The sequence below is a fragment of the Natator depressus genome, chromosome 21 (genome assembly GCF_965152275.1).
Source record: "Natator depressus isolate rNatDep1 chromosome 21, rNatDep2.hap1, whole genome shotgun sequence".
Classification (NCBI taxonomy): domain Eukaryota; kingdom Metazoa; phylum Chordata; order Testudines; family Cheloniidae; genus Natator; species Natator depressus.
In genome coordinates, this window is record NC_134254.1 from 7,995,684 (window position 1) to 8,279,180 (window position 283,497).

At 50.0% G+C, this 283,497-nt stretch overlaps 6 protein-coding genes across 26 annotated transcripts in view; 2 read left to right on the top strand and 4 right to left on the bottom strand.

Annotated features, from left to right (window-relative positions):
* Nucleotides 1–2,814: 2,814 nt before the first annotated feature.
* REN (renin) lies at nucleotides 2,815–14,303 on the top strand. Its single transcript, XM_074936042.1, has 9 exons — nucleotides 2,815–2,922; nucleotides 5,997–6,153; nucleotides 7,537–7,660; nucleotides 8,460–8,578; nucleotides 9,812–10,008; nucleotides 11,623–11,745; nucleotides 12,487–12,631; nucleotides 13,374–13,472; nucleotides 14,142–14,303. The coding sequence occupies exons 1-9, from the start codon at nucleotides 2,822–2,824 to the stop codon at nucleotides 14,301–14,303; spliced, it is 1,227 nt and encodes a 408-aa protein (XP_074792143.1). The 5' UTR covers nucleotides 2,815–2,821.
* An 8,866-nt stretch (nucleotides 14,304–23,169) lies between these two features.
* ETNK2 (ethanolamine kinase 2) lies at nucleotides 23,170–43,820 on the top strand. Of its 2 annotated transcripts, none has more exons than XM_074935992.1 (8): nucleotides 23,170–23,271; nucleotides 28,610–28,869; nucleotides 29,920–30,057; nucleotides 35,258–35,400; nucleotides 35,538–35,621; nucleotides 36,969–37,144; nucleotides 40,688–40,761; nucleotides 41,488–43,820. In XM_074935992.1, exons 2-8 carry the CDS (start codon nucleotides 28,640–28,642, stop codon nucleotides 41,558–41,560), a joined length of 918 nt encoding a protein of 305 aa, XP_074792093.1. In that variant the 5' UTR covers nucleotides 23,170–23,271; nucleotides 28,610–28,639; the 3' UTR covers nucleotides 41,561–43,820. The 2 variants fall into 2 exon arrangements, with proteins under 2 accessions (XP_074792093.1, XP_074792094.1); XM_074935993.1 differs by lacking the exon at nucleotides 23,170–23,271 and adding an exon at nucleotides 23,670–23,688.
* A 12,542-nt stretch (nucleotides 43,821–56,362) lies between these two features.
* Nucleotides 56,363–146,463, bottom strand: SOX13 (SRY-box transcription factor 13). 9 transcript variants are annotated; one of them, XM_074936089.1, is made up of 17 exons: nucleotides 146,255–146,463; nucleotides 141,201–141,353; nucleotides 102,388–102,478; nucleotides 94,098–94,272; nucleotides 79,700–79,907; nucleotides 78,008–78,113; nucleotides 77,149–77,235; nucleotides 75,896–76,068; nucleotides 74,189–74,380; nucleotides 73,867–73,981; nucleotides 72,884–72,966; nucleotides 72,629–72,788; nucleotides 71,843–71,952; nucleotides 71,058–71,154; nucleotides 69,134–69,277; nucleotides 61,456–61,672; nucleotides 56,363–60,288 (listed from the first exon to the last, which is right to left on the bottom strand). In XM_074936089.1, exons 5-17 carry the CDS (start codon nucleotides 79,904–79,906, stop codon nucleotides 60,009–60,011), a joined length of 1,971 nt encoding a protein of 656 aa, XP_074792190.1. In that variant the 5' UTR covers nucleotide 79,907; nucleotides 94,098–94,272; nucleotides 102,388–102,478; nucleotides 141,201–141,353; nucleotides 146,255–146,463; the 3' UTR covers nucleotides 56,363–60,008. The 9 variants fall into 9 exon arrangements, with proteins under 9 accessions (XP_074792190.1, XP_074792191.1, XP_074792192.1 ...); XM_074936090.1 differs by lacking the exon at nucleotides 94,098–94,272; XM_074936091.1 differs by lacking the exons at nucleotides 94,098–94,272; nucleotides 102,388–102,478.
* A 2,953-nt stretch (nucleotides 146,464–149,416) lies between these two features.
* SNRPE (small nuclear ribonucleoprotein polypeptide E) lies at nucleotides 149,417–154,583 on the bottom strand. The gene is made up of 5 exons (XM_074935879.1): nucleotides 154,380–154,583; nucleotides 152,995–153,021; nucleotides 151,958–152,020; nucleotides 151,525–151,603; nucleotides 149,417–149,852 (listed from the first exon to the last, which is right to left on the bottom strand). Exons 1-5 carry the CDS (start codon nucleotides 154,431–154,433, stop codon nucleotides 149,797–149,799), a joined length of 279 nt encoding a protein of 92 aa, XP_074791980.1. The 5' UTR covers nucleotides 154,434–154,583; the 3' UTR covers nucleotides 149,417–149,796.
* A 627-nt stretch (nucleotides 154,584–155,210) lies between these two features.
* Nucleotides 155,211–181,694, bottom strand: ZC3H11A (zinc finger CCCH-type containing 11A). Of its 8 annotated transcripts, none has more exons than XM_074936280.1 (18): nucleotides 181,596–181,694; nucleotides 173,776–173,828; nucleotides 173,077–173,264; nucleotides 171,688–171,807; nucleotides 170,814–170,937; nucleotides 169,774–169,977; nucleotides 168,944–169,060; nucleotides 167,782–167,862; nucleotides 167,055–167,165; nucleotides 165,838–165,900; nucleotides 163,744–163,836; nucleotides 163,508–163,573; nucleotides 162,440–162,961; nucleotides 161,128–161,207; nucleotides 160,235–160,559; nucleotides 159,022–159,191; nucleotides 158,476–158,543; nucleotides 155,211–157,432 (listed from the first exon to the last, which is right to left on the bottom strand). In XM_074936280.1, the coding sequence occupies exons 3-18, from the start codon at nucleotides 173,128–173,130 to the stop codon at nucleotides 157,174–157,176; spliced, it is 2,457 nt and encodes an 818-aa protein (XP_074792381.1). In that variant the 5' UTR covers nucleotides 173,131–173,264; nucleotides 173,776–173,828; nucleotides 181,596–181,694; the 3' UTR covers nucleotides 155,211–157,173. The 8 variants fall into 8 exon arrangements, with proteins under 8 accessions (XP_074792381.1, XP_074792380.1, XP_074792382.1 ...); XM_074936279.1 differs by having other exon boundaries at nucleotides 181,577–181,674; XM_074936281.1 differs by lacking the exon at nucleotides 181,596–181,694 and adding an exon at nucleotides 181,066–181,163.
* A 5,694-nt stretch (nucleotides 181,695–187,388) lies between these two features.
* Nucleotides 187,389–283,497, bottom strand: part of ATP2B4 (ATPase plasma membrane Ca2+ transporting 4) — a 104,316-nt gene continuing 8,207 nt past the window's right edge. The window contains exons 2-22 of one of the 5 annotated variants that reach the window (XM_074936060.1): nucleotides 245,192–245,776; nucleotides 234,586–234,783; nucleotides 231,760–232,017; nucleotides 230,950–231,075; nucleotides 230,068–230,193; nucleotides 226,541–226,576; nucleotides 223,787–223,948; nucleotides 222,899–223,113; nucleotides 221,921–222,163; nucleotides 221,021–221,262; nucleotides 219,755–219,989; nucleotides 217,216–217,395; nucleotides 216,294–216,381; nucleotides 215,542–215,648; nucleotides 212,293–212,484; nucleotides 211,852–212,065; nucleotides 209,822–210,033; nucleotides 208,407–208,514; nucleotides 207,684–207,866; nucleotides 203,010–203,126; nucleotides 187,389–196,012 (exon numbers count right to left, since the gene is read on the bottom strand). In XM_074936060.1, coding sequence (XP_074792161.1) covers nucleotides 195,707–196,012; nucleotides 203,010–203,126; nucleotides 207,684–207,866; nucleotides 208,407–208,514; nucleotides 209,822–210,033; nucleotides 211,852–212,065; nucleotides 212,293–212,484; nucleotides 215,542–215,648; nucleotides 216,294–216,381; nucleotides 217,216–217,395; nucleotides 219,755–219,989; nucleotides 221,021–221,262; nucleotides 221,921–222,163; nucleotides 222,899–223,113; nucleotides 223,787–223,948; nucleotides 226,541–226,576; nucleotides 230,068–230,193; nucleotides 230,950–231,075; nucleotides 231,760–232,017; nucleotides 234,586–234,783; nucleotides 245,192–245,387 — 3,744 coding nt within the window. In that variant the 5' untranslated portion in view covers nucleotides 245,388–245,776 and the 3' untranslated portion in view covers nucleotides 187,389–195,706. Of the gene's footprint in view, nucleotides 196,013–202,936; nucleotides 203,127–207,683; nucleotides 207,867–208,406; nucleotides 208,515–209,821; nucleotides 210,034–211,851; nucleotides 212,066–212,292; nucleotides 212,485–215,541; nucleotides 215,649–216,293; nucleotides 216,382–217,215; nucleotides 217,396–219,754; nucleotides 219,990–221,020; nucleotides 221,263–221,920; nucleotides 222,164–222,898; nucleotides 223,114–223,786; nucleotides 223,949–226,540; nucleotides 226,577–230,067; nucleotides 230,194–230,949; nucleotides 231,076–231,759; nucleotides 232,018–234,585; nucleotides 234,784–245,191; nucleotides 245,777–283,497 lie in introns of all 5 variants that reach the window. The other 4 variants (XM_074936057.1, XM_074936055.1, XM_074936058.1 and 1 more) reach the window with 4 other exon arrangements.

The window sequence follows — 283,497 nt, forward strand, 5'->3', positions numbered from 1 at the left end:
AGGACTTGTGGCACCTTAGAGACTAACAAATTTATTTGAGCATAGGCTTTCATGAGCTACAGCTCACTGTAGCTCACGAAAGCTTATGCTCAAATAAATTTGTCTCTAAGGTGCCACAAGTCCTCCTGTTCTCTTTGTCCCAGAGATGTTTCACACCACTAAGCGTGGTCTCCAGGGTTAAGGGTGGATGGGGGATCTGGAGTCCTCTTCTCAGATGTTCTTCAAGATGGCAGAGTGCAACAGCTGCATTCCAAACCAATGTGCTGTTTGAACTAGGAATGCATTGGTTTGTTTGTTTAGCTAGTTATTTCATGGCATGGGCCGTTATGTAACCAGGTTCCTTGAGAGAACATTTTTATTGCCTTCCAAGTAATTTCCCACTGTGGTCCCTGAGCCATTGAGATCGTTCCCCTGGCTGAGTGCTCCGAGGGCCTTATCTAGGGCCTCTTGAAGTCAATACAAAGATTCCTATTGACTTCAGCTTGCACTGGACCATTGGCTCGTTTGCTGATGTGTGAGACTGAGTTTTCTACACACAATGGGGGAAATGCCCCATGAGACTAAATCAGCCTAGCTTCAATTATGCCAGTTTAAACGAGTTGACCAGCACTGTACCTTCTGCAAAGAATGCTAATAATGCCCAGACAGATTCCATCTGGCGAAGCTTGCGTTATGAGTTATGGATGGAGTTATTCATTTTGAAACGTGGCCTGTGTGTTTTGCTGGTAGCGTGATCAGACGTCCCAATATTAGGGGCGTTGTCTTATATATGCAACTATACCCTCCCACCCCCGAAAAAGAAAAGTGTCCCCATTTTTCACACTTGCATGCAACCAGCTAATAGGGTCACCAGAGAGCAACTGTCTCATAGATGTAACTTTAAAAAGAAGCTGGTCTGGGCTTTGTTAATATTGGATAGGTTAACCCCCGTCCCCCAGCCCTTTTCACAAGACCATGGAGAACTCAATTCATCCTTGAACCTCACCCGATCATTTACAGCAGTGCAAAGTGGCAACGTAACACAACCATTCTGATTTGGTGGCATTCAGCATTAACTTGGCACTGGTGCAAATGACAGTGCAAGGTGGTGATGGATCGAGTTGTGAGGCCCGGATTCTTGGCTGGCATATGTGAAGCCGTGGAACTATGCCGATTTGCATCAGCTGCTCCCAGATCTCCACTGTGTTATTTTTTCATCTTTTGATTACACCTGGGCAAAGTGTTCTGTTCTGGGAGCAGCTGTGCACAGGGGTAAATGACTCCACAATGAACAAGGCAGCGGGGAATCGGGTCCACGTGTCGGCTAGCATGTGACAGTGACCACTGCTTCCAGCGGGGTCCCAGATTTTGATCATTTGAAAGGATGCTTTGCTTTGATGCCTTGCCTGATAGCTAAAGGGAGTGCTCTGCTGCTCATTGGGAGACCAGGGTTTCAGCCTGATTCCCTGGGCTTGGCAGGAATCACACCAAAGCCACAACATTTCATTTGAACCAGCGCTTCCCACCCTGCGTTATTTACTGGATTGCCACACACAGCCAGAGCTCTTACGTAGTCTGACCTGTGTGCCAGCCCCGCAGTGCCCTTTAACCTGCGGGGAGGGGAGTGAAACAGCTGGGTTTGGGAAAATCCCTGCTCATCAGGGCTGCGTCCAAGGCAGCCTGTGGGAAAATAAATACAGAGTCAATTAAAGAAACCCAACCCCTTTGCTGACCCTTTAAGGCCCATCTTAAGTCTCCTGTGCTCCACTCAAGAACAGTGGCTGTGTGTCACTGGGCAATGGCACCTGCCAGAAGGTAGGGGACTCAATTTCTCTCGTCCAAAATAGAGTTGGCCTCCATGTTTACTTGACTGCTTGAAGCCAGGCACCCGAGTTTTTCAGAGCTGCAGAGCGCCCCCAGCTCTCATTCATTTCAGCGTTAAGTCAGGCCACTCACACTGGTGCCTCAGTATGGAGTTAGGAGATGCAACCACAGTATTAGCCTTTCCCTAAATGACTTGTGCAGGACAACCGGGCAGGTCAGATCCTTGAGTAGTGTAACTGGGCACTTCTCCATTGACGTCAGTGGAGCTGTGCTGATTTACATCAGCTGAAGATCCTGCCTCGGGGCTTCAGTGGAGGTAGCATGAGCTAGTGGTCAAAGCAGAGGGGACTGGGACCAAGTTCCCTGGGTTCTATTCCCAGCTGTGCAACTTTTGGGCGAATCACTCTGCCTGTCCAGGCGTTGGGGAGGATAAAATTCACCCACTTTTGCAAAGTCTGTCAAGTTCCGAGAATGAACGGCATTATTATGGGCTCAGCTGGGGCCAATTCACCCTCATTCTATGGATTTCCATAGAGCTAGCCTGATTTATGCCAGCTGATGGTCTGGCCCATGTGGTGTAAATGCCAAGTGTTATTAAATACTTTGAGATGACTCTGGAAATGCTAATAAATTAAAAGAGCACAGGTTAGCTACATGGAGAAATTCTATTTTTTAAATCCTTTTATTAAATGCTTTTGCCGTAGTATACCTGAAGAGATTTGATCTGCATTATTGGGATGTACACCGCATTCTGTGTGTGTGTGTGTGTGTGTCACCCAAACTGCCCTTTGCCAGGAAGTGAGGTCAAGCTCAGCTCCAAAATCTGTGTACCTATGGAGTGTCCCCATTGGCAGGATTTGTTATCCCCCAGTCTTCCTCCAATCCGCATTGAGCACAAACCTAAACAGATGCAGAAGGTTTGGCTATAAAAGCACAATGAGTTTTTCCTCTCCTTTGATGCAAGCAGGAATCTGCTGTCCCAGAGAAAGGTTATAGCAGTGGAGAGAGAGAGGGGTCCATGCAAACGGAGCAAATTAGAAGAATGCAGCACTTTCTGATCTTTGCGATGGCTACCTGGGGTGTAGGACTCTTCTGCTCTTCAATTGATGCTTTCCAAAGGTAACGTTCTGTATGTTACTAAAGGCCTAAGGGATGGAGTGTGTGTGTGTGTGTGTGTTAATCTCTCTTGCATGTTTCTTTTCACTTTGGCTGTAACTGATGACAGAGGCCCAGATCTTCAGCTGGTGTAAATCAATGCAGCTCTGTTGACTTCCATGGAACGATGCTGATTTACACCAGCTGAGGATCTGGCCCTCACTTTTTAAAAGTTCACTCAACGGGTCTGGGCTTGCTTCGCTCTCGGTCCCTTGGGGAGGTTGCATTGGTCAGCAGTGTCTCTATTTTTAAAAATGAAGAGGGGAAGACGAAGGGTTTTAATTTAAGTCTTAAATTAGCTGTGGAACGGGTGAAGCAGAGGCTGTGCTGTCCTCAGCCAGCTGAGCTGGGTTTATTTCTGCTTTGTGTCACCAGAGCAGCCCGAGCATTCACAACTATTTTGGCCCATTTGCCTACTTAGAGACCCCACCAGCAATTGCCAACCTCTGCCATGTCACTCAGAGAAGGACAGGTAGCACACAGCAAGGGCTTCCTCTGTTTCTAAATGCATTTCTCAAGGCAGATTCAGATCTCATTTACACTGGTATAAATTCAGAGTAATGCCACTGAGACTAACGGAGTGATTCCAGATTTCCCCAGTGCAAATGAGATGAGGATCCGTCCCGCACAATTTAAATTAGGCCTTTGAAGGGGATGTGGGAGAAGTTCCTACCCCTGGGTGACGGCTGCAGGGCCAGGACAGAGCATTCTCCACTCTGGGTATCCAGTTAATGTAGAGAGTCTCTGGGGGCAGAAACTTCACTGGAATGGCAAGTTGGAGGCTTTGTTGCTCCTTAGGAGACGTCTCTTACTGACAAAATAAGAACCCGAGTCAGGTCTCTGAGAACCAAGTAATTTTTTTTGCCTTGTAAACGCTTATTGGGACCTTGCCTCAGGGCCCAACAATGAGGTGAGGGGGGGTATTAGTGAATTGGTCACCCAAGGGTTGGTCCTAGACTGGAACACTGGACCCCATTGCTTCTGAGCTTTGGGAAAGGCGGGACCTGAATTTGGCCACTTGGGTCCTCCTCTCGTAGAGCAGGTGATATTTTTCGGGTGAATTCTTTTTTGGCAAAAAATGCAAACTTGGAGTCATGGAAACGCTTCCCACATTCGTGTTGGTTTTTGCCAAATTGTTTGTGTTGGGCAGGGGGGAAACTCTGCAAATTCTGAAACAATTGAAAGGTGTTGATTATTTTTTGTTTGAAACCACTTTTCATTTCCAAATTTCTTTCCCTTTTATTTTATAAAATGCTCAAAATCTAAACAAAACATTTCGTTCAACCCGAAACAATATTTCATTCGACTTTTCAACTGGCTAAAATAAAGCTTGAAAATGTTCATTTGTGGGTGGATCTAAAAGGATTTTTGTATTTGATTTTTCAGAATTGCCACTAAAAAAAATCTGTTCTTATCTCAACTCAACACACATTAGAATGTGGGAAGAGGGGCACGGAAATCAAGGGTAACATTTTTCTAAAGCACCAAAGTGACTTAGGAGCTGACATCTCATTTTGAAAAGTGACTTGGGCATTTTTAGGACGCTACGTCTCATTGAAAGTCCGTGAAAATTTTACTCCAGATTGCAGACAGGTAACATGAAGAATGACCGGAGACAGAAAGACAGACAGATGAACATGGAGAAAGAGAGACCCACAGAGAGAGGAAAGGAAAGGCAAAGAGAAGTGGTGTAGATCAGGATGGAAACAAAGAGAGGGAGAATAAACTTTGCTGGAGGAGAACATGGAAGAATGAGAAATGTTCACAGCAAAAAGAGAAGGCGGAGGGAAGATAGTAAGTGCAGACGCTCAAAGATAATTAGCCAGGTGCTGCATGAGGAGGTTTCCTCTCCAGAATCAGGGCCGTTCTAGAGGAATCCGAAATGCTCTTGACTTGGTGGACTGTTGGTTCGGTCTGATCTGACAAACCCTCTGTACGAAAGAGAAGCTTGTGATTAGCACATGGATGGGGTTTCAGGGGTGAGAGATACAGGGGACCCAGCAACCAAGGAGCATTGGGAGGGAAAAGAAAAGTGACTTTATAAAGCTATTCGTGGCAACTGATACCCTGTATTGTGATCCTGTCCCATCCCATAGGGGTGCAGCCCACCAGCTGCTGGGACTCCGTAAGGAGCGGTCTCCCCTCGGAGTCAGTGCTACACCAGTGCTCTGATACAGCACTCAGGGGTGCAGCAAGAGACTGAAGTCCAGCAACCCGAGTGACCGCATGAGGGTCTGAAAGGTCCAGTGGCATATTCTGCAACTGCAGAGGGGAGGAACCACCGTGCCCTGGCCAAATTCCACCTCCTTAAACTCCCTCTGCAGTGTCCATAGAATATAATAGTCTCCTGCATCCTTGGCCCCGTGAGCATGGGATCTGGCCTCATGCAGTCGTTTTGCTCTACTCAGCTGTGACTGGCCTTAGGCGTGAGCAGCGACCGGTCATCTGGGGATACGTTTCCATAGCTCTGTGCTGATTGTGCCGGCCACCGAGCTGCTTCATCTTCCACTGGGATAAGAGGGGCAGTTTGGGGCAGCCTGTGAGCTCCAGACTCCAGTCAGGCTGGCAGATCTGCCATTCTGAGCCAGGTGTCTGCTGCCACCTAGAGTAACTGAGTCGCATTCACCAGGCCAGCTGCCGTGGCTTAGCCTAGAGGAACGCCGGGTCTCTCGCCCAGCGTGGCTTTCTACAGGCCCGATTCTGTTCTCAGACCAGTTCTGCAGTGGAGTTGCTTGGCTGACTTCAGTGGAGTCACTCCTGATTTACACCAGTGTCAGTAAGAGCAGAATCAGGCCCAGATTAAAGAACAGGAACATGGGGATTTTCAAGTGTTTGTGCGTAACGGGTCAGCTCCTCAGCTGCTGTCGGCGTAGCCTCCTTTGACTTACATGACCCCAGCTGGGGTCTGGCCCCGTCTTCCCTGAGATGCAGAGGAAATCTGACAAGCTATCCGGCATCTTATCTTGCCGCTCACTCCAGGCACCTCGCAACCGTCACCCTAAGCCCCTGGCATTTTTCCTTCTTTCCCCAATGTATAGGATCCCACTAAAGAAAATGCCCTCAATCCGTCAGAGCTTGCAGGAGATGGGTGTGAAAGTGTCGGATGTCTTCCCTGCCCTGAAGCAGAATAAGTACGCCGGTGTCGCAGGCCCTCGGAACGGGACGGCCCCCACCATCCTCACCAACTACCTGGACGTGAGTTCCCCTATTGCTTCGGGACCCATCCCCAGGTCTCCTTCCGGGCCTACGGGCTTGTCAACACAAGAGTTGTTCTGCTTTATCTGTCCTGCTGTCGTTAAAGTGGTACAATCCCCATAGCGTGGACGTAGCACTCTCTACTGACAAAGCTATTGCCACGCAGGAAGCCGATAACTTCTGGCCGAGCTATAGTATGTCTTTTAGAATGTCATCTGGACTTGATTAAAAGACTTCAAGTGACGGAGAATCTGCCATGTTCCAAAGGTTCGTTACCATTTACACGGAAGCACTGAGGGAAACAGACAGGGCCGTGAAATACAGAGACCTCTTCGGGGCAGGAACAATCTTGTGTCGCCCGGACACCACTTAAATAAGACTGTGCTGTCGGGAGGCAGCATGGTCTAGTGTTTAGAGCCAGAGTCGGGGCTCATTGTTTCTGCTACTGACTCGCTGGGTGATGTTGGGCAGGTCTCTTCACCTCTACAGGTACCTCTGAGCCCGGGTCCACAGACTGGGGCTTGCAGGGCTCCCGCTACAGTGCTAAAACCAGCTGTGTAGGCAGCTCTCTTAAATTGTGTGTCGGGCCCACCCCCTTCCCTAGGCTTCAGGACTGAGCTGCAAAGTTGACACAGCTCCTTTTAGCAGGGTAGCGCAACCCCTGCGAGCCCAAGTCTGTCGGCCTGGGCTCAGATGCTTGCTGCCACGGGCTGTGTAAACGTACCCAGTGCGTCTCCACTTACACACATGTAATACCGCTCTGTCTTAGGTGCTTAGACCGTCCCCGTTGCCAATGTATCTGAGTGCTTCACAACACTGGATGAGTTTATCTTCACCCTCCCGCCCCCCGGAGTGGTAATGGAGTAGTATTTTACGGGGGTGGAGGGGGAGCTGTTCAGAGACACGGGGGCCTAGCCCTGTTTCAGTCTCGGTGTTGCCCGGCCTAAGCGATTTAGATGGCTAAAGTCCCGTTTTCAAAAGGGACTCAGGCTGTTTGCAAGTCGATGGGACATGGGCTCTGAAGTGCCTACATCGGTTTTGGAAATTGCTCAGGCCTGGCAATGCTCAGCCTAAATCCCTTTAATAATCTGGGCCTAAGTGCCTTGCCCAAGGTCCCCCAGCATGTCTGTGGTGGAGAAGGAGCAGGTCTCCCATTGCCCAAATGAGGATGATGATACTTCACGACCAGGCTTGCAGGGAGTGACTTAAGTATTAAAGCTTGCTAATGGCTTTGAGATCCTCTGATGGGGCTCTTGTTACGCTTAGGGTGCATCGATGGGAATGCAGGTCATTTTTCCTAAGGATAATGCTCTCTCCAGCACAAATCAGGATTGCCAGGGCTCACATTCAGTTCTAACGCTCCTCCTGTCATGTATTCTCCAGACCCAGTACTTTGGCGAGATCAGCATTGGCACGCCAGCGCAGACCTTCAAAGTGGTCTTTGACACGGGCTCGGCCAACCTTTGGGTGCCTTCCTACAGATGCTCTCCACTCTACAGCGCCTGCGGTGAGCCCTGGAGCGTCTCATGCCCAAGCCACCTAGGAACACTGTCGGGGCCAGATTCTGGGCTTGTGCAAATCAGGACTGACTCCATTTGAGTCAATGGATTGAGAGCAGAATTAGACCCCACTTCTTGTGGCTCCTGCAATCAGCCTGTATCATTTTCAGTAGGAAGGTTGCATAGGACCCGGAGTAGGGAGTATGGAAGAAGCCTATGGTGTAACAAAAGTGCACGCTCACACCTCAACGTGCATGTGAAATGATAGGGAAATACTACTTCCAGGTGGGACTGTATGTGTCACGATGCAGAGAAGAGTTCTGGACTCGGCTGCTTGGTGGGAGCATATACGTGGTCATAGCAGGAGAGAGCATGGTTGATGGGAGGAAAGGACTTGAATGACATCTCAGAACAGATCTCAGGGAGTTGGGAATGTGGGAAAACTGCTGGAAACCACAAGCACCTGTGGAGGCAGTCTGAGCTTGTGATGAAGGGAAATGGAGATCTGGGCATCTATTCCCCACTCTGACACTGACCCCCTGTGTGAGCTTGGGGAAGTCCCTTCATCCCTCTGAGCCTGATCCAAAGCCCACTGAAGTCAGTTGAAAGACTCCCATTGACTTGGATGGGCTTTGGCTCAGGTTCTTGCTGTAAAAAGGGGATAATTCTCCCCTGCATCGCAGGGGGTGGAGGAATTAACTAACCTTCGTGAGGCACTCCCATACTGTAGCGATGGAAGCAGATAGCACCAGCCTGTCATGCTGATTGGCTTTAACTCCCGCCACCTCCTTTCTAATGTATCCCCAGTGTCTCACAACCGCTACGACTCTTCCAAATCACGCACGTACCTGGAGAACGGAACGGGCTTTGCTATCCAGTATGGATCAGGAAGCGTGAAAGGCTTCCTCAGCCAGGACGTCGTCATGGTAAGTGCTGGCAAAGCCATGCTAAGGATAAACTCCAAAGCCCATTGAAGTCAATGGAAAGACACCCACTGATTCCACTAAGCTTTGTATCAGGCCATAACCCCCCCTCTCCCCCCCCCGGTATAGGTCAAATCTTCCACTCAGTAGAGCACCATTGACTTCAATGTAGACATACCCATTGCACCAGCTGGGGATCTGGCCCATTGACTCAGTGGATTTCTGTCACACATTTCATCTGCAAAGATCCCAAAGCACTTTACAGACTGACAGGATTGCTTCCCCCATCAGTCGAGCCAGCTGTGCGTCCTGGAACATGGACACGCCACACAACCACGTTCCAAAGCTGGGCAGAGCAAAGTAGACTACAGCAGTTTGAGTGCACAGCAGCAGCGTCCACACGGACAGTTAGTGTGCGGCAGGCTACGGCGGGGTCGATTTACACCCCATCTTGCCTCAAGCTAAGTGTTCATGTGGACAAATCCTTCCTTTTCCCTGTAAATGAAAGCAGAGATTCTCCCATAATCACAGGATTCCTGGAGTTTCGTGCTTTAAGAACCATGTCAAGTATGGGAAGGGTCCTGAAAAAATCAAGAGAGCTGGCAACACTGGAATGTCCAAAGCGAAGAGGGTAGTGGGTTTTGTTTATACTCATGTCACCACAGGCATTGTTAGTTACACAGGGCTAGGAGCCTGTCCAGCTTTCCCCCAAAATACAGGAGAAGCCAGGGTTTTTGTGGCTCCACCTGCAGTGATCTGGAGCCTGGTTAAGCATCACCAACTCCCCTCAGAGGTCAGTGGGAGTTGTGGGGCTCAGCATGAAAATCAGGCTTTGGAGAGGGATGATCTCCATTCGCTTGCAGTCCCTTGAGCAGCAGTAGTGTTTGGGGTGGATGGGGGGCAGGGCAGCTTCTGCAGTGGTTCATAGTGGCTGTGGACAGGTGTGCACAGGTTAGAGCAGCCCCTGTGGCAGCTCTAACCTGCACTGCAGACTGCAGCAGCCCCTGAAAACCCCAGGATCAGGGAGCTTCGCTGCTTATCCCTTGGTCCCTGAGCTGGGCTCTGCACCGGCGCATGGATGAATCAGGATCCTATGTGCTCCCAGCCCTCTTGAGTGTTTAAATGAGCAGCATGCAGAATACCCGAGTGCACGATATTTGTGCACCAAAGAGAAGAGCACTAGACCCCCGTGTACCCTCCACTGATCTGCATTGTCTCATACTCTCCTCTCCCCAGGTGGCTGATATCCCCATCATTCAAGTCTTTGCTGAAGCCACGGTGCTGCCTGCCTTCCCCTTCATCTTTGCCAGGTTTGATGGGGTGCTGGGCATGGGGTACCCCAGCCAGGCAATCGATGGCATCACCCCAGTGTTTGACCGGATCCTCTCCCAGCAGGTCCTGAAGGAGGATGTGTTCTCCGTCTACTACAGTAGGTGGGTGTCGCTAGGAGCAAGCAGCCCGTACCACAGAGGAACTGGGAGCGCTGCATGAGTCTATTAGTCTTGTATAGTGTGGTGGGGGTCCCCGGGGTTCACTGCTGCAAGAGCAATGAGTATAAAAGTTGTCTGGGTTCAGAATTATGGCCTTGTATAGCATGGCCTTCACTGTCCAAGAAACAGAAGAGGCGGAAGGTTGGCAGGGTTGGGGTGCAGCCTTGGAACTGAAGAAGAGGGGAGCTATGGGCCAGGATGGAAGGGCACAGGCAGAGCTGTGTAGGTGCCCAGGACTGGAATAGTAGGAAGGGGGGCTGTGGACCAAGACTGAGAGGCCGGGCACAGTTGTGTTGGGGACCCATTACTGGAATAACCAGGGTGTTGCAGGTCAGAGTGAAAGGCAGACCTGGTCAAAAATTGTCATTCAAAACATGTTTTGGTGGAAAACGACCTTTTTGTGAAAAAAATAATTTTTCTGTAAGAAATACCCATTTGGAACCCCCCAAAAATGTTCAGGTTCTTGTGAAAAACTGGAAAACCCCCAAACCGAAATTGTTTGGGTTTTCCGCAGGTGCAAACGGGCGGAGGAGAAGTCGGTTTTCCAATGAAACTCCGAAAACTTTTGAGGAAAAATATTGATGGAAATAAAAATGTCTCCATTTCCAGCAACAATGTGTGTGGCATGGACCCCGCTTCCCGGCCAGCTTTAGGGAAAGGCTTTTGGAAGCGTGCCTTGGGGGAAGCCATCTGCACAGTGCCCAGCCCACACTGGTGCTGTCACTTCCTGGCTTTTATGAGCAGTAAAACTAAATTCAAGAGACAAAAAATAATGAGAAACAAATCCAGAAATCAGAATGTGAAGCGAAACCTGTGGATCTCGCGCTCCCTAATAAAGGTGCGACTGTCAGTGATGGACAGAGCCTAATGACTCCTTTCCCAAAGTCCTTGGTCTGCAGTCCTAGGCCAGATCCTCAGCTGGTGTAAATGAGTGTAGCTCAAGGCCAGCTTGCACCAGCTACGGATCTGGCCAGCTGGTATGCAGAGCTCCTGAAGGCAAAATCTCCCTAGGATCCTTGTTTTATTAGATTTCTCTTTCTTTGCAGAGCTTCGAAGTAAGAAGATGATCAAACACAAACTCTCTCAAGGCATCACCACACTAACAATCACCCTTGCACCCCGGTTCTGGGCGGTAAACTCTGCTAGCTCTGCCAGAAACATACCAAAAAATGACTCCCTTTAGCAGCCCAGTACTGGTTAGTATGAGCTCCCTCTGCACTTATTGGGCCACTGACACAAGGTCAATTACACTTGCTGGAACACTCTTTGGCCTCTAAAGCACAGCCTTGCACAAGCAGCCTGGTGGCAGCTTTGCTAGGTGTGAACTTGAGATTCCCAAGAAGCCTCTAAACAGAGCTTTCTGCATGCTGGAGCCACCTCCCAGATGCTAGTCACCATGCCCGCTAACTCCCCTCACTCGATTCATCTAGCACATGGGAAATCTGCAAGGCATCATGTCTTGGTCCTTATGGGGTTTCCCCATCTCCTGCCTTTCTGGAGTGGAGACCTAGAGAAGGGACAAGATAGGAAGTTACTCTGTTGTGTTTTATGTCCTAGGAACTCTCTTCTGAAACCCGGAGGGGAAATTATCCTTGGAGGGAGTGATCCAGCCTACTACACCGGGGATTTCCACTACCTGAATGTCAGCAAGAACGGCTACTGGCAGATCAGCATGAAGGGGTCAGTAGCAGGGAGCTCACCTAGCCCTTACATAGCTCCCTCCCTCCTAGGTGGGGAGGGATTTGGGGAGGCACGATAGAGTTATCAAGGCTGGAATCAGGCTGGATCACTGGGGTTAACCCCTCTAATGCCTGCAAAAAGTGCTGGGGGACAAGTAACATTGGATCCCAAAGGTTAACAAGAATAGTGCTGAGTCCGTGTGTAGCCCTCCTTGTGTTCAACATGAGAGAATTACCCCACGGTCCACTCCTGAGAGGTCGGTAAGCCCAGTTCACAGGCAGGGAGACTGAGACACTGGGTGTGACTTGTCCAAGGATACACAGAGTCATTGGCAACGCAGGGTGAGAACCCATTCAGCATGCACGTGCACACAAGCCGCCCCGCGCCCTGGGGGTCCTGACCCTGAGCTGTGTATGTTACAGGGTTGGGGCTGGGAGGAATGTGTAGGAGCTAGCAGACTGATGGGGTCGGAGCACAAGAAGAGCGCTTGGGTCTGTTGGAAGGGTCAGAGCAGATGTACGTCAGCACCTAGCAGAAGGATGTGAAGGGAGGTGGAAGGAAATGGACTGGGAGGGAAAGAGTTGGTGCTGACTGGAGGGGCAAGGAGAGAGAGGGAGGTACCTAGATGAATGTAATTTCTAAGGCTCCTGTTCACCTTGGTATTAAAGGGCAGAGGTGACCGGAGTGCTGTCGGGAGGGAGAGGTTAGGGGAAAGTCAGAGCTCTTTCCTTCACTCCCTAGGGTGTCTGTCGGTGCTGAAACATTGTTCTGCAAAGAAGGTTGTTCGGTGGCCATCGACACGGGGGCTTCTTACATCACCGGCCCAGCAGGCTCCATAGCTGTGCTGATGAAAGCCATCCAGGCAACGGAGCTGGCGGAAGGAGGGGTGAGCAAACCCACCCTTCGCTCCTGTCCATCTGCTCGCTGGTTGGCATGTGACCAAGCAGCCAGCTTCATTAGGTCCCGACCTGGGAACTAGGGCAGGTGCTAGGGATGATGGGGATGAGGTTACAATTGATTCCCAGGGGAGAGCACTCAGCTTGCCTCTCCTTGGCTGTGACAGGGCCCCTGTTCTTCCAGACCATGGGGTAGCACTGGCCATTCCCAGTGGCAGAGACAGGTCATCTCATCCTCTCCCAGCGGTGCAGGAGCAGATGGAGTGTGTTGATGACTTCTCCTTTATGAAGCCAGGGGTCAAAGACTCCGTGTGCGTTAAGGCTGGCCAGGGGTGGATAAGGAGAGAGATTCCTTTTGGGAGCATAGTCACAACCCTGGGCAGAGGGAGGCAGAACAGGACCCCCGGCCCCCAGGTTTTTACTGTCTTGTTAACGCACTCTTGGTCTCCTTCCAGCTTGTTCTGTGTGGTTGCACCTCTTTGGGAGACCGAGTGAGGTAGTCCAAGAAGCCCAAATGAGCAGCGAGGTGGGAGGGGGGGTGATATGGGATGCCCCCACACTTTTCAGTCTCTGTTGCTAGCATGGGTCTGCTTTTATCAAATGAGTTGCAACAGCCTCTAGCTGAGGCTACTTGTGCCTACAGTAGATTCTTTGCTGGACCATCCTTCTCTGAACCCCAGGAGACAACCTCTATAGGACCTAATCGCCTTCTCCTTCCTTCCTCTGCTCCAGTATATTGTTGACTGTGACAAAGTCCACCTGCTGCCCGATATCTCCTTCCACCTTGGCGGGAAGGTCTATGCACTCAGTGGCTCGGCCTACGTCCTCCAGGTGAGATGCCTGTCCTCTGTTATTCCTGGCGGTGGGGGTGGAGAAGGCAACTGCTGCTCCTGACAAGGGATTTCTAGGTGATGCCCACTAAAGAACATGTGTGATAGTGTTAAGGGCAGAGAAGGGTTTAGTAAGAGATCACTGCGGGCAGTTCCCCAGTTGTGTTCTTTATCTGGTTCAGAGCTGTTATTTTAAGTTTCATCAGCCGTGGACTCCAGACTTATGCCCTGTATATTGTTCCCATAACACACCTAGGAATAAAGATAAGCCTAAACCAGAACTAGTTTTTCCAAAGCTCACAAAGTTTGTGGAGGTGTCTGGATAAACTAGGACCTGACTCCAAACCCCACCCCCTGCTTTTACAAAACACAAACCCTCCTTGGGTAATTTCTCATGTTCACAGCAAAATCTCAGAGTGAAGCAGGAGAATCTGGTGTGCGGGGCAGGACCTGAGGTGGGGAGCAGAAATCTGGCGCAGGCCTGGCTGGAAAGCATAAACTGAAGTGTGGACCAGATTCCTGGGAGAAGAGGTTGTGGAGCTAAATAGCAACCGGGAGGAGTCAGTTACCTGGGGCATTTTAGGATCTGGGGAAACAAATTCCAATCCAGGGCAGGATTCTCTCCCCCGGCGTCTCTCTCCTCATGAGCTGGGTCTCTTTCCTTTCATAGCAATCCCAATACGGAGAGGACATCTGCACTGTGGCATTCGCAGGTCTGGACATCCCTCCTCCAACTGGCCCCCTCTGGATCCTGGGAGCCAGCTTCATCGGGCAATACTACACTGAATTCGACCGGCGGAGCAACCGGATCGGCTTCGCCACCTCCCTCTGACAGCAGGAGTGGGGGAGAGGGGTGGGGGGGAGAGGAGAGAGGGTATCGGTTTGGAGAAGAAACACAAGACTGCCAAGGAGAAGCATTTTAAACTGTGAAAGAGAATAGCTTAGCGGAGTAGTTCCTTAAAGGCACAGAAAACACATCCTGTCTATATTTAAGTAAAACCCCCTTATTAGTCCACTTTGAAAATCAATGCTACACTTCAGTGATAAGCCTCAGAATTAACCCTCTTTGCTCCAGAATTCCTCCACTCCACTGTCCCCATCACAAAGGCACTGATCTCCTCTTCCCCAGGGACTGTGTCTCATCACTTCAACTTTTATTTTTCCAATCTGTTTTGAGCCTCCTTTTGCCACAGCTGGACTTACTGCTACTTTCCTACCCTATGAGTCAGCTGAAAGAGACGCTTTCCCATAGGCCTGAATTTTCTATGGGTGTAATACGGTATATTTGGGTGAATTTGACCTCTACCTAAGTGCCTAAATGAGAGTTGAGAACTTTAGAAGATCTGGCCCTAATTGGGCGTACCAAGTGCTTGGAAATTGGGCCCTGAGCTCTTCTGAAAAATTAGGACCTTATTGGCACAGTGATAAGAATGTTTTGGAAAGGTGACCTACCAAAAACAAGTCTATTTTTAATATAAAACCAAGGTGGTGTTTTTAAGGGGGATATTTCCTCCCATCCCCCACCCCAGGTTGTTTATTTACATTAGCATTTCAGATTTTCTCTCCCCTGACAGACCATATGGATGACTGGAGAACAGGTAGGAATATGACGTCAGACTCCAGGAAAGTGAAACCTGATTGATCCATAGTTTTGTTTGTTTCTTTGTTGTTGTTTTTTAAGGCCAGAAGAGACCTTTGTGATCTGACCTCCTGCATAACACAGGCCAGAGAATTTCCCAGAAATTCCTCCCTCGAGCCCATATCTGAGAATTTGAGCAGAGAATATGTTTTTAGAAGGAGACATCCAATCTTAATCGGGAGGCTATGTGATTTTTTTCATTCCAGATGCCTCAGAATGCATTTTTGTTGCTCTTGCTCCTTTTTGTTCATGCCTAGTGCAGATGTTTGAGAGAGAAGCTCTTTTTGTTCATGAGGAGGAAGGGGCAGCAAACCCTTAAGGCAGAAAGATGCTCAGATGGTCGTGAGGGGACCACATCTTGATAGAGACAGTGCTGCAGATGACACCTCTCTCTTCCACAGTCTCCCCTTCCATTTGCCATCACGTAGCAGCCCTGTGGCGATTGCTGAGATGGAAGAGCGATAACCGGAAAGGCTTAAATAGATTTTTAGCTGGCTGCTGATGCAATTTAGCAGGGGAAATGAGGCGGAGGAGCTGGCACCATAAATCAGCCAGCTCTCCATAAACCACCAGCAAGTCTCCTGTGGACCCACAGCGGTTCGTCTATCACAGTTTGAGAACCTTTGAAGTAAGGGCTGGGAAAGCACCCATCCCAGAACCCCTCTGACAAAACCCGATAGAACCAGACTCTGCATTCCTGAAATGTTCCCTTGAAAATATCAAGCGAACGAAAAAAAGCCTTTAAAAGAAAAATCTTTCAAGCTTCCTTTTTCCAACCTAAAAAAAGGGCAAAAGCTCATTTTATTCCCCCTTAGTGGGTCACCTTTAGTGTGCTGATGCTTAACGGCACTGCCAGGATTAAAGGGAAGAGCTCTGTGAAATACTCCCTTGAAGCTGCACCTCTCAGATTGGTGCCTGGCTCTCTGGAAGTGCTTGCAGGGATCCAAAAAGTTGGAACCTTAAAACCCAGCAGGCCCTGGAAATCAGGTGGAAGGTTGGAGGCCTCTATTCCCCCCACGCTGGCACTGGACAGTCGGTTCCAGGAAGGTGCCCTGAATCCTTGCAACCTTTTCAGACTTTAAAGTGGGCTTCCGTTCTGAAAAGTGACCATGTAAAAAATGGTTCCTTCCTACTCAACCAATCAGTTCCCTGGGTTTGACTGACCCTCCCCCTGCAACACACTGCTATTCTGATCTGGTGTAAATGACTGCCCAAGGTGCGGGGCAATGGTGAATTCCTTCCCCCCCCCACCCCCACTGCCCCGTTGCATATGCAGTTGGAGCTTGTCTTGCAGATCCTATTAGACCTGCAAAGCTAGTACTGCTGCAGGAGAGTGAGCTGAACTGTACTCTGGCTTACGCATCGCTGACAGCAATGTTAATCTGCCCTCCATTACACCACCATTGTGCAACTCCATTGCTGATGAGGAGGAGGATTCAGAGGGATAGTTCAGGGCAGAATTTTATTTTGCACTAGCCAGGGTTTCATAATTCATGAGCCAAATGGAACCAGCTTGCTTTTCAGATCCCAGGGTGAGCGCACGTAGCTTTCAGTTAAGGGAGCAAGGGGCAAGGTCAACTCCTCTACCTCCAGTGGAGTTGGACTGAGTATAAATGGGGGTACAACAAACCTTTTTTTAAAATCTTTTAAACTGAGTGTATTTGATCTGGAAATCCAAATCTGCACAACAAACCTGGATCTCCAGAGTGTCATTTGTAGAAATTTTTCTCAGAGCAGGGGCACACTTTAAGGTAACAGTCTTAAGTTAAAAGTGTTAACAGTCAACTTACTAGTGGACAGAACACTGGGGATGCTACCAGGTTGCCGATGGCTGCCTGCCAGGAACAGCTGAGTGTTTTGTCAAACTTTTCCATGCTGTTTGTTTGTTTTTGAGTGGTAGAAAAACAATTCATGTGTAGTTTAATGATATATTTATAGCTTGTGTTAATCCTGCCTACTCCATGACCTTTTGTATTAAACAAAGGCTCAAAGCAACAAGGACTCTGAACTGATGTTGTTTGTTATTGCAGATGCAAGAGAAAGCAAACGGATTTAAGAGCATAACAAGTGTTTCTTTATCCGGGTTTACCATAACAGACACAACGTGTATGTCGATACCGCAGCTGGGAGATGGCACAGGCTAGCTGCTGGAGTCAAAGCCTGCCCAACTCTCTCTGTCTGAGTTCAGGTGGCTAGCTCGTAATGCCACCTGTGAGGCACTAGCCACTCTGCGATTTTTGGCCTGTTAGCTTGAGTGAAGCTACCATGAGTCTGTCCACCTGGGCTGGGAGGTTTACTCCTAGCTGCAGTGTAGACAGACTCTCAGTGTATGTACAATATAAGAAAAGGCAACCGCAAAATACTCCATCAGTGAATCTAAACACACTATGGATACTTAGTATATGTGGCCAAAATCCAAATCATTAAAAAGTTAGTCCTGTTGAAATGAAAACGATGTATTCCTTCTTGAGTGCTCGTGCCTACATAACTGCATTTTGTGTGTGCGTTTCCAGAGTTTGACGTGGCCGTGAAGAGCGCGGGGCTGCGGAGAGTGGGGAGCGAGATTTGCTTTGCTTTGGACTGTATTCATATTTTCAACCTCTCACAACCCCTCAGGCTGGTTTTTGTTACACCCCCGGGGATCGCAATGCAGCAACTGAGAAACACGGGGCTAGAGCAAAAGAAAGGTCTTCTGCCTGAGGGCCGGGCTGCTCAGAGGGAGCCCCGAGTTCAATTCCCGGCTCTGCCAGACACACAGTGTGACCTCACGTACGTCAGCCAGGGCCCGATTTTCAAAGGGGCGCAGCGTCAGATGTACAGCACCCAACGCCCTGGGCTCTTTTGAAAATCTGACTGTTAATCTCTCTGTGCCCTGGTTCATGGAGATAAGACTTCTCTCCCACCCTTTACAAGCTAAATAGATGAGAGAGAAACTCTTTGGGTCAGGGAACGGATGTGCCTGGGAGGGGAAAGGGGGCACTAACGTGCTCAAGCTCCTCCCATGAGCTTAAGCTAAAGAATTTGACGGGAATGAAACAAGTAGGAGTCTATAGGCATTAAACAGGGGTCTGTGGCAGTCACTCAGGGACCCCATGGAGCTGAATAGAGTGTTATACCAGTTGCTATGCTGGTGGAGGGTAGGCGGTGTTTCTTGGTGCGCCCGCAGACCAACCCCAAGAGATGGGGCTGCTCAGAGAGGGTTTCAAGCAGTGCCTCTGGGGGGAAGTTCTGGGGTGTGTCTGCACTCCCTGCTTCTGGAAGAATGGGCAATAGTGTAATAGCAGCTGGCTCTGTGCCCTTTTCCACTAATAAATAGATGCTCTCCTGGCCTCATGCTGACATCGTGATTCCCGGGGGGGCGGCCTGCCGGGGATAACCCACCAGGAAGTGGAGCATGAGGTCACGGAGCAGCACAGTTGACGACGACGACGCCAGCAGCAGGAGACCGAGCTCTAGTCTAGTTGCAGCTCGGCCATCCCCATCTCCGGGGCATGTGATTCCAGGCAGGGCACATCACTTCTCTAGCCAAGAGGAACAACATCCAAGTATCTGGAGAAGAATTAAACGGAGTCGCAGGCTTGAAGTAGACCATACAATCCCCTCACAGAGTATGAGAGGCTGCCCTACACACACCCCCTGCTAACCCAGTGTAAAGGTATGCACCCAGGGACTGGCATGGGTTAATGAGCTCTATTTAAAAGGTGGTTTGAATTAAAGGCTTAAGGAAAACCTTTCCTATTGTATCCCTGAGAGAAGGGTTCCTTGGGAGGGAGGATCCTACCATATATGGTCTGGTCCAAACAGCAAGGGAACCCCTGCAACTAGGGGGTGGGGCCTCAGGACGCCCATGCCATATGTGGGGGGCCTCTTTCACAGGGGACCCCTTCTACTGGAGGGCATGGCTTCCCCCCACTCAGCCTGTGGAGGGCTGGGCTGGAGCTCAGGCCCCCCAAAAGGCTTCCCCCTTGGAGAGTGGATTGGGAGCCAGGGCCGTTTCCTGAAGTACAAAGTTGGGGGTGATCCAGCCTTGCCCGCTCCCCCCCCCCCCAGAAGACTCCAAGGGCAAGTCTTGAGGAGCATGGGGGAGTGCCCAAGGAATGGGTGAGAGATTGGAGAGCAGGGAGTAATGAAGTCAGTGAGGAGTTGGAGCAGTGGGGGGGATGTGTGGTAGTGCGGGGGGGGGTCAGAAGATGGGGAGATAGGAGAGTGGGGAGCAACATGAGGAGAGAGTGTGGGGGAGGTAGCAGCATAGTGTGTGTGTGTGGGGGGGTCACAATTCCTCCCCACGACTGCTGTGCTCAGCAGCGGAAGTGAGCTCTGAGGTTCCCCTTCCCTGCACTGCTCCCCTCCTTCCCCACATTACCTCCAGCACTGGAGAAGGGGTTCTAGACTCCCCCAAAGCCCAAGCCATCTGTGTGGGGGCAGCAGCATAGAGTACATCTGTGCTTCCTCCCAGCTTGACCCTGGAGCACTCCAAAGAGGCCCCCACTTACCTCCCTTTCATAGCATGGACATGGGGACAGTGTTAAACAATACCCTCTGTAGGTTTGAAGGTCTGGCTCTTCCCAGGGAGCTGAGCCTGGCCTGTGCCTGTAGCTCTCTGGAGGCCACTATGTTAACTCGGGAGGTCCCAGGTTCAGTCCCGAGTGACGATCGCTACATAAGCGCGTGTGCATGTATGTATATAAACAAAACTAGTGATTGCCCAATGTTAAAATCTTAAATTAATGCTGCCTGTTTTCTCCTATTTCAGATTGCTTTTATGTTTACAGACAGTATCCGTTTAAATAATTGGGTCAAGACGTTTAGCCGTACATGCTTTTGTCAGCTTGTTCGTGTTTGTTTTTGTCGCAAAGCAGCATGCTTTCATTCACAACTATAGAGTTAGCAATACCCAGGTAGGTACGAAAGATTAGTCACTACTTCGATTGTAAACGCTCTGAGGCAATCTGTCTCTTTGTTTCTGTGTTTGTACAGCGCCTAGTGCACTAGGGGCCTGGTCCACGACTTGGGCTTCTACATGGTACGGCCAAACAAATAACACCACCCCGACGTCTATGTGGGAGGTGAAATTCTGCAAACTGATCTGTGCCTCAATTCTCCATTTGTTAAAAGAGGATGCTGCTTCCGTGCCCCAGAGCGGTAAATTCATGCGAGACACTTCAATACTCTGGTGATGAAGAACATAAACAGTAGGTGTGAAAGGCTGGACTAAAATACCTGGCTTTGCTTTTCAGGAGCCAATGCTTGCAGGAGGGCTGTAGAATGTTTGTTTGTAAAGAGCTTTGCAGGCAGTTGTGTGGTGTCTAAAAGGGCAACGCATTTTCCTAAAAAATAACCACAGGTAACAGCCTTTACCTACCAGTTGCTTACAGCGAGGTGCTTTAGGTCTTTTTAGGAGCCCTGGTTGTATCCTCTGGACATGTCTGTTTGGGTTTTAACACTAACTTTCAGGGTGGGGGGTGGGGGAATGTCTCTATGGTGCATGTCCAAATAGGCCTCACTTCAGTCTCCCGAGGGGAGACAAAGGGAAGGTGTCCTTTTAATATCTCCCTCCACTCGACCATACGGACGACTACAGAGCACCATTTGTGTGTTGCGGGAGAGAAGTCTGAGCTTGGAGCAGAGCCAAGACGCACCCGCGCTGAGTGACAAGCGCAAACATCTACTGGAAGCTCCTAATCCTAGTCTGTGCACTGTGTCCCCCTCATCAGCTGCTCACTGAATTATCAGCATTGCTTGGGTACACAGTTGGGACGTGGGATAGTTCTCCGACTGCGATCTCCAACTTTCAGGCTCCAGCTAAATCCAAGGGAAAAACGCTTCTCTAGTTTAATGACACTTCTTGCCATTCAATTCACACGGCGGCTTTCATTAAATAGCAGCCTCTGTGCAGCAGTAAGGGAGGGTAGGGAGTGGGATCAGGTAACCCCTGAGGAGCAAAAGGGGGTGGTGCGAGGGGCCAGCTTAACTCCTGAGAGCACAGGGAACCAGCGGCAGATGTGTTTTACAGCTCAGTAGATTTGTGTGGAAAAGCTTGCATCCCCCAAAGGATAGGTACCTGCATGGTACAGGGGTACCTCCTGCTCCGTTTCCCCATGCTGGTGGGCTCCTGTGTTAAGTGCTGTGGTGTGTACTAAGGTGTGCGTTGTGCTTATGGCAACCTCTTAATAAAGCCAAATCCTAGGGCTGGAGTGTGTCTGGGACAGGCTGCAGAACCTTGCTAGGAAAGGGTGGGCTGGTGTTTTGAACGGGCAGACCACAGGCCAGCTCCTGGGCCGCATTCTCACTTCTTTACATCATTTGGGAGGCACAGAGGTGCTGGACAGCATCTAGCTCCCCCCCAGTTTGGCCAGCCCTACCCCATTCCTGTTTCCCCCAGTCCCCAAGGGTCATGGCAGGGGAGAGGGGAGGACTTTGGGAGAGTTACTCCTGGGTTGGAGAGTGGAGAAGCAGGCCCAGTATATTCAATAAATGACTGATCTGCTTCTCCATCCTTCACTGGTATATTTCAGCCTCAGCTAAGAAGCTTCATACCTATGCCCCATGGCTCTTTCTGGCTATAGCTTGCAGCTGTAATCTATTAACATTACTTAAAGGGGATATAGGTCAGTAGATTCAACGGTGTCTCCTAAAACAGCCTTCCCATTTCAACAAAGTCCTTCTGAACCGTCCTGTGGTAACGAAACAGCCCCCTCAGAGCCTTAGGCCTCAGTAATTGACAGGCCCACTTCCTGGCGACCACTCTGCAACCGGCAGAGAGCACTGGCCGGGAGCCCCTGGGGACTGGCAACTGATGAGCATTCACACTTCTGATTGCACTGGACAAGGCAATTAGGCCACACTCAGCCTAGCACAATGGCAGGAGCAATTATGACCGTCCTATTAAAGTGACAGCTCCCCTTCTATTTATAGGCTGGCGGAGGGGGACTCAGCTTCCTGAGGGTAAAGTGACTTTCCTGAGGGACTGTGTCCCATTTAGCCGGCTCTAACTGTTGTCTGAGTGCTTTGGAGAGGGCTCTCTTACCCCATATCCATACTTTCCCTGGATAATCAGGCCAATCTGGACCACGCCAACAGGCAGCAGAGAGCTGGGGCAAAGGAGACGAATTCCTAAATTAGGGTGACCAGATGTCCCCATTTTACAGGGACAGTCCAGATATTCAGGGCTTTTGCTTATATAGGCACCTGTTCCCCCTACCCCCTGACTTTTCATACTTGCTCTCTGGTCGCCCTGCCCTAAATAGCAGTGAGATGCCACCTTCCCTGCCTTGAATCCTCAACTGTCCTAACAGTTCCAGTTCCTAAGACCGGCCCTCACTGGGCCAGGGAGCCTTCCCCAGGGGGCAGGGCCCAGAATAAGCCTGGAGGGGCCGCAGGTTTGCGCAGTGACCTTTTCAAAGCAGGCCCAGGGCTCCCGCCCACTGAACAACAAGCCCCTGGGGGACGGGGGGGTTGATGCCGAAATACCTGCGAGGGGCTGCGCCCGTGAGCCCAGACCCCTCTGGGCCGCCCCCCCAGTCCTGCCCACGGCCTGCAGCACCAGCGCTGCCTTGGGGCGGGGGGCTCCCCCTGCCAGGCTCAGCCTGCGCCCGGCCCTGGCGCACCTGCCCGGAGCGGAGCGGCCCCTCCGCAGTGCGCAGGGCCGGCGGGACGCGGGCGGAGCGGCTCCCCGCCTGCTCATCCCGGCCGAGCCGCGCAGGGGGCCCGCCCCGGGGCGCGATGGCGGCGCCGGGGGACCCCGGTGACATCACAATGGTGGCCGGCCCGAGCGCCGGGCTGGGCACGGAGGGGCGGCGGCGGCGGCGGCGGCGGGGCTGACTCATGGGTTCCCGGCGGCGGCGGCTCCTCCCCGCCCAGCCCCTCTCCAGCCCCTGCCCATGGGCCGCTGCCCCAGCGCTCCGCGGCTAGCGGGGGTGGAGTCGCCGGTGCCCGCTCCCCGCCTGCCGCTCCGGCCCGGCAGAGGCCGCGGGTCTGCCCGCGCTGCACGTGGGCCATGGAGGAGAAGCTCTCGGCCGCCGCCGGGCTGCCCGGCCGCCGGGGCCACCCGGCCGTGCGCTGCCTGGGCATCGCGGTGGACGAAGACAACGTCCGGCCCGGCGCGCTGCGACTGATCCGCGAGCTGAGACCGCAGTGGGCGCCGGAGCGCGTGAAAACCAAGGTACGGGGCGAGCGTCCCGTCCCGTCCCCGGGGGCTGCGCGGGGCCGGGCTGGACCCGCCGCCGCTCCCGGCCAGCCCGGTTTCCATGGCTCTCGCCCAGGCAGGCAGAAGGGAAGCCGCTGGCTGGGGCGAGATCTGGTCTGGGCAGCCGCCTCCCGCAACACCCCGGGGGCGGTGCAAGTTCGCCTGGGCTCTGGAGCTAGACAAGCCCCTGGAAGGGGCGAGGTTTGCGCCCAGTGACCTGCTCCGGGTCTTTCCTCCCTCGCCGGGGGATGTTGCCGGGCACCTTTTCGCAGCCCCCCGGGCGGTCCCAGGGGCGCTAGGGTGGCCGCGAAGAGCTGAGGCGTGACTGGGCGGATTCATGTTCCCTGCAGAACTCTGAAATGCCTGTTGCACGTTGGAGATTTTTAAGAGCAGGTGAGACGGGCACCTGCCAGGGACGCTGGAGGCCAGCGCTCCTCCAGGTGGTGGTCCGCGGGCCATCGGCTGCCGGTCTGCCCGCACAGTGGGAAGAACATTGCCAGCCCCCCACCTCAGACAGCTGGAGAAGCAGTGGTCTGGAGAATACCTGGGCCTGCCGTGAGTGCGGGGGGCTGGGCTAGATGACCTCTGGAGGGCCCTTCCAGTCCTGTGATTCTGTGATCTATGAATCCTGGTTCTCCCCAGGCAGAGGCATGCAATCCTTAGAGCCAGAGACCAGGCACTGGGACTCCAAGAATCTGTTCCTGGTTGCGCCACTAACTGGCTTTGCTGCTCTGTGCCTCGGTTTCCCCATCTGTAAAATAGGGATGGTAATAGGCACCTGAAGAAGTGGGGTTTTTACCCACAAAAGCTTATGGCCAAACAAATCTGCTTGTCTTTAAGGTGCCACCAGACTCCTTGTTGTTTTTATAGGGATGGTCATGACAAATTGCCTAGCTTAGCTCATCAATATTTGTAAAGTGCTTTGAGATCCCTGCATGAAAATGTTCTGTAGCTGGGCAGCGAGGGCACAGTGCTAGTATAGTATCGATGTAATCTAGTACTCGTACAAGCGTGTGCGCTTATTTCCAGTGTGCCTGGAGCATCCTTAGTAATATATTAGTAGCCCAGAGTCATTTAAACACAGGAAGCTGTGTCAAAATATCTGTGCCAGGGCAGCTGCTAATAGACAGGAGACTCTTGAGTTAAGGCTGTGATCTCTTCAGGGCAGGGACTGTCTGTCATGTGTTTGTACAGCCCCTTGAGCTCTGGTCTCAGCTGAGCCCTCTAACTGCTACCTCTAATACAAAGCATTCGTAATAAGACTCTTGTCAGCTGTCTTGTATCCATGCGTTGATGTTGTGTTGAACAGCAGATCTTACTTGTGTAAGCCTAAGGGGAAGCCTTAAATCGTAGCCCCAGCTGATGTTACTTTATATTTGTTTGTTTTTTTAACATGGGGAGAGAGACTTTCTTTTTAAAAAAATTTTTTTCAAAAAGACCATTTTTTTTTTTTATTAAAGAGAGAATTGGAGCAGATCCTTAGCTGGTACGTCTCAGCATCATGATGGGGTGACGCTGATTTACCCTGCCTAGTTCCATGGTGTCAGTGCCAGCCTCTTAGGTATTGTGCACCACTGCAGATGTTAAAGGCTAAGTCTTTAGAGTGGCCAAGGTCTGCTCGGTGTAGGACCCAGGAAAGCTGGGTAAAGGTGGCTGTACGCCCCCCCCCATGCCCACACACAATTCTGGGGCCAGCTGAAGATTGTCCAGCCCCCCAGTGCAAGTAAAAGGAGCCTACAGGCTGCACTAAGTTACGCCCAACTGCAGTGGTCTCCAAGGATCTGGCCCCACCACGAGCGCATCCCCTAGTTCTGCCACTAAGCAGAAAGCATCTCCCTGCAGGGGACTGGACTAGATGACCTCTCGAGGTCCCTTCCACTCCTATGATTCTATGCTGGAGAGCTTCAGGGCATTGTAAGCAAGCTTGATCGCATACTATCAGAGGGGTGCCTGCTTCTCTCTCACCTTAGATGTGATAAGGAGAGCCAGCACAATACATTCAGCGCTGAAGCCCTGTCTGGACTGCAGCAGGTTGGAGATCTATGCTCTGCATTCCAGTATCTTTAAGGCTGTAGGTTGGCAACACAGAAAGGCCCCTGCTTAAATACGCATGGAGTTACCATCCAATGAAAGAGACAGGAGATGCACGGGAGCACTTTGGGGTGAAGAATGGCTGTGAGAATGTCTGAATAGGCAGGGATGTGTGTGTGTCACATTCACTCTGCAGTTGACACTTCTGGGAACGTCTCCGGTGGTCTCCTGAGCAGCTGCCCTTGTTCCTGGAAGCTGGAGGAGCTGTGAGATGCTGGGTACGCAGGTCGTCAGCAGTGCCGAAATGAACGTCATGGAATGCCAGCAGGATCAATACCAACAGTCCAATTCACACCCACAGGAAAGATCTGAATGGACTTCAGATCCGAAAATGGAGAAGAACTGAGGCAGAGTTCAGTTTGCCGAAGAGGAGGGGGCTGCTGAGCTAGAACTGCTGGGGGAGTGGGACCTGTCCACAGGAAATTCCTGTTCTCGCCCTCACGTAACCTGGGGCTATTCTATTCCATGTGCAGGGGGCTAGTTTCAGTGGGTCCCACCCTTAGCTGGTGTAAATCTGGATAGTTCCAGTGATATCAATGGAACTATGCCGGTTTGTACCAGCTGAGGATTTGGCCCATTGGATCTGAAAGGAGGAGGACAGGGAGAGGCTGAGGGTGAAGACTTTAAGGAAATATGAGTCTTATGGTATTTACTTCTCTCTGGCCTGTGAAGCTCAAATCAGTTTCCTTTTTACTTATAGGGGAAAAGCATATTGTCACCTACAGCAAAGCTACTAAAGCTTCAGATCATGTCCCGGGCAGTGCTGGACAAAGGTAGCATCAGACTGGGTGGTACAGCACCCAGGTGCTGTGCCCTTGGTGCTGGCGGTTCTGCAACAGCGGGTAGCCTGAGCAATGCCTGCTTTGGGCGTGGCATCCCTCCCCTGTGCATCAGGCCATAATGCTGGGCACTGCCCACCCGGGCAAAACAAGCCCCATCGGATTGCACCCTCAGTGCCACTTTCTCATCAGCACATTGTGTCTCAGGTCCTGCTGCAGTATGATTCTGCCCGTCCCATTGCACTCCCAGGCAGCACCAGATCTGCCTTCTGAAAGGCCCAAGGATCCAAGCCTGCATTTCCCACAGCAGGATGGGTCGGTGGATGGCAAGGATTGCCTTTGCGGGGGCGCCTTGCTGAGCACTGGCTTGCAGCCGGAGCTAGCAGCCCCTTGCTTCTTTCCACAAGCATCAGATTTCCCCAACTTTTAAAAAATCGAAGAGGAGAAAAGTGGCCCTTGGAAACAGCATTAATCTCGACTTAACCGAGGGCTAAGGGTTCTGCTTCGCCCCCATCTCGTTGGCTTCTTTGACTTCCGTGGAGTTACTCCTCATTTACTCCAGCATGAGTGAGAGGGGAATCAGGCCAATATTTCTTGCCATCTCCAGACCATCTGGAATGGCCTCCCTTCCCCATCAAGCCACACCTCTGTGCGTTTCCTCTGCTTCCCAAGAGAGAGCATAGACAGGAGCATAGAGGGAGAGATCTGCAGGAAGAAGGGTCATGGAGTTGGAGAGGACGGGGGAAGGGGAGAAGACTCCGTGTATCCGGGCATCCAGCCAAGTTAAGGAGAAGCCCGAACAAAACCCTCTTTCCATCTGTGAGGAGCCATCAGAGTAGTGACAGAGGCATCCCCAGCAGAGACATCCCCGCTGTCAATGATCTCAGTGCTGCTCGGACCCCTGGGGTTGGTTGGTTTGTTTCATTTGCTCCTCGCTGTGTTTTGTGCCTGAGGCTCTGTGCCAGTTCAGGGATTCTGCCCGCGGGGCAGCTCAGAACCTACAGAGGCCTGAGCCGCGGCCCTCAACCACCTCAAGGTGGAACGGTTCTTTTAGCTCTCTTGAGTCGCCAGCCGGAAAACAGCCCAGACCACCCAGCTGTGCCTGGTGCCTTCATCAGCGCCTCCAGCTAGCTGAGAACTTATCACAGCCCCCTCCCCCCGCAGGTTCAAAATCCTGCTGAGCGCCCCCATTGAACTGGGATCGAGTCTCAGGTTTGTAACTTAACCCAGTGTCATGCTTTGCTACTAAATCTCCCAGCTCCACTTATAAGCCTGGGCTGTATGAGGAGTGCAAGACAGGCCCATGTTTGGGATGCTGTCGAGACCTCCCAGACGTACGTTGTCTGTGATTGGTGCGTCTCCTGAGGCGAACCGACAAGAAAGGTCTCCAGAGAGAGTCCCCGCTGATCATAGCCAAGCTCTTAATTAAACCATGCGGTTCCGTGCGGTGGTGCTGCTGAGACCCCTTCTTTCCTCACCTTGTCCCTTTCCTGTTCTCTGTTCCCCCCACATCTTACTGCAGCCTCTTTTGGCAGGGACCGTGCACAGGTGCACACGTTCATTCACAAGCAGCACCCAGAGGGCACAAAACAGAACGGCTCCAGCAATGACCCAAGTTGCAAGGCGGGGGAGAATCAGACCCGGTATCTTGCAATCTGTCCTTGTAAAGTGCCTAGTGCAACTCGGACACTGTTCAAATAATATTGCGCCACGCTGCGCATTTAACAGCCTCAGCCCATGTGCCCTGAGTCACAACCTCCATCCTGAGCCAAAGGCTGGTGACCTGGCTAGGACTCCGTTCCAAGTGTCTGTGCTGTTCCCTAGTCGGCATTTTGACTGGCGACAGTGGCAAAGAGAGAAAGGGTAGTTGCCTGGGACTCAATTCCCTGCTTCACCACAGACCCCTGTGCGACCTTGGGCAAGTCCCTTAGCTCTCCGGGCCTCAGTTGCCCATCTGTACAATGGAAATAATAGCCCCGCCTCGCCGGGGTGCTGTGAGGATGGTGATAACAATGCCTAGCTTTTATATAGTGCGTTTCATCAGATCTCGGAGCACTTTCCCATGGAGATCGGTTTTGTTATCCCCTTTCACAGATGGGAGAACTGGGCAGTTCCTTGCCCAAGCAGGCTGGGTATTGAGCTGGGACTTGAAGGCAGGTGGAGTGCTCTGTCCACTAGACCACACTGCCTGCCTAGGTCAAATCCATTGGCGTGTGAGCCACTCACATGTAACGGTTGTGGCGGCCAGAGAAGTACCATGGACAGACTCCTGTGCCAACCTCTTTCCTTTTACACTCGGGGCTGTTCGGATTCTACATTAGTGTCTCTTTTTCCCCTCCCCACAGGGCATTCCCCTGCGCACACACTTATTAATGGCCCCTAAGGCCTCACTGCTTTTCCCCACACCACACCCTAACCCTCTCCCTCTGTCCCTCCCTCGCCAGCTCTTCACCGATGGCATCACCAACAAGCTCATGGCCTGCTACATGGACGAGGGGATGGCGGACGCAGTCCTGGTGCGGGTCTACGGCCGGAAGACGGAGCTCTTTGTGGACAGGGAAAATGAGCTGAAGAATTTCCAGGTGCTGCGAGCCCACGGCTGCGCCCCCAACCTCTACTGCACCTTCCAAAACGGCTTGTGTTACGAGTTCATGCAGGGGACGGCGCTGGAACCTGAGCATGTGCGGCAGCCACAAATCTTCAGGTGAGTGTGTGTGTGTGTAGTTTGTGCCACGTTTCCTTCCTCCGTGGTCCTGCCTTGGGAGGGGAAAGGCACTTGGGTGGATTTCTATGGGCCTGATTCTGCTATCGGTCTTAGGGTGCTGCATGCAGGGAGTGACGTTTGGGAGAAGCCAAGCCAGATCAGGGAATAGGTTCCTGACACCTCTGCAATGCCCCATATTGGGCTGCTAGCAGGAACTTGGGTGGGAGGCAGCATAGGGCATCCCTTCTCCCAGCAACCAGAGGCAGCTGCTGGCAGGGGGGTGGGTGTTGCCTTTCTCTTGCAGACTGGCCTTTCGTCCGGCAGATGCATAGTGCGCACAGCCATTGCAAGCCCCACAGAGGCTGTTCCCCCGAAGTCTCCCATACCATTTGCCTAGATAGAACCAGGACAGCAGCATTCTCTGGTAACTGCAGTCGCCGACCAGATTCCCTGCTCGTGTAAATGCCAGCAGTATTGCCAACTCTCCTGGTTTTCTCACAAGTCTCGTAATTTGGGGTGTACTGATTGAAGCTCCAGCTGCTGGAATCAAGTGATCACATCAGAATCTCAGCTTTCATTTAAAAAGAAGTAACTTGTAACCCTCAGGGTTGTTGTGAAGAGCTTGAAAACATGATGCAATTGCAACCTGAGGGCTCAGAAACCAGAGAGCAAATCAAAGGAACAACAACAACAAAAATTTGGCTTGAAAATCATGAGATGATTTTTAAAAAATATCCCATGATTTTTGAATCATTGAGGTTGGCAATGCTGAAATTGGCATTTCTCCAGAGACTTATACCAGCAGAGAATTTGGCCCAGTGAGTTTGGAGATTTTTGAGATGGTACCTTGAAGCATTTGGAAGTCACGCCGCTAAATAGGAGAGAGAATTTAGACACTTTCAGCCTGAATTTTTAACAGTGGACGCTGGTTTTGTGGGTGCCCAACTTGATGTCCCTGGGGTGTGGTTGACAGAAGGTGCTGAGCATTTCCCATTGGCAGAATCTCGAAGTGTAGCCACCTATTATCGCTGCCCGTGTGATTTGTTATAGGTTGATAGCCTGGGAAATGGCCAAAATGCATGCAATTCACGCCAACGGGAGCCTCCCCAAACCCAGCCTGTGGCACAAGATACACAAGTACCTCACCATCATGAAAACTGATCTCACCACCAAGGCATCCAACCCCAGGTAAAGAGAGAGAGAGAACCCAGCAACAAGACTCCTGCTAAGGGCATCCTGTATCCACGCAGTTCTAGCCAGCTGCACTGGGCTCGTCTCTAGTCCTGCGTATGGGTTCAGGCAATGCAGCCAGGCAGTTGTGGGAAGGGTAAGTGACATAGAATCATAGAATATCAGGGTTGGAAGGGACCTCAGGAGGTCATCTAGTCCAACCCCTGCTCAAAGCAGGACCAATCCCCAACTAAATCATCCCAGCCAGGGCTTTGTCAAGCCTGACCTTAAAAACCTCAAAGGAAGGAGATTCCACCACCCCCCTAGGTAACACATTCCAGTGTTTCACCACCCTCCTAGTGAAAAAGTTTTTCCTAATATCCAACCTAAACCTCCCCCACTGCAACTTGAGACCATTACTCCTTGTTTTGTCATCTGCTCCCACTGAGAACAGCCAAGCTCCATCCTCTTTGGAACCCCCTTTCAGGTAGTTGAAAGCAGCTATCAAATCCCCCCTTACTCTTCTCTTCTGCAGACTAAATAATCACAGTTCCCTCAGCCTCTCCTCCTAAGTCATGTGCTCCAGACCCCTAATCATTTTTGTTGCCCTCCACTGGACGCTTTCCAATTTTTCCACATCCTTCTTGTAGTGTGGGGCCCAAAACTGGACACAGTACTCCAGATGAGGCCTCACCAATGTCGAATAGAGGGGAACGATCACGTCCCTCGATCTGCTGGCAATGCCCCTTCTTATACATCCCAAAATGCCATTGGCCTTCTTGGCAGCAAGGGCACACCGTTGACTCATATCCAGCTTCTCGTCCACTGTAACCCCTAGGTCCTTTTCTGCAGAACTGCCGCCTAGCCACTTGGTCCCTAGTCTGTAGCGGTGCATGGGATTGTTCCATCCTAAGTGCAGGACTCTGCACTTGTCCTTGTTGAACCTCATCAGATTTGTTTTGGCTCAATCCTCTAATTTGTCTAGGTCCCTCTGTATCCTATCCCTACCCTCCAGCGTATCTACCTCTCCTCCCAGTTTAGTGTCATCTGCAAACTTGCTGAGGGTGCAATCCATGCCATCCTCCAGATCATTAATGAAGATATTGAACAAAACCTGCCCCAGGACCGACCCTTGGGTCACTCTACTTGATACCGGCTGCCAACTAGACATGGAGCCATTGATCACTACCCGTTGAGCCCGACAATCTATCCAGCTTTCTATCCACCTTATAGTCCATTCATCCAGCCCATACTTCATTAACTTGCTGGCAAGAATACTGTGGGAGACTGTATCAAAAGCTTTGCTAAAGTCAAGGAATAACACATCCACTCCTTTCCCCTCATCCATGGAGCCAGTTATCTCGTCATAGAAGGCAATTAGATTAGTCAGGCATGACTTGCCCTTGGTGAATCCATGCTGACTGGTCCTGATCACTTTCCTCTCCTCTAAGTGCTTCAGAATTGATTCCTTGAGGACCTGCTCCATGATTTTTCCAGGGACTGAGGTGAGGCTGACTGGCCTGTAGTTCCCTGGATCCTCCTTCTTCCCTTTTTTAAAGATGGGCACGACCTTAGCCTTTTTCCAGTCGTCCGGGACCTCCCCCGATCGCCATGAGTTTTCAAAGATAATGGACAATGGCTCTGCAATCACAGCCGCCAACTCCTTTAGCACTCTCGGATACAACACATCCGGCCCCATGGACGTGTGCTTGTCCAGCTTTTCTAAATCGTCCCGAACCACTTCTTTCTCCACAGAGGGTTGGTGGTCTCCTCCCCATGCTGTGCTGCCCAGTGCAGTAGTCTGGGAGCTGACCTTGTTCGTGAAGACAGAGGCAAAAAAAGCATTGAGTACATTAGCTTTTTCCACATCCTCTGTCACTAGGTTGCCTCCCTCATTCAGTAAGTGGCCCACACTTTCCTTGACTTTCTTCTTGTTGCTAACATACCTGAAGAAACCTTTCTTGTTACTCTTAACATCTCTTGCTAGCTGCAACTTCAGATGTGATTTGGCCTTCCTGATTTCACTCCTGCATGCCCGAGCAATATTTTTATACTCCTCCCTGGTCATTTGTCCAATCTTCCACTTCTTGTAAGCTTCTTTTTGTGTTTAAGATCAGCAAGGATTTCACTGTTAAGCCAAGCTGGTTGCCTCCCATATTTACTATTCTTTCTACACATCGGGATGGTTTGTCCCTGTAACCTCAATAAGGATTCTTTAAAATACAGCCAGCTCTCCTGGACTCCTTTCCCCCTCATGTTATTCTCCCAGGGGATCCTGCCCATCAGTTCCCTGAGGGAGTCAAAGTCTGCTTTTCTGAAGTCCCGGGTCCATATTCTGCTGCTCTCCTTTCTTCCCTGTGTCAGGATCCTGAACTCGACCATCTCATGGTCTCTGCCTCCCAGGTTCCCATCCACTTTTGCTTCCCCTACTAATTCTTCCCGGTTTGTGAGCAGCAGGTCAAGAAGAGCTCTGCCCCTAGTTGGTTCCTCCAGCACTTGCACCAGGAAATTGTCCCCTACACTTCCCAAAAACTTCCTGGATTGTCTGTGCACCGCTGTATTGCTCTCCCAGCAGATATCAGGGTGATTGAAGTCTCCCATGAGAACCAGGGCCTGCGATCTAGTAATTTCCGTGAGTTGCCGGAAGAAAGCCTCATCCTCCTCATCCGCCTGGTCCGGTGGTCTATAGCAGACTCCCACCATGACATCACCCTTGTTGCTCACACTTCTAAACTTAATCCAGAGACTCTCGGGTTTTTCTGCAGTTTCATACCGGTGCTCTGAGCAGTCATACTGCTCCCTTACATACCGTGCAACTCCCCCACCTTTTCTGCCCTGCCTGTCCTTCCTGAACAGTTTATATCCATCCATGACAGTGCTCCAGTCATGTGAGTTATCCCACCAAGTCTCTGTTATTCCAATCACGTCATAATTCCTTGACTGTGCCAGGACTTCCAGTTCTCCCTGCTTGTTTCCCAGGCTTCTTGCACTTGTGTATAGGCACTTGAGATAACTTGCTGTTTGTCCCGCTTTCTCAGTATGAGGCAGGAGCCGTCCCCTCTTGCGCTCTCCTGCTCGTGCTTCCTCCCAGTATCCCACTTCCCCACTTACCTCAGGGCTTTGGTCTCCTTCCCCCGGTGAACCTAGGTTAAAGCCCTCCACACTGAACTTAACTGGAACTGGGCAAAACCAGAGTGAAGAAACCAGGCAACAGGCAAAGCCCTTGCTGGGGTTTGTCACAAACCTAAAATTCACAACAGGTTTGTCCAGAGATTCAGCGAGGTCAGTAAAACATTCAGCTTAGCTACGGGGAGTCAGGCCAGTCCAGGGATTGGGCAAAACCAGGCCAAGTTTTGGGTTGAAACCATGTAACTCTGAGACTCTGACCTGAAACAAGACAAAATTTTGAGGGCTTTGGTTGCTTTTGGGGGCTTGTTTGAATCCCCAAACTGCAGGGAAGGCAAACCACGTGAGCTAAAAAGGCAAGGAAAGAAAGGTGAACATCAGAACTGAACTGCTGAGTGTGGCAGAGCTCGAGAGGTAACGTGGGGTGGCGTTTGTCAGCGGAGCAGCTGACACAATTACAGCAAGGTTTGAAATTTTTCATGTTAAGGAGCAAACCAAGGTGGGCCCTTCCATAACGCAACAGGGAAACATGGTCTAAATATAGCTATGGTCTGTCTACTCTACAAGATTGGCCAATTTTTGTATCTGGGCCCACCGACAAGCAGATTTCCCAGTATAGACGAGACCGCACGGGAGAATGAACCTGGTTGAAATGGGAGATCTCTCTCAACACTTAACTCTCAGATAACGCTGCCCAGCCTTTGCTCTGAGTTGCCTTGGAGAGACCTTCGCTGTGTCACAGACAAAGACTTTGGAGCGATCAAAGTGGAGACAACTTAGATTGTAAGCTCTCTGGGGCAGGGACTGTCTTGTTGTTCTGTGTCTGTACTGCGCCTAGCACAGTGGGGTCCTGGGCCATGACTAGGATTCCTCGCTGCTGCAGTAATACTGTTACTAGCAGTAATAACTCCCAGGAAAATCACCCCAGCTGGGATTAAACTGGGACCTGAGCCCTACTTACACTGGGCATTGACCCCAATTACGTGGGCTGATTTTACACCTAGGTCAGGATAAATAGGGGTTAAACCAGGGGCCGCTGTAGCTCCAGTACAGTGGCTTTAAAATCATTATAGGCCTAACACTGTTTTTCGGTGATCCAGACAATGCATGTTTAAAACCAGTCCACCTAACGTCCAGTGCAGACAAGGCCTTGAGGGAGATTTAATCCATTCCAGGTGGGTGGATCTAGAGGAAGCCTCAACCTGCGTCAGGATCCACCTACTTGGACGCCATCAGTACCCATAAACAGTGAAGGTGAATGAACTAGGTGGCACACAGAGTGCATTAAATGGCCAGTTAGATTTAATTATTAACTAGCTCTTTTTTTTGGTATCACCGGGTTGCTTGAGGTTATTAGTACAACATATGCCACTGTGGGTTCTTGAAAAATCCCGTTGTCCTTGTGGCTCTGGGCCTGAGAGCTCAGGGAACTGAACCATCATTTTGATCCACACGGACCCTTCGAAGGCGAATTGCAATGAGAGTCTTCTGCTCCTGATTTGACTGATCTGATTGTTGCTGGTTTGTGCCCTATATGTGAGATGGGTTTGAGTCTTGGTCTAGTTCCCCGTGGGACAGGGTTCTACATCACCAAAACCACCAGTGCAATTGAGCTCACTTGTTAGCAGTCTCCACCTAGAGGCTAAAGAGTCAGCGGGGCATGGAGATAGAATTATCCTTTTCCCGCCTAGAGAGAGTCCATCCACATCACCATGGAGGCACGTTGATAGGATAACATGGGAAAGCTTCTGCTGCTTGATTTGTCCCTGCTCTGAGGCTAAGTAGAGGATCCCAATTTCCAGGACTGTCAAGCCATTCACCACTGCTGAGCATCAGAACTTGAGAGTGCATGGCTCCCAGCCTGGTGTTTAGTCCACATTGATCTTCCAGTGAACAAAGAGGTTTTTGCTGGACCAAGTACCCATGCGATGTGATTCTCCAAGACTGTGCTGCCCTAGGAGATCTGCCCGCTTTCTCTCTCTCTCTCCAGTTATTGAATGTTACTGAGCTTTGCATTATTTAAAAAAACAACCCACATTTGAAAAGAAGCTTACTGTGCATGGACATGACCTCACATCCTTTTCTCCCCTAGGTTCCGTCAGGAAGTGCCCAGTCTGGAGGTGCTAGAGCAAGAGGTTGCCTGGCTGAAGGAATCTCTCTCCCAGCTGGGCTCTCCCATTGTGCTGTGTCATAATGACCTGCTGTGCAAAAACATCATCTACAACGAGACCGAAGGTTTGTTCCATTCCTGTCCAGTGCACACGAGCTTTGCACACGTGTCCCTTCCCCTGATGGTGGCTTCCAAGGGGTACAAGGATGCTTGAATAACCAGAGGCGTCTACTCTAACCACTCCCCGTTTTGCCTTCCACAGGGCACGTGCGGTTCATAGACTACGAATACGCTGGTTACAATTACCAGGCTTTTGACATTGGGAACCACTTTAATGAATTTGCAGGTGAGTCAAGCTCCCCCGCCCCCTTCTTTTCCTAGCCTGAAAGCTGGGCCCCCCAGTTTGGTGGAATGTTTCCCTTTGGCCATGTTTACTTACAGGGTAACTGATGAGGATATTTCATTAATGTAAGTAACTGTAGGAAACATTCCTTCCTCTCCCCATGTTTAGCCCCAAGTGCAGGTAATATTTATGTATGTTGATAGCCATTTCAGCTTGTGCTGTGTAGCCTTCAGCTCTCACAAGCTAAGTAGGTCAGAGGACCAGGTCAGCACTGGGCGTGGAAACCTCTAAGAGGATTTGGAGGAAGTGTTGTGGGTGATTCAGTATTTGGTCCTTCTCCCTTCAAGTGACTACTGAGTCAAGAGCCACGTTCGGGGGGATTGTGCTGGTGGAGTTGCTGGCACCTTTCAAATGAGACCTAAAACTGAGATCCTGGCCACTTGTGGGCATTACAGTTGCCATGGCAATAACATCAGAGTGCCTGGGTCATTCTGTTCTGCCTACCCGATTTCCCAATGTGGTCTCTGTTGGCTTCTCTCCCAGCCCTAAACTTCTGAGCAGAGTTCCTGCACGTGGTTGAATGAATAGCTGCCACGTTCCTCTCCAGAGGAGGCTACAGGAAGTTACTCCTTGCGCTTGCAAGACAAAAGGGGTTGTAGATGTACCAGTAATTTTTACCTTGAAGACTTAAGCAGGATTATTGCAGCCTGAAGCGCAAACCCACACTGAAAATTTTAAGTCCCCTTCTGCGCGCCACTGCTGAGAGCAAACAGTAAAAGAGATCAAATCCAGACTCATGCATGACAAGGTGCTCATGGGCCGGACTAGATCTAGGGGGAAGGGGGGCTTGGTATATATCGTGGCACCCTGTTATTTCCTAATTCAGTGGCCTTTCTCAGAGATCATCCCAAATTATTTTAAAGCCTCTGAAGAACTTCTAGGAGTAAAATTCACATGGAGTGCAGGGAAGATTAGGAATCAGCTCATGTGTCCTGGAGAGGGAAATTACATTTAGACTGTAACTTCAGGGCCAAAATCCCAGCACCAGAGAGGGACGGATAGGACCCACTTGCTAACAGGATCTTGTAACAAGTAGATAGGATCAGTGTACTTGCACCCCATCCCTAGCTCTGGGGAAATACCTTGTCTTCTACTAGAATGGCCCTTGACTTACATAGTGTTTGTCTCCCAGGGGCTGATCCAACGGCAGTTGAAAGATTCCCATTGACTTCAATGGGCTGTGGCTCATGGCCTGGGAGAGCCCATCTTCATCAGCACTTTGCCCTAGAGGAGCTGCCTTGTTCTCCTTGTCCACCTCCAGTCCTCCTAATTGCTAGCTTCTGTTTGCAGGCGTGAACGAGGTGGATTACAGCCTATATCCCAGCAGAGACACCCAGCTGCAGTGGCTGAGGCACTACCTGCAAGCCTACAAGCAACTGAGCCGGGAGAACCAGGGAAACGGAGGGGGAGTCATCTCTGACCAGGAGCTGGAGACCCTCTACGTGCAAGCGAACCAGTTTGCTTTAGTGAGTGGGCGCCCGGCGGGGCAGTGGGAGGAGGCAGGGCTGACCAAGTGATGCGCGGTGGGGCGGGGATTCCGAATATATTTAACCCACGGGAGAATTAATTGTTGGGGAATAGAAGAGGTATATTTACCATCCACTGGAGCATGTTCTTCTCTGACAGGCAAGACCCAGGGCTCTTGGGTGGGAGAGTTAATCTGCCCTGAAATGCACTCTGGGATTCAGTTATGGGAGTGGACAGGGAGAGGAAATAGGATCTGGTCCAGTGGCTCAAAGACACTGAAATTCTTCACTGTGCCTGTGTGTCTGCTCTGTGTTTTAATATCGCTGCAGCCCCAGGCCCAGGAGTGAACCAACTCCGTCCTCATGGTCCTGGAGCACCACCATTCATGAAAGGAACATAGGAATTGCCGTACCTGACTAGAGTAATGGTCCAGGAGCAGTGGCTCGGCAGCAGTCCTGCAGAAAAGGACCTAGGGGTTACAGTGGACGAGAAGCTGGATATGAGTCAACAGTGTGCTCTTGTTGCCAAGAAGGCCAATGGCATTTTGGGATGTATATGTAGGGGCATTGCCAGCAGATCGAGGGACGTGATCGTTCCCCTCTATTCGACATTGGTGAGGCCTCATCTGGAGTACTGTGTCCAGTTTTGGGCCCCACACTACAAGAAGGATGTGGAAAGATTGGAAAGCGTCCAGCGGAGGGCAACAAAAATGATTAGGGGTCTGGAGCACATGACGTATGAGGAGAGACTGAGGGAACTGGGATTGTTTAGTCTGCGGAAGAGAAGAATGAGGGGGGATTTGATAGCTACTTTCAACTACCTGAAAGGGGATTCCAAAGAGGGTGGATCTAGACTGTTCTCAGTGGTAGCAGATGACAGAACGAGGAGTAATGGTCTCAAGTTGCAGTGGGGGAGGTTTAGGTTGGATAGTAGGAAAAACTTTTTCACTAGGAGGGTGATGAAGCACTGGAATGGGTTCCCTAGGGAGGTGGTGGAGTCTCCTTCCTTAGAAGTTTTTAAGGTCAGGCTTGACAAAGCCCTGGCTGGGATGATTTAGTTGGGGATTGGCCCTGCTTTGAGCAGGGGGTTGGACTAGATGACCTCCCGAGGTCCCTTTCAACCCTGATAGTCTATGATTCTATGGTTCCATGGCCAGCACCAGATTCTTTAGAGGGAGATGCAAGAAGCCCTAGAATTAAAGTTCTCCAGCGGAGGGAAGGGAACTGCTGTGGAAGCAGAGAGGGAACAGATGTGATGGATCAGATCTTGCTAAAGAGCTCAGTAGGTTGGGCACGTGTTGGTTTTTTGTTTGTTTGTTTATTTGAAGATCTAGGCGCAGTGGTATGTTCAGAGCCGTTAGAGGCCTGGTCCAATGTACATCAGCAGAGTCTGCCCGCCTAGCTGGAAGTCCTTCACATTATTAAGTTCCTCTGACAATAAGGCAGATCCTCTCTAGGAGTCAGATGGCCAAGAGCTCTGAGTGCCACTTAATTCCTCAGGAATCCAGACCTAATGCCACCACTGACTTTGAGGAGAGTGGTCAGTGGGGGAGAGCACTGGATGGAGCAGCCAGAGGCCCTTCTCTGATCGCTTTTCCCCCCAGCCATCGTGGTTCTCTACTGCCTTCCACCTTGTGTAACATTTACAACTCGTAGGTACCTGTTGTTCAGGGGTTAACAGCATCGCCAGCCTCAGGCACTCCACAAATCGTGAGAATGGCTTTGACACGCAGGTCACCTTTTCAAGTTTTTCCACTGCAACCACACACACACACACACACACCCCCACACCCCTCTCTCTCTCTTTCAAGTGAAAGCTGACATTCCCATGCAGTCTCTTGATGGGGTTTTAAGAATCCCACCAACTATCACAAAAGTGCTGTTAAAACCACAGGAGTTGGCAACACTGGACCATGAACCTAGTCTGTGGGCTTGCTTTATGGTTTGCAGAGTTGCGAGAAAGAGCAGGCCCCCCAGAAACCACGATCAGGCTCTGGGTTGAATTACAGCTCTTCTCCTGCCACTGAGGAGGGGCAGTGGAGGAAATCAGGCCAGGCAGTGGGTGGCTTCCTCTCTTCCCCCTGCCCTGCTTGAGGAGCTATCCCACAAGTAGCAGAGCTTACATGGGATCCAAGACTCTGGGTCACTCTGAGCCAGATTTCTCAAAGGGCTACGAACCCATTTAGACACCAAAATAAGTGGCCAGGTTTTTGAGAGAGACCTGCACGTTGGGGTTCGCCTCTTGAAAATCTGGCTCTGAGCTCTTCCTCGGTGAGCATAAAGACACATCTGACTGGGTGATCTCAGGTTGCCTGGCTGATGGACAGACGGTGGTGCCCTGTTAGCCATTATCTTGTGCATCCCCTGCCGGACAGCAAGAATCCCAGAAAACTGGCTGTCAGCTGTGCACGTGGGGCAGGATGTATGGTGCATGTGGAGCCCTGGAAATTTAGAGCCAGATTCTCAGCTGGTACAAACAGGTGAAGTCAATGGAGCTGCACTGACTTACACCAGCTGAGAAATGTTCTGGCCTATAGTTTCTGAGGACCGGAGTTTCTGTCCTCTATGGCAGCAAGACTGGGAGAGCTCAAGGAAGAAGTTTTTGCACTGGTAGCCACCTGCTCATAAGCTGGAGAAGAGAGGTGGCCACATCTTCCATGAGACAGGAGGCCAGAATAAAGAGTGATGTGCTTTGACTGTAGGTCAGTGGGGTACTAACAACAGGTGAGCAAAGACTGCAGTGACCTGTTGGCCTGAACCTGGGCCAGAGCCCGCTGAGCCCTGGAATACAAGGAAATCTGACTTTGCCAAGGTTACTTACATAAAATTTCCAGAGAGAGCAATGACCCTGTTGGAGCTGCTACAGCAACCTTTGAACCGAGCAGCTGGAGGGGAATTTACCTTAGCTGAGAGCCAGGCAGTAAACAACTTCAGACCTATCCATCGTGATAAGGAAGCCGAGGGCTTGTGGAGCTAGTCGCCTGTATTTTAACTCCGAAACATTTAGAGAAGAATTGTCAGTGGACACGTTACGGAACATGCTCTTGCTATTTCAAACATGCAGCGGCAGGGGATCATCCTAGAGGTGCTGTGACCCAGGTGCTGCCAGCCAAGGATGGATCAAACCCAAGGCTGTCCCACTCAGAGGGACCAGGTGGTAACACCCCCTTCCCCCCACCCCATGCAAGGAAGGGGATAACATTTCGCTTACTTATGACTGTAAGATCTTTGGGGCGGGGACAGCCCTTTTGTTCTGTGTTTGTAACAGCACCTAGCACAACGGGATCCTGCTCCATAAAAACGTCACACAGATAATCGTTAATAAGACAGGAGCTGGCTGTTCATTAGCATTAAAAAGCTCATGGGGCAGATCCCCAGCTGAGTGCAAATCAGCATAGATTCATTGAAGCCAGTGGAGCTGACTTAAGCCAGCTGAGGATCTGGCCCTGAGTGCTGGGAGAAGAGGGTGACGTGAAAGGCTTTATCGTCCCGCAGTGGTATGGGAAGCTCTAGGCAGGTTCCTGATTCTTCTCTCTGTTGCAGGCCTCTCATTTCCTTTGGGCATGCTGGGCCCTGATCCAGGATAAATATTCTACCATAGACTTTAACTTCTTCAGGTGAGCGGGTCCCTGCAGCAATGCTGGTGCTGGGTAGGGCTTCCCCTTTGCCACGGCACGAGCAGGCTGCCACGCTACTTCTGCACCCAGGCTGGCATGAATTCCTCTCCTGTTTTGGCTGCGGTGATCATCACCGAGGTCCTCGTTGGATCCGTGGGTCACTGCAGCACCCAGACAGAGCACGTGGGGAGGTGCAGTGTGATGGGATGTGTAATGCGGCAGGGATCGACGCTAAGACCCATGGATCCTAACAGGATTGCTGCTCCAACCTGGGCTAAAAGACACACCTCTGTTAGCCCGAGCTGCAGCAGGCTCTTCAGATACGTAGCCCAGCCCCAGATTGCCGCGGTGTTACGGACACCCAGTGTATCAGCGTTCTGCTGCAGGCACAGGAGAACGCAGTGAGCCCCAGGAAGATGGGGCTGCCCCTTGATCTGTTATCTAGTTTGGACCAGACATTCCTAGAATGAAGGCAGACCATCTCTCTCCAATCCCATCTAGCTCCTTACCCAACAGCTCAAGCAATCAGGATTCCACCATTTCCCCTTGGAGATTATTCCACACCCTAAATCGCCCCTCTCCTTCACGGCAGCAGACGTGAGTAAGCAAGGCCGTGGGCTTCACCCTTGAAAGGAGGTGAGGGAAATCCCCGTAGTGCTGACAGGGTGGAGGCAGTCAGATGTTCCCACTCTCTTGTGTAAGCTCTGTCTCTGTCTCTCTTCACAGGTATGCAAGGCTAAGATTTAAACAGTACTTCAAGGCAAAGTCTGTGGTGACAGCCCTGGAGATGCCAAAATGACGTCTCAAGGCTGCTTCAGGTCCACAAGATTCCCAGTTATTTTCTCCTGCACGGGTCAGCTGCTGCCATGACCTCAGACCTCAGTCAGCCACTGGCTAGTGGAGGGGGCAGATAGTCTGGAGGGAGAGGGGGAAGGGGAAGGAAGACTTTCCGGGAAGCCAAAGATTAAACAAAGCCCCTGGAGCACAGTTATCCCATCTCTGGATTTAGCCCCATGGTTGATTTTGCTGATGGTGCCATTCCGGGGAATGAGGACAGGCCTTGGCTGCTGGCAAGACACTTAGTTCCAAGACTGGAACATGAGACATTCAGGAAGGCCATGAGCTCAGCTGGACTTAAAGATTTCGGGACTGCCTTGCAGATTAGTATCGCCTTAAGATTGGAGCTGTGTTCCTTGGGCCGGGCGACCCGGCAGGTATGTGCTTTACTGAAACAAACCATGCTGCTGTTTGGTGTCACATCCTCCACAGGGTATGGGGAATTCTGCTCGGTCAATCCTGTCTCAGGTGGGGATGGGGCTGACTCTGTGCCTCTCACCCCCACAACTCCCTTCTGCCCCACACTGTGAGGGGCTGGCTCTAGACCCCTCCCCCTTTATTTCTGAATGCACACTTAGGGGTTACACAAGGCGGCCTGCACAGGTCTGCAGTCAAAGGGTTTGGAGAACCTGCCGCTAGGCCCTGCCTTGGCACATGGGAGAAAAAGCGGGGCCTTAATGATAGAGGTCACAGCAGCTGGCAGTGACCCCTCCGCCCTCACCACTCAGCGTTGTGTTTGCCTAAGCATCCCGAGGAGGAGGTGAAGATCCCGACTATGAAGAATGGTCCCGTGTGCCCAAAATAAACTTCTCTTCCCAAATAGGGCTGCTCACCTGGTGCCTTGTCCCACAGCCGGGTGTCCTGGAGACGTGGCCGAGGCTGCACGTACCCCTTCCCTCCCCCTCCCCCATCCGGCGCACTCCTCCGGCAGCGAGGACAGCATGTAACTTGCTATAAAGCACAGCTGGCCCTAAGCTGCTAAGTTTAGATGTGAACTTTCCCTGAATTTGGGGAGCATGTTGGGAACTGGAGTTTGCTTAGCTCAGTAGAACCAGATCCCCGAATCTGGCTTGGAATCTCCCTTTAACACTACCCAGGACATGGTATGTTTGGGGTGGGGGTGCTGTGCAGTCAGCTTCCAATGAACCCCCCCCCAAATATTTTCCTAGGTGTGTTGTTTTGCACAAGCTTTTTCTTTTGCCTCAGATCTATGGGGTCACACACTCTGGTCTCCTCACAGTGTTTCCACCAGCCCAGGGACTGCTGTACCCTACAGCCTCCCTGAGACATGTAACGAGTCTGCAGGAGAAGCAGATGGAAAAGGTACAACCCCCGCACTCTCCTTGTGACTGCTAATTCCCCCCACACACACACATTCTCAGTGCCTGAGTCATTCGTGCCCCACACCTTTATGCTGGCCTTGCTGGCAGAAAGGGGCCATAAGCCCCTGGCATGCAGGAAGAGCACAACAGGGATCACGCTGGCGGAACCAAAGCAATGGCCCTGGCTGTGCAGTGGGCCCGGAGGTCCTAGTGAGGGCACCTCTGCTTTGCCTGGGTGGCTGGGACCACCCCTGACAGCGCTAGCATCAGGAATGTGGAGCTCAGAGAGAGCCAAAGCGGGTATGTCTACGGGCGCTGGGAATTGCACCCCCAGCTCCAAATGCTGGGGAGCTACGCGGCCAGTGCTGACCTTTGAGCCTTGTGCAGCAGCTGGGAGCACCCTGTTTATTCTGGCAGAGGGTTAACCAGGGCAATATCAGATCCTACTGCAGACCAGAGCCTACAATGGGTGCTATAACCCGGGGGAGAGGGTGTGCATTGCAAAATAGGCATGTTTCTCCCAGTTGGATGCCAAGCCAGCGTCCCATGTGCTGCTTAGTGGCTGGTTTGGCAGGGGTTAACCCTGCTCCCTTCATCGGGCCCACCGGCTGGCTGAGCAATCCAGCTGCATTCCCACCGTCGGCTCAAGTTGTCAGGGCGGCCGCAGACTGCTGGCGTAGGGCCCGTTCAGCCTATTGTCCCCCTGCCCTGCTCTGTCCTGCGCTTTGATACTTGTGGTTCAAATCTAGGCTGATGGGTGTCTGCAATTACCCGTGGTGTTAAACAGCTGTGCCTTCTGCCAGGAGAACGAGCGCGGAAGAACAAATCTCGCATCCCTACCCTGCAAGAGCCAGTATGTCCGGTGTTGTCTCAAACGGTGATAATAAAACGCTGCTGTTGTCTGGATCTTAGTGGAAGGAGGCTCTTTTATAACAGAGGGTAGGGGCTGCGCTTAGGGCCCCCATCTGCAACACCATGTTGGGGCCTGGTTCCCACTCCTCTGGGTCTCAGGTGCCTGGCTGACAGGCAGGAGGGGTCTCTGGCCGCTTAGGAGACTCCGCCATGAACCCACTTCTGGAGCGAGGTGCCTCATGCAGGTCAGCCTCCCTTTCTCATGAAAAACCACCGTGAGAAAGGATCTCCTCCCATCAAGAACAAATCATGTCAAACTAACCTGATAGCTTTCTTTGACGGGGTAACCAGCCTTGTGGATCGGGGGGAAGCGGCAGATGTGGTCTGTCTTGACTTTAGTAAGGCTTCTGACGCTCTCTCACGTGACCTTCTCATAAACAAACTAGGGAAATACAACCAAGGTGGAGTTACTATAACACGACCTTGAGGGAAGATTGAAAAAATTCAGTTTGTTTAGTCTGGAGAAGAGAAGACTAAGGGGGGGACATAACAGTTTTCAAGTACGTAAAAGATTGTTTGCCTGGGGGGTGAGTGAAGCAGGTTCCAATCCTTCCTATGTTGGTGGCTGTGTGTGCCCTCGGGTGCTGAGTGGCTCAAACGTGGGCTGTGTTCTCCAAGGGGGTCTGCTGTGCCCAAAATAGAGTTGCAGGTTATTAAAAATGTTTTAGTGGACAGCACTTCTGTCACACTTACACTCCACCAGCTAACACCCTCCAGCCTGCCTGGTTAGGGACAAGTCCCCCCCACTGCATCCTTCTGAGCATAGACTTGAACTAGGCTTTCCCACACCCCATGCATAGGCCTTAACCAACATGCTAGAGAGTCTTTCCTAGCTAAGGTCTCCCAATCTCTTCTGTTGAAGCTACTCCACTGTGTAGCCCTAGTTAACTCTGTGTGGGGCCAGCCTAAGTAGTTGAGTGCCGTGGTCTCAGCATTCGGCTGAGCTGTATGCATGTCAGGTTCAAGTCCCTGTCTTCGTTTCAGCTGAAAGCTGCCTATGGCCTTAGTTCCACAACTGGCCGGATTCTCAAGCTAGGAAGGTCTCTGCAAAGCGTTTTTGTCCCAGTACAAAATAGAGCGTGCATTTGACTTTACACAGCAAGCGCTGCCAGACCTCCAGTAACTAGCCACGCTTTGAGGAAGGCCACCAGCAAATGCTGGCTTGTGAGCAGCACCTCAAACCTGGGCTTCCCACACCCCAGGTGCCCAGCCAACCATGCTGGGACTTTCTAAACCGTTCCTTAGGAAGTTGTTGCACGTTGTATTGGGCCAGAGAGGGAAAAAAGGGAGGTGTGTTTCAGCGCCTCGGCAGCCCGGTGGTGTGGGGGTGTCGTGGGAGGGAGAGTCCGGTTCCTTTCATAGGTTTCCAGTACGGAGGGTGCGTGTGTCGGGCTGGTGCTGAGATCTGAAGAGCTAGTGAGCCTTTCAAACTGGTCGGGTGTCCTTGGAGAATATTTGATGTGCACAAGCTATGGTCACATATTAGAAACTTTGTAGACAGCAGCACACTCCACCGGTCAGACAACAGGGATAGACCCCCCCCCTTTGAACTCCTTGAGAAGGGAACAGGGCTCTACTCTTGTCCCACCACTGGGTCTTAACCAACAGGCTAGAGACTCTTTTCTAAGCAGAGCCTCCCAGTCGTGTCTGCTGAAGCTGTTGCACTTAATAGCCATAGTTAACTGTGTGTTGGGCCAGAGAGCAAAACCAAGCAGTTGTCTCTAGCCCAGCCACATGGGCACTCAGCTAGGCTAAGGCAGCGTTGGGTTCAGGTCCCTGCTGCAGCACCTACAGGCATGTGAGTACAAAGCTGGCTGCCTCGTGAGCAGGTCTTGAGGTTGGACCATTGTAGTGCTCTCAGTAGGTGTGCCCAGAGCCTTTTCTGCCCAGCACAAAATAGATCAGGCCTTAAACTAGTCCCAGCTCTACCCATCCCAGAGACTGGGACACTCACCTAGGAGGGTCACCATGAAATCCTAGAGCTGGCTCACGCTCTCAAACCAGCATCTTTCCCACCCCCTCATGCATAGCCTAACCACAAGGCTACAGGGGAACCCACAGCTGGAGTTTCTCAATCTCCCCTGTTGCAGCTGATCCACTTTATATTTATAACGAATTCAATCTGTATTGGGCAACAGAGAGAGCAAAGGGTGAGCTGTATTTGAGTCCCTTGCTAGTGCAGTGGTTTGGGTGCTGAATGTGGCAGAAGTAGTGAGTGCCTCAAACAAGGGATCTTCAGAGACTGTCTTCTGGGCCCCAAACATAGTTGTGTAGTCGAAATTTTGTGGGCAGCACCTCTCCCAGCAGTATGCTCTGCTCGTCAGCCAACAGGACAGGAGCCCCACCTTCCTGTCCCTGATGGTGGTATTTGAACTCAGCACTCCCACAAAGAGGCCTTAGCCCCATGCTAGAGAGTCATTCCTAACCAACATCCCTCGGTTACCGCTCTGGAAGCTGTGCCACGGTGAAGCCATCCTTACCGCTGTCCTGGGCCAGCGAGGCTGCTCAGGCAGTTGACTCTCGAGTCCTGTGGTGTGAGCACGCTGTTGGGCTGGTTCGGTGTCAGGTTTAAATCTTGCCTTGGTAATTGGCGGCGTGTGTGTGAGGTTGTTGAGGCTTCCTGGAGGCTGGGCAGCGCTCTCCCCTCTTGGCGGTGCGTGTAGAGCTTTTCTTCCTGACACAAAAGGGATTATGCCTTAGACTGGCCACAGCAAGCAGCACCATCCTGCCAGCACACTCACCTGGGAAGGCTGCCACCTCCAAGTCAGAGCACAGTCTCAAACCAGCATCTCCCACACCCTAGGCACAGGGCCTAACACCAGGCTATAGAGAAGCCACTAGTTAGAACCTCTCAAGCTCTCCTGTTGAAGCTGTTCCACTCTATAGTCATTGCTAATTGACTCTGTCTGGGACTAGAGATAGAAAACAGGGCTGGTGTTTGTATCCCTTCCTAGCCTGGTGGATTGGGTGCTGGCTTGGGGCCTTTGCAAGGCAGGTTCAAATCCCACCTTGTGTTCCTAGCACTGTGGGTGCTGAGGTGCTCTCTGAAGAGAGAGCTTCCCTTTAGTTTGCTTGTTGAAACTGTTCCACTTTACTTAACTATTAGCGAGGCCAACAAGAAAATCAAAAGGTGTCTCTAGCCAAGTGGTTAGGCAGCCTACCAGGAATGTGAGAGACCTGGGTTCAAGTCCCTCAAAAGGCCAGGAAATGTGGTGCCTTTTGAAAAAGGAGCACCTTTAAGCTTTCCTCTTGGAACTGGTCCGCTTTACTTAACTATTCCTTGGGGAGCTATGAAAGCTAGGATCACTCTGTAGCCCAATGGTTGGGTGCTTGCTTAGGAAGTGGGAGATCCCTGAAATTTCTGGTTCAAATCCTGCCTCTGCCCCTTAAGAAGGGGTTGGAATGAGGACATCCTATCTCCCAGGTGACCAGTGAGGTGGGAAATTCTTGTTTAAGTCCCCTCTCCTTTGCAGGAGGCCCTTGTCTTCCAGGCAAAAGGAGGGGGCTTGAACAGGGGTCTCTCACCTCTTAGGGGGGTGGAGGGGAGGTGGGGTGGTGGGGTAGGGGGGTTGGTGGGGCAGGGCGGGGGGTGGAGGGAGGAGGGGTGGTCCCTGGGATGTAGGAGCTCCTCGTTCCAGTCCCTTCGCGGAGAAGGGATTGGAACTGGGATCTCCTACAGCCTAGGCGGGTGTCCGACCAGCGGGGGCGAAAGAGTGATTCAGCTTTTGCTGGGGCCGGAGCTAGAGGCCACTAAATATTAAAATAAAAGCCGCTGCTCAGACAGCAAGGCCCTCTTCAAAGATTTCTTCCATCTCAGGCCCTGGGGACTTGAACCAAGGACTCCAGCATCCCAGCAGAGAGCCCTCACCACTAGGCTATAGAAGGCTTCTTGCTTTAGTGTCTTCGTTTGTTCCACTTACTATTGAGTTAAAACAGACCAGCTTCAAGAGAAAAAGTGAGCACCCTCCCAACTGACCAGCACCCCTCTCAACAGCCAGAGGAGTGAATTGAACCAAGGACTCCAGCATCCCAGCAGAGAGCCCTCACCACTAGGCTATAGAGGGCTTCTTGCTTGGGTGTCTTGGTTTGTTCCACTTACTATTGAGTTAAAGCGGACCAGCTTCAAGAGAAAAAGCAAGCACCCTCCCAACTAACCAGCACCCCTCTCAACAGCCAGAGGAGTGAATTGAACCAAGGACTCCAGCATCCCAGCAGAGAGCCCTTGCCACTAGGCTATAGAGGGCTTCTTGCTTGGGTGTCTTCATTTGGCCCAATTACTATTGAATTAAAGTAGCACTGCTTCAACACAAAAAGTTTCTGTGAGCACCTTATGGAAATCCCTCTTTTCAGGGGGTAGACAGAGGAACTGAACCAAGCTCATCAGGATTTCTACTGAGCACTAACTTTTGGGGGCTACTTTTCTTTTGGTCCAATTAGTGGTTAATTAAAGAGGAACTTTAACAGGACTCCTAGGCTGAGTTCCCTGCTCAAGTCCACTCTCTTTATTAGGAAGGAGAAATTGAATCAATCTCATTTATGGAGACAATGGGTTTAAATGATGAGGCAAAGCAGAAGGGAGACAAGGAGCAGAGATTAGGCAAGAAAGACACAGGGATGGGTGGGTTTTGACACGCGTTCTGTTGCACCCCGTAGTGGGGGGAAAGTGAAAGCTGGAGGAAATACAGCTAAAGTTGAAAGTTTCTGTCTTTGCTGCAGAGTAAGCTCAGGGTTATAGAACCCAAGTTAGCAGACCCTGAGTTTGTTAACTTAGGGGTTGAGCATCTACACTCACTTGACATACCCCAAGAGACCCCCCCCAGCCCTCTTGGAGGGTGGAAAAGAAGCTGTGAAATTTAGGGACCCCTTTTGGAATCTTGGGGCGGCCACCAGGCACTGGGCACAGACTCACCCTGAAGGCTTCAGGTCTGACACCGGAGCTCTGGATCCTATTGAGCCGGGCATCGAGCCGCACGATGCTGCTGGGCAATGCGGGCAGCGCTGTCAGCCTGTTCTTGGCGAGGATGAGCTCTTGCAGGGTGCTCAGCAGCCGGAAGGATTCCTCGCCCACCCAGGAGATGAAGTTGCTAGTCAGGTCTATTCACTTCAGCTTCTCTAATGAAGGGGAGGATAGAGATTCCACCTTCACAAACCCTTGCCATCGCTCACAACGGTGCTGAGCAATAATTAGGGGCTAGGCCTGGCCAGAGCCGTAGGAGAAAAAGCCAGCACTCCAGCAAACAGAACTAGAATGAACCAGGTCCTCAGCTAGTGTAAATGAACATAGCTCCATTGAACTCAATGAGCCAATGCCAATCTCTGCCAGCTAAACTCAATCTAGCACCTAACACAACAGGCCAATATCCTGACTACGGTGGCTGGATGCAGCTCCAACAGAAATGTGAAAGTCATTTATGTCTTTGTTATTATTATTCCTCCCAGATTATTCCTCCCAAAGCCAGATTTTCAAGACCTCAGCATCCCCTCTCAGGGACAGGTTTTCAGAGGAGCTCAGCATCCATTTAAGGGCCTAAATCAGAGCAAGGTTTTCAAATATGCACAGCACCCAGCAGGTCCCATTTTAACAGTACCCGGCACCCTCAAACATGCACCTACTGTGCTGAGAGCCTCTGCAAGCCCCAGCTCACGGTTCTCTAGCTAGTCCTGCAATCTTAAGGCGCCATCTGCCTTGGCAGGGTCCAATCCATTGACTAGCACCAGGTGCAATTCCTTCCTGCAGGAGAGAAAAGATTTTAAAGCTACAGGGATCCTATTCCAGCCAGCCAAGGGGGGAGAATTGTGCAAAACCACTGTCCTGCCTCTAGAGGGACCCGTTAGGAGCTCTCCAGATCTGGGCAAAACCCAGCGAGTTTGCTTCACAGGGCATGAAGAGATGACTGTTTTCTCTGGGTTTTTAACCATGTGGTACAAAACTGCCACCCCCAAATTTTGAGTTCAAACTAGTGTGGAACGGCATTAAGTGCTGTAAATGGGGGCACCTGGCTTGGCACTCACTGCACAGTCCTACACTCTCTCTAACCGGGCTCTTTCATCTCCAACATCTATGAGCCCTGCAATGTTATGATGTTACAACCAGAGAGTTCTTGGCCACCTCCAGTTCCTAGAGCCGACCAGGGCTTGCTGTACCGGGACTTTAATAAAGAGCAGCATTGGTGCAGTGCAGTGTTAAGGGCTCCCATTCCCCGTCCTGGGAACAGTCTGCATTCGGCTCCCTGATTCTGCGCCAGGCTTTCTTGGGCGTGATGCGTGGGGCAACGTGTGTGAGATGCAGCCATGTCCCGGCCTGGCTCGTCCCTGCAATGATGCCCTTACATGCCAGTCAGTAGGAAGGCACAAGGCAGGTCAGCGAGCTACAGCAGTGGGTCTTAGTGTCTCCCACCGCCTCTTCCTATCCCTGTTCTGACCCTTCCTGCAGGCTCCCACCACAGCTGGTTGCTGCAGCCTGGTGAGTCTTCCTTCAGAGGGAAAGCTAGTACTTAAAAGTGAAAAGGCCTTCCAGCCTGCCAGCCCTATTAGGTCAACATTGAAACTGTTAAAGAGCCATTCAAGTGGTAAAGAAGCCATCTAACAGGCATTTGCCAACCCCCAAGTATATACTGTCAGTTTCTGAATTTACTGACACACACAGTTGGGTGTTACTGTCATATTTACTCAGAACATGTTAGTCTACAAGACCTTAGTTTAAAAATGGCTTTAAAAATATTTCAGTCATGTGTTGTTGACGATTATAAAAACCACATCTCTTTAAAAAAAGCCTTCCATAGATTTTGGTTTTTTTACATGTACGAGCTGAGTACTCATCTTTAGCCTTAAATGCTTGGCTCTTCAGCCATGTCATTTTTTTAAATAAATCCTTCAAAAGCCCACCCTTATCGAAAATACACCTGTGAGCCCGGGCTGCCGTCGGGCATAGGGGCACCAGTTTAATAACACTGCATAGGGCCCCATAAATCCTAAGGACGGCCCTGCACCCAATCCCATTGACATGCACCTGCGTCCCTTAGGCTCCGCTGAAGATACACCCCCCCCCTGCCCCCCTGCCTGCTGCACTGGGTACTAGAGGGTTCCTAGACATGGAGTGCTCCATGCAGCCTCAATACCAGTCATGTCTCGCAGTCTTATGGTGCCTTTCCGCTCCATTGCGTGAAAGGCTGTGAGCTAAGTTCAATGGTTTGGGCAAGGGGTGAAGGCAAGATATACCTGGGCAAGTGGCTGTGTGTCAGGGAGGCTAACACCATCTCGCGGCGGCTCTTTGCTGAGTCCAAGCTGATGTAAGGTCCATGCTGCAGGGCCCTGGAGCACGTCCTCAGTTTAGCCTCAGCCCTTATTTTGGCCCCGCTGATCAGCTCAGTGACGCCAGTGGGAGTTTTGCAGAGGAGTCCAGCGAGAGCAGGGTCAGCCCCTGTTTGCTGGAACAACTGCACTGCTGCTGAAATGCAGCCACCCCCCTGTGAGGGAGCAGCATCCGGCCCTGGTCGTCTGACACACAGCATCCAGCAATGAAGCACGGGGCAGGGAGTGAACTGAAGGCGAATGCCACGTGCAAGGGAATGTGCAGAGACCAGGTCAGCTCCTCAGCTGGTGTCAATCCACGTAGCTCTGTTGATGGCACTGGGATCCTGCTGACTGATGCCAGCGGAGACTCTGGCTCAGGGACTTAGGGAAGCAGGGTAGAACTGCCCACCAGCTAGGTTAGCGCCCCTACCCTGGAGCAGCCTGCCACGGATCTTTCCCAGTACCACTGCTTCACTCTGCCACAGCCTCTTTAAGCCAAGTACATTTGATAATGAAGCCTTACAACCCCTCTGTGAACAGTATTATTTCCAGCTTACACAGGGGCAAGGTGAAGCAAGGAGAGGGTTATGGGACTTGCCCAAACCAGTATGGCTGTGTGTGTGTCTCCTACTGGTGCTGCTTTGCTCAGTGCCAGGACCTAGTGAGGCTCTCAGATGAGCAGGTGGATTCAGAGTGGGTCTGCTGTGCCCAAAATACAGTTGTCTGGTAAAAATACTTTGGCACATCTGTCACTCTTACGGCCTGGGAGGAAAGCACCCCTCAACTCCAGCAGCAGGGATTTGAACCAGGGATACTCTCACAGTCCAGCACTGTGCCTTAACCCACATGCCAGAGCTTGCCCTTAGCTGAAGGGGCTCAATCTTTCCTGTTGAAGCTGTTGCACTTAGTAGCCATAGTCAACTATGTGTTGGGCCAGAGAGACTACTCCAGCCGTTCCCGGTCTAGGCCAGTGGTCTGCACATTCAGCGGGGCTGGCTGAGCCTCAGGTTCCAGTCCTGGTGTTCATTTCTCTGCACGCGTGTGAGGCTTCCCCATTAGACCTTGGTTCCTGAGCCCTGGCAGGACTGTCAAGCTTAGTAGGAGTTGTAGAGCTTTTTCTGCCCGGCACAAAATAGAGCCCCCATTAGAGCTTTCTGCTCCTCCACCAAACAGCTCCAGGGATGGGACACGTGCCTTGGCTGGGGAACGCCCACCTGCACGCCCCTAATTTGGAGCAGGGCCTCACCCTGGGTCCCCACACCCCCACGGCAAAGCCTACCCACGAGCCTATCGGGGAACCCATCTTCCTTGCAAAGCAGTGCCACGTTGTATGTAAATAATGACATATGCAGGGGGCGACAGAAAGAAAGCAGCTGTGCTCTTCCTACACTCTACCCCCAGGGTGGGTTAGGGCATCCCCCAGGGGGCAGCAACTGCTCCTGCTCTGCTGTGCAGTAAGTAATTGGCTATGCATTGGGCCAGAGAGAATGGCTTAGGTGCTTGCCTTGCCTGTGAGATTGATCGGGCCACTTCAGTTCCCTCCCCGTTTCGTTGTGTGTCCTGATTGTGCCCAGTTGCTCTGGGCTGAAGACCTAGTGGGGCTCTCACAGTCAGGGTGCGTGTCCCGAGTGTGTCCACCCTGCACAAAAGATAGCTGCAGATTAGCTATTTTGGGGGGCCCACAGCTCAGCCCCTCCTCCACTCATGGTCACGTCCCTACTTAAATTTCCACACGTAGGAGTGTGCAATCCTGCCTGTAGCCTACGGCTCAGCTCCGGCAGGACTCTCAAGCTAGGTGTGTACGTGTGTGCACAGAGCTTTTCTGCCCTGTTCAAAAGGGAGCGAGACATTAAGACTTTTTGCAGCCAGGTCCCCTCACCTGAGCTGTGGGAAGCTTTTATTCCTGCTTTGGACCAGGTCTTCTACCTTTCCACACCGAGCTCTAAGTACAAGGCGCCAGGGTAACCCAGAGCAAGGCACCCTCAATCTCTCCTGTTGAAGGTGTTCCACTTGGTATTAAACAAACATATATACATTGGGCCAGAGAGAACATGAGAAACAGTTTGACTCTGTAGCCCAGTAGCTGGGGCCTCTCAGCTGTGAGGTATCCGAGTCAGGGTCAAGTCCCTGCCTAGGGACGTGTGAAGCCACCTAGGTCTTGAATGCTGCCGATTCTTGAGTTCACTGTTTGCCGGTGGAGCCCATCACACAGGTAAGTGCTTGGAGCTGACCGTAGGAGTTTTTAATGCACACACATCTCTCCACCCCACACTTCAGGACACGCACCTGAAAGGGGAAACCCCACCTCTGAATTCCTGATTTGGAGCAGAGCTCAAATCAAGGCCTCCTACATACTAGGGCCATGTACTAGCCACCAACCTTCAGGATACTCCCCGTCCCTCAATCTCTCCTGTTTAATACACTGGGACAGCTTTAACAAGTAAACATGTGTTGGGCCAGAGAGATTAACTGCCTCCCAAGCCCTATTGCTAAGGGTGTGTCCAGCTGCCTTCCTGGTGCCACTGAGCTTCTTGGTGTCGGGGCTCTCACGCTAGGTATTCAGAGCACATCTACCATGCCCAGAATATGGCTGGATGTTTGAATTCTTGTGGTAGGCAGCTCCACCCCTTGTCCCAGCAGCCAGGCCCCTTTCCTCCAGGGTAGAACACCCTCTGAATCCCTGGTTTGGAGCTGGCGTTTTGTATGCTGGGAATTGGGGCAAGGAATGAAAGCTGACTAGTTCATAGCCCCAGAGAGCGCCCGAACCACTGGGTTAGAGCCTCCCTCTCTTGCGCGCTGGCCCAAAATATCTTTTATTATTTATAAAAAGTGGAAGTTTCCCCAGGAGAGGCCTACCCCGATACCCTGTCCTCGGGGGGCTAGAGCATTCTCCCAAGAAGTGGGAAATCTAGGTTCAAAATCCCTGCTGCAAATCAGCCAGAGCAGGCATTGGAAAACACGTCTCCACCTCTCATGCAAGTGGCCTAACCCCTGGGCACGTAGCAATAGCAAGGGGGGCCTGTCTCTGCTCCTAGGGCACAGGTGGGTCAGTCACAGAACTCCAAGAGCCCGTTCGGAGCTGAGACTCCCCAGCAGCTGGCGGTGGCTCTCCTTAGGCCAGCATTAGGCACCTGACCACCTTTGAGGCCCCTCCTCCCTTTTTCTTGCTGGCTTAGCTCAGGGGCTCCCTGGGCAGCTTGCTGCTTTCTGTGAATACCTTTGTGAGGAGCCTCACTCTCTCTCTTCAGGGCCTGGGGAGCCAGCTCAGGGCTGTGAATTCACAAGTCCCCTTTGTGAATCTTGCACAAGGTCACCCAGCAGGCCAACGGCAGAAAGAAGAACAGGACCCAGCTCTCCTGGCTCCCAGTGCGCTGCACTATCTACCAGGACGCACTGTCTCCCCTAACAGAGACTCAAGCCACAATTGGGAGAGTTTGTGAATTTGTGTAGCTGTGGCCCCACTGAGAACAGCAGATATTATTTAGGAAGAGGTGGCTATGCCACCCTGGCTTTTGGGGATGGGTGAGGAGCAGGGACCACCTTTCTGCAAATTACTTCCTTTCCAAATAAAGACCTGCTACACCCGGTTCACAGGTCAGCAGCGAGGGCAAAGACCCATCAGTGACTCCGCTCCACTCTGCGAGGGGACCAGAATTTCCACAGACCTCTATCTGCATGTAAAAACCTTTAATATGAAGATTGTTTCACAGCGACACCTCCTCTGGAGCTCACACAGGCTGGGGGTAGTGCTTTGCGTGAACTAGGGCTGCTATTCTCCCTTGCAAGTTCCCTGCGTCCCTCCCACCCCCCTACATCTCCCCAACCTCCCTCCACTGCCCTCTCCCCCCATTCTCCCTCTCATACCAGGGGCTCTGTGGGCTTCCCCATTAACCTTCCCCACAAGCCAGGGGCTGTGTGTGCCCCTACACCCCTTTCCCCCCATACCAGTGTTCCCCCCCTTGCCTGGGATTATGTGGGACCCCATTCTCCCTTCTCTCTATACCAGGGTCCTGCATTCTCTCCCTCCTTCCCAGGGACTCTGTGCCCTCCCCTCTTTCCTCACTGCTATTTCACACCAACTTCTCTTCAGCTGCTGCTTCTTCTCGGCCACGTGGCTCATAAGTCCGAAAGGAGACCTGTCCCCCCGTCTCTCACCCCCAAAGAAAGACTTAAGGCAACCAGGCTGAGAAGCAGCTGGATTAATTCCCCACGGTGTGATATGAAAACCGAGGAACATAACCCCCAGTACCCAAGGGAATTAAACGCTGGGTAACGCCTTTCCCCCACAGACACCCCTCCTTATCATTCGCTTTCATTTTTCAGACCCAGCTTGTGTTCTACAGTCATCCACTCACAAGCAGAAACAAGTGAAACTTCGTAAACAGCAGCAGTTCCCCCCCCTTGCCACTAGAGGGCAGGGGGCCATAGCATTTGGCTTGCACGCCCAGCCCTGGGTTTCAAACTGGGGGGCACGCCTGGTGCGGGCGGGGGCAGAGCGCGAGGATCAGTTCCGTTTATTAACAACCTCTGGGTGAACAGCAACATGAATGTCCAAAGGGGGCCACAGCACAAAACGTGGGGGTTCCTCGGCTACTCTGCGTCAGGCATCGGGTGCAGGGGATGGAAGCCCCCCCCACCCCCCGATAGGGCCATCGCATCCAGCTGCTGGGCAGTGGAAAGTATCTAACCCCAGGCAACATTTGGAGCAGACTCCTCTCAAGATTCATCAGCACAAGGGCACCCTCGGAAACCCACCGCCATGCACCAAGGGGGCCGAAGGACACCCATTTCTCAGCCGGCTGAGCCTGCAGCCAGAGGCTTGATACAAGGGTGACGGGTGGGAGAAAAGGAAAACGAGGTAGGCAGGCAAGAGGTAGGAATAGCTAGGAGGAGACAGACTACAGACAGGACTTCGCAATGCTGTCACCCATGCCGACCCGATGGGGATCTCTGTCCCGGACCACATGGATGTTTGCCAGCCAACATCAGCTGTGGAGCTCAGGGAGTCGAGACAGGTGCTTTGACAGCCAAAGGTGGTGGGGTTGATCCTGATGCTGATGACCAATCTAGACAAGGGGTGGAGGGGCACAATGAAGAGAGTGCTGACAGTAAGACAAGCAAGGCCACACCAGGAAAGAAAAAGCATCGGGAAGGACGAAAGTGAAGGAGAATGAGGAGGGGCAGGGAGGGAGGAAGAGAAACCGCACCCCTCTCCCCCCCTGTGATCTGTTCCCCAAAGCAGAACAGCCCAGATCTCTGCTCCAAAACATCCTCTTTATTCAGCCAAGAGGGGAAAAACAAAAACAAAAACCCCACCGTTGTAAACAAGTATGTGAAATATACAGGTTAAGTTACTCGTCGTCTTATTAACAAAATAAAGCTCTATCTATATTTACAGTCATAAAAAAAACCAAAAAAGAGCTGGTTGCTTGGGCACATCTGGGGCCGATTTACAGAACGGGGGATGATTCCTATTTCCAATGCATTCCTGCCTGTCCAGTCCCCTTCCTCCCGTCCCTTCCCCCCTAGCCCCCCTAACATGGACCCCAGGGGCTTGTCAAGGACACCACAGGAGGGGCAGGTGTAATAAATAACGGAGAAAGGGACCCTTACAGGGGCTGAGCCCTGCCGTGGAAAAGCCAGCACCGGCTGGGGCAGATATGCCACCGGGCCTTTGAGGGGATCCTGAGGTTCAGCCTACCCGCACGCACCCGTCCCCTCAGTTCGGTTTTGCCCCGAATCTGGGGACCACTGTTCACTCAGACGCTCTCTGTCTCGCATACACATGCGCCACTTTCTGACAGAGCAACCTGTGCTGCGCCTACCTTCGGCTGGACACCAGGGTGACGGGACCCCAAATCACTACAGGGGGTTATGAGACAGAACTCTCGAGAAGCTCTCCTTCTCCCAGCATGGCTGACTTGTGCAGCAGTTTAGGAAGGAGACACTTTTCTCAGCCTGGGGATGCCCCCTGCCTGGAAGTTGCTGCACTGACAAAGGAACAAGCAAAACAAACCACAAGAGATTCGAGGTTGCGAGGAACCAAGCCCAAGCCAGGAAAGGGGCCCACGCCCCAGGCCAGAAGGGGAGTGCTGCATATAGGTGACAGCAGTTGAAATAAGGACAGCAGCAGGTGAGAGAAGGAGAAGAAGAAAGAGGGCCAGATCCTCAGCTGGTGTAAATCAGCAGAGGTCCATCAGCTTCAATACAGCTATGCCGATTTAAACCAGCTGAGGCTCTGACGCACAGTTCTTAAGCTGGATGCAAGATCGAGCAGCCAAGTCAGGTCAGCCAGTTGTTGCCATGTCTACCCTGGAGATTCAGGGACTCACCCCATTTAACCCAGGCCTGCCTGGGCCAGTAGTCCCTCCATAAAGGCAGCCAGTTACAGCGAAGTGATCTCGGGCAGCTCTTCTCCAGGGGCCGCGTGTTCCCTATCAAGGCCCCAGGCCGCATGCCTCTAGCAGCCACCAGCTGGGGCGCCAGAGTCCGGAGGTGTGCAAGCAAAGCAGAACCCCCCTCCAATAACACGATCCTGAGGGGGAATCTTTGCCAAGCAGCATTAAAGCCAGATCAGGGAGGGGGCGGAGAAGAGAAACACCTGCAGAGGACCACCTCTCCTCGCCTCCATCCCCAGCGCAGGCCAGGGGGACGTCCAGCAGCTCTCGCTGTTAGCGGCCACCTGGGCTGCTGGGGCTCTTCCCTCCCACTGCAGCTTGGGCCATGCCAGGGAAGGGACTCTGCAGGTGACAGGATCCCAGCTGTCAGAATGGACCTCGCCTTCCTGCCAGCCAGGACTAACTCCCTGCCTATGGGCTGCTGGCTTGTTTTGGATGCCGTTTCAGCTCCCGCCACCAGGGAGAGCCAGGGTCCCATGCTGGGACCTGGTTCCCAGCCCTGAGGCATGGCCTGCACCATACCTCCAGCCAGGAGGATTTGCTTGGGGAGGTGAAGAGAGCACAGCTGGCATGCTCCGTTGCGACAGTGGCTGGTAAAGTGAGTCGGCTCAAACGGATTTGCAAAGCTGTAGGAGACCCGCAAGAGCAGCACAGGCCCCCCGGTAGCCAATGGGGTTCACCTGGGGGAGCCGCAGGGGAATCCCAACCCGAGGGTCCCAGTCTGCTACAGGCACCGTTAGCCAATGCCGTGCCGCGGGGACAGGCTGGGGCTCCGTGCCCGTCCCATGCCGGGAGCTGAGCCCTCTGCAGCAGAATGCCCTGCCATGCCGCTGCAAAGAAACGGGCAGCAGCTTTATTTACAAACTGGGCCAGAGCTGTCAGGAGGATAAAAGGCTCCTCTGAGACCTTGGCTCTTACTCACGCTAGTCAAGAGCTAAAAATGGCTCCATGGGAATTTACTGGCAGGGTTCAGAGAGCGAGGGGGGGAACGAGAGAAAGAAAGGCCCGAGCGAAGGAGCGGGGGGCGAGGGCGGGGCGGGCTGGCACACAGACTGAATGAGGAACAAGTGTTCCACCCAGACATTTGCTTTGGAGAAACGAAAAGGCCCCAGAGAGCCTGGCTGAATGGTGGCAACTGTGTTGTTCCTGCTGCAGCTGGCAGGGCCCCGAACAGGTGAGGATTCTCCTCAGCCGGCTGCACAACAGGGCCGGGATGGGGGAGCGGGGGGAAGACAATGGACAAAGGTCTTCCCAGCCGCTGGGGTCTTTCCTTATTTAACCCTCGCAGAGCCAGGGCTGCCCAGAGGCAAATGCATTTGTAACGCTGGGGGCAGGTTAAGTTTTCCAGCCCTCTTCCCCCATCCCCACGCGTCCTGTTAGCTTAACGGCAGGAGAGTCTCGGGAGGTGTTTCCCATATGGGCTGTTTGTAGCTCACTTGGGACCCTCCACCAACTGCTCTGAGCCCCACGCTCCCAGCGGGCCTGGACCTGCAGCCCTAGAGAGAGGGCTCCCATGAAGTGGGTTTGTTCCCTAGCCAGCAGGGAGCCAGGAGGAGGTAGCGCCCGTCCCCAATGCAGTGGGGGACTCCGGATGGACCTTGGTGCCTAAGGATAAGAGGGAGTGGAGGGAAGCCCACCCCTACCTGCATCTCCTCTGTGCGGCGATTTCTCCCCCACAGGCCTGGCTCTCCGCGCACAACATGGCTCAGCCGAGGGGAGCTGGGCTCCTCCACATCCAACTAACCCTGCAGCACCTCATCCGCAAGCCCATCTTTAAACCTCCTGCTGCTCATGCTGGCGAGAGGCCTGCCCGGCAGGGAGTCAGTAACCCATGCCCCTGCAACCTCCGGAGGGAGAAAGCTGGATTCCACAGGGGCAGTTTCTGGATCCGCTGTGGAGTAGCTCCCCACGTTCACAGCTCCGCCGTCCTAGAGCTGCATCCCCTCCCGCTTTAGCTAGCTTTTACACAGCCTTGGGACTGCTCTGCCCCCATGCTGAGGGGCCAGGCACCTCCCACCTCTGTGCCACAAGGAAATATCCAGATGTCAGCTCATGCCAAGCACCATCCCCATTGCTGCTTGGGTAAATGCATTATACAGCAGAGCTGGCACCTCTTCCTTCTGGGTGGGCGAATGAGCCAAGGCTCCCCCCATGCTGTGCGCGTTGGCATGCACACTTCCCGTTGTCCCCCGCACACCACTATATACATCCAGCACAGCCCTGCATGCCAGGCCATTTGGGGGGCAAGGGCAGCCCAGCTGCAAAGAGCTCTGCACGCAGAGGGGATCGCAAGCGACCCCCTGAGTCTAGTCACTTCCTAGATCAGGGAGCCATGCTGTGATGGCAGGTCTCCCCAAGCCCCCATTCCCATCTCCTCCCCACTCAGTCAGGTCTTCAGTTCCAGTCCCAGGCGGGGGAACGCTGCAAAATCTGCTGCTGCTCCCCGCTTCACACACGCGCTCCCCACCCCGCCCCGGCCCTCTGCTCAGTCTGTGAGCACCACCAGCTCCCCGTCGCTCTTGTCCTCGCCCTCGGAGTCCTCATCCTCGCTGTACCGGTACATCTCGCCATCCGCCACCGAGTGCCCGTCCTCCCCGCCGTCGCCCTCTTGCGACTTGAGGCTGCGTGTGTTGACAATGACAGGCATGTTGGGGTCCATGCTGCGGGGCAGGTAGTGCTCCACCAGCGGTGGCGCCAGCTGCATGCTCACCGGCCTCTGGTACAGGACCTCTGATGAAGAGGCTTGCATCTGACTACCCTGGGGCCTGCAAAGCAGGAGATCACAGTCACCGTCCCTGGGCATTAGAGCTGGTTGGGAAAGGGGCTCCCACCCTCCCTTGGAAAATTCCAATGAAAATTAAAAAAAAAAAAGGCATGTTGAAATTTTCACCAGAAAATTAGAGTTTTCAGTGGAAAACCCCAAACCAGAAATACTTTGGCCAAACACACAAATATTTCAATTAGGAAAGGCTGCCGTGGTGTCTCATGGGAGTTGTAGTTCTGGTGTCTCATGACCCCATTTTCTTCTATAGGTTTGGCTCCCTGTTTGGACAACACCTGCCATGATGCACCCTGGTCTCTCCTCATGGTGAAAGGAGGCAGTTGAATCATGGGAGATGTATTCCGGCTGAGGAGCTCAGCTCGTGGGGGAAACTGAACTACCTCTCCCATGAGGAACCCCAGTGGCATTTTTGAACCAAAATGCGTCAGTTTTCAAGAGTTCTGTTTTTTGACGAAAAATCCAAAATTTTCCCCGGAAAGCAGAAACTTTTCATAAAAAATGTCATGCAATTGAAAACTCTTATTTTCCATTAAAAACAGTTTTGAGGGGAAATCATTGACAAGTCTTACTGGGGATTCTCTCTTCCTTCTGATCTTTCTGGCCCCCAACCCCTTTGCAGTATTGAATTAACCACCTTTCTCTCGGCTACCGTATACATGGATAGATACAGCGCAATAAACTGGCTAGCATGTCTGTGCACCACTACACCTTACTGGGTGGGCTCAGCTGTGTGTCATAGAACCCGTAACTGCTAACAGCTAATGGAGAGTCTCCTTTCCAACCAGAAGTGGTGCTTCTAGGGCATGAGGATGTGGGGTTTCATCCTCACTACACCCAAAATAAGTTCTTAGTGGCCAAGGTATGTAACACAACGACTACTGGGAGATCCTAGGGTTCCCCATTGCCCTGGACATATACTGCCACTGCTAATCATGTCCTGCTGATCTAACCTGCACTGCGATTTCAACAGGATGCAGTATTGCTCTTCACTTCCTGTCTAAACTTCTGTGCATCACTGTTATGCCCTGTGTTCCACCCCAGCATTGTTTGCAATTCAGCAGCTGGCAGCTACAGACAAAGGCACTTTTTCAGGGCGGTGGGGGGAAGGGGAAATGCAGGTATATGGGGACCAAAAGAGATGGAGCCTCACGCTATCAAGTAGCCCTGCCTGGTGTCTTGCCGTCTGTTCCTCATCAGCGCCTTGTACTCGCCCACGCGCAGCCGCTTCCCCTCCACGATGCAGGTGCGCTTTGGCCGCGGCTTGTATTTGTAGTCGGGATACTTCTCCAGGTGCTGCCGGCTCAGCCGCGCCTGCTCCTCATAATAGGGCTGCTTCTCTTGGTTCGTCATCGATTTCCACCGGGATCCTGGGAAGAGAGAATGCAAGGTAGAGAGATTCACTGAGCTGTTATGTTTGCCTTTTGAAACTCCTCACCATCCGTGGCCATCACTGGGGACAAAACCCAGGTCCTCCTCCAATGCCGCTAACATTTGAGCTGGAAGAATAACCATGTTAGCTGGTAGCAGTAGTAGGCTGTTATCCACTCAAGTTACCTGCCACTTGATGCAGCACAGATTTTGCAGCACATTCTGTTACACCTTTAAAGCCCTCTCTCCTGAAGCTGAACAGGCTGGGTGGAGGGAGGAAGGCATTAGATAAGGACTCTCACAATCTTCCCCAAACTCCCAGAGTGGCAACAGAAGCAGCGGGGATATTTCTTCTCTCCACCTCTGGGCCTGAGCAACAACAAAGTGCCTCACCAGATAAGCGATTCTCCAGGAGTGCTTCCAATGCTTCACAGACATTAAATGAAGCCTCCCAATCCTCTTCAAAGGTAGGTCCATATCCCCAGTTTTACATATGGGGAAACTGAGGCACAGAGCTTCAGGAAAGTGATTTGCCCAAGGCTGCACAGTGAGTCTGTGTCAGAGCTTGGAAAAGAATCCAGGAGCCACAATGCTTTAGCCTGCTACCGTATCAGTCCTTTCCTTCAAAACACCATGGCTAGTGGTCCAAACAGTAGTCTGGGAGCAAGGCAGCCCAGGGTTCTATTCCCAAATCCCTCTAGAGCCTTAAGCAAGTCATAATTTTCCACTGCCTCAGTTTCTGCATCTGTAAAATGGATGCACACAGCACTTCCCACCTGTGAGGTGCCTAGCACACTGCTAGCTCTGTAAAATTAACTGTCTATAATAAAGCATCTCTGTTTGCCTGGGAAGTTCCGAGTTTAGAAAACCAACCAAATTAAATAAATAAATCCTTCTTTGGAGAAGGCTGCCATTAGGGTTAAGGCACTGGATGGAGACTCAGGAGATGGGGGTTCAGTTCCTGGCTCTGCAACAGCCTCCATCTGTGACCTTGGGCACATCACTTAGGTCTTGTCTACATGGGAAAGTTTCGCTGGTTATATCAGTCTAACTCCCAAGTGGACACTTAAGAGTGGGTTTTTCCATTTAGCTTAAACCCATTCCTAACTAGCGTCAGTTAAATCAAAATAAGAGAGTCCACACGGGACTTTGCACCGGTGTAACTGAACCAATTTAAATTAAACCAATGCAATTTCCCCATGTAGACAAGGCCTCAGTCTAGGAGCTACTGTGCTAACAATCAAATAGACGTTATGGAGGCAGGGGAGGAAAATGTTATTTGCATACAACGACATCTGAAAAAAAGAGGAGCCACTCAACTCAAGCGACTTGTGCAGGACATTGTCTTTGATTGGCAGGTGCTGAGAGGTATGCCAAGCCGCAGCGAGACAATGCAGTCACAGGGGACACAGGATATCAAGGGCACAGAGGAATGTAGGGCTATTCCACAGAGCCTGCTCCCATTTAAATGTGATTATCCAGGCCATTGTTAACAGCCAGTCCACCTGTCGTGAAAGAGAACGCCTCCCCCCGCCCTTCCCTGCCGCTGACCTTTCTGCGTCACCTCTCCGTCCTGGACTTTTGATTCTTTTTCCCTCACAAAAGGTATGGCAAGCAGGTGCTGCAGCTAAAATAGACAGTCCTGCCATGTGACTCGAATTCCCCGGGCTCACTGACCTTTGTTGTGATCCCTGCCAAGGTCCAGAGCAGGCGGGGAAAAGAGGGGAGCGGTGCACAGAATACAGGCCGGATAGAAAGGGAAGGTCACACTCAACCAGCAAGCCTGGGGAAGGGGCAGGAGAGAAACACCTTACTTTTGTCACGGGAACGGGGCCTGCTCCCCAGAAAATAACGGGGGCCTTTGGATCAGGCCTCAGGGTAAAAGTGGGTCAGTTCAGATACAAGACAGACCCCTGCTCAGAGCTAGACAAAGTCAAACCTTACATCTGATGCCCCTTCTCTTGCCCTCCCCTTTGTCCCAGATGCTTTCATGTCCATCGTGCCACGGATGCTGTGAATACACAGACATGCACAGCTAGCCCGCACAGGAGCTTAGATCTCACCTGCTGCACCGCGACCAAGTTTAAAGAATACGGTCAGCGTAGGGGGTCCCACGCTCCTGGCAAAGTACAGTCTCAGACTCATCCTTTCTCTCCTGCCTTTTACACTACACCCAGCTCTCCCTACTCCCAGAACTGCCAGGGATTGGGGGAGCGGAAACTCTCCCTTCCAGTAGAGCCGTATGAACCTCACACTGCCCTGGAAGACTATTGTGTGTCCAGTCTAACCGATCCACAGCTGCAAGGCAACGAAAACCAGCTGAGAGCTAAGCCACTCACAGGAGACAGAACACAGGTTCTACGGCACACAATCCCAGTCGGTCCCACTTGTTATGTGTTGATGGAGCGACGCACCCGCCAGCTGGCAAACACTCAAACCATCTCTACCTCTGCCTCGGTTGTTACATTTCACGTCAAAAAGCAATAGTAAGGTTCAAACACGATGGGTCCGGATCTCTGTTGCCTGGAGAGTTATTTACACAAGTGCAAACCGGGGGCTTTCCAATCCAATTCCTTTGTACCAATGTAAATATTGTACAAGGCATAGGGAAAGGGAGAGTCCACCATAGACCAGATATGAAATATGCAGGAGAACAAGTGTTTTGGGAGTAGCCCCTAGCTGTGCACACAGCATAGCACTGACGGTCTGTCACGCTGTATATTAGGGTAAAATGCCTGCAAACGCATGTCACGTTTGTTCAGATTACCGACCAACTGCATGGCATGTTTTACCCAAAGATCTCAAAGCACTTAAACCTGACACCACCCCTGTGCAGTAGGGAAATATTATACCAATGGGGAATTGAGGCACAGGGGTGTTAATGGACTTGCCCCAGGTCATACAGCAATTCAGAGCATGAGCTGGAATAGAACCCAGGAGTCGGGACTCCCACTCCTCTGTTCTAGCCAACAGGGCGACACTCCCATAGAAGTATCTTATGCATAGATCGCCAGGACCAGCCAGGCCTCCGGAAGATACACATGGACAACCACAGATTGGGCAAGTACCAGCTCCATGCCTCTGGATACAAAAAGACACCCACCACTAGTGTTCTCCACCTCTGCTAAATGTGCAGAAATGAATACAGGCTGCCAAAACAAGAACCTCACCAGTTATTTAAAGCTACATAATTACATTAGCAGCCAGCACACCACAACGTGGCCGTTCCTGACACCCCCCAAATGCTGTGGGTTGCCATAAGTAACAGATCAGATCCTAACATAGTGATTCTTCAGAGGGAGAAGCTTTGTTCATTGCAGAGCTGCTAAAAGGAGCAAGAGACCAAATTAAAAGCATGCTCTGAGGGTAACCCACAAACCCCTGCATTGTGCTAATGCGCACTCGTTACTAGCAGTCTGGATGGACTCCTCAGAGACCACACCAGAGGCTTTAAATAGCAAGCCTACCGAAGCTGGGACAAAGCGATTCGACATGAGACCACGGCGCGGGGTGCATGGTGAGGTGTGTTGGAGGCCTTTGCAGAATGCTATAGTCCAGGGGCGTTGATACACGGAGCAGAATAAAGGGTGTGAGGGTCTGACAGACACTCTTGTGATATAAAAATCTATATGAAATATTTACACCCAACACTTAAAATTGTAAAACAAGACACAGTGACAGGAAAAGCTCAGGATTGAACCCTCATGTAGAGAGAGTCATTACAATATTCTAGAAAGGTAAAAGCTTATTACTGTCACCTCTTGGTTGGTGCAGGGCTCTGGGAGTCAGGACTCCTGGGTTCTGTTCCCAGTTCTGGGAGGAGAGTGTGGTTCAGAGCAGATCACTGTGCGTCAGGACTCCTGGGTTCTATTTCCCAGCTCTGACAGTGTTATGATCTTGGGGAGGTCACTTAGGGGCTAAATGCTGTGAGATCCCATTGTCTTCAGCGGGATCAGATAGCAGCACCTAGCCCCTCTGCAGGTTGGAGAAGTTTTGTCCTTCTGTGGAACAGAGCTAGAAGAATTTACGTCTCACAGAGCAGGGTAAGGCTTAATGAATGTAAAAGCGCTTTCAGATGTTCCGATGAAAAGTGCTGTAACTGCAGAATATTATTTGAATTAAAACTGAAGCGCGTAGTGCCAGGTGTAAACACGCCTGCCCTTCACCTCTGGATTTATTTGGGGCGGGGGGGAGTGTCACACCATGCTTATGCCACAAGTGCGCTGAATTTGGTGGTATCAGACTACGCTCTCATGGACATTTCCCACACGCACGTCACAAAAATTGTCCCTGTTGTCTCAGTCCAGGGGACATTCTGCAGCTTCACAGCAGGGGAATGGCTGGCCAGAGTTCAGGTGCATTGGCAGGATAGCAGGTGTCTGGCTGGCCTGGAAGGAGATGCACTGGCAGAGCGGTCGGGGGACTCAGGACTGGACTAACGGGGTTGGAGCAGATCGGGAATTAGGTACACGGGCAGAGCTGGGTGGGGGAAGTTTGCTTGCACTATTAGTCCATCACTTTCATGAGCCCCATGCCATAGACCATCAGGGAAGAAGCTTCCTTTTACGGCTGCATTTGCACGGCCAGTTCTCTGACCCCTGGCCTCCCATCTGACTTGAGCCAGGATTTGATCTGGGTTCTGGTTTCTAGCCTGCGACACTGAGGATCATCTGAAAGAAGAGTGGGGGAAGGAGGGAACCAGGGTTGATAAAAATCAATTCTTTTTTTTTTTAAATCTTTTTTTTTTTTAATTTAAATCAGATTTTTTTGATAAAATGCTTTTTGAGGAAAAAATCTATCTAAAGATAGTTTTAATTAAGATACATTATAGCTCAAAGATATCTCATCATGGAATAGGGATTATAAATTCTAATTCTGTAGCATGAGACAGTATATTCATGTAAAGTTTAAGAAAAGTTTTGTAAATGAGTTCCAGTAGTTCATGGATTAGGGACCCAATCTTACGGGGTTCCAGGGTCTTCCGTACAGAGTATTTAGGTTAATCTTTCTATCTACCCAATGGGACTCAGTGCTCAGTCTAGAAGATACCATCATAGATGCTTAGTTTTGCACTTCTCAAACTGGATTTGTCTCCAGAGATAACATGCGTGTTAACAGCAAAACAGTTTTAAATTAATTAATTAATTAAATAAATAATATACAGAGGTGAGAAATAACAGACCTCAATCCTATTGTCCATCTGCAAATTTGTGTACACAGAGCCAACCCCTTACCTCTCTCTACAAGTGCAAAATTTCAAAAAGTTCAATGAATAGAAGATTCTTGAGGGTGGAATAGATCTGGACAAGGAGAAGGAGTCTGGAGATAAATGTGAGAAGAGAGGGACAGGCAGTAGAAACAAAAGTGTAACTGTTTGAGCAGCATATTCCAGAAATCTTGAGGTCTTTCTGAGTGTAGCCTTCATTGATTTGAGATCTACCATACCATTCTCTCACTAGAAAGGAAAACTTATAATGGCAGCAGGCCATAAAAAAGAGTCCCAGTTTCGGAATAAGACCCATTCAAGAAATATATGTTTGCTGATGATGTTTTAAAGAAAGTCACACCAGTGAACTGGTGGAAGTCACTTAAGCACTTGGATTCAGAGACTGTTGAAGTGATAATCTCACTTTTAACAGCAGTAGCTTCTTCTGCTGGTGTAGAGAGAATATTTTCTTCCTTTGGACTAATTCATTCCAAATTGAGAAATCGTTTGGGACCTGAAAAAGCAGGAAAGCTTGTTTTTCTTTTCCAGATTATGAACAAACAGGAAAATGAAGGTGAAGACAACTGAGTTAGCTGTAAAAGCCAATATTTTAAGATTCTCATGTTGACCTGGCTGACATGGTCAATTTAATTTTTTTTTTAATATTTCTTGTAACTATTTTAGTTAAAAACAATTTTAACAAAAACAAACCTGATTTTAAAAAACTGGAATGTTTAATTAAATTCAAAAATTCATATACTTGTTTTGTTAAAGTATTATATGTTTGCTGTTGAAGAAAAGAATCCAGAATACATAACGTTGTTGTTTTAGTTAAATAAAACAATTTAAAATGTCTGTCTGATGATGTTCTCCTCCTAATACACATGGCAAGAAAATCCTCCAAATATTAATGTTAACCTGGTGAATTGGAGACATTTATGAAATCATTGGGAAGTGAACTATCTGCTTCAATTACCTTTGGTAAATGAAAAAAAACAAACTTATCATTCATTTTCTGATATAGCTGTAAAACTAATTTGAAAAGTTTTCAAATAAATCACATTAAAAATGTATAGTGTGTACCTTCTAAAAATGAAACCTACATCTGTCTCTGAGTTGTGAAGAATATGTATTAAGGTTAGAACAACCAACAAGAATGCACTTTTATGTAGAAATCCATGATTAAATTGAGTCTTCCTGACTAGTGACTTAAATCAAATCCATCCTGGAGGGAACATTCGGGCTGTGGAGCTGAGTTTACAATCCATCCATGAACGGGGCTCGGGGAAAGCCCAGCTGGTATGAGAAATATCCTGGGCTTTCCTTCACCGGGGATCATTGTCAAAGTGAGCTAGCTCCTATTTGCCCAAACACCTGCCATTCCGATTCCAGCTCTGACACCAGAGAAACAAAAGCCTGCCGCTCTCCATCATGTCCCACCACTGACCTCTCCACCAGGGAAGCTTTCTCCTCTGCACGATTAGCTCATTCCCACAGCTCTAATGTGTCTCCACTAGTCAAATCATACCAGATACCAGTGCGTCTCACTGGTGTCTTATCTCCCTCTCACCCCAGCTAAGACATGCTTAGACAAGCTCAGAAAAGATTAGATAAGGATGGACAGATAGCCTTGTCTTTTGAAGATTATCTCCTCACTACCAACCCCTCTTTCCATAGCCAGGAACCACTCTGGTTCTTATCCTCAGAGCTCACACGCTAAGCACATTTAGGCCTGGTTGACGGTTGGCATCGAGGGAAAGCACCAAGTGCTGCAGAAAACGGGGTAACATCTGATGCTTTCTTCCAAAAAACAATGCACAGCTCCAGGACCCAATGTGATGCCAAGGGGCACCGTGCTGCTGGAGAGGCCAACTTTGGGGAGAGATGCACAAAAGCGCGGCCCTAGCCACTTGTGGCCAGTGAAGTATATTCAGCACCAGCCTTTCCTTCCTCCTCTTGGTGCAGAATGGTGTGTTTTTATGGCCCTGCTGCTTTGCCGGGTCAGTGCATCCATGTACCAGTTTGGAGGATCCAGACTCTTGCAACAAGCTGTCCTGGGAGAGAGGAGGGGGCTGCTTCTGTCATTTCATCCTAGCTCAGAGCCCCTTGGCCAGCTGTAGGCTGCATGGCATTAGCAGTAGGCAGTGGCTGATGGCTGCATGGATCAGCAAAACAGCTCGGCAGATTCCACATCATTGGGAGTAGCCCAGCAGGGAAAGCCCAGCCCACCCTCACTTGCCCGCGGGACATTTACCCAGGATCTTGCTGATACTGGAGTTGTGCATGTCCGGGAAGGCCTGCAAAATCTTTCGCCTCTCGTCCTTGGCCCACACCATGAAAGCATTCATGGGCCGCTTTATGTGGTTGTTGTTCCTGGACTCGGGGAAGTGTCGTGAGCCTGTTAGGAGCACAGCAAGGAAGAGCCAGTTAAAAGACAGGGAAAGTGAGGACCAAACACAAGATACAAAATGGTGACCAAGGTGGTAAGAGTCTCCCCTGCAAGGGGGTTTTACACATAAGAATAAGGGGCACTTGATGCTGCACTGGCTTCTCACCACAGAGACTGAGGCTCAAATCGATAGCCTCCATTTTTAGGAGCCCAACTGGACAAATCCTGGGGTTGTGAGTTCTCAGACCCTGTGGAAAAATAAATCTCCTGTCTTTAAGAGCCTGATTTTTCAGGGGTGCTGAGCACTTGCAGCTCCCCTGAACTTTCACTGGAGTCAGCACTTCTGAAAAGCAGGCCCTGGGTGTCTCCTGTCAGGCACTCAGAAGCTGGGGCACGCAAAGCTAACGGGCGCTTTGGGGAAGTCTGGCCTAAGGGGACTGGCTGGGTCTTAGCTCAGCTCCTAGTTGACATTTAGCCCCTCTAACCTTTAGGAAAGGCTTAGCATCGACACCGAGGGGCCTCAGCCGCACTGGGGGAGGGGTCCCCGACTAGAACAGCAGAGGCGGAGGTGAGAGCAGCGTGAACAGCCCGTCTGTACTGTGCACGTCTCGTGCCAGGACTTTTAGTCCATCACTGGCATTAGTCAAAGTCAGTCCACGCACAGGCACTTGGCCGCCCCACCTGTGGGGCCAGAGACCCTTGAACGCCTTCCCAAGTCATGGCCCATCCCTCAGGCCACCTTCCCTCCCGCTGGCTCTTTTGGACCAATCAAGAGCCAGGATTTGGCTGTACCTGGCCAGCTGAGGAGAAGGGCAGGGACTGGCTCCTGTCTATCAGAAGCCCACCAGGAGCAGCTCCCACACCAGTGGGCACAGGGGCCATGCTGGCAGCGCTAGGGTGCAGCTGTGGTCCGTTGAGTCTCTGTTGGCGTAGAGATCTCTTGGTGCAGACCACCCCCAGAATCAAGGAGCCATAACCTGCTCCCTGATGGTCCCCGCCTCAATCTAGCCTTTTCTCAAAGACTTTATGCCACCCTTGTGGATGACATAAAGCTCCACCCACTTCCATGACATCATTGTCTCCCATAGTAACTAACGGGCTTTGAGCAAAATGATCAAAAATTGACTTTTTTTTTTTTAAATGAATATGAAACCACGCAAAATAAAGTGGAATTAAGTGAACTACACAATGGTGCAAGAAGATGCCACGTTTCTACTTCCCCTTTCTGAGCCCTCTGGGGGATGGGCCCAGCCACAAGTGGTTAGCGTGGCCTTCCCTGGCTGCCTGCCTCCTCTCTTCATGGCTTCCTATGCCTCGGAGCATCACATGTTCACTCTGTATCAACAGCGCCATTTAAATACAGAAAGTGCTAATTTAGCTGTTACACTGACCATCCCCATCAGCTGGGGAGAACAGCAGAGCAGGGCTGCAGGAAATCAACCAAGTGACCACAAATGAAACTCCTACCCATCTCATATAAGCACTTCCCTTATATTAGGTCTTTGCTATTCTCTTCTGGCTGTTTATTTCAACATATGTAGCGCAACCTGAAGAGAGACACGGGGCTAGGTAGCCAGGTCAAGAAAGAAGAAGGGGTGGGGGAAGAATGGAAAAGGAAAAAATAAGAGACGAACAGAAGAAAAGAGAAGGAAAAGTGATGCATTTTCTCCCATTCAGCCCAGCCCCAGGGAATCCCCACTGCAATGGGTGTCCAAAGTGCTTAGCACCTCTCAGGATCAGGCCCAGAGTTGACTTTGGAGAAAGCCTCACACAGAGAATGTGTCCTTACCATCCACATCGCAGGTTAACATGGACTCGTCCAGTCTGTGCATGCACGTCTCCTCCATCCGCTCCTTCATGGGCGAGGAATCCAAGCCCATTTGGTCCTGCAGGCCCGTGGAGAGCAGAAGTTATGGCCAGTTACCAACACAAGTAAGGTCACTGGTGGCAGACTGACCGGCAGTGAACCATCCCCCATGGGAGCATGTCCAGCACTTCCTTGTCTCATGGGCAGGCAATCCAGCCAGCAGCTCTTGACTGGGCAACTGTCAGGCAAGGACTTCAGCCATGTGCACAACACAGGGACGAGTGTCAGACAGGATTGCCTGGGTTCTAGTGTGTGGTACACAGTCCCTGAGTCTCCGGCATACACCACACTCAGCATCGTCTACCTGGGGAGGATGCTCCACTCCCAACCCGCAGTGCCCTTATGGAAAAGGGGGCCTATACGGTATAACAAGAGAGACAACCAACAGCACTCTGCAGACATGCCTGGGAACCTCAATAGGGTTTCATAGGAAATGAGGTTCTTTCTCCAGAGGGTGTTTCTCAGCCAACCTACGGAATGCTATAGCCTGGACACAATTCTCCATTCAATTCTAGAAGATAGTCTGAAGGAACCTATAGAAAAGGGATTTTCTATTACATCCTATAGGGCTCTTCCCCTAAGCCCCCCCTCCTTTATATCCATTCACACCCTCCCTCTGGTCGCTCTGCGCCGAGCTGGCTCCTCTCAGATCTCCCCCTTCGACCAGGGACCAGCCCCTTGGCACCGCCAGTCCCAATGTCACTCACCTTCCGGTAGGGGTTATTCAGAGAGCTCTCCGTCGCCCCGCTATGGCAGTGCAGGAGTTGCCGTGCATCCTGGAGCGCTTTAGTGATGGCGTCCCCCTCTCCCAGAAATCCTGAGGATGAACACCCAGCGCAGAACACGTCACAGCCAGCACCTTGTCCTTGCATAGGCCCCGTACACCCAAGAACGAATGGGGTTACTCCCAGCCATCGGAGCCATGAATCTAGCTAAGAGCCATCTAGAGCCTCTAGTTTCTCATTGCCGACACATTCCCTACTAGCATCGAGCAAGGGAAGCAGAGGGTTCAAATCAGAAAGCTTGGTCTCCCACTATTCCATCCGCACCACCCAGGACTCCAGCTACTCCACCCAGGGAGCCCTCCAGCCTGGGTGCTTCTTCCCAGTGGGTGGTTTTCTTCTTCCTCTGGGCATGGAGCACATTTCTTCTTCCACTCTGGATCTCTCTTTGGGTGGGTGGGGTTTGAGAAGGCTGCCTAGAGACCCTTCCATCTCCCAGCATCAGCACAGACAACTCGGTTTCTCCCAGAGAGAGTCACCCATCTTGCTTTCCCCAGAACTGCCCTGAACATCAGAGCAGGCAAGTCCCTGAACAATGGACCAGTTCCCCTGGACTAGGGAGAGATTCTCCATCTCCCTCCTCCCCACGGGGACAGAACCACTAGGATCCCGCGAGCGTGTTTCCTCTGCAAGCAACATGCCCGAATGACAGAGCAGGCTGGGGATGAAGGCAAGGGACGCCCAGCAGAGAGCATGTCTGAGGGTACCTACCCAGAGGCAGACTGGGAGGGCTGGACTGAAGGTCCCTCGTGACCCCGTGGTTAGGAGTGAGGGACCGGCAGCTGCTCATCTTCAAGCTGGGTGAGCTGGAGGCACTGGAGAGCTCAGAGCTTTTGGGTTTGGCCGTTAGGTTCAGTGGCTGTGAAGACTCCTGGGTGGAGGGGAGGAGACAGGGAGAAGGGAAGAGTGAGGCACGTCCCTGGGTTATGCTGGGTCCCCAGGAGGACGGCAGATTCGGGACAGTACCTGCATCTGGAGGTGGCCTGAGCCGGCGGGTCTCTTCAGTGTTGGAGGGGGAGGGCTGTGCAGCAACTGCATGGGGTACTCCACTGCAGAGAGGACAGCGAGAGGGAAGTTGGCAAATGAGGTCACAACAGGTGCTTCGCACGCAGCCTGCTACCAGAAGCAAAGGGCAGGTGGGATCTACTTAGGCCTTGTCTGGGCCTGGAACCGGCCCCGATTTCCAGCCCAGCACAGTGGCACTGCACGAGAGATTTGCACGGGGGGAGCTAACCCCTGCTAGAAACCAGCCTGCCAGCGGGGCTAGTTCAAAGTGCAGACCCACGGGATAGCAAGGATTCAAGTATATTACGATTATTTCTATTATGGTCGCACCTAGAGGTCCCAACTGACCTAGAGAGGGGAAGGGCAGCAGCAGCGCGAGTTCCACACTCTGCATGCCACCACCCTGCCCAAGTGGCACCACAGTGCGCCGGCAGGACCAGCTAATCCAGCAGCCAGTCCGCGCTCAGCTGTCGACTTGCACAGCACCAAGGACTCTGCAGCCAGATTCAGTGACAACAGGAAAGCCGGCTCGTACCGCCTGGGCTTTCAGGAGTGGTTTCACTCCCACCCGGATGGCCAGCCAGAGATGGGCCAAGGTGACCTCAATCAGATCATCAGAAACCTGCCAGGAAAAGCAATTTGCCTCCCTACCGCCAGCCAAAAAAAGTCACGGTTTATCTCCCCCACCACCCCACCCCATCTCAGCTTCTTAGACAACTTTCCCCGGCTCTCCCTGAGCTTCCAAACCCCGAGTTCGCAGCCCGAGGAACGGCAGGAAAGGGAGAGTGCCCGGATTATGTAGAGGGTATTTCTGAGGGGAGTCCACGCTCCCACCCAGACCTCTTCCCCCACCCTTTGAAAGCCACCTCTCCCCCTTTCTGCTCGCCGCAGTCGCTTTCCCTGCCCTGATCCCCATAATACTGTACCCCCTCTGCCTCCCTTACCTGGTTTGCAAGGGATGGGCTGGATGGGAAGTGCTAGCTGGGAGTCTGAGGTCACAGGGAGAGGCTGGTGGCTGGGAGGAAAGGCTGGAATCATCACATAGGGCATATTGACCTGCTGGAGAGAGAGAGAGACCAAATCACCTTTGCAGGACAGGGCAGCTGGGCCGCGGGGGGCTAATCCCCACTCGCAATGGTAAAGGAGTTTCCCGTGCAGGCAGGAGCCGAGGTCGTGGGGTGAAGAGGAGGGGGCGCATTAGTGCTTCGAAGGGGGACCAGAGTACGGACTGCGCAAGGGGGGCAGGGCGGGAAAGCTCCCCCTTACCTGGATCTGTTGCTGCAGCAGGTTAATCTTGTGCTGCTGTTGAATGAGCTGCTGCTGCTGCTTGGCAATCTGTCGGGGGGGGAAACAGCAATGATACGGCGGCTGGAAAATGCCGGCTAACCGAGCCTTCCAAGGGCCATTAGCCTGGGCTCGCCTCCGAGGGGCTACGGGAGGGGTGCAACACACCGAGGCCTAGCAAAACAAGCCACAAACACAACTGGTCTGCGGAGACGCCAAGGACATAAGGGCAACGGAGGGCTCGGCGTCTCTGACGGGCAGGTTCACGAGAGGATACACCTAGGACTGCCAGCATCCCCCTGGTTAGAATGTGTCCCCCATCCCCATGTAGTGATCCCCAGAGGTGGGGTAAAGATACAGCTGCCAGCGAGGGGCCTCTGAACTCAAGGCGTAACAGTGCTGAACTGGCTGCGTGGATGCTCTCATCTGGGTAGCTTAAGTCAAGCAGGTTTAAACTAAGCTAAACCGCACTGCTCTTCAACTGCACTGAGAGGGTCCGCACAGGTATTCGCACTGGTTTAACTCAATCGGGGTACGTCAGTGTGTAGACAAGGCCTTGGGCCTTTAGCTCAAGCTGTAGCACCCCAGGTCTAGATCTGAAGGAACCACTGATGACCAAGATGATAGTCATGATCCTTCCACGGTGAAAGAGAAACATCCCCACTGCCACCCCAGCAAGCTCTCCGTCCTGACTGATAGATTCAGCCTGCCTCGCTACCCCAGAAGCCCTGTATCACCTGAACAAGGCAACCATCAGCCAAATCCAGGAGCAAGCTGTTTGGTACCTAGGGGTAGCCTCAAAAATTGTCCCCTACCTTCCACCTGGGAAGACTCCCTGGCCAAGATGATCCCAGCTTGAAAGGACAGAATTATGACAATGTTTTTTTTTAAATCATGAGAAAACAAAAAAGGAGCCTTAAGTCATTTAAAAGCTATATTTGAACTTCCCTCTGGAGGAAATAAAAGGGAGACAACAGCTGGGATAAAGGAAGGATTAGTCACCCCATTTACAGATGGGGAAACTGAGGCACAGAGAGATGCAGTGACCCACGTGAGGTCATGCAAGGAGTCTGTGGCAGAGCCAGGAATTGAAGTCAAATCTCCTGAGTCCCAGCCCAGTGACTTGCCCACAAAACCGTCCGTCCTGGCACATGTCCCAGGTTTCCACCTGAAATTTGCTTTTATCTAATTTCATAAAACATGAAACACTGCAGCTTAATCCCCTGGAATGGATCAAGCGCCACAGCCCTGACACTAACTGTTGCACTAGCCCCTGGGTGCTTCATTTAGCCTTAATTTGGAAAAAGTCAAAACGATTCCTCATTTTGTAAACAGTTCAATTTTCGGTTTGGAAACGACTTTCCAGTCCCGAATTTCTTTAAGTTTATTAAAAAAACAATTTCATTTTGAAAGCTTTAAAATGGTCACAATGGAAACAAAACACGTAGCGTGTCCCGACGCAATCCCCGGCCCCCCTCCAGAATTGCCAAAATCTGATATTCACCTGGCTTTATATTTTATTCCCTGCTCGGTCCTGGTGCTCCAGCCAATTCTGAGGTGCAGCTCAGGTGGAGCCAAGACGGTGGGAAGCCCTACCAATGTGGGCTACCTGCCCTGGTTCTGAAACTAACCCCTTGGGATGGGAGACAGGGCATGGGAAATAGATACCCCAGAGCACTGGCCAAATACCTGCTCCTGTTGCTGCCGAGCCAGCTCCATCTGCTGCTGCTGCTTCTCAAACAGCATGGCTGCCATGTTCTTCTGCTCCGAATGGGCCGTCAGCAGCTGGTCCCGCAAGGTGGAGAGCTGGTTGATCATGACAAGCAACTGCAGCTCCTTCTCCGCTAAGCTCTCCTGGGTTCCTGGGCCAAGCAAGTAACCAAACAGAGGAGGGTGGGTAAACAAGGGCTGGCTGGCTGAACAGATGATACCCCAATTATTCTACACAGTTTAGGGTACGTCTACACTGGTGTCAGAGGTGTGAGCACATGTAGACATACTTGAGCTAGCTGTGAGCTGGCTACCTTGGGTACCTGGGGGAGCACCAGATGTACAGCCCCACCCAGGACCCTGGGTATATACTTGAGTGGCTAGCCCACGCTGTCACGGCTTCACTACGACTGTCATTCCAGCGAGCTAGATCAAAGCTCGCTGGGGTCAATACATGCTGCAGTCACACCTCTAACTGCGGCACAGACATACCCTTAGAGCAGCAGCTCTCAAACTGTGGGTCGGGACCCCAAAGTGGGTCATGACCCCGTTTTAATGGGGTCGCCAGGGCTGGCGTTAGACTTGCTGGGGCCAGGGCCGAAGCCCAGGGACAAAGCCTGAGCCCCACCACCGGGGGCCGAAGCCCAAGTGCTTCAGCTCTGGGTTGTGGGGCTCAGGTTACAGGCCCCCTACCTGGGGCTGAAGCCTTGGGCTTTGCACGTGCGCGCGCACACACACACACACACACACACCCCCGTCAAGGCAGCGGGCTTGGGCTTTGGCCCCCCTCTCCTGCGGTCATGTAATTTTTGTTGTCAGAATGGGGTTGCGGTACAATGAAGTTTGAGAACCTTGCCTTAGAGCCAGCAGAGAGCTTAGCTGGGACTTGGACACAAATTCTCTAGATACTTTATTGGAAGGGTTGCATTGTATTTCATCCCTTTAGCATCCACTCTAGTGAGTCACATATTCGAGTTCAGACCAGATGAATATTCACTAGGACTGGTCAGAACTTTTCAACAAAATTCTGATGAAAATTGTTACTGACATTTCCAATTTTGACCAAAACCAAAAAGTGGGGGAGGGAGGATGTAGGCAAAACTTGCCCCCCATTCACACCCCCTTTCCAACCTGCTGTAACATTCATACACACAAGACAAAGGAGAAAAAGGGCAGGGGGCAGATGGGAAGTTAAGGGCCCAGGAAGGGATGGTAGTTACTGTACTGCTCACCTTTCACCCCTTTGGATTCCATGGTGTTTCTACCCAAAAGCCTTTCTTTCCAGTCACTGGAGAGTAACTTCTCAATGGTTGGCATAACTGTCACCATAGGAGTGTACAGGGTGAGGAGAGAGAGAGAGAAGCAGGAGAAACAATTAATGGCCACTGATTGTCCTCACTGTCTATGAGTAGGACCCTACCAAATTCACGGACCGTGAAATCTGGTGTCCCCCATGAAATCTGATCTTTTATGTATTTTTATACTACTATACAGATTTCACAGCAGAGACCAGCATTTCTCAAACTGGGAGTCACAACCCAAAGGGGGCTGCAGTAGGGGGGTGTCACAAGGTTATTGGGGGAAGGGGGGCATAGTATTTCCATCCTTACTTCTGTGCTGCCTTCAGAGCTGGGTGGCCAGAGAGCAGCGGCTGCCGGCCAGGTGCCCAGATCTGAAGGCAGCGCCATGCCAGCAGCAGCACAGAAGTAAGGGTGGCAATACCATAACCCCCCTACAATAAACTTGTGACACCCTCCCGCACACACACACTTTTGGGTCAGGACCCCTACAGTTACACCACCATGAAATTTCAGATTTAAATCTCTGAAATCATGAAATTTAAGATTTTTTAAATCCTATGACCATAACATTGACCAAAATGGACTGTGAATTTGACAGGGCCCTATCTATAAGGCTACACTGCTTATCACCAGTTCAGGATCTTGTTCAAAGTATGTTTATTTTTATACCAGAGGCCTCTTTCAAAACTTTAGAAAAATAAAAGATACCCCCAAAATATAGGACCAGGATAAAGCTGTCCGTAGATCAGGGGGATTTCAATGGAGACAGATGATCAGAAACCCTTCTTACCCTCTTTCAAGTTTCTGTTGAAATCTAACTTTTCCTGGCTGCTGACGGCAGGCTCAAACGCAGACCTCCTGGAATCTAACGCATTGCTCACAGGAGACCGGGATTCCTGCAACGTACAAAAAGTGACTCCCAATTTCCCACCTATCACCACAAACCTCCAAAGGGATAAGATTCATGGGTTCTAAGGACAGACTGGACCACCGCGAACATCTAATCTCCTATGTAACACAGGCCAGAGCACCAGACTCAGTAGCTCCTGTGATGTGGTGAAGTAGGGAGGAGAGAAAATACACTGAAGGGTATAAAATACCACCCTGAGCTCTGCTTTCCAAAAAATATCCCTGCGCACTCCTGACATAGACCCTCTCAGAGGCTCTCAAAGCACTTTACAAAGAAGCAGTTTCACAACCTTTCGAAAAAGGCAGGATGCTTACAGATGGAGAAACCACGGGAGAGGTTAAGCAACTTACCCACAGTCTCTAAGGAAGGGCCTGACATAATGGCATGGAAGGACTCCCATTGTCCTTAATGGGCTATTGAACAGGTCCTGGGAGAGTAGGAGGGGTAGGAACAGAGCCTAGGAGTGCTGGCTGGCATTTCCAAGGAGAAGTCAATGGGTATTGGGTGCCTAACTTCTCTGGGCTCCTTTGAAAAGCCCAGCCTGCCTCTGAGCTCTGACCACTAGACAGCACTTCTCAACTGGAGACTCCTTAATCCTGACTGACACCAGCCCCGTGAGCCTCTAATGCACTGAAGGTGACTTATTCTCTTCACGCTGCAAACACTTGTTTGCAATTGTTTTCAATTATTTATTTAGACTGCTATGCCTCGCTGCAAATGCGACAGCCTCTGGGAAGGCAGGAATTGAAAGCAGCAGGGTCTGAGGCTATGCAAGCGGGAGTGGCTCAGCACCCAAGAGCAATTAAAAAGGGAAAATTAAAGCATAGCCACAGGTTTCCCCAGCGGACCCGGAGCAGCTTCTAAGGCAGCACATCTGTTCTGGGGCTGCTGGCTCTGTTCTGAAGGCCGTTGTTCAAATCCCAAGACTGACTCGATAATATCAGGAATGGGCAGAAAGCCTGGGGGAGCCTCAAACTTCAGCTTTATTTCCTATAGATAAGGATTAAATGCAGGCAGTGGACAGGGTAACAACCATTTTCTCTTGCCTACAGACTACATTGCTGCATGGCCGTGGGGTCTAGGTTGGAATGTGGCATTACTCTCTCAAGTCTAGGAGGACAAGTTGGCTTCTGTCTCCTACTACTGGCAGGAAAGGGTAACCTCATAGTGCCAGACAGCACAGAAAGGTGGGAAGAAAAATGGTTTAGTGGTTAGGGTGCTAGCCAGGAACTCAGGAGACTGTCACACCTCTGACATACCCTTAGTATGCTTGAAAACTTGGTAGGCCAAAGGAGCTTGGTTACCAGAGTGATAACTGCATTAGAGATTCCTGGGTTAGACAGATGAATTCAATAGCCAGACCTGGGTGTCAGCAGGTGCAACTGCATTCAAAGCACAGATGTATACCACATGGAATCCTATTGACTTCATAAATCAGCACCGAATTTGCCTCTATGGAACTGCACCTGCTTACAACAGGTTGGGATTGGGCCCTGTGAGTTGGGTGGGAAATGGGAGAGCCCGAGCCTGTAGGCAATGAGGAGAGAAGGGACCCAGGAGACTTAGCCCAACCTGTGGAAGAGTCCGGGGGTCAGCACTCTCTCTCAGTGACAGCGGCACTCCGTGCAAATCGCTGGAGTGGGGATCGGAGCTGGTGGGTCCTCCTTGGGGGGACTCATGGCAGCTATCTGTCTTCTCTTCCGTCTTGATGGTGCAGTTCACCATGTTCCCGGCTCCATCGAGTTCCAGGTGGGGAGAAACAGGGTTCCTCATGGACATCCTAGGGGAGGAGAGAGAGGTCAGCGTGGTGACAGGGCCAGAGTGGTTGTGCTGGCCATACAGCAATGGTACCGAAGTTCTGGACACAGAACTGCTAGAAGCATGTTTCAAGAGGGAACAGCCCAAGAATAAACCAGTCAGTGCCTCCTTCCTCCCAGCCTGCACATTCCAAGAGCTTAGGTCTCTGCACTGTTTAAATGCACATTCAGCACTGTTAGCAGGAAGCTTGTCCCCACAGAGGGACATCTATGCAACGGTGTAACAGCTATTACTCCTTCCCTCTGGCTCCTAACAGACCGCACTGCATCACCCTTTTGCGCCCAATTCCTCCAACAGCCCTGCAGCACAGTCACCCCCCTGGAGCAAGTACGGGAACCCACTGGATTCACTCCATCTGGCTGGTTTGCTGTGCCACCAGGAGTGGGACAATGGTCTTGAGTTTTGCTGCTGTTTGCAGACCCCATTATTTGTAGTTTCCTTAATGTTCCCTGCTGAGGATACCGGCTCCAGAGACCAGAAGCTCCCAGGAGAACAAACCCAACCACCCACCTGCGTGTGATGCCATGCGGTGATGTTGGTTTAGTAAAAACCAAAACGCATAGAGGCACGGGATTTGGGGCCAAAACAAGTGCGTGAACTCCTGAAGAAACGACCGTACTTTGTATTTACCTAGCCGCTTTCCGGAAAGGATCCTGCACCACTTTATGAAGTCTCACAACCCTCCAGAGCACGAGTGAGAAGAACAGCGGTACCCATTGCATAGATGAGCAATCTGAGGTGCAACAAGTCATTGACAAAGCTGAAAACAGAGCCCAGGAGTTCTGGCTCCTGTTCAATATTGGTCAGAGGACAGGATACAAGGAGTCAGGAGACCCAGGTTCTGCACCCAAGCTCTGCCACTGAGCTGCCCACAGTTATATAGAGAGTTGCTTTCCCCCCAGCTGTACATGAGAATGCTTCAACATGCTCTACGAAGATTAACTCATTACTTTCCACACGTACACCCCCAAGGAAGAAGGCAACTGTTCTTATCCCCACGTTCCAGATGAGGCTTGGACAGGTCAATGGTCCAACTTTTCAAAAGATGCTGGATGCCCTTAACTCCAGTGGAAGTCAATAGGAGCTGCAGGGGCTCAGCTCCTTTGAAGAACTGGGCCCAAGGTGACATGCCTAAGGATATGTTGAACCCGCAGGAGACTTGAGGAACTCCTTGCTCCTGGCCTTGTGGCCAGACCAGCCAGACATCTACAGAAGGGGCTCCCAACTACCTTAGACGGCAGCACCAGGAAAAGTCTCCAAAACGCCAAAGTCAGACATGTTTCCTGTTGAAAAGGGAAGGTAAAATACCAGTCCCACTCAAGTCAATTGCAAAGCTCCCACTGACTTCAACAAGGCCAGGATTTCAACCAGATTAATTAGAAGGAGCTTCTTTTACCACAAAAGTCTCTCTCCCTTCCTCTCTGAGGAGTCCCCAGACCAGGGTCCCTCGAACCCACCCAGTCTCCTGTCTTTGCCACTAGCCAGTGCCAGCTGCTTCAGAGTAAGGTTTAAGAGCAGCCCGCCCAATAAGAAAGTTTCTTCCTAACTTCCATCAGCTGAAGTTTGGCTGGAGCCAGGCTAACACCCCCGCCCCCTTCATCCAAGTTTACTATAAAAGGTCAGATTCTCCAGAGGAACACTTGGCAAGCAGGACGCCAGGAGAACCCTGTGCAGGTGGCTCTGCTCAGGGGGTCAGGAAGCAGAAATAACCACTAAACATTACAAGGGATTTAAAAAAAAAAAATCAAAGTGAGTCAAGGCAAAAGGGGAACCCGTGCCTGGGAAGTGCCTGCAATTTAAAGGGAGATAAAAAAAGCATCCATGTTATTTGCAAACCCATTTGCACTGTAGCAGCTGCTTGTGGTGCCACAGGCCACAGAGTCAATGCTTCCAGGTGAATATACGACAATCCAGGATATCACCACGGCTCGTCTCACGAGCCAGGTACGAGCCCCGTGCTCACTGGTTCTACCGAGGCAAAGTCCCAGAAAGGACTAGACATGTCTATGGGGAAAGAGATCATCTACAACTGCTCTAGCAGGGATTTGCCTAGTAAGAGCCACCAGCCCTGATGCCCCAGAGCATGAATTAGTCAGCAGCAGGGTACCAGGAAAAAAATTACCCCTTCCCTCACCACTCCCTCCAGAGGGAAATAATGAAAATATAGGGGCATTAAGGAGGGGATTTACGCTCTCCCCGACATTGGCCACTGTTGGAGACAGGATCCCAGGCTAGACAGACCACTGGGTCTTGTGCCATGGCAGGAGGAGGAATACTGGACTAAATGGACCGTTGGTTTGGTTGTGGCGCGGCAGGCGGAGGGATACCACACCAGACGGACCGTTGGGTCGGTTGTGGCGCGGCAGGCGGAGGGATACCACACCAGACGGACCGTTGGGTCGGTTGTGGCGCGGCAGGCGGAGGGATACCACACCAGACGGACCGTTGGGTCGGTTGTGGCGCGGCAGGCGGAGGGATACCAGACCAGACGGACCGTTGGGTCTGTTCTGGTGCTGCAGGTAGCAGGACACTGGGCTGGACAGAGGGCTAGTTATGCTCTGAAGTGGCAATTCTTATGTTCTAAAACGTGATTGATGGAGACCCCCAAAGACCCCATAGAAAGAACACACACCTGGAACGATGCTGCACGCTCCAGGCCATTTCAAGCCAGAGAAGGAGGGGAGTGAGGCCAGAGCAGCGGCTGCGCCGAGGCTCTGGGGGCTCTGGAAAAGCGCAGGGCAGCAATTACATAACAAACAAAGCCCAGCTCAAGCTGTGAATTAATCAAACCGCTGAAAATAAAACCTTCCTCTCAGGAACTTCAAACAAAAGAAACGAAAACAACAAGGCCGGCTGGGTAATGAAAAGCCAGTGCTCTGAATAGGGGACAAAAGGAAGTGGAACAATAGGGTGTTGGACAAAAGCAATAAAGTAAAGGGAAGTGTGACAGCTCAACAATGGGGCACTGTGAACGCCAGAGTTTCTGATCTTAGCAGGGCTTTTTTATCTCAGTTCCCTGCCCTTCTCTGAACAAATCATTGCGCTTTCCAGGCTATTGGGTTTCCTTTTGGCTTGTACAGTAACTCCAGTTGGAGACCTACATCTTTTAATTCTCATCCCTAGCACAGTCCTGCTTCTCTCTGGCCCCACAGCTTTCCCACCCCATCCCATCCCCAGAGACTGAACAGACTCATCCCCGCGAGTTGGACAGGAAGGTCCTGAGAGACTGATCAGGAGACTGATCAAGTGCCCCCACACAGGGGCCCCTGATAAAACACATCAATTACATTTGCTAGACTTCAGCCAAGGCAAAAACGAATGTGTCTGAGGACAGCTCAACGGAGGAGGATTTTAGCCTTTGGTAAACCCCATCTAGACCATTACTGTCGAGGGAAGATCTCTACCTCTCCGAGCCACTTTGGATCATGTTCACAGGTGTTGGCTTGCACAGGTTGGGTAATCTCTAGACTCCTTATGACCAAACCATCTCTTTGCTCTTAGCCTTCCACAATTTAGCGATGTTGACTTCCCTGCAACTGACTATGATTGCGGTCTCTCAGGTTAGACTCATTCATTGGTGGCCATTAAATATCCCATGGCATTTTCTGAGAGAGTAGGGGTTGGCCATAGTGTTCCAGGTGAAAATTCTTCCCACCTCCCAGTTGTGGAGCACACTGGGCATCTGTTGGTTTCTACCCCAGAGGGGGCTTCATTGCAACTGAGCTGTCACTCTGGAGACCTTGAGAAGAAAGGTACAATTTAAATGCACATTATTAGTTAGCTCTTTTCTTCTTTGGCTCTGAGAGCAGCTCAATTAAGCCTCAAATCCTCTGTCCACCTCTCACACAGTCGTTATTATTATTCCTGTTTTACAGATAGGAAAACGAAGGCAGAGAAGTGTGGGCATTTAAGCAACTTGCCCAAGTTCACACAGCAAGGGTGAGGGAATAAAGCCAGGAGTCCAACTTGCCATCCCTACTCTAACCACTAGACACCACTCCCTGCCTCTGAGAGCATTCCAGGGATGGGTAAAGGAATCCAAACTCTGGGGTTTCCTTGCTTTCTGCTCATGCATGGCCAATGCACTGGTCCAGTCAGGTTACCTTACATCAGCACTAAGTGCAAAGCCAGTATCTCCTAGCATGGGGCAAGTGAGTGTTTCAGTGAGAACTTGAGGTCTCCCAACCATCTGTCAGAGGGTATTTAGTGCGGTGCATGACCTGGTTCTTTAGCCTTTCACCAGAGAAAGAGACTTGGATGAAAACATCCTGAAGGCCTCCCAGCAAAAATGATATACTTTGAGACTAATAACCCCCGCCGAGTCTCTGGCGGATCTACACTGCACGGGCACACTCAGCACTGATGGAAGCCCGCGACTCAATCCCGTTTCCTGTAGTGGTCCTTGGGTTCACTTGCAGCTAAACTGCAAGCCACCCATTGCACGGGAGGATGGATGGGTCTTTGGTTAGGGGGCTAAGCTGGGATTCGGGAGAGCTGGGTTCAATGCCCTGTGCTGCAATGGGCTTCCTGTGTGCTTTTGGGCAAGGCACGTAGTCTCTTTGTGCCTCAGTTCCCCAGCAGTAGCATGGATGGGTATAATAGCTCTGGGGTGGGGGGGGAGGGAGATGAGAATAAACTTTCCCAAGCCCGGAGAAGTTCCCAGGAGGGGCCCCTGGGCTGAGGAAGGAGCTGCACTGGCAGCGGATGCTTGCTTTGCCAGGGCCCATGCGGCCACAGTCCAGCTGAGAGATTCCGCCCCCAGGGCGGTCAATCCAGCATTGATCCCCCCACCCCCATGACATTCTCTTGTGCGTGCATGCGCACACACACACACACCCCAATTCATTTTCAGAAGACCCTAACTAACCTAAAACGGTTGGCCTGAGAGAACTGGGATGGGACCATCTAGGCGATCTGCCCTGTGGATCCACAACAGATCAGGAATGGAAATTAACTGAGCAAAGGGGAAAAAAATATGCAGGGTCTCATTCTAGCTCTTATTACTGCAAAAAACCTGTTCCATGCACAACCCCATTGTGCAGGGGAGAGGGGAGATAAAGACTAGCCTGTTCTTGTCATAGGTCTCTCTCCTTCTCACTGGTATGTAGCCCTGTAAGAGGGCTGCCTTGTCGCCTGGACAATGGGGAAAAACCAGGAACAATCGGTTTGTGGCGCAGTGAAAATGTATTCATTTTTAAAGAGCACACAAAAGGAAAGTTCCATTCCGCCGGCAGGTCAGATTTCCATTGTACTTAACCTTTCTGAGCCACTGGAAGTTTACTCTTAAAATAGGCTTGTTACTTTGATAAGTGTCTGTTTGAAAAGGGCCTCATTGTATTTTTATTATACAGTTTGCCGAACAGAGAGAGACAGAGAGAAAAGAAACCCAGTTATCTTGTTACAGGGCTTGTTCCACTAACAGGCCTTTTCTAACAGTCTCAGCTACTCTGCTCAAGAGGCTCTTCTGTTCAGCAGACAATGGGAACAGGAACAATTGGCTTGGCACATGGAAAATGTCTTCATGTAACAGATCTTCTCCTTTAATGATTCCTTTTTTGTGGTGGGGAGGGAGAATTGAGTGAACTTAGTATCAGGGAAAGATGCCAGTCTGAAATGTTGAAGTCTTCCACTCCTAACGCATGTCCCGAACCATGGCTTGCTTGGTGCTTGGCCTAGGAGGAATGACCTCTGATGGGTAGAGGAGAGTTTGGTCTACCGGGCTTGTAGTTCTTGGATACCCTGCTGAGAATCCTAAGAAGAGCTGTCCCAAGGCTGAGTTTGTTTGGGTGATGTGGACACTTATCCACTAGCAATGTATGGGACCAGATCCTTCACTGGTATAAGCAGGCTGCCTCATTAGAGGAGGCGGGGAGTGTGAGGCTAAACCCCTCTTTAGCATGGTGAGGATCATGCTTAAGCCCATGTCAGCTCAGTCACGCGGCTGGGCCTTGTGACTCACTCCTGCTCAGTGCAGAGGGCTAGAGCGGGTGCTTCACATCAGCTCATGCAGCCGTCACTTGCACTGCAGCACCACACCCTCCTAGAGACGATCTGAGCAACCCCGTGGTGGGAGAGCTTTGGGAGACCCCCAACAACTGCCTGTCTCAAATCGCCCTGCTGTGTTGACTCCCTAGGGAACTTCTCCCCTTCAGGCTGTATGCTCCTTGACGTCAGTGGAGCTAGGCTAAGGAGCTGGCCCCATAAGTCCAAGGACTTAAAGATCTTGGGATGGTGACAAAATTTCCCAACAGTAGCTGTGCAGCTTTTCTTTCTGAATTATTATTTCTTTATGGTACATCCTGCAATTCTCCCCCTGGGTTGTGCCACCCTTCCTGGCTAAAACTTGATCCTATCTCTCCTGTTTATTCTGTAACAGGATGGCTCAAAATGCCAGGGCAGACTCTTTAAAAATATCCACCCCTGGAGTGGAACCACATGAACTTTTGGAGGCCTTGTATTCAGGGAGTAGCAACTTCACTGGGGCCAGGGCCTTTACCACAGCTACTCTGTGGCCATATATGGAGTTTCTCTCTGTAGTTACTGGTCAGCAAATGTTAACTTGCTTGCATTAAGACCGGCTTGGCTCAGCTACACAGGACGGGGCCTCATACAGACCTGGTTAGAAGTAGGCCCAGGATGTTCTTGTTCCAGCACGGAAAAGAGGGTGGTGCATGATGGCTGGCCTCCTCCTTCATCCCCTGGGTAAAACTCACTCTTGCTGATTGTCTGGTGTGAAATGTTCTGCTGACACTAGGGCTGGATACAAGACACTCTCTTGTTCCTGTTCACAGGCACATAATGAAACCAGCGTGAGGAATAGAAATCTCCAGATTTCTGCCCCAGACACCTAAGCAGAGACTGGAGGGTGATTTCCAGCGTCGCTTCAGCTGAAGCATGTGATAAGACCAGGGAGACTGTCCCCCATGCAATCGGTTTCCTGCGATTGCAGGGAGTTAAGCTGCGTCCTCCCTAAGTGACATAAAATAAAACCTGTTGAGGAGGAGGAGGAGCAGGGTTGGGTGGGACAATGTAATAACAGAACTTCAATGGATACTTCCATGTCTATTGCACCTTTCCGTTGGAGGGTCTCCAAATGCAACAGATCCCGTGTGCTGGCCAAGGAGTGCCTCACAGTGGCAATACAACAGCCCTGAACCCTGGGGACAAATGCTGCTCTTAACGTGTAAAATGGGTCAAATGTTTCCCATTATTTATCCCACAGGAAAAACAACTGGCAATGAAAGAAACGGGGGCTCTGAGCGTCCAGCCCCGGTAGGTCCGACGCGGTCTTGCCAAGAGGATGTTCCGTGGAGAAGCTGTGTGCTTTGGCAGCACATGCAGGAACATCTGAGGAACTTCCAAACCACATGTGTTCAAGGAGGGGTCAGTCAAGGCAACTACGCACCTGCACCAAGTGCTATGGGGTGGGACGGAATGAAGGACAGAGTCTAGCAAGGCATCGAAGAGCAGTTGGTCCCTTCCGCTCCCTGCAGTAGAGAGGATATGCTCCCAAGTGCTTGTTTGAGTCCTACTGCAGCGAACATGGTTCTGGCTGCAGCATGCATAGAGAGAGTGGCGCACGCACACACAGGACAATACATTCCAGCAACGTTCAGCTTCCCCAACGATGCACCGGCGTTTCTGCAGCTAACTCAGAAGGGAATGCACAACGCTCATTGAGCCTTTTGAAACCCAGCTTTAAAAAAAAAAAAAGGGGGGGGGGGGAAGAAAGCCACATCCAAACAAACCCTCTCAAACAGCCAAAGCACAGGATGAGCAATAAAAAGGGTCCAATTAGAGGCAATCACAGCTATTTGTTACCCTGGCAATTCCAGCCCTCCTTGTCTCAGAAAGAGAGGACAAGTACATACTCTGCTATGCCAACTGGTTCCAGTATTGTTTGAGGTTAAAAATAAATCCCTTCTCTGGCAACTGTAATGCTCTCAGTTAGGTGCTAAACCTACACCAAGGGGACTCCATTTGAAAGGGCTCTTGCGGCAGCCAAAGATGTGGAGACCAACTGAACAGTGAAGGCTCGGGAGTCAGCATGCTCAGATTCTGTTCTGATGCTGGCTCCTCTCGGTAAATCACGTGGAGCCTGGTTTTAAAAAGAGGTCAGGGCCTAATTTGCCAACTCAGCGCCCGCAACTGGGGCCAGATTTTCAGAGGAGTTCAGCATCCAGCGTGCATAGGTCTTCTTATTCAAGTGCCTGAAAGGGAGCCACGTTGTTCTGATGTCAAATGAAAGGGATACTACTTACCTATCGCTGCAAAGGAGCTGGTCATTCACACTGCAAGAGACTGGGATGGAAGGGGTTAACCATGCAAAATATTATACAAAGAAAAAGAAAAAAAGGCGAAAAAAAGTTCAAAGCAAGAGCTGGCCAGGGGGAGTGGAGCCAGGTGGGAAAATCCTCTTTAGAGCACGTTATTTATTAAAATGGTCTAAAAGCCTGATCCAAAACCCAATGGGGTTAAAGGCTACGCCTAGATGGCTCCACCACATGGCTGACAGGGCCGTGTAGACGTCGCACGGCCTACGGGGTGTGAACCACAGTGAGAGTGGACGTGATGTGCTTTGACTGCCCCGGGTGGACGCTCCTGGTGTGACCTTAAAGGTACCTAGTTCATGTTAATGTAGTCCTGTTTTCAACCCCCAAAGTCCAAACTGAGGGGCCATGTAGACATAGCCTTTGACTCCACTGGGTTTTAGACCAGCCCTTGAGAATTCAACAAGCTCATTCATCAGGCCCTGGATGCATTCACTCTACTTTGTTCTGTATTTACTCTCCTCTGAAAGGCCAGTCGCCAGACCCAGTGGACCAGAAGAGTTACCTAGTCTTGCCCGTTGCTCCTCCAGGCACCAACACTTTCAGAAGAAGGGCAGTCAGTCATTCCTAGATAAAGCACAACACCAAGCCCTTTCCAGGTGATAACAATTGTTCCCCATACATAACGACCATCTGGAGGTAGGGAAATCGGATGGCTCTGGGGATTGGCATAGGGAAAAGGCACTTCTTACCTCCGGACACAGGGTCAAATCCAGCCCAGGTTTGCATTGAAAACGATGAATGATTAGATACCCCTATGACCCCTGATTCCTGACACCACTCAACTTGGAAGTGCCAGTTCCTGATAGAAAATACATCTATCAGATCCTTCCCAGAGCTGCAGTGTTCATCCTGAGAGACCGAGAGTCTCCCCCACTTGGAGACAGGCCCGAATTGAAATCCTGGTTTGGTGTAGCAGAGCACTGGGGAAAATCACAGCTCTAGAGAGAGCCCTGCTGGGGAAACCATCAGGCACAGGGATGAGCCCTTGGAAATCAAAAAGCTCCAGGAGCAAGCTCCACAGCTGGGGAACTGCTACCATGGACACCCTGCCTGCAGTCCCTGCTACAGCCCAGCAGCCAAAGCACCTTGGCCCTCCCATAGGAGGGACTTTTTTGCAAGGTACTTTTGCTAGCACATGTCAAGGCAGAGAGAAATACAAATATATTCCTGCATTTGACCAGGGTACCTGGTGAGCTCCCCACAGGAGCTCACCGCCAATCCTGACAACCAGGCTATAAACGCAGTAGCTGCAGGATCCTCCCTCCAGCAGCAACTTCTACCATGCAAGACCGGGACGACAGTCACCACAGGCAGTGAAAACCTGAGTGTCCATCTCCCTCACCCTCCCCTGTTGCATTAAACCCATCTCCCCATCTGCACACCGCACAGTTAACACTAAGCGCCACGGGGTGGCTGTAAAATACCAGCGGTCATTGCACACTGCAAAAGCTGCAGCCTCCATGCACCCTCGAGACAGGGGAGAGAGAGGAAAAAATAAGAACACATATACATTTCTTCTTCCAGACACAGCTCAAGGAATCCCTGCCAGCCACAAGGGGAGACAATAGCACATTCCTGCCAGGCAAACCTATTGCTTTCCTGCTAGACTTGGAATGTCCTTTCGGGGCATTTTCCGATCGTTTCCTCCCAGAGAGGCTTAATAAGCAAAAGAATAGACGGCTTCCCTCTGACACCCATTCCTCACACCCACAGAGAGGATATAACATCCCCGGACTCTGGAGAAGTACCCGTCATTTTATTGCAAGTCTTGCAATGTTTTGCTTAGATCCCCAGCTGCCCGAGTCATGTGATTATATTCATTTAAAGGAAAAGGAAGTTTCTAGCCACGTGGTTGTAGAGAAATGCTCCAACAGCAGAAGGCAAATAAAAAGAACCCAAAGTTCATGTACATATTAAATCTCATGATGTTTACATAAATCTTGTGATTTCGGGGAATGTGACCATTGAATTTTGGGATTGGCAATTCTGAGTTCTGAATTTAGACTCCCTGGGACAGGCCCATCTATCTGTACGGTACTTATATCTCTAGCAAGGTTAGAGTAAATTGTAATCTTTGGTGAAAACAGCAGAGACCTCAAAGAAGACTTAGCAAGCAGGGTTCTGTGTTTTATAGACCTGAGACCTAGACTGAATTATGGACCCTGGTAGGACATTACATAGATAGGCCCATTCAGAAATATACATCAACCACTACTAAGCATGCTCAGGGATTAATTTTCGATCAACAGGAGACTCCGTACTGAGAAAAGTCATAGATGGCAGACTACAGATCTGTCCAGAGAGCAGGTTGTGGCCATCCATCTGTGACTGAGCAGAGGCTGCTGTCTCTCACAACACACACACACACAGCGCAGACAAAGCTAGCTGCCTCCAGCACTGGTCTGCAGCCAGTCGCTGGAATCTAGGGAAGCATTTGTTAGCTCCAAACAATGGAGAGCACATTCCATGGGTCACTGCCGTGATCCAGCGATGGAAGGCAGAAGTTGGATGGGGAGGGAACAGGAACATTGCATAAATGGGTAACTGTAAACAGAGATGGCTGAGAAGATGACATGGGGCTACCCCATCCAGCATAGCTTTAGACTGAGAATCAACAGCCCAGCAATCTCATCGGCTGGTTTTGCAAGATTTTGGCCCAAGTAGCAACAACCTCATGGAATCACTTCCCCTCTCCCACAAGCCAAACCTCAGCAAAGCGGAGCATAATTCCTTAGCCAGACTGTGGTGCAAGGCTACCCCTGAGTTGTAACCCAGTCTGACTTTGTTGCTGAAGCAGGGTTGCATTCAGAAAAGTCAGTAAAGTAGGGCCAGCCAGCGAAGTGCAAAAGTTGAAATTTTGAAATGGAAAAAAAGGGACGCATTTCACAAAAAAAAAAAAATCCACAAAAGATATTTTCTTTTCTTTTTTTTTTTTTGACCTGCTCCAGTCCACAGCGCCGACAATGAGACACAGGGACTTCAGGCAACTGGCTACAGCCTTTGGTTTGCATCCACGGCAATTTACAAACACGGCTTTGGCCGTTGGAGGACTCCCATATCGTACCATGCGTACGTTTGATTAAAGCAGCAGGAGAGAGTCTATGAAAGCATACAGTCCCATCCTTCCTGCACGCCCAGGATGAAAGTCCCCCATCCACCTTCAAAGAGATGCTAAAACCTATTCTGTAACAAAACAGTGGACACACGGACCACACATCAGCTAATCCACACACATCAGGAACAGAACCAACCTACAACTCCAAGAGCACAGGCCTTCACCATTGGAAGGGAAAATCTCTACCCGCTGTCGGTAGGAGGAGTAGGGCTTTTATCCTCTGTGTCGGATGCAATCTCTCATACGCTCATGTATCATCTTCGTAACCCTGGGTATTATAGCAATAGAAGCCTTTTGCATTTATTTACCTGGAACTGGACCCTTCACTGCAATGAACCGTTCAGCCTTAAAACACACACAGACTCCTCGCATTTAAAACCTTACACTGGCACCTGTGATCCAGGAGGGAAAACCACCCCATTTGCTTTCATGAAAAGCCACCAGGTAAAGAGGTTGCTGGAGACGCTGCAAATTCAGCACTGGGAAGTAGGAAGGTAGGGAAGCGATGGTAGCGTTTCAGCATGTACAGCGAGAACCAGGCAGCAGGCTGGCAACTGCGTCTTCGCAGCCAGCTAGGCCCTGCCTGTGGCAAGATGGTGCCCAGGGCAAATAAGAATTTGGCAGGCCCCCCCAAAATGGCAAGTGAGCAAATATTCACTGCCAGCTCCACCTGTTGTTCTGCTGCCTAGCTCAAAAGACCCCCCCAGGGCGGTCCTACAGCTCGGGATCTGCATCCATGTCTCTTCTCAGCTGGCACTTTAGGGAGCTCTCTGCCTGTACCTGCCTTAGGAAACCTGCTGTTCTTTGCATAAAACCTCCCACCCTGAAAAATCCTAAACCACTTTACAGATATAGGCCTGATCCTGCCAGGGGCTGAGTACTCGGGCCCTGATCCAGCATGCTTGGCTTCAAGCATGTGAGTATGCTAGGGACTTCAGCACGTGGAAGGACAGAGCCCCAGCACCAGTGGATACAGCAACGAGAGGCAGCAGCCAGCGGGATGGGAGAGTGTACCTTGCAACTGTGTGAATGGTATTGTGTGCAGCAGCCCGAGCGGGGGAAGGAAGAGCAGTTTTGGCTGGGACCTGACTCTTGGGAAGGACCATACAGAACAGACGGGTCTTTTCCCAAACCTCCACAACCTGCACGGAGCGCCAATTATCTCCCCAAGAAGGGGAAACTCTGCCAGAATCTGAACCCATGGTTCCAGAGAGCCTGCATATTTCCAGCCTGAGCCATCCCCCTGGCCTCACTCCCTGAATGCAACAGGCTCCCTTCTCCTCTCCGGTGAAACAGAATCATACCAAAACGTGTGAGCAACGAGTCCCCTTTCAGCCACCCCCATGCACCTGCTAAAACTTTGCGACAGGGTCAGATGGAAACAGCCATGCTTTGCTTCAGTCACAGAGACTAAAGGGAAAATGGACTAAGGAAGATGCACTGACTGTATTCGGGGACCTTCCTCCCAACACCTCCCTGCCATTCCTGCCCTCTCCTGAGAAGTGGCCTTACTATGGAATGGCCTACTTGTCCTAAGTACTTGCATAGCCCCTATTACTGCAGTATCTGAGTGGTTTACAGTCTTCAGTGTATTTGGCCTCATGACACTGCTGTAAGGAAGGGCACTACCAATATCCCCCTTTCACAGATGGAGAACTAAGGCACAGCTAGACTAAGCGACTTCCTCATAGTCACACAGGAAATCTATGGTCGAGTCGAGAACTCAACCCCGGTCTCTCAAGTCTTCCGTGAGCACCCTACCCGTTGGGGCGCATCCTCCCTCTCTAATGAGCCTTTCTAAGAACCACTTAGGGAGGAATCTGCATTTCTCATCCATTGTCATGTACCCCTTTATTCACCCAGGGTCAATCTGTTTCCCTTACTTGCCCACGTACTTCCTCCCGATGAGGACGACATGGGTCGCAAACTTTGATGGGAAGGAATAGTCCCTTGGCCTCTTCTCAAGGGGGAGGAGGTGTTGTTTCCATCACTTAGTCAGTGGCATGTTCGAATGCACTTTGGAAAAGAGTACGGTTTCCCCCACCCATTCAGAGGCCAAGACTGAAACACCAGAAAAAAGAAACAGAGGGTTTCTGTTACGAGACAGCATTGGGAGACTGGTCAACGCTCTGGGTAAACTAAAGCAGTGACGTTCAGATTTTATGTATAAAATCCTCAGATCTACCTAGTATTTCTAAGACAACACACACCTCCTTGGCCAACGCCAACATTGAAACAATTAAATAATTCAGAGGTGGGACCTAATCAATATCGCAGACCTGGGGAGGAGAAAAAACCAGGTCAGTCACTAAATTAAATTAAGGGTTTGCGGTATAGGGAGAAAAATTAATTATGGGGTTTCTACAGATGTGAGGTAAAGGAGCTGGGAGAAGATGTGAGAAGACTGACCAATAAGCCTTAGGGTTTGTCTGCACTGCAATAAAAGATCCGCTTGGCATGGCCCTGGCTGACCTGGGTCAGTTGACTAGGGCTTGCAGGGCTAAAAATTGCAGCGTCAATGCTTGGACTTGGGCTGGAGTCCGGATTCTGACAAGGGGGATGGGTCTCAGAGCCCAGGACCCAGCCCGCTCCCTAACATTTACACAGCAAGTTTGTATTGTAGGGCAGACATACCCTCAGTGACATCTTCTGCACCATCATTAGTATCACTACGTATTTAGAGCCAAATACTGCTCTCACTTACTCCAGTGTCAATCCAGACTAACTCCACTGAAATCTCCTGGGCAGATCCTCAGCTGCTGTAAATTCTCCCAGTTCCATGGTATAAATGGTCATAGCTACACAGCGCTAAGATCGCTTACACCAGCTCAGGATTTTTCCCTTGGGCTTACACCATCGTGACACAGCAGAATCTGGCCCTTAAAGAGAAGAAATAATGTCTTAGAATATGCAAGTCGTTTTTTTCTAGCAGGTGTGTGGAATATTTTAGCTCACTCTTGCCTACTCAAATTCAAACATTAATAGTGTGTGCACCCACCTTTCCTCCCCAACTCTGTGATGCAATATGGAATAAGCATGTCTCTCTCACCAACAGAAGGTGGTCCAATAAAAGTTATTACCTAACTCGTCTTGTCCATTTAATTTCCTTTCCATTTACTACACTGAGCCAGGGGCGGAGGGAAAAGGAGAAAAGGGAAAGAACAGACGGGGCAACCCTCACATTTCCAATTTGAGTCTACAGGGAAATTTTCAATTTGAAACAAAATTTTCATGGTCACTCATTTCATCGAAAAATTCTGCGATTTTTTTGGTTGGCAGGAAATACCATTTTTCAATCTGCCGTGCACTTGTCTATGTGACACTGAATCTATTCCTTCTGCAGTAAAAAGACAGGTCCTTTTTTTTTTTTTTTAAACACAAAGAAAATAGTAAATAACGAGAAGGGTGGGAAATGCAGAATTGGAAGGGACCGCAAGAGGTCATCTACTCCATCCGCCCACATTGAGACAGGATTAAGTACACCCTAGACCATCTGTGACTGATATTTGTCTAACCTATTCTTTAAAACCTCCAATGACGGTCACCTGTGGACACACACAATTAAGTTCAAGCTCATTTAAGGTTCTTTTTCAGGACACAAATTCCACAAACTAGGGTTTAAACAACGAAAAATTAGAATAAATGGCATTTTTCCATCATATGCTATCTACCTGCTTTCACCTTTGGAAAGCCACCATTTACTAATTTAATAGCCTGGTTACATAAAGGTGCTGAGATTGGGTTGGAAAAAAATTGACAAAACAATTTTCAGTGAAAAGGAAATGAATTTGCTGGCGAAAAGCATTGCTTTGCTGTAAAACTTTGAAGGAAATGAACATTTTCGTGAACATATTTTTCCCCCCGATTTTAACAAATGATTCAATTTGAACATTTTTGTTCCGTTTCAACTCGAAAAAGTGGTGTTGCATTTCATTCTTTGCAGCTTTCCCTCTCTCCTTTTTTCCACGCGCCGCTGCCCGCCCCCGCCCCCCCTCCCCCCGGAGAAGGGGAGAAAAAAACCCAAAATAGAAAGTTACAACAAAGCAAAAAAAGTCATTTCCCCCCAAAAAAATTCTCAAAAAAATTTTGAACGAACCATATTTTTCCCCGTTGCATTCCACATTTTTCAAGGAAAATATCTGCCAGTTCGGAGCGCCTCCTGCAGAATGAAACTACTTTCAGTGGCAATGGAGGGCACCCAGCATGTGTGGCCCCATTCGAGTCAATGGGAGTTTTGTCACTGATTTCAACGGGGCTGGGATTTCACCCTCAGCATGTTATAGGATTGGACCCTAAATGAGGAGATTGCTGGCCTATGCAAACCACAATCCATTTTCCACTCCACGTGCGCTTTACCAGCATTCAGCAGGATGGCGTATTGGGGTCCTAGTTCCCTCTAATTTTTGACAGGCCGTCTGCACAAAAAATGTCTTCTGTGCACATTTTTGACAGGCCGCGTGCGCAAAAAATTTCTTCTGTGCACATTTTTGTGCGCGCAGCTTTTCGCCGTGTGCGCAGGGTTTAGGATCTGTGTGCGCACGCTCACACACGCACAGCTTAGAGGGAACTGTGGTCCTAGGTGGTGGTAACCACCAAGATTCTTTCCTAAGCCAACATCCCCATGCAGATTTTCATTGCAGTAAAGCAGACCCTGACACAGCGCATGTGGCTGTTTTACAATCCGTATCCTGGATTGTAACGCATGTGAATTTCACTTACATAGGGATCCAGTTACACAGAACTCAGATCTAGTGACTGCAGTGTCACCAACTCTTTCAATTTTATCGCAAGTCTTGCGATTTTCAGTGTTTTTCCTCAAAGCCCCAGCTGCTGGAATCAAGGCATTGCATAAGAATCTCAGCGGTTTGTTTTTTTGGGGTTTTTTTTTTTAAAGTTTCTAGCCCTTGTAGTGGCAGAGAAAAGCTAGAAAACACGAAGTAAGTGTGACCTAGAGGCTGAAAAAAACAGAAGGCAAATAAAATGAGCCCATTATTTATTATTTTTAAAAATCTCATGATTTTTGAATGTTCGGGGTTGACAATACAGAAACTGCGATGCTATTTAAAGATGGAAGCCCCAGCTTAGAATAAGGGCTTGTCTACACAGGGAACCTCAGGAATGTTTAATTCATTTAAAAAATGAATTAAGCTAAACTGAATTAAGGTCACTTCAATGCCAAATAAGAGCATCCACACAGGGGTTTAAGGCAGTTCAACGAATCCACTTTAAATTCACATCTCTGTTTAATTCGGATTAATTTTCCTGAGTGACCTGTGTAATCAAGCCCTCGGCGCAGAACAAAATCATCCACATGGAGGGTGGTGAGGAATATCTATTGTGCTTTAAATTCACACCCTAGCTATTTCGCACTAACTTCCCTGTGTAGCCAAGAATGACTTCACTGCACGAGGTTTCCCTGTACAGAAGAGCCATAAGACAAGAAACAAAAAGCAAGCTATTTTTGGTGTCACACTTGTGCAATGTTTTTATAAAATCTGTATGAAGAATTCAAGCAAATCCACATGCAGGCCAGATCTCTCAATTGGTATAAATTGGCGCAGCTCCACTGACTGAAGAGGTGGGACCCAGACTTTCCTTTACTGGGACTGAGTGATGGACAGGTTTTAGGAAAATTTAGGCTTCACATCAGGTAAAGCTCCCTGACACTAAGATTTATTCAGCTGTGGAATGATCTCATAAAGGAAGTGATGAAGCTCCACCATTGGAGTCATTTAAAACTGGACAATGCCCTGAGGAATATGCCACAAGAAACAGCCCTGTGCTGACTCTAAGTTCCCTTTCCCACTCTGAACTCTAGGGTACGGATGTGGGGACCTGCATGAAAGACCCCCTAAGCTTATTCTTACCAGCTTAGGTTCAACGCTGCTACCATCAAAGCGTCTAACAATAATAACAGAGGAAGTGCGCACTTGGAAACGTCTCCGTCTCCCCCCCCCCCAAAAAAAAATCCCCCCAAGCCCTACACCCCCTTTTCTGGGAAAGGCTTGATAAAAATCCTCACCAATTTGTATAGGTGAACGCAGACCCAAACCCTTGGATCTTAAGAACAATGAAAAGCAATCAGGTTCTTAAAAGAAGAATTTTAATTAAAGAAAAAGTAAAAGAATCACCTCTGTGAAATCAGGATGGTAAATACCTTACAGGGTAATCAGATTCAAAAACATAAAAAATCCCTCTAGGCAAAACCTATATGGCATCATCAAGGATCTACAACCTATCCTGAAGGACGACCCATCACTCTCACAGATCTTGGGAGACAGGCCAGTCCTTGCTTACAGACAGCCCCCCAACCTGAAGCAAATACTCACCAGCAACCACACACCACACAACAGAACCACTAACCTAGGAACCTATCCTTCCAACAAAGCCCGTTGCCAACTGTGTCCACATATCTATTCAGGGGACACCATCATAGGGCCTAGTCACATCAGCTACACTATCAGAGGCTCGTTCACCTGCACATCTACCAATGTGATATATGCCATCATGTGCCAGCAATGCCCCTCTGCCATGTACATTGGCCAAACTGGACAGTCGCTACGTAAAAGAATAAATGGACACAAATCAGACGTCACGAATTATAACATTCAAAAACCAGTCGGAGAACACTTCAATCTCTTTGGTCACTCGATTACAGACCTAAAAGTGGCAATTCTTCAACAAAAAAACTTCAAAAACAGACTCCAACGAGAGACTGCTGAATTGGAATTAATTTGCAAACTGGATACAATTAACTTAGGCTTGAATAAAGACTGGGAGTGGATGGGTCATCACACAAAGTAAAACTATTTCCCCATGTTTATTTCCCCCTGCTGTTCCTCAGACGGTCTTGTCAACTGCTGGAAATGGCCCAACTTGATTATCAGGACAAAAGGTCCCTCCCCCTCTCCCCCCCCCCGCTCCCCCAATCTCCTGCTGGTAATAGCTCACCTTACCTGATCACTCTCGTTACAGTGTATGTGGTAACACCCATCGTTTCATGGTCTCTGTGTATATAAATCTCCCCACTGTATTTTCCACTGAATGCATCCGATGAAGCGAGCTGTAGCTCACGAAAGCTTATGCTCAAATAAATTTTAGTCTCTAAGGTGCCACAAGTCCTCCTTTTCTTTTTGTGGATACAGACTAACATGGCAGCTACTCTGAAACCTACATATAGTGAGGTGTAACTGGTCTTTTCCAACTCCTAGCTTTACGATTAAACAAGCAGCTTGTTTCTTTTGGCCATGAAGCTGCCTTCGTAATGACAAGAACTTAAGACGTCACTCAAAATTGGTCAAGTGACAACTTTGGATTTAGTAAACGTCCAGAGATGTTTTACCAAGAGAAGGCTATGTGAAAAATTTACAACTTCTTTTTACACAATGGCAAGAGATAACTCTTTATATTCAGGGTATATTTATGCAGAGTTCGTACATGAATAAGGATGTTTTAATTTATGGTTATTCAGTTGCTAGTGTCCAACAGATCAATGGTTTGCTTATAGCTATGGATTATAACTGATATAACCAGTTGTAACGCTGACTACCCATGTCTGTAACGTGCTTATAACACCTATTAATTGTTTATTAACCCTTTACTATAAGTGCGACCTTGCCATATAGTAAAGCTAACCTCTAATTAGCGCAGACTGCATTCGTTTTTAGGGACATGGTGTTAGCTGTATTTAGCGGAAACACCATCAATCTTTGAGGGGGAAGGGGAAGAACGCACCAAAGCTAGGTATGCTCTTCCAAAAAGAATTGTCAATTGAAAACCCCAAAATGCTATGGATGAATTCTAGAGGGACTGCCAAACCCTATGCTAAAGAGCTAATTGGGGTAGTAACTCTACTGCCATTAGGCTATAGAAGAAAGAGTCTGTCTTTTTCTCCACACCCCACTGTGAAAAAATTACAGAAAGGAAGGGGGTCATGATCAAATGTAGCTGAAAAATCTTGGGAAGTAGAGAGGGGAAAATTGGGGGGGGGGGGGGAGGAGGAATTACTAAATGAGAAGAGATTTAAAAATTGAAGTAAATTATACACTCTAAAATGTGAACGGACAGATGAATAATCTATTCTGTGTGTGTAAAATTCTCTCTCTCAGCCCCTCGTTCTTTCCAAAGCCTTGGGCCAGATGCTCAGCTTGTGTAAACTGGTGTAGCTCCCTTACCGTCAATGATTATAACTAGACCTGGTCGGAAAATGGTTTGGTTTGGTTTTCTGGGGGGAGGGAGTTCATGTTATTGAAAGTTTATTTGAAAAATTTTGACATTTTCCAATGTTTTTCATGGAAAAAAAAAACAAAAAATGCATTTTTAAATGTTTAAAACCCATGTTACTGTGTTCTCCTGGCCTCATTCCCAGCCTCAGTGCAAAACAGGAAAGTGTGTGTGTGCGGGGGAGTTACAAGGGAAAAGAAGAGGAGAGGGGAAAACTGAAAATACATAGCCAGTGACATAGCTTTCTTTTTTCTCTGTCAAAGTTTTTTGCCTTTTTTTAAAATCCACACAGTTGGGGGGGGGGGCGGTTTGAAAAAAAAAAATCCTTTTTTTGGTCAAAAAATGGTTAGATTGAAAAACAAATTCCCTAGCTCTAATTATTGCTGAATATTTATATTGCAGTAGCACTTGGAACCTCAGCCAAGGCAGAGCCCACTGTGCTAGGCACTGTACATACACACAGTAAATGACATTCCCCGCCTTAAAGAACTTTCAGGGGAGCTATTGCAGCTTATACCAGCTGGGGATCATCATCTGGCCTTTGAGCTTCCCCAAAACTCACATGTACTTAAAATTCTTCCTCCCTATATATTCCCCCAGCTGCAATTCTGCCGACATTTTCACCTGGCATCATTGCTCAGAAAGTTTAATCAATTTACAGTTGGCTGATCATCTATAAGAAAGAAATTTTAAAAATCTCAGAACAATACCGCACGCATCCCACAGAACTGAAGTGGGTCTGGGCCGCCGGAAGGAAAAAGACAAACAACAAACAAAAACAACTTACCTAACAGTTGCGGCAAGGTCCTGAAAGGTGAATGGCTTCTGACAATGAAACGCTGTGACGAAGGCGCAGAATGGAAGATTGAAAGCAATTATTGCCCACCCTTGTTTTCGTCAACTGTTTCCTGTACCCCCACCCGAAAGCAGCCCTCAGACTTATCTAAAAGCACAATCTTGATTATTTTGTGTGTGCGCAATTCTACACACTCAGCATTTCCAGACAAACCGAGGTTCTTGTTTGACTCAAGCGGTACATAAACAATACTTTTCTATCTGAAAAAGGGGCCGAGACATCATACCCTTCTCCTCCCCTGGGCACTGGAGGAAAGAGACTAATCTTGGGTAGATCGTCATCTCTTCCCACATACCTTTAAGGACAGAAAGGGGTAGCTATTTCTACTTGCTTTTTTGCAAGTAATCAGCTGCGTGGGACACCACATCAGGTGAAGTTTGCAGCACGGCTATAAACCAAACACCGTTGCTATTTCAGTTCTGCTCTAAAATGACCTGAATCTATTGCAGAAGTTATCACTGGAAGAGACCTAGAAAATCACTCAGTCCATAAAGCCAAGGCAGGAGTGTTTCCAAAGCTATTCGTGTCCTGTCTAGTTTTGAAGTGACTCAAGCAATGACCCTTCCACCATTTCTACTGGAAGACTTTCCATCGAAAGTCATCGTCGGCCAATGGTTGAAGCAAACTCAGAGACAGAAGTTCTGGGTTCCATTCCCGGCCCTGCCCCTAATCTGTTGCATGACCCTGGACCAGTCACTTCCCCTCTCTGTGACTCATTTTCCCAAAGGGGATATCATTCACCTACCTCACTGGGATGTTGTGAAGTTCCAGGGATCAGATTCATAACTGCTGTAAGGCTGCATAGCTCCACTGAAGTTGATGGTGCTCTACACTGAACACCATCAGCTGGGATCTGGCCCTAACGAGGCTGAGATGAAAGGTGCTACACATCTACTATCAATGTAACAGATTTCACTAGTAGGATAGGCAGCCCAAATTTTCTTTTGCTTAATTTCCTCCCGTTAGCCTGTGTTAGACTGTACATCCCCTTCTTAAACCACTTTAAACAACCCTGCCCCTTCCTTGCTGCTGCTGGCATCTGAGAACCTCAGAGAGAGGTCCCAGTAGAGCAACACCTGACACCCAGTGCCATTTCAGCAGCCACAAAGAGCAGGCACCACCTCTCTGGCAGAGCACTTTCCTCACAGCATGAAGGCAGCTTGTGCGGCTGTGGTTTGTGGGGTAGGCTCTGCTGAGATGTGCACTAAGAGACTCTGTCAACACTCCCATGTCAACCTTGCTCGACTGCAGGAGACAGTGGGTTTGATTCTCCTCTCTGGAGTTAAACTGGTGTCTAGAGTGCAGTGCCAGGCCCCCCCATATATAAAACTTACAAGACCAACTGACAACCATCAGTCATAGTCAAGGGGAGTGCTCTCCTCCAGAGAAGGTTCTGTTGTTCTTTCCTTGTTTAAGCATTTGGGCATAGGACTGGTGAAAGTGAGGTATGGAGCAAGTATAGCCACTGAACATGGGTAACTTCTGTGCAAGCTTCCCGAACACAAGCTCACACCCTTTCTTGCCAATGCACCCCCTCTTCCATGCCTGGCTCTACCTCTTGAGCGGAGAGGCGGACAATTTAGACGCATACAGTAGTGGGTACATGAACCAGCAAGACAATAGCTGAGACCACACTAAGTCAGTTTGTGACCTCCATCATCAACCTCCTGATAGCCTTTTCACAACACTTCACGGCTTCCATTTCATGTGACAGGAAAACCACTCTTTTCAGAAGTGGCCACTGGTTTTTTGACACCTCCATTTGTTGGGTACCCAACTTCCTACACCTTGAGCTGGATTTTACCCAAGAGCTGAGCACCCTCTGAAAACCAGACCCAAGGTTTCCCAAGTTGGGCATCTAAAACCAGGGGCTTTGTCTGAAAATTTGTTTGCATGCTCTTCCACCTTTTCCTACCTTACGGCACTCGGACCACTGCTGTCCCCAGAAGTAGCCAGGTTTGCAAAGCTCCTTGGAAGGTTTAAAGAGCTCTGGAAACATTCCCAAACTGCAATTCAAAAAGCAGAGTGTTAGGCAGCTTACCCACAAGCAGCAAGACAGAGACCCTGAAAGCCAAGCTCATCTTCGACAGTTGCCGTAAGCAGAAAATGCCACCGTTCTGAGATGGCTGTGCACAAATTCAGTTTGAAAGATATAATGCTGCGTCCCAGCTGCTATGGGTCTGTGACATTTTAACGACAGATTTTAGCTGGTGTGACAGGAGCGGCTTGGCAATTTGTTGTTAAAATCTTTAACTTTTCTCAAGGAAATGAAGCCTGCCAAAGGCTTCCCACTACGCCAGACTTCTCTCTCACTTAAGAGAGTAAATCCATTCACTGCAGTGGAGTTACTCCTGATTTATACTGGGGTAAGAGTGGAGAATCAGGCCCCTTGTGCTGATGGCTCAGTAGGTGGCCCTCTTCCCTTCAATTCAGGATTGAACCAATGCCCCAGGGTTGTGTTAGTGGGTCACTGTACGGCAGGATATGCCGTCTTTCCATTGAGACTTAATACCAACATCCCTTCTAACCACTTGTAGCTATCAGAGATCCCCTGGCATTTATTGCAAGACTTCCCAGACCCACCGGCTTCAAGTGCAGTTGTACTCAGAAAAACATGTTTAAAGATTGCACCGTCCTACACAACAGATCTGTCCGCTTGTGCATAATCAGAGCCAGAGCTAGTGACAATCCAAAAAATAAACACCTTTTCACTACGCTTTATTCCTGCTAGCCCTGTAGAGCCACAGCAGCTAGCAGAGGGTAAGCTGGAGTGCTCCTTCTCTTGCCTTAACAGGATAGTTACCTAAGTTCCAATTAGCTGTAGCTCACGAAAGCTTATTCTCAAATAAATTTGTTAGTCTCTAAGGTGCCACAAGTACTCCTTTTCTTTTAGCTTCACCTGATTCCCCCAAACTGACTCTGGTGGGGTCACACAGGTGTCACTGGGGGCCTAATCTGAGAATGTCGAGGTTGGGCAGAATTAACTGTGGGGAGTATTTGGCCCATGAAATCATTATTGCTGCTGCTGATTTAGGAGAATGAAAGAACCCAGCTTAACTCTCAGATCCCCAGTTACTCTTCCAGGGTTTGTACTTGGAAAAAAAAACACCTTCTTACTTGTAAAGTGAGCTGAAATGGGTATAAGTGAGCCACAATAAACGTGGACTCCAACCCCGTATTCGGGAGGCTTTCACAGAAGCGGCCCATGCTCACTGGCTGTGCTCTCTCCCTACCTCACTTTCGCCACTCCTATGCCCAAAAGCTTAACACAAGTCACTTCAGACTCAAACCTTATTTTAAAATGGTCACAAAACCAAACTCAGTCTGTGCTATTGCCTACCAACTTGACAGGCATCTACCAGTCAGTGAGACACCCCAGCTTCAACCCACCCCACCTGATCTATCCACATCACCTGCCGGGGCAGAGTTCTGCTTGCCAGCTTCCGAGATTGGAAGCTCTTTGAGGCAGGGACTGTGCCATCTCAGGGGTGCGTACAGTGCCTGGCAGGTTGTGCTTGCTGCTGTTCTACAAATAATTAAGCCAGGCTTAGTGGGAGAGCCCTGTTTTTATGAACCAGTCCATATTTCCCTGTCACCGTCACATGAAGGAGCCGGACGGCAGCTCTGGAGAATTATTCAAGTGGACCACAGCATTCCACACCCGAGCAGCCATCCCACATGGACAGCGTGGCCAGGCTGAGGTCTAAGGAACTGAATTTCAGAGCGAGCTGGGAGCCTAACCCTCTTTGGCCAACATTTTCAAAGGAGCCTTGTGCCCTGTTCATCCTAGCGAAGGAACATAGCACAGCTCGACTGCGACAGTGGCACAGCCACATCCATCCAGGGATGCTGTAAACAGAGCATCTCACATCAGGAGGGGAGAACATGCCACCATCCCTTCTAGGCCTGCTAAAGCCACTGCAGAAATGTTCCTCTTCACCGAAGCATGACAAGGATCCGGCCCCAGATAACACCAACACTGCATCTCACCCTTTTAGAGCTCACCCCCTTCTGCCTTCATTTTCTAAATGTATTCTTGGCATTTGCTTTCATGTTTCCAAAGGAAACTCCCACTGAGGCCCCCTGCCTCCTGTCCATCACCTGCAAGCACTGGACCCAGCAGGAATCCATTCACTTTCACACTGTCTCTCATGGGAAAAAGGGGGAAAGAGGAGGAAGCGTCTTTTGTTAGACCCAAGGAGTCACTTAAGCATCTGAGCACGTAACAAAGACCCAAAGGTGTTGGGGTTTTAAGGAGCAGTGATGCTAGCATTGTCCCAGGCATGGATCTTGCAGACTCACACTTGAGACACAGCCCCTTTCCCCTTGCATCAGAGGAGCTAAAGAATACCTAGTTAGTATGGAGTTTTGCCACTGATTTCAACAAGGCCAGCTCTTCTGCTGGTGCATATCCGTATAGCTCTGTCCACTTCAATGGAGCTGCAGCAAGTGCCCCGGCTGAGAACAGGACCCTTAATCCTTATCTGTCTCTGCTCCGGCTGGGCCCTCTCTTGCCAGAGGTAATTGGGAAAGTGCCCTCGGAGGTTGGGGGGAGCAGGCTGTTTCATTTCATTTACTGCGCAACGCTAAAGAAGCAGAGACTTTCAACTGAGGAAGCAGCCGCTCCAAGCAGCCAGTCCCCCAGCTCGGGGAGAAGCGTTTGCTTTGTTCTCCACTTCTGGCCAACGGACAAGAGGCTCTTTGTGTCTCTCCAGCTCCTGAAGCACCTGTTCCCTCTGCCACCCCATTCTCCCGGTGTGTCCTTATTTATCCCCGTGTTCTGCAGCATGTTCTTCTGAGCCAAGAGCCTTGGCAGCCCCTGCCTACACCTGCCTCAGCCTGGCATGCCCGCCTCGGGACCGGCTAAGCGGAGTCCGAGGGCAGGCACAGTTGCCACACACACACACACACACACACAGCGCTATGTTTACACCAGTTGTTTATTTGGGGGAGGGCAGGGAACGAGGGCAGAGCAGGGAGGAGGAGAGCAAGTGAAGGCATTTAACACTGGCCTGACAAATTCACACTTGGCCGCTAGAGTCATAATGCGGCCAGCTGCCAAGCTGCCTGCTGTTCTCTGCATGACCCAGTCTGAGAGAGGGGCTCAGAACACTGCTGGTGTTGACCCGGACTGAGCTGGGACCCCCCACGAGAGATCGGGGCCACACCACAAGAGCTGCACTCTGACAGCTCCACAAGAGGGGTTGGCCCCATTGACTAGGTCGTTGCTGCTTGGGATAGGGCATCACAGGCTTTCACGAGGCTTCACACTGAAAATGAGGACCAGGGCAAGCTCACCCGGAGCTGGGTTATCAGGAGAGCTCAGCACATGGGGTGTAGTGCTCTACTGAAAACCTGGCCCCAACCCTGGGTGTTAAGCGCTTCTTCAGCGGGGCCCCAGGGCCTGATCCAAAGCCTATTGGAGTGAATGGGGGTCTGCCCTTCCAGGGCTGGGAGGTATGTAAAACCCAAGGCTCAGAGCATTGAGCCATCCCCTCCTGCTCCAACCTCACGCTGCACGTCCATTTCATTTACACACAGAGAGTCAGCGATAGGCTGAAGAATCAACGCCTGAGTCCAGGTTTCTCTCCCTTTTGCTTTAGCCAGGCTGCTGTAGCCGCAGAGCGCTCTCTTGCACTGGGGAGGGGAGCGCTCTACCCGGGCACTGCCGATCAAAAGCAGAGGAGAAAACCGCCTGCTCTCCCCTCCCTCCTAGCTCAAGGATTTCTAAACAAAAAAAAGACAGTTAGCACCAGTTGTCAAGGAGGCTGTAAACCTTTAATGGCGTCACACCATCGCATGCCATATTGTCCCCACCAATCAATCACTCTGGGGTTCCCCCTACCCCAAAACACACCCCTCTCTGGCCCGGGAGGAGAAGCACCGGCATGCCCTCAAGGGATGGACGGACAGACACACACACACAGACACTGCTTTAAGTGTGACCAGCAGACATGGCTGTATTTTTGTAGACCAGTCTGTGTTTATTGCCCACTCCACCCCGCTGGGCCCACAGTGCTCTTGTAATATGTTCTAAAAGTCAAGACACTGCATTCCTGCCTGTCCTAGCCATCAGAATCATTTCAGTGTCTCCTCCAGAGCTTACATACAGGCAAGAAAGGGCATGGACTTGTGGTTCAAGACACAGGACTGGCATTCTAGTCTGGAGACCTGGATTCTAGTCTCAGTCCTGTCACAAGCTTCCAGTGAAGCCATGGGCAAGTTGCTTCCCTTCAGTGCACCTCAGTTCACCCCTGTAAAATCAGCGTGTTATTTACAAGTGGTGCTGAGAGACTAACTTGTCCATGAAGCAGTTTGAGATCCACACCAGAAAGGTTCTAGTTAAAGGTCCAAATTGTTATCCTCCATCAACAGCCCAGCCCAATAGCACTGTAACTACAGCAGTAGAATTATATGGGCATACGTCTGCTGGTAGATAGATAAGGCCTTAAGGCACGCTCATGTACAAACCTCTCGCCCCAAGGGATCTCTCTTTTCTGCCATCAGAGCAAGGTACAATAATAGACCAGAGCTCTCTATTAGTCTAACAAAAGAGAAACTCTGGCATTCCATTCCAGCATGCCCGTAATAAATGATCCACACCCACAGAAACTGCCTGAAACCTGTGGCCTCACTCACCATGGAAGTTTCCCAAAATCTTCCCAATGCTCCCTCCCTCCCAGCCCTGCAGCTTTCAAATTCCACCTGTCCTGCAGGAGATTTCATGCCCTGAAAGGTGAATTCCATTCAACAACACTGGATTCCTGCATTGCCAAGCACAAGCGTTCAAAAATCACGAGTGGGGCCATTCAAGAATCTTGAGCTTGACCTAAAAAATCAACCCATCTTGGTTTCATTTATTTGTCCTCTTGTTTTTGAGACTCTAGGGATCATGTTTTCCAGACTTTCTCCACAATGGCTAGAAAATGACATTTCATAAATTAAAGCAGAGACATGACTCCAGGAGCTGGGGACGTAAAAACCATCACATATCACCAGACAGGCGATAAAATCATGCGAGTTGGCAACGTAGCATAAGTCTCCAGGGGCCTGATTCTCAGTGACATTAAGACCCCTTTATAGCACTCTGGCAGGGCAAACAGGCCTCAAAAAGAGAGAACAAGTGGGACTCCCATGGCCAATTATCACCCCAAAGCTCTTTGTTCAGTCTCACATACCTTGGCCTCTTCCGTCTTCTATCTCCCCTCCCCCCATACCCAAATGTTTCTCTTCCTTCCTAGGCCTGGCTCATCCCGTGGCTCCCTGCTGGTCCCATTCTGTTAAGTAAATGGAATCTCTGCCCAGCACTGATGGCTCTGTTGTCTCCTGGAGAGGGGGAGAGGGGGACTGGTCCACTGGACACTCACTAGGGTAACCTGTGACAGGGGCAGACATCCTACCAGCTCCTGTTTCGAGCAAATATGTGCCACTGTGCCAGAGCTTCTTTGGATGAGCAGGGCTGGCTGCTGTCAAGGTCATGCTTAATAGGTGCCCAAAGCCAAGGATGGATGGGGCTTTCTGGCTCAATTCTCCCCCAACCTGCCAACAACAGGATGCGAGCAACCCCCACAGACTTCAGTGGGAGCGATTTGTATACTGTGGAACAGGACGGGTGCAAGAACTGGGCCCGGGATGTTCCACTTCCTGGTCTGCCACACAGCTCCAGGACAAAGTCTGACTGGTTATTTATATCAGTGGTTCTCAACCTTGCCAGACGACTGTAACCCTTCCAGGAGTCTGATTTGTCTTGCGGACCCCCAAGTTTCACCTCACTTAGAAACTACTTGCTTACAAAATCACACATAGAAGTGTCCCAGCACACTCGTACTGAAAAATGGCTTCCTTTCTCATTTTTACCATGTAATTAGCAATTGGAATATAAATATTACACTTACATTTCAGTGGATAGTATAGAGAACAGTATAAACAAGTCATTGTCTGTATGAAACGTTAGTTTGTCCTGACTTCACTAATAACGTAGCCTCTTGTAAAACAAGGTAAATGTCTAGATAAGGAGTTGATGTACCCCCTGGAGGACCCCTGTGTACCCTCAGGGATATGCATACCTCTGATTGAGAACCACTGATTTATATTGTAGTCCGTAGGCTGCTACCTCTCTCTGCATCCCAGCAATCTGCAAACGGGGGTTCAAAAGTGTATATGTAGCAAAGATTAATGTACCAGCAACGCGGAGAACTTCACACAAAACCCCACAGAATTAGAGTAAATTATTCCAGGCCTCCCCAAGCACACTCCAAATGTGTTATTTAACCATTATTTTGTACTGCAGGAGCACCAAAAAGCCCCGATCAGGAATCATTGTGCTAGGAGCTGTACATACACAAATCGCAAAAAGAGAACATCTGCCCTGAAGAGCGCAGGATCTGGTAAGAGCAGTACTCCAAAGGAGACTTTTCTGGCTATGTCTACACTACGGACTAGGCGTGCGAGTCCCCTACACATGTAAACGTTCTCAGGTCAGCTGAGTATAAACAGCAGTGTAGACGTGGTAGCACAGGATACCATCAGCAGAGGCACAGCTGAGCCACGACCAGTACACCCCACAAGTTTCAGGCAGGTTTGCATTTGGCCCTGCTCAGCCGTGCCTCCACGGCTTCTACCTGTGCTTCTGTGGCTAGCTGCTATTTATACCCATGCTAGCTCGAGGACAGCTAGCCCAAGGAAGTGTACACGAGCAGGGTCATCGCATCCCCGGCTCGCCGTGTAGACATAGCCTCTGTTCCACCAATTCCAATTAGGGGCAAATCATTAAAACCCCCAAATCCTGAGCCAGGATCAGTCAATTGGCCAATCCCAGGGCACTGTTTACAAGCCAAGCGTGCTTTGGTTGGGTTTGGCTTTTTTTTTTTTTTTTTTGTTATTTAACACTAAATTTGTAGTCTGCGACTCCATTCACCTCCCCGATATCTGGAACAAGCAGGGAGCAAGAAGCAAAGGGGCTGGCGTCTGCTCATCTGGAAGCCTAGGCTTAAGCTCACTGAGGTCGGGACTGCTATTCACTCTCTGTCTTTACAGCACGTAGCACAAGGGGTCTCATGCTCATTGGCCTCTAAGCACTACCGCAACATAAATGTTAATAATAGATGTGACCACGATGGTGCTAACACTGTTAATAAGGTGGTTTGCGAAGTCTTGTCTACACTAGATTTTGTGTCATGAAATTCCATCATCCGATGAAGTGAGCTGTAGCTCACGAAAGCTTATGCTCAGATAAATTGGTTAGTCTCTAAGGTGCCACTAGTACTCCTTTTCTTTTTGCGAATACAGACTAACACGGCTGCTACTCTGAAACCTGTCTTCCCCACAATAGCTCCACCAGAGGGAGAGGGCTAGGGTAGACTGGCCACTGGCATTTTAACCACCACATCCTCCAAACTAACTAGACCAAGGGTTCTCAAACTGGGGGTTGTGACCCTTCCGGGGGTCACAAGCTTATTACGGGGGAGGGGGCCGGGTTGCGAGTGGTCAGCCTCCACCCCACAACCCCGCTTCACCTCCATCATTTATAATAGTATTAAATATGAAAAAAATGTGGTTTTAACTTATAAAGGGGGTCACACGCAGAGGCTTGCTGTGTGAAAGGGGTCACCAGTACAAAAGTTTGAGAACCAATGAACTAGACTGATGCTTGTTACTAGTCAGTTTCGATTTCTGCCTTTTGCATGTTAACACAGGGCTGCAACCATTTGGGTAGCAAACCTCAGGGAAGGGCAGCAACCCAAACATGCGACAGCAACAACAAAAGTGAGGAAGCTATTTTGCTAATTTCTTGAAACATTTCTATTAACACAAGGGTTTGACAGACCTTTTAAAAAAAAAAAAACAAACAAACAAACAGAAAACCCCACAGGACCCGAATCTCCTCTCACTTATACCATTAACCCCCTGGAATCACTCAGCATTTTCACCTGGGTAAGGGCAAAGTGAATCAGAGCCCCCAGAAACCACTTTCAGAATCTGCACTACCCACCATCCCTTTAACTCACTCGTGCAAAATTCAACTCAGCTGCTTGCTCCTTTTCCGGCAAGTAAAGTATTAGTAGGGTTTTTTCCACCATCACTAAATCATCATGAAAGGCCAGGCCAGTAGATTTTGTGCCTGGACTAGTAAATTCTCACATCAAATTTTCAAGGCTGCTTTAATTATAAGCCATTTTACCTCGCTCACTTCTATGATAAGAGACCGGGGGGGAAGGTGCCCTGGACTGCGAAGGCACTAGACTGCATCTTTTGTAATGGCCACATGCCTAAAGCCAGCATAGATGGCAATGGAGCATTATATTATGGAAAAGCAGAATTTCAGATACATCTCCCAATGTGCATTCTTCAGCTATATGGCTCCAAATCGTGGCAGGAACTGAAAGGGAGCGAAAAAGAATGCAGTTACCCAATGTTCATATGAAGAACAGAAGTGGCTTTCAACTTGAAAACAATGTTTACTTAAGACCACTGCAAAAGCATTGGGCAAAGTCTGGGGTATTAGTTTCAACGTTTGGAGGGCTTCAGGCTCTGCCTGAGCACAGTTTAAGCACATGCTTAACTCTAAGCACGTTTAAGTCCCTTTGACTTCAACAGTCACAAGATTAAATAAGGTTTCCTGCTCTTTTTTTTTTTTTTTTTTTTTTTTTTAAAAACTGACCCACCCAAATGGCTGGGACACTTTTGTGATGAGCCAGAGCAAAATGCAGCAGCCGCATTCTGTCTGCCAAATCCTGGCCCATTTTTATCCCATCTTTATCACTGAGCTGGTGGAACTCATTCAGACCAAAGGCCATTGTGTAGGACTGGACCCGTTCCAGGATCGGACACATGGCCTTAGAGCAGGTGGATTGAGTGCAGAGTGGGAGGAAGGGCTTCCAAATAACAGAAAATTTTCCAAAAGTGGCTGCCTCTGGCTCTGCCAACTTCCCTCCTGTTTAAACTGACAGCAGTGCTCCAAACCCAAGAGATTCTCAGCCAAGCCTGAGGGGGATCCAATGATTAGAAGCTCATTAGAGTGCGGGGCAAAATTTGGCCTGAAATACTTGTACACGGCTCTCAATGAAGTCAGAGGCAGCTTTACAGTGTGCAGTAGAGAGCCTATTGAGCTCACAGGGGATATTTCCCAAAGGGAAGGGCCAAGGGCGAACGGTGCTATAACTTATTGCATTGTGACAATTTACTGCATTGCTGGGGCGGTAATAATTTATGTCCCTCCTGTATGTTCTGCACTGCACTCAGCATACTGTCCACACTCGACCAAAGAATAATGCCAGCTTTTCATACACTGATTTCTATAGTGGTGTATGGAGGAATGGGTTAGCAATCATACGGCTCATCTCTGAATGTTTTTTTAAATACATTTTTTTGTAGAAAATGCAGCAGCAAATACACCTCCCCTGCCAAAACAATGTATTTGAGCATTTGTGGACGCGGAGGTGGAAGACATAAACCTAGACCAGAGCTCTGCAAGCAACGCGTGCATGCTCCTAGCAGCACCCTTTTGTTAAATGCAGTCTCCAGTGTAACAGCAGCTATTTCAACATCCACTGTTACCCATACACCCAAACCCCAAAACAACATTTAGTGTTTACAACCTGAAGACCTAAAGCCAACAGGAAGGTGCTCTCACGGCAGTCTGCCCAAGCAGGTCTCAATCCGCTTTGCGCTGGCAAGCGCAGGATATCCGAGTCAGCGGTCTATGTTCCGTGTTGCAGATCGCTGGCCCTCCAGCCCTTCAGTTCTACAGACTGACTCTCAAGGACACCTGTCTACACTGTACGGTTCTACAAACAGCAGTGATCTAGCAGGAAGGGCTCTGCACCCCCAACCGAAGACCAGCTCATTTGGGGCTCATGCTGCCACACCAATGGGTCTCAACCACGGTACGGGGATGTAGGACTGAGAGGAGTCCAGTCACCACGGCACATTAGGCCCTTGGCCTCTGCTGTGTACCAACTCCAAGGAGCCAATTGTGATGGTGACACCTCTGCAGGGAACTAAACTGAGACCCACAATCTCAGTTCACAGCCATGAGACAGCCAGCAGGTTGGACTTGAACCTAAGACCTTAAAAATCCCTGAGGCTCATTTCCAATTCCCTGAATCACCCCTCTCCCCACAAGCTGTTTTCCCTGAGTCACCCCTCTCCCCACAGGCTGTTTTTAATATTAGTGACTGTCGCTCGGCCTAACAAGTCTTGATTCCAGGAAGCACACAGACAGAGTGTGAAAACGGCAAGTTCAGACAGGCGCTCTGGGGGCCTCTTGAACAAATAGCAAATGTAAAAATAAACCCATTGAAAGAATAGATTTACTGTGCTTACGTCGCCACGCACTTTGCACTCACAGCAGTGCCCTTTCCAGTACCCCAGGAACCAAATTAAACCTCTCAAGTGAGGAACAATTTTAAAACCCAGCTCCAGTTTAACTAGCTACCAAATGCCAGACTGGTCAGAGCTGCACATGTAAATCCATTTATAATAGACAGTCAGTCAGAGTGATTTAAAGTCAAGCTATTTTTGCTGGTCAAGACTGCTTTCTGTAGGGGGTTGTTTGGGTGCTTTGGTTTGGCAAGCATAGAAGGAGAAAGCATCGCAGACAGAGACACTTGGCTGGATAAAGCTAAGAGACTGTGTTAGGATATTTGTTTCAGAGAGGGAGATTTTAAAATTGCCAGAACAAACTCAGTAAAACAGTCCAAAAAACCACCTCCTCCTCAGGAAATTGGTTTGACAGGGAGGAAATTTCATGGTCACCCCAATCCTACTGCCACCCATCTACAAAAAGTATCCAGCTAACATTGAGAAGGACAGAACAGATTCCCAAGGCAGATCTGGAGTGGGAATTTCTTCCATGACAGAAAGTGATTCTGGATTCTCAACCCGCGGCAGATGTACTCTCAGTACAGAGATTAAACAAACCTACATCGAAAACGGAGGGTCAGTAAAAAAAAAAAATCTCTGTAAAGGGGAAAGATCACTTAGAAACATCTCTCTCCTGCTTACCCTTACATTTTCCAGACTTCACCTGTATTTTTGAAGTGGAATATGGGTTCACAGGCTTTGTTGTTTTAAAACAAAAGTTGATGGTCAAAAGGATGGAGTGTGTAAAAGTTAAAATGAACTAAAACGAATTTGCATGCATCACAAACACAAGCAGCTGGGCACAATACATGGTTAACTGGATGATATTCTCAGGCGTGTGTTATACAGAGGCCAGACTAGATGATATAATTGGCCTTAAAATCTATAATCCAGAATCGCGTTTTCTGTACTTAAAGTATCTTAGAAGATGTAGCTGAGACTTAAACAACAAGTGACTATTGTCAGCAAGTTTTTCCTGGGTGGCACCACTGATTAGCATAAAATATTGGAAGCTATTAGCCTGAGGTGGATATAAGCCAGCTTTCTAATTGTTTGCACATTTCACATGAAAACCTATCGCTCACCTCTCCCTGAGCCATACATCTCTTCATTTCTCTCTCCTACCGCTATTATTTTAACTTTTTTATTCAATTATTTAACTCTAAAGCACTTTGAGGGTGCTGTATGGGTGAAATACACTATCCAAGGTGAAAACTGGTCTACTTAACCTCCAAAACTGATGGCCGTAACTGTCTTTTTTAATTTGCTACCTAACCACTATTCCAAAAGGTGCGTGAAATTCACGCCAGTGCACTATTGCAATTCACCTCTGACACTATTTATGTATTATTTGTATAGTACCAACAGCTGTGCTAGGCATGTTATATAGAGACTGGAATAAGGACAAAGGGGGCAGACATGCATGGGGGGAATCCTGGTCCCACTGATTGCAGTAGGGTCAGGATTTCATCTGTAGTCCCTGTCCAATACACAGGGCCTTCTGGTTTGGAATGAATTTGGGCCTCTAAAGTACTGAAACTCACTTTCAAGCTGGTCATAAATGCTGGCTTAATGACAATTCACACTAAAGGAAGATCATAATATTAAAATTGCTAGGTTTGTTTTAGTTTAGGTACCAGAAAAAGTGACACAGCTCAGCATTTATTGCACTAAAAATCCTTTCTGTTGGTAGCCCTATTATTGTAATTTTGTTATTAAAAAAAAACACAACTATTTACAAAGCCAAACATCTGAGTGCATCACACAGCAATCAAGTTTTGTTGCATGGATTTCATAACACTCTTCCTTGCTTCTAAACACACAGTATAAATATTTCCTTTGTGGAATTGTTTGAGTTGATGCGATCACTGGGAAGAAAAAACACATGAAAAAGCCAGCAACAAACAACAAGTTAAAAGACCAGGTGGGATATTTACAAGTTGCGTATGACTCTCTCTCTCTCTGCTACACTTTCTATAGGAGCAATGACTGGGATTTTGGGGTATATGCAGTCCCCAAAGATGCAGCATGTTAGTAAATAAAAGCTGCATAAATGTACCATGACATTTCTTTGTGGAAGGGTGGAGGGAAGAAATAAGCGGCGTTTAGAATTTTAAAATAATTGCAAAAAATAAATCACTCCATCCAAGGGGGAGATTCCAGCTACCAGCTCATCTTGCACCTTACCATCTTAGCCAATATGTGTCTGCCTGTTTATTTTACAGCATGCGTGGTGACCTCTGCTGGTGCCTGTGTCTATGGAGAGTGTCACCCAATCTATTGCCCATTTTACTATGAAATCATTGTACTGCGGAGCCCCACAGACTGGCTGGCGAGACGGTGCCCCTGCTCAGTGAGAAATGTCATAAATAAGCCATGAGGGGAGAGGGGGAGAAAGTGTCTGCTTCTTTTCCCAATTGTAGAGCCCCACACAAACCCTTCCCCTGGGCTCTCACCCCATCCCACAGAATCCCTTACACCTGACCTGTACCATTAAGTCAGTAACCTACTAAATCCAGTGACGCCTGGCAATAATCAAGGCCCTTATAATGTCCAGTTACGGAACAGGAAAGGCCAGGCCAGGCTAAACAGAAAAATGTGAGAAGCAACAGAAAACCTGACAGTCTAGTTTTATGCAAAGGGGGGAGCGCAGAGTAAGAATACAGGGGTTAACGCCTTCCTTGCCAGGATTATTACAAGTGCTCTGATGTAGTCCCCAGCCTAGGATCTGTTTGTGTCTTAAAGAGCCAAGCACACTGGGGGACACTATAGAAAGACGAGTTTGCAACCAGTGGACTTTCCGGAGGGAGAAACTTGTTTTGTTTTGTTTTGTTGTTAAACTGTTTTAGGTTTAATTCAAAACAAGTGGATCTCCCCCACCCCCATAAAGGCGGGGGAGACTTGGCAGGTTTGGGAAGAGGGGAGGAATCAAGTTAAGATTTGCACAAGGAAATAAAAGCCCCACAAGCAAAGGGGCGGGGGTCAGAACCGCAAAATCCCTCCCTCCCTGTGCCTGCAGGGCATGGGAGCTCAGTGCATTGAACCTGAGAGCTGCCCAACTCCCTGCAAGTTACACGGGCTGGCAGGACTCAGTGGGGGGGATCCCAAAGCAGGGGGGGGGCCATGGGGGTGTGTGGGTATGTGAGAAAGAAGGTAAAGGGGGGATGAAGGGGGGTAAAGGGGGCAGTGCACGGGGCTGGCAGGGGATTTAAAGGGAGCAGGGGTCAGAAGCAGGGCTAGGGGGGTGAGAGAGAAGGTAAAGGGGGGATGTAGAGGGGTGAAGGGGGCAGTGCACAGGGCGGGGGGGGATTTGAAGGGAGCAGGGGTCAGAAGCGGGGCTGGGGGGGTGAGAGGAGGGGCAGTGCACAAGGGGGAGAAGTGGGGCAGGGGTCAGAAGCGGGGCTGGGGGGAATGAGAGGAGGGGAGCAGAAGGGGGCAGCGCACGGGGCCGTGGGATTTGAAGGGAGTAGGATTCAGAGGCGGGGCTGGGGGGCGGGATAAGAGGAGGGGGGTGGAGGAGGAATAAGGGGGGCAGTGAACGGGGCGGGGGGGGAGAAGTGGGGCAGGGGTCAGAAACAGGGCGGGGGGGATGAGAGAGGAGGGGGAGAAGCGGGGTGAAGGGGGCAATGCACGGGGCTGGGGGGGGAATTTGAAGGGAGAAGGGGTCAGAAGCGGAGCTGGGGGGGGCGGGATGAGAGGAGGAGGGGGGATAAGGGAGGCAGTACCGGGGCCGGGGGGGGGGGAAAGTGGGGCAGGGGTTAGAAGCGGGGCTGGGGGGGGATGAGAGGAGGGGGGCAGAGGGGGGATAACAAGGGCAGTGCATGGGGCCGGGGGGGGAAGTGGGGCAGGGCTCAGAAGCGGGGCTGGGGGGGTGAGAGGAGGGGGGGCAGTGCACGGGGGGGAAGTGGGGCAGGGATCAGAAGCGGGGCTGGGGGGGATGAGAGGAGGGGGGCAGGGGTCAGAAGCGGGGCTGGGGGGGATAAGGGGGGCAGTGCACGGGGGGGGGGAAGTGGGGCAGGGATCGGAAGCGGGGCTGGGGGTCCCCGAGGTCCCCCCTGGGACGCGGGCGGCACTTACTACTCTGCCGGGCTGCGTCCTCGGGCAGCCCCCGCCCGCGGCTTGGGCGCTGCGCCGCGCCGGGCGCCTCTCTCGGCTGCCCCCCTGCGGGGCCGGCGGGGCGGGGAGACGGCGGCGGCTGGGGCCGGGCTCCCTCCCGGGGCCGGGCGGACTGGGATGCTGCGGGCGGGCGGGCGGTGCGGGTCGCGGCGGCGGCTGCGGGCTCCGTGCAGCGCCAGCCCCCTCCCCTGCGAGGGGAGTTGCCCCGGCGCGGCGGAGGGAGGGAGAAGGGGAGGCACAGCCCGGCCGGCCGGCCAGCCACCAGCTGCCGAGGGATCCCCCCTCCCACGCGCCGGGGCTGGGCTGGGCTGGGCTTGCAACGGGAGCAGTCCCGGGCCAGGCTGCCCTCTGCCTCTCCAGGCAGCGCCCGGCTGCCAGCAACTCCCCAGCCGGCTTCCTCCTGCGCCGGCCCCCCTCCCAGCCACTTCAACCGGCGGCCAAAGCGCCCCTCCCTACCCTCGCTCGTCTGCCACAAGGGGACCCCCGCCCCCGTGCTTTAGCCGACTGGGGCTGGGTAGCATCGAGTCGCTGCTGCTAGCTCTGGGTCTCCAGGGCGCACTTTGCCTGGCTCAGGCCTCTTGTCGGGGGTCCTCCCTTGTGCTGTCTCCCCAGACCCCGCAACCAGCACCTGCGCCCTCCCCCCCGTCTCCCGGTCACTTGCACGTGCTCCCCAGAGCCCCACCTAGGCTGTGGTCCTGCTGGGCTTCTAGTTTAACCCCTGAAGAGACAATGTGGCCGGCAAGCAAGGAACACAACACAGGCTTGGCCACACTCCCTAGACTTTTAAAGCTCTCCAGACTTACAGGTCTTTGTTGTTTTCAAAGTCCTGACGTGTCCCCTCCCCTAGTCTGAGCTCACCCTGGCTGTGGGTTGCCAGCCTTTCAGGCTGGGCAGAGTCCCTCCTGGCTTCTCTCTCCTATATCTGCTTATATGTGGCAATGGCTGGCGCCTGCACAGAGCAGAACCCTGGTCTCTGTCCATGAAACATGTGCTCCACGAGGCATGCTTGCCCAGATTACAGTCTTGATGGCTTCTCCGTGATCGTCCTTCAAGGTGTCACGACCCTCTCCCAGGTCGGGCAGCTGTCTAGGATGCAGTGCAGTAAGCTGCTCTGTTTAGACTTGTGCAGTCCCATAGTACCACACCGAGTTCATCAGCTGATAGGTACGTCCCACCCCTGTCGCAAGGACCTCAGGGACCGCAAGGACCATCTCAAAGCACTCCAGGGTCATACTGCGATGGAGTAAAGCTTCAGGAGCTGGCCTGGGCCAGATGTGACGTGTGTGGCTGCTGCCCCCGTGCAGACAGCTGGGGATCCCTGTCCACTCCTCCCATCTTGATTTCATGGTAGAATCAGATGGGGAAGAGCCTTTAAGAGGCCCTCCATCCTGCACACTAGCTTGCGCCTGTGGATCATAGACCGGCCAGGAAACCAGCACACCTAGGTTCATAGATCCCTAGCTTTTAAGGCCAGAAAGGACTGTTATGAAATATGATCATCTAGTCTGACTGCACAACACAGGTCAGAACATCTCAACCAATGATTTCTGCATCAAGCCCCTGGGTGCTATTCCCCATTCTGCCACAGGCTTGCTGGAAAGGCTCTCAGGCCCCATGAGGGTTGGCATGGTGTAAAAACCTCTCAACAGACAGCTGTATGATCTGGAACAAGTCCTGGCCCCCCTTTCCATGCCTCAGTTTTCCTGTCTGTAAAATGGGGGTGATGTTACCCAGCAGTGTTACTCAGTCTGAGATGGCTGAAAGACACTAGGTGTTATTTTATTGCTTGGGCACCCAAAAGCTACTATTAGAATTTGGGACAATCAGAGATTTAAAATTTAGGACTTAGCCAAGTCTTGCCTGGTTCATGCACTGGGTAAGGCCGCAGAGGGAATCTCCAGTTCACATTGCTGCTGGGGGGCTGCTGTTCAGGCCACGCTCCCGCATGCGCGTGTTGACAGGCCCATGTCCTAATGCCCAATTTTTAAATTTCTTGTGACAACAAATATGTCGTCCTGCTGACTTTCAAAAGCAGCGATCACATCTGCCTTCCCTCTGCACCAGCATCAAGGAGGGTGTTTTCATTCCCAGAGATGGATTGAAAAGCTATTTTGAATCTGGAGCACTTTCCCCAGGAGATTATAATTCCAGTAACTGGGGAGTCCCAAAAGCAGAGCTCAACTTCCTTGGAACATGCCTGGTCTAGTTAAAGTTATAGAAACAGCCCATCTTTCTGAGTCTGTCATGTGAGAGCCCCAGTGACTAATTAGTTCCTTTGTCCAGTCTATTAGCAACCACAGTAACACTCCGGTTTCAGAGTAGCAGCCGTGTTAGTCTGTATTCGCAAAAAGAAAAGGAGGACTTGTGGCACCTTAGAGACTTACAAATTTATTTAAGCATAAGCTTTCGTGAGCTACAGCTCACTTCATCGGATTGCCTTGCTGCTAAAAGGCAGTGTATATTTAGAGCGAGATACCAAAACATAGAATCTCCAACTCTGTCTCCTAGCCAGATGTAAAGCGTGCACAGATACATAGATTTCAAGGCCAGCAGAGATCACTCTGCTCACCGAGTCGATAAAACAGGCTAAAGAGCAGCACCCAGTAAAACACTCTTGTGTTACCGTTGTAAGACGGTGGGGTGGCCCGTTTGCAGCACACAGGTATCCACATCACAGGACACAAATGGCTCTTACTGTTTTCAGGCTCAGCGAAGGCACCAAGGATTAAATTGGTCAGACTGAACTGCCCTCTGACTCTCAGAGGTGGTCCCTCTAGGCCAGGGGTGAGGCCTGTCTGTGGGGGAAGCCTACACTCCTGCTGCTTGTTTTCTAGCTCGATTGCCATCTCCAGAGCTATCAAATAGAGCTGGTTGGAAATTTTCCAACTGAACGTTTTTGTGCTGGAAATGCCAATTCGTGCAAAACAAAACACGCTGCGGAACGAACACGGCTTCCACAAGGATGCAAAGTGCGGAAACATGTCGTTGCTGATGAAATTTCATGGGGGGGAGGGGGGCAAATCAAGAAAAAAACATTTGTTAATGTCAAAAATATTCTGTTTCGACCTTTTCAGAGCAGAACTTTTCCCTGAGAATTTTTGTTTATATATATAATGAAAATGTTGAAATTGGAATGAAACATTTTATCAAAACAAAACAAAACTTACCCCCCGCCCCCTCCCCCCCCCCCGGATTTCTGATTATCAGAAATTGCAAAAATTTTCATTCCATTCAGAATGGGGTGGGGAGGGGGGGAATTGAACATGCAGAATTTTCCTTGTGTTGCTTTCAAACCAATACCATTCCCCGGCACTAGACATGCTAACCTGAAAAGCTGGGATGAGCCAAGGGCAGTTTGAGACCTAAATCCCATTTCAGTGGGTTCTTTTGAAAATCCCAACCACAACAAACTGTGCTACCTTCCCACCAGGCCCTGGGAAGCCCCTTTAATATTGTTAATAATAATAACTTCTATCATAGTAGCACTCAAGGGCCTCACTCAGAATCAAAATCCCATTGTGCTTGGCACCGCACAAACAGAGACACTCCTTGCCATGGAGAGTTTACAGTCTAATAACTCCACTGTAGTCAGGGTGTTTCTAACTTTGGTTTTGTTTGTTTCTCTTGACACCTCACATCAATGCCTAATTAACATTTGGGATAAAAGAAGTCTTTGTTAATGATTCAGTATATTCCTTCAGTTAAAGAGCATCCCGCAAGACCGCCAACAAGTCCTCTAGCCAAGCCATGGATGAGCAGACTTGACTGTCCTAACACTTCTAAAGTGAAAAAACACAGGCATATCTGTTACCAGATTTGCCTGTTGCTTTGGGGTATGCTCATTTCTTAGGGTTACTCTTCTGGGGGGGTGGGAAGTTCTGTAATTCTATCAATGTACTGCTTGCGTCACTTGTGGTTTCATACGGCGCTCTATTTCCCCCTCCTGCAAGTTCCCTCCAATGGAGCTATCCGGCAGGACCTAAGTTCCCCAGGGCTGGGTTCCTCCAGCCCCAGAATCAGATGAACACACACACATTAACAGAGCACGTCTGAGCGGTCCGGGTCAATCAGCACTCCCAAGCCGACCCCTTATATGTCCCTGGACTCAGCAGGCCGGGTCGAACAGCACTTCCAAGCTGCCACCCTCCTATGCCACAGGTTCAGCACGTCCCTCTCCCCACTTTCATGTGAAAATTGTTCTGGTCGTAACCCACTTGATGAGCAAACCCCACAGGATTTTTGGGTGGTGCAGGGATCTTTAGCTTAGGTAAGAGGAGCGTTGCTGCAGAGCAAATGGGGAAGCCAAAAACACAAAAGAGAGAGAGAGGGAGGGAAGCAACTAGCTCATCCATAAAAGTTATTTATTGCCAGGTAACAACCATGCAAGGAGAGCCAAACAAACCAAACAGTTACAATATTAAATCTAGCTTAAATTTAGTTACAAAAGTCAGGTTTAGAAAACTATACCTGATCACAAGTCAGGGTTAGAAAGCGATACCTAGAGTAGGGAAAAAGAGAGAGAGAGAGAGAGAGCTGGGTTCTCACCACTCTGTGAAGCTTGAACCGGGCTGGGTTCCCAGGTGGTGGTGGTGGTAGCTGAGGGTCCGGAGTGCTGGAAACAGGCAGAGCCCCCAGCATGATCAGTCAGGAGAAGATGAAGTCCCAGTGGAACTGATGCAGATTTTGGATCCAGGCATCAGAACACTTACTTGAGCGTGAGTTGGGGTTTTTGTAGAGAAACAACAATGGTTCAAGGGAGAACACTAGATTTGTTTATGTGTAAACTGATGGCTCAGGGGAGGATACCAAAGTTGTTTTGTTCAGGCTAGACAATAGGAACTGATCATTCCTGGCTACAGGCAGTGTTCCTTCCAGGGAGCTCACAACGCAGTTAGGCAGCTTCAGTATTTTGGATACCAATAAAGGATTTATTACTAGAATTGGTCTGATAACTTCTGAGCTGGATGTGTGCAGGCGTGGGTTTATTAACATTTGGAGCAGAGATTCCCCCATCATGCAGTGCTTCCCTGCTTTTCTGGTCCCAGAGTTCAGTGCGGTTCTTGCCTTGGAATCTCTGTTCTCCATTCTGTATGCTAATGGAGATGCCTCCCTGTCCCATCTTTGATGCAAATGAGGCCAGGGGAGTTTCCTTAATCCTGTCACCCTTGTCCAGAGGGGTTTAGTTGCCTCCCACGGCCTTTTCATTGCTTTTTGTAAGTCTTTCTTCTGATCAGTTTTGGCTCAAGCAGAGGCTGAGGGTGGGTGGGTGGAGGGTGTCCTTCGTGAGTCAGACAGGCTGGATACTGTGCCCTGGTTCCCCAAGAACACAGAGCTGACAGGTAACACATAAAAATCAGACATATTTCATGCCTTCTGGTTCCATCATGAAGAAGAAAAAAGGGCAGAGAGGCAACTTTTGCAAAATCCTTTGCAGGTAACTTTGACTGCATCCCTCTGGGACTGTATTTGTCCCACTGGGCAGCTCCACCAGCAGGCGCTGCTGTCGTTTTTAATCACCACGTCCCATCAGTGGGGCCACCCCAGTGCTAGTGGGGGTCACCAAACAAGTGCTGGCCGTAGGCAAAAGCGTTCAAGGCTGGGAGAAAAGGCCCGAGAGGTAAAGGCATTGGGAATGTTTGGTTCTGGAATACCCTTTCTTTGAAGGGTGTCTCCCCCATAATATTCCTCTGGCTTTTGTTTCTAACAGTCCCCTGCACCTTTTGGGGGCCAGCCCTGCAAATTCCACCATCGCCTTTAGCCTGCCAGCATTTAACCATCACTCCTTTGATCCTGCCTTGATGGGAAAGGGGAAGCCGGGTGAGGTGGGGGGCCAAACACCCACCCAGAGTCAAAAAGAACAAACTGGACAGACAACAATTAACCAAGGGGCCAGGGAGGAACAATAGCCATTGACAATCCAAAAAGAGGGCTGAGAAAGGCTTTGTTCCAGTCTCCATAGCAACAGCTAGGGCCAAGGGAGGAGTCAAAGTCCGCTCCCTATACTTTCACTTTCCCTTCAATCCCTCTCCCTTGGATTTACTGAAGAAGTGGCTAAGGGTTGGTGGAAGGAAGGATGCTAGGGCTTGGCCCTCCACTGCCCTTGTGCCTTGAGTGTGGAGAAGGAGGGATGCCTCCTCTGAGATACAAAGCACCAGGACATCTGGGAGGATCTGAGCCCAGCAGACTAGACAGCTGGTAGCGTGTATTGAGCATCCTTACAGATTTCCCAAGACAGCCGATTCTGGGAAAAATGGAGAGGTGGCGACACTCAGGCCTGAGGAATGTCAAGCGCTACCGTTCTGAGCTGATGGTGTCTCCCGCTCACTTTACAGAAGGACGAGCTATCAAGGATCGGACTCGTTCCCTGCGTGGGTCAGAGCTGGTCTGTTCATAGATCGTGTGCCAGTATAACTATGCCAATGAGAGGTGCGATTTTTCTCACCAGTCTCGTTATATGAGTGGAACCCCTAGTGTGGATGCAGTTATATGGGTAAAAAGGTGCCTTATACCAACATAGTTTATTCCCCTTCCTGCACAAGAATAAGTTAGCCGGGTACACACTACAACTGCATCCACACTAGAGAGCTGTACCCCACAGGCGGCACATGGCTAGAGCTGGACAGGGATCAGCCCCTCCAAATCTCTCTCCGCCATCCACCCTGCTGCCCGCACGCATGCCAGGCTGGGCAGGTAAAGCCCCACATCTGGCGGCACCAGGGAGGGGGCAGGGTGGGGCATCGTCGGGGGAGGACGCACCAAGTGATGTTGTGGCAGGCGCCTCTGAATCAGCAAGAACCAATGGGCTGGCGCGGGGCCCAGCAGCAGGGACAAAAAACACAGCTGCGGGGTATGCAAGGAGCAGGCTCAGGGCTACATCCCCCCACCCCGAGAGTGCGGGCTCCCCCCGCACAGGCACAGGGATGGGGACTCAGTGCCCACAAAGGATATTTTCACCAGCAGCCTAATTGTATTAACTATCCGGCTACAATTACAGCCATGCAACCTGTGTGTGTAGCCAAGGCCTCAGAATGAGGAACAGGGAACAGTCCAGGGAGCTCCAGATGAAAGCAGGATTTGTGTTTTTGGTGATGTTCTGTGTAGCCAGCACTGACTCTGTCTGCCCTGCCTGCCCCAGGAAACAGAAGCTGATCAGTTCTGCACTAGGGACCTGACTCCCGGCGCCCATACTACAGGGTAAATCAGGAGTAACTCCATTGAAGCCAGTAAGTGGCACTGCCAGCCAACATGAGTGAGATCAGAATCCGGCCCTAAATTCCCTCCTAATGGCATTTTCAGGTATTTTGCAGCACATTCCTGCTCTTAGTGCTGTTCATTTCTCCTCCACCTTCCTCAGATTTTGGCAAAAGCCCACTGGACACCATGGGCCCATCCAAAGCCCTTTTGTGTCAATGGAAAGGCTTTGGATCAGGCACTCACCATGTGGGAATTGATGTACACAACTCACTGTGCCTTGGGTTAAGGTTTTGCTCCTGTCCTTGATGTTACAAGGTAGTTGCAGCCTCTCTGTGCAAGAGCCTCTCTCCTTATTGGCTCTGATTCTCAATAGCAGACTGCAGTCTTTGTTATGCCCTCTGATTGGGATACATGGGCGAAACTAAGGACCAGTGGTGTCATGATTAGAAAAATTCAGGGGCCAGAGGAGGGAGGGCATAAAGAACTTTATATATGGTTATATCATAACCTGCAAAGTTGGGGGCAGGGGCAAAAAGTGGAGCATATAGACCTATGAAAAGTTGGGGGGAACACCAAAATCTGGGGGGAGCAACTACCCCCCCCCCCGGACCCAAAGGAACTGACACCCCTGCTAAGGACTGCTCCCTGTTGGAATGTTTTTCCACCTTCTGTTTCAAAGTAGTCCCTCGAGCCAGGGACAAACCTTGCTCTGCTTACTTAGAAATCAGCAGACCTGTCTGCATGAGTAAGATAGGACATATTGGAGCAAACATTTTCTTCCTTCATTAAATCAAATACCATTAGGCCTGAAGCTGTCACGCAGCTTCTGCTTAGTCTTTGACTCTTAGATTAGCAGCGTCTAGCCTGAGCAAGGAGGTAGGACTGGACCCCCTGCTTTGAGCTGGAGTCCGGTTCATTTCAGTGTTCCGTTTTACACAGCAGAAGGAACCAGGGACAATCAGGAGGGATGGGGAGGTTTAGCAGGGGCAAGGATCCTGCTGTCTCTAGAGCAGGGGATATGGATGGAAAGAGACAGCCAGTTCCTTTCCTTTTCCCGAGCCCCCACAAGGGAGCCTAGCACCGTCCTTCTAGCTTGATGAATGCATCTCCCCTTTGCGCCGGCTGCAATATTCCAGCCTCCAGATCTCAGGATACAGTTGACTGAGTCATGGGAATGGCTCAGACAATGGCCTGGCCCTTTTGTCACTGGTCTGAGAGGGCGAGAAGAACTCAAACCTTGCTTCCTGCGAGGAAGTGAACCATTGTTTGGAAGTGGGCATGGGCTTAGTTCCTCACCCACTGTGGGGAAGCTGCAGAAGCAGAAGCAGAATTCCCTGACCAGGAGGAGCTGACACAGATTTTGTTTATTGCTTTAGCTACCCTTTCTTTCAACGCATAATCCTGGAAACAAAACTGAGTGGAAAGAGATGGAGTGAGCAACTGATAGCGCTTCCATTGCTTCTCCTGCCCCTTCCATTGCTTCTCCTGCCCTGACCCCTGGGGACTTTATAATCTAATGGGTTTCTAATCTACATAGACCAGATTCTGCAGTCTGCGTGGCATGGATAGGACAGTGGACTAGGACTCTGGAGACCTGGGTTCAATTTGAAGCTCTGCGACTTGCCTTCTGGACAGCTCACTTCACCTCTCTATGCCTCAGTTTCCCCAACTGTAAAATGGGGATAATGATACTGACCTCCTTGGAAAAGAGCTAGCTATTATTATTATAGAACTCCAACTGACTTCAGCAGCAGCTTTACCCAAATCAGTGATGGATAAAAAAGCTAGCAATATCTTCAGGAGTTAGCCTAGCAGTATTAATAATCAGCACCAAATCTAGGTTTGTATTGGGTGTGCTCTGTTGGGTAGAATTCGGGGCTGGGATTCAGGACTCCTGGGTTCTTTTCCCAGCTTGGCCACTGACTGTATATGTGACCTTAGACAGGTCTCTACGGACAAAATGTTCAAAAGTGGTCCTCATTTTGGGTGTCTCAATTATTAGGTGTCCAAATGGAAACACTGTTGGCCTGATTTGCAGAGATGCTGAGCAATCCCAGCTCCCATTGACTTTGACCGGGTTCGGTGGTGCTCAGCATCTCTGAAAATCAGGCCCTGGTTGTCTCAGACTGAGTCCTCAAATACTCAAATACTCCCAAATTAGTGCATGACCATTAACGTAGCCCTGCCTCAGTTTCCCCATCTGTAAAACAGGATACTTCTTTCTCATTGGGGGGAAGAGATTATGATGTTCTGGCTCTCTGTAAAGAGTTTAGAAAGTCTCGTAGAAGAGCTGTATCAAAGCCATATGAATACATTTCTAGTGATGCATTTGGAAACTTACACATTCATATAATAGATTACAGTAAAATGTGTACACACACACACGTAACATATTAAATATAGTAAAACAACGCTACTGTAGTGTCTGTAAATTCAGCGTCACCCTATTGTATATAAATCTTGCAGCACATATGGTATGAAGGATCACACAAGCCCACATTCATTCCTGGTACAAGCCAACTGAAAGCAATAGAGTTACACCAGGAATGCATTTGGCCCGTCATGTTCAGAGTCCTAAGACAACTACTAAATTAAAAGCAGGGTAACCTCTATAAAGAAGAAAAGGAGGACTTGTGGCACCTTAGAGACTAAAATTTATTTGAGCATAAGCTTTTGTGAGCGACAGCTCACTTTGTCGGATGCATTCTATAAAGAAGAATTCTCTGGCTCATGTTAGTTTGTATCTAATCTTTGCCATCATTTAAACAGTGATTTATATGCACTTTCTGTGTGCGTGTTAACGGTAACACACATCTGCTGCCGGGTGGGGGAGTAAAGGGTTCCTTTACGTGACAAGAACTCAACCTGAGATCGCCAGCATCATCTCCTTGGAAGCATCTTCCTGAGGTGTAACGAGTCCAATTCTGTGCCGCACCTTTTGGAGACTCCATTTAGAAAGTGCGGCTTGAGGAAGCGGCGGAAAAGTGACTTTCTGCCACCTCTGGGCTGTCTCAGTTCCAGACTGCCCTGGGGGGCTGAGAAATGGCCCTCGGGGTAAATGTAAGCAGCCCAGGGGTCGTCTAATTTTACAGCTGCCATGGGGTAGCGAAGAATTCCTTAGTGCCACATGCCATGGGACCAACCCTCCCACGCCCTCAGCCCGTCCCCTCTGCTTGAGCATGTGACGTGGGCAGCCCAGGGCCATTTACAAAGGCCCTGCATCAGGTGAGTTCACACACTCAGTCCAGATGGGAGCATCTCATTCCCCACACTGCATGTCAGTAGGCTTCGGTCTCACCATGTAACTCTCAGGCGGCGGTGAAATGGGTGAGGTCTGGGAAGCCACCCTGAACAAGGTACCACTGCAAAGTACTTCCCCTCTCATTGACACATTTTACACATGCCACTCAAGAGTCATTTCCAGTCACCTGTGAGCGCCTTGCTGCCAGTGGTGGTAACCTGTAGCGAGTCACAGAATCACAGGGTTGGAAGGGACCTCAGGAGCTCATCTAGTCCAACCCCCTGCTCAAAGCAGGACCAATCCCCAATTTTTACCCCAGATCCCTAAATGGCCCCCCTCAAGGACTGAACTCACAACCCTAGGTTTAGCAGGCCAATGCTCAAACCACTGAGCTATCCCTCCCCCACCCGACATGTGGTTAGCAGACAGAGTCAGACCAGCAGGAACCAATCAAATAATAATCCTTTTTCTACCAAGCACTACACTGTTTAGCCATACATCACTTGGAGGTAGGGAGGGCTTCCTCAGCATTACATACAAATGATTGCCACAGAAAGTCAAATTCTTGACAAAGTCACGCACCTCAGAGGATCACCTATGCTTTGTAGGCAGGATTTTCAAAAGTGACTAGGAATTAGGGTTCAGAGTAACAGCCGTGTTAGTCTGTATTCGCAAAAAGAAAAGGAGTACTTGTGGCATCTTAGAGACTAACCAATTTATTTGAGCATGAGCTTTTGTGAGCTACAGCTCACTTCATCGGATGCATACTGTGGAAGTGAGCTGTAGCTCACGAAAGCTCATGCTCAAATAAATTGGTTAGTCTCTAAGGTGCCACAAGTACTCCTTTTCTTTTTAGGAATTAGGGGTGCCTCCCATTTTGGGGGCCCTACTAGAGATACTTTAAAGGAGCCCAGTTTGCAGAAACTGCCAAGGTCCTGACCTGTGAAAACACCCTTTGCGGCATCTCAGCTTGGGCACCCCACAGAAACAGAAGCATCTAAAAATCACCAGGCGCTCTGGAAAACCTTGGCCATTAGCAACCAAAATGTGTCTGGGCCAGATTCTGTGGTCACAGCCACCAGTGTAACGCCACCTACTTCCATGGAGTGGTTCAGATATGCCCTGGTGCCATTGGCATCAGAAGAGCTCGTTGCTGTTAGTTTTCCTTAAAGGTAATGAGTCAGCAATCATCTTGTCTGGCACGGGGAGCGGGGGAGAGGTGAGTGAAAGATCTCCAGAACTAAAAGCATGAGTCTCTAGAGCTTATGCTAACGGGCCAAGCTGTGTAGTAGGCTAGGAGCTGTAACAGACTCACATCTACTACGAAGAGATACAGAGTGGGACACATAACACACACTGACCACTGGGTTACACTAATGCCGTCAAGAAGATTTGGTTCCAAATTTAGACTTGATAGGGAACAAATTTAGGCCACTACAAACTGAAGTGTTTCCATGGTTAGTTTGTCATTTCCAATTACAACAGATTTTTTTAAAAATGTAAATGTTCCCACAGTGTTAGGAACCCAGACATCAGCGCTAGGCAAGTGCAGGAGAACCAGACAGTGGCCGTATCCTTAGATTCACGCTAGCCCCCAAAGGCCCTCCAAAAGTGAAACTGATTAGGCTAGCTTCACTCTCCCAAGAATGCAAATCAAGGTAAAGCAAACCAACAGCATCAATGGGGAGAAATGAAGACGAGTTTTAGGAATTCTGTCTGTTGGACCCTGATCCTGAAAGCTGCTCTGGATGGATCAGACACTGTGGCCACACGGATTTCACTGGGGTTATGTGCCTGTCCAGACCTTAGGACAGGGCTACACTAGAAGACCTCTGCTGGTATAGCTACCCTGGCAAACCCTCCTAGTGTAGACGCGGATGGGCTTTTGACGGTGTTGCTCATACCGATTCTCGAAGGAAAATAACCTATGCTGGCAAAAGCAATGTTTTTTGGTACAACTGCATCTACACTAGGGGTTTTGTCAGTATTAAAAAATGTCATTTTTATCACACTCTTAACCATTGTTATTATACCTGCGGAAGTTCCTAGTGTAGACTTAGTCTTAATAACCAGAGATGAAATTATTAACCCAGGTTAGAACAAGATCCACAGAGATCTTGAATATCTGATCTGTCCCCTATCAGGGGACTAGAGCCTCCCATGGCAAAGAGGTAGATCTGATGATCTAAGAGGTCTTTCCCTGCTCCTTTATGCTTTTTATTGTGACGGCATTTTGCCCCTCTCTGGACAGCCCAAAGAAATGAGTTAAGTATTGTCAAAAATCTGCTCTGGCTGAAACAAGATATAAATGTTTTGGTCTGACCCATATGGGTGAGGCCAAACTGTCTTATCGCCCGGTTAAAGATAACAATGTGCTTTAGCTCCAGGCGAAAGAATGGGTTTTCACCTGGTAATAATACACCTGACTAGAGGGCCTTGAATTCCCCAAAGAAAACCCCTGGGAGGGGTGAAATGGAAAGAAATCCTTGCAGAAATTTGCCCCCCAGTTGTTCTGCTGCAGGGCAAGGCCAGTCCCTGCAGCAAGTCCATAAATCCGGTGGGTCCCGCTAGAGTCTAACAGACCAGAGGGGGACCTGAGCCATTCATGCGTCCCGTGGCTTAGTTGGGCTGTATCGGCAGGATGCTCAGCCCCAGCTGGCTTGGGGATCCCCTTTCAACATAATGGGGCGGGTGGGTTGGCTGCATTAACTTTGCATGAGGAACTCGGCAGGGTGGAAGGCAGGCGTGGTTGAAACACCACCATTTTGGATCTGTGAGTGGTGTGATCTTCGTGGAAGAGATGGGGAGAGAGAACTGGCCGGAAACGGTTACTCTAGAGAAGGGGGCAATTCTGAGCTCAGATCCAAGCCAACCTACCCTTTGGATAGTTGGAAACATCTGGTGAGCAGCTTGGGCCAGACAAAGGATGTGATCACAGAGTCATCCACCTTGGCGTCAAGAGCAGTCTAGAAGGCAGATAAAGACGCCCAGAGAAAAGCAGAGCCATAGAGACTGGACATAGATCTGCCTTTCCCCCTAAATTCACATGGGCTCTGGTTTGGGCCTATTGATTCAAAAGCAAATCAAATGCTCCTGGGTCCTCTGCTCCCAGCCCCAACGCATCCCATAACAAACCCTTCCCCTCACCCGCATTGGACACCACAGAACCTTTCACCCAGTAACGCAACATAAATCAATGTATCCCCCCACATCTAACCCACCCACCCAGCCCCACGTGTCCTGGGACCCCTTCAAAAGCTCAGCTTTAACAGAGGGGCTTTTCTTGTCCTGTGTCTTTGTTTTCTTTTTAGTTGCTTTGTTCTCCATTCTTTGTTCTCCCTTCTTTGGTCCTTTGTGCCAGCTCGCTCTTTGTTCCGATGTCTTTGTTCAGTCTCTGGGTACTCCTCTCTTTGATCCTTTGTCGCTCCCTTCATCTTGGTTCCTTTCTTTCGTTTTTTTTTTTTTTAAAGCTTTTGGTTGTTTTCTGCCTCCGCCATTTGCCTGGGTTTTTATCTTTTCTCCTGCCTTGTCCACTTCTCGTGTCACATGGTCTTGGTCCTGATTGTCTTTAAATCCGCATTTGTCTTGTTTCAGTGCCTGGATTTCCCTGCCTTTATGGTCTTTCTTAAGAATTTATTTAGCAATGATTTTCCCTCATTGTGGAAGGTAGATGAGGATTGCCTGGCTTTAATTAATTAGCATGCGTACTGTTTAGATGCAAGGCATTAGAGAAGTGCAGAGTATTATTGCTAATTATTATTATTGTTATTATTATATTAAGGCTTAGGGAGGATTTAAATACTAGCTAACTGTAGCACAGAGTGCTTGCTTAGCAAAATAATATCAGAAACAGCCAGATTCTCTCTCTCCATGGCTTGTAGAACAAGATCAAATTAACTTGCAAATGTAGATACATGCAGTGTTATTGTAGCCGTGTCGGTCCCAGGATATTAGTGAGACAAGGTGGGTGAGGTCATCTCTTTTATTAAAGCCATTCAGAACACGGACACAGCCAATGAAACCTGAACTAAGCAAAAAGAAAAGGGGGACTTGTGGCACCTTAGAGACTAACAAATTTATTTGAGCATAAGCTTTCGTGAGCTACGGGCCTATAAAAACAGTATCACTTTAAGAGTCAAAATATTTTTTTCTACCTGTCAGCACTGCAAATTCCCCACTGAGAAGCAAGCTGGGTTCTTTCTGTCCTGTGCACCTTCCAAGCTCTCACACCTTCACTGTTAAATCTTTAACAAAGACATCCTTTATCTAAAAGGTTATTTGGTCAAGGCGTTAAATGGGTATTAACCGAAGTAGACAACCAACAAGAAGTTTTAACAAGTCTCCCCACAAATCCCTTCCCATCTCAGTTGCTCAACTTTCACTCTTGTATTGTCACTAGTTCTCTAGACCTCCATAGTGTCTGTTGGGTAGGTAAGACCTGAATGTCTAATGTAAAAAACAAGCAGAAAGAAAGTGGTTTTCCCTATCCATCATAGAGGAGGAATAAATAAATAAGAACCCATTCCCCCACACCCCCTTTACAGTGGTTGTCTGGGACAAGGAAATATGCTTGTTACGAAAGCTTATGCTCAAATAAATTTGTTAGTCTCTAAGGTTCCACAAGTCCTCCTTTTCTTTTTGTGGATATAGACTAACATGGTTGCTATTCTGAAACCTGAACTAAGCAATCATCTCCAACAAGCATATTCCCTTATCCCAAACAACCACTGTAAAAGGGGGGTGGGGGAACGGGTTCTTATTTATGAGCGCTTGGAAGATGCACAGGACAGAAAGAACCCAACTTGCTTCTCAGTGGGGAATTCGCAGTGCTGACTGGTAGAAAAAAATATTTTGACTCTTAAAGTGATACTGTTTTATAGGCCTGGTTCTCCTCCCCCATGCCCTAGTTTCACACTGATCTGATTCCAATGACTTCTGTAGAATGACTCCTGATTTACACTGGTTTAGCTCAGATCATAATCAGGCCCTTACATGGACAGCACTGTTCGTGTCTCACTGTCTTTTTTAGAGAACCACTTTCCACTTTAAGAACAGCTGCTAGTTTGTTTTGATTTAAAGTCCCAAATATTTTCCCATGAAAGCCGTTTGTCCTTAAGTCTGGTCATGCTGTGAGTACAAGTGGGGCAGGCAGTGGCATGGTGCAACACCACTTACTTCAGCATCTCTAGAAAGTCTTGGTTCTCTAACACGGCTGTTACTCTGAAACCTGTTCTCCAGTGCAATGTGAAATCAGGGATTCATCGTTAGTTCGTAGTATGCAAAACCCACCTCCACTGAAACTCCATTTAGCTTACTGCAACAGCAGCTGTTGAACTCAGAAAACAGCCAAATTTAGCAACAGGATGTATCCTTCAGATAACACGATCAATATCAGAAATAAGGCCTTTCAAGTGAAAGCTAAACCCATCTGCTAAAGCTGGGTGTCTTAGGAGATCAGTGCTGATATGGGGCTTCTATAGCATTCTCTTCTCAACACCCTGACTTCTCTTTCCACAAGGTGACGTTTTTTCTGCATGACTTACAGTAGCTTGATGAAACCTCCCCAGTTTGTGGCAGCCTAGTTTCATGCAATGTAAGGCTTGTGGTTTTCAAAGTGTGGGATGATCATGAAAAGGGCCGGGGGAGGGAAAGTGACACAAGAAGGTCCCGTGTGAGGTCCAAGAAGGGGAGTGGATGATTTGGAGTGTACGTAGGAACGTTATTTCATGGCTGAGCCCGGTCACAGATTCAGTCCTGGAGACTTGGCTACTTGTTTGTTGAATAAAAGAAGAGAAAACTTCACTACTGTAACCTAATATGCAGCAAAACAGGCCGGCTGTTGCCAAATAGTGATAGACTGGGTCACATCCACGAAGCAGAAAGTGGGGGGCATTATGGGATCCACAGAAGAACAATTTTGTGGGAGAGCAAGGAACAGAACCCAGGTGTCCTGAGTCCCAGTCTAGTGCCCTGTGACGAAACACAAGAGGCGGATGAAACAAATCCCCATAGAGGGAAGGAGAAGGAGGCGCTAGCAGCAAAGATAGTGACGTTTGCACCATGGGTACAGCTCGCTGCCTGCCTAGCCTGAAAGGCTGCAAAGTGCGGGCAATGTCACTGGTGCAGCGCAGGTGTAACGGACCAGGAAGCAGCGGGGGGCGAGGGGGCAAGTTGAGGGACAAAGGCAGGGAGTTTTTCCAAGCCTGCTGGTAGCAAGGCTGACTCCAGCAGGACTTGGGAGGCGTCTCCCGTCAGCGCCAACCAAGTGAAGACGTAAACATTTGAAAGCCACCATTCTGGTTTGCCCAGGTGTGCTTTCCAGGCCACAAGCTGTGCTCGGCCAAATGTACAGCTTGGGGAGCGGAGCCAAGAAGGGCAGCGCCTTTCATTCCAAAGGAGTCACCAAACTGCCTGATGGAGAAAGCAGAAACTACGGACTGGCTTAAACCAATCGCTGCCCGACAGCCACCTCTGGGAAAGGATGCAGCAGCTGCGTAGCAATGCACAGGAACACAGTGGTTTAGCTCAGGAAGTCAAAAATAATACCATGTCCAACTGAAAGTGCAAGGTGAGGAGAAGGGAATTTCGGAAGGCAGAAAGTATCCCCTTCCTTGGCATCTGGGCAGGACACTGGGGTTAACACCCATAAACTCGCAAAAAGTGCCACGGGCTCTTTAATGACCACAGTTAGTCAGAGCCTCCATTTTAAACATCCTCCAGATGGGAAGCTCAACGGCACCACAAGCTCCAGCACCCTACTGAAACATGAGGTCGTATTAGCCATAGCCTTGGTTCAATACTGAATACGATGAGTGCCTCCTACCCCTGAGGGCACAGGGCATTATCCCGAGGCATTGGTTTGATAGTGGCTGAGGCATCAGTTTGGAACTGACCCAGAACAGAGTGCCACCAGCATAGTTATGACAGCGGCTTGCTACCCCTGGCTGAAATCTCCCATGCAGGCAAGGCCAGCTCGCCCATTCCCCATCCCCGCCAGGGAACTCTTAAGACTGTGCGTAGCTGTGTTTCTATAGCCACCTCGCTAGCACTGTCCAGACAGGCGAAAGGAAAAGAACAGGCCAGGAACTGGAAGATGCTCAACCCCTGACCCGACAAAACTGGGCCCCCCACAGCATCGGAACAGAAACGGAACCAGCTACGCCGAGCCAAACATTCTCCCCCTTTCCCCGTCCTCAGAAAGGCTGAGCCTGGTTTTATAACCGAGCTGGCACTGGGAAGGGAAGAGCGACCCAAACCCCCCTCATCTTTATATCTGCAACCATGCAAGGAATATTGTTCAGCGCCGCACAAAAGCAACCCTGAAAATAGAAGCGCCGCGGCCAGGCCTGCCAGTGGCTGTGTGAGATAACGTCTACTTGCAAACACTGGTGCCTTTGTGCTGCTGTCACTGCCCCTATTGTTCGGGAGCCGATTGCCTCGGGGATATTGTTCCCTTCTTTTGTCTCAGCCTGGCTCCTTTTTGTTTGACTTTACTTGCCATTTCATTCCTCTCCTTTGTGCTGGGGTTCTCTCTTTTGTCTCTCTCTCTCCATTCTCTGTGTGATTTGTATTTAGCAATTGTTCTCGGCCCATTGGAAACACAATGTACTCAGGGCTCTTTTCTCTCCTCCATTCATTACCTATTCAGGTGGGTTTGGCTGCTGATAGGTACTAAGAGAGGGGCCTGGCCCCACCTCCTGCAGATATGAACCCTCCCAAACTTTGGGGGAACATGGCACCTGGATGTCAGCTATGGTGGGGAAGCTAACTACCCCAACCCCGCCATCAGCAGAATCCCAGATCCAGCAATCCTGTATGTACGGAGCTGGATTCAAACCTCCCTAAAGGTGAAGGTTACTGAATAAATAGTCATAGAAGTTTTAAACACTTATCATGTGGTAGCGTCCACTGGCCAATCAATAGGGTGGTATATTGTGCAAGGTGCTGTACAGACATGGAGGGGCGGCCCGGCCAAATCTGAGTAGCGCTGCGACACTGTGCATCAGGGCACAACGCCCAAAGCAGGGAGCCGGGCCCAGCCCTGTGGGACAGGAGCGGCTGCTGCTGGGGGAGAATAGGGCTGGCTCACTATCCAACCCCCCTACACTGAGTCGGAAGAAGTGTGTGTTTGCCTAAGCCAGGGCCCCGTGAGTGATGGACTAATCCACCTGGAAGTAGTGACCCATCTAGACCCTTCCCGCAATCCTCTGGTGGGTCGGGACCAACTGTTTGGGAAGCACCGATCAACAAGATAGGACAAGCTGGAGTGCGCACAGTTCTTAGCCAATCAGGGGTCACTCAGCTGCACAGACATTCTCAGATGGTCATTTTCATCCGTTGATCGCAAAGCACCCCAGAGGGGGACAGCTAGCATTTCCCACATTCTGCAGAGGGCAGAACTGAGCCCCGAGACCTGCCCAAGCTTAAACAGCAGGCTCAATGGCAGAAGCAGAACCCAGGTCGGATTCTCAGCCCAGTGCTCTGTCCACTGGGCCAACCTGGGTCCAGGACTTTGATTTGACCCTTTATAGAGATTGGATCTGAATGGTGCCACTGAGCCCTGATGCCAGCCAGGGACACCTGGACCCTTGGATACAAGGGATGCCTCAGATTTCAGGCCATGCTTATCTCTGGATAAAATGGATTCTTGGTCCGAATCACCACAGTCTTCTGTATGCAAGCCAGGACCCAGTGGGGAAGGGATTTTAACAACAGCAAAAATCAGGGACCTAGTTAAATTTCCTTGTGGCAGATTTTCACTGTGTTTGTTTGCCCTCCATCCCCGTCTTCTTTCTGCATTTCCATAGGGCCTGAAACAATACCAGCTCCTCCTGGTGCTTTGCACATTCAAATTCCTGCTGCGGTGTGCGGGACCCGCAGACAGGGCCAATGGGGCAACTGCAACCCGGGTGGCAAGTTTCAAGGGAATTCACGCCTGTGCGATGAAAGAAGCAAAAATCACAGCCTGGCATTCCGTGCAGCTCTGGCTCCTGGGGACTTTGTAGGGGGAGGGTGGTCACTGCCACATCCCCAGAATACTGGATGTTCTGGTACTCCCAGGAACTGTCTCTCTCTCTCTCTCCTCCCACCCCACCAGTGTGACCTCACACACGGTGCGTGCAAGGTCAGACCGGCCGGGGTGGCACGGCGTGCTCTTCAAAACGGCATCCCCCGTCCGCCATCCCGGACAAAACCACATCTGGTGTTGTCTCAGTCGCGGACAGGGGACAAAACCAGGGGAAAAGAGGGCTGTCCAGCTTCAAACCAGACGAACGGCCTGGCAGCGCAGAGTAAGGAGGCTGCGGCGCTGGGTCGGGGGACTCCGGGGGTTTTGCAGTCCACGAGCATCTTTCCCCTACAATTTCTGCTCTAAAGCCCTCTGGCACTTTTTGCTCCAGCTACCTGACCTGGTGAAACTCCCTCGGCATGCACGGCGCTGTAGCAGTGCCCCCTAAAGCCCCATCCCTGCTCTCCCTTGCCTACCAAGTCCCCTTGCCCCTCTCCCGTGGCTCTGTCACCAGCACCGGCTTTGCTTGCCCCTCCACAGAGGGCGGCAGGCATGTGGGAGAAGAGTCCGTGTTATAACAGCCTCTCCCTCATCATCAAGAACGTGAGGCATCAGCAACCCTCGAGGGACCACAGCTACAGTGAAAGCAAACAACGGCCAGCCCCAGAGACAACAACGCCCCATTGTCCTCCGGGGTGGGGAGGGACGGGATTACTTAATAGGACTTTTCCATCGCTAGTAATGAAACCATCACAATAAAAGACCAGCTAGAGGCTGCTTCCTTCTCTTCTGAGGGACATCTTGCTGCAATTGGGGTGCATGTGTGTCAGCCGGGGCATCCAGGACAAATCAGAGCCTGGGAGGTTCTATGGGGACAGCATGAGCCCCCGAATACAGACAGCAGCAGGGATACAGGGCGTTGCTGCAGGGGGTGGGCCCGGGAATGAACGAAGCAGACTGTGGGCTATTGTTTCATTGTTGTGGCTTCAAAGGACAATGGAGCATTGTCGTCTCTGGGGATCCCATTGTTTGCTTTCACTGCAGAGCCCAGCCACATGGTAGACGGAGGCTTCCTGAGGGCCAGGCAGGCTCTGTGAGGGGGATGCGGAATAAAGAGGCAGGCACATTTTCCAGAATGTGATCTGAGTGTGTGTGCACATGTGTATGCGTGTGCACATGCGTGCCAGAGCACCAGCGTGCAGGGGCAAGCGTGCCAAGGCAGGTAATCCATGGCAGTGTGAATGAGTGAGATTTTTATGTCCCCTCCCACCCATTGCAAAATCCTTCCTTCCTAGCAAGGGTGAGACACCCTAAAAGCTGCTCACAAATTAACCCCCAGCCAGGGAATGGTTCTACCACCAGGGGAGACTGCAGCCGATGAGTGTGGGGACCAAAGAAAAGGCGGAAGCCCCTTTGAAATTGCTCCTGCTTGTTCCTTACCCTTGGTGACTGGCAGGGGGTCCGCTCCCCACCTCCCTCACCGCAGTGAGTTTGGCCAGGCACCAAAGCAAACACCCACAGACATGCAAATGGTGCCCTTTGCATTGAAGGCCTGTTAAAGGAGGGGACTGGATACCACTGTGATACAGACACTTTCAGTTCCCCCACAGCCCGCAGGAGATTAACCCCTTCCAGGAGCAGGGCTGGCAGTTTCCAAGGGACCGCCAGGAAGTGAAAGGGATTTGGGCACCTTTCTGAAACGCTGAGGAACAGAGGGTCCAGGCTGCAATCTGCACTTCATTACACCTTTGATCTCAGGGCGGGGTGGAGACACCCTGCGTGACCAGGAGCAGAATCTGGTCCTCTGCGTACCACCCAAACCCAGTCCCTAAAGATCACAGAGCCTCCTGCCATGAGCTGTAAAGGAACAGACGTGTGAAAAAGACTCATTTCCTGCCCTGAATAGATTCCTGCCAGGCCTCTGCTCCCCAGGAAGCAGGGTAACAGCTTGGAAGGAAGTGCCCAGGCCCATCGACACCAGGAAGTAAGGAGTAACTCAGAGCAAGCGAATATCCAGGGGAACCCCGGCTGGCTTGCACTTGAGGTCACTCCTCGCACTTGCCCTGAGCATCTTCATGCTCCCAGCTGGGGAGAGAACAAATGGATGCAAAGATGGAGCCAGCAGAAACAGCAGGTGGAAAGAAAGAGGAGAGAGAGCAGTTATTTTTCACGCTTACTGCGAAGTATCGGAGCCTCGTGACTAAAGCAATGGGGCTGGGAATCAGGACTCCCAGCTAGTGTGAGATTTTGCCAACTCACTGTAAAACGGGAAGCTTTTAAGCACATTCGGGCAGCACACCGGGCCCCTTGGATGAATGGCGCAAGAACAAAGGCTGATTATTATTTGGAGGAAGAGAGTTTGAGAAGCACAGATTGCCCCAATACACCCCCCAGGGCCAGATCTTGATCTCCTACCACATGGGGCATTTAGTACCTTAGCCTCGAGCAGTGCCGTTGAGAAGTAAGGCACTATGCCATGGAACTAAGGGGATCAGAATCTGGCCCTGTGGGGTACATTACGGTGATACTGGCTTCTCTATCCCTCCTCCTCCAAATAATAATAGTCTTTTTGCCCTGCTGTAGCACCTACCATACACAGTGCGAGACAGCCCCTGCCCTGGCGAGCTTGCGCTCTACCCAGATAAGACAAAGAAGGGCTGAACAGATCATTATCCGCATTTTACAGATGGGGAACTGAGGCCCAGAGAGATGGAGTGACTTGCCCAAGCCCACACATGCAGGCTGTGGCAGAGTCCCAGTCCAGTGCCTTCACCACAAGGCTATCCTTTCCCCCCAATTACCTGTGACTGAGCTTGCTCAGTGCCACTATCAGCTGTCTCAGGGAAGTGCCCAGCATCGGACTGGCTGCACTGAAGGGTGCTGGACTAGGCCTGTCTGACTGTGGTCTCCCAACGACCCTCATGAAAACCAGATGCCTCTCTCTTGGGGCTACCCCAGGGAGCCGGTGTCCGGGAAGGTCTGAAAAGAGGGAGTTCTGCCAGGGAAGGAGTTTCCTGGTGGCACCAGGCTACCCTCAGCAGGTGTAAAGCAGCGCAGCTCCGTTGATTCTGGTGGAACTATGTCCCCTTACACCTGCTTCAGTGTTTTCCCCTGGCGCCTCTTCTAATCGGGTACAAAAGCTGCTGAAGACCAACCCACCTGGAACACCTCCCAGAAAGGGGCCTTTGCCCTATCTATAGCCCCAGCCTCACCCAGGAGGGGAAATGAGGAAACGGTCCTGGTCGCTTGCCTCCTGTTTGCACAGCATCCCCAGCTGAGGGCCTATTTGCATTGCTCTCTCCTATGTAAAAACCTGAGCCCTATGCAAAGGGGTGAAAATAAACACAGGAGCAATTTTCTGTCTTCACCCCGAAAGGCTCAGAAGTCCCTCCAGGGACTCAAGATACTCCAGTGATGAGCAGAGGACAAAAACCTGAACAGAACAGAACAGGCGGGGGCCGATCAAAGAGTGAGGACTGCCTCTCATCCTGTACAGCAGCCCCCGAGCAGGATGGCCCTGGATTGATCATCACCAGGATCCCTCCTGGCCTACGAATCAGTGAGAGAAAACTGCCCTCCTCGCAGACATCCTTTTGCCATCAGCCTGGTCACAACTGCAGGGGAAGGGGAGACGCTCAGCCGTGGCTGTGAGAAGCAGGATGAGGGGACAGAGCAGCGAATCTATAAACTTGAGGGGGAAGAGGGAACATCAGGTCTCGTGAAACTCGATCAACCTGGGATGGCCTCATTGCCTTGCCTTGTAACATACACCCCCAGCCTCCCACACACTTCAGAGACAGACTCCGGGCAACAATAGGCCCCATCGGATTGGAACATACATGGCATTCCAGGTAACACACATACAGACCCCCCCGAGGTACTCCATCCCCCACTGCAGCCAAGGGGCCCTTTTAGAGGAGCTGAGTAACACAGCCATAAACAAAAGCCACCAGCCCCCACCACCGCACACACTGCCAAAACAGCAGCTCTTCGGTGACTCGCTGCCCACTAATGAGCTGAGATGTGGAACTGCACGTTCAGATTCTCAGTCCTGGACTCCTTCCCTGGACCTTGCCTAGGTGCCTGGTCATCCACCTTCCATCCCCACTAACTTCCATGAGTGCAGACAGCGCCCTGCACCTTGCAGCACCAGCCCCTTCGCACTGGGATCACGATATAGATGAGAACACAGGGAGTCCTCTCCCCTGTGCTTACCTTGGGTTGGGAGCAGATGCTCCCACAAAGCCTGGAGACAGGAAGGCATGTGTTTGGGAGTGCTTAGGTAGGCCCCCCCTTAGGGAGCAGGCACAGGCACAGGCCCCCCCTTAGGGAGCAGGCACAATCTGTATAGTTACCTGAGGTAGGGCTAGCATCATTGCTCCACCCACCACACACCTAAGCCCACCTATTGCTGGAGAGCAGGTGTCTGGGGCTGGCTCCACAGGCAGAGTGAAGCCCCCTAGCGACACAGACAGGAGGGCGCTGTGAAGGAAACAACAATAAAGGCCATGCACAACAAGCCCCTAGGGTCACTCTGGTGTTGGAGGAAAGTTGGACTTTCCAGGCCCTGCTGATTGATCTGGCAGGGTGGAGGCTGTAACTGACGTGTTTATGACCCATGGGACCGATCCTGCCACCTTTGTTCCCCAAAATAACCTTAGAGATGTGAATGTGCTTCTCCTAGGGGTTAGTGTAGTCTATAGGAACGGGGCAGTATCCCTCCATTAGATAATTTGGGATTCTCTAGTGGGCCTCTGTCTCCTATTGCGAAAGCCATCAGAACCTAACAGGGCAGCAGTGTACTTACCTAGCTAGGCCTTGTAGCTTTGTCTAGCGTCAGTAAATACAGGTCTTGGGAACCAAATGGTGTCCGTATGGTTTCCTCACATTCTCAGTGTTGCGTAGAGAGCAAAAAGTTTGGGGGATCAGGACTGGCTGGCTCTACGAACTGGATCCAACTCTGCAAGCAAACACAACAGCTCAGGTGGGTGTCCTTAAAATGTCACTGTTTGCCATCTCCTGGGGCCAGATTTTCCCAAAAAGCTCAGTGTCTTCCCAGGGGGCTGAACCTTTCTGAAAATTCCAGCCATAGTACTTCTGTTTGCCGGGCTGGTCTGTGTACTTAGCATGGGGGCTGCTGCAAACAGCGTAGCCAATTTAGGAGTGTCCGCTGGAGACAAATGCCCCGTTTATAGTGGTGTCCACTGTGCTATGCATGCTGTTCACATACAGCCATACGCATCTGTGCCTCTCTCCCTGGGAAAGCAGGTAGCAATCATAAGCCCCTACCTTTATGGAAATGTCCCAGAGGATCTGTAACTTCTGCGTGGTCAGCCCATCGCATCTGGGCAGAACCTCTACTAATGTATTATTATTAAGCATTTATATTATAGCAATGCCTATCCGGATCAGGTCTTGTTGTGCTAGGTGCTCCACAAACATAAAGAGACATTGTTTTGTTTGTTTAAAGGAAAGGAACACTAAGAAAATTAGTAAGCCCCTAATTCTGCCATTATTCACAGCAATCCCACTGTCATTGGGGTGAAAATCAGGGCAGAATCTGCCTCAAAATTGCTTATAACTCTAGTTTCAAAGGAGGAATTTCCTTCAGAATTAGTATGATCAGAAGTTAAGGGATGCAGTGTGGGGAAGGGGCTAGACAGGACACTCAGAGTCAGGACATCTGAATTCTAACCCTGCCACTGACTCACTGGTTGACCTTGGGCAAATCCCTTCCTCTCGCTCCATGCCTCAGTTTCCCCCTCTTCAAAATGGGGCTAGTGATACTTGATCAATTTTGTAAGGCACGTCAAGATCTATGAATGAAAAGCGTGATAGGAGTCAATCATCGTGTCAGCTTAAAAAAATATTTTTAAGGGAAATTTCGGTTCACAGCCAGGTGCTTTATGTTTCAGAACCTCTAGTATTTTGTCTTCTTGAATTACCCTGTCCTCTGAACGTTGAGTATAATCTGAGCCATTAGTTAATTGTTCGCTAGCCGGTATGTGATTGACACTATTGCATGTATGCAACACATCGATCGGCCCAGGGTACTAACATGAGATGGCAGAGTGTGCCCTGTAGCAGATGTTCTTTAATGGTCGTGGCAAAGGTGCTGCATGCACACAGAACTCTCTCTCTCCTGTTTAAGTACAGTACAGTTTCCTCTCTGATAAAGAGTTCCTGCCGCAATCCCCCCCTTTGCCTCACACCCCAAACCCATGCATGCCTCACCGCGCACCCAGTTCGAAGCCCAGCATGGGGCTCTGATACGATCTCACTTCCTAAACATGAATATTAGCTCTGCTGCTGATTTATGATAAAGGGATAAGCCTCCGAGACACTGTTCGGGGGGAGGTGTTTTGAGACATGCTGTGATGTGCCCCAATCAAGAATAAAGCCTTTGAAAGACGAGCGGATGCCGCTGCCTGCTGCGACCTTGACTTAAAAGGCCATCTTCACTAGGAGCCTGGTATCCGCCGATGATGCCCTTATGAATCCCGCTCAGCCATCTGCACCTGGGCAAGCAGGGGTAGCCTAGAGCTCTGCTCCGAGGTGCAGCAGCTGCAGGGGACAAGCCCCGAAATTTGGAAGGAAAGGAGAGAGCGGTAGCGTTTCTGTAGCCACCACTACCCATGAGACATCTGAGCAGGACACAGCTCAGCTCTGTTCCAAAGCACCAGCTTCGTACCGTTCAATAGCCACTGCTCTCAGTTGGCAAACACAACAGAGAAGCCAAAGTTCCCTTCTCACTGACACTGGTGCAGCTCCGGGGCCTGGCACAGGTATAACGGAGAGGTCTGTGCAGCACAGAGGGGGCAGTGTGGACCGCCCTAGAAAGCTTTGATTTATTTACAGAGCAAATGCATTACCCGCCGGCAGCAAAGCTGGAGTAACAGGAATACACTGCTCCTCCCGGCACTTTTTAGCCTAGGATCTCCGAGTTCTTTATCAACCATTACGAAAGCCCCTGGGCTGAGAGAAACATTTATGGTTTGGGGAACTGAAGAACAGATGTTAAGGGCAGAATTTTCCAAAGCGTTTGGAAAACCTGGACTTGTCCCCATGGCATCTGCTTGTTGCTAGGTACTTTTGAGACTCTGGTTAGTGCTCCTCCATGAACACAATAAAGGACACGTACAAAAGGCTAGATTGGCCTAAGACAATGCACTGCAGTCTCTTGTTCTAGCTTTGGTTCACCACGTCTCTGTCCCACAGCATCCAGGTAGATGGGAGTCAGAAATGTTGAGTGGAAAGGTCATTGCGGTGGGCACAGAAGTCCATTTTTGTTGCTGCCCAGATGGCCTCCCTGCTATAAGAATCAGCTGGTGTTAGCACCCACAGTAATGCAGGAGAGCGATCAGCGCAGGTGACGCTTAGGACTCCAGACTTCAAGCCCAAGCTGCGGGAGGGAATGAGGTTTCTTGGCTAGAGCAGGCGACTGAGGTCCCCCACGTTTGAGTCCCACCCTTGCAGGGGCCTGGGAGTCAGGTGCAGCCACTGACTTGCTACCACTCCTTGGGCCAAGTCCCACAGTAGCTCCATGGTTCTTTTGGAAGCTAGAATTAACGTTCACCTCCCCACCGGGTCTTGGGAGGCTCAGTGAACTAACATTTGATCCGTGCGTCAAAGGGCTTATGTGAACGTGAAGCGTCGGAGCAGGGCACGGCAGTTCCTCTTGCCGGTGTGGCTGAGAGGAAGCAACATGCCCTTGACTTGTTTTCCCAAGAAATGCTGCAGCCAGGGTAATTTTGCTCTGGTGGGTATGAATGTCAAAGTACATGACTCAGGAAGGAGACGGCACTGTCCACCTTCCATCCTGGCCAGCTTTCGGGGCAGGTTGCCTGTGCTAATAAACTTTGCTGAATCTGGCCTTTTAGCATCCTGCAGTCAGAGCGCTTGGGCCGGGGGCTTGACAGAAGGAAAGGGGGAAACAGTGGCCAAGGCCATCATAAAGGCCCCAATAAACTTCCCCAGGCATGATATTTACCATAGTTTTGATGAAAAGTGACCTATTCTCCCTACTGTTTTAACCCAGGTCCCCCGGTCTATCCAGCCACAGAGTGGGGTCACTAACGACTGCCGCTGCCCCTTTCTTTGGGACAACGAGCCCATCTTAGGAGCAGAAATCAGGCCTCTGGGTTTGCAGCAAGGCAAAGTAGCATGAGTCGGGCCCTAGGACCCTACGCATGGGGCTTTCAGGAATCATCATTGCAACGTGCATCATGGCTGGGACAGGCCAGACTGCTGCACAGAGCACTGGCCCAGACTCTTCAGGATCCTTTCTGACCTTCTGATGCCAACCCAGTTTCTAAACCCACTGATTCTTCTTCCCCCCAAGGCGGCTGTTGGTGTAAATGGTGGCGCTAACCCAAGATCAGCAGGCAGCCGGCCAGCCACACAAAGCCGCTGTCTTTGTGCCTTGGGGTTGAGCCCACTGCAAGCACCACCACATGCACTCTTACCCAGAGAGCCCACTGGCATGGTGCTCCGGCATTCATTTCCTGGCTTCAAATATGAGCATATGGACAACAAGCAATTACTCTAGGAAACAACCCTGGGTCTTTCCGCTGATGCTAATGAGATTTTTAGCATCCAAACGGCTCATGAGTTTGTTTTCAGCCCCATACGAAAGCCTCTGTGCAAATCCAGGGATCATATCAAAGAGCCACAGTGAAACTCACTTTAAACAACCATCTAGGCAAAGAATGACCCACTGAGAGTCTGTGCAAAAATAAAGCTTATGCTTCACACAAATGACAACGCTGCCCCCGCCCCCATCCCATGGCAGACAGATTTAATTCTGACTTATATCGGGCAGGAAAACGTTTGTCCCTGTGGAGTCTCTTGGAAAAAAGCAGCGTTTAAAGTGGAAGAACCATAAGTATAGTGCCACTAGAGATACTAGATGAAAACACAGGGCTTTCCACAGAAACCATGTTCCTAAAAGGAACAAACTTCCCCTGAGTCAAGGGGTTAAATGCAGTAGAAATTGGGAACAAGAAGATGCCGTCTGTGCACCGAAGCCCCTTGTAATCACAGAAGGGAGCAAAGATCTTGCAAACAAGAGCCCGTTAAAGGAACGGTCTGTGTTAGGGTAATCGAGTTTAGACCATGAAATGGAAGGGTTGGAATGCTTTTGATTTCATTACTTCAGTACACAGGACCATAGCCATGGACAAAACAAGGGCACTCACATTTAACCTGAACCTGTGCCACCTTCATCTTTAATAAAAACACACTGCCCGAGTGTTTGGTAGGAAATGTGGCTCCAGGTTGCCGGGAGCAGGCTGTAATTTGTTCTGTAAAGTCAATGCTGTAGTCTCAGATGTTAAATTCCGTGGGGCAGAGACCACCTCTCAATTAGCTTGTAACAGGCCACCTACATTCCTAGCGCTGAACTATTTGCTTCCAACACATAAAGATTGGGAATGCTGTTTCTACAAAGGGACCAGGCTGTTTGAGGTCCGCTCTTGGATTTTTCTACACCTCCTGCTGTAGCATGTAAGCTCTGGTTGGGGCAAGAAAAGTTTCTCTGACAAATTCCACTCCCAGCACTTTTCTACCTAGAGATTTGTGTGCTCTGTAGCACCGCAATTGCTCCATGCAGTGGGGCATTCAACTGCAATAATCCCTCAACCCCACCACGCTCAGGGTTAACTGCACATTTCAGGAACCTTACCACCACTCAGTGCATCCTCCTCAGAAGGCGTCTGTACCCATCTCTGCTCGGTGGAAAGGAATTTGCACGTTACGGAAAAACACAGCTTGCAAAGCAAACACAACAGGTTTCAGGAGAGCGGAAAGCCAAGCAAAAGGAGCCCCCTAAACACAGAGCCCGATTGTAAGAGTTCACTCTACCTTACTCCTTCTGCCTGCCACTCGCTCAGTCAAAAACAGACCCTTCCGTTCTTCCTCCTACTCTGAGGCAGGGCCATGTCAGTTCTCAGGGAACACAGGCATCGTAGAAGGTGCGGGGGTGAGAAATAGGCAGGCCTGCTTGTTGGCTATTGTACTGAATAAGAATGGTCCCCCACTCTACAGCCCAGCTTTATCTTTCTTCCAGGTTGTTTTGGAGCCAATAAAGCCGTATGAGTGCTGGAGAACTCTATGTTCCAGCAGAGGCTTATGACACTTTGCAATTGTGGTGGATGGTGTTGCTAGGGGCAACAGCGCCCTCTGTAGTCCAAGACTGTGGCCACCTTTCAACCTGCAGGTTTTCCCCTCAAGAGCTCAATCTCACTTTGAGATAGATATTCTCCCAATTCATTTCTACAAGAGCTCAAAGCACTTTACAATTATACCTCACTTCACCCCTTGAGGAAAGTAAGTACTATTGACTTCTATTTTAGAGAGGGGGAAACTGAGGCACAACATGGAGACGTGACTTGCCCAAAGTCATCAGCAAGTGAGCTAGCAGACCCAAAAATAAATCACAGAACCCCAGACACGCAATCCAGTACTCTGTGACACAGACACCACCCTGTTGCTGTGTACAGCTCTTGGTTTAAAAGATTAGACGAGGGGTTTGGGATTAACATACAATGAAAAAAACAAGGTACAATTGTGAAGACTTGTACCATTCTCACAGATGGGGAGAAGTCAGTGCTCTACTCATAACGACAGGTGAGTATTTCACTAGTGCTTTAGAAGCCCCACTCACGGACCAGATCCCCATTGTGCTAGTCCCTGCCCTATGTGCAGACAAGCTTACGCTCCAATAGAGGGTTTCTGCATTTTTCACAGCTTCCCTCTGAGGAAGCTGCTAATTACCCCTGCAGCTCACTTACAATACAATCAGTCTATTTTGGTAGACTGTTTAACATCAGCTATGACATGCCTTATGGTTAGTCTAAACTTCCTTCCACTCATCATTGGACGACTGCAAATGAATTTAACATACAGGATCAGTCTGATAGCATCAAGCAGTGGAGGAGCTGTATGCAGCGTTGAGAGCATCCTGAAACGTGTGATTTGGAGCAGGAAGCAGCACGGCTGGTAACAGAGAGCTGCTTCTCCTACCAGTCTACATCTGTGCAACAGCGACTGGAAAGGGACAGACCCCCTTATGAGCACGGAGACATTTTTTATTTCATTGACCTTATGTTCATTGGACTCATGGCATGCATCTTTACTCTCTCTCCCCTCTGGTAAATATCCTTTTCTGATCTCCACATTTCTCACTGCCCTTTTATCCTTCTATGACATTTTCCTCACATATTTGGAGAGAAAAAGTATTGCTTCAGAAACACGGAGCTGAAATATTTTAGGCATAAGGATGAGTCTCAAGGCCATGATTTGCCTTTGCACCTGCATCTAGTTAATCAGGTGGAATTTGCAGGCACCGTGAGGTATCATAAATACCCAGCAATTGTAGCCCCATCACTATTAATCAAGACAATCCCGTAGTTATTTACTACTCTGTAAAACTTCAGTGAGCATCTTGAGGATCCATGTAAAGCAGACACAGGGGAACCCAGTGACTAGTCTATGCCTTCCATACGTAGTCCTTGGCAATGTTTAACTGCGTTCATCCACAGATAGTCTAACATTTGTGTCTGCACAAGACATGTACCTTTCTGTTGCTGTTTGTGCAGAACGCTTTGGAACTCATGAAAACGGATAAAAAAATACCAATTCTTTTGTTAGCAGGTAGTATGCCTGATTTTGTTTCAGCTACAATATTGTGATAACATGTCCCATTCGATCACCATAGCTTTAAGCCTGATAAGAGGTGTTACAATTTCTCTGCAGAATAGCTCAGTGAAATGGGTGAAAGTGCACCGGGTTACCTATGCTGGAACTGCATCTAAATTCTTTCAGATGCAAACAGGATAGACAAATAATTGTACACAATCCAGAAAAGCCCGAGCTGCTGTATTTCTGCATGTCTGGGATGAATAATGAGAGAGAGAGAGAGAGAGAGAGAAGTAGCTGACAGCAGCAGCAACAACAAAAAATATGTGGGTTTTATTTTTTTTAAACTTGAAAGGAAGAACATTTTTTCCCAATGGTCCCTTCCGTAGACTGGACCAAAATAGATTACAGGTATTTTAACTGTCCACTGTTGAACTGCATGTGTTAGATTTCCATGAACAGGGGCGATTTTTTTTCTTCTGAATTTCTCTGAATTCACTGGTTTGCAGGATAATAATTATATGCAAAACTATGTTTTGAAAACTGAATGCTGACTAAATGACTCCAGTCTAAACGATTGTTACTGTAGCCCTCAAATCAAGACTTGTCTCCACAGCACCAAGACATCCTCCATCACAGCGGTATCAAAGCTACACATATGGCTGCAACTACACTTCTTTTGTTTTAATTGGAAAAGGAGCAGAAGGGGTCTAATAGTGGTATCTAAGCCAGGAAGCATACAGGAGTAAAAGAAAATGCATCCATCTCAAGATCCCCAAGCAAACCATCCAGGAGATCCCCATACAGACAGCACATTACCCCCAAATTAAAAATTGAAGAAAGTATTAAAAACCCAAACACCTCAGATATTTCCAAATTGTTTAGTGACCTGACCCCAGGAACTCTCGAGTTTTAATCCTGGCTCTGACACTGACTCCCTCTCTGTGATCTTGGGTCAACTACTTAGCCTCTCTGCTTAAATTTCCCCACTCAAATACGAGGATAATACTTAATTACATTGGCAAGTGTGAGGATTGAGCATTGTTTGCTAAATGCTTTGATTAAATTCCTGGAGTCCTTCCCAGCATATTAACATACTTAACTGTAGAAATAATCCTTTACCAATAAGTACTTCTGTATAGATTCTCATGAAATTTTATACTGTTTTATCAGTTAAAAGCTCTCTTCACGCAACTGAGATATGTTGGTAATGAATAGTAATGCTAAGTTCCTAGACAAATTCCATCCTAATTTTGTTGGATCTCTATAGTCTGGAGACTGCATGTGGCTCTGGTATCGTACTGAACAATTCAGATGGTGCATGGGTATTGTTCCAGAACAAAGATTTTTTTTTCCCTATCAGAAATTGAACAGATCCATTTTAAGAAAAAAAGGTTTATTTCAGATTACATATTTTCCCCAAACAAAAACTGGGAGGGAGGGATGTAGGCATGAGATCAAATAAATTTAAGTTCACAGTTAACATAAAAATTGTATTTACCCCTGACATTAATTGGTACTCCAATGTAAAAAATGTTACTATCAAAGAAGAATTGCCAGACTGGCTCACACTCAAGACACCAGTGAAGTTACTGTTTTTACTCTTTTCAAATCAAGCTCATTTGGAGTTTTTATTTTCAAAACACCATCCACTTTCCCAGCACAGTGACTCTTGCTTATAATAATGTTTAGTCCACCCCGCACTTTGAGTGAAAATTCTAGTTCGGAACACTCTTTAGTGTATTCCACCCTCTGAATGACAAGTTCTAGTTAGAAACACTTTGTAGAAGAGTAATATTGTCCCCCTTTAACATGATCCGACCTGCAACACAAAGGAGAATGGAAATGGCAGTTAGAGAGATTATCCTCAGGTCATGCAATGTCTAACTTGCAGAAAATTTTGTTGCAGAAAATCTTTCAAAAAGAGGTCTGCATGGTGCCTGTATAGTGCTTCTTTCTTTAACACTTACCATGGGAAAGACTGCAGTACAGATCAGAAGTTTCCTTTCAGTACAGTAAATTAAGCTAATACATAGACTATCCCTTTGCATGAAGCCTATAAATCTATGGTGATTCTCTCTCCACAGTATATGACCGATATATGAAATTCGCTGCGTTGCAGGGTATCAGCACTATCTTGAGCCCCGTACTCTGCTTCCTTACAATAAACCAGCAATAAAAGCCATCCTGGCTGGGAATTGGAAGACACCACCGTTTTCAGATTCACTGTTTATCTTTGGTACTTGGCAAATGGTGAATACCAAATCCAAACATGGTGGAGATGGCAGCGGCAAAAGGGTTTCCTGTATTGACTCAGAAGGGTGATGGGGCAAGGCGACAGTAGTATGTCTATACAGCAACTAGACGCCCGTGACTGGCCCATGCCAGCCACCTTGGGCTCAGAGGGCTAGGGCTTTGGGGCTGTTTCATTGCAGCGTAGACGTCCAGGCTCAGGCTCCAGCTTGAGCCCTGGGACCTTCCCACCTCGTAGGGTCTCAGAGCCTGGGCTCCAGCCTGGGCCCAGAAGCCTACACAGCAATGAAACAGCCCCACAGCTTGAGCCGTTGTGAGCCTAAGTCAGCTTACACGGGCTAGACACAGGTTTTAATTTGTTGTGTAGACACAACTGAGTGTGTCGGGAGGGTACTGGGACTGTTGTATTTAAATGAATTAAAAACATAAGAATGGCCATACTAAGTCAATCCAATGGTCCATGGAGCCCAATATCCAGCCCTCTGACAGTGGCTGATGCCAGAGGCTTCAGAGGGAATGAACAGAACAGGGCAATTATAGAGTGATCCATCCCCAGCTGTCCAGTCTCAGTTTCTGGGAGTCAGAGGTTCACGGACACCCAGTAAATAGGATTTTGTCCCTGCCCACCTCGGCTACTAGCCATTGATGGACCTATCCTCCATGAATTTACCTAATTATTTTCTGAACCCGGCTGTACTTTGGGCCTTCACTACATCCCTTGGCAATGAATTCCACAGGCTGACTGTGCATTGTGTGAAGAAGTACTTCCTTTCACTTGTTTTAAACCTGCTGCCTATTAATTTCACTGGGTCACCCCTAGCTCCAGTGTTTTGTGAAGGGGTAAATTACACCTCCAATTAATACAACAGTACAGAAATAGATATGGGAGTCTGGAGTTTAGATTGGCCTCCTCCAGCCACCCTGACACCCAAGAGAAGGCAGAAAGCTGCTGATTATTAAGCCACCTTTTTAAAGATTCAGAGTCATTTTAGGACTCACTCACTCTTTGAGAAGTGCTGGATTCTGACATACAGCTAATCAGAATAGAACATTCATCAGCTCTCTAATCCCAACACAGTTAACCTACAGCAGAACTAATACTATTCATTTGCTATTCACCAATAGGTTTCACTATCTTTCAGTCAAAGCTATTCATTTGCTCTGTATTTTATATTGCTGCCACACACATGGTTCATATATGCAGCTTGATGCCATAAATCATTTAAACCATGCAGACTTACCCAGCTGTTTCCTTGCTTTTGTTTTTGAGTGTATCTCCTCTGCATCATCCAGAACCAGGTTCATGTATTCATCAAAACCCTAAGAACCAACAACAAAGTGGTTAGTGAACAAAATCGCCTGGTCTCAAGCCTCAACAGCAGGAGTTGCTTTCACTAAGGGGGCACAGAAAAACACCTGTCAGGAATGGTCTAGATAATACTTAGTCCTGCCATGAGTGCAAGGGACTGGCCTAGATGACCTCTCGAGGTCCCTTCTGGTCCTATGATGCTATGATTAAATGGATCCGAGTAAGACGACTTCTTGGAAAACAGGGGGTGGGAGGGTGGTGTGTTATTCCTTCACTGTACTACTATTTCTTGGGGAGTTGAACATGGAACTTGTGAACTGGAAAAACAAATGAATGATGCAAAGTGCGTATAACATGACACTCACAATGATACAGCCTTCTATCCGCATGTTCACCTGTTCATAGAGCCACACCTGAATCCTGGACCTCTGAAAAATCGGGGAGAGGGGAAGGAAAAGATAAGAAAGCACATTATTAGCACAAGTACTCCAAGCAACAGTTACTCATTGGTATACAGGATATTATTATCTGTTTGCCCCATTGTAAGTCATTATTAAAAATATTTTTTGCGGTTTCTGTAAGAAGACCCAAATTAGAACTTAATGGTGCCCTGAGGCATCTTATAAATAAAAAGGCATGTTTTCTCTCCAATTATTGAGGATTTGTGAACATGTAAAGGAATAAATTTTAGAACGTAAACAATAGTAGAAGTCTGCTCAGGACTAATTTTAAAGCCTGACCCAAATCCAGCTAGATCACAGCCAATTGTAACCCAACCCCGAGAGTATTTCATTGTTTTCATACCCGAACCCAACACTTGTAGTCAGGTCCCACGGGGTTTAGGTGAGGTTGCAAGGGTCTAGGGCAGTCAACACAATCAGTGATAAGAGCCTATCCGATCTGAGCTGCGCCTGAATGTATGCTACACAAATAATACCCAACCTAACCTGAACCTGACACCTGTATTCAGATCCTGTCAGGTTGCCAGGGTTTATACACACAAGCACATCACTGTACACTTTACCTTAGGATCAAACCTTTAGTATGCATTGCTATTTCTTGGCATGCTAACAAAATATTAAACTTAGACCCACAATGCAGTTCGGTGGCAGGAAGCTATTCAGTACAAAAAAACCCCCCAAAACCTTAAGAGCTAATACATCAAATATTATCAGTACTATTATTAGTTAGAGATGGAAGAAACTGATCAGTTTATGAATCCCTGCTCCTTGCTGAAGAAGGAAGGAAGAAAGAATCCTTCCCCACTCCAAAGACAGGATGTATCAGATAAAAATCTCAGCAACATGACCACGGCTAAAACCACCTGTTTTTGTTTCGATCATATGTTTTGGATCATATTTACAATCACACAAGGAGTTGATAGTTAGACAGCATTACTTACATTCTGCAGGTACCTGAAGATGAGGTTCTGTAACACAGCACTTAAGGAAAAGCACAGAAGCAGCTCCTAGCACAACATGTGTCACTGTAACAACTCATCTGGTTATAACCAAAGTTCCCATTGTAAGAGCACCTTATTCTGAGGCAAGTCATGGTTTGTTTCTTGGAGGGGAGAGGGAGAAGTCCAGCTGGCATTGAACACACCGATTCCCCCTTGGGACTCTGATAAAGAGTGGCCCCTTCCCAGAACACCCAGGCCCCACCCCAGGCACTAGACCCCCCAACCCCCAGCACATAATGCCTGGGTGAGGGGCTGCATGGCAAACCCGATCTCTACCTCCGCCGCCCAGCCCCCTCACTGCCGCCAGCCTCCATCCGGCACCCCCCCTCTCCCTCCCGCCAGCCCCCCATCTCCTCCTCCTCCCGCCAGCCCCCCCATCTCCTCCTCCTCCCCCTCCTCCCTCCCGCCAGCCCCCCCATCTCCTCCCCCTCCCCCTCACTCCCCCCTCTCTCTCCCGCCAGCCCCCCATCTCCTCCCTCCCGCCAGCCCCCCCATCTCCTCCTCCTCCCCCTCCTCCCTCCCGCCAGCCCCCCCATCTCCTCCCCCTCCCCCTCACTCCCCCCTCCCTCCCGCCAGCCCCCCCATCTCCTCCCTCCCGCCAGCCCCCCCATCTCCTCCTCCTCCCCCTCACTCCCCCCTCCCTCCCGCCAGCCCCCCATCTCCTCCTCCTCACTCCCCCCCTCCCTCCCGCCAGCCCCCCATCTCCTCCCTCCCGCCAGCCCCCCCATCTCCTCCTCCTCCCCCTCACTCCCCCCCTCCCTCCTGCCAGCCCCCCCATCTCCTCCCTCCCGCCAGCCCCCTCATCTCCTCCTCCTCCCCCTCACTCCCCCCTCTCCCTCCCGCCAGCCCCCCCATCTCCTCCTCCTCCCCCTCCTCCCTCCCGCCAGCCCCCCCATCTCCTCCCCCTCCCCCTCACTCCCCCCTCTCTCTCCCGCCAGCCCCCCATCTCCTCCCTCCCGCCAGCCCCCCCATCTCCTCCTCCTCCCCCTCCTCCCCCCCGCCAGCCCCCCCATCTCCTCCCCTCCCCCCGCCAGCCCCCCATCTCCTCCTCCTCCCCCTCACTCCCCCCTCCCTCCCGCCAGCCCCCCCATCTCCTCCTCCTCCTCACTCCCCCCTCTCCCTCCCGCCAGCCCCCCCATCTCCTCCCCTCACTCCCCCCTCTCCCTCCCGCCGCCGCCCCCCCCACTCCAAACCCGCCAGCCCCCCCATCTCCTTCCCCTCAATCTCTCCCGCCCGCCAGTCCCCCCCCACACTTTCCCCTCCCCGACCAGCCCCAGCCCCCTCATTCCCTCCCGCCCGGCCCCATTTCCCCCGCGGCAGGATACGATGGGCTGCACCATCACCTTCTGCACCTTCTGGCCCTGCCCGCGATACGCCATGGCCGCGAGCGAGCCTCAGCCAACCGGCGGGCGGGGGAGGGAGGGAGAGAGAGAGAGAGAGAGAGAGACACGGAACAAACCGTTACCCCCAGCAGCCCGCACGCGCGCCGCCCCAGCTCAAAGACTTCCGCTGCAGACCGGAAGCCGCCGGGGCCTGCCCGCGGAACGCCGGGAACCCTTTCCCGGCCACTCTGGCACGCTGGAGGACTCTCCGTCCCGCCTCTCCTGCTCTCGCCTCTCCTCGAGCGGGGCTCGAGGCGCCTGCTGTCCTCTGGCTGGGGGCACGAGCCCCGCAGCAGCCCAGCCTGGGAGTTCAGCGCTGGCTGTTCAGAGCCCCTGCCGAGAGCCTGCAGGGTGCATGCAACACAGGCCTGGGGCCGGGCAGGTGCGGGGGTGAGCCTGCTACCCCCTTCCACGTGGCTTCACCCCCTCCCTGTGGAGGCCCAGCTCTGGCCCCAACCTGCTGTTACTTCAGGCAAGTCTCTTCGCTTTCTGGGTCTCCCAGTTTCGTGGAGAGCTTTGAGATGAAAGGAGTTAAGTATTATGAATTCCCCACCCAGTCACACTGCCTCTTCCATTGTTTGCAAGCTGACCCTAACTCTCCTCTCTGCACACCCTACCACGGGGACACACTGTTTCCTCTACTGGTAACATTTTAAAGAAATTATTGGTTGTAGAAACCTAAAGACCCTTTTGTTTGCGCCTACTGCCCACCTCTGCATCTTACCCAGCTACACAGAGAACATCTGAAATAAGGCTTCCTACATCAGCTTTATTTAAAAACAGGAGTAATGTTTTTCATGAACAGCCCAACTCATGGTGAACATGTATGATTCAGATTACATGTAAGACAATGCCTTAAATACAAACTAAATAGAAAATGAGAGAATAAAATATTTACAGAAGTAATGGCATACATAAAATTCGGCCTTCGTAGACAGGACTTCTCATCCAGAGAAGGAAGTGAACAAAGCTGACAATGGAACGGAATATTCTGCTTAAACACAGGGAGATAACAAGCAGCAGGGGAAGTTTTTTTAGATCACAATCTCTCATACATCTCTCTCTCTCTCTCTGAAAGTTGCTTCCATTTGTGCACAAGCAACCTGAAGTCTCATTGTGAAAAGTCCTTCAGCAGGATGGAGGGTTGTTGCTTTTCAGCTTCTTTGGGATGAAGCTTCCTGCGTGGTGTCCCTCCTAGAACTATAACAGCAGTTTCTTCAGGAGTGGGCTTTTTAATTTAAAAATTGGTTTTGGCTCAAATCTTCCCTATAAGAACTAAGACATCACAGTGGATTACCAAATCGTGTACGTGTTTTCTTCCAAAGACAAAATATTTACAATACAATTAAACTTTTTTTTTAAGCCTGCCAGCAGCAAAAGCCTTGCCACACCTATATCCTCACAGCCCAAAGTCAGAAGGGACTAGCTTGTTGAAAGTTTAAGAAAATTAAAAAAAAAAAAAAAAATCTCATGGTCAAAATGAACATAAGTGATGGGAAACACAATACACCCCAATCTCAACCGTTCACTGCGGGGTCACAGCAAGATTCCATGTACACAGTTCAGGCAAATGGACTGTCAAGCACAGAGGACTAGTTTTCCTAACATCCCAACCGCAGGTATGTACTTCCTAAATGATTAGTTCAGGCAGAGGGGGAGGAGGATGGAGTTATAGAGAAATGAAAGGTGAGAAGAAAGAAAGGTATCCACAGGACAGGGGAGGGCACAGAGTTTGCTCTGACCGCTGTAGAACACTTTTCTAAGACTTGCCTGACTTGACAAATGCTTCTTATTGGCTGAATTCCAGCATAGTGCTACATCAAATCAGACAAGCCTATACAGCGAATTGGGGTTCAAAGAAAGCTGAAAGTGTTTTCCCATCAGTGCCAGCAGCTACTGCTTTCCAGCAGAAGAAAAGTCAGCAGAAGAGGGAAGAGATTCTTGGAAATGAGAGGCACTTTTAAGACCCATTTTCAATTTACTGATGTGCAGCAGACCACGAGGGGTTACACCACTTGCCCCAGGACCTTATTCAGTCAACAAAAAGTACCAACCCCCCAAGATTTAGTACAGTAGGATTCAAAGGGAGAAAGGCAGTCTTCATGTACTGTACGCTGCTGCTTTCCATACTGATAGTGTATTGTCCCTGATAATTAAAAGGAAGTAAGGCTGGATGGACTAACCCAATCCCGCACCTTTGGCAGTACGTTTGGCCCACATTACTGTAGTAATTATCCTTTTCATTAATTTTCCCTAGAATCTTAAAACAAGAAGATAAGGACAAATACAACTCAAGAGTTGACATAGTAATTCGAGGCCATTCAAGAAAACAAAGCAAAAGAAAGCTTTGAAACACACTCACTGAGTTTTGCACACCTTGCTGAGAAAAACTTTTTTTTTTTTTTTAAAGCCTTCACCGCCTTGAATCAGTGGAAGAAGTTTATACCCCCAGGCTTTATAGATGGGCTCCAGGATCATTCTGGCCTGAAACTGTGAAGTGCTTTGTCTTCACATATTCAAAATAGCCGCCTATGGTAACAGGATGGGTATACAGGTTAACTCTAACCAGCAGGGAAATTAACGACAATTGAGTGCAGATATTGCCAATTTCTACCAGTTCAAGTGTACTTGAAGACTTGTGGCAAAGCCTCATATAGAAGAAAAAGGTTTATCTTGGGTATCCAACAAAATAGAGTTTAAAATGTTTTTTGTTTTAAAAGATAAGTATAAGTCTGGTTCAGCTGTCAATCATTTCAGATAGTTCAAGCAGGAGGTCATCCTCATCTTTTCCTGCATCCAGATCAATCTCTGCTTCCAGTTTGCCTCCAGAGATTTCCCAGATCAGCTTCTCAAAGTCATCTTCTACGGACAAGGGTGCTTTCCCAGCTGCGGTGGAACTCAGCCTGCGGGTCTTTACTGCTGCCTGTGAAGAGGTTGGGCTTGTCATCTCTGATTGAGCCACAGAGGCTGCTTGGCTTCCTATGTGGAGCTCAGGGCTTGGGAGAAGAGAGAGAGAGCAATTAGACATTCCTTAATTGAAAATATCTATTTTGCCAAACACCCTATCTTACTGCAGTGTTACCCCCCCACACCTCCAATCCTTTGGAATTGCTGTGTAACTAAGCAGTGGCTGTCTCTGAGTCCAACATAATATTACAGGTACATTCTCAGTTTGGGGACCTAGACACAACCATGAGAAATAAACCAATCTTTTTGCTAGATCCCCAAATGCTCTGCCTCCAAAGACAATACACTTACACTAATTTACTAAACTGACTATAAATGTGAATGGATAAATTTTGTGAACTGTTTGTTAAAATGGATATCAACTATTTACTTTTTCCATCACACATTTGGATGAATTTGGTGCTCTTGACAGTAAGAAGCTGACAGCAGTGGATTTTAGTCAGCCCTGATTCGGCCAGGTGCTGCAGAAACTTGTCTCACCCAGCTCTGCGTTGTTTTCTTCACCTAATATCCCTCTTCTCTTACAGAGCCTTCTGCTGAGACATGCATTTGGTCACAGAGAATGCCAGCCACTAGTTAGCATTTGAGGAGGAGCCAGCAGGAAAGTCATAGAATCATAGAATATCAGGGTTGGAAGGGACCTCAGGAGGTCATCTAGTCCAACCCCCTGCTCAAAGCAGGACCAATCCCCAATTAAATCATCCCAGCCAGGGCTTTGTCAAGCCTGACCTTAAAAACTTCTAAGGAAGGAGATTCTACCACAAGTCTTCCCCTATCTTCATCCCACTCCTACGCCACCCTCGCCTCTTTCAGGACTCACAGGAATCCAGAAAGATGCTACTGCAAGCGATGCCAATTCACTGACATTAACAAAAACAATTCAAATGTTTTAAAAGATAATCCAAAGGAGAGTCTGCTAAATAGTTAGAAAATTAAAGCAGGGTATGTTGCACCGCTTAACATTGATGACCTCAAACTCATCTTCCCAAATGTCAGGCAGACACTGTACTGAAGTTTCCTGAAACCCCAGTGACAAAAACCTTTTCTAACAGGAGCAAGTTGCAGACATTACCTGTCTCTGGATTTTGCTCTCTCTGGTACAGTGGCCGGACTATCCTCTGGCAGGGCTAGAACAGTAGTCTGGGAAAAAGCAAGGTGAAAGTTAAGGTACAAAAGTAAAATATTTCTCAGCAGTTTTCCTTTCCTCCAGCATAATGCCTGTCCCATCCTTGCACAGCCATATCATCCCTGAGCTCCATGCCAAAACAAATTTGGGCCTTCCCAGACAAAGCAAGCATAAAACTCGATGCCTATCAAGGGCCTGAAGTCTTCAGCAGTAGTTGACTAGCCACTCTGGAATGCACGTAAGTGGTACGTAGTTCACTCCACTGAGAAGGCATCTAACTAAGAACATTATAGAAGTGCTGGTATTCATCTAATAAAAGATGGAGGAAGATACATCAAAATCATCCCATGGTATGGTAAGGGACTCAGATTTGGACAGAACTGCATAAGAGAGATAAGACATCCCTATATCTATCCTCTCTTAGGGGCAGGGTGAAACACTTCTGTTCAGGTTTCACCATAGGCTGTCCAGCTTGTAAGCCAGTTTCCTTACCATAGCTACTTTTTTAGCTGGGAGCTCCTTCAAGTCACTGCTGGTGGTGCTTAGTGGTTTCACAGCTGCTATGGCAGAAGGATGACTTTCAGCCACCTTACGTTTCAGGGCCTGCTTTGCAGGGGAGATCGTTTTTACGCCTGATGGCTTCACATTCACCTTGGGTTTGGCTGGAACATAAAAGGAAAGGAACAGAAGCTGATTGGTTCCTAGGATTGATGCAGTTTCCTTCCTCCTCTGTAAAGCCAGCAATGAGTATAAGGCACAGCACCTCGTAACCCCCAATTAACCCTTTGGCAGGTAGTTCAAATACATGTATTCAAAAAAGAACTAGATAAATTCATGGAGGATAGGTCCATCAATGGCTATTAGCCAGGATGGGCAGGACTGCTGTCCCTAGTCTCTGCTTGCCAGAGACTGTTCAGTTCCTCTGGGGCACCTGGCATTGGCCGCTGTCGGAAGACAGGATACTGGGCTAGATGGACCTTTGGTCTGACCCAGTATGGCCGTTATGTTCTTATGTAGTCAGCAATCTGTAAAAATGCTAATAGACTTACAGTGTCTCATCTTATCAGCTCTAACACATTCCAGAGAAATTCCTTCACCTCCATTAACACAGCCATCTTTGGGGTGGAATGTAGGAGCCGTTGAGCAACACTACCCAACAGTCAGGAATGAATTAGTAAACCAATCAGAAATGAAGGGGAGAAGAGAGAGAAAATCTGGACAGCATCGAGAGCCTAAGCAACACCACCACTTTTCTAGGGTAACTTTCCTGAAATTTCAGTGTTTACAAATGAAAGCCATTTTCTAGTTATTTAGGGCTCTCGAAAAGGAAAGGGTTAACACGGGCTGGAGCCGGGAGGAAACAGAACAGGCACATTCTGTGTAGGCTTCCTCTCCCACCCACAGCAAGGATCTGCACAACTTGTTACACGACTGTGCCAATGCACCTAACTCCAGACTGGCAGCATTTCCTTTTACGACTCCATTCTTCTGACTCGCGGCTGGCCATTTTGCCAACCGAACGAAATATGCATCATACTGTGCTGCACTTGTGGCGATGAGAAAAGTCTAAGGACGACGATGACACTGGTCATCTTTCCCTGACAATATTGAGCAAAATAACTGAGTGTTTTTGGGAACCGATTAAGTGATCGGTCCTTAAAGTTAAATCCCTGCTCCAGAAAATACCACACAAAGTGACATTCACCTTTAGCCTTTCGCTCCAGAGACTGAGCTCCTTGTTTCACTGGTAGTACTGAACCCTCCGTTCCTGGACTTTCCATCACGGCTTCCTCTGCTGTCACAGTCAGTCTCTTTGTCAGCCGACGAGTTGCCCCAGGTGTCACTGTGGATTCAGGACTTCCAGTCACTGGGCTCTTCTCTTCAGTCGTTTCTTCTCCAGGGGACGACACAGCAGGTATTTCCTTCTGGAGCTTCTCCTTCTGCCGTGGCTTCAGCTGCCGCTTCTCCCTCAGGATTTCTTCAGAACTCTGCATTTGAGCCGTAGAGTTGCTTGCACTCTCATCTGAAAACTAGAGAAAATAAGCGAGGAACAAGATGAGACAAATCTAGGGAAACTTCATAACAAAAACCTAATCAGCAATTCCTCTGGAGAGGACTCTGAGCTCCACACCACCCTAATATCAGTCAGCTGCCTTTTGGCAACCTACATCAAGGTTCACAAACACCCTCACCTTTACTACAGAAGTGCAGCCCACAGAGGCTACAAGTCCCAGCATGGGTTGTCCCCTGATCAAAGCAAAAGACTCTAGCTGAAATCTATTCCATTCTTAGTAGGAGCCCAAGGGAAACACAAGTTGCCAGTGCTGCCCTCAGACAGATTACCTCTGATTACAAAGTCCTGGCTTCTTAGTCATTGCTAAGTATAAACAGCAAGAAATTCAAAGCCATTTGATCATTGCAATGTTGTCTTGAAATGCTATCACAGAAGACAGGACTCTGGATTAATCTCCAGCACTTCGATGCAGAAATATATAGACACCCCCATTGCATCGGAGGTATGTGCCAAGTCGTGCTGGTAAACAGAATGTGAATATTACTTCTGACACATAATGATTCCTATATTCTCCAGGGACTCACCTCTGCAGCCTTGTCTGCTGGGCCAATACTGAGGGGCGGAACGCTTGACTCCACCAACTTCTTTTCTTCTCTTCCAGGTGCTTTAAAACATCCCAAACCCACATGTTAATTCCAAGAGTTGAAACACCACAGATCTCCTGAATAGCATTTCACACTATTGGTTTCCAACCTTTTGGGGCAAACGCACCAGTTTAATAGACGAAGAATTTGGCTGCAGCTTGAGCTCTGCAATCTTCCATTCAGTTGTACACACTGTAATCATGAGGTTTGGGTTGCACTACACACCAGAGAACTTTTATTTCCAGCTGACCAAGCACCGAGATGACCCAAAGAGACCCCCATTTAATGTTACATCTGAAAGACGCTTTGTACAGTGTACATGATGTATTGTGCGCAGGGAATGAATGAATGAGGCTGTTGTCTGTAGGACCTCTGCCTTATTTGTTGCAGAGGTTGGAAAGTGTATAGTGAATGAGGCAGAGGACTGTAGGATGAAAAAGGAATGGTCTCATGGTTAGGTGGTTGAATGCTGGCCTGGTAAACTGGATTCTATGTCTGCCTCTGCCACAGAGTTCCTGTGTGATGCTGGGTACCTCACTAAACTAGTGTTAACAGCTGGCTACTAATTGTGTGTTCCCCATTTTCTGCGTGCCCGACATGAGACACCTGTGGTTTGAGACACAAAAATGCTGAACACTCAGACATCAGTGGAATTGTGCTTTGAACGTGCAAAGTGGTTGTGTTCCAAAAAGAAAGCAAGTCCTAGATATTTCAAGTTGGGCACCCAAAATTAGTGGACAATTTTGGCCTTAATCTCTTTCTGTGCCTCAGTTCCCCTGCTGTAAAAAAAAACCCCAAAAAACACACAAACACACCTCCCTACCTCACAAAGGTGTTGTGAAGATCATGAACATTAATGTTCATGAAACACTGACTCCAATATTATTTTGAGAGGATCACAGAAACTCCCAGGAGGGAATGAATTTTGTATTCAGTACAGCGTGAGAGGCCTGAGGCCACACATTCAATATTGCATTTTGTCTTCCACATTAAATAACTACGCATTCACTGAATGAGGCAGGAGCCCTATAGAAGACATAAGTGATATGCATGACAGTCTTTAATTACGTATGTACAAAGCAGCAAGTAAGGTTGACATGGGCAATCCTGATTCTGGCACTTCCTAACTTTTGACTTTGACAGTCTTCTAGCTGTAATATGTAGTGGAGTGAGTGAATTCTGAGTCAACTGAAAATACTAGCAAAGACAGGGAAACCTGCTGTACTATAGGAATGGCCAAAGCATTTGTTACCTGTCAGCTTTGTAATGCGCAGTAATCTCCTCCCGCTGGGAGTAAGCTCAGGTTGCGGTGGCGTATTTAGGGTGTTCTCTCCACTCTGCTGCATCCTCAGGGCTTTCTCCTGCTTGATCTCCTCCAATGTTTTAATGCGCACCTCCCCTATTGACATGGCTTTTCCTGTGGACTGCTCCAGCTGCCCTTTGCTGGCTATAGATGGAGCCGTGGTGTCCTGCTTCTTGGTCTCACTCTCAGTCTTCGGCTTGGTAGGGCTTTCCTCCGCTTTTAGCTTTTCCTCCACTTTTAGCTGCTCTTCCTCCCCCAACTGCCTGTTTTTTTTCTCAGCCAGGACCTCAGAAAAGGTTTTGATTCGAATTGTTGGGGAGGGTCTCACCCTTGGATTAGGATCTTCTGTTCTACAAGACTCTTCAGTCTTGGGTTTGGTTTGAGGTTCTCCCCGTTTCTGGCTGGCTTTCTCAAGACGGATTTCCTCTAGTGTTTTCACACGGATCTCACCTGCTTGTTTTGCAGCTCTCTCTGTTGTTACCAAAAGAGGAAAAACCCAAAACATTTAAAGAGAAGACTGACCTGCGCATTGAAAAAAAATTAAGTAGCCATTTAGGGCCCCCCCAAAAACTGTGGTTTTCAGTGTGTCAAAGAGAAAGGAAACCAAATCATAACCTATACTTGTGAACGTGGTTTAGGGAAGCATGTATATCAAATTGTAGGGCACACTGATCCCTTTTCTGTAAACAATCCATTACTACTGTGATGACTGCAGCACAGAGGTAAATGTGCCCCATTCTACCACTACCTTGTACCTCCACTGGCATTTCCAATCCCATCTCTTGGTTTCCAATTTCTATTTCACTTGTCTCCAAGCACGTTTCAAACTCTTCTGCTTATAGACAGGTGAGAGAAGCTTGCTGAGGCACAAGTGGAAACAAATTGGCTGTCAAGAGCCAGAACTCTCATGCTGGCAGATACAGGAGTTCTAATGGCTACGAGAAGGGTAATGTGGATTGCTGAGAAATGGCAGGTCCAGGAAAAAGGGAAGCATCAGCTTTAGCAAACAGCTGTTACCTGTGTCCGTGCTAGCCTGCTCAGCTGGCAATCCTAGCCTCTCCTTAAGAGACTTGGGGACTTGAACTGCAAGAACAAACACAAAGCAGTTAGTTGGGTGCTCCTTTGTCTCTCACATGGTTCCAGGAAATTCAAAGTGAAATTCAAAGTTATCTTGAGAGGCTTCTTCTAACATACAAAGAACCAAAAGGGAAGTCTGTATGTAACAAACCCAAGGATTTCTTAAGCAGCAGTACCTCTCTTTGGTGCTTTGTCAGTCTTCTCCAGAGATTCAAGCTTCTTTCCAAGCCTTTCAGCAAGGCTACGCTTTAATGGAGGGCCACTTTCATCTGTAAAGCCAAACACGGTGGAAATAAAGTCAACAGCTAATATCTGAACATATTAACATGAGCTTGTCCATTGGAGGACTTGAAGACAGGGGAGTCGCCTAGAAGCTCTGCTCTCTTTACCTTTCACAGAGTTTAATTTTTTCTGTGTTTATCTTCCAGCTGCTAATATCTGCTATTTCTGCTTCGAAGTTGTAGCTCCCAAATAGCACAATGGTTCTCAGTGGAAGAAGCATTTTGAAACCCAAGCAGCAGAAGATAAGGATGTCAGGAGGGTAAGAGGCTCTCTGAGAAACTCCCTTATGAAGCAACTGCCAAATCAAGACGGGGACTCTCAGGGTAGAAAATTCTAAAGCACTTCACAAACTTATAGGGGTTCTCATAATACATTTTTGGTGGCCTCAGAGTTCGGCCACCACTTTTGCTGGGGGGCGTTCTGACAATTTTTCCTAAAATACTGTAACTTTTGGAAAAACAAATAAATATGCACATATACATGTTCAAGTCATTGTAGTTTATGTATATAGAGGTTTTTTGCAGACTCGATCATTAAAAACAATGTACAGTTGTCTCTATTCTTTATTGGACCTAAACAGAATAGAAACACAAATAAGGTGTTTTGCACATTCTTGTCTTTTGTTGTTGTTATTTCTTTTGCTTTTTGTTTGCTTTTTTAAAAAGACTTGTTAGCTAGTAAGTCTGCTGCTGAAAAAGATAATATCTGTATATTTGTTAATATCAATTTCCACAGCAGACTTATTAGCTAGCTGGGGGTCTGTGAAAAGTGATATTAACAAACATACAAATATAAATTTTTCACAGCAGACTTACTCAGCCAGTAAGCCCTGGATAAGAGGTGGGTAGGGAGACAGCGGGGACCAGGGGCAATGGTAGGGGGCAGGGGAGGCACTGGGGGCCAGGAGTGATGTAGGGGGGTGGTGAGCCGAGGGCTGGCACCTGCAGCCAGGGTCCAGGGCTGGAGCCCAAAGCCCCATAACCGGAGCCTGCCGCCCGCCACCTCAGGGCTGAACCCCAAGCCTCACTGCCCCACGGAAGGTGGGGAACTCACACCGGCTGCCTGTTCCTCTGGCGTTTGTGGCTCCAGGGGGGACAGTGCCAAACCCCTGCTGATGGCCCTGGGGGAGGGACCACTGCTTTGCACCCCACCCCCATCGCCAGTCACTGTTCAGGAGGCTGTGGTCGTAAGAAAAGCCCCTGGTGGCTGCATGTAGCCACACTGGCTGCATTTGAGAAACGCTGGCCTACAGTACCTGAAACGCAGACATCTTTAAGGAGAAGGGCACTAGAGCAATACATTTGCACAAGCCTGGGGGCAAATGCGATATATCTGCTTTGGTGTTTTGGGGGCACCGTATCTCTCTGGTAAAACATACAAGAAGCCACAAGCTCAGGAATTACCAAATAGACGACTTGATGGCTTCTGACTTAAGTTAAAGAAGCAGAGTATGTAAGCAGCTGGAGTACCCACACTGCTTCAGAGTATACACATTGCATAGTGTCAAAAAATTCCCCTTCTTGAGGGTTGCTCAGATAAATATCTAACTATAAACCTTACCCTAAAAGCTTTCTCCTCAAGTTTGGCTGTTCCTAGGGTTTCCCTGCAAATCCTCACCTCTCCTAGTCCCTTGTTCTCTGTTTTCCAGAGACACACTCCATCCCCTTTCCAACCTGGTTGGAGTTAAGGACCCACCTGTCAGCATGAGTCACAGCAGTAATTAGTCTGCAACCTTATGCAGGGCTGTAGAAACTGCCACCCTGTTACAGACTAGCATTCAGGTAATGGGTAATGAGTCGAAACTAAATTCCTATACCTTTATTTTGTTCTATAAAATATTTTTTTGAACCACATTAGCAGAGCTGCATGGAGCCTTACAGCTGTAATGGCAGATGGGTGTTGCAGATTTCAACTTAAGTGCCTTACAAGAGCTATGCAGAGGAAGCTGACTCTAGCCAGCATTATTTCTCTAGCCTATGAGTTCTTACCAATGGAGGGTTTCCGTTTTCCCAGTCTCTCCGAGAGACTCAATCGAATTAGAGGCTCCTCACCTTGAACAGTGAAACATAAGCATCTTTAATTTGGAAAAAGCACTAGACATATATAGATACAAAATAATCTCAGCAGTTTACACAAGTGATAGACTCCTACTGTAAATCATGAGATTTTGCCTATTAGCGAGGAAACAAAAATGCAATAATATTGCATCATAAAACATTTTGAGAATTACAATTTGGAAACTCACTAGTAAGTGTACTGTAGTATACTTAGTAAAAATCGTAGAATGAGATCTTGCTTCAGCTTTCTGCTATTAAGGCTCTGATAACAAGTGTGCAAGTTACATACTGTGCTGGTTAGGGAGGTTCTCCTACACTAGAAGTATTCACAAAGTTAAGTTTTAGTCTTAGAAGCAAGCAAAATGCCTCTTGGGAGCACAACTTCCATATTCGGGTTCTAGTCTACTAGACACTTTGAGGATTTATTCCTTACTAGGATGACCAACTATCAAACAGCAGCGAGTCTCTCTCTGAAAAAAAATGGAACCTCGCATTGTCTTACTCCAGACTACCGCATGAACGCACTCTCCTCCCACCCACGCCCTTCTCTGCTTGTTTAGTGCTGGCCCCCTCTCCAATGCCACAGAGCTTCTCTGTAGCTGCTTCCTTTCATTGGTTCTCCAATTGTCTCCTGTTTGCACCCATTCATTTCTCTCTCCTTTTGCTATTCCCTTCTGCAGCTATATCCTTGTGCAAACACTTGTCCTGATTCTGCAAATACTTGAGCACATACGTAGCTCTACTCACAGCAGCAGACCCGTTGGGAGTAAAGTCAAGCACATGTTCAAGTGTTTGCAGCATCATGGTCACATCTGGTAACACTGGCTTGTTATGGTTAGCTCGAGCACTTCTCTGTAACCCTTTAATGGGGATGCCCAGATGCTGAATGTCCTGATGCAGAAGTCAAAAATCTATATGCTTCACTGAGTACCAGCACTGTCAGAGGTTTTCGATATATCCAGGGACTCTTCCCTCAGGAGAAAACCATGAGTTTTGAAGCTTTAAATAAAGTCTTCAAACACCTTTCGGCACCATCAGTAGCAGATGAATACCATGTTGGCCAGAGAAAGCAAGGACATCTGGACCGACACTACAGTCTAAGGAACCGCTAAAATGGAACCAGGGAAGCAGGCAGTAGTTATCATTACCTTGCTTTGCAGATAAGGTTACAGTCCTGATCACCGTCCGTAGGTTTTCCTTTTCCGGACCAGGAATGGTCTGGGATTGGAGTGGATAAACGGAAACTCCAGAGGGGCCTTCTGATCAGAGCAAACAAAAATATATTAAGTTAGCGGGGGAAAAAGTTTATAAAAAGCCACTCCCTTTCCACATGAGGAAAAACAGACAAGAGTTACTTTATTCCCAGCAAACTGATTTTAAATCACTTCAACAAAAACTTTATATGCAAACTGAAATCAAGGCCCAGATCATGCAATTGAGGGAGTGTAAAAACACCTTTATGAACAGACCTCACACTCAATCAGTTGCATATCTGGGCCAAAAGAGAAGAGTAAATACAAAGGACTGCACAGAATAGTCCTAGTCTACGCTTGGCCAGCTATCCAGATGCTTCGGGGGGGGAGAGATACATAATGCACAACAGCATGAGAGTATATTCTTGTACCCTTCTCATTTGGACTTTACTCCCTGCTTTAGAGGGCCTGACTAATACGAGAGAGCTTGTGCCATCTGGACTCTGCTTTTAACACCTGAACTATTTTTAAGCCATTTTTTCTGAAAGCAAAAATTATCCCAACAGATTATCCAACCAAAAAATCCTGCAAGTCAACTTGTGCATTTCCCATGCAGGAAAAACTGTTGTCTCTCTTGAGACAGGAGGGCCACTGAATTTGGGAGGGAGGGAGAGTAACTCACCACCTTGTTTTTGTGATTTTTCCTTCATTTTTTTGGACTTGATTTCTTCAAGTGTTTTTATTCCAAAATTCAAACTGTTATCTGAAAATGCAGAATTGTGAATGAACCCAAAACGTAAAAGCAATGGTACATGTCTATGAATACAGACCAAGCTTCTCAGCATTTACTGCTTTTTCCAAAAAATAAATTAAAAAAAAAATCACGAAAAAACAGACACGAAAGAAAAAAGAACAACCCTAAGTTCATGGCCACAGAATTTGGGATAGTTTGTAGGTTGCTTGGTCTCACAAGAGAGCAGAAGCTGCATTTTTAAGAATTACCAACATCTGCGCTGTTAGTCACTTGGCTTACTTTTAAAAGGGTTTTGTTTGTTTGTTTTTTTAAACAGTGTGGGGAAATCCAGGCTTTGAACTCCCCTTTGGTCTCCTGTGACAGCTAAGTCACAGAGATGCTCACCTTCCAGAGGCATTCTGTGTTCCCATTTCCACCCCTCACCTCACTGTTCTTCCACAATATGCAGCTTTCTGAACTAGCTGCAGTATACTTCTTCAGCTGTCAGAAGATGCTACTGCATGACCATACAAATACCCCCTTTCCCTACAGAGCTTCCTTGGTGATGTCTGTTTAAGGAGTAAGAACCTCAAAACTACACCTGCATGGTAATTTAAAGATTTAGGGAGTGATCTTCCACCATCTTACACTGGTGTAGATCAGGAATAACTCCACTGAAATCAGTGGAGTTACCCAGTGAACATAAGGTGGTCTAGCCTGATGACCTACATGTTAACTCATGGACCACTCCACATGCTCCTAAAGCTAGCAAGATTTAATGTAAGCATTGATTACCAAGATGAATTTTTAAAAAGGTAACCTGAAAAGTCACACTATCATTGCCTGTTTAAACGCCTTCTGGGATTGCTCAACATAAACCAAAAGCATTTGAAAAAAGAATGAGCTATCCTGTTTGTGACCACAGAAGAGTGGCTGATACCCAAGGATCACCTTACTAAAGGAGCTCAGCCAATAGTTAGAATTAAGGATTTTGCCAGGCAAACCACAGGGATGGTCATTTATTACATTTGATCAACGCCTAACACAATGGGGTCCAAGAGCCAACCTGGCTGTGACCTTCAGGAGCTCCTGCAATATAAACATTAAATACCTTGTTTTGAATTAGCACTGGATTTCCGAGTAGAAATTATCCGCAATCCATTATGGGTTTCTGTAGCTGGCTGCTGAACAGGTGTTTTAGTTTCATCTCCTTCTTCAGAAAGCTGATCTGAAAGGGACAAAATGTTAGTTCACACACAATTAGCATCAGGAATTGGACAAGACTGTGCGCACTTTGGGGCAGGGAAACCAGGAACCTTTTTGTTCTGGTTGCATACAGCAGCTGGCACAATGGAGTCATGGTTCATGACTGGGGCTCCTAGGTGCAATGGTAATACAAATAACTAATAACCAAATCTCGTGTTTTCAGATATCAGACCATGCACTTACGCAGCACATTTCATCTAAGGGGTGAGTACTCTCTTCATTATGCAAAAGTGGAGGTATTGGGAGGTTAAGGCCAAAATGGCCAGGGTTTTTGGGTGCTCAACTTGAGCACCCAACAGCTCCCTCTGACTTCAAACAGTGGCCACTTAAAAAAAGTTGGCCTAAGCGACTTGCCCAAGTATGGCCATGTCAGAACTAAGATCTAGGTCTCGTGACTCATTTCCTAGCTCTTAATCGCTTGACAAGGCTACTTTCTGGATTGCCTATAAGGGGGATGGTGCTTAAGGATGAAATTCCCTTCCTGTTTCCTTGTACAACAAGAGTTTAGAAAAGCTTTCCTTCAATATTCCAGGTATTGGCCATAGCCCAGTGCAGAATGCTAGACTAGAACCACCACAGGACTGACTATGTAAACTGAAGGTTGATTACTAGGACATAGCAAATGCATCAGTGCTGTATGTATTTATTTAAATATAGGAGCTAAAATCTGCTCACCATCATCTTCATCATCATCATCTGCAGCATTGATTACGACTGGAGGATGAGTGGGGCTGGGAACGTTTTCAGAGTTTTCCACTTTCATCACCCCCCGCAGCTGGGGGGAGGGGTTGGACTGGACAGACAGTTTATTCTGCTGCAGCGAGATCTGGGTCACCTTCACCTCCTCTTCTACACACTCAGTCATACTTGGCAACACAGCTAGAAGAACAGTAGAAACACCTGTAAATTGCCTATTTAAAACCTTGAATCCAACGCTTCATTCACTTCAAAACCACAATGCATATAAACTTCCAGACATGCTGAACTCTCCTTCACTATGAGAGAAGAGACTCCGCTCAGTATGGCTATGCCAGGTGAAAGAGCATGGATGTTTGGCTATTATTTTTACAGCCCCACAAAGCTATATCTCTTCACACCTATTGAAAGGTTGAGTGAGATGAAGGTAGCCTAAAACAGAAGGAAAATATTAATAAAAAGGAGAGAAGCAGCTAAGCATAAAAAAATTGGGTGAAATCTCCACTGCTATTCATTTCAGCCTTGACTACAGCTGGAGGCCCATTTCTTGTGCTCAGGATCAGCAGCTGGCTGGTACAAGTCACCTGCTGTACAGCACCGATGCTGCTATATAAGTAACAAATTTACTTCATATTTTGATAATATCAAGGCTTCTTGTCTCACAAAGAAAAACTGACCAAGGTGAGGGATACTTTGACTATTGGGCCAACAAGTTTTAATATCGACCTCAAGAGACAGTATTTGTTTTTTAATAAAGCAAATAATGTAATATTTGATGCAGTGGTCTCGACACTGAGTTTTAAATAAGTATTTTTGACATTTTAGGTCAGACCTGTGTTCCATTTGAAACCATCACAGATTTTAATTTCTATCATGAACAATTGAGCTGCCTTTGTTTTTCAACTACCAATAGCAGGAGCACTCGGAAATATCTGTGCAAGTAAAAGTCCAGAGGTCAATTCTACAAGCCTTCAGGGATCTGGGAAGAATTGCCAAAGGAGAAAAATGAAACAACTCACTTTTGCTTGGAGGTAGGAAGAGTCCATCAATGTAGCGTCCCTTGTTGTGATGGAAAGCGCAATTTAATTTCTTACAGCCAACTGGCTGGTTCTCCCAGTAGCAAGGGATCTCACTGCGTTTTTTCTTCAGACAGACAAAACAAAGACCCACATTAAAGTCACCTTGGAAAAGCTACAGAGTCATAGAGTTATCAGATGGCGTCCAAGTGGCACAGAACTCTCACAGAACAATCACAATGCAATATTATGACTTCGTTTCACAGGTCAAACATGTCATAAAGAGAAAATATTTCAATATACCATTAGGACATCGCCTCATAACTGAAACAAAAATCCGATCTAGTGCTCTCGGCACATATACAATCTTTACAAAAACTATGAAAATGACAATTTTGTATCTGTCTGTCACTACACTTCCTCTTTCCTTTCTCCGCTTTCCAGCCTATCCTAGCCCCCGACAAAAACTGTGTAGAAAACTGGAGAAGTCAGAGATGGAAAAGACACATTAATCACATCTAGTTCATCTCCCAAAGGGCCAGTGCAGGATTATTCCCGAGTGCTAGGGCCACCGCAATTTTAAGTAATACAACCAATGTGACCACTGCCACTTCCACTGAAGAGACTATTCCAGCGTCTAGTAGGTATCACAGCAAGGAGTTGTTTTTCTAACAAGCTTAAATTTTCTTAAAATTCAACCCTTTACTTTGATCAGTGGAGGCCAGTGTTGCTTAGAGCAGGCAAAACTGATATGTAAAAGCGAACCCACTCTATGCTCTTTGCTTGCTACTGTAAATTATCATTCCAATTCAAAGCAAATTACGAGCACCAGATAAAAAGCACGGTCTGAAAACATACTTGCAAAATGAACACTTACATCAATCTCCATATGCCTAAACCTGCAGATACTCCTGAAGCAGCGCCCTTCCTGCCAGAGTGTGCAGACAGTCTCGTTTCCGAGTGCAGCTTCACAGTGACGAAAGGGACAACCATCCCCCTATGCAAATGGGACAAAAGCAAATAAGAGGTTGCAATCTGAAAAACCCAGGTACAAAGACAGCTGTAAAAGTGGGACTTTCTGACTGAAGGAAAAAGGCTCAGTGACTGAACTGATCTTAGTGTGGGGGAATGGAAAGGCAGATGAATCAAGAAGAAGAAACGGAGCAATGGATGAGATGTGCATTCTCAGGAAGGCAGAAATAATTAATTCTATGGAAACATTTTGAAAGGTCCCTCCTGACATTATTTTAAACCACTGTCTTAACATCAGACAAACACTTTAGAGGTGGCCATGATGAAACAAGTCAGGATATACTGTGGATGCGATACAAGAACAAGATAAATCAATAACCACTTCTAAAAAAAAAAAAAACCCACACAGAAATGATTAACATCTACATCCCTATTCCCTACAGCCAACCTCAACCATCTTACTGTTGCATTTACACTTGATAGAATTCTGTTTACTGTATCATCCTTAAGAGCTATAGTTATTAGTGTTAAATTTTAAATTGAGCTATTTGTGCCACATTAAGAAATTCAAAAATTAGGCAGCAATCAACATGGGGTGCGCCAAGCACGATGCCTGCAGCTCTTGAAAAACGGCATGCCATTGCAAAAATAGACACTACCTGTTCCCCTCCTGCCACAAAAAAGGGCACAAATGTTTCTGCATCTGTTCATTGGCCTTAGTCATGTCTATAACTTCTGGATCTTATTTATTTAACAATGAAACAGCATACAGAGTAGACACAATAGGATATGGATTTTTTTTCATAGCTGGTTCATTGGGCCCAATAAGCAATAGTTAGCTCTAAAGAGAAGCAGAATGGTTTAGCTGACTGAAGGGGTCAGGCGCTCTTGAGTTCCAATCCATCACTGACATTGACTCCCTCCACAGCTTGGGCAAGTTGCTTCAATTCCATGTCTTGATTTACCTATCTTTACAAGGAGTTAATGCCAACATCACAAGCTATTCGTAGGGATTAGCAACCAACCGTTTGAAAAGTGTTAATCAGTATTACTGCTTGATAAAAACAGGAGGAGGGGTAAAGATTAATTCTCTCTCTACACAGATGACCTTGCATTATTTTTCTACCTTGAAATTTATTGCTTTCCATAACAGATGGCTAGGTGTAATAAAACAAGACTGGTACACAGGATATGAAACCAGCTAGGACACTTCAGGATAGATTCTATTTTCAGATCTAACTATGAGACATGTATTAAATTATTTGAGAAACTCTGTTCATCTCAGTTGTTTTACCTTGGTACACGTGGAATAGAAATAGAAGTAGCAATCATCTCCTTGTTTAGACATGCTGGACAGATTGTTAGAACAAGCTTAAGTTATCAGGGCTATTGCTCCACACAGACTTCTTCCTCTCTTAGTGAAAATGGGCTTCACCCGTTCTTCTTCAGACGTGATCAGTGAAATCTTCTTTAAAAAGTAACCTTGGAGAAGGTGGTTTGAGGGGAATTAAAAAAAAAAAAAAATCAGATCATCATCAAGTGACAAGTAACTTTCCCTCTTTCTTGCACCAATGCCATTTAATGAGTTTGAAGGGACAGTGTTAACTTGACTACCTTGAAACCAATCAGTTCCAAAAAACCGCCCCCCCAAAAAACAAAACAAAAAAACCCCCAGTTCTGAAGTACTTTCAAATCATATGAGTTTTCTCTGTGGTTTAAAATAAAATAATGATTTTTCTGTGTCCTTATTGACATTAAAAAGTTTTATTCACATAGAACAAACTGTGCTCCATACAGAGGTAAGTGCAGGATGGGACGCCTACCTCTGAAGGAATGAATTGTGTCTGGGAAATATCTCTGGATGATTAACTATTGTTATAAGTAATATTCTCTAAAAAAAAAAAAAAAAAAAAATACAGCTTCAGTTATGAGCCCTCCCTTCCCACCCCCACGCTATACCAAGGGGAAATTAGACATCTATAGCTTAACATACCTGGATAACCTCGGCAAGAACGTTGGTCTTCAAAGACTTCCAATTAATTTCTCCTGTAGGCCGAACCAACACTCAATCCGTGAATTAATAATAAAGGGATAGAAAGAATTTTCTCCTCACATTGCCAAGGAAATCTCATCCACAATTCAGACACAGGCTGTGCTTTTAAACATCTTACAACTACTGGAGGAAGCAAGTCCATTCAAATACTCTCTGTCAGACTGGAGACAGCGAGGATTAGTTAGCTCTTCAAAAAACAGTTCATTTAAAGATGAACTTGTGAGTCAAAGTGGCTGCAAAAATGAAGATCCATCTTCCACAGCCGGACAGTTTAAATTTTTTTTTTTTTAATTTAAAAAACTCAATAAGTTCCAATTTCTGGTCTTCAAGATTTCTTCACCTATTAAGAAAACACAAAAACCTTCCCCCATCTTTATTACCTGTATAGCAAAAACATACTTGTATGTATAAACATACATATGTATATACATATATACAAATGTGTTTATACACACACACCAATATATTCAAATGTGGTAATAAAAATGATATATTTGGGCTATTTGTCACTTAAGTGACATCATAAATGCATCATAAAGAGTCTCAATTTGGGGGAAACAGCAAAAATTGAGGGGTTATAAAAAGTGTCACAAATACACTTTCAGGCCAATGCTTTATAATATGGGCAAGTTTGGATCGGGCACATAAATATACACATGTATGTACATGCATACAGTATATCCATATTTATACAAAGTATGCATAGTCTGATATCCATATTGTAAAGAACAACTTGTAGCTCTGATCAGATATTTAAAGTTGCAAGCAAGTGCAGAAACACAGCAGTTCTCGAATACAGCAAGCTGTAAGAAGCAGGGAAACGCTCAGTTTTGAAGAGGCACAGCTGCATGAGACACAATTTGGAAACATTTTAATTTTGATTTTTCGAAGCCAATTTTAATTTATTTGATTTTTTCAAATACTACTGGTTTGTGACCATATACTGTTTCCTGGTACATATATCCACCATTATCCATCGCTGTGAGATGGCAAAGGTCTGAAAGGATGGCTTGGGTCCAATTCTTAGCAGCCAATGACTTTGACACCATAAGGAGCCTAAAGGTGTTTCCAGTTACCACGAACAGTTTAATTTCACTGTGAAATGAGACATTTCAGTTGCTTATTTTTACTGAATGCCATAAAACTTGCATTTTTGACCATTAGATCTAAACGTAAGAGATTCCAGTTCCTGTGTCATTAAAAGTGCTGAGAGACACAAGGTGGGTGAGGTAATGTCTTTTCTTGGACCAGCTTCTGTTGGTGAGAGAATCTGGTCCAATAAAAGATATGACCTCACCCACTTTGTCTCTCTAATATCCTGGGACTGACACGACTTCAACAACACTGCCTAGATTAAAAAGACTGAAACATTTCTCTGGTAATTCTCTTCCAATTCTACCTTAGAAGAAATTGAATGAAATAGTTCTTACAAATTAATAATAAAAGATTAGACCTTTTATTCTCACGCACTAGTGAATTTTTCCAGGATTTTTTTTTTGGGGGGGGGGGGGGGGAGGGAAGAAGAGAGGGGAGAAAAGGGAGGGAGTTTCCATAAATCTAAAATAATGAGAGGAAATGTTGGGTTCTTGTATTAGTTATCAGTTTTAAACTCTTAACAAGGGGAATTAAAAAAAGGTAAGAATCAATCTCTGTCCTTCCCTTAGTATCTAAATAATTACTCGCTTTTGACTTTTGTTGCCTTTACAACTGGATTTTGTATCCCAGGTAACTTTTGTCTACCTGTATCTAACTACACTAATGTTCCCTCAGTGTGCAATTAACATACATTAGATACAGGGAAGTTTTGCCAAATTCACTTTCACTAATATCCTCCAGAATTCAATGCAATTTCAAAGTGTGAAATGCCTCCACATAAACCAAAACTTATTTCTTGGCAAGTAACGGACAATACCTCCTGGTCTGTCTGATAACGTGTGCTATTTTTGATTATTTCTTTCAATGCATTTGCATATTACCTTCCATACTTTGGCACATACTTAGTACTTTGCACACAGTCCAGGGTTTGAATTAGCCTCACTGAAATTATACTACCAAGCAACTCAGGTCTCTCAGTTCTATACAAGCACCACAATGAAAAAATGTTAACACAGAAACTAGACTTTAAAAAAATTTTTAAAAAAATGTTTTAAACAACTTTAGTTAGAACAGCAATTTAAATACTACAGAAAATCAACTGAGCTAACCCCTTAAAGCTTAAAATAAATGAACAACTCTGGCGCACTCAGCAAGCTTGCATCAGAAATTGATTAAGAACTTCAAAGCCAATCAAATCCCGAGAATTACACTGGTGTTCACATTGAGATTGAGCTGCGGTTTGCATTGTAATTTCATTTTGTACAGGAGCTTAGTTATATCAAAACAATCATTCGAGACCAGTGAGAAGAAATAAAAGGCGGGGGTCACACACTTCACCCTCACTAAAGGAAGACAAGAATACAGTGAACATTTGCCCAGTTCATTTTAGAGCCCTGTCTTTCTCAACACTGAAAAACTATGCAAGTCACTCATCCATCTTTTCAGTTAGCCAGCCAGCATTAGTCCGTGGCCTTTCAGCAGTATGCTGGGGTTATGGGGGAGAGAAGTCCAGAGAGGGAACATTTTTATACCTTAATAGGTGTCATTAGGGAGCTCTATTCAGTTAGTGCTGCCAGCACCATGCTTATCAACTACAAACACCTACCTCGTGCTCTTTATGATTTTAAAGCATGAATCCTATTTTGCTCTCTCTTTATTATTGACCTGTTTTTGTATATTTATTTTTATTTAAAAAAAATATTTTCATTAATATTTATATTAAAAAACCTAGGTGGTGTTTATTAGGACAATGTGATTAGGACAATCTGAACACAAGATCAAATTTTAATCCCACTTTTCGCACTAAGTCAGGTGTCAGTTTTCTGGTCTACAAAATGGACATAATGCTTATTTACCTACTTCATGGGGGCATTTGGAGGATGTTGTAAAGTGCTCTTAAGATGGAAAGCACAAGAAGTGCTAGATATTAACAACCGTATGAGAACAGTACATAGCAGCACAAGTCCCAGCACTTCAAATGGTCCAGAGCGCAGAACAAACTGAAGCTGCCAACACTGGCTAAAACATCTCATCCTCGCTACTCTGAGTGATCTCATCCTCTGTGTCAAAGCCCAAGGCCAGAGTGGAATAGTCATAATTAATAGTTTTTAAGTTCATTTTAAGGAACATTAACTGTTCAATATTGTCAAAACCTGGACTAGCAGAGTGTTCTGAAACGAGGTGTCTGGCTGTGCTGAAGACACATTCAGAGTGCAGACTACAGGGTGGGCAGCTGAGATACTGAATAGCTACTCGGGTTAATGCAGGCCATCTTCTCAGTTTCCCCTGCCAGTAAGTCAGGGGGTCATCTTTAACTGTTATCCCTGAAGACTCATCTTGAAAGTACTCTTCTACTACTGCTGCAGCTGATGGGCACAACAGCCTCTTCTTGCCTATTAAAGCTGCACCACTCGAAGAGAAGCCACTGAAGGGATTTGAACCAGAGTAATCTTCCTTAAGGTGAAGAGCAAAAGGATCGGTTCCTATAAGGGATGAATGGCCTGATACTTCTGTAGCTTCCAAGGAGCAACCCTCCACCGAAGTGCACATATACTCAGATACTACTTCAATAAGGATCTGTTTATAGCTTATCAAGTCAGTACCTTGAGGAAGGAATTCTTCTAAATTGTCTTTAAAGCAGGGATCTAATAAAGTGGCCAAGATATAATGCTCAGAACTGAGCACAGCGCTCAGTCGGGAGTCAGTTTCGAGCCTTAGAGACAAGTCATCCACCAGCCCGAGAGCTACAGTGGCACCTTTGATTTGAAAGTCTTTTCGCATGTTCTGCAGAGTCAAAAGCAGGCGGCGAACTAATGGCAGTACATGACTAAGACCTGCAGTGCACATGCTCACTTCCCGAGTGGCTTCTTCAAACGGCTCAAGGATGTCACACACGTGAGCCATCAGACACCACTGAAATGAGGTGAGAATGACCCCATCCACCTTCCCCACATGGTGTTGCATGGAATAGTCATGCACTGCCTTCTGCTGCTCTAAAAGTCGCCTCAGCATATAAAAGGTGGAGGTCCACTGGGTGGCTACCTCCTGCTTCAAGTTGTGCTGCGGAAGATGGTTTGCATGCTGGAACTCCTGCAAAATTTGACGGGCCTTGACAGAATGATTAAAATGATGGCAAATCTCTCGAGCAGCTACTAACATGCTCCTCGTGCTTTTGTGTTCACAGAGGAAGTCCTGAATTACTAAACTTAAACAATGCATAAAGCATGGCACTTGGGTAAAATCTCCATCTCTCACTGCATGCACAACATTGGCAGTGTTGTCAGAAACTATGAAGCCAGGGGTGAGGGAATTGGGGGAAAGCCACACACCGATTTGGTAATTTAGTTCTTGTAAAATACTGGCTGCTGCATAATCTTTAGCAAAGCCAGTTACACAAAGAGCTGCCTGCTTCCTACAACTGGGAGTTTTGCTGGCACTGTGAGAGGAAGACAACAGCATTTCAAAAGACACCCAATGTGCCATCACTGTCAGATAGTCCGTGGTTGGTTCATGGGTCCACATGTCAATGGTTAAGTGAACTTTTTTGCACTCAGCTTTCTCCAGAGCCATGAAAACCTTTTCTCTCACAACATTGTATAACCGGGGCACAGCCTTTGTGGAAAAGTAAGTTCTAGATGGCAGCTGATAGCCTGGTGCCACTATCTTCATGAATCTCTGGAAAGCAGGGGTAGAAAAAAATGAGTAGGGTTGCATATCCTCAATAATCAATTCTGTAATAGCCCTATTTATCTGCTGTGCAACTGGAATTTCGTGGTATTTAATTTTCTTCTCAGTAGCGGATGTTTGAGAGTCTTGCGGAGTCCCAAAGTCGGGACTTATGACCTTTCTTTTACCAAGCACTGGCTTAGGAGATAAAGTTGGCGCATGGACACCCGGGCCTTGAGATGTTAAACTGTAACTGGCTGTAAGTTTATCCCTCCGAGACGAGAAATAGCTTGAAAAGCTTCTGGGACAGAGAAGTGACAAGTCCATCTCCCTAGGACCAACAGAAAAATCCTCTACTGTTTCCTCGTCTACACCGTTACCAATAGTGCCATTCCATTGGCTGGCCATGGCCCAGTGTACAGGATGCATGGCCTGCAGATGCCGCTGCAGCGTGGATGTGCCCAGGTGAGTGCCTGGCCTGCCTCGGCTGACACTCTTTTTACAGACATTACAAACCGCCCTGCAGGTATACTGAGGATCAATGTAGAAGAAGTTCCAGACGGCTGACGTCTTGGTCCTGGTTCCTGGCATCAGGACGTGTTTGACCGTATTGCTTTCAATGAGAAAACTCTCTCCGTCTTCTCCAGATGCACCAGAAACGACTATTGCTGCGGCTGCACTGCCTGCGGTCGTTGCACCTGTGGGACCCACATCTTTGGCAAATTTTTTGGAAAGCTCTGGCTTTCCTGGGTATAACTCATGAACCTGCAGTCCTTTCTTTCTTCTTTTTTTGCTGGAAAACTGGCTCAGTGCCTCTTCCATACTGTCGCTGTGAAAGTGAACACTGGGAATATATTCCAAACTTCCACTGCTGCTCAAACTGCTAAATCTGCTGTCAGGGGACACAGGGGACACAGGCACATTAAAGGCATATTCCTCCTCCCCTGCGCTGCTTCCACCAGCAGCACTTATTTTATTAGCCATGGCCCAGTACACAGAATGCTTTGCTTGGAGATGCCGCTGAAGCGTCGACGTGCCAAGGTGGGTGCCTGGCTTGCCACGGCTCACGCTTTTTTTACAGAGGCTGCAGATGGCACGACAGGGGTACTGGGGATCAACATGGAAGAAGTTCCACACGATGGAAGTCTTTGCTCTCGTACCAGGCAATAGAACCCGTTTTACTGTATTGCTCTCGATAAAGAAGCTCTCTCCATCTTGCTCAGGAGCACCAGGTATGACTACTGCAGCTGCAGCACCTGCCGGTCCCAGATCTTTAACAAACTTTTTAGACAGCACCAGTTTTTTATGGCGTGGCTTTCCCTTAGTCCGCAACCCCTTCTTTCCTTTATGTTTGGGAGGTTGCTCCACCCCTTCTGCCACCACCTTATCATCATCGTCAGTGCCAGAATGGGCACTGGGAATAAATTCCAGACTGCCGGCACTACTAAAGCTGCTGCATCTACTACTGGGGGAGACAGGGGAGACTGGCACACTGAAAGAATATGCACTCATTCTCTTTCTATTTCCAAAATTTATGCCAGAACTGAGAGTAATTTTACTATGGAAATATTGACAACTGATCTTGCCGCCCACTTAAGTGATCTTTTCTTGAGTGTCTGTAGCAGTCAACTTCCTCTTGAACCAGTTACTTGAATGGGTACTATTTTAAGAGGAAAAGGGACAGAAGGAAGTACCTCTACACCAACTTTTTCCTGAAATGCTCGGGTATCCAGCCCCAAAGTTAGTACCATCTATTAAGCCTAATTAGTTGTATACACATCCAACTTAATTGCACGCCATAGCGGTAGTTCCAAGTTCCCTTGTTTCAAAATTAACTCTTCCCAGGATATTTCATTTTTATAATCAAATAACACAGCAGTCTATTCTGAAAATAAGGTGCACAGCTCAATCCCCGAGTGCAATGTGCACTCGTGCACCCCAAAGCACCAGTTTTGGGAATGATTTTCCAAGTCCACATACTGATCGGTATGGTATGAGGCACTATTTTCGTATTTTCATTCTCAATTAAAAATCAAAGCTGATGGGAAGGGCTTTGGGGTTCGGTTGGTTTTAGGCAGCCAAGGCCAATATCACCAACAATCTGATTTTGTGTTTTTTGTTTTGTTTTGTTTTTAAATGAGCTAAAGAAGAATTTAAGTCAGCTACTGGGTGCATCCAGAGTTAGTTTAGATCCTGATTTCAATCCCTTTGGGCGCACTGCAGCGTGCAGCCCGCAAAATTATGACTTGGCGGCAGGCTCCTTGTCAGTCCCACCAGAAACGGGAAGCCCGGACTTTTAACTCTGAAGACCTTTTTGTTCTAAAGGGAGCCACCTGCACTGGAATCTTCTCTTTGCTCCGCTTGACATCTGGGGCTGACCCAGGGACTCTCCTTTCCCAGGAGGCCACAGGGCGCTTGGGGATGGGAAGGGCGGTGGGGGGGGGCAAATATTCTTCACTCAAAACCTACCGTGCCCAAGGCAGGAGAGGGACAGAGCCCTGGCAGTCCCAGGGGGCCTGGCACAGGAGGGAAGAGGAGGAAACTCCCTCTGCAGCTTTCCCTAAGGGTTGCCCCAGGAGCTGGACCCAGGGATCCGTCAATTTCAGCCGGAAGTGGGGGCGGTCTCCCCCGACTCTCCCTCTTTTCCAGGGCGGGGGTGGATTTACCCCTGCGTCGGGGCCCCCCAGCCGCGGCTCTCTAGGGCGCTTGGCCCCAGGCCGGGGGGGCGGGAGGCCGGCTCCCCCCTCCAGCGGCTCTCTCGGGGGGCCCTGCTCCCCCGCCGCGGGCCGGCTAGCAAGGGGACCCCTCCTCCCCCTGCAGGCCCAGGGCGCGGGGCCTGGGCCCGGGGGAGGAAAAGGCGCGGAGGGGGCGGCCAGGGGAGGCTCCCCGGGGCCGTGGGGAGCAGGGGGGCCCGGCCTCAGCCCCGGGGGCTGGTGAGGGGCCGCCCCCGGCCCGGGTTCGATTAACGGGCTCTAGTTACCGGCGAGCGGGGACTTTACCGAATCCCAAGGAGCGGTCGCCTCCGCTCCGCTGGCGCCTCTGTCTCCGGGCCGGGGGCAAAGCTCGGGCCACCCGCCGCCGCCGCCGCCGCTGCCAGCCTCAAAGATGGCACCCAACACCAACATACGGGCACTCGACCCGCCCGCAACTAACATGGCGGCCGGCGCGGCTGCGGCTGCGCCTGCCCTCGCGAAACGACTCCCAGCATGCAGTGCGGCCTCGGCGAAACGGCGTCGTCGATGCATGCTGGGGGATGTAGTCTCCACGAGCTAGGTCAGAACACCGTGGCGCAGTGCATGCTGGGATCGGTAGGCCCCACAGTCGGGGAGCGGGGACAGGGACGCTGGAGCATTGCATGCTGGGACTTGTAGGCTGCCTGGGAGTATGGCATGCTGGGCTCTGTAGGGTAGGCCGCTGACCCAGTTTGTACCTAGTCTGCCTGGGCAGTTGCAATGGAGAGCATCCAGAAATGGGCGTGCATTTTGAATGGGCACTGAGCCTCCATTCTGAAAATAATGTGGCCCTTAATTAACGACGACTGCTGCACCATTGCTGCCTCCCACCCTTGGATGGTGAGTCTCCGAAGCTGGCGGTGTTGCAAAAGCCCCAGCCCTTGGGGTCATGTGATTATTTTTTAACATAAGTTTCTAGCCCTTGTGTTTGTGGCGAAAAGCTTGTAAATGTTCAGCCCCAAAGGCTCAGACAAGAGAAGACAAATATCAAGGACCCAAACAATTATTATTTTAAAAATCTCATGATTCTGAAGTGGAGGCTGAGCTCTGATTTTTAGATGTTTGGGGTTGGCAGTAATATTATTGTCTTGTGTCGTCTCTGGCATCCCACCAGGAGATCCCGCAAACAACAAAAACGTCATAGACCGACTTTCACGGGTGCTGAGCACTCAAAGTTCCTGCTGACTGCAAATGGGGTTGGGGATGTGGAGCATTCCTGAAAACCAGGGCCTTGTATAATGGTATGTGGAGAAAGAGTGATTTCCTAGCATGTTTTCGGGGCAGGGACCATCTTTATGTTCTGTGTTTGTACAGTGCCTAGCACAATGGAGTCTTGGGCCATCACTGGGGCTCCTAAGCACTGCCCAATATGTTAGTAATTTAATTACAGTACCTTACTGGTGTAGGTTTATAAAGCCATAAAAGTACTCTAGCGTGTCGCCACATTGACTTCCCTGGGCCCAGATTTCACCTGTAGAGCTTTGATGCAAAGACACATCCAAATAGACATGGATGTTCTGATACTACTAAAACAGGATTTAAGCTGGAAAAATATTTTTGCTAATTCAAACTATCATTAGCCAAACTGCAAAGGAAGAAGGAAAGAGGGAATGGGAAGGAGAATGAAAGGGGGAAACGACAAAGGAGGAGGCTGAAAAGGCAACAAAGGATGAAGGAGGGAAAGGAGAAAGGGAGGTTGAAGTGTAGGAAGGAGAAAGGGATCTGGGAGGAGAAGAGACAAGGGTGCTGGATAAAACAGCCACCCTCTCCCCTGGCTGAGACAGCATCCCCTCTCGTGGGGTCCATGCCTGTGCATCCCCTTGGTACTCCCACATCCCCCAGCCTTCAATCCATTTCTCCCTTGCTGGAAGAAATTGATAAGCATTCACTCTGTGTGTGGAGAGGAGCGGGGGGAGAATGGGAGCAAATATGGTTATTCTAACGGTCAAATCCAGACTGTCAGACAGCAATTCCAAACCCAAGCAAGCAGAGGGAATAGCCAGGAGCTCCCTCCACTCCTTGGCTGGCTTCCCCACTCTGTTTTTCTCTCCCCTCTCACTTGCTCCTGGTACCTGTTGGTTTATTTTGCTCCCTGTCTCTTTCTTTCCCTCACGTTCACAACTGTGACTGTGCTCCCCCCACCTCTACCTTACCTGACCCCCAGTTAACTCCTCACCCGCCCTCTCCCAATCTTGCTCAGACCTTGTTGGGTGTCCAGTTGCCATCACTGAACTTTGCCAAGATCTTCTGTTGACTATCCAGCTGCCTGCCTGCTGTTAGCCACCATCCCCAACTCCCCAAAGCCTCCCACTGTGGCAGGTAGTATGGTCTCATAGTGAAGGCACAGGCCTAGAAGCCCTCCCCACTGCCTTGCACCTTGTGTTATCATTTACACCTGTGCAAAATAAGAGGCGAGTGAACATGAGTGTGGACAATTCTGATGTGGCAGCATTGCACACTCACTTTGCGCAGGTGAAAAGGATCCCACAAGGTGCAAGGCAGTAGAGAATCAGGCCTTTGGATTCCGGACTCCTGGGCTCTATTCTCATGGGCTGGCGTGTCCTTAGATATCTCATGTCTCTCAGTTTTCCCATCTGTACAATGAGGGGTGATACTTGGCTATATTCATTACTGTTTGTTAAAGTGCTTTGTGATGCTCATAGCGAAGGTGCTTTCTTCCAAAGGACAGGAGCCCAGGGCTTGGGGCATTTAAATCTACACTGGACAAAGCTTTAGAAAAATACTGTCCAGAGAACAATGCTGGAGTCAGCTGCTATGCCATGGAGTTCTCAAACACTTGCGTAGCACAGACCATAGCTTAACAGAGGGTGGGTGTCCTGTGGACACATTCCCTCCCATTCACAATCACGCAGCCCACTTCCCATCCCACTGATGATCAAATAACATCAGTGACCAGAACAACTGCTTGTGTGGGAAAGTATCCTTGGGAAAGTTTAGGGTTTTTTTAGCTTCTTCTAAAGCAACGGAGCAGCAGGAAACAAGGAGCCGCCAGCACTACCGACCAGACAGATTTCCATGGACCATCAGTGAATGCTCTGCAAGCCAATGGTGGTCAACAGATCCTAGCTTGGGAGCCATTAGACTTGACACCCTGGTCGATGCTTTCCATCTGTGGTGACAGATGGGCAAAGTACTGGAATATTTCTGTAGCTGCCAGAGTTTGGATTAGCGACAGGGGGCTTTTAAAGTGTGCGACAGAGATTCACAAGGCAGGCATGCCACCGAATAGAGCAGGAGCTTTCAATGAACTCCATGCCGTTGGAGAAAGCTGTTAGTTAACAACTGCATCCACGGCTTGGGACCTGCCTGCCTGCCTCCCTCTCTGTGTGAAACTGCTGTGGCTGTGAGCAGTTGAGCTGGACCCACTTCACGTTAAACAGCGCTGGCAGGGCCTTCTCTGGGATGGAGTTTGGAACATAGAATCGGAGGACTGGAGGGAACTTCGAGAGTCATCCAATCCCGTCCCCTGCACTCCTGGCAGGACTAAATACTATCTAGACCATCCTGACAGGTGTTTGTCTAGCGGACTCTTAAAAATCTCCGATGATGGAGATTCCACAACCTCCCTGTACGTTTGCCCCTTGCCTGTCAGAGCCTTTGTTAACTTCTTGGGCGCACACACACACTGCAACGGTGCAGGAAACTTTTCATGAGGGATTGGGGAGGAGATGGGCTGGATATTATGGCCATTATCTGGTGCTCTTGCATTAATGACTCATCAGTGTTGGAGTACTGGCGACATGACACCGTTGTCAGTTTCCTTAATATTTTGATTTTTGTCCTTTCAGTGTCTTGAAAGCGGCTCACCTATGGGGATGGTGAGCTGCAATCTAAATACGTGAATCTTAGGGCATCAATTCAAGGAGCTCACGGTAACACAGGACATTACTGTAGCACACGTACAGCACCTAATTGACAGCTTTGGCTCTGGGAACCTGCTTGGTAAGCGGAAACCTGAGCCACATGCTGAGGGTTATCGCCTCTTTTTCTTGGAGGGCTGTGGGATATTTCATTCACCCCGGGCAGCCCAGCTGCTGCATCAGAACGGGACTGGCAGAGATCGGTACTATGCCTCAGGGCTGGCCTAGAGGGCCTCTCAAAGTCTTTTTCCGCCCTGCCTTCTAATGAGTCTCTGCACAAGCTCAGACTGGATGATCGGAATGACCCCTTCTAACCTTAAAACCCATCACGTTAGTTTCCTGTCTCCTCTGACAGACCAGGCAGCAAAGCGGCAGAGCATGGAGCCTGCCTTTCAACCAGCACAGGTGGGTGTAGCATCCCACCTGCTGTTGAACAGTTCTTGGCTATACCCTACATAATGGGTCATTCACTCCTCCCATTGTGCTTCCTTTCTCCTACCCCACCACGCATTTTCATTATGTGAAAAAAAAAAAAATCACCTTAGTTAGGGTGATGCTATAAGCCTTCTGCATGCCAACCGTGCCTATATGTCTGCACGACCTCTAACTTGGCTTGCAAGCCTACCTGGCTCTGAGACCCAGCCCGGCTTATGCACACCCATGGCATGACAAAAATAGCAATGCATTTAAACTGGTTGCCTTGCACTAGAGGAGAAAGCCCTGGTCCTAACAAGAGCTTGTTTTCTGCGATACAAAAGGAAGCACTGGAACCGAGGGAAAGATTGTTTTATTCTCTACAGCGGATATATTGGAGGGGCTCCTCCATTTTGACATCCACTGCTGAAGCCCTGTGAGTGCAAACAGATGAGCCATATGGGATAGGTTTCCCTTCCTTATGCTCATCAGCCTTATTTTTAATGAGCTATCGAAGAGTCTTCTTCCCTCAAACCAAAGTGTAGCCACGTTAGAGCTACCAGCTGAGGCATCAAGCAGCTGTGTCAGAAAAACCAACGCTGGGCCTCCGCATGGCAACACAAAGCACCATGGGTTAGGCCCCCAGGTCAGCAGCAGGGAAAAGGTGTGACTGAAAGATAAAGAAATGGAGAGAGACCAAATTTAGGTGTTCACAGCAGAAAAGAGGGGAATTAAAAGGTTAGGAAATAAAACATAACCAGGAAGAGATGACAGAGATAAGAGACAGGAAAAGACAAACAATCACCGGGGAGAAAAAGCTTCCTGGATTTTGTGCACACTCAGGCCAAGCCTGATTGCTGGCCATTACTGCCTAACTCACCAGTACTGATCCCTCAGACTAGACAAGGGCAAGCTAAGCTAAACCCCATTAGGCTCAACTGATGCAAACTCCAACTTGCCAGTGTCTACGCACGGAATTGACATGTTAGCTCATATAATGTGAAACTCAGCACAGAAAAGAATGAGCGGGTCTAGCGTTGTTTCAGCTGGGTATGGTTAACCCTAGGGACCATGTGACTGCTCAGCTGTATTTTACAGTAGGGTGACTGACATGTCAAACACAATGTACTTTCCAAGCATCGGCAGGCCTTTAGAGGGAGCACACCTAGAGCAATCGATGGCAGCCAGTGGCAGAGTTAGGGTAGCTGCGTACCGACAAGCTCTCAGCTAGATCGCTCAAGGTCCCATTGGCCTGGCTGTAGCCCCGTGGAGCTAGCGATTTCAAATATAGTGCTTCACCCTGGCCCAACTCATTCCAAGAAATAACCCAATGGGGCAAGTTAGAGAGAGACCGAGCGTGGTGTTAATAAAAGGGCTGCAGGGGAGTAGGCAGAGATGTCTGTCCTGTGCATCTTAGACCCCAGCCCGCCTTGACATAACATCCACATCTCCCCATGCTTAGAGGACTATGAAATGAGAGCAAATACCAGCCACACACAAACAGCTACCCCCACCCCCAAACTTCCCTTTTTATTATTTTTGGTTTGACACTGATGAAGCCCAAAACACACCAGGAAGGAAATAAATAGGTGATAATTTTGTTTCTTTTTATTTACAACGGGATTAAAAAATGCTTGCCCATGAATGACTGATGGCCTCCCCTATTCAGTCTGCATTTGTCAGAGACGCACGGTGGAGGACCATAGATGCCGACAGACATGGAGGACAGAAGCAGTAAATATGTAGCACTGATATCTAATGAGGCTTTGCTTTTTTTTTTTTTTTTTTTTTTTTTTTTTTATTAAACCACAAACTAAGGCAGTGAGTCGCTGGGTCCATTTTTTTTTTTGTTTGGCTGTTTAAAGCAGCAAAAGTTCATCACTCACATTAAATCGCGACCCCAGGCAGGCTGCAGGAGTTCTCGGTCAACCACCCCATTCAGTTAATGAAGAATGAGGTAGGAGGCTCTTGTGAAATGGTGTTGAGTCAAGACCCAAAAGCAGTTAGCAAACTAGCCAAGGTAGCAAAAGTCTGGCTCAGGAGGAGGTAAAAGCTCACAAAATACTTAGCCCCACACTGTAACATGCAGGGGGAAGTAAACACTTGTACGCAGCTGGGAGCCTTTTAAAATCAGTTGTATTCCTTTCTGAAAAAGTAGTAATTTTTAATTCTGGCTTGACTTTTCAGAGGTGCTGAGCCCCTTCCAGCTCCCACTGACTTTGACTGGAAATGGAATCACAGGTGCTTTGCACTTCTGAAAAGCAGAACTTTTCTGCAGCGGTGAGTCTACTGAATATTACAGGTGCCAGTCAACAGAGCACCATTGGCTTCAATGACACGACGCTGATTTATAGCAGCTGAGGATCTGACCCATGGGTTTAAGGATTTGTCTATACAGGGAAAAACTGGCATAATTATACAGCTAGTTATAGCGGTAAATTTCCCCACCTAGACACTCTTATGCTGGAATAACTGTGCCTTTTTTCTGATTTAATTTAAACCCTTCAAAAGCACTACAGGAAAAATCAGAAAGGGCGGCACTTTTAATCTGGAGTAAGCGCTCATATAGAGACACTTCTCAATGTAACTAGAAATAATTAATTATGCTGGTAAATTTCCTCATGTAGACTAAACCTAAGGAATCTCACCTGAAATTTAACGCTAAGGTTAGCTATGCCCACCCATGAAAGTGATCACCACCACGGGCTTGTCTACTGCTGTTACTGCATGGATCAGTTATACCAATATAAAGGTGCTTATACCAGGACAGTTTATTCCAATAAGTGAAGGCAGAATAAGCTATGCCAGTATAACTACATCTACACTAGGGTTTGTACTGGTATAATTACAGTAGTAGGAAATCACCCCTCCCACTGAAAAAAATTTATATTTGTTCAAACCCTGTGCAGGCCAGCCTCAGGGAGCATGGCCTTTCCAGCAAAAGGAACTTGAGTAATGAGGAGCACGCTGCACTCCCCTGACCTACCAATTTCAGCAACATGAAGTTGCTTGTTTCACACCAAATCCAGGTCATGCTACAGCTCTGTGCGAAACAGAACTTTTGCCCTATTTATCCACCCCAAGAGCCTAAGGGGGGAAGGCCCAGCTTGTCAAAAGGTGTAAGGAGTTAGGTGCCTAAATACCTTTGAGGATCTGGGCCCAATCTGCTGGGCTTGTATCCTGATCTCTCTTCTCCACTCAGTTTGGGCCCAACTTTGATGGAGACACATGGAGTCCAATATCTTAGTCTTTCCCAATCACACACAAGTTTGGCTACTGTGGGACCTCAAAGTGGTTCACCAGTGACCCCATTCCAGTGCCTCTGCTGCTGGTAACCTGGCCCCATAACAACGTATCTTGGTAGAATTAACGGCAGTTGAGTTCCCATTAAAGTGGCAGGATGGAAACAGAAGATGCAAGCTCAGTGGCCGTGGGAATAACGATCTTGCTCGTATCTCCCAATGCCCAACCAACCAAATTATCGCACAAAAGGAGCGACAGGCCAACACAATCACAAAGGAACATACAATTATGCACAAAAATGAGACTGACAGTGTGAGCCACAATTATTGGCATAACTGGGTATGGGAAAACACAACACAACTCTGTAAATTAGCATCGCAGCTGCTGTTCAGAAAAACGGACTAGGTCCGAAACCATTGGGAAAATTTGGAGCATTTCTGCTGAATAGCATCCAATCAGAACCAGCTTTTACTTTTAAGAATAAACTACATTTCTGACTGCATCTTTTAAAACCAAAGAGACAGGCCTTAGGGGTTAGCTAGTGTGTGATCCCAAAGAAGAGGTTCACTATTTGACAGAACTCCACTGGGAACAACGGTGACCCTGCCAGGCCCTTGCATTACGATTCCTGTAACCACTTCTCCCAGTCACTTAAGCTCTGATCTAAGCTTAATTCACATCAATTGATTTGCTGGTCTCTGGACAGCGGTCCTCAAACTATGGGGGCATACCACTGAGAGTGTGTGGAGGGGTGCGCGCGCGGGGCACCCAGGCCAGCCCCTTCAGGAGGGAGCACCACCTATACCAGCTCCACTGCCCAGCTCTGCCCTCATTCCCACAAGTCTCCATCTCTAGGCCCAGCTCCTCTCCCATCCCCAGCTCTGCCTTCAGCCCAAGTTCCTCTCCTGAGCTGACTGTGCAGTAATGACAGGTGGGATGTCCGCCCCCCCATGTGGTCAAAATCTCCATTATGTCTTCAAAATTGCTCCTAAAAATGGTGAAACCCCTGAATAGTTTTACTTGTGGGAACAGTCCCACTGATGCTGCTAAGACTACTCAGATTAGTAAAGCCCTTCCTGAGCATAAATGCCAAAGGATCAGGACTTGTTTCAGCTACATCTTTGGATAAATTTCAATAGCTAATTGCTATTTGGAGACTCCAGCTCAACAAAACACTTAAGTATGTGACTAAAAGAGGGATGGACTTAGATATTTAAAGGCTTTACTGAATTGAGGTCAACACTAGAAAGATGCAGTTCAAATGCAGTATGTGGCAATAGAGTTGGAGAGTTTTTGGAGGGACAGCGTCAGAGGAATGGGAAAGTGTCCACATGGCCATATCTGTGAGAAGGCATTAGCTTTGGCTAGTATTTGACAGCTGCTTCTGGACCTTGCTCGCAGACGGTAGAAGTCAGAATGATGGGAACAAACAGTTCAGTACAGTCATCCACATCTGAAGAGGGAGGTTGGAAAACCTTTTTAAATAAAATTGTTTTCATGGTGTGAGATTGAAACAAATCAGCCACCACCAGTTGCCACGCTACAGCTTTGCTCTGAGGTGAGCCTTTAAGTGCAACCCTTCATCTCAGCTTCAGTAGATGATCAGTGACTTCACAAGCTAGTAGACATACACTAAGGACAGCACAATTACGTGTGGGCACATTTTATTCTCTTGATGCACTCGCACATTGTTTCTGCTCAACAGCAAAAGCTTTATTGATTCAAAACGTTACCCCTTTGTTTCCCCCGCTTTATCTTCCGTTACGTAGTTTCCCCCCGCCCCTTCCATTTCCAATCACAGCGTTCTCTGCTTTGAGTTCCAAATTTTCCCAGAAGCAGCTAGTTGACAATTCATTCAAAAAAAGTATTTTTTTCCTCCCCAAGAACCATATAAATTACATGCAAAACATCATACAGAGAGATTAAATATCAAAATGCAAATACAGATCAGGTGCACTTTAAGCTGGATTCTAGGTTATGGCAAACACCAGGGTACATATTGCTTTGAAACCACCATTGTTTTTAATGTCATGCATACCACATAATATTCAGTCTTTTGTGTCATTTTTTTCTTTTTTTTTTTTAAATACAAAAATACCAGTGCTTATTATACTAGTTACTGAAAAAAAACTCAAATTCAAACCTGCGTGCTCTTTTCAAAAGAAAGATTTTGGTTATTTTGTTGGTTTTTTTAAAAGAGAATCAGATAAATATATACATACAAAGTATATTTTTGTATATATATTTATTGAGGGTTAGGAAATAAACTAAAGGCCATTTTAGCCATGGACTTTGCTGAAAGGCTAATTAACTTAACATCCCAACCACAGCCCCCTCTTTGGGGGGGGGGGGTCAGCAGGGACATCAGAGGCATAAAGCACAAGAGGTCAGACAGCGAGGAGGAAGAGATGGGCAGAATTACTGACAAGGAAAGGGAAAAGACACCATCACGAATAGGACAGCACAAGCCACAAAGCAGCATTGTTTTAGACCCACAAATCCTAGGTAAGCCTGAAGGAGTTATGGTCAGTTCTATCAGGCCAAAGTTATATTCACCACAATTACACTTAGCTTGTCCTTCTCTCAGCAAGATTTACGGCTGGGATATATGTGTGGGGGAGTTGAGTTTTCAGAGCACATTTCAGGAGATCCTTATGGATAGCTCAGAAAATTGGTAACTTCACGAGGAGGTAGGGAAAGCAGAAGATGAAGTCATCTAAGACTTTGTCACGGCACAAACAGAACTACCATCACCCTTCCCCTCCTCTTGGGGCTGTAGCTCCCAGAAACAACAGTCAACAGCCATCTGCCCCAAAAACACATGTGAAGGCAGAAAACCTTGGGACACATGAAAATCAAAGGCCGTGACTGTTTTTGGCGGGGGGGGGGGGGGAAGAGTCCCTGCTTGGTGGAACGCTGGAAGAAGTCACTATAGCAACCGATCTTCTCGAAGATCCCTTCCTCAGAGGGCCTGATCCAGAACCCATTGAAGGCCGTGGGAGTCGGCCATGGGCTTTGAATTGCCTCTTCCCCAGCATGATCCAAAGTTAAACCCGCCACAAATCGTCCATGCTCCCCGCAGAGAAAGCTTCTAGATGAGGGACAGACTGAACATGTTCCTCTGCCCCAGCTCATTTATTTTTACAGCCTACCCATGGCTAAAATTCAGTTTAGTATTTTTCCTTCTGGAGATTTTTTTTTCTTGTTTTGTTGTAAATGTTTTTCCTTAAAAACTTATTGCACAAAACCTTTGAAAATTAAAGTCAGATCCCTGTGCAAACAAACACCCCCCTTTCGAACCTAATCACATGATGAAAGCTCCTAGAAATGGATATTCACCATTGCACACAGGAAGTGATGTAATGTCTTTGGTACCAATCCGCCACTTGATTTAACAAAACAAAACAGACCCTACCCTTAAGAATTGGATGCAAAATAGTTTAAAGTGTTTTAACAACACAGCATTCCAAGGCAAGTTAACACGTATCACAGGAGATTACTTCATTTCCTGTCTGATATGGCACTACCTAATTCCCTCCCCCCCGACTCGTTCTGTTGGCAGTAAAAAAAAATAAAATAAACCTCTCTCCATCTTTCAAGGCATGTTTCACGAAATTCATTTAGGCTACCATGCCTTTTAAATTGAATGCACCATCTCTTTCTCTCCCCATTTTAAGTTTCCTCAATAACTTAAGCCATAGTTAGCTGCTGCCAGTTTATCACTGAAACTAAATAGAAAAAAATATTACATAAAAAAGTATGCACAGTAAATGCTTATACTTTAAGCAACCAGCCATACCAACATAATTTATATAAAAACGGTTCTGTGTAATCCAACTAACTTTTAGTACAAAGATGGCTGCTCAGAGAAAGGAAGTCGATTGGAGTCTGACCAATCCTTAAGTTACCTGTCACTTTAAACTGCCAGTCATGTGATCACATTCCATTGCAGACACATGATTTACAGCTTTGTTTTCCTTTAAACAAAATACATATGGCTGACTTAAAAATATCAGTTTCTGATCTAAAGAAAACTATATTTTTTGCATAATATTTATATATAATTTCCCCCCCTCCGACGATTGAAACTAGAACAAAAAATAAATTGACTAAAGGTAGACCAGACCCTCATGGTAACCTGCCAGTCATAGAGACTTCTGGGAGTGACGTTTAAGCACCTCCAAAGCCCCCCCCCCCTTTTTTTTTTTTTAAAAAAAACAGGTCTGAGGTAATAAAAAAAACAAACAAAATCAGTGTCCCCCAAAAGTATTTAATAAATATTTACGTAAGCGCCTAAGAACACCGTATTTTCATCAGTTGTATTTTTTTGCAAGTATTTAAAATAGAAAAATGATCTTTTAAGCAATGTAAGCTTTAGAACAGAAAAACGAAACTCCTTTTCTCTTTCCCATCAGATAGTTCATGTAAGAGACCAAGAAACAGCTAAATTTCCCCCTTAATCCCTCTCAATTATAGCTCACATGAAAAATGAAAGGAATGAAGGAAGCAGGTGGGTTTTTCTGGATGAAAGGGATGGGCTTTGATTTGCAATTAAGATGCACAGGTGGTTATTTCTTCTTGGTATTGGCAGTTTGTGGAGCCTAGCATCCCCTCCTCTTTACTAGCCTTGGAGCAGAAGACCCTGTGAGAAGGACCTTTCATTGGTCTACCCTGAACAGATGTGGAATGAAGCGTGACAGCGCCAGGGCATGAGTCCGTACTGGGTTGTTTAAGGAACACTTATTTCTTGGCAAAGTACCGGGCTCCCAAGTGGCAGACGGTGCTTTGGGCAGTGCTTGGAAAAGGCACGGGAGTTTTTGCTGTGCGTTCTTTAAAAACAAACAAACAAAAAAAAAAAAAACCCATGTCACTCAGTAAGATATATCTGCTTGTTGGGAAGGAGACTGGGCAAGGGCCCCTGTCCCTTTTTTGTCACAAACCCTTTAATACAGGCAGTTGCAAGTGGGTTCTCTTTTTCCTTCCAGGTACAGCTTTTAATTGAATAAGTGTTAGATAAGAGAGTAAAGTAGGTAACCTTCTACAGCATTTCTCAATGACACCAATCTAGGGCCAAACTCAGAGGTACAAAAGCACCCAGTGAAGTCAACAGGAGTTGCAGACATCTCCCATCGCTCATGATTTAGCCCTTCCTTGTCTTCACAAGTGAGTTTGCTCAAAACTATTTCACTGAGTGGCTTCCCAGATGATCAAAAGCTCAAGTCCAGGCCTCTCACCCTGCCACAACCTAAATATCAGGGGACAAACCTAAAAAACCGAGAGCCACATTAACAATTAGCACAGGACATCCTGGAACGGATTTCTCCAGAGTAAGTTACATTGGCTATGACCTTAGCTTCGCGGATCATCATTTCTTGCATCTGTCTGTAGTACTGAGATGCAGCAAGATCCAGGCAAGAGGAGAGGCAAATTTGGGTCTAAGGTGGAGAGGGGACCTTTGTGACAAGGGAGAGTGGGGAAAAGCCTAGCTATCAAGCCTCCTCTGAAGTTCTGATGAAGGAGGTGCCCTTCCCTTCCCAGGAGTAAGACAGCCATGTTACAGGACAATGCCCCCATTTGCATCCAACCCTAGAGACACGCAGACAGGACAAATTCCATCATGAGGCGGGTATGTACACTGAATGGGATTGTGCAGATATGGCCAATGCAAATATGGCCTCCCCTACTGCAGTCTCTCTTCTCTCTGTCCTAAGGGACCTGCAAAACCCAGCAGCAAAACCCAGCCTTAAGCTGCCCCAGCCTTCCATCAGCAGCTGGCACTCGATTCCCATCCAGACCCCACCACCGCTTTGAAAAGGATGTACAGCACGTGGTATGTTCTTTGGGATGAATCTTAGCCGCAGCTAGCCTCACTCCAGGGCCAAAGGAATATTTAATCTGACAGTATAAAAAAACCACGCAAAAACACCTCTGCTCACCAAAGTGGTTCAGAAATGATTTGCTATTCAGTTACGCACAACTCTTGCTGACCATCATCATACAGTTCAAGAGCAAAACGATGCATTTAAAAAGTTCCGCAGAAAGTAAGACTTCTTATTTCCAGTCATTGCAGTTCTTGGAGAACATTCCCAGCAATGGTGGCAGCATCTCCCATGGGACTTTGTAACAAAACAGGGTCTTTTTCAAATCACATCTTAGCCAACATATTTAAGACTCTTAAATCACCCTCCTCCCTTGTTTTTAATCACAGTTAGCATGTTGGAAACAGAGAGAGAGAGACATACAAAGACAGAAAAGTAGTAAAGGTTAGGTACCATTTTTTCAAGGTGGAAGACTGGTTTACATGCTCTAACCATCAGAATCTCCCGCAGGGAATACCGGTTTGGTTTTTCCCTTTCCTACTCTAAACACAATTCAAGATTTTTTTCCCCGTTCAATTTTTAAATCTGTACCTTCATGCTGCTGCTGCTCCCCCACCCCCAAGTGTGATGTTATCAGGGGTCAAATCCCACAAGCTAAAAGACCCCCAAGTCACCCCACAAATGCACCCTCGGATGGCGAGCGTGCACGTAAGACTATTTAAGACAATCTGAACCTTTTCTTTTAACATGCATTTTTCAAAATGAAAAACCCCTACGGACACACCGAACCCAACTCAAGGAGAAGAAATATCAGCTTGGCTGTTTCCCACCTGGGCGAGTACCCACTGCAAACAGCGCCCTCCCCACTCCATGAGACTCTGGTTCCTGCCACTAAATCATAAAAGGAAAACAAAATTGTATACATATGAGCAGTTAACATGAAGTGACCGCTCTGCAATATCAGTTATCGGTGCTGATATCACACAGGACTCAGGGTGAAGGAAGTATCAAAGTTCAAAGGTCAAACCGATGATTCCAGGCCGTCTAAGGGGCTTTCAAACTCTGGGACGGTGTTCTCGGCTAGATCGCTGTCCACCGCATTGTTATTTTGGTTGAGGGAGAAGGATTCACCTGGGCTACTCCCACCTTGGTTTTCGAGTCCGTCAGTCTTGGAGTCTTCTTCTGCGTCATCGAGGAATGGGGTTCGAGGCTCGTCTTCCTCCAGGATGAACTCAGGGTGAGTTGAGAAGTTATGAATGGAGCTTCTGGATTCGGGTTTCTTGAGGCCATCGTATAAAGAGCTACGGAACGCATTCACCACTTTGATCTGTCAGAAGGTTGGGGGATAAACAGAGAAGAGGTGAGAGGCAGCCGTAGGGAGATCTCAGGGACTTTAGGTGAAAAATTAAAAAAAAAAAAAAAAAAAAAAAAAAAAAGACCACCACCACAATATGCAACAAAACTAAATAAAAATAAAGAGAAATTATGGGAAACTAGGATGGCCACATGGATCAGATTCAGGAGTAGGTGTGTGATGGGGCAACCGACTATGGGGCGACTTCAGAAGCTGTAAGAAAAGAAACATTTCCAAACAGATCACTTTGAAATGAATGGAAATCAAAATGCATTAGTTCTGGTGTGTGCACGCACACGCTTCCGTGTGTTTAACAAAAAAAGACAAAATAAAAGTGGAAATACAACTCAAAAGAGAGGTGGGTTAGACACACAGTGATTTGGCTTCTAGGCAAGTGGGAAGTGATGCATTTTTAGTTATTTATTTTTTTAAACCTATAAAAAGGAATCAGTTTAAAGGTGTCATGGCTTCATCAACTCCGCGTGGAGCGGCAGATCCAAGCAGATGGCACTAACAACAAACGTACCCAGCCGAGCATGCAGGGAGGAAACCAAAGCGGTGCGAGTTTCCACGTTGTAGTCTAGATTCTGGTCACGAGCTTCCGATCCTTGCCTGTGCCAACACGTTTAAGGCCAGCGTTTCCAAAAGCAGCTGCTGCTTTCAGGTGCCCAGCTTGACATATGTCGGACCTGGCTTTCCAGAGACGTGAGGTGCCCACAGCTCCCATTCGCTCCGACAACCACCATGGGGGCTGAGCGCTTCTGCAAATCAGGCCCTCTGCATCTCAAGTTGGGCAGAATTTATAAAGGAGCCTAAGGCATCCCATTTACAAGTTCCTCAGGTTCCTTTGAAAATCCAAGCCTGAAAGCCTAACGCTCTCTTGCCCCACCCTGCAGTCAAGTCAGTTTATTCGGTCACAGGTTTAAGGTGCAATTCAATTTTCAACACACTAAGGTGAAGTAGGCAACGACCTGGTAACGCTGCATTTTTGGTGACGGTGACTTCTCTGCTTTGCGGGATGTGGCAGGTTTCCATGGTCACAATCACCCCAAACCTGCAAAACTGCACGTGTGCGTGCGATGTGGGTCATTCCATTGCAGCCAATGCACATACATGGAGCACGGAAGATTGCATCCGTTCCCACGAGTGACTTGTACGCAAGGAACACTCAGGGTGTATGCATTCTAAAGGTCAGTTCAATGAATGCATCCTCGTACATTTAAATGGCTTCTATATAGAGCTGACAAACCAGAACCACTACTCCAAACCCTCTCAACCTTGAGAGGGCAGAGAAAAGTGCTATCCAGATCCAAATTGCACCCTGGTTTTGCAAAATAAAATGCTACCTACTTGTTTCCCCCTCACCTCCAAGTATTTCTAATTAACCTCTGGCCACATTCCTGAGTTCCCATGCTGTCAGAGTGCCATGCCTCACATTGCATGAATTACTCCTGTCCACAGCTCCCAACCTTCCCCCGCCAACAGGCTCTGGAGAGTGCCGGGGGTCATGGAATTGCAGCCACTGGTTTAGCCTAGACATCAGCCCTCATTGAAAAAGTTACATTCCAAAGATGTTCATCATCATCCCATTACAGTCATGACCTGCTGCAACCCACTGGGTTCACTCCTTCCCCCAGTGAATGGAGGGGGAGTTCCAATCAACCGTTTGCGTTGGACAGAAATGGAGTGGATTCTGTTTTTTGAGGGCAGAAAGGATCATCCTCTAATTTCACCTCCTGCATAAATTCCTCCATGAAAAGGTCACTCAGGGATTCCTGAAGTGGAGGGAGTTGTTAGCACTCCAGTGTACTCTCAAGTCACTGCTTTAGATCGCTTTGAGCATCCCCCACCAGCAGCAGAGATCTGTGCCTTCACCCAGCCCTGAGTCACCTTCGCCCACTGCTCTGAACTCACCATCTAGTCAGTTTCGCCTACCCGCTTTCAGATGCTGCCTGTGGAGTTAAGTTATCAGCACAGTGCTCTTAGTCCTCTGGTACCTAGACTGGCCCAAAAGGGGTAGCGTGGAGCACTTCATTAAAGCATCGATACCTGTGAAGATGCACATGCCTGCAAGAGCTCCTTGCTTCTGCCTGCACCACTCCACTACAGCAGCCTCCAGCATATCTCAACACCCGCCCTACGTCCCAGCTAAATGGACAGAAAGCAAAGGAGGAAGGAGAAACTCAATTCCTCCACTCGCAAGTGTGCAAACTTTCTCCACTGTACCTTGGAGAAAAGGCCATCGATCTTGGTAAGTCAGGAGGGGACACCACCACCCACCTCTCATGAAATTCACTGGGTTAAATATTGGTTACTATTTCACCAGCAGACTCAACTGGAGACACCAGCCAGAATCCCTCCCATCACCACCTCCCAGACACCCAAGATAAAAACTCCCCAAAGATCTTTGGTGTCAGCACAATGACAGCATGCCAACATTCACAAAGCATAAAAAACAAGGCATTATACAAAGGGAAGCGTGAGATGAGACCCCCTTCCCCCCCCCCCCAACTTTACAGGCTCACAAGTCAACCTATAGGATGCCCGTGTCCCCCACTTTAACAGAGACATGCTTTTGGGCTGGCATCTCCACCCGAACAGATGATGGTGCCCCCAAGCCTCAGGATAATGACCCATGAGCATTTTGATGGAACATCCTCATTGACACCAGCATGAGGGCGGCTTTGAAAGCCAAAAGCTTTTAATCTATAAAAGTAAAACAAGCCCATCTTCATGTCACACATGGACAGATAAGAACACAAACACCGGCTTGCAGTGGCCGGAAGACAGGCAAAAACACACAGATCCGGGGGAAGACTTGAGTGTCCACCTTCACAGTGGGGAGCCATACGGCCTAACCTGTGAAAAGGGAAGGTTATATCCAGGTGGACAACATTGGGGCAGCTGGAATTCAAAGCCTTCTCTCACTAGAGCACGTCTGTTATCGATGGATTGGGCGAAGTAGCTAGAGAAACCCAGATGCTTTGGGTTCCTTCCAAGCTGAGCAAACTGGTACTCCCATTTCCTTTTCTTAACCCCCATTGTACCACAAAGCTACCGAGGAAGAGTAATGTAGAGCTGGAAAAGACCTAGGCCAAAAGGCAATGGAGGCCCATTTATATATAAGGGGGCAGAATATTCGTGGATTCTACTGGAAAAGTTTTTGGCCTTATTGCATCCCAGGACATTAGTCCATCTCCCAACCATTACAGGATTATGCCTGTATATTACCCCTCCATCAGCCATGGCATGAAGCCATCAGAATATTTAACATTACTCCTCCTCCTAACTTTTAGGTACCCTTGCTTGAGGGAGTTAGCTGTGCTGGCATTAGTGCCAGAAAAACCCACTTCTCTGAAGCCTGATGTCCCCTCCCCCACCCCCAAAGTGAAAACAAAACCCCAACCCTGTTCGGTGCACACTCGGATAACCCCAGAAACCAACGATCGACACACAGACCTCTGAGAAATAGGCACTGCACCGCTACAAAACGCAACAAACAAAAACAAGCAAGCCAACCAAGAATGATAGGTCTGCGTAAAACAATGAACGCTTAGAGATTTTCCAAGCAGCCCAAGGGATTTAGACACATTCCAAATGTGTGGCTAAACCCCCTAGACTGCTTTGAAAAATCCATGTGCAGCAATAAAGCTAGTGCCATCACTTGCTTTTCAGCTTTTAACACAAGTGGGTAACCTCCCCTAACAGCATGGCACTTTGTCTCCCGCCTCTGGCTAGATCACAGAGGTTTATCAGTCCACTTCTTCCGCAGAGCGAGCACAGCTGCTTCTTTAGCTCAGACAGAAGAGGCTCGTGCTCTTAGATCCAAAGTTCCTGGGCTTTAACTGTGCAGGCAGCGACCTATCCAGGAGGATAATTACAACTGGTTGGTCCAGATGTCCATGTATGGTTTTGGCTTCTCTAACATGTTAATTCCCCACTCAGCTCATCAAGGAAATATTTTGTTGCCTTCCCCCATGCAGGCCCCATTATTTCTGCGGTTGATCATCGTAAGAAGCTGTCAGCAGAACTAACATAAAACCAATGCAAATTCCACCTTGTTGTTAACAGATCTCTGAGTAGGAAGACAAGCAAAGGAGGAACAGTTTAGGGATGGGTTCACCAGTCTGGAGAAAATAAAAGTCCATCCAAACCCTTGCTCCAAACTGGAACCACATCACTGAGGGGTGAAACATTTCACTGGCTTTTTCTCATTGTGTTTGGTTTTCAAGCATCTACTCAGCACTTCTGGGTTCAGGTGCAAGTTCAGAAAAAACTGCAAGAAATGTTGTTCTTGTTATTTGCAGCCTAGCTAGAAGCAAGATTTCTGATGCTCCTTGCAAGAAAGCCTTTCGGTGCAAGACTACCCAGCCCACCTTTGCCTCAGGTTCGGATCAAGCATCTGAACTTATCCAGATGATCCCCCCCCCCAACCCCCCAATTCCAAGCCGTAGGACGTTAGTCCATGACTAGCGAGTTTTCAGAGCACTGCATGAATTATGGCCACTTCATGGGGAGTCGAACAGTTTAAGAACTTCCCATGCAGAAATGTCTGCAATCCACAGGAGTGGCTAGAGTCTATGCAGACACACAAAGGGTGATGTCAATGACATGTTTCAATTTCTCTGAAAATGGACACCCATCTTCCATGCCCAGAACAAGGACCTGCTTTTCCTCTTGATTCCAACTTTTCCACCGCATTTCAAGCATCAGCTACACTGGGAGTTTGCCCCAATTCCAGCCCCTGGACTAGGTGAACCCAGGCAAACCCCTAGGTCAAGCTACCACTTGTACTGGCCAAGCTCACTGCTCCTTGAAACGGAGATCAACAATGCAAAGGTGTGGCTTGCAGTGCTTTACCCTATTCAGACAAGGGCCTTGGTGGAGCTGGGACACCGATAGCTGCAATCAGGGCAAAAATTCCCCAACGGAGACGCAGCCTAAATCTACAAGCCACCAGCTTTGGTTCACTCATGAGGTCTCCCCTTTGTTACACCACCACCCAATTCAGGACTGCTGAGATCTGGCACTGTAGGACTTTCCACCAGGAAGTAATAAGGGGAAGACAGAGCGGCTCAGTTAATCTGTATTCAGGGATACACAGTTTTTAGAAGAAGAGAACAGCAGAAAGGAAGTAGAGCCCAGTCTAGATAAAATGGAGGGAACCCTTAGCAACCTGGTTTAGCTTTTGGGAAAGTTGTTATCTGGTAGGGCTCATCGATTCCCTCCCGCAATCAAGTAGAACATTAATCAATGAGCAAAAATGGTGTTTTGGTGGAACACATCGGCATCCACTATGTTTCCTTCCCTTTGCTGGAGCTCTATTGCGTGGTTAAATATATTGATCATCCTCCCCCAAACTGAGCAAATTCCCTTCTGAGAAGCCCATTACGCTGGTGCATAGAGGCACAAGTAACTAAAAAGGCAAACCCCTATAAATTCACTAGGTGGAAGTCTGACCCCACTGAATGGCAAAACTCCCACTGACTTCAACAGGGCCAGGATTCCCCCCCTCCCCCAAACTTGGCATCTAAATTTGCAAAGCACTTGAAGATCTATGGATGGAAAGTACCATAGAAGAGCTAGGCATGATTAACTGTGCACTTGCAACCTTGGCGCACGTTCAGTGCCAGGTGTTTCCACATGTAAGTGGACAGTGAGATTCTATAAACATTTTTAAAATCAGCTGTCTAGGTGACCTACCTAATTTGCACATACAGGGTGAAATTCAAAGGCCCAGAAACAGGCCTACATGCCAGTAGCGTCCCATGTAAGGCCCCAATTCAGGGAAGCACTTACACACGTGCTTCCTACTTAGGACAGCATTAAATAGGGAGGTCATTTGTCTGCTTATAAACCAGGCAGTCCTTTTTTGAGGTGGTTTGTCCCCCGTCTGAGACAAAACTGGATGTGGTTTTGTCTTGTATCGGACCGGGGATGCCATAATTAAGTGCATGCTGTCCCCCCCCACCCCCAGCATGTCCTCGTACAAACTGCGCGTGCAAGGCCACATGGGCAGGGGTGGGGCGGCACGCTCTTCGAAATGGCAGCCTCCCGTGTGGCATGACCGCACATGCAAAGTCATGTGGAGGGGGTTGGTGCCATGCAGGTGGTGGTGGGCCCACACTGTGCCCAGAAGTACTGGACCGTTCAATATTCTGGACACGTGCAATGGGCCCCATAGCATTAAATGATGCTTCACTCTCAAAACGTCCTCAAGGCCCACTGACTGGGATTTAAGCACGTGCTTAAGAGCGGACCCGATTAGGGCCCTAAGACCTCGCAACAGTGCTTTGTGGGGGGGACTTAAGCAGTAGTCCTCTGCACAGGGCTCTGTCAATTCCAGTGACTTGTGGCTCACGCAACATGCAAGGTCTTGTGAAGGCCAGTCTAGGGCCTGTTCAACTACAAGTTAGCGCTAAAGCTAAGTGGTCCCACTGACCTCCAACAAGCCAAGACTTAAGGGAAAACACCAGCTCAGAGGATTTGAGGAGAGCCATGTTAGAAATCCTGACTTGTGGAAAGAATGGCTTCCCCCATTTTATTGGAGGGGTCCTTCGTCCCACATGGTTCTTTTAAAGAACCTCAAATTTTGCACCCATGGGAAGGAAAAAAAAAACATCCATCAAAATCCTGCAAGGAGGAGAAAAGATAAAAGAAGCAACAAGGAGGAGAGAAGGAAACAAACCGGAAAGGGTTTTAAAACATGGTTAAAGATGCAACAGCTTTAAAAGAAACAAATGGCCTCTCCACCCTGCCCCTGCATCGAGACAAGGAATCATTGGGCCAAGTCAAGGATAAAAGAGGAGGAAGAGAGAACAGGTTTGGTTAGGTCGATGCAAGTGCTTTCTCGTGGTTATTAGGAAGTCATGCATTGTAATAGAGACTATCACTCACTGCCCGCAGGAGGAGATGCAGCAGCAGCAGCAGCAGAAGTGGTGGGAGTGGAATTGACGGAGGAAAGAGCTACATGGGTTGGGCTAGAAACATGTTTTACATCGTGGTGCTGGCTCACGATGGAAGGCTGTCTCCTGAGGGCTCCCTGTAAAGAGGAGGCGCCGGTCTGGAATGTGTAAACTACGTCCATCTGTAAAGAATCAGAGAGTGAGATAGCTTCGCCCCACAGTCAGAGACCAAGAGGAAGGGGGGAGGGAGGAGGGGAGGCTGGGCAGACAGGGACAGACACAAACAAGACAATAAGGAAGAGAGGATGGAGGTGGGTAGGGAGAAGAGCGGAAAAACCCATTTCAGATTACATTCCCATAAATACAGTTTTGGCAGGTGATCCAAAAGCAGAGACATGGAGCAAAGATTAGACGTTAGCTTTCAGCCTTTCCCTCCCTCTCTCTGTAGTTTGAATCAGGTGCAATCTTTACAGGCCCAAAGGAGTCGGGGCAGTGAGGGGGAAAGGATCTAGTATATAAAGGCAACCTGCAGGAGGTGCGGAAAGAGACAGAGCGGGAGGGGATGGGTGCAGGTGTGAGCTGGCAACTGATACACAGTGTGCAGCCTGTATTCTAGAAAACGGCAATGGGATAGAAAAGCATTTCCAATCAGTCAGGTCTTTCATTGGACTGAGTAAGAGGCTGACTCCGGAAACACGCCGAGCGTTCACAACTTCCACTAAAGCCAAAAGGGCTCACAGATGCTCAGCACCTCTCAGGATCAGGCCCTGAACCACCCAGTGATTTATGCAAATGCCCTAAATAAAGGAAAAACAAAACCACACCACAACAGCTATGAAATAAGGAAGCAGCCGCAGTGTCAGCCTGCGGACACATTCCAAGGAAGGACGCTCAGAGCAGTAGCCGGTTACACCTGGGGATTTACACGGCGCTGAATTTTGACTCTCCTAGCTCTCTTTTGGTCCATACAGATAGAACCAGGCGGCTACGTGTCCCTGCAGCTTCCTTGTGTTTCTGGCCACTGCCCTGGTCACGTGATCCTTATTAAAAGGGCCTCCCCAAGGAAGGGCACGCAGCTGCCCAGTCCATCCTAGTGGGTATTCCATGCACTGCTTTGCCATTTCCTGGTTTCATTCTCATACTGCGATGCAGGCACGTTTTTCCTGCGACCAGCCAGGGCTATCGTGAAAGAATCACTGCAGTTTTCCTTTAAGGCACATTTGTTTAGGACACTCCCCTGGAAGCCTAGAACTCCAGGGTTTTGATCTCCAGGCGGGTGTGCTGGGATTTGCAGGACAGACATACGCTGGAAAGAGCCCAGGGCTTTGCATAGTGTTGCAAAAGCAAATAGCATTTTTCATGAGGCAAGAACGCAAAGCTTCGTCAGTAAACGGGCTCCAGTACGGACGCATTGGGCACTGCATGGTGGCCACTGGTATCGCTACCTCAATTCTTCCGACTGGTTTGGAGGCAACGCCTAGGACCTGCATCACCACATTACAGAAATTTCTACCTACCGTACTCCAGCAAGTCTAGATCGTTCTTGTAACGGGATGGTATTCCCAAAGGCGTTATCACGCGGCAGGCTAGCTTGAGAAATTAGCAAACGCAGCCGGTGTCCCAATGACCAGCAACATCTGACCCCAAGGCAATTGGTTTTCCCCATATCCCACTGCAAAAATAACCCAGTCTGGCAGATACAAGCCAGCACCAAAGCTTAAAAGAATAGGAGCTCAGACGACAAAAGTCACATGTTGGCTTCAGTCATATGTACCCTCCGGCTTGTGTTTTTCCACACACAACTCAGTGACCTCAATATATATTTTTTTAAACCACATACACGTGGCTTTGGTGTGATCACATGCATTTCGTATGTGCTGCAAAAATAAAAAAATAGCGTCACACTTACGCTGTGAGCACCACAATTTCCACATATTAAACAGGACATGCATGTGAATCCCACATGGGCACATCTCCCAGTCCAGTGGGCTTAAGGAACCTTTTGCTGGTTGGCCACTGTTCTGGAAGCAGGTACCTACACTTGAACAGTGCCCAAGCTTCATGAATCCAACGTGCATGAGAATACTGAGGTCTCATCTCGGCACCTCCGTTCCATGGAGTGGCCCCAGCCCCCCTTGTTTCTTTGAAATGCAGCCACCCTAAAATTCTCATTCCAAGTGTATCACACGATTCTGAAACACACAAAACAAACACTGCTCCCTCCTTATCCCTTGTATGTTTAACAATCGGACGGTAACTCTGGCAGGGTCCCTAGGCAGGAGGAGTGGAGGTGGTCAGATTGGTATCTTCACATTCAGAAACCTCTAGTAGCCTTTGTGGTGGAAAGAAAAGGTGAACATGGGGTGGGGTGGATGTTTGCTTGCTTGGGCAGGGAAGAAGAAACCACTGTACAAAGCCAGGAAGATATAGCCTGGCAGATATGGGTCTCAGGAGATATTTCTTCTTGGGTTTATAATAGCTTCCATGTGCCACACATGGACTTACTCGCAGATATTGCCCTGAGCTCCCACCCGAATGACACCTCCTCCTGCTTCTCCTTGGAGGAATTTCACTCTGAAATTCCCACCGGACTCGGATGCCAGAGAGAAGCATCCCCAGCCCCTCAGAACCCGCTCTGGTAGTGCATGGTTTTGTCAAAGGCAGGAGAGTTGGGAAGGAAAAATAAATGCGTGACAATAACCAAAGGCAGCTCAGCGGTTATCCCACTCCCTTCCCCCTTGTGTCTCATCACTGGGCTCTGGTTCCTGGGAGCTGGGTAAAGAGCAAAGGGAAATGAAAGGACCGGCCCTTGCTGTGCCTATGAGGCTGTAGTGGTAGGGAGCAGACAGACTCCTCCAGGCAGGTAAGTTTTCCAGAGGCCTTTGAGGAAGATGCTTTCTGGCTATCAATTCCCCCCCTCAGACTTGTTTAGCTGGAGCAGGGCAATGGCGACGCTCCAGGTCGACAGATGCTGGGCCCCACTCCAAGGGGCTGAAAAGCCCCTGCTATTCCCAGCCGGACAGCTCATGTTATCAGGCAACTGCCCAATCTGCAGCCAGGATGCCAGAGGGCAGGGGAAGAATGGACAGGCCAACACAAGGGAAATACCCAGAGCAGATGAGGAGGGGGAATGAATGTGCCACTTGCGGAAGAGCGTGAATTCTTTGTTCCTCACATCCACGCTGACTACACGAGCTTCCTAGCATGGCATTTGACCCAGGAAAGCAAGGAGGAGAGCCCGCTGCTAGCAGTGCTGGGAGCACGCTTCAGGAGCTTGCAGGTCACTGGGCATTGCATTCCTCACTTTGGCCTTTGCCTCCCACCTCTTCACCCCCAGCCTTGTACCTTCCCAGTGTGGGGCAGGAGGTGAGCAGGACAGAGAAAGCCTCTACCAGCATGGAGCAGAGGGGGCCCTGGGGGCAGGGAGCGGGTGCTTAACAAGAGAAACATTGAGAAGAGAATGGCTGGTAGAGAAATGTGAGCAGCTCGTGTGCAAGCTGTATTCTCCAGGATGAGACGCTTCCTTTCAGGGGGAAAAAGCAGAGGAGGGTCCCAAGGACAAATATGCTCTTTGGCAAAAACAATTAAAAACGGTCAGTGAGATTTTTAAAACTGCAACGGAAAAAAAAAAAACTATTAAAGAAACCAAAACCAGGCTTCTTTCCCTCGTACAATTCTCCCCTTCTAGCTACAGCATGGGGGACAGTCAGTAGATGGAGAGGCCCATGAGAGGGGACTTATCGGGAGACTGGGGGAGCAGCAGGGAAGAGAAGAGATAAATAAAACCAATGGGGAGGGAGTGTGAAAAGTCACCGTGGTACGGGTCACCACCACACTGCTCTGGCCGCCTTTGCAAGAGAACGTGTTGGTTCCAGAGTGGTGAAAGCCAATAATGCTTGTGCAAACAGCTGATGCGGAAGAGCCCCAACTTCCCTGCTGGGAACAGAGATGGGCACTCAAGAGTGGCAAGTCCCAACAAGCAGCTCTACCACTCCACCAAACTAAGCCAGCCTGGCTCTGCTGAGCTCAGGCTGCTGTCCTCATCTTGAGCCTGGGGTTTGAAACGGCTTGATCCAAAGGCCGCTGAAGTGAATGAGAAGAGGACATGTGGGGAAGGGAAAGGGGTGCAGCTTTGATCCCTATAGAACGGGGTTCTTACACACCTGCAATGCAGAAAAAAAAGGAGAACACCTGGGTGCTAAATGCCCCATCTCCCACAGCGTATTCAACTCCATCCCGGACTGCAGGTAGACAGGCCTTCCTAGAGCAGGATCTTTTGTCAGGGCTCGGCTAAGGCTGCCCAGCATCTACTTCCCACTAGGGGAGCAGCCATCCTGCAGACGATGCTTAGAAAAAGGCCGACTGATATCCATCCAGCTGCACCATCCATGGTTACAAGGTCACCTGCCCAAGCCCCATTAACATAGAGGGCCATGCAGCTCTGAGCCTGCCCCCCCCAGCTGTGCAAGGCACAGATCCCTCCCCACAGTAGCTACAACCCCCCACTCTCATTGTAGCCCTGGCCCCACTGGGAATCGGGCATGCTATGCATACACGGCTAAGCAGCAGTGCCTGGCTCGCTGATCAGAAAGGCCCTGGCAGTGGGAATTCTAGACCCTGGAGGGGCTGAAGTGTCACCGTGGCCACGAGGAGCCGCACAGGGAACAGGATGGCCCTCGATCTCTTCGGCCAGGGCCCCGGGAAAGCAGGAAGCGGCACCTCAGTGCCCCACACGGTACCTGAGTCTGTATCCTGTTGAGGCCCCTGAACCACAGAATCTGCCCCCGCCGGAGCTCCATTTCAGCATGGTCAATCTCATCCATGTCCTCCGGCAGGTCCTCTTCTGGAATATCCTCCTTGGTGGTACCATGTCCAGCTTCCTTCAGGAACTTCAGCTGACTGGTCGGAACACTGCAGATCAGCTACAGAGACACAGGAAACCATGGGTTAATCCCTCGCCATCCACTGTACCGACCTGGGCATGACATCTGCGCTCCCCATCCCCCAAGAGTCCCCCGGCAGTATTGCTCAGGCTGGCTCGCCTGCAGCCCCGAGCGGCTCAAAAGGCAGTAGTTAGAAAGAGGGAGAGCCCTCATCTGCCAGCCTAGAGCAGCACTCCCCTCCAATGTTTTATGGCAACCCCCCAGGGTGTATATATATGTTCATCTCACAGCCCCAGCCAGAGGACGAGAGCTCTCTGTTTTTAGCAGAAGGAAGCAAACTTGGGGGGGGGGGGGGGGGGAGAGAAGAGGAGGAAGTAGGGAGACACTAACTCTTGTATAGAATCAGAGAACTGGAAGGGACCTTGAGAGGTCATCTAGTCCAGTCCCTTGCACTCATGGCAGGACTAGGTATTATACAAATGTGTGTGTGTAGATGGAGGGATAGTGATCCGATGTTTCCATTGGGGCTGTGGGTTTGGAAATATACCATGGGGGTGGGGTCATCAGCCCAGCCCTCACCTGGCCCCAAAGCAGCTCTCCGACACCGATAAAGATGCACCAGAGCCACTGGCTCAGGGTGAGCCCGGAGCAGCTGAACGGCTTCCCACCAAACTCCACGATGAGGATCTGCAGTGCAGGAAAGAAGAGCACACGCCGGGGGGCTGTTAGAGGGGACACGCAGTCAGAGAGGTTGCGTGGCATTTGGGAGTTTCTTCCTCCTCAAGCGGCCGGTTCGGGATGCTTTCAGTGTAGGCCAGTGGTGTCACTGGGTGCAGGACAGCAAAGCTACAACTTGGGGGGCTGGAAAATGCTAAGGATTTCCCACCAAAGGCATTTGGAGGGAAACTAAGTATTTGCCCCTTGAAAATGTTCAGCTTTTTTACTCCACAATCACCCGCATTTTAAAAAAAAAAAGTTTTCCAAACTGTTTTTCCACTGACAAACCAGAAAATTTCAAAACTAAAAGTTGAAAAGGTGGTTTCTCATAGAAAAAAATTTCCACTGTAAGAAGATTTTGACTAGTTCTCCCAATCCTGTTCCAGTTTGCACCCGGGTCGGGCCAGTATATTGGAGCAGGTATTTCATCCAGACCCAGAAAAGGGTCAAAGAAACCACAACAACTTCCCTCTCCTTGTGCTTTATCCTCTTTCATAGCCCAGTGTCGCAACACCGAGCAAAGGGCATCGTCTGGACAGCTCTGGAAACCCTCTCTCCAATAAATGCTCTTCGCAGCCGAGCTCCCCAGATGCTGTGAGAGGAGGCTTCTGCGCCACACACCCAGCCACTCTCAAATTTTCCCCGTCTCAAAAGGGAGTGGCAGGCTTAACAACTAGGCACACGCCAAGTGTTTTTACTGAAAAATGGACAAAATTAACAGCCCAGGCAGTGGCCTGTACAGGATGTACAACTCAGAGCTGTAAAACTCCAAACCCCAGAGCAACAGAATGGAAACTCTGCATGCTCATCCATGTCAGCATCTGGCTGGGAGTCGGGCCAGAACCAGAACCTTTTATCTAGCCCCACCTTGACTGCAGGGCTCTGGATAAAATGGACCCTGAATCCAAACTACTTCTTGGTCAGGCAAAACCCAGTTTTCAAGGCCATTTCTAGCTCTATCTTGGGGTATATAGACCCATCACCGTAGTATCTGAGCAGCTCATCAGCATTAACGCATTTATCTTTGCAACACCCTGCAAGGTAAGGAAGGACCATTATCTCCATTTAAAGGTGGGGAACTGAGGCACAGAGAGGCTAAGGAACTTGCCCAAGGTCACAGAGGGTGTCTGTGGCAGAGCAGAGAATGAAACCCTGCTCTCCTGAGACCCAGGCTAGTGCCCTAACCACTGGCCCATCCTTCCTCTCTTCAGCACGCACTGTCTGTCTATCTCTAGTCCACACGCACCCACGCTGCTCTCAGCGCCCGTTGCCGTTACCTGGGCAGCAAAGGTTCCCAGCACCACCGTGCAGAAGATAGGATTCCGGAAGATGGCATCAAAGACGTTCCTCTCGCCGTGAATCTTGCGAGCGTTGATCTCGTTGAACAGCTGCATCATGACGAAGGTGTTGAAGACAATGGTGTAGTGTTCGGAGGGCGGGGAGTGCAGTGGCGCGTTCCGGCCACTGTCAATATCAAAGAACTTCTCACCTATCAGACAGGAGGTGAAAGAGAAACTTGGTGGGTCTTTTCCCTGCCCCTTTCATGCGTAACCTGGGATTTGAACGGACACTGCAGAAGGAGCAGTGTTGGCGCCGTGTTGGTCCCATGATTGGAGAGAGACAAAGCGGGGGAGGTAATCTCTTATCGGCCCATGGTTCCTACACATGCCTATCACACCACCATGCGGTGGACCTCACCCAGTGCCCTAAATGCCCCAATAGCAACTCTGTAGGTGACACCAGACCATCACTACGCTCTTGAATGAGCTCGCACAGGAAAAAACGATAAGAAACACACTACATCACCTGTGGGTGACCACTTTTCACAAAGCGGTCACTTGATCTGTCCTCATCCTCAAAGGAAACCTGCACAAACACCTTGAAAAGAAGAGACTGGACATTTAAGTTCACTACTCTGCTAGACACTAAAAATCATGGACAGAATAGAAATACTGGATTTATGGCCTATTACAACAATCTACTCCAATCCACCCCGTTCCACCCAGCTACTTCTCACCCCACCGTCCTCCTTCTCCACCTTATGACTGGAGGGGTGGAAACAGGCCACTTCACTTTGAATGGTCTTTGAAAGGTGTTAACTATTTATGCTAAACAATCTGTTCCACCTCAAATTTAGCAGGGACACTGAGGCTGTGTGTACACTACAGATTACTTCGGTATAAGTTATGTCACTCGGAGTGCAGACAGTGCCATCAGCAGGAGAACTTCTCCCATAGCTACCGCCTCCCGTGGAGGCAGGAGTCATGAAGCTGACTGGAGGGCTCTCCCCCGTTGGCTTAGAGAGTCTTCACCAGAAGTGTGCTGTAAATGATGTCGTGTAGACATAGCCCGAGTCACTTTCCCAGCCCTGAAGAAGAGCTCAGTGTAGCTCGAAAGCATGTCTCTCCCCCTCAACAGAAGTTGGTCCAGTAAAAGATAGGACCTTCCCCCAGTTTGGCTTTCTAATTGCAGGAGAAGCTGGATTATGGAAACATGGGGGGTGGACAAAGGGAATGTGGGGAAACAGATGCCTGTCTCAGTTTGACTGAGGGCACCAGCAAAGTGCAATGCATCATGGATAAGCCAGGCAGAGCCCATTCAGACACCTGGATGTCCCTGCTTTGGGCCCCACAGGAGGCACTGGAAGTCTTTAAACAGATGGGAATGTAATGCCATACAGGCAGCCATGGATGGCCACGTCCTTCCTTCATCCCAAGAGGACCAGCAGCAGCACTCCCTCCCCCCTCTCGCTGCCCTCTGCCGTCCCCGACACAAAGCTTCCACCTCAGGGAGCCAAGCGCCCACTGGGTTCTCGGCCTACATGAGGCGGCTGTTCAGAGCAGGCGGTAGCTATGGTTTGTCTTGTGGATGCTGACTCACTTGGCATTAGACCGAGTCTCACCAAGGTCATTTCCACACAGCAGCCACCTGCAGTAGCTGTGGAGCAGGGCCAGAACTGAACAACTGATCTCGACGTTTAAGGTCCTATAGGCTTATTACGGATCCCGGGAGCCAATCCATCTCCAGCAGCAAAATAAAAAAAAAAAATAGAAGTTTTCATTTCATTAACCCTTTACTTAGTGGAGAGCTGAAAGAAGGAGCCACTTTCTTGGCTACAGCGTGCTCTCTGCACCCAGGAGATTAGATTCTGGTGCAGACAATGGGATTCACTGAACTGGGGTCACTGTAGGTGGGCACATGCCCAGCTGGATTAGACAGCCTACCTGGATTTACCTCTCACTGGTTTAGAGGCAGAGGGGGTGGCTGGTGTGGAAGTTCCCCCTCCCCTGTGGCCTCAGAGGCTCACCTGCAAAGAGCAGAGTGAAGATGATGGTGAGCTGGTACACTGCGTGCCCCAGGATGTTCTTCATCATGGTGCGGGAGATCAGGGGCTTGTTGCGGCCGTACGGCCGGCGCAGCAGCAGGGACTCCGAGGGGGGCTCTGTGGCAAGGGCTAAGGACGCAAAGGTGTCCATGATCAAGTTCACCCACAGCATCTGGACGGCCTTCAGCGGAGAGTCCTGCAGAGGGAGAAGAATCCCCCGAGGAGAACGTGGTCTCTTTGCTCAATACATAAAACTATCACCACCTCCTCTGCTGCTCACCGGATGCTTTGTCATGATTATTTTATCTCCCCCCACCCACCCCCAAGGTCTCTTGGCGAGTCAGCAGCTAAGCCAAGCCAAGGACTCCTGGCTTCAAGTCCCATCCAGCTCTAAGCACTAGGATGCTCCCCAGGCCTCCTTACCTGTGTGATGCAGGCTCCTGTGAAAGCGACGATGACGGCCACCACGTTGACGGTCAGCTGGAACTGCAGGAACTTGGAGATACTGTCGTACACGTTGCGGCCCCACATCACCGCCTTCACAATGCTGGTGAAGTTGTCGTCCGTCAGGATGATGTCCGAAGCTTCTTTGGCCACGTCGGTGCCTGCGATGCCCTTGAGGAGGGAACAGAGGGTCGATGAGTCATAAGAACAGCCATACCGAGTCAGACCAAAGGCCCATCTAGCCCAGTATCCTGTCTTCCGACAGTGGCCAATGCCAGGTGCCCCAGAGGGAATGAGCAGAACAGGTAATCAAGTGATCCATCCCATTGCCCATTCCCAGCTTCTGACAAACAGAGGCGAGGGACACCATCCCTGCCCATCCTGGCTCATAGCCATTGATGGACCTATCCTCCATGAACTTATCTAGTTTTTTTGAACCCTGTTATAGTCTTGGCCTTCACAATATCCTCCGGCAAGGAGTTCCACAGGTTGACTGTGCGTAGTGTGAAAAAAATACTTCCTTTTGTTTGTTTTAAACCTGCTGCCTATTAATTTCATTTGGTGGCCCCCTAGTTCTTGTGTTATGAGGAGTAAACACTTCCTTATTTACTTTCTCCATGCCAGTCATGATTTTATAGACATCTATCATATCCCCCCTTAGTCATCTCTTTTCCAAGCTGAAAAGTCCCAGTCTTATTAATCTCTCCTCATACCGAAGCCGTTCCATACCCCGAATCATTTTTGTTGCCCTTTTCTGAACCTTTTCCAATTCCAATGCATCTTTTTTGAGATGGGGTGACCACATCTGCACACAGAATTCAAGATGTGGCTGTACCATGGATTTAGAGAGAGACTATGATATTTTTGGTCTTATCTGTCCCTTTCTTAATGATTCCCAACATTCTGTTCGCTTTTTTGACTTCTGTTGCACACTGAGTGGATGTTTTCAGAGAACTCTCCACAATGACTCCAAGATCTCTTTGAGTGGTAACAGCTAATTTAGACCGCATCATTTTATATGTATAATTGGGGGTCATTGGGCAAACTGTCCACCTCCCCATGCCAGTGCTCTGCTTCTTCCCAGAGACAGGCCTGTTGCACAATGCCGACAAGCCTTGGAAGTTTGGATCCAGATCAGACCTATGACCAGAATGAGCCCGCTTCTATCTTTACAGGATGCCCTCTATGCTTGGAACAGCTTCCCACATCCTATGCACCAAGCACCTTCCTTCCTACCTGGGGACAGCAGGCTGTCAATTCTGGTGTGGGATCCCCTGCCAGCACCTCTTACCTCACAGTGGTGTTGAAATGGAGCAGGCAACAATAGTCAGTCTTTAAGGTGCCACCGTACTCCGTGTTGTTTTTGTGGGTACAGACTAACACGGCTACCACCTGATACTTAAAAGTAGCCATTTCCCCTTGATCCTTTTTGCTAAGTGTTCATACAAACAGGGACCATTGGGATCCAGAAGCACGCTCTCTCTGGTAGGGCGCTCCAGAGAAACAGATGGGCTTCCCCCCAAAATTGCACCCAGTATAGTTCATTTGCTGGCAGAGGTGTCTGAGAATTTACTCTCCCGTGTTTGGCACACACCCCCGCCCCGCTCCTCTGGACTTAATTTAGACTGTAATCCTGCAATGAGCACCAAACCAGGTGGACCCCTGTGCCCACTGCAATCTCTCTGGGGCAAAGACTCCCTCTGTGTTTTGCAAAGCGCCACATACATCTAAGGCACTCCACAATGGCCATTTAAAAGAGATCAGGCTGCTTGCTGCAGTAATCAGTCGTGGGCACTAGAAGGTGCTCAGTTTGCACAGATGCTGCCATTGCCAGGAGCAAAGGCACAGCTACTTGCAAATGTGTTAAGTGGAAGCAGCTTCATGATTTTGCCTAATGCTCTCCTGCTGGGTCCTGCTGAGCCTGGGTATTGGGAGATTCTGTCCCTAGCTGTCAATTCCCTGGTTTGGTAGGAGGGCAAACGTGACACTGAATTTTGACCACGTTGTTTGTTTCCCAGTCTCTGGAGTCCATAGTCAGAGATAAACAGTAAGGGGCCCTTCGTTTTCTGTTGGGAAAGTCCATCCCCACAGACTGCTGCAGGGCAGCCATTCTTTTCAATTCTCAGCACAACACTCAGCCCCAAAAAGGATTGGTCATCGGATTTCAGCACCCGATCCAGTCACCTCTCCGGCTGTAGAACGCCTATGTCCAGCCTGCAGACTCAAGACCTTAGTTTTAGCCAGCGATCAAGTCCATTGCTTGGACTAAATCAATGAGTGAGAGAAAGACAAAACGATGTTGCAGGGGCTCGGGAGGATTAAATGGGCCTGCATACCCTTGAAATCCCAGGCCTGCAAAACGGCTTCCAACAGATCTTTGTTTAAAGAAAATTCCAAAAGGAATCTGTTTAAACATACATACATTCCCCTGTAGTGGCTGCAACCCAAACACTGCAGCCTTATGCTAGGGTACCAGAACCTGACCATGAAACAGACTAGAAACCAGGGGAAAAATGACCAGTTTATTTTCCTGGTTCCATTTGAAAGAAATGCAGAAAAGTAGGCAAACAGTGTTAACAGCAAAGCGCGAACTAGATTTTCAGATTCTTTCTGGGTAAATAAGCTAATGCATTAACAGAAAGATAAGACTTGGGGTTGTTTATTTTTCATTTGGGTCAGTAACTCCAGGCCTGGGTCCTTTCAGCCAGGCTCCTAAATACATGTGGCTGATTTGCAGAGGTGCTGAACATCTGCACCTACCATTGTCCTGAGCCTATATGAAAACCAGGCTATGTTTATTTAGGTGCCTATGTGTGGGTTTAGGACATTAGCTTTCAGCAGCCAAGTTTGAACGTTAAGGCTAGGATTCTTAATCTGACAATGTCCCTTTAAGAATGTAAAAGGAGGGAGGGTTCGTCTTTAAGCCAGGATAAGAGGATTGTTTCTTGGTATGGGATATTTTCCAGGACCCTTGTGGCAAAAATCCTATAGCACTTAATACGAAGTGATCACCTGCCTGCAAAATTTTTGAACCATCTTATGAAGTCTATAGAGAATTTTATAGCAGGGATAAAATTCTATAGGATGATTAAAATGATCTCCTCTTCTATTACATCCTGTAAGCCTTTGCGTGATTCCTATACCACAAAAGTTTTCACTCCTCTTCAAAGCCATAGGATGTTTCTAACACAACGCAGCACACGGAGAAAGACTCATGTTCTTCCATACCATAGCAAATCCGACATCAGCTTTCTTCAAGGCTGGGCCATCATTGGTCCCGTCCCCAGTCACGGCTACCACCTGCCGCCGCTCTCCGACAGTGCTGTCAATAATTCCTGAAACACAGACACAGGGTTCAAAGGCAACAGGCCCCAGCGTGGGCTCCTTGCACAGATGGAGCTGCACTGGGTAGCAGTTGGCCTGGGAATCACTAGATCAGCACAAAGTGGCAACGATACAACAGTGGCACGTCTTCTCTCAATGTGGACGCCTGTCAGCCACTGAATATTGCAGGGCTGCCTCTCTCCTTGGGGACAGGCACTGTTTTTAAGACTCTCATCCAGTGTCTCTTCTGGCAGGGGTGCTGGAACTATTTGTAGGGGCAGGGGTGCTGAGAGCCATTGAACCAAACGGTCAACGCTGTAGAGGAAACCATTTCAAGCCAGGGGGTGCAGCTGTAATCCCAGCACCTCCAGTTCCAGCACCTATGGCAGGATCATACCACTGCTGATACTTTGCCTTTCCAGATCACCTTCCCTGCAAGGATCTCAGTCCTTAAGCCTTACTGCCCCCCTAGGAAGATGATCAGCACCAATTAGCCTTGTTATACAGATGGGGAAAACATGTCAGGCACAAGGAATGATGGGGGAAAAAGCATCTTGCTCTAGGTCACAGTGAGTCAACGGCAGAGCTAGGAAAAGAACACAGGAGTCCTGGCTCCATGTTCCCTACCCTGTGGGTATTTGTGCAGGAGCCCTTACCTTTCACAAGCGTATGCTTATCCGTGGGGGAGGAACGGGCCAGAACTCGCAGCTTGGGCCAGACTTTATCCAGCTGCTCTTGCTCCACCTGCAGGCCAACCAAGAGAGAGACGTTGAGTCGGTCAAGGAGCGTGAAGCTGCCCCCGTGGGCCTGGCCAGGCAGGCGTTTGAAAACTAGAGCCGAGCGAATCATTGATCATTCGGTTCGCTGGCCAAAAAGAAAAAAAACTGAACAAACTATTCAGTGTGGGTCCAAAAGGTTTAGTTTAGTTTTCAGGTGTGGGGGGTTTTTACTAGCTCGATTTCAAAACAAGAAGTCAAAACAGTTCATTTAGCAAAAATATCCAATTAAAATAGTTCAGCTTTCCCCAAAAAGTTTTCCCTTTGTTTTCCCCCCAGCTGAAGCGATAGGCAGAATTGGACCCAAACTCGTGAACAGTTTCTCAGCCTGAAACTAGTTTATTCACTGAAAAATGCAGTCACTGAAAAATTTTGTCCAGCCCTATGAGAGCCAAGGATCATTAGGTAGGGCAGGACGGGGAGCGAGGACTGGATGATCCCTTCACCTCAACTTTACTGTTTCTCCCACGAAAAGTCTGGAGCCCAGGCATCCTGCAGGGGTCACTGGCCCCTAGCCAAGCTGGCTAGAAGCCCCAGCTGATGTGAGCTGAGCAGGCAGCTCTCCATGACAGGCATTCGAAGCATTACAAACCCAGCGAGGTCCAGTTCAGTTTTGGTCCAAGAGGCCATGTATTATGGAGGTAGCCTCTTGCTCCTGCCTGTGCTGCACTTCCAGGTCTATGGTTCGGAGCTTACCGCACCCTTTGTCAGCAGGCTACGCTTCCGAAGATGCCTCTGGAGTCCATTGCCCAGGGCCCCGAGCGACTCATACAGAGGCAGGGTCCCTTATCTGTATTCCTACCTCTCCCTTCTCATTCCGGATGAGCCGGTTGAACTCCTTGCCCTCCAGGCACAGGAAGTCCTCCCCGGGCAGCAGGATGCCGCACTTGGTAGCGATGGCGCGGGCCGTGTTGATGTTGTCGCCTGTCACCATGCGGACGGTGATGCCAGCACGCTGGCACTTCAGGATGGCCTCTGGCACCTACGGGCGAGGTCAGAGAGAAACACTGTGGAACAGGGCCACCCAGGGGGGAGGGGGGGCAAGTGGGGCAATTTGCCCCAGAAGAGTTTTCAGGGGCCCCCAGGGGAGTTTTCAGGGGCAATTTGGCAGCAGGGGGTCCTTCAGCGCCGTTGAACACACCCGGAGAGAAGGACCCGCTGCCACTTCTGCCGCTCTGGGTCTTTGGCGGCAGTGCAGCGGTAGGGGTCCTTCCGCTCCATGTCTTTGGCAAAGTGTCCCGAAGACCCGGAGCGGAAGGACCCCTGCCGCCGAAGACCCCAGGCTCCCTGAATCCTCTGGGCAGCCCTGCTGTGGAAAAGAGACAGATGGGGGAAGAGAGACGGACTGGAAAAAGAGGAGCTGTGGAAAAAATACCCATAGGGTCAGACAGACTCAAGGAGCCCCACCTGGACAGTGTGAATGGAGGGCTGGGGTAACTGGCACAGAAAAGCTGGCATACAAGGGACATGCTAGCAGCTTTGGTGCAGCAGGAGGCCTCCCTGGGAAGGAGCGGCAGATGAAGGTAGGATTGCTGGAATCCTGGCCCAGCAGTCAGGAGAGGTTCAGGCATGGCAGCAAGCCAGGGCAAATTGAGGAGCAGCATCTGGGAAAGTTGGGTGCACGAAGAGTCCATCCAGGGAGAAGGTCCAGGGGGATGAAGATCAAGGAGCCCAGGGTGGGCCTGAGATGTCTTGAGGGGGTTGGAGCAGGAGCTTGGTTCAAGTTTTGGTGAATTCAGGCCTCATTCAGTCCCAATGCACCGCTGGGCTGGGCTGGGCCGGCCACCAACAACAGGATCACGCAGAGGGATGCTGCGTAGGGTGGAAGGCTCAGGGCAGCCTGGAAGGAAGGCCACAGACAGAGGAATCCCCAAGAACCAGAGAGCAGGAAGGAGCAGAGTCTTGCTTCTATGCCTTGTTCTCCAAGCCCATGGGATGGTTGATTTGACACTGGCCCCCTGGCGTCAAGAACCAGGCAGCGGCTAACTCGAGGGCAGGGCAGAGAGCCTCCATCTTGCTCCACAGGAGCGGGGAGGCAGTGCATGGCAAGTCGGGTCTATGGAGCCCAGATGCTGGGCACTGGAGCCCCATCCTACTGAGTCGCACACAGGGGACTCAAGTTACTGAGAGTTTGACAGGAGCCAGCTCACTTCTAAGCTCGGTGTAGGAGGCACTGGCTGAGCGGTTCTGAACCAAGGAGCTCGTTCTCTCCATGGCTCTAGAGGACAGCAGGTCTGTTCAGAGCCATTCCTGGAACTGACTGCGGGGCCGTTCCTCTACTGCCTCCAGGGACACGTAACCTCATTGCCTCCTCCATGTGAAGCCGCGGTGCTCAGGAACCTCCGGTGCCGAGGTACGGATGAGCAATCTAATCGAGATGTGGGACGTTTTATTTCTCCTGCTCTGCCGGATGGCAGGTTGACAGCAGCCTGGCATCTCCGGCTGCAGCAGCACCACGTCGCTGCGCTAAATAGGTTTCATCTCATACAGAATGAGCCTGAGCAGGGGGTAGGGCATGTGTGTGTGTGTGTGTGTGTGTGGGGGGGGGGGGGGGGGGGGGGGGAACATTACTGAGAAATCAGCAAATTGAATCATGGCCTCCAGAGCCGGTGCAGACAGGGCATCTGTAATGCGATTCCCAAGCCCAGATACTTCAACGTCTAATTAGGGAAAGACGAGAGCAAGGCAGGCTCCAAAATGTAATAAAGAGGCAGGCATGGGACTGCTTATTGCGTTAGCCCAGCGGTCTGTCTGTTCCCCCGTTCTTTCTCACAGCTCGCCCGGGGGTAAGGAGCAGGTGGGCATCGCTGGGGAAAACAGGTTCCTGTAAACAGTACTCTCCCACCCTGGGGGGTAGCAAATCAGTTCCCCCCACCCCCCATTAACCTTTCACCTGTGGAACACTCCACCCAACTTCTCGGCAACCTCTGGCAATGCACCCTTCCCTTGAACATTGGCACTGGAGGGGTGCTTGTGCCCAGACACCTGGCTCAGACCAAGATGCCTTTGTGGGGATGTGCCTGGTATACAGGTGAGGAAGGGAGGGAAGCGCACACCCCAGGCACTTGGCGTGCTCCGCATAGTGGCACAGAGCGAGGGTGCCTCAGGAGCAGGCACCCCACATTGCACAGGGACCGGGGGAGGCAAAGCGTGGCACACTGCCGGACATCTCTGTGGGGTGCTCGTGCCCCATCCACCTCTCTAAACGGGCACTCATCACCCCACAGCAGTAGCATACCGAGGGGCACAGAGCTCATGCCGCAGCAGGGTGGGGAAGGGACATGCAGCCAGCAAAGCAGCCGAACTGCCCGGGTTAAGGTGGCGAGAGGGCGTTGTGGTACCTCTGGCCGGACAGGGTCCTCTATGCCGACCACGGTGATACAGGCCAGGTCAGACACGATCTCGTTCTCGCTGTCCCAGTCAGGCTCGGCGTCGGCAGGGAAGTCGCGGAAGGCCAGACAGATGGTGCGCAGCCCTTGGCACGCCATCGGCTCAATCACCTTCTTCACCATCTCATCCCGGTCCTTCACCTTGAACACCCGCAAGTCCCCGTTCTTGTCCAGAATCTTTGTGCACCTGCACATGGCGGGAGGTTTCAGAAGTTAACGGAGAGATGGCTTGGCATCTGCCGACGAACTAGAGAGGCAAGACTCCCAGCCCCAACCACACAACAGAAGAGACGGTGCCACAGATTTAGCAAGCCCCTCTCATCTGTCAGTTAGGCATGAACCCCAAGAGTTTGCAGGTGAGCCCACAGGAAGGGAAAAAAAAGTTATATATACACATGAGGTGGATGCTTCCTTCCCTGAAACAGCCTAGATTCTCAGGGCTGCAGAGCTGAGCATGGAATCTCTGGAACACACTCCCTGCCAGATATATGGCACGGCCTGGCTGCAGACACCAACGCAGCTTCTGCATGGCATTTTGGCTGCCAGGAGTGCAAAGGCAGCAGTAGAAGTGACAAAACAATTACTCAGCAAATGTGCCAAGCACCCTCCAGACAGGTTCCGCTTGAGCCCTGATTAACAGATTGTATTTTATGCTAAGCAACTGAGGATGAAGCCACGGGGCTGTCCTGCATGGCACAATGCTCTTATAATGACCGCATGCAGGCTCAAAGATGGCAGAGAACCGCTCACTTCACTAGGTGCTATTTGAAGCTTTCCCAGAGGCAGTGTGGCCTAGTGAATAGTGCACTGGACCAGGACTTGGGAGACTGTGGTTACCAAGCAGACTGGGAATAGAACCCATCAAGTTACATTTCTCTGGGCCTCAGTTTCCCAATCTGTAAAATGGGGATAATGATACTGATCTCCTTTGTAAAGAGCTCTGAGATATACAGATAAAAAAAAGTGTGCTATACAAGAACTAGGGATTATTCTTCTCTGTTCTGCAGATAATGTACATGTGTCTTTTTTCACAAGAGAGATCTTACAGATGTCCCCTCCCCACTGAAATCCCCACAATTCTGGGTTCATTCTGGGGAGGGCTCCCCAGACCATCAGTGGCCTGTGGAGCATAGCTGGAGAATTTGCATTCAGAAGCACCACCAGTGGCTCTAGCAGGGGACTGGCTTACTCAGCAACGTAGGAGGGAAGGGTAGTTACTTGCGTAGGATGATCTCCGAGGCTCCTTTGCTGTACATGCGGAAGCTGCCGTCCGGGTTTTTCAACACCGTGCTCATGGATTTGCGCACTGAGTTGAAGGTGTAGACCTTGTAGAGTTTCTCCTCTGGCACCTCGTTCCGAACTGCCTGGTAGTCTTGCTTCAAATCCAGGACGAAGCCCAGCAGGGAGCACTCTGTCTTGTTCCCCACTTGCCGCGGGAGGCCCCCTTCCTTTTCTGGTGGCTAAGGAGTTCCCAAAGGGGGGAAATAAAAGTCAATACAAATCTTCCCGGCCAGGCCCACTGAGGTGGGGGGAAAGGAGGGGAGGAGTTGGAAGTCTGATCTGCAGGGATATAATGGATGTTGACTTTTTAAAGATTGTGATCAGCAGGGTCCAGAGCGAACACGTCAAGATGAAATGGGAGTAGATTCCACTTAGAGCCTTGGAGCCAGATCCTCAGCTAGTGCAAATCAAGATAGCGCCACTGAGGTCAACCCCAGCCCCGGAGAACTAAGAGGCATAAACCCCAGCTTAGGACCTGGCCCATTGTTTCAGACTCTCTGCATCACCACATCTATGTAAAGGCCCGTGCAAGGGGATTTCACAGATTTAAGGGGAAAAATGGACCCCTGATCATCTAGTCCGACCTTCTGCATAACAGGGGCCATTAATTCCTATTTGAACTAGATCCTCTGACCAGCTGTGTGGAGGACACAAAGCATGCTAAGCTGCTCTTAACCCCTTGTTCATCAGGAAGTAAATCTTACACCCCATCCCCCATATCCTATCACAGCCCCATGCTTTTCCCTGTGCTGTTCCTTTGCATGGGTCGCCAGCCACCTGAGCTCTGGGAGGGGCTAGAAGCAGCGTTGTCAGAGTAGCAGGGGGAGGACAACTCACCAGGATCTTCGACGTGTAGGCTGAGTTGATGGCGACGCTATGGACGATGAGGTCCAAGACCTTGGACAGGATGGCTTCAGGGTCGGGGATCTGCCGATAATGGGTGTCGCCCACGTAGGCCTGCACCACGGTCATGCGGTTCATGGTGAGCGTGCCAGTCTTGTCCGAGCAGATGGCCGTAGCGTTGCCCATGGTCTCGCAGGCATCCAGGTGCCTCACCAGGTTGTTGTCCTTCATCATTTTCTGCAGCGGGGGTGCAAGACAGGCCGTGAAAGGGTTAAGAGGCAGGTAGGCTTCTCCTCACCTGTGTCTTCACATGGCACACAACCAGAGCTCACAGCCATGCTTCGCACCCCCCGGGAAGGCAGATCCTGGAGCCAAGGGCACTGGGAACACAGAGGAACGGGGAGGCCATAGCCTCTGCACTCGGCACGAGGGCTGCCATTTCTGTAGGGCCAGCCCGACACCCCCACACCCTCCCAGCTCCGCTCCGCTGGCTTGGCAGGAAGCACTATTGCCACGTGTGTCCCCAGCAGTGCCAGGCCAGGCTCCTGGCTTACCTAGAACAAGGGGATGGGAGGGTTTGCCTGGGAGAGCAGGACACTGGGCAGGGGAGCAGCAGCGGAGTAAATGAGAATCCCTTTCCCCCGCTGGTGGCTAACGCGGCCCAGTGCCGGCCTCCCTGCACAACAGCTGGGAAAAACAGGCCTCTGCCCCCGCTGCTCCCGGCCTTCCCGTGGGGAGGAGAGCCACCGCCATCTGCACTCTGCCCCTCCAAAGCCCCCCTAGCCATCGTGAACATAGCACCCCCACCTCCAAATATGCACAGCTCCCTCTATGTGCCTTGGTGAAGATGGGAACCCACTACTGTCCTCTGCACAAACACTTCCCCCGCCCCAGCCTTCTGTTGAGGGGAACAACCCTCCCCTTCTGGGGAACATGGTCACCCCAACATTCCCCGCCTGGGTGCGGCCTCACCTTGACCGAGTAGGCCAGGGAGATGGTGACAGCCAGGGGCAGGCCCTCAGGCACGGCCACCACCAGCACGGTGACGCCAATGATGAAGAACTTGACGAAGTACTGGATGTAGATGGGGGTGCACTCCGCCAGCCAGGGCCTCTGCTGCACCCCAAAGGTGTCGATCACAAAGTACAACACCAGGATGACCACCGTGATGGCCGACATGATCAGTCCTAGGGAAGGAGACAGGTGAGAGGCCAGTGAGACCTGTAGCGACGCCCACACCCCTAGGCTGGGGATGGAGATGGAGATGGGAAAGCCGCTCTGACAAGAGTGTCTTGGAGCTCTGCTCCCCCAGGCTTGAACCCTGGGGGCTCTTTGCCTGGGCGTCCATCCACACCTAAGCCTGCCCCAGCATTTCAAAGTGTTCACAGCAGGGTCTCTGATCCCATAGACTCTCCACTAGCCGAGGGGCTGCTGGTGAAGACGGAAGTTCATTAGCAGAGCTACGTGGAGACCTAGGACTGGACTAGGGCAGGGGAGAGCTGGAGTTCAGGATTGAGGGGCGTGAGCAAATCTGTGAGCATGGAATGCCAGAGGGGATTGGAGGTCAGGACCGAGGTACATTAGCAGAGATGGGCCTGGGGGTACTGTTGGGATGAAGGGGCGTCAGCAAAGCTGAGTGTGGGGGATCCAAGGCTGGAATAGCAGGACGTGCTGCAGGTTAGGACTGAGGGGAACCAGCACAGGGACCTTCTCACACCATGCCAGTCTCTAGCCCGCGTTATCTGTCCCTCACGGTCACCGCCAACACATCTAGTGGAACATCCTGCCACTACAACTTCACTGGGGAGCAGACCAGCGTGAAGCTGTCTGAGAGTGGAGATCCACCTCATCCATGCTCACCTGCCTTCCCAATCTGCACAGCCAGGCGGGTGAGCTTCCCTTGCAGCACCGATTTCTCCTTCTTCGGGACCTTCACCTTCTTCTTCTCCTTCTCCTCATTCTCCACCCCTTCCTGGCTCTTCAGGGGCTGGATCTCCAGGGCCACGCCATCCTGAGTTTTAGCTACACCCCGGGGGCAAAAGAGAGACAGTGGGTGAGTGGGAGAGGCTGTGAGGTAAAGCTTTTGACGCCATTGGACAGAGATGGTGGAGAGAGAAAAAAAAACAAAAAAAAAAAAACCTAGAGCAAAAAAAAAAAAAAAAAAAAAAAAAAAAGACTCCCCTGGCCCACACAGGCAAACGCTAAGGTTAAAGCCTACACAGTCCCAGGGAGCCTGCCCCAGAGGGCAAGTCCCTGGAACAGCTCGTGGGATCATCTCTCATTTGCCTCCCTGCCCCCAACCCCACTTCCCAGATAAGGGAAAAACATCTCTACTTGATTACACCGGAGGGGGCAGGACAGCCTTACTAGGGGTATGGGGCCAAGACTCCCGGGTTCTATTCCCAGCTCCGCCAGTGGCCCTGATTGTGTGGTCTTGGGCGAGAGTCCCTTCACTGCCTTGTGCCTCAGTTTATCCATCTGTAAAATGCAGCTCACGATACTTACCTTACAGGGTTGTGTTAGGAGACTTAATTCGCTAAGTGTTTGTAAAGCCCTTTGAATACAGGATCATCAGAATGGCCAGGCTGGATCGGATTACAGGATAATCCAGGATCCTCTCACCTACAGTGGCCAGCAGCACAAGCTACTTCGGAGGAAGGTGCAGGAACACCTACAGTAGGGCATTATGGAATACATTAAGGTTTCCTCCTAACCCCCACTGGAGGCTGCTTTAGTCCCTGAAGCATGACTGTTTAGATCCCTTCCAAAACGCTTGGTCATCTTTAATCCTAAATTTTATAACTCCAGGTAATTATCCATATGCATGTCCTGTACTTTCTGGAATCCTGCTAAGCACTTAGCCTTGAGGAGATAGTGGCAATGAGTTCCACAAGCTAACTTCCCACTACGTGTAACAGTATTTCCTTTCCTTAGCTCCCCTGTTCTACACATGTGCCATGGATGAGCTCTTTAATGCCTTCATGGAAGCTCAGTGGGAGTCACTTTACGCAGACAGCATTTGAGGGGGTGGAATGGAGGGGAGGGAAAGTTAAGGATTGGGGGTGGAGACTGACTCACTAAAGGTGGAGGAGTGAACCGGCTTCTTTACCTTCAGCCCTCTGTGATCCAGCCCAAAAATTTCTTTAGGATCGTTAAGACATAAAAAGGCCAGATCCTCAGCTCATGCAGCCGGATATAGCTCCCCCATGTCAATAGAGCTATGCTGGCCTACACTTGAGTATCTGAACCCAAAGAGCACCAACAAAACAAGAAGTCGGGGTGGGGGGGGGACCATGAAGATGAGTAGAAAACCCCACAAAAATAATGGAAGTTATTTACTTCATCTCAGTTCTTGGGTTTAGAAAAAAGCCAAACAACCCAATCAAAAAAGCAGTGGTTCACATACAGATCCAACTCTGGCTGTTTCAGAGCAGATTCCCCTTTCTAGCCTCCACCACCAAAGTGTTATGGATTCAGAAGAACTCACAGTTGCTCCAAAATGGTGACCTCCCTGATTAGGACTTTCAGACAGGACAGAAATGGGGGTGGGTGAGGAGACAACAAACAAAAATCCAGAACACCCACAAACCCAAAACAACGCAACATGTCAGATTGGAAGGAAGGAAAGAAACGTAAACTGCTGAGAGAGAGAGAGAGAGAGAGAGAGAGAGGGTGGAGAAACAGACAGGTGCAGAAATGGGCTTCCTCTACACAGCCTGGAAAGAACACTGTGAGAAACATACTGGAGGAGTAGACGCTCACTTTGATTCAAAAAGGCCATGAGAAGAACAGGGTGTAACAGTTTCACAGGCCAAACCCACCACTGATCCGGGTCCAAACTTGGGGGAGCGGGCAGCACTTCATGCTCGGACTTAAAACCCCATCCCCACCACCCCATTTGCTGCAGAGCGCTCTCCTCACTCGATTCCACATCTCCATTCATCCCGGCCCGACGGAGGGAGGAATCACTAGCTGCTGCGCTGTGGAAGAATCCCAGGTGGTCAATTTTCTGCTGGTACAAGGCAGCGGTGGAAACTGACAGCCCAGATCAGAGACAGGGCAGAACTATCTGGGGCAGATTTGGTCCCAACGGTCTATTTCTAGGCTGATGTTAAACCTCCCTGAACAATGGGGCTTCCCCCACTTCCACTCTCCCACCTTCCTTGACCCACAGATCTTGATGTGCTGCTGTCTGTCTACCCCAGACCTTCCTTCGGAAGAGGCCAGGCCGCCTCATGGGGCACAAAGAACCGTCATCCCCCTTCACAGCACCAATGGTGGGGAAAAAAACCCCAAAAAACAAAAAACAACCAACCCAAATCCTTGGATCAGAACCCTAGGGCTGACAGCAGAGGGTGCTGCAACTCCAGCAGCACAGACCTGGGGTTTGAGGCTGGCCCCTAGTTGGACAGGATGGCTCGGGGACGGGACATGGGGGATCAGGGGTAAAGGAAGCGTGGAGGTTAGCACTGTGGGGACTGTTACACCCTCTTCCGGGACAACAAGGCGAGATTCCCGCTGCAGCAGCGAAGAGCACAGACTCATGGGAAGAAGGAAGGAGGAATGCTTGGTAGTTAGTGTGGTGCTGGTTCAAAGGATGGAGAGGCTGGTTACCTTTGTTGCGATTTTCAGGGGCTCCTGCTTTTTTACCTGTTCAGACAAAGAGAAAAAGGGTGGAGTGCTGAGCACATGGTTCTCGACATTAACGTCCCTGCGGGCAGGAAAACACCCTGGGTGCTCTCTACGCTGGCACTCGCATGGCAGGAATCCCACACAGCTGCTGGGCTCCATGTAACTGGTCAGGACTCAGGAGATCAAAGGTGCCTCCCACCCATAAAAGCCAATGGGGATTTCTCCTGCCAGGTCTCAGCCCTCCTCTCCCTGCTGCTGGAAGGAGCATTTAGCCACAGGGCAAGGGAAGTCTCTGCCCGAGGAAGGCTGGTCTCGTGGGTAAGGCACTGGGGTAGGACTCAGGAGCTCTGGGCTCAGCTCCCTGCTCTGCCACAGACTGTGTGTGACCTTGGGCAAGTCACTTCCATCTCCCTGTGCCTCAATTTCCAATCTGAAATGGAGAAAATACTTCACTTCTTCCACCTGTGGTCTCATCTCTTTAGCGTATGAGCATGTCATGAGTGGGGCTGTGTGTGTTTGCACAGCACCTAATGCAAAGGGAACCCGATCTCAGCCGGGGCAGAACTTCAGGCCAGCCCAAAAGGGACCATCGTGATCGTCTAGTCGGACCTGCAGAATGCCGGCCAGAGTTCCACACGCTGATCTCTGCATCAAGCCTGTAATTCCTGTTTGAGCTGGAGCAGTTTTTAGACAGACAACCCACCCAGATTACCACGACAGCAGTAACAATGTCTTAGACGTAGCATGGAAGCTCTTGGGGCAGGAACAGTCTTTGTTCTGCGAATGCTCAGCACCGACCACAATGGGGCCCTGATTTAGGACTGTGGCCCCTGGGCACTACTGTGATACAAAAGCAGCAGCAGCCGCCAAGAGCTGTTGGGAACAAATCTGCATTGCAGGACTGAGGGGCTTTGCCTGATGGGTCTAAAGTTGGACTATTTATCCAGACAACCCCCCGCCCAGTGATGTGGAGAGGCATGGGCCCTGGGACATAGCACCCTCGGCCCACCCGTCCCCTGCTTTCAACATCTGGGGACGGCACTGGAGCAGGACTCCAGTACAGGACGTCAAGCCAGGCTTAACCGGCCAGCAAACGCTACAGCCCGGGGACGGGGGGGGGGAATGCCAAGTGACATTTACGAAGCAGAATAAATAAGAAGTTGGGCACCTCTTCCTGAGACAGAGGGAACCGCTTCAAAAGCGAGACCAAAGGCTACTCCCTGAGCAAGAGGAGCGACTCCCCAGAGGTGGGAGACACAGGATTGCCTGGCTAGCAGGAGAGGAGATGAATGGCTGCCTCTCCACTCACTCCTCCTCATCCTCCTTAATCCTTCTGACAAGCACTGTCCATGAGCAGCGGTTCTGTAGGGAGACGGCAGAGCGCCCATCATCTGGTCCCTTTTACTAATCCCTGGATGCTTTGCCAAAGCGGATCGACAGCACCAACGCCTGTTCTGCGGACTGGGAGCGAGGGAGTATTGGGCTGCTTTGATAAGCCACATACCTTCTGCCACTTACACCCTGGCCTCTACCAGGGAGCAAGGAAGCACCCCAGAGGCTTTCAGAAGCTGGAATCCTCAGTGAGCGTACATTGGTGTTGATCCATGGACTCCCACAGACCTAAACTGATTTACACCAGCTGAGGGTCTGACTCCCTGTCTGGTTTCTGTTTGGCAGCGAAGCCCAGGGAGCTTGAGCGACATGGCAATCTGCTAAGCGATGAAAGTACAAGGGCACGATGCACCCTCAGGCTGCTCTTCCAGCTCAACCCTCCAGCCCCATTTTGTGCCCAGCCTCCTCCAGCCATTGGCCTAGTCTTGATTCTGCCCCAAAGCTCTCGGTAGGGCCCATCATCTCCCTGCATCCGTCCTGAGGGGCAAAACCATCATGCCACAATGCCGGTGCGGTCAGGGCCAGCCCTGTGCAAAGGCAGACGTGAGCATCACAGCCAGCATGCCTAGGGTGGGAGGGGAGCAAAGTCATTTGTCCTGAGGCAGGAAAATAATCAGAAGGTGGGGAGTGGGAGGAGTTTTAAACCGTATGTGGGAGCCCTGCCACCCTCCCCTCTGACCCCAGCTCCTAAAATGGGGCTCCCCCAAAGCACAGTGATGGGTAGCCTATGTGCCCAAAGCCCAGTCTTGGCCCCATCAGCTTGGCAGGGATGCTGAATTGCCTGCAGTGAGAGATGCTGCCGCGAAGGCCATCATGCCAGGACGCTGCATTGCAAGCCCCCCGCAACGAGGTCCCTTCCAACCCTGATATTCTATGAACGAGCTCCGGGATCTTTTGAGCACCCCGTAAACCCCAAAGCGAGTGGGGAGTTGCTGGATTGTCTCGGAGCCCCAGAAAGGAGGCGGCACGGTTCCGAGCCATCTGTGATCGGCAGGGATCAGGGTGGAGTGGGTGGAATAAGCAGCAAGACATCGGAGCGGTGTGCAGGGCGGTGTTTGGCTCCTGGCACAGTCGGTGCTGTGTAGATGAGCAACGCAGCTTGACAAGCTGTGCCCCTCCCACCCTGTGGGCACACGCCACTTCTTCCCCCTGACTGACACATACACACACACACACCGGGGCTCCCCGCAGAGTGCCGTCAGCTTTCAGAACACGAGGGGTTCAGACAGCAGCACTGGGATCAGCCTGGCGCCATAGCTCACCCGAGCGACCTGCCCCTCTTGTAGCCTGGAGCCAGTGAACGGAAGGAGCAAAGGGCTGAACCTGCTAAGTGCAAGGCCCCACAGCTCTTTCCGGGGAAAAGTGGGCTACCAGGATAGGAATGGGTCCAAAGTTCACAACAGCTTAATGCAAGGTGTGTGCGCCGGGAGGGAGGGGAGGGGGAGAAGGGTCCAAAGGCGCATTTCCCCACCCACCAAAGTCAGGGAGCCAGGAGTGACCCTCTCCCTGCACAAACTCCTACCAGCTGAGGATTTCAGACAGCAGAGCAAAGCAAGTCCTCCTAGCCATCCTCCCCCACCCCCACACTGCCAGGTCAACCCTGGGGGGTGGGGAGTCAGTCTTTGGATTAAAAGAGAGAAAGAAAGAAAGCTGCTGGTGAAGCCCTCGGGTGCTGGACTGTCTGAAGGACATGGATCATTTCAGCTATGAGTCACCTCCGCCATGGGGCTGGAGCAATAGTAACTCCATTGACAGCCTCCTTGCCAAAGCCAGCTCTGATAGCCACTCCCTTTCTGCCTCTGAAGCCTGCTCCCACATGCTCCAGAGCTGCGGCTGGATGGAGACAGAGCGGTGGATGGTGCGTCAAAGAAGGCATAGGAAGGGGAGCCCAGGCAGTGCCCCCAGGCTCCCAAGCATGGAAGGGGCCTTTCATGCAGTGTGCTCCCTGCATCATGACCTGATGGTGCCAGCAGTGGGATTCCCAGCTTCGTCTCCTAAGGCTTGACAGGCCCAGCTCAGTCACTCACACTAAATGGGGCTGCGTGTTCCCTCTCAGCCATGGACACAGCTCACCACATCCCAGAAAGAAAGAGCTGGGCTCCCAGAGATCGCCTTACCTTTCTTCACCTTCTTCTCCTCCTCCCCTTCTCCTGCACCCAGCAGAGTGAAGATAATTCCAGTTTGCGAGTTGATGCCCACAGCTGTCACTAACATCCGTCCGGAGCCCTCCATCACATGGGTACCTGGCCAGGGGAACGAAGCATCGAGGGGAAAGGAAAACACGAACCAGGAACAGTCAACTTCCTATTTTAACACAAGAGACTGTCAGACTTCAGGGGATGGGGTACAGAGCCTGTTGCTTCTGGGTCACCGGTTCAAACCTGGCCCAGGTCAACTGAGACCCAAAGTTATTGCTGGAATGATGGCTGCTCAGAGCCTCATTTTAAGTTAACTGGATCTCATTCCAGGTTCCCCGGGGCAGGCATCACCATCACAACGGGCCACCGAGATGGAACTCCCCACTAGGAGTGATCCTATCAGTCTAGCGAGATTCTTATATTGGCCCCAACCCACGCATGCCGCCACACTACAGAAACCCCTCCAGGACACGGTTGGAGCATACCGGCAGGGAGCAATGGGCAACAGACACTTGCTCTGCTGCTGCCCATGCTGTCCCTGCTCTGGAAGGGGATTCACCCTCCAAGGCTGGTCATCCACCAAGACCATTCTTGGTCTGATCAGTAGCTGAGGGGCCACTCTATGCTGTGCTAGGACCACGAATGGGCGGAAGGGATCTATCCATCTCCTGCTGCCCATGCTCCAGGGATGGGCACGCAGAACCCGGTCTAACTTGTGCCGGCATTGGGAGGGTACCAGCACTGGGTCGTCTGAACATGAATCCTGCCAAACCCCAAAGCATCCAGAGGCTGGGTAGCTGGCTGGGGTTTCCAGCCCCAGCGTGGAGGGCTTGGGTCACAGGTCATGTCTGGTGGCCTCACCTGAAAGCAGCATGGGGTCTTTATCCAGGGATTTCTTGACATGGTCTGACTCCCCAGTCAGAGAGCTCTCGTCGATCTTCAGATCATTGCCCTGGATCAGGATCCCATCCGAGGGCAGCAGATCACCTGAAAGAGGAGGGAACACATTACAGGCCAGCCTGTGCCCGACACAAAGCTCATCCTGCCCTTCTCAGTCTGCGGCTGGGGAGGCAAGGCCTGAAGAATTCCTGATGCCAGGGAGATTACCCAGAATCCCAAGGCATGGCTAAGTCTAGGGGAGAAGAGGTAGCACAATGGTGGGAGAACAAAAAAACAAAAACAAATCACTCCTTACAGCATAGCTGCGGAGACAAGCTCCCAGTGGTGACGGACAGCAAAGGGACGCGGTGGGGCGGGAGGTAGAAGATTGCTGACTGGAGAAACATTTTTCTTCAGTGCAATGAAAGCATGACCCTGAGCAAAAGCAATTCGGTGAGTCCCTGCTGGGGAAATGGCTACAGCACGAGGTACTCCACAGAGTCCAGCTTAGCACCAACAGTTGCCTCTGTGCGTGAGGAGCCCACGCAGGAAGACATTGTCCTCCACAGACAGCAGCCCCGTAAGGTCAGGACGAAGGCATGCTGGGACAAGTGGGGAACAGGTACTGCCCACATCCAGCGAAGAGGGCAGCCAGGGGCTCAGTTTCCACTGCTGGCAGCTCCATGACTGAGCCAACTCAAGGAGGGAAAGGGCAAGGTGTGAGACAGGCACAGGAGTGCCTGAACTGGCCAGGTCAACTCTCTGTGGGCTGGCTCCCCTCCCACCACTCACCGTATTTGATCTGCGCAATGTCCCCCACCACGATCTCAGCCACAGGGATCTGGATCACCTGCCCCTTACGGATGACCGTGAACTTCTGCTCCTGCTCGATCCGGCTCTGAAGGCCCCGGAACTGCTTCTCCTTGCTCCAGTCGTTGAAGGCCGTCACCAGCACCACAATGATCACCGAGAAGAGAATGGCTGCTCCCTCGATCCAGCCAGCCTGCGCCTCCCCCTCATCCTCCGCGCCCGCCACTGCTTGGCCACACACTGCCGGGGGGGGGCAGGAAGTGCAGAGAAGAGGAAGATTCAGTCACGTAAAAGGAGATCTCTGTATCTGTCAGCATGTTGCACAGCAAAGGGCCTGAAAAGCCCACATACACACAGATGCCTCCTCTCCCTTTCTCCCACAAGTCACTCCCTCTGGTCGCCCTTCCCCTACGGACACTGCCCATCCAGCCATTTCTGCATAGAAGTTATTTTGGCAGGGGCCTGGGAATCAGGACACCGGAGTTCTTTTCACAGGTCTGACATGCCCTCTCTAGGCGCGACCTTGGGAATGAGTCACCATCTGTGTCTTGCTTTCCTCAGTTGTTATCCCAATTTGATACTTCAAAACAGCCACCATAAAAACTAAGCAAACACCATTACTGGGCCCTTGCAGAGAATTTTGCAACCCTTAACCAATTAACCCTTACAGATTAAGGCCCCAATTTACAGAGGCTCGAAGAGGTGACATGCCTTGCCCATCCACCTCCAAAACCACAAAGGGGCACCCCATCAGAGCTGGGATTAAGTCACGTGGCCAGACCACACCTATCAGCCCACCTGACATGGACATTGCCAGAGGCATATTCAAGACTTCACAAAGGACTCAGATCCTTGGATGACAGGTACTAGATTACACACACTGGCATGAGATCAGCCTGTGGGAATGTGTCTCTCTCTCTCTCCTGAGAGCTACGATAGACCCCGTATAGCCTGCTTCATGGTAGGTATCCCCAGGGCTGAGCACACAGCAGGATGACCAGCAATGCAAACCCAAAACATAATGGTCACGCACTAGGTGGTGGTTGTTCAGGGGATGGGGTGCTTTTATCTTAGCTACGGTGTATGCACGTGCACCGGGATCTGATATGGTTAGGAGATACAGACCACCACTCAGGTATTTCCAAGCCTACTAAAACACACAGGTGGGTGCTTGGTATCTTGGTGGCAGCTAGAGCCTTAACATACATGTATATAAGTGCACCAGTATGGATACATGACAGGTCTGGAGAACCCGTCTCCCTTGTTCTAGCTTGTCCATATAGCGCTGCACAGCCAGGATCACAGGTTGGGGACTCATCTTCCCCTGAGGCATCAGGGATTGGCTGCAAGGAGCCTGCTCCAACTCCTATCCGCGTCAGTGGAAGGAATCCCACCGAGCTGGACGGGAGTCAGATGGGGCCATAGGAAAGGCAGGACTTTGTCCAGCTGGGCCCTGCATGCTGCCATCACACCAGTGAAGGCCTGCCTCCATTTATCTAGCTACCCACCCACACAGCAAGTGTGCAGACCAAGCCCCAATCAGCACGTCAGCCAAACTGCTCCTCTGCTCTTTATCACCTCTCTTCAGCCTATCGCCCCTGGTCAGGGAGCTGTTTTCCTCTTGGGGTCTCCAATTGGGATTATTTTGCTACCTCTGGCCAAGAGCAGAATTTTTTCACCCCCATTCTCAGCCCATCCTGCCAAGCCTGCCTGGCCTTCCTTGTGTTTAGAGTTCAGATTCATTTGTATCCATAAGCTGATGCAGAGACGCACAGCGTACGAGACATGCTGCAGTTTCCTCTCCTCTACTGTTCCATAGGATGAAAACTCAGCGTCATTGTCTAGCTTGCAGGGAAAGTACTGGCTTCCAACCCCCCCCCCCCCCCCCCCACAGCCTAGGGTCTCACATCCAATCCACAGCATCCTTTAGCGCCAGGATCGTGCCACTGACTTCTCCTTGCAGGGACTACAGGCACTCGGAAGAGAGCGCTCTTTCCGTATAGCACCTTTTAAGCCCATATAATCCCAGAGCACTCTCCAACAGACTATTAACAGGAGTCCTGACTCCCTCAGATGCAGCTGCTTCTGAGGTGGAGCCTGGAAGGTGTTTAACAAGCCCCTGTTCTGAACTGTGTTGCAGTAAGCAAATCCTGAATCTCCCTGAAACGGCAAGGGGCAGAGAATTAACAGAGATGGAATGTGGCCAGGACATAGGAATTAACGCTTTCTGTCTATTGGCCTGACCCAAAGCCCGTTCAAGGTTAATGGGAATCTCTCCATTAGCTTCAATGGGCTTTGGATCAGTTCACAGACGTTAGCATTTTCCGCCACACCCAGCACTGTAGCATCTCGCTGTACAGTGGGAGAGGTGTGCTGGCGAGGAAACCGGCAGGAAAACTCAGTGATGTCAGCTGTATGTTAGGGAACTCAGCTAGGGAAAATCTGCTTAAGAGTCAATCAGGTAGCATGTATGTTGGGGCAGGGGTGGGGACGGGGAATAGGAGGCCCCAGATCCCCAACTGGGGCAGAGGTAGAGTTCCACTGAAGTCACTGGGCCAAATCCCCAGCCTGTGCAAACCCACCAGCTTCAGTGGAGCTGTCTGGAACTACAGGGTCACACCAGCTGAGGATTGATCCTAAAGAGGAAGCCTAAAGCAGCGATCAAAGCGCCTTTTCCAGAACACAAATGATACAGCCCAGGGGATAGGATAGTGCAGCTCCTGGCAAGAGCAACCCCTTCCGTGCCACTTCTCAGTGAACGTTCCTGGAGACACGGCCCCTTGTCCCCCGCAGCTGTGGGGCACTCACATTCATTGTCTCCACCCGGGGGGTGATAGAACGACAGGCCCAGGGAGATTATGGCTGCGATTTCCAAGATGATCAGTGTGACGTCCTGAAGTGCCTCCCAGACTAACTGCAGGAAGGTCTTGGCCTTTTTGGGCGGGATGAAGTTCTGGCCAAAGACCTGCCTCCGCTTCTCCAGATCCGCTGGGTTCCCAGACAAGCCTGGAGAGGAAGGCAAGAAGGAGAGGTGAGGAGAAGAAAGTCACCCTGCCACCCCCATCCCAACAGCTGACACATCATCCTCGGACATCCCTGGGTACCTTCCTTCTCCAGTACTCCCTTCAGCGTTATTTAGATCACAGCAGAGCTGAGATCAGGGCCCCATTGTGTCGGGGGCTGTACAGACAGATCCTGTCCCAGAGAGCTCGCAACCTACACAGATAAAACAGACAGACAGATGGTGGGAGGGGAAACTGAGGCACTGAGCAGGGAAGTGCCTTGCCCAAAGTCACCCAGGTCTCCTAATGTCCCATCCACTAGACCGCACGGCTTCTTATTCTCGGTTTCTCCCATGCATGTGCTTTTGTGGCTGGGCCTCTACAGCAGACAACAGCAGAGGGCGCCCAGACCCTGGAGAGATCAGGCTCCAGCGCAGATGCTGGCAAGCTTCCCCCACCTGCACCAATTTGCACTGAGGTTACAAGTGCCAGAGGTGCCCTCAGGGACAAGCGAGCCCAGCTGGGGCCAGGTGGTTGAGTTCCCTTGAACGATGCAGCAAGACAGAAACCTGAGAGCACAGGGGGGACTCCCAGTTACCCCCGACACTGGGTGGAGTGGGTCATGAGAACAGTGGGTGGCTTTACTCTGGTTCCTAGTTGGCATTCCCCCACCAGCCTAACTCAGCCGGCTAGGGAAGGTGTGACTGGTCAGCAAAGGGACAGGAGAGAATGAGGCAAACTGAGTGAGTCGCAGGTTTGACACCAAGTGAGCTGGGGTGTCCCCACAAGTACGTCTACACTGTGGAGAAACACCAGCAGTGCTAAGTGTCAGAGCTCGGGGCCATTGACAGGGTCGCGGGGACTGGGCTGCAGTGCTAAAGACATCAGCGAGGACGTTCAGGATTGGGCTGGAGCCTGGGCTCTGTAACCTAGTGAGGGGGAGAGTTTCACAGCCCGGGCTCCAGCCTGAGCCCCAATGTCTCCATGGCTATCACCTGACCTGGGCTCGGAGACTCAGTACCTCGGGTTTGTCTTTCAAGTGTAGACGTACCCTCAGAGACATTCAGCTGGACCAGGTACCCCACACACAGGAAACAAGGGACACTAGCTCTGATCAGCAAACCAAAGGTAGCGAGAGCTCTTGATTCTCGCCACCTTTCCAACACAAACCCCTCACGTGCCAATGAATGCCAGCTGGTGCTCACTGGCTTGTTTACATGTTGCATCAAATTAGCTGTGACTCTGGCATTTATAACAGGTGTGAAATCAGAGCTGCCTGCTTCAGTATCTCTCTCCAGCTCACAGGAAAGGCAGCGGCTGCCAGAGCACTCTCTGCCTAGCATGTGGGCAGCAGGTACCACCCACAAAGCCTCAGACAACCAGATCTGTGCTTTGTCCTGTGCTCAGGCAAGGTGACCAAGTCCAAGGCATCACTCCGGATTTCCCCAGCCTTGCAAAATCAGCTGTACCCAGTTCTTCCAGGACGTCCGAGGGTTTTTCCAGCTCTACTAAGATCTTTCCAATGGAAAGCTGGCAGAGGCAGATTAGGGGTTTGTGGGGTCCTCCCCAGCCCTTCCACCTGCAGTCCCTGCCCCCGGGCTCCAGAATAGGGCTGTGACATGGGAGGGAAGCCAAGGGGAGGAGAGTCCGCAAAGACAGCTGCACAGATAGGGAGAGCAATGGGGGCTTCCATTCATGCCAGGGCTAGATCTGTAGATTCAGCCCCAACCGCAGGAAGACGTTTGCTGGGCTGATGCTGTAGGGAAGACATGGGCTTGGAGACAGACCTCCAGCGTCCAGCTGCTGCTTCCATCAGTCTTACACGGGTGCCAGTCCATCAAAACAAAACCACCTCCTCTCGCCCACTTTGCCATGCGGACTTTTTGGCAGTAAGGGAGGGGGGAGGGGGAGGGTTAACAAGAGACTGTCAGATCCCTGGGGCTGCCCTAAATGCCCATGGTCAAGACCACTGCTTATACATCACGGTGTTCACGTGGCCCCCGTCACGGCAGCACGTGTGCCCTCAGCTGGGCAGTGAGGCAGGAAAGGGTTAACCCCCCCCCCCGCCTTTTCCAGATGTGGAACTGTGGCCCAGAGAGGGGATGTGACTTGCCCAAGGTCGCACAGAAAAGTCTGGGGCATAACTAGGCATTGAGCCCAGCCCTCAAGCCCCAGTCTCCACATCTGGGGAAAAAAAAGGGGGGGGGGGAAGAAAAGGCATGTTAACCCTCGAGCCCTCACCACAAAGCCATCTCCGCCCTGTTGCGACACAGAAGAGTTGTCTCCTCGGGGCTGTCAACCCAGCCCCTTTAACCAACATTATGTCAGGGTGGACTTAAATGAAATTTATCCATAGCTGCCCGCCTCCCCACCAGCTCCACCTTAAAAAGGTCAGAGCCCTGCATTTTCCACCTTAAGGGTGCCCCAGCCAGGTTCCTGCCAACTCCCGAGATGCACCAGGCGGGGAGGTCAGACTCAGCTGTGCTCTGAACTGTAGACACTTGGACTATCTCCCCTCCACATGTGGGTCAGGGCTGGGCCAGCCTGGAAACCTGGACAGACCCTCTAGCTAGAGACTGACTTCCCTGTCATTTGAGGGGGTTTTCCCCTCCTTCAGCCAGCTGAGCCCCGAAGAGAACAAAATCCTCCCCTTCTACCCAGCTGCAGCCACCCACAGGAGATCAGGGGGGCCAGGGAGGGAGCAGAGGAGGGAGTGCCCCCCTCCGTCCCATCACAGGCTGGGTGGCACCGCACAGTCCGAAGGGAGAGCGAGGCGGCAGGATCCAGGGAGAGGAAAGCTGGCCAGATGAAGTCAGCCCGGGTGTCCCTACAAGCCTGCCTGGGAATGAGCCCCACCCAAAGTCTCTGGACCGGATGGAAAATAATGCGGTGGTTTGACTCACGCGGTGTCATGGCCCAGGGACTGGGAGGGGAGGATGAGTGCACGCTCCCCAGCACGGGGGAGAAGGGAGGAATGCCAGGCACATGGAGTCAGAGAACAAGGACAGCTGCAGCCATACTGGCACACCCAGCTCTGTGCCATAGGGAGGGGGGTGAGCCCCACAGCCCCAACTGTACACTGGCTCTGTGCCGGAACAGCAGAACGCACCCCACAACTCGGCCTGCAGCTGTCCCCCAGAGCCTCACAGTCTGGGCCCCCACCCCCTAGATTCTGCTCTGCCACAGAGAGCACCCCACAACTCAGCCCTGCAGCTGCCCCACCTGGGCAGGCTGCCTGCCCCTCAACACAGACACTCACTCTGCCACAGGGGGAGAGAGCGCAAGCGTGCCTCACAGCCCAGGTCTGCTGCCCCCTCCCCAGACCCAGCTGCATGCCAGAGGCAGAGAGCCCCCCTGCCCCAGAGTCTCCACAAGTTTCCATAACTGTTCCCCTCAACTTTAGCACAAACAGGTTTGTCTCCCCAGTTATGCCCAAGCCAGCAGATCTGCTCTCCCTCTAACCTCGAGCAGCCCCCCTTTGGGCCACAGCAGGTGACCGCCACAGGTGGTGCCGGCCCAGAAGCTAGTCAGTGCAGGCTCCCCAACATTCACCTTAACTGCTTAGCCCCTGGTCTGGCAGGGAACTTGCTGCTCACACATACACACCAGCCGCCCGTCTCCTCCCAAACCATCCCCACCCTCTTGCTCTGCCCTGTTCCTTCTCCCCAACTTTCAATGTTCTTTTCTTCATGGTCACCCTCTAACCTCATTCCGCTAGTCCTCCTGCCAGCTGTCGGGGGTGTGGGAACATGGTCACACCCTTTCGCCTTCCTAAGGGAGCCAATTCACCACAGTCCTGGGGGAAAGCAGAGCCTCAGAGTGACTGGAGTTGGGGACCCACAGGAAAGTGGGAGCATCTGTGTCATGATGAGCCGGTGACAGGGTCACCTGCTGTCCTGAAATTAGCCAAACCAGCAGAGATTTCCACAGCCCCCTCCGACATTCCAGGGGTGCAGCCCTCTGAGAGCTCCCAAGCTTATTATGGTGCCATTGATGGAATTGTGCAAGACTCCGGGATGTGGAGGAGGGAGGCTAGTCTCGGGATTAAGGCACTGGCCAGGGATTTAGAAGATCAGAATTCAGCTCCCTGCACTATTGCAGATGCCACATGCGACCTTGGGAACATCTGTTAGGGTTTGATTTTTCAAAAGGCCCTAAAAGGGTTAGGCATCCAACTGCTGTTGATTTTCAAATTGCTTACCCTGTACATACAACACCAAGCACAACAAGGCCCTGATTTCAGCTGGGACCTCTAGACACAACAACACTATATATTAAAAAAGTGAAAGATTTATAAGCCATTGCAATCCCCGGGATGTTTACCAGTTAAAGTAGGAAGTAAAGGAAAGAAAGGGTTAATGGGGGGGAGGAGCTACAGAGAGGGAAGAGAAGAGGTTCCAAAATAAGCCACCTGCCACTTTGTGCATCAAATCAACTGTGGCCATCCTCTCACAGTCAGGGAGGAAGGCAAGGACAAGGGGCAGCCAATCATGCATAGGTGTTGGGTGTGACAGGGGAATGGGTTAGAGGCCAATGGACTCTAGTCAGCATAGATCTCTTGGCCAGTGGTGTGAAGACGTGTGACCCCCGACTGGCAAAGCAGTGCTGGCAGAAGCCCTTAGCCTAGGTGCAGCTAGATTGGCAAAGCCGCGCTTTCACCGGGGTATCTTGTTTTGTTCACAGGGGCGGTTGCTACACTGAAAGAGCAGCTACACTGGGATAGCTGCATGCACGTCAGGAGTGCTTTGCCGGTGTACATGGCATAGCGATGTACCTATACCAGTAAAGGGCTCTAGTGTAGACATGGCCTCTGGCAGGAGTAAAAGGGCACTGAGCCTACCAGGGAGAGGAACCTGAACAGCAATCTCTCTCCCCCAGAATACAGCATCCCATTGCCACTCTTCTCCTGGCTGAATGTGGGTCTCCTTCTCCAGATTAGTTCGTGCATACACACACAGAAAAACAGGTCAGGTGCCCAGCCCTGGCTCTTTACCCCTCCCGGTGCTCTTGCCACTGCAGTCCTTGGGCACCGGAAAGGTCTCATGGCTTGCCTCTGCTATTCCCCATGCCCCATTGGGTTATTTTATTTTGTATTGCCAGCAGGAAGATTTGCCTCTTCTAGGGAAGCTGGGACAAGGTGACTAAGGTGGCTGGCTAAGCCAACCTAGGGCCCAGGGATCCCCAGTTACGGGCTGGGCTCTCCATGCTAGCTCTGCAGGCTGGAGGAGGGAGAGAGTGGGCCAGAGGAGGAAAAGGGGACTCTGGTGTGGTTATTGCCAGCAAGACAGCCAAGGCTGTATTTGCTGACACTTTCATCCCCCAGGGGAGATAGGAAAGCGAGAGAGAGACTCCCGTCAAACTGATTCACAGAACAAGCCTTTGCTTAGGGCAACAGCTGCTGTGTACAGCTCCCTTTCCCACCCCACCTCCCTCGCCACCACAAACCAGCCTTGCTCCAAACTCACAGAGCAGAGGGTTAATTCCACAGCAGTTGGCCAGCTGAGGAACAGTGGTCTACATGCCTACGAGGTAACACGCAAAGGGGCAGAGGACCAAAGCAACTAGGAGCTCAGGAGGAATCCTCTCCTCGCCGCAGGGGTCATTCTTCATCGCCTGACAGCAGGCACCTCCTTACCATCCCCTCCTGGCACCAATGCGCCATCTCCTCTACATCCCCTGACAGTCACCGGGTGGTTGACTCCGGTCCCACCACGAGCGAGCTGGCCAGAGCCCTGATTGGCTTAAACACAGAGAGGCCAGTTTGCAGAGATGACTTAGCAGGAGGTGGGGCGGGGGGTCACAAGCCTGGATGGGAAGGGCCCCCACAGGGCACAAACACAGCCAAACTACGCTCCACAGCGCAGAACAAAGTGCTTTCCCCACCAGTGTCCCTTGTGGCAGAGGAGAGCTCTAATGACTGTACAGGAGATCTTTCACGGAGGCTGCTGGGCAGACAGACCCTCTGGTTCTCTAGCTCCCAACCACAGAGTCCCCATCAGGGCGCTTCTAAATATCTGCCTGACCCAAGCAGTAACGGAAGGGGCTGCCGAAGGCCCTACAGCAATGCTTTAGGATACACAAACCTAGCAGTGAGCTCTTGGGAAGGGGTCATTCTGAGCCATGAAGCTCAAGATTCAAAATGCAACAATTCCAATAGAGAGCAGTGTAGGCTGTGTGTGACGAACCCTCAATACTCAGCTGTCCCCCGAGATGGGGTTCATAGAGTGGGGACAGGAGCTGGACTCTAGTGCTGGATAAAGCACCTTGTATTGACCCAGGCAATCTAGATGCCCTAGGAGAGTGTCACTGGTGAACACCCTCTTGCTGAACCCCAAGATTTGAGGTTTAGGGAGACTGGACTTGGCTGTAGATGCCTTGAAATGCAAACACGGCCCCTGCCGCTAACAATTTGTGGACAAGATTTAGCACACAGGGACACTGTCCCTGCACAAAAACACCTTCTGTTGCAATGCAGGGAAGAGCAGGAGACGTAGTGCAGGGAGCGAGACTCCCTGGATGTGTACATTCCCGGGGAGCCAAGCTGGAATTCAGCAGTACTAGAAGTTGCCCGCAGAGGGCTCCTATATTTTATATGTCAAGGCAGAAGTCCCAGAGGACAAGTTGTATCGGCAAAATAGATTCTGTAACTTCCTCTCAACTTAAGAGGATGTTTCCGTGTTAATCCTAGGGCATCCAAACAGCTCTGTCGCTGCACCTCCATCCTGACCTGCGGCTCTCTGGTCCAGAGAGCACCCCCCACTCTTGTGGAGCAGCGGATCAGGAATGAGCTGCAACCCAGGCCAGATTCCCTTTGGACTGGAAGGATCCAAGAACAGCCTCTCAGTCATTCCACCCTTCCGATCCCAGCAAAAGTCAGAAGCACAGGGGCTGCCGCAAGAGATGAAAAACCAATGGGCGGAAGAAAGGTTCAGAGAAGATTTGGTCCAGAAATGGCCAGCATGTCTAACTGCAGTCGAACCTGGTCTCATCCCTGCGTCCTGCTGATACTAGAGACGGGCCCAAGCTGTGGGGGAGTCCCAACTCCCCCAGAAGGTTCAAGGGTGGGCTGTTTAGAACCAAAGCTTTGGCTCAGCCCATGACAAAAACAGGCCAGCTGCAGAGCATGGAACTGAACTTGACCAGTGCGCAAAGGGTCTTGGCTCCTGGGAAGCAAGTTCAAGCCTCCCCCTCAAACTCTAATCTGGGACTTTCACTGGCATGGGGCACAGTACTCCACAGAACAGGGCTGAACATGGCCTGTCAGAGGAACCCATTTTATACAAACCACCAGGGGCCAGGACAACCGAGTTACAGACCAACCATGACTTCCGCTCAGTTTGTGCAGGAGTTAGCACGATGGGGCCCGTTGTGACTGGGGCCTCTGGGCATCACTGTTGTGTAAACACCACAACATTAACCACCACCTCTTTGCACTCAGCAGGTGAACCAGGGGGTTGCTTTATGGACCACTTAATAAAAGGGATTGCCTAACGGAGGTGGGTCCTGAACACTGGTTAGCCCGTAACTTTAAAAAAAAAAAGCGACGAGGAACTGCTAGATCTAGGCAGTAGCCCCAGTAACTTTGGGGGAGGAGGAGGACACTCCATAAGCTGAGATTTAAAAAAAAAAAAAACACTCCATGCTCCCCCATTATTAAAATGGTTTATATTGCAGTAGCACCTAAGACCCTAGTCACGAACCAGACCCCATGGTGCCAGGTGCTGTACAAACCCAGAAGAGAGCTTTTTGGGGTAGGGACTTACTTTAAGAGACAGACGGATACTGATCCTCAGCCATGCTGGAGGACCAATCAGAAATCCATCTCAGCCTACATTCAGGAGCCAAGAGGACACTCCTCGGGCTGGATTTTCACAGGTGTTGAGCACCTGCAGCTCCCATCAACTGGCACCGTGGGTGCTCAGCACCTCCTGAATCAGTGTCTCAGGGCTGTGCTCTCAAGTACTGAGGTTCCCCCAAATCAGCAACAACTCTTGAAAACGCTGGCTTCACTGAGCTGCCAGTGAGGGGAGTCCATTCCCTCCGCCAGGGTTATACCTCTCTGTGCAGAGAGCATTGCCATCTACTAAATATATCACGCTGGGCTATTTACCCTGAGCCTGCAGGCTCTCTGACCCGCTGGTTGTTTCCCTAGCCAGTCACTGTGGTGACATTATCTGGATGAATCAACCTGTGCACAGGCTCTCTCATGGAATCACACATGAGATTTACTGGGATGCAGAGCAAAAGCCCTGGGCCTGAGGGGAATGGCATCATTACAGTCTACCATGCTGCTGGCTATGGTGTCTTTCCCAGCCCCGAGGACATGCCTCTTGCATCAGGGCCATCGATCACGTCAGTGTTTTGTCACAGGCAACGACGACGAAAAAAATTTCTCAACCTGTCAAGATCCAAAAGTGAGACAACAGAAAAAGGGGACACGTGGGACGATGACAGGAAAAAGCAGGGAACTCGGAAAGACGGCGGGATGCAGCGCTCCAGCCTTCAGTGTTTGCAGTAACCTCGGCGCTGGGCGGAAATAAACCCAAGTGAGAGCAATGCTGGGGCTGTGTGGGATGGAGGAATATGCAGGTCTGGAAACAAGGGAGAGAGTCAGACAAGAAGACTGGGGGAATTAGGACAGCTGCCTTTCAGCTCTCTTCTCTACAAACAGAAATAAGAGCACAGAGCAGCATCTGGGGTGTAACTCCCCACCCCTCCGTGCATGTGCACTCACCACTTGGCGTGGGAAACACATTCCTTTGTGATCTGAATTTGGCATTTCCAAACAGGATGTCCCCATCTCTCCTCCCACGATTAGATCTTGTGTGGTCTTCCCTTCTCCCCAGCACACCTTCCCGTTCCCAGGCAAGGCTGGGAAATATGCTAATCCAGCACTTACATCACAATACGAAAGAGCTAAGAACAATAAGTTCTCAAAGTGAAGCAAGAAAACACTTGATTTCGGAGTCTTGGCCTTGCTAATGCAGCTGCCATCCACACAGATCCCCTCTGCCTTCCATAGGGGATGGCCAAGCCTATTCAGCCAGCCCAGTCCCTGCCACCTTAACATTAGCTCCCCTCCTAGGGATCCTTGTCCAACACACTTCACTGGTGTTAAAAAAAAAAAAAACCACCACTTTCCTTGTCTTTTCCTTCCTTTTCTCTGCTAGGACCACTAGCTACCCAGCATGCATTGATGCTATCCTGCCTCTTGCGAGCCTAGATTGGAGGGTCCTCAAAAAGAGTTGGGAGCTAGGGAAATAAAAAATTATGGAGTGCAACACTCCAGGGAACATAAGCCTGGCCTGGGAGGCCGACTAGAATCATCATCAGCCCCCCAGGATTACTTTCTAACACTGCAAGGACCACATTTCTTTTGGGAAGTTCTCTGGAGGGGCTCAGGCAGAAACCTGATTAGGATGGCTGCCAGGGGGGAGCATCCCCACCCAAGGTTACTTGGTTTTACATGTAGACCTTATGAGACCCTTTTAGGAGCCCAGAGAATTGGTGAGTCCATATTAGAAGCATCCCCTGTAAGTGTCTGCCTCTGGGGAACAGCTGGTTACATACACAATTGTTCAGGACACTAGCATGAGAGCTTTACAAGGACATATGACAAGCCCAGCTAGAGTCACAGCTGTCTGGATGGTAGCTGGACGTGGCTGCTGAGTTCCTAATCTACCTTTAAACTCTCCTTCACCACCAGCCCACGCTGCCCCAGCGCTATCCTGCTGTTAGCGCTATCAATTATTTAACGGCAGAAACGCTGGAGCAAAGCTCTCGGGCACCAGGCCAGCCGCGGAAAGGAATCCCACAGCTTTTCACGCTTCCTAACTACTCAACTCTTCTCCCGTTCCCCCAGTTTGGAGTCTGCATCCCACTTTGGGGGCCTGGCAAAGAGAAGGAAGCTGGAGGCTGCAGGGAGAATGTGAATGGATAGTCTTGTGGTTAAGGCTGGGACTTTTGAGACCTGGGCGCCCCCTCAAGTCAGTCATTTGATCTCTGTGCCTCAGCCCCCTCCAGCTGCAAAATGGGGATATTACTCCTTCCTTGGGCTGTTTTGTCTAGTTAGACTGTAAACTCTTTGGGCAGGGACTGTCTCTCACTTGGTGTATGGCCAGCACACAACACAATGGGGCCCCGATCTCAGATTGGACCACTTGAATACTTACTGTAATCTGATGGATCCTCAGAACTACTCAGCCACGCAACTGAATGGGGAACGTAGGCCTGCGGCCTCCAATTTGCAGGTTTAGGCCTAACAAGATAGCAAATTCTAACCCACCACTGATCAACAGGCAAGATCAGGAACGGTTCCCCTCCGATCCTCCAGAGCACATGGGAGCTTGGGAGAAACAGCTCCTGTTTCAGTCCCTCTCTGCTAACCCGCCTGGGCCAGGTCAGCCCCTTACCTTCCACCGGCGACGTCTTCAGCCTCTTGCAGATGTTCTGCACACCCCCATACGTGTCGTTTATCCTTGCGACGGCCTCACTGCTCCGAAGCTCCATGAGGGTCCGCAGGTCGACCAGGGAGCAGCCAAAATCCCCTTCATGGCTGCCCTCGGCGACCGAATTCCCAGGATGGTGGTCGGCAGCGTTGTTCGTCATGTTGCCAAAACAGCGGGAGTCGCAACAGACGCGTGTGGAAAAACGCTGGCTCCTGTTTGTTCACCTCCCTCCCTTGACAGTCCCGCAGGGGACACAGACGGTCCTTGGCAGCTCTCAGCAGCCACCTTAGCTCCACAGCCCCGTAGAGGACTGGATGGTGGAGCCTCGACAGAGAAGAGAATCCCTGCGGACGTGCTGGAGGTGGGGAAGGGGAAGCAGGTGCTTCCTTCTACAGCTTCCCAGGTGAAGCAGCGTGACTAGCTGAGCCCAACTTCTCCAGATAAAGGTGTAAACAGGATGTGCATGTTACCGTGGAAGCGACCTTAGCAACAACCAGTGTCTCTCTTGGAGAAGGAGGAGGGTTCCCTGGATACCAGCGGCAACGGGAGCTGCAAGACAGATTTAAAACAAAAATACCGTCATTAGCAAGAGGACTGAGATACCGTCATTAGCAAGACGACCGAGATGCACGTGCTAGGGAACGGGGGACCGAGAGCCACGGTGCTAGGGCTGCACCTATACAAGAAATACTGGGAGGCAGCAAGGTCTAGGAATGGAGCACTGGTGCCGGGAACCCCCAAGTTCTAATCCCACCTCTACCCTGTTTTAGGGCAGGATCTTAAAGGGACATGCCCAGCTGGACAACTAGATGGTGTAAGAAAAGGCTGCTTCACAGCAAGAATGCTTACCACTTGTAGTCCTTTTCAAGCGGGACGGTTAGCTAGCAGAAATGGGTCTATTATTTGTATTACTGTGAGGCGTAGGAGCCTGTCACGGCTCAGGACCCCGTGGCGCTAGGTGCTGTACAAATACAGAACAAGACAGTCTAAGCTCTGCTGACCTCAACAAAACTATGCTGCTAAACGGTAGCTGAGGATCTGGTCCTTCATCTCAATCTCAAAGCACTTCAAAGTGCATCAGCATCACTGGCCTAACTATGTAGCAGGGAAGAAGTTTATCCCCCGGATAAACGACTTTCCAGTTGAGTCACAAAGAGGACCCAGGTGACTCTCTGCTCCATCCACAGCGGTCTGGCCCAAAGCAGAGAGGAAGAGAAATATTTCCATTTATTTGTTTTAAAAACAAAGACTTCCACTGGAAAACAGCTGTCTCTTACACACCCCTCTGCAGTGCCAGGGACGCCCTGAGAATCTGGCTGTGAAACTGACTATACATAAAATGTGAAAGTGACTCCACTGATTTCTTCTCTGTCTGGAAGAGACAAAGCTAAAGAAGTAAACAAACATAAATGTGGACATATAAATTGGAGCTTAAAGGCCTTTTGTTTAAGTCATGAGTAGATTGTCAGTTAACATGGGTAAAAACCCCCAAACATTTAAATACAGAAAGATTTTTATACTACATCCCTTTAGCTTCTTTGCCCGAGTTTCCCCATCTGTACAATGATTACTAGCTATTACCATTACTTAGAATGGGGCAATGGAGGAGGAGAGAGATACTATGTCTTATTCAGCAATGAAGCTCCACATGCAGACACAGCTGAGTTAGAATCAGCACCAGCTGTATCCTGCATGGAAGGGAGAATTCCAGAGCAAGTCTCAGTGGGTTCCCTGAAGCAGGAAGGGAGAGAACCTGGAATATTAAAACTGGGGAGGATTCAAGAGTCCATTCCAGATGGGCAGAGAAATCCACTTCCTTCTCCTCCTCCTCCAGGAGGAGAGGGGAGTCCTCCTCGGCACCTGTGACAGTTGTAGGGAAATGCTGGGACGGAACTTCATACCCCAGTTGGATTCCAGACATTTTGGGCCAACATGCTTTCCCTGCCCTCTCCAAAAGCGGAAGCAGCTGGCAAGGAAGCAGTCGGGGGATTGAAAGCTTGAGGATGTCCCCCTCCCCAGATTGCTAGAGAGGGCTTTCTCCACCAACAGTCCAAGAGCACCTGTGCCTTCTTTAATGCTTGGACTCACGACTGCAGTCTGCTCAAGGCCACTGATCCTGAAAATGCATGCACAAAGCAAGCTTCTCTCAACTGGGGGTGTTGCAGCTATGCTGCAGTTTGGGATTTCTTTAGGGTTGCATCTGCCCTGAAGAGGGACTGGGGAGACCAGGAAGTTCACAGCAGCCTAGCTACCACAGTCCTTGAAGCACCCTGTTTCTTAGACTAAACTCTGAGGGGCAGGGAAAGAAGCTCTTCCTATGTGTTTATATGGGGCCTTTGGGCACGAATGCAACACAATTAGATAAACACTCTACCTAAGGGGTCACCAGAAGCACAAGAACGTGGAGAAGCAAATTGGGAAGGAGGGACGAGGGCAGGGTATCCTGCTAGGAAGCCTTCACCCCATCCCCTTCCCTTCTCCCTGAACGCAACACGGAAAATCTCAGTCCCTCTGATGCTCCAGTTCCCTCCATAAGCAATAGGACAGCAGAGATCCCACAGAACCAAACTCCAGAGGCAAAGATGCGCATGATCCAAGCTGCGTTCTCAGAAAAACCATCCCGCTAGGCCAGGGATTGGGGTATTATGACTCCACCCATCCCCCAGCATAATTCAGCTACTTGCAGGGAAGGCAGGAATGGACTGAACTGTGGAGATTAGAGATAAGGAGACAGGATAAGAGAAGACTCCATGCTGGTGGCTAAAGATATGGAGTCAGCATGCAATAGGGCCGGAGGGAGACCGTTTCTCTCCATATCTTTCTTCTCACTTGGGGCAGAGAGAACCTGACAGATGCTGTCTGTGTGCCCCCAAATTTAGCCTCTGAAGGGAATTTTAAGAGTTGCTACAGATGTCAGGTCTGACAGGTGCAGAAGTATCCTCAGAGATGCCTTTGTGAAAACAGGGTAATCCTGGGAACACAGCATCATGTTAGTGCATGAGAACCAGGAATGGAGATAGAAAGGGAAGCCAGCCAGGCAAGTTACTGTCACATCCACCCAGGCAGAGCAAGACACCCAGAGCAGACCCAAGCAGCACATGGGGAAAGTGGGGAGCTGTAGCCCCTGTTTTCCAGAAAACCCCTGCTCCTTTCACTGCTACCACAACTCCCCCTGTCTGTTTGTTCATCCTCCTTTTGAATCTTTTAATAAGCCAAGGTCCCAACCCCACAAGTCATCCCATCGGGTGGATCTTGGCGCCCATGGGGGTCCAGGCAAGCAGAACAGCTTGCAGAATCTAGGCTTTTGACTATAAATTCTTTGAGGCAGGGATGGTCTTTGTGATCCCTGCCTGAACTGTGCCCAGAACAGGGCTCTGATCCCTGCCTGGGGCCTCTAGGTGCTACCATGAATCAGGAACCACACACACCCCCACCATGCTGAGCCCTGGACACACACATGGATGACCAACAAACTCTAATAGGCCATTATTAATTTTCAGGGTTCCCCTTAAAGTAGGCCCACCTCAGGGATAGAAAGAGTCTGCGTCTTCCTAGCCTTAAAACAAGAAACCCCTTAAGGAAGCCCTGCGGTAGGTCATTGGTATGGGACTGGGGGGCAACTCTAGGTCATGGCTTGGTGCTATAGAAGAAAGCGCATCTGTCCGTCCATCTACTTGCTTTGCCCTCCCCCACCCCACACAGGAGCCTCTCTAGTGGAGCCGTTACTCATCTATCATTTAAGGGCGTTAAAGCTCCCTGCGGGAGGAGGTACAAGATGGCAGATCCAATTAAACAGACCCCTGCTGATTAATAGCGTGTTGGGGGGTGGGGGAGGGGATTATGGTTCCTATTTTTTCCCCTTTCATAACAAATAACATCTTGTGAAAAGAGCTAAGAGGTTAAGAGAAAGGCAGCTAATTAATCCTGGAATTGCAGACTCCATAATTACCCCTGGAGGAGCCTGCAGGGCTCCTATCATTATCTCCCCAGATTCCTCTCCTCCTCAGAACTGGAGCACCAGGGATCCCTCTTGGCAGGTTGCAAGGTGGGGGGGGGGGGGGGAAGGGGGAGAGAAGAGACCAAAAAACAACAGATTCCCAGGGGAGGAAAGTCTGCTTACACTCAAACAGCTCTAGTCTGCACTGCTGCCCATTGGAGTGGAACTGTGGTCCTAGAGGGTAGGGCATCGAACTGGGAGTCAGGAGACCTGGCTCTGCCACGGACCTGCTGGGTAACCATGGGCAAGTCATGTTTCCACATCTTCTGTGTCAGCTCTACTTTGACTGCAAGCTCTCCAGGGCAGGATCAGGTGTATGTCCCGTGCCTGCAACACTGGGGCCCTGGGCTTAACTGGGACAGACCTGGGGCATGTCCAGGAAATATGCTCCCACGGTGCATCCAGGTGTAGCTGGGATGGATCAAAAGCAGCTTTCAGTCTCCTTTAAAGACGGCTACCCCGTCACCTGGGAGTCCGGGTGCAAGCTCAGCCTGGCCACACTTTGACCCATGAGGTCTACAGCTTCACACTGACCCTATTGACACTCTTACAAACGCCAGGTTCACCCTAATTGGGGGGGGGAGGGGGGCAGCGGACCACCACAGTAGGTTTGCCCCAACCATGCAGACTGCAAATCAGGGGACACATTAAGGTGACACCCACCTAGCCACGTCATTCCAGGCAATTTACATGTCAAAGGCCCAGTCCAGCCAGTCCCCTCCTGGGCGTTAAATATTATAGCTGGAAACTACTAAACGGATGTGCTCAGGGTGCTCTTTGGAGCCAGACTAATGGCCCCAGAGGCCCTGCCAGGGACAGAAAGAACCCCATGGGGCAGGGTGACCCTCTGGAATCTCCTTCCGGCCCCACCAAGGCCAGGGAGAGAAGGAGGAAAGCCCCAGCAGCCAGCACTCTAACAAGTGTCTAATGACATTCAGCTGACTGTCCCTAACTCCTCCACTGAATGCATCCGATGAAGCGGGCTGTAACTCACAAGCTTATGCTCAAATTTGTGCTCTCTAAGGTGCCACAAGTCCTCCTTTTCTTTTTCCTAACTCTCTAATTAGTTTCCAGAGCCTCTAAGCACCAAGGGGGAAGCTGTTCTTTCCCGGGGTCCCTTCCTCTGAAGGGGGAGTAAGGCAGAGAGTGACTAAGGGAGGGAAAGGCAGTGGGGAAGACCAGAAGAAGGCTCCAAGCAGCCCAAACACTCAGCTGCTGGCAGCCAAGTGCAGAGATGCTAGGACAAGGCTGCATCCTTCCACCTAGTACTGGTCATGTGAAGCAAGGGGTGGGACCAGAGGGGCAGGGATTGTTCCCCAACTGACCCCTCAATAGGCCAAAGGAAGTGGAGAAAGTCCCCAACAAGTGAGTCTTCTTAATTGGTATCAGATGGCTCCTAGCACATCTGTCCCCCGATTCACATAGGATTAGGGATGGATCCATCAAGAGACGGTTCTTCAACCAGTGGGTCTCGGAGCTGGACAGGACTAGCCTGTGATTCAGCTCTGGCGGTTGGGTCAGACCCAGAGTCTGGATTCTGATAAATACAGTCCTCACTTTGCAATAGCCACATGTGGAGAGCTCTAGGGAAAAGGGATCCATCTCCACCCTCTGCATCAGCTCCACCAGCATGCCTCCATGACCAGCAATCCCCTCCTTGCTGCTATTCCTGCCCTGGGCTTCATCTATACAGTTCTGCCGGCACACCTCACTCCCAACCTGCTGCTCCCCTCTGCAATTGCATTCTTGTGTGTCATCCCCCTGCACCAGCCTGTCCAGCCATGCCAGTGCCTCTTGGCCCCAATTCCCTACTATTCCAGTCCTGGGGCATCTGCTGAGCAGAAACAGCCAACGGGGCTGCCCTGTGATGAGCCACAGAGCAACGGTCATCCTGGCAAGTGAACGTAAACAGCTCCCTTGAATTCACCCACACCATAAGCAAGCTTTAAATCCAGGTCTCCAAGGCTAAGTGCCCTGGGCTGGGGCTAGGAAAGGAGAGAGGGTTGGAGGAGACATCCTGCAGCAGAGGGGTATGGCAAGTGAAGGCTTCCTGTATGTCAAGAGGAGACTAGGGAATAAGCCCCAGGGGGCCTATGCTAAAACACCTCTGCATGACACTGGCTTTGATACCCTTTGCTGGAACAGGAACACAGCCGCCTTTGAACCCATCGCCGCACCGGATCACGCCCCAGCCCAGCCACATCTGCAAGTGTAGGGGCAGGGATAGGGGAGAAGAGTGGAAACATTTACAGGCCAGGTAAGCCGGGGAGGGTGGGTGCTGGCTGGGCAGGCACCCAGTGGATGTAACACAGGGCTGGCACGGCTGGGTTTTATATAGCCGTCTGCAGAGGGCATCAGAAAAAGGGGAGATGGAGATTTAAAACCAAAAAGGATCCTTTCAAATGAGGGGAAAAAATAAAGGAGGGGCAGGAGAGAGAGGATGCTGACAGGAGTGGCCCAGTAGGATCCTTCCTTTCTACACCTAGGTTGGGGGGGGAAGAGACTGGGTCCCCCTAAAAATCATTGTCATGTACCCCCCCAAATATACACACAGCCCCCTCTCCATCCCCACTAAACCCCCTTCCCAGCAGACTCCTGCCCCCAGCCGCACCCCAACCACTCCCATCCCATCCCCCTTCACAGTCAGTGGGTGCTAGCCAAGTGAGAAAGGAAAGAGGGAGGGAGTGTGGGGGTGTGGAACAGAGAGAGAAGCTGGCAGGAGCAGGAGGAGGGAGCAGCTGATGAGGAATGATGGAGCTGATGCAGTGCTGCAGACAAACCTGCCCGGAATAATAAACGGCTGCATTACACCTCCAGCATGGCAGACGGAGAAGATACTTACTGGCATTAGGGAGACAGGGCACCCCTCCCAGGGGTGGAAAACCAAAAGGCAAGCGGGCAGAGGTGCAGCTGATGGCACCTAAGTGCCACCTCTCCACTCCAGGGTGCAAGGACTGACACAGAATGGCCAGCGGGATCTGGGGCCCAGACCTCCCCCTAGGAACGCAGGGCATTCCCCATGCAAGAAAAAGGGAAGCTACCCCGGGCAGGAGCAGGGGAGGGCGAGAGACTGCTGGGGGACGGCCAGAGAGGTTATCCTCTCTAAAACAGTCAGGCCCAGCCTTGACATCCAGTAAGTACCTGCCAAGGGGGGCATTTTCCCCCTTCCCTCTAGACAGGGCTCTCCGGGGCCTGCAGTCACAGTACGCTGTTGTGTTTGCCTTGCTCCACAACTCAGAGACTTTGGTGTAGCTCCTCATGCCCCTACTAGGGGCTTCACTCCTCTTGCAGACCTATGTCCCCTGTTCGGGGGGAGAAGGTCCTAACTCCTAGATCTGGGATGGCAGAGATCAGTGGCCTGCACTGGCTGGATGATTGGCCTGGGGCTGGACTGAAGCAACAGCTGCTCAAGCTGGAGAGGTCCAAAGGTGGGCACCTAAAAGAAAAAAAATATAGAGGCATCCAAAAGCCACGGGCTCCTTTTGAAAAGGAAGGTCTAAAAACCAAAAAAAAAAAAGGGGTTGTTGGCTCCCTGTCCTGGGCTGCAGATCCCAGCCCAACTCTGTCCTCTCCTGGGGTCTTTGGAAAGGGTTGTACTCAACATTGTCTCCAGAGACAATGGTCCGGGCCAGCATTTCCCTGTATCTCCCGCAGAGTGTCACTTGGGGAGAGGGCTCCCTTGGTCACAGCCAATGCTTCAGCCAACATGGCTTACAAGTACCTCTGAGGATCCCAGGTAAGTCCCAAAACAGATTCCAGCTCTGGCCTAGTAATTCCCTCAGCCATCTCCTGGAGTTGGCAGTTTCCCTTTGCTCTTGCAGTAGCAAGGTGCTCGGGGGGGGGGCGGGGGGGAGTCAGGCACAAGCTGTTGTGCTCCAACCACTCTAGCTACTGCCCTTTCACGACTAAGGAGAAAGATGCCCACAAATTGTGTGTCAGGATGGAGACAACAAGGTCTGGGATCAGCCTGCAGGGCTCAGTGCAAACATACCCACAGCCAGGGGAAGCTGGGAGAGGGTCTCCCTTACCTTGGCTTTGCTTTTTCCCTTCTCTCCCCCAAGTTACATTGCCTTGATAATCCCGGCTCTCCATGCTCGGAACAGGGCACCTTCCTAGCAACTAGCAGAAGCTGCTACAGCCTTGAGTGCAGCATAAGGCTCTAGACCAGTGGTTCCCAAAGTGGGGTTCACAGAGCGTTATAGGGGGTTCGCCAGAAAAATTTCACTCCTGGCGGCCAGAGGACCCTGGGCATTGGAGACAGCAGGTGGGACCCAGTTGCAGGGCAGACAGCCTGAGCCCCAGGGAGAGCAGGGCCGGGCAGTTGGGGCTGGCAGCCCGAGCCCTGCCCCCCCAATCAGCGAGGGAGCCGGCCGCCCGAACCCCAGAGCTCTGCGCAGGGCTGGAAGCCTGAGCCCCGGCAGTCAGCGGGACCTGCAACCCGAGCTCAGTGGAGCTCAGTTGACCGGGGCGGTCAACGGGGTCCAGCAGCAGGAGCCCTGCTTAAATCCCTGGAAACATTCATTTTCAGGAGGGGGTTCATGAGATTTCACGATTTAGTGAGAGGGGTTCGCGAGCTGTTAAAGTTCGGGAACCACTGCTCTAGACGGATTATAGAGATAGGGATGATCTTTCCCAGAGACCAAGGCGATTAAAGCAGACCCAGCCAGGCAGAGATCCTGGGTCTAGAGATCAAGTACAGTTGATTGGTTTCAGCATTGGACACGGGGGGTGTAGAGGGCAGCATACAGGCTCACTGCCCAGTCATCTCCATTGTTCACTCCCCAAATGGGGAGGAGGATAGGAATTCAAAGTTCCATCCCTATCTGCCCCTCTCCCCTAGCCTCCACTCCCTGGCCTCCCCCACTCTGGGTTCCAAGGTTAAAGAGCATCTCATCAGCTCAGATGCTGAGTCCCTCTGAGTATTTCCCCACCTGTCTGCAGACAGATATCACAGCGGTGATTCAGGATCCAAGGGTGGAAGAGCGGGCCCTATCCTGGTGTCAAATGGAGTTGTGCTACTGGGAGACCAGGACTGAGCTCACTGCTTCGAGGACAGAAGGACCGGTGAAGCAAGGAAGGATCGTGCCTCACTTAAAACGAATCAGGCTGCTGCCTTCAGAGCCCAATTTCAACCTTCCCCAAGTTTCTCCTGGGAGTAACAGGCTGGCTCCCGAGTCCTTCTATGAAACCATTTGCTCCTTACTCCTAGAGAAAGTTAAAGGAACAGAGTCAGAGAGAAAGACCAGGCCCATGTGGCATTTGGCCCCATCCCTTCCATGCAGCGAGGCAGCTGCCTGGCACGTTTCCACGTGCCCACAGCTGGATTGCTGCAGGAGCCCACAATAGCCCTGATGTCAGGGCCCTGCAGAGGAACTCCGCTCCAGCACCGGAAGCTCCTTGTGGTGGATGCCGCCCCCCCCCGGATTTTACTGGAGAGAGTCACCCCAGCCTGCTACGGCAGCAGCTGCTTGTTTTCTCCAGCCCTGGTGACAGGGTGTTATAAACACTGGCTTTGCTGTAGGTTGCTATGGCAAACTCAATGTAAAGCTTTGTCACAGGGAGACTATTTATGCCAAATGGAAAAAAGTGTCCCAGTTCGGGGGTTAAGATTTTTCAAAAAAAAATTCTTTAAAACCCCAGCTCTTAACATCGCTACAGGCCCACAGCCAGGCTGAGCCAAGAATAAAGGACCCTGAGGAAGAGGAAGGAGTAAGATCGATCCAAAGCAGGGAAAGATGCTCCCAGATGGGCACAAGACCAAAAAAAACCACCGTCAATTTAGAGAACAAACCCAATCTGGTGCCCAAAAGCACCCTGGGTAAATGAACCCAGTATGTGTGTGGGGGGGGGGGGGGAGAATCAGGGCCGCTTCATACAGCACAAGCTCTACTCACACCTCCTCTAATTAGCGCTCACCACCGGGCTGGGGCTGAGCGTGCGGCTGCAGGGCTGACTCACCTCCGCAGAAGTGATTCGGCAAAGGAAGAGGAATAAATACCAAAAAAGTGCCCAAAAAAGCAAAAGTGGCTTTGTGATGCCACAGAGGAAAAGCAGATGTGCTAAGTGCTACCTCTGGGGGTTATTTGTAGATCAGAGCACACCACGTGGGTGCAGCAGCTCTGACTCCATGTTCGGACGGGTGAAGACGTAAGAGCACAGGGCTGGATTCCCAGCTCCTCTGCTATTGCGCCTGAGGCGAGGCTGAAGTGGGGCTTCCTGTATTTTGGGGCCCTGTGCTACAGCAGAGCAGCCTCAGGGCTGCTTTAACTTATACAGTTTCTCATGGACCCCTATGGGCCTGGGGAAGCAGAGAACTCTGGCCATACTCCAAAACACCTCCTACATCATGGCTTGGAGCAGAGCCAGGGCAAGCTCTCACCAGCCAGAGAGGTGGTCTGCACAAGGGGGCATTTCCACCCACTTTAAGGCCCCTTTATGCTGCCAGGATGGCATAAAGGAGCCCTGGCATAACAGGGAATTGGGCCTATATACTGCCAAGATTTTCCTGCATAAATCTGTGCTCCAACGCAGTCCAGCTGCCTCTGGGACCCACTGCCAGCAGTGAGACAAAACTGCATTCCCTCCACTCACGGCGCTCTCTTCCCCACAATGGCAGGCAACCCTGCTGGCTGCTCCTGCATTTAGTGAGTCACACAATAAATGGGGCTGGTCCCCCAATTCACATACACGCCGACCACTCCCCAGACAGTAAAGAGGCCAGCGGAGTGCTGACAGATTCAATTAGTTTATAAAACAGCGTAGGGGAGGTTAGAGTTTTGGAAAGAAATTTATCTTGGCAGGATAATGGAGGTTTTTTGTTAATATATAAAAAGAAAAAAGTTGGCCAAAAGGGATAAGCCACTCAAAAGTGGCCAAGCTGCCTTCCCACCCCAGGCTGCGATGGAGAAGCCCCACTCATCTCCTTTCGGGAAGGCGGCAGGGGAATGATGGGCCCTGTTTTGGGTTATTGCAGGAGAGGAGAATGAGACCTGCTTCTAACCAACGGAGTGGGGACAGGGAAACTCCAGTTTAGGCCCAAAAAATCACTCAACTATCCAAGTGCTGCTCAAATGCTAATGAAAGTATTCTCCCTCCACCCATGAGGCAGGGCTGGGCTATTCTCCCCATTGTACACATGGGGAAACTGGAGGCACAGAGCAACTTGCTCAAGGTCACCCAGGGAGTCTGGGTAGGACTGGGAACTGAACACAGGCCAGTGTCTTAAGCCCCAAATCAGCCTTCCTCTCCCGACATTCCCCAGTCTGTCTGGTCCTGCAGACAGTGGCCAATTTGACACCAGGGGGCGTAGATAAGCTGAAGTCTATACAGGCGAGAGCTGACCCATTGCCCCTCAGCTGCCACACCCCAGGCTTAGTCCCCAGACACAGAGCAGGGTGTTAGAGAAGCAGACGAAGAGCACAAACTTGGCCAAGACTTGGGGAAGGAGGTGGCAAGAGAGTAACACGCCAGATCCATCCCTGCTTCGCATCAGCACCTCTAGTTCATCTGGACCGTAAAAATCTTATTTTGAGGGTGTGGGAGGAGCCAAACATGGCAACACACCCACCCTTCCTTCCCCCTCATATCTGAGTGCCCGGATGGTGGGGCACACACACTGCAAACTCCCAGAAACACCGCAGCCACTGAGACACGCCAACTGGCTGCAGCCCGACATGGGTCCAGCCTGCGTGTGTGTGCGCGTGCGCGAGTGTTGGGGGGGGGGGGGGTGAGGTTAACCTCTCCAGGGTGGGCCAGCAATGCCAACAGCTTTCAGGGCCTGGCCAAGAAGGCTCAGCAGGTTATTTATAACCCATCCAGAGTCACTAATGAGAGGAGCAGAGAAGGTGACTCATGGTTACAAACCACAGATTTAGCGGAAGGAGGGGAGGGGAGGGGTGATCCGGAGCCTGGCTCCCAGGGCGCTGGGGTTGCTAAGAAGCGGGTTGGATTGGCTCGGGTATGTGGCGGAGATGGGGGTGTGGGAAAGGGAGCGGTCTACAGACGCTGGGGGCAGGATCTCTCCCTCACCCTTGCTCACAACCAACCAAGAAGGGGACACCTGGCTTGGGACTAAGAGCCATTTAATGAAGCCCATGGAGAACGCAGCAAAAAGTCACCCACTGCCAGCACCTGCCGCCGCCAACACCTAAAGGGCACACGCAGCAGAGAGACTGGGGATCCTGGCACTGGGGATGGAGACCAGCAACCCCAAATTGAGAGGGGATGGAGAGGGGGAGGTGGCGGAGAGCAGGAAATGGAGACACAGGAGGGGGAGCCCCCCCCCATAGCCCACCAACCCCTCATCACCAGAGCTGGCATCTCCCTCTGCCAGACATCCCTTGGAGTGTTTCCTCCCCCGCAGCCCTGCTTCAGAGCAGCCCATTTGTGGCAGCGTCTCAAACACCGGGGAAGACGTGGAGGAACTTGGCAATCCCCTGTCGCAGGTGCCTCAACCAACACTGCTGCCAGGAAAGCAAATCGCCCCAGTGCAACACAGCTGTGAGTCAGTGGGGAACCTCTCCCCCACCCCCATGAGGACAGGCTTGGCTTTGCTGGCTTTCCTGGGAAAGCACCCTCTCAGCCCTGTGCCCGCTGTGGAGGCAGGGGAGGGCAGCAGCTATGCACATCACTGGTTCTGAGGGGAACAGGCTCCTATCCCAGGAGAATAGGAAATGGGAGGGTTAAAATAGGGGTAGCCAGGAGAGAACAGCACCTCCTTTTCCTGCTGAGCTCCCCTTCATACCCTGGCTGGGCAAGAGCCTCCCCAATCCAGCTCCTATTTGCATTGACCATTTTGGGACCAGCATCCCAGCTCCTATCCTTCTGGAATGGTAAGCCCGTCTGCTATCCTAAAGCCACTTGGCCATTTAGACTGTAATGGGGTAAAACTAGCTCCCGTGCACCCCCTGCCAATTAAATTAACACCATTTACATAGCACCAGGTAACCAGGGATCTCCAAAGGCAGGTCAGCATCAGCCCTATTTTATAGGGAGGGAAACAGAGGCACAGAGGAGCAAGGCAACTTGCTCCAGTGCTCAGGGCAGGAACACAATCTCCAGGCCCTGGCTCTAGCCACTAGACTCTAGAGTCCCACCAAGTGCCTTCCCTTGGTTAGCTTATCAGCGTTAGCTGCAGAGGGTGCTGCGAGCTGGGCTGGTGTCTGTGCAGGCCTCCATGCTTCTGAAGTTTCCTGAATGGAAACAAGCATCTGCTCTTTGTCCCCTTCACACACGGCATCGCATCGTCACCTGCCACAAGAAGCGGAGCCCTGGGAAGGTGGAACAAAAGCAACTAGGAAACCGATTTCATTAGCATTCCCCAGCTCCCACATCGCACGGACGCCTGCACCCCTCGCTGCCAGCCAGCCAGCCCCCACTCTGATGAGCTGGGACTCAGAAGCAAGCACGTGAAGAGAACGCAGTTATTGGGAGCAGTGCAGAAAGTGCTCTTGCTCTCTACCTTCCAAATGGTGCAAAACTGGAATCAGCCACACCCTGCTCTGCCCAAGCTTTATCTGCCACCACCAGCCAGCTGTCCCTCTCCCCACCCCTTTTCACAGTTCTCCTGCCCCTTGGAGGTGGGAGAGAATCGTGTGTCAGTGCCTTCCCTGTGTATGTGTTAGCGCATAGGTCTCCGGAGCGGGGAGGAGTGGTGCTTGTGAACATCAGCTGTGTGTGTACACATCAGCATCGATGCATCCATTGCAGACTGTGTCCATAAGTACTGGTTGGGTGTGTGGGTGCTCAGCGCTGAGATTCAACATCCATGTGCTTTGGTCATGCATGCACACTGCAGGCACATACATATGCGCACGTGGGAGTTGCAGTGCTGCATCTGCTGAATGTGTGTCAGTTGCATCTGTGTGTTGGTGCACATGGCCATGCCCGTCTGCGTGCCAGTCAGGGGGTCAGCTGCCCAGGCACTAGTGTGCCAGCATCACATACTTGTTCAGCCAGGTGGGTCAGAGAGTCTGACCTGCTGCAGAACGAGCAGCGCCCATTTCCTGGCTTCCCTCCCTAGTCAGCGCAGGGACTAAGCCGCAGATAAACCCACCACGTCATCCCACAACTCCAGTACCTGTCCTGGTTCATCACCAAGCCCCTTGTCCTCCATGCCTCTCCAGCCACATCTGCTAGCCTGGCCCTCCTTTGAGGGCAGTTTCCAAGCTGCTCCCAGGTTCATTTCGGAGGGTGGGGTTTGCCAGTCTCAGATTTTTCTAGAGGCCACTTCTCAGGCTACCTTTGGACTGTCCAGATCTGCAAAACTGCCTTCTACTCCCACATCTGTGAAACTGTGGCATTTGACACCGGCTGTCCAGTGCCCTCTTTAGCACTCAAGTGACAACTTGGAGTGTCTCTGCCTAATCCCCACTGAAAAAAAAAAAACTAGCCCTAGAGGAAAGCCATTGCAGAGTTTGACACATTTGGCACTCTGCCAGAGGAAGCCAGGGCTCAGAGAGCAAGAGAAGCGGGGGGGGGGAGGGGGGCTGCAGGGCAGGATGGAGGAGCATTGGGCCCAACTGCGTGGGGGAGGCATGTAGGAGAGCACCAGGACTATGGGTAACAGCTTGTCTGGATTAGCATTGAGTGCTGCAAGTGAGGACTGAAGTGCATTGACAGAACTGCACACATCAGGGGAGAGGTAAGGGGGCTCAAGACTGGAATAGCAAGGACTTCCGTGGATCTGGACAAGGTGGTATTGGCAGAACTGTTTAAGGACCCCAGAACAACGGGGCCATTATGGGTCAGTAAGACTCATTGTGAGAGCTGCATGAAAACTCGCTGTACCTCCTCTGTCCGGACCCCGTTACTCCATCCCTGCATTGCTGTTCGGCAGCAGCAGAGCCTAGGCTAGAGACCGGTGCTGTACCATCCCCGGCACTCAGCCCAGCAAATGCACCTCAGTCCTCACCCAGGCCGAGCACCGGAGGCTGTGATGAGCTCCCCTCTGCCCTCCAGCTGCCCAGTGTTGACTTCCTGCAGAAGTAAAAACCCCTTTTGAGAACTAAGCAGATGGACTAGGAACCTGGCCCTGGGATGAGGACATCGGAACAAAGCAGCGGGACAATCAGCAGCCAAACAAAAGCCTGCCCAGACATACCAAGTGTGCTCAGGAGGTCACCACAGAGGTGCTGAAGGCTCAAATTCAGGGCGGTTACAGAGGCTCTTGAACTCGAGAGAAGAGCTCAAGACAATGGGAAGGTAAAAAACAGAATCCCTCAGTATAGGGAGCCCTTGAAATCCAGTCTTGCCAGGCAGCAAAGGTGGGAAACTTCTGCCCAGAGGCACCCTCCAGCAATGCAGGAAATGCCAGCCACCTGGGAGTTCCTATTTCCTACAGCAGAAGATTTCTGAGTCCGTTCCAGGAGCTGCCAGTCAAGCTTAAAAACCTGCATGATGATACATTTAAAGAGAGCATTGGAAGATTTTTCTGCCATTAATGGTATTTAGAGCATCGTTGTGAGACTCACAGGTAGGGAGAGCCACAAGGGTCAGGCTTTGGGAGTGTCCGCACTAGGGAAAAAAGATGCTCTTACTCACATTAGCTAACACATAACTAACATGAGGTGAAACCCTAGCCAAAAACAAGGCAGCTGTGCAGTTTGAGGTGAACACCAGGCTTCCCTGTAACATTTACCTTGACCTGCTCAAACCTGAGACAGCTAGAGCTGCCTTGACCTCACTAGGCTCTGACCACAGGTTAGCTAACAAAGAAAGCAACCACCTTCTTCCCTTCCAGAGTGATGAGCTTGGTGGATTGAACGTCTAGGATTGGTGTGAAGTATGCCTCAAATGCCGCCCCCCCAGTTCAAACAATCTTGCCAACAGCTATCTGAAAAACTGGTTTCCCAATTGCAGTGCTAAACCTGTTCATCTAAGCTACTTCATCCTCTGACTAACCCTGCTGCCCGAGCCGTGGTGAGGCTCATACATGGGCAGAAGCCACAGGGCAGCAGAGAAGCAGAACCACTTGGAAGAATCCTCACTCACGACTCAGGAATGCGGGAAGCAGTCAGACTGCCAGTACCCCCAGCCTCAGGGGCTTTCCTTGTGGAAGCCGCACCACACAGGAGGCAGAAAAATCTCCGAGGAGGGGAAATCTCCAGACGAGCTGTCAGGGGAAATGTTTCCATCTAAGGCCTTGGTATTTCTCTCCTGGCGCCTGCAGTAAATCACCCAAGTTCCCCTCACAACTCTTGTGCTTTACAAGGTAGCGCTGGAGCTGGAAAGGGGGTTAGGGGAGAGCCCTAGGAATGTGCAGGGTTGACTCTGCAAAGCCCAACACTTGGGACGGTCGGGATCCAGGCTCTGTTTTACCCTAACTCCCCCAAAGAGTTCGATAGGTTCGGTTCGGTTCAGGTCTGCTGCTTTTGGGAGGCAGCATGGCCTAGTGCAGCGTCTCTCAGCGACTGGTCTGTAGACCATTGCCAGTCTCCAAGACTGGTCACAGTTTAGGAAAGCAGAAAGCTGGCTCCTAATATGAAACAAGGTTGAGCAACACTGGGCTAGTGGGTAACCAACTGACGGACTCAAAACCGGGATTCTGTTTCCACTGGTTTGCTGTGCAACTCGCTTTCCCCTCCCGTGCCTCAGTTTCCCCTCTCCCCCACATCTATTTGCATTGCAAGCTCTTTGGGGCAAGGACTCTGTTTGCACACAGCTGACTGGCGAGGATCTTGTGTTGCTCGGGGCCCCAAGGTGCCACCATCATACAACTCGTGACAAACAACGACATTAGCCTCTTGAATGAGATAGTGAGGAAAACCCAAGAGACTAGCGCAAAGGGGATGGACTCTGGCACAAGAAGTCCAAGTGACTGGCATTTGCCACTACGGGATGTCACTTTTGCCTCTGCTGACCACACCACTGCTCCTAACACAGCATGTCAGAGGGAACAAACGTGTATCAATCAGTTTGCGAAGCACCATCATGGAATGCCACAGTTCTCAACTGTGAAGGGAAAAGAAACAGCTGACACATCAGGGCATTTGCTCAGATACAACCTGAAGTCAAAAGCCAAGCAGGCCAACAGTCCATATAATCCTCCCCCACCTACTCCAGGAAGACATCTACCCTCACCATTTCATAGGGCGTTGGTGACTGTCAACGCCTCTGGGCTGGGAGCGGTTACATCGATGGCCAGTGTCAGGGAGCAGCCACCAATATTAACACTGGAAATGAGCCAAGGGGCTATGTTCAGATTCCACTACCCCCACCAAGTCGCAGCGTATTCAGATCTAGGTGCAGGTTCACCCTTCACCGACAGGATCCCTCCTGGGCCAGCCCCTTAACAGGCCCTATGCTGCAGCCTTGGGCATAGGGACATGTCTGGGGCAGGCCTAGAAGAGGGTTGTGTCAAAGGTGAGTGGAGAAGCGGCAGGAGCATGGTACATGCTGGGTCCACAGAACAGTTGGAGCCCATTACGAAAGTGGTGAAATAGAATGGTGCCGACACTGAAGGACCCAGGTTCAAATCCCCCTGATACCCTGGGAGATCAAATCCACCCCTTAATGCATGGGCACAGGGTCATGATCCAAGGCTAGCGAATGTAGAAGCTGGTGATGAAGGGAAGGAGAAGAAAGAAGGAACCCAGGAGGCTGAAAGCTGCTTGTGGGGGAGGGCTCAGGTGAGCTTGACTTCCACTGATCAGATAGAGCCAACAAAACCCAAGCAGCGAGGTGGTCTCCTCTTTCCCCACCACACATGAGGTGGTGCCCAGCCAGGCAAGAAGACCCACCGCCAAGCAGAAAGCCTTATCCCGGCAGCCTTGCAAAAACCCCATTGTGAACTGCAGCATTCACCACCCAATCAGACCATGCTAGCGCATGAGAGCCAAAGAGGGAAGCAGGCTCCCACTGTCCAAGAGGAGAGATGCACAACACGAACAAGCAGCTTAGCCTGTGTCCAAGTTCCTACAGATATGCCTCCACAAATAGTGGAGTGGCACAGTTGCCATGTTGCAGGTACAGCAACAAGTTTTTCCCTTATCGCTGTGGTAAATTCACCCCCTTGAGAAGCAGTAGCTAGGTCAAGAGAAGAATTCTTCCACTGACCTAGTGGTGTCTACACCAGCGCTTACTTCAGCTTAACTACGCCCACTACATGCACAGGATCAGCATTAGATAAACTACATTTATCATCCCTTCCAACGACTAGAACAAGGCCTCCCAGTCTGAGCAGCAGAGCGGAAATTACACTGCAAGAGGAAAGACCTGGCCTTGCAGTTAAGGCCCAGGGCTCCTGGGTTCTATCCCCGGCTCTGCGGCGACGGGCAAGTCACAAAGGAACAAATTCCGATTGTGGAGGCTGCTGGGTTTTAGGAACTACATGGGCTCTGCTGTTCAGAGGTACAGCTCCCATTGGCTTCAGATGGAATGACAGTTGCTTGGCTCCTCTGGGGAAAAGAAAAAAGCAGCTCCAGACTTAAGGTGTCCCAAATTGGGCCTGTCTGTGCCTCAGTTTCCCCATCTGCACAGTGCAGTTCATAAGCCTACCTTCCAGGGAGGCTTAATTCATGGGGATTTGTGCAGGGCTTGCAGATCCTTAGATGGAAGGTATTAGAAAAAGAGCAGAGTACTATTAAAGTTGCTGGCTCTCAGCCCTGTGCTTGGGCCATGCAGAGAGGTCCCCAGGGCATTTCTCATCTTACAGTGAGAGAGAGAAGACTGAATCCTGTCAAACTACAAAGGCTCCCAAGCTCCTCGCCTCCTCCCAGCAGGATTCCCCTCACAGCAGACTGCAGGAGGCTCTGGGAGCTGGGAGTTCCCCCAGCCAGGCAGATGGGCTGTTCCCAGCAGAGTTTCTGCCTGGCTTGCACAGCACAGCAATGGCACCGGCAGGCTGATGCAGAGTCTGGGAGTTTTCCAGAGGAAGCCCTTGCCCCCTTTGAAGCTTGTTGTACAGAGTTCTCCGTGATGTGAAGTCAGCCAGCAACTTGGAGAGGATGTGAGCGAGGCCAGCATTAAAAATACATACGAGAAGTGACAGGCAGCTTGGAGTCTCCTGTCTCCTCAGCTTGGAGTTAAAAGCCCTCTCTCCCTGCCTCCCACGTCCTGATCCCTGCAGCAGGTTTGGCTGGGCCAGGCTAGCGCTTCTCCAGGCAGCTAAAGGTCACAAGGGACACGCCGATATGAAGTTAGCGGTCAGAAATGTAGCCTGCCAAACCAGCAGCTCTGTATGCTCAGCACTACCCATGCATCTCAATCCTGACCCACGGCACCCTGCTATTCCAGTCCTGGGACTCCCCGGTTCTGCTGATGCGCCTCAGTCCTGACCCACAGCCTCTCCCCAAACACTGTCCCAGTGTCAGGAGCCACACATACTCTCTGCCTCAAGCCCCCCAAGCATGGCTCTGTACCTCCGTTGAGCAGGTCTCCCTGGCATGCACCAGCCCTGCATGGGGAGGTGTGTCCAAGCTCAGCCCTGCTTCTTTGGCCAAGCAGGCAGAGCAATTCCTGGAACCTCCCCAGAGCTGCAGGAGACATCAACTCATCCATGCCACTGCCCTCCCCCTGCCTGCAACCAGGCCCCTTCCAAGCATCAGGCTGTTCAAGAGCTTCCCCATGCAGACCTGCTAAGGATCCAGGCTCATGAAATCCCCATATCTCCCCCCACCCCACCCCACGCACATGCATTCAAGTCCCCATCCACAGAGCTGCAGCGGCGTCATTCTGCACTTCCTTCCTGCCCCCACCACTGTCACAACAGCACCTTGCTGCCGGGCACAACTCTTTGGCCATTTTTGCCTTCTCGGCCCACTCCAACCCCGTCTCTACTGGGGCCCAGCCTGCAGATGCAGCAGCTTCAGAAGGCAGTTGCATGTTTTTTTGGGGCAAGGGGAGGAAGAGGCAGCATGCACAAGCAAGGCCTTGCAGCATTCACTCCCCCTCCATGCGCCACGCCCTGGCAGGGAACCAGAGTGCTTGTGAAGGAGCTTTGCTCTTCAGAGCGCTGCACCCAAGCTCAAGAATCCAGCTCCACCCTGCCCCCCTCCCTCCCATGCATAGTTCATTGTGAGAGCTGGAGCTGCTGGCATCATGCCCAGCCATTCAGTGCCATATGCCTGCATCTCAGCACCCCCTACACTTGCCTCACACACACAGGCTCTGCCATACCCACTTGCAGCCCTGGCCGCTTCCCTGTTTCCACTGCACAGAGCCAGTCAGCACCAAGCCTTTAGGAGAGCCCTCAAACCAGTGACAGATTTCCCTACAGATGTTTGGGATATACTGAACTCAGACAGCATCTCACATGCTTGGAAACGCAAGCCCCAGCAGGGGGAAGAGCGAACACGCTGGGTTTGGAACAGCCCTCAAGGCGTCCCCACATGCAGAGCAAATTTATGGGCACTAACAAACTCCTTCCTGCAACGTCCACACAAAGCTGCGATGGTTCCTTCATTTAAAAAAAAAGAAAATGGGGAAACTGAGGCAAGAAGCAAGAGAGGCCACTTGCCTGAGGGTCACACAGCAGGACAACGGTGGAGCTGAGAACACAACTGAGGGTAGGGTCACCACTTTTGGTCTGGAGGTGTCAGCACGAGACTCTTTGAAGGTTAATCTTTAATTCTTATTGACGCCAGGACAATCTTGAAGGGTTGGCAACCCTAAACTCAGGGGCTCCTCAGTCTTACGCCCTATCCAAATAGGCTGCCTCCCTGTGCCAGAAGCCAGGCATAAGCCTTCCCCCAGCTCTCACTGGAAGAGGGAAGGGCTGGGAGCCCCACTGACGGCTGGCATTCTGTGAGGGGCCTGACTTCACATTCGGCAGCTGGGAGAGGAGGGATCTCAGCATGGAGACACTTGAATCTGACCAGTGGAGAGGGGACAGACACGGAGATCATGAAGGAGAGCAAAGAGACCTAACAGAAGGATAGAGACATGACACTGCGAGAGAGATGTGTCTATTACCAGCCAGCACACATGGCCACAGCTAGGTTATTTTTGGCAGCATGAGTTACCCTGGCCCAGGGAATTCCTATCCTGAAGGTCCCCAGGGAGCTTAAAATAGGCCCGGTCACTTGCTCCTAGCATAGCTGCAAGCAGCTTCCGGGGCTGGGATCAGGAGGGGGCCAGCAGGTCAGGCTCTGGGAGTTAGCAGGGTGGCTGCTGTATGCCATGGGCAGCACATGCATGGTAGCATCTCTTGGGCATTGCTGGATGAGAACAGGCCAACGGAGCTCTTCCCAGAGGCCCTGTCTGCCCAGTGGCACGCACCAGCTCCCACGGCTAAACTGGCTATTTGGCTACTAATACAACCACCAGAAGAGAGGGGGCTGGGTCCCCCCCACCCACAGCTTTTCACTCTTGTTATTCCCCCCCCCCCCCATCATGTCCTCTACCTGGCTGCACCTCCAAAGAGGGGGCTCACGGCTGACACATTGGAAAGCGTCTCCCTGGGGCAAGCTAGTCGCTATAGTAATACTGCTCCCTTCCACAGATGCAGCTGCCTGTACCACTCAGTATCATCATCCCCACTTCAGAAGGGGAAACTGAGGCAGAGGGGGAGGGGCTTGTCCAAGGTCACATGGTGACTCAGTGGCAGAAACAGAAACCAGGAGGCTTGACTGTTCTCCACCCACCCACCACTAGAATCCACTCCCTCCTACCGCTGGGAATTGAACTCGGGAGTCTGGACTCCCCAGCCCTGTGCTGAACCATTGCTTCCTGTTGGATTAAGAACATGTCCCTCTCCTGGCTGCGACACTGCTTGGCCGGTCGGACTCTCCCATCCCTGGACTGCCAGGCTCCCATACAGAAGAAGGCAGTAGCTTCTGGGTAGCAAGCGCAGCATAGCATCTCCTTACCAGCAGCCTTGCTCCGGCAAGTCAACAGGAACTTAGGGTAATGGAGCGAAGAGACATGGCCGTAGGCCTGGCAGGGAGAGAGTTAGGGTGCAGCCTACAGATATCCCCCATTGTGGGCAAACTAGGAATGGGGCCATCCATGTAGGACTAGGGACAGCTCCCTGTGCCAGCTCTTAGTTGAAATGGGCACAACACCCCAGATCAGAAATTCCCCAACACGGGGATTCTTGAAAGCCAAATCTCACCATGCCATCCAGAGCTTCAGATGCAGTCACCCCCACCCCCAACAAAATGGAGGCAATCAAAATCCAGTTCAAGTTTTTGTGGCTTCAAGCCTATCTTTAGCAGTGATCTACTTGGGGTAGGAACTTCCCCTTAAATGGGACTCAAACTAGAACTTTGCCTCCTTCCCTGAAGTATTTTGGCAGAGATGCCCAATCTCCACCCACTCTCTTCCTCTGAGCCCCCCTAAATGGTTAAATACAAAGACCACTGAGTGTAGCTGTGATAGGGGAAAGAAAACCACATGCTCTCCCAGGGAGAGCAAGCTTGCTGCTAGCCCAGCTTCCCTTCCTGGCAAGCCCTGCTCCTGGGGAAGTGTAGGCCGTTTTCTGTATATAACTGCAAACTGTTCCATGCAGTAAGAAGTCCAATTAAAGGGAGGGAGACACACAGAAGACCGAAAGGCAATATTTGTAAGACGGAAGAAAGCCTGCACCCCAGGCACCAAATTCAACCCTTGCAGAGCAGCGCCTGCGCTATCAGGAGATCAGACCCAGCGCAGTGGTTTTGCACAGTCAATCAGGGCACCAATAAATGAGAACAGGGTCACGTGGGCCAAGGGAGCAGTGGGGGAGAACAGGGCTGATTGGAGCCAATTGTTCAAGCTAGTGCAACACAGCAGGGGACCATTCACCCCCTCCCCCCCGCACTGTTTCTATTGTAGTAAAGCAAGGAGACATTCCCAGGGTCCTGAGCAAGCCCATCAGCCAGCCAGCCAACCTTCAACGAGCACAGCCTGTAGCTGAAGAATGACCGGCCAGCCCAACGCTGCCTAAATAGCTGGATCTGTTTCAAATGTACAGTGGAACTGAGCTCAAGGGAGTGACACTCCAGCCAGGAGTCACAGGTCATCAGTGCCTTGCATTGCGCCAACCGCAATCCCACCACAGCAACAGGTCTGCTTAGCTGGGAGAGATGGAGCCAGAGAGAGGAGCCATTGCTCTAAGGCCTTGTCTAGACTAGGATTTCAGACACTGGGGAAGCAGAACCAGGGCACCTTCTGTCCTGCTCCATGCAAGTCCTTGTTCAGGTTCTCTAGTGACCAGAGCTGTGTGCTAAGCCACGTGACAAACATCTGTCACATGTGGTTCACAGGCCTCTCCCCCCCCACCCCTTCCACGTTGCACTGGTTTAACTGAAACCACTTTTATAACCAATGCAAATCTGTGTGTGGATGCGCTTATATCAGCTTTTAACTGTCACAGGATAGCTGGTCCCCGTGCATAGACCAGGTGAGGGGTTCTCAACAAACATTTGGTAGCCTCAGAGCGCGGCCACCAACTCTTGCTTGTATAAATATGCATGTGCCCACATCCAGGTCACTGTAAACGTAGGGTTTTTTGCAGAGACAATAAAACTACTGCTGAGAAAAAGAGATTTGTATGTTTGTTAATATCACTTTTCACAGCAAGTCCTGGCAAATTAAGACCTGGATGGAGGGGTGGGGGGGGGATGAGGGAGCAGAGGCTGGGGTGATGGATGGAGGGCCCTGCCACAGTGTGGTCAGAGGTGTGGGCTGGTGCCTTGGGCATCGGTGCCCTGGGTTGGTGCCTGCGGTGGTGAGCTCAGGGCCAGGGGTCAGTGTCCAGGGCTGGGGGATCAGCACCTGGAGTGGGCACCCAGGGTCAGCGCTTGAGATCAAGCCTGGAGCCCATGTCCTGGGCCAGCACCCGCCAGACCCAGCTGCTGCATGACCAGGACTGGGGATCGGTGCCCATGGCCAGCACCTGCCGGAATCCAAGGTCAACACCCAGGAGCAGCTGCCCAAGGTCAATGGCCAGGGTGGGAGGTTGGAGCACACCATTGGGGGTTGGCCGCTGCCAGGGTTTGGGGCTGGCGCTTGGGGTCTGCCTGCTGCTGCATGGCCAGAGCCCGTGCCTGCCAGAGCCCAAGACCAGTGCCGGAGATCTGCACCCAGGGCCAGCAGCTGCTGGAGCTCAGGGTCGGCGCTGGGGCCAGCACATGGGTCAGTGACGAGAGCTGGGGGTTGGAGCACACTCCAACCCCTGGCCACATGGTGGTGGGCTCTGATCCCTGGCCAGTGGGATTGGGGGGTCAGGCAACACATGGCCAGAGCCAGAGCTCGGAGCCAAGGGTTGGAGTCTGCAGCCAGGCTCCCTAAGTCCCTGCTGCACAGCCACCCAGGGCTGAAATCTGAGCCCCACAAGGCCCGTCCCCCCTCACCGGTAGAGGGCCCACCTTACTCCTTCAGCCTTGTGCCCCACCAGTCTCCAGAGACGTGCATCCAGGAGCAACAGGGAGGAAGGGAGAGAGGCCGATGCTTTGCACCCGCCCCACATCCCCACCCAGGAAGTGGTGGTGGCTGCAGGGAAACCCCCTGGTGGCCACATTTGAGGCAGGGTGGACTCGGCCCAGCCCCCCAGGTTCAGAACAGCCATGTCCAAGCCAGCCAATTCACGGAGGCTGGACCACACCTAGGCCTACAAAGGGCTGCCAGAGGGCAGCAAATGGGAGGTGGAAGGGGGTGAAGGTGATGGCTTGGGACAGCCTGTGCCCGGGGAGGGAAAGCCACAGTGGAGAGTAGCAGCGCCAATGCTTGGGCTAGGTACCCAGGGAGACAGCCCTGAGGCTACTGTCCCAGAGAGGGGGCAGAGCTGGTCAGAGAGATGGGGCTGGAGCCTGGACGTGAGGACAGTTAAAAAAAAGATTGTTTTTCTGTGTGTTGACTTGCTTCTATTAAGCAAATAAACCTCTGGAAAGAGATTGGACAGGGCAGCGTGTAGTTTAGAGCTGGGGAGAAGCCCTGCTCGGTGGCAAACTATTTATAGCTGTTCGGCTTGTGCCTGCAAGTTTCCCAGCACAGCTGAGCCCACGTGAGCCAGGTTTCAACTAGTGTCCACAATGGCGTGTGCACTGGTTTATAAACGAAGAAATACCAGTCACTTCTAGAGCAGTGAGTGCAACAGCCTGCATAGAGCAGGGGCAGGCAGGTGAAATGGGGATGGGTGTAAGACATGCTGCCAGTTGACCATTAATGCTCATTCCCCATGTCAGCCACAGGCCTCCTAGCGTAACCCTGCAACCAGCTCACACACTGCTGAAGAGATTAGGACTTGCCTACGCACGGTTCGCATGCATTTTTTTAAACACTAGCATGCTTTAAGTGCTAGCACATTTAAGAGCCCTCTCTTCCCTGACCCAAGACAAGGCCTACACGTAGACACTACTTACACCTAGAGAGCGACTGGTGCTGCTGCAGCTCACCCTGGCTCCAAGGAGGCTCCCTGCATGTTTAGATTTCCACCCCTGTGGTGGGCTCTGGTTTACCGTGCACTTGGGATGGAACTGCCACCTTGAGGATTTTGGAAGCCTGAGCTAAGGAAGTCCCGTCCAGCCTCGGTCTCCTCTTTCAGTGCGTCCAGGCTTTTGGATTTTTCCTGTTCCCTTTCCATACCCTGGGCTGGATTCAGTTATCCCAGAATAAATCCAGAGCCACTCCCACTGAAGCAGGGTAGCAGAGAACAGACTGACATTTAAATGCCTACTTGTACTTCCTTTCTCTTCCCCCCTCCCCCCAATTATACTTTCAACATGCCTCTGAAGTCAGTTTTGTGCCTACAGCAGGCTTGGTTCTGACCTATAATTCTCCTCCCACTTACTGCAGCAGCGTCCCAAACCCCATCGCATGGTTTCTTGCTCCTGTCTTGCGAAATGCCTCACAGGTTCCCGGCTGCATGAATACAAAATAGAACACCCCTTTCCCAAGCACCAACCTGAAGTCATGAGCCACAATCAGCCATCTCATGCCCTTCCATTTAGCAGATGGGTTGACTGCCCTGGTACAGTGACTCCACCTCTTCCATCTCCAGCTTCCCCTTTTAGTGAAGGGCCTCTGAATCCCACCACCAAAGCTCCCCTCTACCAGCTCAGCACTAATCACCACATCACTGATGGGACAGTGGCAACTAGAGGCCCTGTATGTATGCCCCACCCAAAGGAGCTTGGTAGTGTAGACAGAGGGAACATAAGTAGCCAGATGGATTTTGCACAGTCCCGCTGTCAGGAAGGGATTTTGTTCAGCAGCCATTTAGGAGCAGGCTGGACTGAGTTGGGTTACGTATCTTGAGGCCTGGTCATTTCATTTAAGATGGAAAAGCTGCAGACAGGGCAGATCCTAGAGTCAGTCTGGAGGGCATCAGTCACAGCACCCTCCTGTCATTAGCAGGGTTTGGGGCCCTCCGTCACAGCTCAGGGTAGATGCGAGCTAGACCTCCCCAACCTGTCTGCCCTTGAATCAAAAGCAATGAGCCACCTGAGCGGTTCTCTTATTGGGGAGATAGTACAGCCAGCTAACCCGATGTTATAAGTAACCCGTCTACCAGTCCCGATCGGTTGGCTATCGGCCCAAAATCCATTCAGCAGAACAGTGAGGCCTGCAAAAAACCCACAACACTTGACACTTAGGCTGCTGGTGTACTGAGACCACGACTGGCCAATGTGGAGCAATGCGGTCTCATTGTTTCCTTGTGCTCCCCGACCTGTCTGTATCCACCTGCTGCCTCATGTTTCAAGGGTAAGATTTTTGGAGCAGGGACTGTTTGTTCGGTGTTTGTACAGCACCTAGCGCAGCGGGGTCTTCGTTCACACCTGTGGCTCCTAGGTGCGAACACAATACCAAAAAATAAAGTGCCTCTGCTTGGAATCTTGATGTGTGGGGAGGAAAAAATGCAAAAAAAGAGCCAGAGGAAGAGGAGACAGCTATGGTGCCCCTGCAAACATGCTCTTGAGAGCTCTGTGCAGCACTGCTGTTATGCAGGATGACTGCTGGACATTTTAACTGTGCACAGGTTGGACCCCTTGGCATTTTAACCATTTAAGGGAAGCTTTGCAATGGTTTCTGCCTTTTGCAAACCTTTATAAAGAATCTAATCCCCAATGCTAATCTGGGGATAGTGGCAGCTTTAGACGGGATAGGGCAGGTGATTACTGCAGCAATTTGAGCGTCAGGGGGCATCATTAGCAATAAGCAACTTGGTAGGCAGGCAGTTGTAGGAAAGATCTTTACTGAATATGCTAAGTGGCCAGTGTTACTGGCTTAACAGCAAGGCCCCAGACTACATTCCTGCTCACACCTGGCTCTGAAACCTGACCATTTTTCTCCACTTCCACTTAACTATGAGGGGGTGAGGGGGACTAGGGAGAGAGGTCTTCCTCATTAGCACAACCCCATTTAATTGCTAATTGAGTTCTGCTTGGGCAGGATTCCTGGAGCTAACGGGGGCTTGCACCCCCTCCTGGCACTATTGCCACTGCTGACAACCCCTGCAAAGCAGGGATGGTGATAGTAACCTGGCACCCATGCCTTTGATGCTACAGCTCCTCTATTTCTTTGGTTTTTCAGCATCATCCCACACTAAACTGGAACAGCCAGCTGTAGCATGCTCCTTCGCAAATCCCTTCTGTGTCACTGCTTTACACTACCCTTCGGCTCCAATCCAGGGGGAGAATTCAAAGGACACGCACACTGCACAAGCAGGACCTCAGAGCAGTTTTGAAACTGCAGTGAGGTTTGGCAGAGCGAAGCAAGGAGACAGGGCAGAAAATGCTCAAATACTGCAGCGAACGTTTGGAAGAATAGCTTACACCGTGTGACCAGCAGCAGAGTCTTGCCCATTGACTTCCATTCTTAGCATTAATGGCAGATCTTTGCTTGCGGAGTCACTCGGTGACTCCAGCAGAGGTCTGGCCACCTTCCTCGTCTTCTTCTAAACAGGGAACTCAAAACTTCCCCACACTGACCCATGTCTCAACCTAAATTACTTCTGCAAGTCAGGTGCAATCTGCAATTGCAGCCATTAGGGCACTGACTTCCAGTCCAGGAGTGCGCCAAGCCTGTTACAATGGGGCCCATATGGAGCCTGGTTCTACACATGGTCCCAAAGAAGTCAGTGGAGTGTTGCTTGTGTGATGGGTCGGCAGTGTGATTTGGTTTTCCATGGGCAGACCAGACCAAACCATGTTGTCATGGATGTGAAGGGAGCAGTGCTACAACCCTGAGAAGACCAGGGCTATAGTAAGATTCCCATAACATAGTTAGAAGCCCACGTGCACATGAATGTTTCACACTCTGACACAGCCAGGCTGCAAGTGCTGGGTTAAAAGGTCCTCATGTGCGTCTCCAACATGGAAACGAGTCTAATTACCAGGGGCCAGCCTAAGGGACTGGGTCCTTTACCTCTAGCAGTAGAGGTGGATGCTTTTAGATCCAAAGGTTAAGTCAGCCAGGGGCATAGTTACAGAGGTCCTAGATCTCATGCACTTTAAGAGATGCATGTTAATGCCAGAAAGAAGCCAGCTCTCCAGTTTAAAAGGCCATTGGGAGGGAACCCAGCAGCCTCTTGAGCCTTGCATAACCTGAAGAGCTGAATGCAACGTAAGAGGGAATTTCTGACATAATGGATGGGTGAATTCTCCTCCCTCCAACCCTGATTTCTGGAGAAACCATTGTAAGCCAGGATCTAACTGAAAAGCCCAGGTGAGTTCATCATTCCCAGATCATTAGGCCTCACCAGGGATGGATCTGTGGCAGGGTTTAAAACAGACACTGAAGGAACTGTACCGGGGTTCCCACCGCAGCAGATGGAGTAACAGGGGGTGATCTGGAGGCAGTCACCAAGGACACCCAACTACCCCTGTATTGCAACATGCCCCATAAAAGCAGACTTCTCACGATCTTGTGCAAACAGCTGCTCTGTCTTTGTTTGTCTGGGAGAGAAAGCAGGAAGAGGTGTTTGGAGAGAGGGGAAATCTGACCTTCCGTTTCCTTTTATCTTTAGGAGGGACAATACATTTGAGTGCTACAGACAGGACAATACCCCAGCTTTCCTCCAGCCCAGACTTCTGGGACAACTGCACAATCTGCCCCGAGGCGAGACAGCACTGCAGAGAGCCCATGCATTGCAGTCCCGATTACTGTAGAGCACTGCAGCACAAACTGCCCTGTGCTGCAGAAAGTTAGCATAATCTGTAGCATCTTGCAGGGACTTAATGCATTACACGTTTGACTGCAGGACGCTGCAGTCACGGCAGGATTTCCCAGCCAGCTGCCCGGCCGACACACAGGCAGGTACTGCAGAGGAAGAGTGGCAGAAGGAAAGGAGGTGGAGAGATTCCCCCTGCCTCCGCCCAGTCTCTTTTCTGGAACCACTGTTGCTAAATATGAACCATATACTGTGCCATGTAGGGCCAGATAAACAAGCAACAGGATCCGGGAGCTGGTGCTCAGGGGAGCTGGCACTTGGAGATGCATGCCCGTGCCTGGAGCAGACAGTGCAACTGACTGCCGATGGCTGGCTCAGATGGAGAGCAGGAAGCAGAGAAGAGGCAAGGATAAATAAAGGCGAGAAGAGGGAAAGAAGGGAATGAAATGAGATTCATCAGGTGGCTGGTGAGACAGCGCCGATAGCACAGATTTTGCAAAAATTAAAGCAGCCCAGTGAGTTGCTACAGGAATTCACCCTCCAGCACATAAAGCGGCAGGCTTGGTGGGGCTGGGGGAGGGGTGCTAGCAGGAGGATGCAGCTGCTGAGCACACATTGAATCTAGGAGGAAGGGTGGGGTCTTGTGGTGAAGGCACAGGGCAGCGATGGCTCAATTCCTGGCTTTGCCACAGACTCCTCAGGCAAGCCACAGACAGGGGCAGATCATCAGGAGATCTCAGCATGTTGGATGCCATGCTCTTAGGAAAATCTGGCGCCAGTTGTGGGCATTGAACCCCCATAACACTGCCCGGTGGGACACTATCACCACCATAGCATCGTAGGACTGGAAGGGACCTCGAGAGGTCATCTAGTCCAGTCCCCTGCACTCACGGCAAGACTAAGTATTAGTCATGCTCTTCCAAGGGAAGGCCAGAGGCCGACTTACCCTCCAGATGCTACTGATGGTCCATGCCAGTTTCAAGGCATGCTGGCAAGCCCACATCCCCCCAAAATAGCATCCTCCAGGGCACTTTCCACAAAGATTCAACTCCCTTTCAAGGAGGTTTTTAAGCAGCTTTGGGGACTGGTGGAAGGTGCTGTACAGAGACCCCCGGGGACTGAAGGCCTTCGGTTCCCCACAGAGCAGCAGATCCACCACGAACAGTGACAAGGCTAACTTTTTCCCTCCACCCTACAGCTGGCCAACATGACTCAGCCCTGACTTGAAGGGACCAGTCCTAGGGGCAAGGAGAAAGTCCAGTCACCAAGGCTCATTCCATCCTCTGCCCTCGAACAATGCTGTTAATTGGGTTGGTGGCAGGGTGAGGCAGGCATATAAGAATCCCCACCCCATGAGCCATGTTTAACTGCATTTGTCACCCAGCAGATGTCTGGGTAAGTAAAGTTCCCCATGAGTATAGAAGCCTGTGACTTTCAACTCCTCCTCTAAGTATGTTCTCGGCTAACTTCTTCAGTCCCAACAGATCCCACTGTTTTCTAACATTGACATGCCTCCTTTAAATTTTGCCCTCTCCTTCACCAGGAGATGTGGTACCCATCAGAATATGCATGTGCATGCTCATGTATATAGACACACGCACTAAGGGTTATGTATTGATTTGTACAGCCTGAATTGTCCAAAAATGGAGGCACCCAAAATGGATACCCAAGTGGAGACATTTAAAAGGAAATTTGATTTTTCTGAAAGCACTAACCCCTTCACCCTGAAAATAACCTCTCAAGGAGTCTCTAGCTGGGCACCTAAACATCAGTCGTCCCTTCCAAAAAGTGTACATTTTCCAAGGCATGACCCAAAACATGGTCTGATTACAGGAGCCATTCTACCAGCTTTTCAGATATGGTTATTCTAGCCCCTCCTCTCAGAAGAGTGGGCACAGAGCTATGCTCCTCTTTACAGGCTAATTGTGGTGCTAACCTGAGTGAGCTCTGTTTCACCTCATCACTTCTGCCAGCGTCACCGCTTTGGCTAAAGCCCTTATGAAGGGAGATTTGGCCAAGTTATATTTGTAGGTTCAAAGTTTCAAAAGCACACAGGCAATAAAAGCAGCATGTGTCTCAAAATGCATGTCACTGAAAAGCTGGCCCTTGCTTGCTCGTTTAAAAGGAGACTCCATTTTTATAGAGTTCTTGGAAAGTGTGTGTAGCATTTGGCTGTCACATGACTATGTGGTCATGGAAAAAATGTTAAAAAAGGATTCTTACTGTATAGGTCTTTTCTTGCTCAGCACTCTAAAGGTCTTATATGGCCCTGTACAGTATGAACAAATATCAGTTTATCTGAACAGCAACCCTGTGAGGTACAGAGTATTATTAGCACTATTGTACAGATAGAGAGGAAGAGACTTGCCCAAGGCCATACATGGAATCTGTGGCAGAGGCAGGAGTTGAACCAAGATTTCCAAATCCCAGTTCAGTGCCTTATAAGACATTCTTTAGTGGCATGAATATTTTTAATTCCTGTTAGCACTGCAGAGCCAACAGCTGTGCTTCCCCCTACTGGCTACCCTTCTCTAGCTCATCCCACAGAAGCAACTGGACTTCTCTTTCAAGGCCCTTCATGGACTATTGCCACTCTGCCCATCATCTCTCATTCACTATCAAAATGTCCACTCCCATCGGCCCATGATGCCAGCTGCCATTGCCCACTTATGTTTGCAAACCAGCTTTCATGCTCTCATGCTGCCCCTCACACTTGGGAGGAGCTCTAAACATCCACAAAACCACTTCACTGTTCTTCAGATGCCTCCTTAAAAATCCCCCTTTGCCAACATGCCTCTAACAACTTGAGAGCCATTAGAACAGTAGTGCACTGAGTCCATGCTGGCCAATACACCCCCATCTGTCCATATCTATTTGTCATGTCTTACTCTTCAGTTGCAAGTTCTTTGGGGCAGGACTGTCTTCTTGTTGCAGGTTTGTAGTGCCTAGCATAATGGGTTCTGATCCATATCTGAAGTTCCTAGGTGCTAGGGTTAAAAAAAACCATCTACGGGTGTGCAAGCTCAATTCTAATCTGTGTCACACATCTGTATAGGCTACAGAATTCAAAGATTAATCATGGAGTCAGAGAATTATTAACTAAGTTCCACTTGCAAAATTATTACTGGTTATGAGCCCATGAGGCACAAAAGAACCCAGCTTGATGCTCAGATCCCAGGGTGAGTTTGCAGGGCTGGCGATTAGGAAAAAGACAAACAAGGCTTTTTTTTAAACTTATGAACAGAGCAAATTGCATTTGGCATCATGGAGATGATTAGACTAGTGCAGACACATTTTAAGAGCAGATCCTACATTAAACTGCCATATCTAGTGGCAGGGGTTTGCCAGGAGCATTACAGATGTACAAGAGCCTGCCCTGAGGAGCTTACAACCCAAAGTTATACAGAGCCCATGAATACCCATCATCCTTTCCAGTGTGAAAAACAAGAGTCCCTGCCCTGGAGATCTTACTGGCCGCAGGAGAGGTGTTAATTACAATTTGGAACTTGACTAGTTACCCCAGTGGCTAGGGAATTCTTTTCTGGCTATGTGGTTAAGATGGAATGAGTCTAAGCGGGGGGGGGGGAGTCCAGCATAAGTGGTCAGACAGTGCAGATCAGAAACTTCAGGTCTGGGGTTCTGGTTCTTCTCTATAGGAAGCTAAATGCAAAGCACAGCGAGAAAGCACACAGCAGGGGCCATCTCTTCTCTCCCTTGCAGCGGTTTTGCTCCAGTGGCTACAGTGGAGTTACTGCTGATTTACACTAGCATGCACAAGAGAGGGATCAGGCTCTAGGCGAGTAACTTTTCTTGACCCAAGTTTAATGGCATCCTCTTGGCAGGCCCCGGATTTGCCCACAACAGCTAAATGTTAAGTCAATCCAAGGATTGCTTTCAGTAGTTAGTGCCAGGGAGAGATGAGAGACCAGCACAGGCTGAGGTGCACTGCACATACAAGGGGCAGGATAGTTAAACACTAAACGATTTTAAGTCTCTTGCAGTGATGAGATGGTAGAAGAGGAAACAGGTGTTGTGGGGAAGAGTGAAAAGTTTGCCAGAGCTCAAAACTGAGATTTCGGCATTTGATGTCAGCAAGCTGCATCGGCAAATGAGAGACAGGTGAGTGGGGAACATGGATACAACTGGGGTTAATGGGACAGATGGCAGTCAGTGCAGAGAAGCATGGGGGTGATTGGGAAGAGGCAGAGGAAAGGGGCCTGTCATTTATATCCATGGGACACGGGGACAGTAAAGCCTCAGTTACAGTGGGGTCCTTAACATGTCTCCCAGGAAAGCTTGTTCTGCAAAGTCAGGCACCTTCTGGCTGAAATCTGAGACAGACCTGAAAATCTGATCGCTAGATTCAAGTTGTGCTCAAAGAAAGAGCAAAGGTCACTCAGGAGTCACTGCTGGGCCTTTAAGCTGCAAGCACACACTTTAGTTCAGACCCAAACGCCCAGGAGATGGGAAGGAAATCCAGGGTCCCTTGCCAACACACTGGGGTTCCCACCTCCTCCAGCCCCTCCCTGGCTTTTCAGATTCTCTACCAAGCCCCCCACATGCAGCTCCAGGGCTGGGGCTCTCATAACACATACAAAGTCTCATCATTCCAAGGGCCAGTAGGCTTCTTCTCAGACTTGGGAATCAAAGCACCAGTGAGCAGATCTCTGTTCTGATCCTGGGCAAGGAAGGAGGTTTAAGAAATGCTGCTCCCTATTACCACTTCCCCCAACTTGAGGGCACAGAGTGGGCCTAGGAACCAGTCTGTATGTAGCAGCATCTCTAGTCCCACTCAGATTCCTCCACTACACATTATTGGCAGCCCTGGGGACTAAACGCACCACTCCCCAGAGAAAGCAGAGGAACCCCATTCTGAGAGGGGTGAAGGCTGGTCTTGTGTTTAAGGCACTGGCCCGGGACTCAAGATCAGGGTTTGATTCCTAGCACTGCCATAAACTTCCTGGACAAACTCGGGAACTCACTTAAATTTAGGTCTTGTCTGTAAAAATCCTTCCTTTCTCCGACCTGGTCTGTCTTTTCTGTTCTGATCATAAGCTCTTCCAGGCAGACATTCCCCTGTGTACCTGTACAATGTTCAGCCCAGTGGAGCTGCTGTAGTAAACAATTGCAAAAGCCTTGAACAGCCCTGGCAGAACAGGCCTGAGCAGAGTTACAAAGAGGAGTTCGAGAAGCACTGTCCCACGCTGGCTGTAGATGCAGTTGGGGGTTATTTGCCTGCTGGAGTATTGGCTCCAGTTCTGGGTGTCACACTTTAGGAAAGACGGACAAAGGGTTTAGGTCAGGTTTTATGTGAGAAAAGGTTCAGACAACTGGGCATAGTTAGTCTCAAGGGCTGTAATAAAGAGCCCAGGGATCAGTTGTTCTCCGTGTCTGCTGAAGATAGGACAAGTAGCAATGAGCTTAATCTGCAGCAAGAGATTTAGGTTAGATATTATGAAAAATTCTTACTATAGAGATAGTCAAGCTGTGGAATAGGCTTCCAAGGGAGGTTGTAGAATCCCCATCATTTGATGTTTTTAGTAACAGGCTGGACAAACACGTCCGGGACGTCCAGGTTTACTTGGTCTTGTCTCAGCGCAGGGGGCTGGACTAGAGGACCTCTCAAGGTCCCTTCCAGCCCTGCATTTCTAAGGCCTTGTCTACACGGCCACTTTACAGCGCTGAAACTTTCTCCGCTCAGGGGTGTGAAAAAACACCCAAGCGCTGCACGTTTCAGGGCTGTAAAGCAGCCGTGTAGACAGTGCACCAGGGCTGGGAGCTATTCCCCTCGCAGAGGTGGTTTTATTACAGAGCTGGGAGAGCTCTCCCCCAGTGCTGGAGCCGCGACTACACAGCCCTGTTAAAGTGCTGTCAGCTGTGGAGACATACCCCAAAGATCCCCCGATTGCCAAGAACGAACAGACTCATCTGTGCCATACACATTCACCACTCAGAGGTCCCCTGCCCCATCAGCACAGAATGGGGTCAGTGGACCAAATCCTCAGCTTGATTTCAGCTGGTGTAAATCAGCATAGCCCCTTGGAAGGTGTAGCTCAATCTCCCTGAAAAACCAACCCACACTCCACGCTTCTGAGCATGTGCTCCAAGCAAGAGACGCAGGGAAACATGAAATCATCTCCCAAATTAAGAATTCAGAAATGGTAAGGAGCTTTGACAGCTGTTCCCGCTCAGGCTCCCAGCTGACGCACCAACATGGGGAGGACAAAACTTATAGCCACTTGCACCCATCACAGCGGTGAGTTTCAGGGGTAGGAAGGGGATGTTGATAGGATGCCCGCACAGTTGCCTTCAAGCCTGGGCTATTTGGTACAGACAGGCCTATCCAGGCACTGTGCTCAAGTGCAGGTGGAATAACCCACGGCTTCCAAAGCATCTCAAAGTAGCCAAGTTAGTGATTATTCCAGTTTGGGGTGGAGTTCAACTTCTCTAAATGGATCTTCCACATGGTAAGGTAATTTGATTACAGGAAGGTGCTAAGCCATCCACCCTCTCCTGATGTCAGCTGGGATTTGTTCTTGGAGTAACGGGATTTGCCTTCATTCTGGAAACAAGGCGCTTGATTTGATTTACAATAGCACCTATGCAGAGAACAGGGCCCCACTGTGCTTGGCACTGTGCATATACATAGCAGGAGACAATCCCTGCCCCAAATAGCTTACAGTCTAAACAGACCAGACTGGCAAAAGTGTGAGGGAAAAAGAGAGAGGGAGGAAGCAACTCGCCCAAAGTCAGCAGAAGAGCCATGTGTCCAGAGTCCCAGTGTTGTGCTCTCCACACAGGCCGAGGAGGCCTGCCCACTCCCCATAGCCAGCTGCTATCAAAGGACTGACAGCAAGGGCCCAAATGGAGTCCCAACTCAGCCCTAGGACCCCTTCAGTGGTGAAGGGCTCCCAGAATTGCCTGCAAGCCCTGATCTGACATCTGCAGTCTTATGGCCCCAGGCTTGCATCTCATCCACATGCGGGTCACTTGAGTTACAGGTGGGTCAGGAGTGGATTCCAGGGATCAGCAGGTAGATGATTGGTTTTGACATTCATTAGTGTATGGAATAACAATACTCCTTAGCATTTCCATCTGCAAAGTCCATTACAAATACTATCAACCCACCCCTGCAACCCAATCCCACCTGCATGGGAGGTGGAGCAGCAGCCTCCTCATCTTACAGGTGGGAAACTGAGGCACAGGGGGACCACGGCTACACCTCCTTTCCATTCACTCCCTAGCACAGGACTGAAGAATTGGCCAGGAGGATGGTATTAGGATCTACTGAGACCTGGGTTCTCTTCCCAGCTCTGCCACTGACCTGCTGCGAGACTTTGGGCAAGTCACTTCCCTGCTCTGTCCCTCAGTTTCCCCATTTGTATAACAGAGCACTGACTCCCTATGCACAAGGCTGAGGCTTAACTCATTCTTGTCTATCAAGAGACATGCAATTCTCAGACAGAGGGTGCTGCAGAAGGCAAAGTATTATCACCTTCAGTATTTAATCCGCCATTGTCCAGGGGTGACTGTCATACCACACAGAGCAAACTGCTGATGTATTGTGCATCAAGCCTTTGCCCACTGCAAAAAAGCCTTGATTAAAGAAAAACAAATAGAGGGGCAGGTTTATAAGTCTATGGAAATGGTTATCCCCACACATTAAAGCCAAAAGCAACTAATTAAAACAGCATCAAAGTCAGATGTTTTAGGAGTTCAGCCTCAGAAAGCCCTGGCAGGGGATGCCAGGGAACAGAGCTGCTGCAGCCAGTTGGAACGGAGGGAAAACACTGAGACAGGACCTGCAACTGGGACGCTGCATCCTGATCCAAGCACCCCACCTGGGTAAACACCAGAGGCCGCTGCAGATAGCCTGCGACTGGCCAAGGGTGTTTGGTGAACTACAGACTTTGGGCAGGCTAAGAGCATCCTGGGACCACTATGTGCCATCTTCAGATGTTCTCTGATCGACCCCCTCCACCTCCAGCACAACAGGACAGCCCCACTCCTGCTGGGAGACAGTGTTACCCACTCAGTGTTCTCCCCATCCTTGGGGTAAGTACCCCTCTTTCCCATCCCCTACATTCCTGCCCTCCCCAGCTGCCATCTGAACCCCTTTCTCCCATCCCACAGGTCCTTAGCATGTGCACTTTGAACCTCCTATTCCCCCTGGCTCCCAACATATGAAATCTGCACCCCCTCTTCCCCACCACGTGCAGTCTACACCCTTTCTTCCTCGTGCCATCCCCAGCTCCTCCCATGCACAATCTGCAGTACAAGCACTGATCTAGAAAGCATTGAAACTAAACTGGATTGAAAAAAAGACATTTAAAGGAAATCTGGGCTTGGGAATGGTTCCCTTTGAACCCTGCAAATTGAAGCAGCTTTGAAATTTCAGGAATTGTTCTGGTTTTTGGACCAGCTCTATTCAGGACCTTCAGAATGACATGCTGTGTAACTATCAGACATCACTACCACCACCACCTCCAAGGGGACAGATCATCCATTAGGTCTATTAAGGACAGCTTCTGTGAAGGAGCATCTCAGCACTTCAGGTACTGGTACCAACAACATCAGTGGCAAACCCTGCTAGGAAGTACAGGAGCACGAATGGCAAGGAGAGAAAACAGAGGTGAGGAAGGCTGTTTTGTGCCCAAGGCACTGGACTGGGACGGAAGTGAAGTGGGTTCAGTTCCCAGCTCTGGCAGATTCCGAGCCACCTTGGGCATGTCTACACTGCAGTTGGAAGTGTGATGGCAGCAGGTGTGGACCTACCTGAGTGGCTTTGATCTAGTAGCGCAAGAGCAGTAAAGCTGCAGCAGAGTAGGCTGCACAAGCCAGTCCAGGGTCCTGGACAAGCCAATTACTCAGGCAGCTAGCCTATATTGAAGCCTGAGCTACCGTCTCTTCATTGGGCCAGAAACGAATCTTGCTTTGTGTTTGGGGCCCATTGCACTGGGTGCTATGCAATCTCCATTGGAGCCTCAAGGCACTCCTGTATTATCATCATCAGGCTGGGGCGAGATCTATGGGGAAGGAAATTCTTCCCCCAGCCCAGGAATTCCCAAAGGAGGGTGCATTCATTGTATTTAAATGGCAGTTTCCGGTCAGGGAGGTTGGCCCTGGGAATCTGTTCTATTACTTGGAGTTACCTTAGAATCCTTAGCAGGGGAAACTCACCAAGCAGGTACCAATCCCTCGCCACCCTGCTCCCTCTCGCGTGCCTTCTTGTGCCAAAACATA

What these genes read in the sequence shown, in the direction of transcription:
- REN (XM_074936042.1), top strand. Translation starts at nt 2,822, where the DNA reads ATGCAAACGGAGCAAATTAGAAGAATGCAGCACTTTCTGATCTTTGCG. An exon ending in TCAATTGATGCTTTCCAAAG is followed by an intron (nt 2,923 to 5,996) that starts GTAACGTTCTGT and finishes CCCAATGTATAG; the next exon opens with GATCCCACTAAAGAAAATGC. An exon ending in TCCACTCTACAGCGCCTGCG is followed by an intron (nt 7,661 to 8,459) that starts GTGAGCCCTGGA and finishes ATGTATCCCCAG; the next exon opens with TGTCTCACAACCGCTACGAC.
- SNRPE (XM_074935879.1), bottom strand. Translation starts at nt 154,433, where the DNA reads ATGGCGTATCGCGGGCAGGGCCAGAAGGTGCAGAAGGTGATGGTGCAG. An exon ending in GGATAGAAGGCTGTATCATT is followed by an intron (nt 151,604 to 151,957) that starts GTGAGTGTCATG and finishes GTTGGTTCTTAG; the next exon opens with GGTTTTGATGAATACATGAA. An exon ending in AAAAGCAAGGAAACAGCTGG is followed by an intron (nt 149,853 to 151,524) that starts GTAAGTCTGCAT and finishes TTTGTGTTGCAG; the next exon opens with GTCGGATCATGTTAAAGGGG.
- ZC3H11A (XM_074936280.1), bottom strand. Translation starts at nt 173,130, where the DNA reads ATGTCTAAACAAGGAGATGATTGCTACTTCTATTTCTATTCCACGTGT. An exon ending in GCGCATTACAAAGCTGACAG is followed by an intron (nt 161,208 to 162,439) that starts GTAACAAATGCT and finishes GATGTTTTAAAG; the next exon opens with CACCTGGAAGAGAAGAAAAG. An exon ending in CAGCAGACAAGGCTGCAGAG is followed by an intron (nt 160,560 to 161,127) that starts GTGAGTCCCTGG and finishes TATTTTCTCTAG; the next exon opens with TTTTCAGATGAGAGTGCAAG.
- SOX13 (XM_074936091.1), bottom strand. Translation starts at nt 79,906, where the DNA reads ATGTCCATGAGGAACCCTGTTTCTCCCCACCTGGAACTCGATGGAGCC. An exon ending in ACCCCCGGACTCTTCCACAG is followed by an intron (nt 78,114 to 79,699) that starts GTTGGGCTAAGT and finishes TGTACGTTGCAG; the next exon opens with GAATCCCGGTCTCCTGTGAG. An exon ending in TGAATAACCCCTACCGGAAG is followed by an intron (nt 71,155 to 71,842) that starts GTGAGTGACATT and finishes ACGGGCCTGCAG; the next exon opens with GACCAAATGGGCTTGGATTC.
- ETNK2 (XM_074935992.1), top strand. Translation starts at nt 28,640, where the DNA reads ATGGCCTGCTACATGGACGAGGGGATGGCGGACGCAGTCCTGGTGCGG. An exon ending in ACCAAGGCATCCAACCCCAG is followed by an intron (nt 30,058 to 35,257) that starts GTAAAGAGAGAG and finishes TTTCTCCCCTAG; the next exon opens with GTTCCGTCAGGAAGTGCCCA. An exon ending in ATAGACTTTAACTTCTTCAG is followed by an intron (nt 40,762 to 41,487) that starts GTGAGCGGGTCC and finishes CTCTCTTCACAG; the next exon opens with GTATGCAAGGCTAAGATTTA.